The 252082-nt window shown below is 42.1% G+C and overlaps 4 protein-coding genes and 3 long non-coding RNA genes across 12 annotated transcripts; 4 read left to right on the top strand and 3 right to left on the bottom strand.

Moving 5' to 3' along the window:
* Positions 1 to 88143: 88143 nt before the first annotated feature.
* LOC118906655 lies at positions 88144 to 112213 on the bottom strand. The gene is made up of 5 exons (XR_005022565.1): positions 112148 to 112213; positions 102812 to 103035; positions 91044 to 91144; positions 90863 to 90937; positions 88144 to 88221 (listed from the first exon to the last, which is right to left on the bottom strand). It is a non-coding gene; the product is annotated as an uncharacterized LOC118906655 (long non-coding RNA).
* Positions 112214 to 112382: 169 nt separating this feature from the next.
* Positions 112383 to 134956, top strand: INO80C (INO80 complex subunit C). Of its 4 annotated transcripts, none has more exons than XM_036874184.1 (5): positions 112383 to 112688; positions 127733 to 127843; positions 128810 to 128921; positions 129672 to 129739; positions 134562 to 134956. In XM_036874184.1, the coding sequence occupies exons 1-5, from the start codon at positions 112533 to 112535 to the stop codon at positions 134691 to 134693; spliced, it is 579 nt and encodes a 192-aa protein (XP_036730079.1). In that variant the 5' UTR covers positions 112383 to 112532; the 3' UTR covers positions 134694 to 134956. The 4 variants fall into 4 exon arrangements, with proteins under 4 accessions (XP_036730079.1, XP_036730078.1, XP_036730077.1 ...); XM_036874183.1 differs by having other exon boundaries at positions 112475 to 112688; positions 134527 to 134956; XM_036874182.1 differs by having other exon boundaries at positions 112475 to 112688; positions 128774 to 128921.
* On the bottom strand, positions 130185 to 209041 carry LOC118906654. Its single transcript, XR_005022564.1, has 6 exons — positions 208983 to 209041; positions 208282 to 208480; positions 192618 to 192725; positions 145346 to 145465; positions 131586 to 131682; positions 130185 to 130570 (listed from the first exon to the last, which is right to left on the bottom strand). It is a non-coding gene; the product is annotated as an uncharacterized LOC118906654 (long non-coding RNA).
* LOC118906653 lies at positions 145381 to 153115 on the top strand. The gene is made up of 4 exons (XR_005022563.1): positions 145381 to 145514; positions 146131 to 146209; positions 150929 to 151003; positions 152534 to 153115. It is a non-coding gene; the product is annotated as an uncharacterized LOC118906653 (long non-coding RNA).
* Positions 208726 to 215236, top strand: LOC118906648 (zinc finger protein 396-like). Of its 2 annotated transcripts, none has more exons than XM_036874179.1 (4): positions 208726 to 208806; positions 210998 to 211488; positions 211759 to 211903; positions 212788 to 215236. In XM_036874179.1, the coding sequence occupies exons 2-4, from the start codon at positions 211069 to 211071 to the stop codon at positions 213240 to 213242; spliced, it is 1020 nt and encodes a 339-aa protein (XP_036730074.1). In that variant the 5' UTR covers positions 208726 to 208806; positions 210998 to 211068; the 3' UTR covers positions 213243 to 215236. The 2 variants fall into 2 exon arrangements, with proteins under 2 accessions (XP_036730074.1, XP_036730073.1); XM_036874178.1 differs by lacking the exon at positions 208726 to 208806 and adding an exon at positions 209148 to 209282 and having other exon boundaries at positions 212788 to 215220.
* A 17031-nt stretch (positions 215237 to 232267) lies between these two features.
* Positions 232268 to 239772, top strand: LOC118906647 (zinc finger protein 24). Of its 2 annotated transcripts, none has more exons than XM_036874176.1 (4): positions 232268 to 232361; positions 234253 to 234755; positions 235012 to 235159; positions 237229 to 239772. In XM_036874176.1, exons 2-4 carry the CDS (start codon positions 234336 to 234338, stop codon positions 237765 to 237767), a joined length of 1107 nt encoding a protein of 368 aa, XP_036730071.1. In that variant the 5' UTR covers positions 232268 to 232361; positions 234253 to 234335; the 3' UTR covers positions 237768 to 239772. The 2 variants fall into 2 exon arrangements, with proteins under 2 accessions (XP_036730071.1, XP_036730072.1); XM_036874177.1 differs by lacking the exon at positions 232268 to 232361 and adding an exon at positions 232795 to 233046.
* A 10396-nt stretch (positions 239773 to 250168) lies between these two features.
* On the bottom strand, positions 250169 to 250928 carry LOC118906649 (40S ribosomal protein SA-like). Its single transcript, XM_036874180.1, is given in 2 exon segments — positions 250169 to 250852; positions 250854 to 250928. Coding segments are annotated over 2 exon segments (759 nt in total).
* Positions 250929 to 252082: the final 1154 nt, after the last annotated feature.

The following is a 252082-nucleotide window of genomic DNA, read 5'->3' as shown; positions in this document are numbered from 1 at the left end:
TTAACTTTGTGCTAAGCACTTTTAGGGGCACTATGTAACATAATCTTCCCAACAAGCCAATGAGCTAGGTACTATTATGCCTATGCCCATCATCTTACAGATAAGAAAACTGATGCTTTAAAACGTTAGGTAATTTGGCCAACATCGATTTTGAGTTCTGGCCTTGACAAAGTCTGTCAAGTTCCAGTAACCACGGTAAAACCCATAAATCTGTATTCTTTATAGCCTACCTTTGGAATGTACATTCATGGAATCATACTATAAGGTATTTTTTGCTACCTTTGTAGTCCAGTTTGTAAGATTTGTCCATGTTTATGTATTAATAATTCATTATCTTTGGTGCCACAGAGCAGGGGTCGGCAAACCACTATTTTTATAAATAAAATTTTATGGCAACACAGCCACACCCATTCTATTTGTTTATGTATGGTTTATGGCTACTTTTGCTCTACAGTAGCAAAGCTGAGTAATTACAACAGAGACTGTACAGCCTGCAAAGCCTAAAACAGAAAGTTTGCTGACCCTGGCCACAGAGCATTACAGGAGTATGCTGGGTATTATTCAGCTTTTATAATTTTGTCAATGTAGTTTTAATTTGCATTTCCCTGTTGACAAATATTTAGTGGCTATTCATCTTTTTTCTATGAAAAGCTTTTCCTCTCTATTGCCCGTTTATCTTTTCACATTGACATGTGTATGTGCATGGACATATACACATATATGTGTATATATTACTGTGATTTAAAAAATCTTTGTCAGCTGTATGTGTTAGAAATATCTTCTATTTGAGTACCTGTGACTTGTCTTTACACGCTCTTTCTGTTTTAAACAAGAAACAAAAGATCTCAGTTTTAATATATGCAAATTTATTGACCTTTTCCTTCAACAGCTGTGCTTTTGGCAACTAGTTAAGAAAGCCTGAAATCATAAAATACCCTCTAATATCTTATTCTGAAGGCTTAAATTTTGCCTTTCACAAATTTTTAATCCATCTGGAATTTTTTTTTTTTAATATGGTGTGAGGTAAGAAACCATCCTCTCCCCTGCCTTCTAACAATAAATCCCAAGACCGTTTACAGAGGATTCCATCTCCTTATTTGATCTGTAACACTAGCTCTGTCATATATCAGATTTCCATGTATGCAGAGTTCTGTTTTGTTTTTTTGCCTCAATTTTTTTTACAGTATCTATTTGTGTATCCTTGCCCTAATACTACACTAACTCAATTATTAAAGCTTTACATTAAGTCTTAAAATCTGTTAGGACAAGCACTCTTCAGAAATATCTTGGCTATTCTTCGACATTTCCTTTCCAAAATAAATTTTTAAACTAACTTGTCAAGTTTCACAAAAACAAACAAAACCATACCCTACAGGGTTTTTATGGAAATAACAATGAATTTATATATCAATGACAGGTTAATTGATATATTTACAAAAAACAGTCTTTCTCCCTATGAACACAGTGTGTCCCCACATTTATTTAGGTCTTCTTTAACGTCTTTCAACACATTTTTTAAACTTTCTATATATAAAGATCTTGTTACCTCTTTTTTATATTTATTCCTATGGAGCTTTTTTTTCCCACTATTGTGAAATTTTTTAAAATTTTTATTGGAGTATAGTTGATGTGAAAATTTTTAATCACATTTTTATTGTGAGCTGCTAGTTTAGAGTAACAGAACTGATTTTACTACATCGATCTTATATTCAGCGACTTGCTAACTATTATAAATCCTAAAAATGTATCTGTGGACTGGTGAATTTTCTATGAGAATATTCATACTGACTCTAAGGGTGACCACTCTGTTCATCCCTTAAAGCCTGTAACGTTCTTGCCTTACTGACTAGCAGCTCCAGTGCAATGCTGCAGAAGTGAGGTAACAAAGAACATCCTTACATTGTTGCTGATTTTTAAAGGAATACTTCTAATGTTTCTCTATCAAGTATGATGTCAGCTGTAGGTTTTTTGTAGATGCCCTTTGTCAGGTTATGGAATTTCTCTCCTATCCTTATTTTGGAATGAGTTTGTATCCTAAAAGAATGCTGAATATTATTAAATGCTTTTTCTGTATCTTTTAGAATATGTTTTTATTTTTTTAAAGCTTTACACTGTTCATGTGGATAATTACATTAACAGATTTTCTAACACAGAACCAAGCTTGTCTTCCTGGAATAAACTCTTTGTTCAATACGTAGTATTTCCTTTATGCACTGCTGAATTCAGCCTAATTATTTTTGATAGCCTCTTGCTCCTTAGCTATATTTTTATACTCTCTGAACACAGTAAACATTTATTTTATATTCTGTATCTAACAACTAGAATATCTGCAGTTTCTGGTGCCTGACTATATGGTTTCCTAGTTCCACTGATTAACTCATCGTGGCTTATTTGAAGAGCCTTTGATTTTTTTTTTTTTTCAACTGTGAGCTCATGTTCGTAGAAACTTACTGTATCAATTATCTGAAGTATGTGTTCCTATATTCCTCCAGAGAGGATCTGCTTTGCTTCTCAGCTCTAACAACCTGAGATCACCTTTCACTAATTTCTTGGCTTGTTTTTTTGTTTGTTTGTTTGCTTTGTGCCATTCAGGTAGCATGAGCTCCAATCCCAAACCCAGTGAAGAGTGGACTTGTAGTTATCATTTCTCAGGGAAGACCGATCACCTTTCCAATGAAAGACAAGCTGAGACAGGCAATCCTCCTTACCGCACTCCTACTGTTCCCCACCCCTGCACTGTGGGACAAGTTTTTAAATTTCTTCCCAGTTTATTTACCAACACCTTTCAGGGAGTTTCAGCTTTCTACCAGTCTCTGAACCTTTCACCTTGCTTGATCCCAAGACTCTACCTAGCACCCCATGGTCACCCTGCAAAATCCTCTAGGCCTCGAGGGATCTACAGATACCAGCACCCCCAGCATAGCAGCCATATCACCATTAGCTTACCTCCCTGGATTCAAGAGTTCTTGCTTTTGACCCCCGAGGCGTTTCCTTACTTGCTTGTCAGCTCAACTATGGGTTTAAAAGGTATGAATATCTGGCCCAGTATTTGTGATGTTTAATAAGTGGGGACGTTTTGTTTTTTTTTCCACTCTATAATTTGCCACACTGCCAGAAACTGAAGCCTCTAAACGCTTTGAATAGTTTGCTAGTTGAGTATTTTTCCCCAGAAGAAATGTACCCCTACTTCTAAAAGCCAAAGAAAAAAATGATTTATTTGATTAACAAATATGTACCAAGCACTGTTCTATGCACTTGGCATGTATCACTAAACTACACAAAGATTAACACATTCAAAAACCCTATGTGGTACAGATGGCCAACAAACACATGAAAGGATGCTCACCATCACTAATCATTAGAGAAATGCAAATCAAAACTACAATGAGGTATCACCTCACACCAGTCAGAATGGCCATCATCAAAAAATCTACAAACAATAAATGCTGGAGAGGGTGTGGAGAAAAGGGAACCCTCTTGCACTGTTGGTGGCAATGTAAATTGATACAGCCACTATGGAGAACAGTACGGAGGTTCCTTAAAAAACTAAAAATAGAACTACCATACAACCCAGCAATCCCACTACTGGGCATATACCCTGAGAAAACCATAATTCAAAGAGTCATGTACCACAGTGTTCACTGCAGCTCTATTTACAATAGCTACGGCATGGAAGCAACCTAAGTGTCCATCGACAGATGAATGGATAAAGAAGATGTGACACATATATACAATGGAATATTACTCAGCCATAAAAAGAAACGAAATTGAGTTATTTGTAGAGAGGTGGATGGACCTAGAGTCTGTCATACAGAGTGAAGTCAAAAAGAGAAATACAAATACCGTATGCTAACACATATATATGGAATCTAAAAAATAAAAAAGTGGTTCTGAAGAACCTAGGGGCAGGACAGGAATAAAGACGCAGAGGTGGAGAATGGACTTGAGGACACGGGGAGGGGGAAGGGTAAGCTGGGACGAAGTGAGAGAGTGGCATGGACATATATACACTACCAAATGTAAAATAGATAGTCAGTGGGAAGCAGCTGCATAGCACAGGGAGATCAGCTCGGTGCTTTGTGACCACCTAGAGGGGTGGGGTAGGGAGGATGGGAGGGAGATGCAAGAGGGAGGAGATATGGGGATATATGTATATGTATAGCTGATACACTTTGTTATAAAGCAGAAACTAACACACCATTGTAAAGCAAGTATACTCCAATAAAGATGTTAAAAAAATAAATAAAAATATTATGAGAAATTATAACCAAAAAAAAAAAAAACCCTATGTGGGAAGAGAGGTACAGACAGCAAACAATAAACTAAGTAAAGTGAATTGTATCACAGAAGCTAGTAAGAGCAATGGAAAGAAGAAATAGGGATCCTTTAAGTAGAAGGATCAAGAGTGAGGTGAAGGGACTGGGATCTTAAACAAGGTAGCTATTACTAAACATTATTTCCCCCACATACCACCAATTAATTTTTATTAGACATACAATTATAAGAAATTATGAGTATTTTCCTCTTCTCTTGATGTGAAGGAGGATGATGAGCAGCCTATATGACTCCATCCACTTCAAAGAAACACAGGCGCACTTTAACATTAATAACTGGAGATGCTGCTCAAAATGCTGTTATGATGCTACCTATTCAAAAAATTAAAATAAATGAAATTTTAAAATAAACTTATGATACAATCAAAATAGAGACTTGGATATTTACTGAGAGAACGGTTAAATGAGAATCATCCTTCATATTTCTAAAGATAATTAGGAATTTATTGGTATCACTATTAGGCAGTTCTTTTGAATGTTAAACCTAATTTAGAAGGTAATTTGCCCAATTATATCTCATTCTATCTTTTATGGAGATGTGCCCTATTTATAACTTTTTAAAGCAGATTTTTCTCTTTTCATAAGAAGAATCATGTATGAAGTTGAGTTAGTAATTAAATCACACCTTAAAACATTTAACTCCAAAACCAAGACTGTACTTTTCAGCCCTGTAATTATTTTCATCGCTTTTCTCGGTATCCCTCAATTTTCCCTTCCACCTCTTAAAAGGCAGAAAATAAAGCTAGAGTTTGTATTCTATATAAACATTGTGTTATGATTATACACAACGGATGATCTCTCTCTCTTTTTAATGATACAGGTAATGATGACAGTAATGGATTAATGTTCCAACATGGTCATTTTACTTTGTCTATCGGATAAAACTCCCAAAGAATAGAACCTACAAAATGTAGAGACAGGATTTACTTGCAAAACCAGAAGCTTTACAGGAAACTTGTGATCCTTTTTCAAGATAAAAAAAAAACATCAGAAACAGTTCCACGTAGTAACAAAATAGGCCAACTTGAGGATGTTTCCTGAGGCAAATAACTGCATTTTAAACACAGCAACATACTGAAGCCGGCCAGCGGTGATGCTGCTTATGGCACTGTGCAGGCGCCAGCCTGACTCTGGCCAGCTGCCACTCCCCTCCACTCCCCTCCACTCTCCTCCACTCCCCTCCACTCCCCTCCCCTCCACTCCCCTCCCCTCCACTCCCCTCCCCTCCACTCCCCTCCACTCCCCTCCACTCCCCTCCACTCTCCTCCACTCTCCCGACCATGAGAATCCCTCCTGTATCTGGCAAGCAGAATTAGACCACTTTTACCTCTTCACTTCTGTCTCATTACGTATTAGGCCTTGACTGAATTTTATTTTACATACTCTCAGATGTGTAAAGAAAGCAACTTGTTTTTTAAAACCTGAGTTAGGTAATGTTTACTGACATAAACATTTCTATAAGGTTCTTGCAAATTTCAGTAAAATTTCTTAAACAAAATTGGAAAAGTAAACCTCAGAAACAAAATAAGGTCTCTGATTGCAATTAATTTTTTTTTTTTAATGAAAGCAAACCAATGATCGTGTATTTACGGGAAAATGGCCTTTATAAGATACTAGTTCATGCTAAAATATAGTAAGCTATATTAAAAGCCATTAAATAAAATACGTACTGAAATTTAACTATGGTACCGAGTGGTAAACAGCTCACCTGCCTCACTCTCTCACACAATGTTCCCACCCTGGAGGTGCCAATTTAGCAACTTAGCCAAGGAATGAGAAAGAAAGGGAATCCAGGGCTCCTGGGACCTAACGCCCAACACAGATGCACTTTAACCCAAACAGCTCTATCTTTAGCTACACACTGGAGCTTGGTAGAAGATATTATTTGAGAACATACTCTTGCTAGTAAAAAGTCAGAAAACCATCCACCTACAGCAGCAGATCTTCAAATGGTAGCCTGGGGACCACATCTGGGGGTCCTCAAGATCCTTTCAAGGAGCCTGCAAGGTCAAAACTAATCGTATACTAATATCAAGTCATTATTTGTCTTTTTACTCTCATTCCATCATGAGTATACAGCTGAGTTCCAGAGGCTACATGACATATGATATCATAAAAGACTGAATACAAAAGAAGATTTGGGAATCCAGCTATGAGACGCTAGACAATGAGATCTGCACAAATATAAAACACTGCCACACTCCTCACTAATTTTTTGCTTTGGAAAGCAGTTATTTTTTAAAATATATTTATATCAACATGTAATGGATTTATTATTATTTTAAATGAATTAGTGTCTAAAATGTCTAGGTTTTTATCTTTAATATAATAAACATTAACAGACATAACCCACAAAACAAAAAATCTTTGAGGTCTTCAATAATTTTTTGGTATAAAGTGGTCTAGAGAAGAATAATATTGAGAGCCACTGGTCTATAGAATAAAATCCAAAATTCATAGTAAAACATTCCATGCTTACATTGATTCCATAAACATTTATCAAATGCCAGCTTTATGCTGGGTTCTAGGTGCTAGGGATACAGCAATAAACAGGACAGACCGGGTTCCTGCTCTCATGGAACTGTAGCCAAGTGTTGGGACACAGACAATAAACAAAAATAAACAAAAAGTGTCAGCTAGTAAGGAGCGCTCCGTAAATAAATAAAAAGGACAGGTGCTGTGTTAGCAAGGGCCTGGGCAGTTCCTCTCTGCCAGGTGATCAGGAAAGGCTTTTCTGAGGCAGTGTTGCTGAGGAGACGGGAAGCCACAGAAGAGCCCGTGGAAGAGCGTCCCCGACAGAGCCTTGGGGACAATGCCCAGCATGAGCCGGCCACACGTCCGCTTCCACTCCACACCTCCTTCAGGGCCCTGCCCTGCTAACCACGCCCAGGCTCCAGTGTGCCATGCAGTCTCTGGCTTCCACGTCTCCACATATGTTGACTCCTCTGTCTGAAACGGCCTCTGCTTGTCCATCTGCCAGATTCATATAACACTCAGCCCAAAGTTCCGTGAAGGCAGAGGTTTTGTATTCCCGGGACCCAGGGCTGTGCCTGCTGACATGTTGCTGGGATTCAAGGAACCGCTCCTGGCCTCCTCAGACCTCTCCCTCCACACACCTCTACTGACGTCACCACGCAGGTGTATTTTTGTATGCCAAGTCCACCCATTTGACTGTGGGTCCTGGAAGGCATTTTTGAATTCACAGTGCTGAGCAGTGTCTGATTCATAGCAGAGGTGCTTAATAACTATGAGACAAATGACTAAATCACTGAATCGACTTTTATTCTAACTATAACTATTTTTATGTCTTACCTTTAACTATAGCAGGAATTATATCTTATCTTTCTATCACCCACTGAGTCGAACACTGGGCCTTATACATCACACACACTCCATAAATGTTCATCAGATTACTGAATTTCATCTGTAAAGCATGTTATAAACCTCAGAGCCATTTTGTAAACGGCAATGCTCTCAAACAGGCATATCCCCTATTCTGTTTCTCCCCTAATGGTGCAAGAGGTGGCTGGTATCCACATCACAGGTCTCAGCTCCTGGGTCAACATTTAAGAGAAGCAAAAGCTCCTTGTTAGACACCAGACTGTAGTAAAAGTCAGCCAAACACTGAAAGTTAAGTAAAGTGGATTCAGCATTGTAGCTGGCAACTGCACACAGCAATCAAAACAGTAAAACATGACCCCAAATTATTCAATGTAGAAGGGTGTTAGTTCTTATTGTTTCTGATCAACTGAGTTGATTTCTGTTATGGGAGCTGAGAGGCAGCTCTACGACATGGCAGCTGTTTGCATTACAAACTCCCTTAACTCCATGATGTCCTAATTTCCCTGTGCCATGAGCAGTTGGTTTGTTCATAAATTTTTTTAATAGTTCTCTTCCGTTGGCTATCCAATGTATTCTACCATGCTAGAAGAGCAGGTCTAATTCACATTATACTGTCTGTGAGTTTTATTAAAACACCATATAGGACTTCCCCGGTGGCACAGTGGTTAAGAATCCGCCTGCCAATGCAGGGGACACAGGTTCAATCCCTGGTCCGAGAAAACCCCACACGCTGCGGAGCAACTAAGCCCGTGCGCCACAACTAATGAGCCTGCGCTCTAGAGCCCGCGAGCCACAACTACTGAGCCTGCACACCACAACTACTGAAGCCCATGCACCTAGAGCCCTTACTCCACAACAAGAGAAGCCACCACAATGAGAAGCCAGCGCACCGCAATGAAGAGTAGCCCCCGCTCACCGCAACTAGAGAAAGTCACACAGCAACGAAGACCCAACGCAGCTAAAAATAAATAAATAAATGATTTTTTTTAAAAAAAAACACCATATAAAATTGGGTAAGCTAATGAAACAAGGTACAAAAATGCCCCCCAAAGTAGCTATCAGAAGATCAACATTTAAGTTTTAAAGTGATGTGACCATGAATCATGCTCAAGGAGCTAGCTGCTTCCATTTATTTCTAACAGCAGTCATAATTAACGTGATTCTGCAAAAACAAAACAAAAACTATTTGATTACTAGTTAATAAAAGTAATTTAATTAAAAAAAACTATAGTGACAGGGGTGTATACAGCAGACTTTCAATAACAAACACATGCTACTTAGTCTTCCATGTGTCCTTCAGCAATAGAATATCCACCACACTTACACAGGCACCGTTCTCAGTTGTAAGGGCTCATTATCTACTTTGTACATTGTCAATGCCCTCTGCTTCTCTTCAGTCCCCTTCCTGTGGGTCCCTTCAAGGCTCATTAGAACTCTCAGAGCATTTACAGGAGAATAAAGAAATCTAAATCTAAGCTAATAAAATTTGCAGCAGGACAGAAACTATGACAAAGATCTTAAAAAAGAAAAAAGAAACCCTGTTGGATGGAGAATTGGGAAACAATTTAGGATAAAATTCTGTGGGATTATTTATTTCAACTACCCATGCAATTATTTTTATGACCACTGGGAATACCTGATGGTAGTTTTAAATTACACTGACTAGATATGCCTACAGAAACCTTCAAAAGCACCATTTTTAAAGGTTGTGGTTTTGGTCTTGCTATACAGTAATAATTTATCAGCATCTAGTTGCATATAAATGCTACACATCCTCATCTATTAAAGAAGGGGCCTACACTAAATGCAGGCTAAGATTTCCTGGTAGGGCAGGCTTCACGCGCCTGTGACCTATGCAGTCAGTCACACAGGGCCCCACGCTTAGAAGGGCTCCACATTTTGGTTTACTGCTCTGCTCTCACAGTCTTGAAATTCTTAATGGTTTTTAGAAAGGGGCCCCACATTTTCATTTTGCACTGGACTCACTCACATTATATAGCTGGCCTATTCCTTGAAATTGTAACACTCTATGATTCCACGGAAGGACACATCCATGGTTCCAGACACAATGCAGATTAAAAACAAAAAAAAAACAACTGAAGCTACCTATGTTCCATAAGTTTCAGTATAATGACTTTCAGAACAATTTTCTACCTCTATCAAAAAGAATCAAATGTACACTGAAGACTATTCAAACGCTAGGGATTCATTTCACTTTTATATATAAAAAATATTTAGTATTATTTGAGATGTCATTATTACAACGTATGCCTTCAAAAAGAGAATCTAAAGGGATTAATACTAAGCAAAGAGCAAGCAGCTGATTATAATCAATATAAAAAAATGAATTCACTTTGTCTCAGCCACTGCTCTCTCCCAAATGCTTCTGACCATATCTGTCTTTCCCACATTCCCTATTAAAAAATAATTCTCTTTCAGGAAAAGATTTTTAACAGTCCCAGTAGTACCTATGATGGTAAGAATTAAAACAAAATTTAGAGTTATAATTAATCCAAATAAACTATGATGCATAGCAGTGCTTTCAACTCATAAACTTAACACAAAATCTAACAGAGCAAACAGAGAAGAGTTCAATGGTAGCAACGGGCTCTAGGTAAGATCATCAAAGAGAAGACACCATTTCAGAGGAGAGGTCTGAAAAAGAGCTAGTTCTACATCCCAGGAGATAGGTCGCAGGAGCAATGCTGTATTAATCTCATGTTATCTCCTATATTCTGATAAGCTGACAGCGATTTAACTGATCTAAATTTTTTTGTATAAAAATTCCATTTCAACCTAAGATTACTATGTATTCCCTAAAGCACCACTAATGCCAATCAACGATCAGCTTTCTATAGACAGATGCAGACAAAAAGTAAATGGGGATAAGATTTAAAGTAAAACAAAAACACCACTGGTAAGTCAGTCAACAAAGACCGTCATGTAAAAAATGTCCAAAAGAAATATTAGTTTTGATAAAACTAGGTAACTGGATTTCTGGATAAATGGGGTGTGTGGTGAGAAGAATGTTATATGACATAAAGCACTGTACATGCAGTTATACGCGTATTATATGCTGTGTATATATATTGCTCTTTCCTGTGGTAGATTCAAGGATTTGCCGTTAGAAAGCTTTTACTCTGTCCACGGATAGGAAGGAACTGGAAGTTCTTATAGGAAAGAGTATCTGAATTTGGACTGACAGTGCCCCTACCCTGGCTAGTGCTCAGTTAGGGCCAGGGTGTGGGCCTTCATTTCCTGCGTCTTGAAGAAAGAAAGAGGGGGAGATGCAGCCAGCACGCTTCCTTGCCATCGTAGCGGGTATGCTTTGTATCTTCCACGAGGATCTCCATTACTGCACTTATCACACAACAGCGCGGCTCTTTACTCACACATCTCTCTCTGCCAAACTGTGAACTCCTTGAGGGCAGAGACCTCATATTAGTTCATTTCTGTGTTTTCTCAATACCCAGGACTGTACTTGAAGTGCACAACGGACACTAATAAAAGAACATTATAGTAAATGAACAAATGAATCTTTGTTTAGTTTGGCCGAAACGATTAGTGGAGTACGTACAAACAGGCATGAAATGAAAGAAGGACATTCTGAGAGGCGACTTAGATGCCTTTCATACCAAGACACAGAGACAGCCTCAAGCAACCGAGTTTACTTTCAAGATACACAAAGCAGATTGTGAGGTGTCCACTGTTCGTGCCCTCTTCTGCAGTTACAGAACCCCCAATTTTTGCAAGGCACATGGACAGCTAGTAAAAGGATGTATTTCCCAGTCTCCCCGGCAGTGAAGATCTAATTGATATGACAGAAGTCTTGTGTACAACTTCTAGAGGTGTCCAAAAAGACCGGACGGAGCATGCCTTCTCTTCTACTCTTCCTCCATCCTGCTGCACGGAACGTGAATGTGACGGCTCAGACCACGAGGAGGAAGACTAGACCCTGGGATGGCGGAGGAGAGAGCTGGAGCCACCAAGATCCAGGAGAACCATGGAGCTGCCACACCAGCCACGAGCTGTCTATGCTCTGACTTGGACACGAAAGAGAAGTAGCTCTTCTTGCCTCAGCTACCCTTCTTCTGGGTCTCTGGAACAAGTACTCCCAACTAATCCTATCCTACAGAACATGCAAGGAACCCAGGAATCCCAAGCCAAGCTGGGCAAAAGTGACCACAGGGCTGGGGCTCACACAGGGAAGCAGAAATGCAAAGGCCCCCAGCAGCCAGAACTGATCATGGCTTTTCTACTCTCTCATGGCTTCCTAACAGGCTCAGGAGTCTCAGTCTCAGTCTTGGAAGTTAAATTCTCTACACGAGAAAGGAGCTAGCTGGCCTCACTTATCTTTTCAAGCCAGGTCTTATCACAGTAGCTGCTACTGGCCTGGCTGCCTTGCCTTGGTCTGGTGCACGTTTCTGAGGGCTATAAAATTATGACCAACCAAGAGCACCTTTGAGCAGAGACTGGGGGGGTTACACAGTTTCCTGCAGAAGGTCATATAAATATGGCCAGTGCTATGACTGACATAACTCACACAGGATAGTCAAAATCTGTTGTTTAAATCCCAGCCTCCAAAAGCAAAAGATATAAACAGAGGATCTGATATCGAATCCTGAACCCCACTTGAAACATTCCAGGGGTCTGACCCAGGATTTTACCCATGTCAGAATGCAAATCCTAAATGCTACTTTTTAAAAGATGCAGGGCAAAGATGGGAAAGGTCTTCCTCTAATGGAAAGTGAAGCAGCTCCAATTATCCTGCCCCTTCCCTGGTCTACTGCATCACCTGAGAGAAGTGAAAAGTCTGTATCTTCCAGAAAAAGTCAGGGATCCAATCTCGAAACTGGTATTTCCTCTCTTGAGGACTTTTTCTAAATAACTGGTCTGAAAGTGGCTTTTAAATAAACAAGAGCTAAGAAAACAATGAGGCTAATTTTAATACCATGACCTATACTATACTTGTTCCATGAGGGTAAACAAGATTTGAAGCCTTGGCTGTTACATATAAAGTTGAAAGGCAGAAGAGATTTTATATTTGTCATGATACTGTGATAATCATTAATGCTGTCCACCAAATATTTCTGGTTCTCCTGGCAGGCACATGGTAGATTTGCGATTTTCCATCCCCTTAAAATATGGGTTAGGCATATGACTTGCTTTGGCCCCTGATATGTGAACAAAAATGACACTAAGAAGCTTTAAGAAACAGTGCACAATTTGCCCTGCTCTCTTTCCCTCTGTGCCAGTGCTGGCAACATTTAAGACGGTAACTGCTCCCTCAGCTTGGGTCCCAGAGGGGCATGAGGCAGAGCAGAGTCCCCAGCCAACCAGTATATAAGCCACTGAGATTTGGGGGTTGCATGCTAGTACAGCATAACTCATCCTACCGTGACGTGTACAAATATAAATGCCTAAATATTCATAATTGTTTGAGCACAGTCACTAATATAAAGACTTGTTTTCACAGTGTTGTAACTGCTTTTGATGCTAAAAAAAAAAAAACAGTACTAAATAAGCATACGCAGACAACTGAAACCTTAAAGCAAGGGAGACCTAAGTTAGCTCCAAAGTTTACCAGGGAAAAAAGTCTCTGCTAGAAGAGCCAACTATATAAGCACTTAAAAGCTACTGGTTTTAAGACTGTCAAAATGTTGATAATTCCTGAGGTAAGAAGATGAATATATGGGGATTCATTACACTATTCTACTTCCATACACATTTGAAATTTTCCACAGTAAAGAGAGAGAATATGAACAATCTGAAGAATCTTAAAGAAACCAAAAAAAAAATTTTTAAATAAATAAATAAATAAGCTACTGGTGGTTTTAAGTCCTCGGGGGGGGGGGGGGGTAGTTTTTAAAACACTGTTAAAAACTTTACTACTGCTACTTACATACAAGCTGTAGAAAGAGACTGCCTTGGGGCTACTAAATTATAATAAAAATCTGAGATGGCTCACTGTTTTTCAAAAACAAAAATCTCCTAATTCCTGATTAAGTCTAACTAGATATTTGTCGTGGGTTCCAAAATAGAGGATATTTGAGATGAAAAGTACATTACAGCTTATTCAGGGCAACCTTCTTGTTATTGCTAATAGGGAAATTTAGGTCTGTGACATAGGTTCTTAATGGCAAAGTAGAAACTATAACCCAGGTCCTCTGAGTCTAATTCATGCAGTTTCTACCTTGCCAGGTTAGGGGACCAGACTATTTAACAGTATCTTGATGATTTTACTTTGAACATCCAGCAGAAAGAATCTCGTTATCTCTTTCCAGTGCAATTCTGCATTACGACATCTGCTGAGATGCCGTTAGCTGTAAGTGAACAGAAATCACACCTCAAACTGCTTAAACATAAGGAAATTTACTGGCTCACATAACTGTTAGTCCAGGGGTAGGGTGGAATTCAGAGTTGTCAGCCTAGCAACTCTTGCTCCATCCCTCTGCAATACTTTCCGCCACCTTCTAGAGCTGGTTTCCTCCTTGAGTTTAACAAGATTGCTGCAGCAGCTCGGAGCCTCACAGTCAAATCTGACAAAGTCTACACAAAGAGAGCGGCCACTTCCCCATGCCTTGGACAAGAAAAAAGGTCTTTCCCAGAAGCTTCAGCAGATTTTCCTCAGCCTAAAATTGTAACATGCCTATTTCTGAATCAATCCCTAGCAAGGTGGATGGGACTACCATGAATGCCTTAGATTACTCAGGGCCACCACTGATGGCCACACAGTGGGGAGAAGAGAAGCCATGACTGGGAGAGAACTGCACATCAATACAAGGATAGCCAGTGATTCCTAATCTACAGCCAAGAAGCCTCGGGAAGTTGAAGAACTGCCTCACTACCTTTCTGAATAAATTATATCATTTGTGTGTGTGTGAGAGAGAAAGAGATACATGGTACTACCATTTAAAAATATGCACATACACTAAAATTAATAAAATTCAATTTTATTTAAAAGCATTAACTAATTCATGATAAGTTTTTAAACAGCATAGTGCAGCACACACTACCTAGGTTTGCACCTGGCTCTCACACCTATTATCAGGTAAGTTCACACAAGTGGTTACCCACATTAAAAGATTATTGTGATGATTAAATAAGCAGCATGTAAAGGGCTGATATCAGACACAGTATAAATTGTATTGAGCAAAGCACTAAATAAGTTCTAGCTATTGTCTTATACAAGTAAGCTACTACAGTGTGAAGAATTATGAAAAAATTTTTAATTGAGGTAATATCGGTTTGTAACATAAGTTTCATGTGTACAACATTATATTTCTACTTCTATGTACCCTACAGGGTGCTCACCACCACAAATTTAGTTTCCATCTGTCGCCATACAGTTGATCCCCTTTATCCATTTCACCCTCCCCCCACCTCTTCCCCTCTGGTAACCACTACTCTGTTCTCCACATATATGTGTTTTGTCTAGTTTGTTCATTTATTTTGGTTTTCTGTTTTTTATAGATTCCACATATGAGTGAAATCATGTGGTACTTAGTCTTCCTCTGACTTATTTCACTTAGCGTAATACCCTCAAGGTCCATCTATGTTATTGCAAATAGCAAGATTTCATCTTCTTTATGACTTAGTAGTATTCCACTGTATATGTATTCAATATACCACATCTTTATCCACTCATCTGTTGATGGGCACTTAAGTTGTTTTCATATCTTGGCTATTGTAAATAATGCTGCAATGAACATAGGGGTGCATATATCTTTTCAAATTAGTGTTTTTTATTCTTGGATAAACACCCAGAAGTGGGATAGTGGATCATATGGTAGTTCTATTCTTAACTTTTTGAGGAATCCCCATACTGGATCCATAGTGTCTGCACCAATTTACATTCTTACCAACAGTGTAGGAGGGTTCCCTTTAAGAATCATGAAAATCTTTGATATTGAAAAGGAGACATTTCTTTTCAGCTGCCTAGCATCCATCCTAATTTCCTTTTGGAGAATTACCTCTCCCTGCCTTGTACAATCTTACGGAGACTGTATAACCATATGTCTACTCAGGTTCACTGCTGCAATCTATACAAAAATATAAAGGGGGAGACTTTCCCTGTCTGTCTCTGGTGGAAACCCTTTTTCCCTAGTTCAGCACACTCCAGCATATAAAAGGTTCATGTTCATAATGAAACTCTATTATACCTCAATAATATGTAAGGGCAGAGATTATTCAGAGGTGAGAGAACAGTATAAGTTATCCAGCTGGCTTGGTTCAGGTTTAAAGTCCTCGACAATTTTTTCCTGGAATTCTATTTTTACTATCCTAGTCTACATCACTAGATCCCTGTCTACTTTGATTTGTCTTATTTCCACCTTCCCGCCCAATCTGAATCTAGCTACTGTTTTTAGTTCCCATTTTGAGTCTGGAGAAAAGTTTTTCCATTTCAGGGCTCAGATAAACCCGTGCTAAGTGACTTTGTGCTTCTTTCTGCTCTGACATAATCTATCCTAACTTCTATATCTAACACCTAGTGTCCTAAGTTCTCTCCCAAAGCTCTCCTGTTTTCCCTGGTCTCCACAGCACCCTCTCTCTCCAAAATATACATTCCCTACCTTCTTCCATTTCTCAAAATGTACCCCAAATTTAACTTTTTAAAAATGCCTACTGGAAAATCGCATCTAACTGGTGGTTTCTTTCCCCTCTAGCCTAGTTATTATATCTCTTCATAATATTCTAATTTACAAAAAAAAAAAAAAAATTAAGGCAACTCTCATCTGGCCCAGAAATATCTATGACTTCCATTTGCAAATTAAAAAAAAATACTGGGGTGGAAGAATTACTTTTCACTGTATAACTTTTGGTACTGTCAGGATATTTTACCATGTAAATGTTAACTTCTATTTTTAAAAAATTCCCATTACTTAATAATGCAAAAAAATGACCTTAGTCTCCTTACTCTCCCAGTAGTATTTTTATGCAGAAACATGTGGACATGACATGGAGAGACGAAAGCATCCCTAAATTCATAATCATTTTTGTTTAGTTTTGTTTGGAAGGTGGCAAGTAAACAGGCAGCAGCTTGCTGCCATAGGCTTACAGTCTGGTTACTAAACAAGCCAATGGTCTTCCACTGCTGAAAGTTTAAGGGAAATGTGAAGACCTTTGTGGAGCCCCTGACCCCTCAGAAAGTGATATTGGCAAGGACTTCTAGGGACCCAGGTGATGGCATGACTGGGTTAGTCACTGCCACTTTTCACAAGTCTGGAGCTGCTAGTAAATGAAAACAGAACAGGTCAGGACTGGCAATCAAGCATCGCTGTGGGTGTGAGTAAAGTGAACTGCAGGTGGACCCCACTTTGTCTGCCCTAAAAAAATGGATCAGTCCCAATCTTCTTACATATTATTTTATTACATTTTTGTTATATATGAGGGTATTCTACATAGGACATTCGCCATAATATTAAGAGTATTGTAATAGTTAAGTGTGAACTGTGGATTAGTCAAAATCTGCTGCTTCATTTAGGCCCCACCCCCAAAAGATGTAACCTTATATTCCGAGACTGATCTTCAAGACACCACCCAACCCCCCAGTGGGCTGATGTCAGCACTGGATTGACTGCCTTCTTCCTCACTTCCAATCCCCTCCATCCTCCATCGGCTGCAACACTCAAGCTGACTTCTAACACTGTCGTCCTCAGAGGCCCGGATCCTGGCGCTCTGTCTTCTGTCTCAGGGCTCAACACCAACCTGCCCGTCCACACCTTACACGGATACCTCGGCCCCCACCAAACCCAGACACAGACCACACCTGGCCACGGTCTCCCCACCATCTGGCACAGACATTCCTCACCCCACCAAACCTGCCCTTCTCCATTTGCCCCTGAGCCACCTCCTCTTCCCCTACCCCACCTTCCACGTGCTCAGCTACCAACCAAGAAGTCACACAACCTTTGTTATTACACCCTCCTGACACACAAAAAATCCCTCACCCACTGGACCTTTCGGCCTTTCAGTCCTAACCCTAGGCAAGTCCCACTGTTTTGTTCTGCTTTGACTTCCAGGATATTAACATCACAGAGAAAGTTCGGACACCAGGCTGGCTGGGTCCACCGGAAACCCACTTCACAGCCCAGCCAGCCACGTGTGCACACCCTCATGGCCACGCCACGTGGCCCTGGCCCCGGCTCCACTAAGTCTCTCTTCCTCAGACACGCGCTCGCCCTCTGCTCTCTCAGAGCCCTTCCCCGTCCCCAAGGACAGTGCCCTCCACTTGCACACGTAGTCGCATCCCTTCCCACAGCCTGGGAAGCCTTGTTCCACACACGCTTTCCTCCTGTCTCTCACACTCACCAGCCCTTTCTCCTGAGATAATTGTCAGAGATGAGGATTTTGTCTCTCCTTTCCCCACAAAACCAGACTCTTAAAAAATGAACTGCCAACATTTAAACATCAGGACTTTGCACTCAAAACAAAACCAGGATCCCTGCCTTCTCTGGGAAAACAGAACCCTCTGCCCCCAGGGAGAGAGCACACGCCAAGAGCAAAGTCCTCCTTGGAGCCGATGGCTGGCCGCCCCCTCCTGCGGGGGCATTTGTCCCCTCCGACCACAACCCTCCTTCCTTGTCCCGTCAGCCCTGCGCTGGGCCCCTGCTCTCACAGGCCACTCCCACTGCTTACAGGCAACGGCCGCTCCTCCTGTCCTACAAGTCACCCGCCTCGACTGCCCCGATCAAGCCCCGCCCTCCTCCTCCTCTCAGCTCCTCAGGGAACTGGCTCCACCTGCCGTCACCACTGATCACCTCGCTGCTGGAACTGCAGGGAGCAGAGCAAGTCTCTCCACACTCCGGCCTGCCCAGCAGCACTGGACAGGAGTGCCCGTAATTCCTCACAAGGCCCCCTCCCCCAAAGTCAAGGCTTTCCTGACTCTGTTCTCTTCTAATTCTCCTCCTGACCCTCCAATGGCCAGGCACCTGGAAACACCTCTGAAGGCCATGCAGGCCCCACAGTCAGCACGCTCTCCCCTGTAACACTGCCACCAGCCAGCCCAGGTCTTGGAGTTTCTCTCAAGGAAAAAACAACAGGAAAAAGACTCAGTCTAAACCTGACCACAGTCTTGCACCTCGAAAGGTACGCATGCTGATTTATTTATTCAACATTACCGCTCACTTCTCAGCTGGAAGCACCTGTGCTTAAGAGACCAGTAAGTGAAGGTCCCTATTTTTGCCTAAGGAAGTCACAGCCCAGAAGAAACACAGATGAATAAACTAAGCGTCAACACGATACATGATGTGATAGAGGAAAAAGCACCACTGAGGGAAAGGCCAGGGAGGGCCCGAGCAGCTTGCTGAGAGAGACACTAGAGCCGTCCTCAGCCTCACACACACCCACTGCCACCACTGTACTCCAGGCCTCCTGCAAGTCTCCTCACTGGTCTCCACGCTTCTCTTCCACCCATCCTACCTCCTGCATGAATCCATTCTCCACACTGCAGCAGGGTGATCTGCCTAAAATTTGAGACCGGGCTCTCTCCTGCTCAGAGCCTTCCAACAGCACTGGGATTAAGGTCCTGCATCACCCGTCCCGTCGTCCCTGCCAATTTCCCTCCCTGCGTCTCACCTCACTTTCCATTGCACCAGTGGCCCTTCAGCCACAGTGATCTTTCAGTTCCTTAAACAGAGTGAGTCCTCTTCTGCTACACGGCCTCTGCACGTACCATTCTTTTTACCTGGAATCTTCTTGCCCCACTCTCTGTACTAAAATCTTTTTTGACCTCTGGGTCTCAGCTGAAACATCATTTCCCCGTTATTTATTTTGTTTGTTTGTTGTGAAAACTCCCATTATTCACTTAATTGTCTCTATTTTTGTCTACCCCGTTAGATTGTAGATCAACAAGCACAGGAACCATGTCTGTTCTGTTCACTGTGTATTCACATAACCTGGCCCACAGCAGACACTCAATAAATATTCGCTCAATGACGATGTAAAAGACTCTTTCCTTCTCTGCAGTCCCAAATGTAAGTATCCCCTTGGATTCATTTCTCGGCCCTCTCCACCACTCCCTATTTTCACCATCTCCATGCTGCTCATGCTTATCTGTACCTCCAGAACTGACCTCTCCTGCCAAGATCAAGTTCCACAATTACGATGGCCGCAGGACAGTTCCACCTGGAGTCCCTCTCTGGCACCTGCAACTGGACATGTCTCAAGACACACTCAGTAACTATCCTCAAACAAACTCCTGTTTTTTTCCATTTCTGTTAATGATGATATTCTCCTAGAGGTCGAGTGACTGACTTCTCTCTTTCCTTCGTCCACTGACAAGAACATCTGATTCCATCTCTAAAAATGCAGCTATATGTTCCTGTATACACGGTCAACTAGACTGGTGCATTAGCCTCACGTCCTACCTCTAGTCTAAAACCAGCCACCTACATGTATTTTAAAGTTCAATTCTGATGTCAATCAACAGTCCATCAAAATCCTTCAATGTCTCCCTACTGTCCTCCAAATAATGTCCATATTCTTCTGCTTGGTATTCAAAGATCCTATTAATCTTGTCCACACTATTCTAACCAGGCAATCTAGCTTAGTGGTTAAAACCATAAACTCTGGAGCCAGACTGCCATGTTAAATGCACAGACACAGGGAAGGTGCACATCCCAGCTTCACCACTTAACTTCCCTGGGCTACAGTTCCTCCATCCTTCATCTAAACAATGGGGATAATGATAAGAGTAGTTACCTCCAAGGACTGTTATAACGATTAAATGAACTAGTGTACGTAGAACACTTGGAATAGTGCCTGGCACTGATCAGTGCTACACATGTTGTGTCTTATTTATGTTTTGCAGCACCATCTCCAACTGTCAATAGCTTACATCCCAGTCTATCTGAACCAACTCCTTGTTTCTCTAATACTCCTCAAACTTCTCCTTCTGAGGTAAGAGCCCACGACACCAGCTGATAAACACTGGCTGATAAGCTGCCAGTATTACACCCCTTCCTCTAACTCAAGGACATCTCCAGTCGAAAGCTTCTACCACAAAGCTCCTTTCTCTCCAGGAGTGTCCTTATAGCTCATGCACTGAAATGCCCCAGAGGCTGCTCATCACAGGATTTCCAGCCCTATTCAGAGACTCCTAGTCTACAATTAACCATCCTCTTCTTCCCTCTACTTTCTCACTCCTCTCCCAAGTTTCAGATCAGAGACCGTCTTACCACCATTCTCCATGCCGAGTGGCAAAACTGTTTTAGTTCTCTTATGCCCCTATTTCTGGGTAGAAGTTGAAACTCTCATGGCTGTTCTCCCTACAACAGTCCTATTTCATCAGGTAGTGTTCTCTCTGCATGGAAACACTTAAAATAATTAAAACTAATTCTGCGGCTTGACTATGAGCAGAATATGGACTTCTCTCTGAAGCAGTCAGGCCTCACCTACCCTCTACAGCCCCTGCCACACACAGGGACTGGTAAATACTAGAAAAGTGTTTATTGGTAACTCACGAATCCCTAGAGGCGGAAAAATGAGAGTTACGACATTCCCAGAAAATTTCACTCACTCTTTAACCTTAAGAGAAACAATGAATATAAACTGCAATGTGCAATTTCCAAAGACCAATCCAATAACTTAGCATGTGGCTTTACCAACAAATGCAAATTCTACTCCTATTTATAACTGAACTGATACTTTAAAAAAAATTTTTTTTTTAACGAGAAGGAAGTCCTAACTACCAAGGACACAAAGGTCTAGCAAAAACCATGACATCTAAACTAAAGAACTACCTTCAATTCACCTCAAGGCTCCCCAAAAGGGTTTATCTAGTGTCTCTTAGTGTTTATCCCATAGCTAAGGTTGCCAACCAAAAGATTACATACCAGAAACCTATATTTACACATCTTTACAGAACCAAAAACCACCATATGTTCTCTATGTAACATTAGAAGTTATAATTACAATGACTGTAAAGGATTCTTATAAACACTTGTAGGAATTTATTCTGTAACATAACATTTTATAAGAACTCTAAAAATTAAAGGAGAAATAAGTCACATAAAATCAGAGGTGCACTCTGAACTCTGATCGCTAATGTAACAGCTACCCTAAAACATCCCTTCTCCTTAAGGACTAAAAGGGTTTCACATTGAAGACATTCCTACAAAAATACAAGGAAAATAGCAGAGGAGAAACGAAACTGAATGGCTGATCACTGACTTCTAGTTTCAAAAAGAATCAAGTAGTCATACCCTAGGCAGTGCTAGTCAAAGTGTGGTCCTTAGACAGCAAACTGCTTGCACCTACTCCATGAAGAGTAAGTACAGAGACTGAGAGTAAGCACTTAGAAACTTTGACGGCAATGTTACAGAACTTTTACATCTACTAAATCTAACAATAAAAGATCGTAAGTTATATGTTGTAGGCTTTTAATTTCATTTTTCTTATAATTCATACTTTACATATGTTAGAAAAGAATCAGCCTGTGACAAAGGGAAAATGTTAAAAACTGGTCCTTCAGGGACATTTGCTTCCGGGAAAATGGAGTAGATGTACTTTTCCTTATTTCTCCCACTAACTACAACTAAAAATTCTAGACAGTGCGTATGAAACAAACATAAGAAGACTCTTAAATGTGGAGAGAAGAAGGCAGACTGGCAAGGCCTCAGGCCCTGAGGAACAACACAGTGGTGACTACCCTGGGTTTTATTTTTGCCTCATATATCCCAAACTTGGAAGTGAAGAAGCTGGCCAACTGGAAATGCCAACAGTCACAGACAAAAAAAAAGCCCAACAAAAGCCTGCTCTCTCTAGCCAAAGGACCAAAAAAGGGACATCTTAGCAAGACAGAAAACGCTAAGGGAAAAAAATGACTCTACTCCAGACAAAAACCACAGAAAAAACTGTGGCCCACCGAGGCCAGCAAAGTTCAGGTAGGTAGCTTAGATTTCCATATACTCACCAGGCTGTAACAAGGCACCCCAACCCCATCCACACTAGACTGGTGCTAAGGAGGCCAAGTAGGGAGCCCAGGCTTTTATCCATGTCAGCTGGTAACAAGGCACCCTTCCACATCATGTCCCCTGAAGATCCTGAACCTCTAACCCCATCTGACAGTAACAAAACACTCTACTTCTTGGGTCGAGGGAGGCCAAGTGGGGAGGCTGTACTTCTAATTCCTCCTAGCAATAACAAGGTAGCACCACATGCCACCCCTACCCCTGCTGGAGTGGTGTCAAAAAAAAGCCAGCTAAAACAAAGGCTTAAATAAGATCCAGAATTTCATAGAATATGAAAATTTCCAAGTTTTAATAAAAAAAAAACAAAAAGACACTGACCATACCAAAAGCCAGGATGCCCTCAAACTAAATGAAAAAGACATTAATAGATACCAACGCCAACATGACAGAGATGTCAGAATTATCTGAGAATGATTATAATGCAGCTGTGACAGAAATGCTTCAACAAGAAATTTCAAAATAAATAAATAAAAACAAATAAATAACCTCAACAAAGAAACAGAAGATACAAATAAAAACAAAATGGAAATTTTAGAGCTGAAAAATACTGAAATGAAAAGCTAAGTTGATGAACTCAACAGCAGAATGGAAGGGACAAAGAAACTGGAAGATACAAAAACAGAAATTACTCAAACTGAACAACAGAAAGAAATAAACTAAAGAAAATTGACAGCCTTAGGAACCTGTGGGACCATAACAAAAGATCTAACATTCAAGTCATCAGAGTCTTGAAAAGAAAGAAAGTTTGCTGAAAAAGCACTTGCACTCAGGAAATAATGGTGAAAACTTCCCAAATTTGGAAAGAGACACAAACCTACAGGTTCAGGAAGCTGAGTGAATGCAAACAGGATAAACCCAAAGAAATCCAAACCAACATTTATCACAATTAAATTTCTAAAAACTAAAAATAAAGAAAAAATCCTGAGGACAGTGTTAGATAAAAGACACCTTAACTACAGAAGAAAAACTATTCAGACAGTGGATTTCTCATCAGAAACCATGGAGGCCAGAGTTAAGTGGTACAACATTTTTCAACTGCTGAAAAAGAAAAGATCAACACAATCCTATATCCAAAGAAAATATCCTTCAGGAATGAAGAGCAAATCAAGTCATCCCCAAATGAAGGAAAACAAAGAAAATCTGTCGCCAGCAGGCATACCCTTAAGAATGGCTAAAGGAAGTTCTTAAAAACAAAAAAGAAATGATAAGAGAAGGAATCTTGACACATCAAGAGAAAACACAGTAAGCAAAAATACAGATAAATAGGCTTTCCTTATCCCCTTGAGTTTACTCATTTATGTTTGTGAAAGCAAAAACTATAACACAGTGTCTAGTGTACTTGTAAATGTTTTTAAAAGAAATAAATACAATTGTATTAAAATGTGGGCGGGTAAAGGGATGTATAGAGAAGTAAGGTTTCTGTGCTTCATCTGAACAGGAAAAATGATGACACCACTAGACAATGATTAGCCAGGTATATATAATGTAATACCTAAATCAACCAGTAAAAATACTTTTAATTTAAAAAAACTATACAAAGAAATACACTCAAAAACACTAATAAATTAAAATGGAATTGTAAAAAAAAAAAAAAAAGCTCAAGTAACCCACAGGAAGCTGGGAGGAGGAGCAGTGGGGGAATACCCAGAGAAACAAAATACAGAGGGAATAAACAAAAAATTAAATGGCAGACTTAAGCTCTAACAGATCAATAATAACATTCATTGTAAATGGTCTAAATGCATCAATGAAAAAGACAAAGATTGCTAGAATCAACTAAAAAACATGATCCAACTATATGCTGTCTACAAGACACTTAATTCAAACATAACAGTTTAGGCAGGTTGAAAGGAAAAGAATGGAAAAGGATATATCATTCAAACAAAGGAAAGCAATCAAAGGAAAAAGAAAAGTAGCAGCTATGTTAATATCAGATAAAAGTAGAATTCAGAGCAAAGAGAATTACTAGAGACAGAGAAGGACATTATGTAGTGACAGAAAGTGTCAACCCACCACGAAAACACAGCAACCTTAAATGTGTATGCAGCAGAGAGCTGCAAAATATGTAAAGCTAAAAACTGATATAACCTAAAAGGAGAAACAGACAAATCCACAAATATAGTTGAGACTTCAACATCCCTTTCTCAAGAGTTGATAGAATACCTAGGCAGAAAACCAGCAAGGGTATAGAAGAACTCAACAACACTATCAAGCAACAGAATGTAATCAACATATATGAAACATTTATAAAACACTCCACTCAACAGCAGAAAACACATTCTAATCAAGTGTCCACAGAACATATACCAAGATAGACTATATTTTAAGCCATAAAACAATCCTAAACACATTTAAAAGAACTGAAACATACAGAGTGTATTCTCCAACCACAACAGAATCGAAGTAAAAACCAAAAATAGAAAGATAACAGGAAAATCTCCAAACACCTGGAAACTAGACAACACACTTCTAAATAATCCATGGGTCAAAGAAGTCTCAGAGAAATAAAAACATATATTGAACTGAGTGAAAATAAAAATAAAACAGAATTTGTGGGACACAGCTAAAACAGTGCTTAGAGGAAAATTTATACTGCTAAATGCCCCCATGAATATAAATGCAAAAAGTCCTCAACAAAATATTAGTAAATAGAATTCAGCAAAATATAAAAGGGATAATACACCATGGCCAAGTGGGGTTTATTCCAGGAATGCAAGGCTGGCTCAATTAAAAATCAATCAAAATAATCCATCATACCAATAGGCTAAAGAAAAAAATTACATGACCATATAAAGATCAATGCGCAAAAAGCACTTAATGAAATTCAACACCCATTCATGACAAAAACTTTCAGAGAGACAGGAACAGAAGGGAACGTCCTCAATTTGATGAAGAGCATCTAGAAAAACCCTACAGTTAACACTATACATAATACTGTGTAGTATAAGTACCTGACAATTAGCTTTTTTGACTGTACAATGTAAATGCCTGACATTAAGCTTTTGATGTCCCAGGCATCCAGTTCAAAGACATCCATCTTGAATAAACACATTGCCAGCTACACAGCTAGATAAAGAGCCATGCCACCCCACCCATAAAGTTACGTTTTTTTGTTTATGTTTTTTCTTTAAGAGAGCTCTAGTCATTAGATAACTGACCATTTGACAGCTTGCTTTTTCCTTCCTGTGCCCTAATTCCTGCTCTTATGTCTTACATTCACCAATAAAGAGAGAACCCACAAAACCCTAGGCCCCTCACCATCAACCCCAAAAAAAGCAGAAACCCAGGTCTGCACTCTTTACCCACAACCTCGTTGTGTGGCCTCAGGCATGCCATGTACCCTCCTCCAGGACCTGTAATAAGCCTTTTTTTTCAAACTTCCCTTATGGTTGTTGCAGAGGTGTGTCTTACAATCACTGTAAGAGCACAAGGGCCAGTCCAGACACAAAACTGGCTCCAGAAGGGGAAATGTCTGTGTGGGGGCTCACCACAGGCCCAGGTGAGTGCCAGTCATTTCTAGCCAATAGCATCACTATGGACTGGCAGAGACTAACCCAAAACATAGTGAAAGACTGAATGGTTTCTCCCCAAGATCAGAAACAAGGCAATAACGTCCTCTCCTATTATTCTTATTAGACATAGTACTAGAAGTTTTCGCCAGTGCAATCAGGCAGGAAGAGGAAGTAGACAGCATGCAGATTGAAAAGGAAGAAATAAAACTGCCCCTATGTAGACAAGACATGGTTGTCTACTTAGAAAGTCTCAAGGAATCTACAGAAAAACTCCTAGAACTAAAAAATGGGTTCCGCAAGACTGCAGGATACAAGATCAACATAAGAAAGTTAATACTTCTCTCTACTAGCAACAAACACATTGACACCAAAATTTAAAATACAATACCATTTTTTTAACAACTTTATTGGAGTATAATTGCTTTACAATGTTGTCTTAGTTTCTGCTTTACAACAAAGTGAATCAGCTATACATGTACATATATCCCCATATCCCCTCCCTCTTGTGTCCCCCTCCCACCCTCCCTAACCCACCCCTCTAGGTGGTCACAAAGCACCGAGCTGATCTCCCTGTGGTATGTGGCTGCTTCCCACTAGCTATCTATTTTACATTTGGTAGTGTATTTATGTCCATGCCACTCTCTCACTTCGTCCCAGCTTACCCTTCCCCCTCTCCGTGTCCTCAAGTCCATTCTCTACGTCTGCGTCTTTATTCCTGTCCTGCCCCTAGGTTCTTCAGAACAATTTTTTTTTTTTAGATTCCATATATATGTGTTAGATACGGTATTTGTTTTTCTCTTTCTGACTTACTTCACTCTGTATGACAGACTCTAGGTCCATCCACCTCACTACAAATAACTCAATTTCGTTTCTTTTTACGGCTGAGTAATATTCCATTGTATATATGTGCCACACCTTCCTTATCTATTCATCTGTCTATGGACACTTAGGTTGCTTCCATGTCCTGGCTATTGTAAATAGTGCTGCAGTGAACATTGTGGTTCATGACTCTTTTTGAACTACGGTTTTCTCAGGGTATATGCCCAGTAGTGGGAATGCTGGGTCATATGGGAGTTCTACTTTTAGTCTTTTAAGGAACCTCCATACTGTTCTCCATAGTGGCTGTATCAATTTACATTCCCACCAACAGTGCAAGAGGGTTCCCTTTTCTCCACACCCACTCCAGCATTTGTTTGTAGATTTTTTGATGATGGCCATTCTGACTGGTGTGAGGTGATACCTCATTGTAGTTTTGATTTGCATTTCTCTAATGATTAGTGGTGTTGAGCATCCTTTCATGTGTTTGTTGGCAATCTGCATATCTTCTTTGGAGAAATGTCTATTTAGGTCTTCTGCCCATTTTTGATTTGGGTTGTTTGTTTTTTTTGATAATGAGCTGCATGAGTTGCTTGTAAAATACAATACCATTTTCAATTGTTCAAAATACAAATACTTATATGTAAATCTAACAAAAACCCAACAAAATCTAACAAAACATAGACTTGTATGATAAAACTACACAATGCTAATGAAAGAAATCAAAGATCTAAATAAATGGAGAGACATACCATGTTCACAGACTGGAAGAGACAACAGAGTAAGACATCAATTCTCCCCAAATTGATACACAGTTCTAATGCAATTCCTATCAAAATTCCAGTAAGATTTTTTTATAAATATAAACAAGATTATTCTACAATTTATATGGATAGGCAAAAGAAAGAACAGTTAATACAATTCTGAAAAAGAATGAAGTGGAAGGAGTCATTCTACACCTACTTAAGCCTTATTATATTGCACAGTAACCAAGACTGTACAATACTGGTGGAGGGACAGACACATAGATCAATGGAACAGAGAACCCAGAAATAAACGCATACAAGTATACCCAACCGATTTTTTTTACAGATATAAAAGCAATTCAATGGAGGAAACAATGTTGCCTTTTCAACCAATGGTGCTATAATAGCCAAACCTGGAAACAACAAATGTCCTTCAACAGGTAAATGGTTAAAAGAACCATAAAAGTACATCCATACTATGAAATACTACTCAGCAATAAAAAGGAAGCAACTATTGATACACCCAATACCTCGATGAGTCGCCAGAGAATTATGCTGGGGGGGGGGCATGGGGGGCAAAAGCCAATTCCAAAAAGTACTTACTATATGACTCCATGTATAAAACATTCTTAAAAGGACAAAATTATAGAAATGGAGAACAGATTAGTGATTGTCAGGACTTAAGGAGTGGATGGAACTGGGAGGGAAGAGGGTATGGCTATAACAGAACAACACGCAGAAACCCTGTGCTGATGGAAATGTTCTGTATCTTGACTATATCAATGACACTCTCATGGGTCTGATATTGCACTACAGTTTTACATGATACCACTGGGAGCAACTGGGTAAAGGGTACATGGGATCTTTCAGAATTATTTCTTGTAACTGCATGTGGATCTACAATTATGCCACCAAAAAAAGTTTAATTTAAAAAAGCCCAGAGTTTGGGCTTTTTGAGCACTAGCTGTCCCTAACTCCTTGCTTGGTGCCCTGAAATAAATGCTGCACTTTCTTTCATCACTCACACACACACAAAAGCCCAAAACTGGACCTTCACTCACTACTCTAAGATTCATCACCCAAATGTTAACACTTCAGAATAGATCTACCTTCTTAACAACTCTTTATTAATTCTGGCTTTGTGGTGGACTGCGGACACATAGATATAAACGTAAAATATTATCCGTACCCTCAAACACCATAAACTCAAGTAGAGTGACAAACACAGGCATAAATCAACAGTGAAAGACTTCATAAAGGAGATGAGATTTGAGCAAATCCTTGAACAAGAGGTAGCACTTACACAAGTGGAAGTGGAGATGGGGATGTCTTGGGAAGAAGAAATCATATGTAAAGACTCGGAGCTAAAAATAAACACAGTGCCTATGAAGAAAGGGGCGTGTGTGTTGTGAAATAACAAAAAGATGGAGTAAGCAGTGTGGGGGTAACAATGGAAGGTCCCCAAAAGCTGGCGCGAGGAATGCAAATGAGAGAAGACTTCCTTACCAACCCAGCCACCCAAAAGCAAGCAGCTCCCCACCACCACACAAACACAGTCTCTCCAGCACCCTTTACCTTTTCTTTCTAGCACTCATCACAAGTTTAATTATTATGTACTTACCTGCATGTTTATCTAATGCTGTCCAACCCCAGTTATCTTGAGTACCTAGCGCTGGGACTGGCACACAATAAGCGCCCAGTAAATATTAACTGAGTCAATGAACAAACAGTAAGTATTCACTTCTAGTTCCCTTCTATGCAGTTGCCCCAGTCTTCTTTCCTGCATTATCCGTCTCTCCGTGCGTCATGGTCCCTCTCTGACCTACTGCCTCTTTTAGCTAATCTCTCCTTTTTCCTAGCTCCTCCACCTCAGCCCAGCTCTTAACCCATCATAAAAAACTCAGTATATTTTAAAATAGTGGTTCACATTTGCAATGTTGTAACACACTTCTGAATCTCAACCAATTAAGAACTGTATCCCAAGAATCTGTTACTGAAAACAAAGCACTACAGTTGTAAGTTGTTACAGAAGCATAATAGATGTATATATTACATAAACAGACAAATACCAGCAGAAATAGCTATTCCTGTCAGGGTCTTACTTTCCTGAATATGAGAGCCTTTTCCCAGTATTAGATGATCCTAACTGGTCTGTGGAAAGCTGCCCACTGAAGACAGCCAGGACAGTACTCCTCAAGGCTACCAAAGTTACACAAAACAAGGAAAACTGAGAAACTGCCACAGACCAAAGACTAAGGAATCATGATGACTAAATGCAATGTGGTGCAGTGTGGTACCCTGGACAGGATTCTGGAACAGAAAGAGGATATTAATGGGAAAACTGGTGAAATCCAAATAAAGTCTGGAATTTAGTTTTTAAAAAATAATATATATACACATATACATATGTATGTGGCACTAAGATATGATTAAGATTCAAATTTATAAATATTATTTTATATTATTAAAAAGAGAAAGAGATAGGGCATGCAAGGGAACTATTAAATGAAACTCAGGCCAGGGTAGCTGGGGCTTAGAGCTGAAAAACTACACATAGATCTACCTTCATTTTGATTCTGGTCCTATGCTCTTACCCGCTGCCCTGAATATTACCTTGCCTGAATTGCTTGGGATTAACTAGTTTTGACTTCTGAACAGGCTCATTAATATACTCAAGAAGCATTTATTGAGTGCCTACTGCTTACCAAGCCCTGTGCAGTCTCTGAAGATACATGGCTGGAAAAGGAAGACAAAATCTCTGCTCTCATAAAGCTGACACTCTACTACAGAAGCCAGGCATTTAACAAGTATTTGCGTAAATGATGAGTGTTCCCAAGGCATTCAAAGTTCGCTTAAGAGCCCTACCAAACAATCCATCAGGACATTTGTTAAACCCAAATAAGGCCTTCAGTATGAAAACAAATCACTTGAGATCTGAGATCTATCACCTGTGACCTGTTAAATCACTTTAACAGACACTCATTCAGTTGATGTGGCTTGGGACCTGAGATTCTGCATTTCTTCCAAACTCCCAGGCGACAGAGATGCTGCCGCTGGTTCACGAACCACACTTTGCATTAGCAAAGCACTGAAGGTACCACGGAAACATCCCTTAAACTATCATGTAAAATGCAAGCTCCATGAAGCCAAGGACATTTTGCCTCTCCTATTCACCATACTATACCCAGGACTTAAAACTATGCCTCATAGACAGATGGCACTCAACAAATATTTACTGAATAAGCCAATGGATATATGGTCTAAACAAGTGCTGTTCAATAGTAACCACCGGTCACATTTGGCTACTGAACACTTGTAATGTGGCTAGTGAATTTTCAAAACTTTAATTTTAATTAATTTAAATAGCCACACGTGGTTAGTGGCTACCACAATGGACAACCCAAGTCCAGACACAGATGTAATGTAAAGAGCACTGGATTAATAAGACCTAGGTGTGAATCCCAACTCTGCTGCTTAGCTTGCGCCCTGTAAAGTTACAGCTTCTTAGGGCCTCAACTTCATTTGTGAAATGAGGACAAAATACCCACCCATCCCACCCCACCCTCTCAGAGTTCTTGACAAGAATTATTATAGATCAATGTGTTGATATTAAGCATAACGTATGATCTCTGCCCTCCAGAAACAGTTCACAATCACAAAGACTACTCTGACCATTGCCCACACTTGCCAGAAAATGCCAAGCCCGTCTGGTTAGCTTAGCGGCTCTGTGAATGAGGCCAAGGTCACAAGTTCGGAGGAGGGGGACCTTCACTTAGCAAGGTTGACTAGGTAAGAGAGGCGATGACACTGCAAATCATCACAATTCCTGGCAAATCTTTAAATGGGCATTGCATTGATTACGGATGAGTAAATGACATTTCATTCATTCATTCTTCCAGGAAGCTGTACTACATTACCTAACGCCTGCTATTTCCCATCCACAGACGTCTGCTAATTCAGGGCCGGGTCCTCTTCGCGGGTAGTGGGCCGGAAGCCCCCAACCCGGGCCGCCCGTGTGTCCTCCCCTCCCGCGTCGCGCCGGCTGTACGGGGGTCAGCCTGGCACCGCGGCTCCAAGTACCACACCGCCGGACCGAACCCAGGAGCCATATTTAGCTGTATTTTGGTCAATAAAACAAACTTCCGTGTTCTAAAGAAAAACGGTTCTAACTCAATGTCAAACTAGGACGGAAACTCGCTTCTCGCCGCAGCGGCCAACCAGAGACGCCGCGTGTCCAGCAGCCCCCGAGTCCCCGACCCGGACCCCGCGCCCAGCGTGCCCGCGCCCCGGCCGCGCCGGCCACAAAGGGACGGGAGACGCGGACGCGGCCGGGCCTCCTCCTCCTCCTCCCCCGGCCCCGCGTCAGCCGCCGCGGCTCCGGGACGGCCCGGGCGCGGGCGGACACTCACCTCGGTCCGCGCGCGGCGGCGGCGGCGGCGGCGGCGGGCGCTCCTCGGAGCCGGCCCGGGCGGTCGCGGCGCGGTCCCGCGGGCCGCAGCGCGGGCGCTACTCTCGGGCCGCCGTCCGCCGCGCCGCCTCCTCGACCACTGCCGGCGGCTCCCCCGGCGGGCGGGCGGGCCCGACGCGGGCCCCGCCTCCGCCGCGCCTGCCCCCTCCTCCGCGCGGGGCCTCGCGGGCTCGGCGCGCTACTCCGGGCCACCCCGCATGCTGCTGCCGCCGCCGCTACCGCTCACTCGGGACCGCCTCAGCACGGCGGTCCGGGGCCGCAGGGCCGCCCACGCAAGCCGCTTGGGCGCGGTCCTCCCGCTCGCGGCGTGCTGGTGGCGGCGGCGGCCCGTGCGGCTGCGCGGGGGAGGCGGGGGCGCCGCGCGATCACCCGGATGCGGCGCCCCCGCCCCTGCGGCGAGCCCACCTCGGGGCCGCGGCGCTTTCCTCGGGGCCGTGAAGGTTCCGGCTTCTCGGCGCCTCTACCTCTGTCCCACCCGCGGCGAGGCGCGGAACCCGGGCGCCGGAGCGAGGGCCTCCGGCCGGCGCTGCCGGCTCTGTCCCGGGCGGGAGCCTGGGTCTGCGACGGGCTCGGCCGTGAGGTCCGGGCCGGGTGGTCTCCACCTGAACCTGTGCACGGACAAAGGGGCTGCCGCCGCAAGTGAAGTACAGCTCGGGCCGTTTCACGTCGAGCAGGTCGCGGGGTGGGAGGAAAGGACGGTGCCCTCACCGCGCCGAGGAGATCTTCGGATCGATCCCGGGGCCGAGGCCAGGGCTGTTCCTGACCCGCGAGCGGTCGACGAGGACTCGGAGCTGGAGGAGGGTCAGCGGCCCCTTGGTCTGGCCGAGCTGAGCGCTGCGCCCGGCGACGGGGATGCAGGAGGTCCAGGACCCAGGGTGGGCGGCGAGAGGGGAGGCCACCGACCGGCAAAGCCGGAAGAGGCAGCCAGGCCTTGGGGGACAAAAACAACCTCGGCCCCCGCAGGATAGGGGCTGTTTAGGGCAGTGTCTCCCACGTAGTTCTGAGAGGGGCCCTTCCACTGTGCCCCCTTGGGAAACACTCTTCCTTGGCACTAATTCCAGTACCTAGCCGTACCTTAACCTGAAGAGAAGACGCAGCCTGGTCCTCTGTCACTCACTAGGCATGACCAACTGTTCTTTTAATAAATTTTCTACTTGAATCATTCAGAGGTTTTTGTGTTTTGCTTGCCAGCGATGAAACTAATGTTTATAATATTTAAATGGTCCCATTTTTATATTTTAAATAAAGGTATATTCGCAGAAAGAACCAAAAGGCTGGAAGCAAATAATGTTACTGAAGATTATCTGTGGAATTTTACTATCCTATTTTGTGCTTATCTACATTTTCCAAGTATTCTAAAATAAAAGTTAAAAGTTGCTTTTTAAAAGTACTTACATAGGGCTTCCCTGGTGGTGCAGTGGTTGAGAGCCTGCCTGCCAATGCAGGGGATATGGGTTCGAGCCCTGGTCTGGGAGGATCCCACATGCCGCGGAGCGACTGGGCCCGTGAGCCACAACTACTGAGCCTGTGCGTCTGGAGCCTGTACTTCGCAACAAGGCCGCGACAATGAGAGGCCTGCGCACCGCGATGAAGAATGGCCCCCACTTGCTGCAACTGGAGAAAGCCCTCGCACAGAAACGAAGACCCAACACAGCCATAAATAAATAAATAAACCCAAAGTTTAAAAAAAAAAAAAATAAAATTAAAAAAAAATAAAAAAAAATAAAAAAAAAAAAAGTACTTACATAATATTTTGAAACAAAGTGAATCATGATTGGCCTGTTAATGTACCACAAGGGAACCTCACTTTGAAGTTTGTATCTTTTTAAAAAATAACCGTGTTAAGGAAAAAAAAAAAGATTTTTTTGTATCTTGGGGAAAAAAAGATTTGCAAATCGTGTATCTGATAAAGGACTTGTATTCAGAATATATAAAGAACTCTTATAACTTAATAAGACTAATAATTGAATTTTAAATGGACAAAAGAATGGAATAGGCATTTTACCAAAGAAAATATTTACATGGTCAACAATAGCATGAAACGATGTTCAACATCATTAGTGACTAGGGAAATGAAAATCAGAACCACAATGAGAAAGCTCTTCACACCCACTACAATGGCTGTAATAAAAACGACTGATGATAGCAAGTGTTGCTGAGGAGATTAGAGAGATTAGAACCCTCACCTACATTTCTGATGGATATGTGAAATGGTACAGCCACTTTGGAAGTTTGTTAAAAAGGTACTTAAAAAGTTATACATAAGAGTACCATATGACCCAATGATTCCACTCCTAAGTATATACCCCCCAAAACTGAAAACATGTTCATATAGCAAGTTGTATATAAATATTCATAGGAGCATTATTCATAATACCTGAAAACTAGAAACAATCCAGATGTCCAGCAACTGGTGAATGGATAAACAAAATGTGGTATATCCATACAATGAATGCTATTCAATAAAACAGAATGAAAGATACATAGAAGATATGTGGAAGATACAACATAGAGGAACCTCAAAAACATTAAACCAAGTGAGAATAGCCAGATGGGTGGTGATCATGGGTTAGGTCAGGCAGTAGGCATATGTCAGCATGGTGAGGGCAGTCCTGGGTGTGGTAAATGTGGATCATAAGCAGTCAGGAGGGTGCCTTGCTTTGGATCTGGTGATAAGAGCAGTACATTTTAGGCATTTGTAAGGGGCATGGGCAGGTAATGGTGACTAATTGTTGTATTACTGCACTGGATGTCTATATCCAAAAGCCCCAAAACTACACACGTCCTTTCTGGCCCACAAGCCATGTCCTTTGAGGAAGGGGGGGTGGGGGGGTCATTCCCAGGCTGAAGAAGAGTCCAGAGCAGCACATGGTTCCTCCTTGGCAGAGACAGCAGAAGGACATGTGGCATATTGTACATGGTCTCCTAACACTTCCTCACCAAGTGTCACTTTTATGCATGCATTTCATTGGCCAAATCAAACGACCTGCCATATCTAACTTTCAAAGAAGCAGGGAAATGCAATATTGTCCCCAGAAGGCAGAGAGCTGCAAAAATTGGGATTATAACATTAATGACTATCACAAGTATCAAAATTGGAGGATAACTTTTTTTAACTTTTTATTTTGAAATAATTATAAATTCATAGGAAGTTGTAAAAACTGTACAGAAAAGTCCTTTGTACCCTTCACCCATTTCCCCCCAATGGTTACATCTTATAACTGTAACTTATAAAAAAGCTATAAACTTGTAACTATAGTACAATATCAAAACCAGGAAATTGACATTGGTACAATATGTGTGTATAGTTCTGTGACACTTTATCACATGTACAGTTTCCCATAACTATCACCAGCATCAAGATACAGAACTATTCCATTACCACAAAGATCTCCCTCATGAACTTCCTTCATAGTCACACCTACCCCTCCCCCATCCCCATTATCTCTAACCCCTGGCAACCACTATCTGTTTTCCATCTCTATAGTTTTGTTATTCAAGGATGTTATATAATGGAATCATACAGTATATGACCTTTTGAGACTGGCTTTTTTTTTTTTTTTAACCTGGCATAATACACTTCCATGTGGTTGCGTCGTTTAGTTTGTTTTGTTTTTGCTAGTCACCTGTCAACTGGGCCGGGATGAAAGTGCTGGCTCCCCACTTGGTCTTCTCTGACATCACCCCAGCAGGGGTTAGAGGGGTCATGAGTGATGCCTTCTAACAAAAGGGTGAAGGTGGGAGTCCCTCTATTCAGCCTTTGCTGACTGGGACAGGGGTGAGGTCACTTTTTTTTTTTCCGCAGGGTTTGGCTAGAATAGGGTAGCTACTGGTCTAAGAGTTGTCTACGTTGCCCCTTTCCCAGTCCTTTAGCTAGTGAGAGCAGGCATTTCTTGGGGTTTTTAAAAAATTTGTTCCTGTGGTGGTTCTAGGTTGCCAGCTTCTCTAGCCTAAGATATATGAGGCAAGACAAACAAACAAACCAAACAAACAAAAAAACAACACAGAGAACTCATTGTCCTGTCATTCCTCAGATCCCAAGGTCCTTAGTCAGTTGTCTTCTTCTCTCTGCCTTTCAGAGTTTTCTCTTGTTTGTTTCATATACAATGGCCAGGGCTTTTAACTGTTCTTAGTGGGAAATGTACTCCATCCACACTATTCCATCTTGGGCAGGAACAAGAAGTTGAGAATAAAGTTTTAAAACATAAATTAGAGCAGATTGCAGATTATTCCTATAAAAAAGTCACTCCCAGTTTCTTGCATTCCAATAGGCTTTTATGAGTCAGAGAGGAAAGGGAAAATTTATTGCTGGTTTATTGGGAATTCCACACATACAGTCTGGAGACTTATATGGGCTATAATATCATACAGGAAAAAAATAGGTGAAATCCTGGGAACTGCTAGATCAGAGATTCAATGGAGTCCGAGGTCAGCAAGCATGGAGGAGTGGAAAAGCTGAGACAGCTGGTGAGAAGAACAAGCCTGAGGTTCTGCAGGTGGAATAGGCCTTGCACTGAGAAGGCTCAGCATATGCCATTTGGGCACATGGCCAATGAAGGTGAAGAAGGCAGTGACAGAAATGAACATAAGAAACTGAAAATAATAGACCAGACACCAGTATGAATTTTTTTTGAGGTTAAGGAAAGCAGGAATCAGAATAGCAGCTAAAACCTAAGTCAGGTACAAAAATCATCAAGGGCAATGGAAGCAAGTCTTAGTGGGCAGTAGATTTGGGTGGGCAGTCATCACTTAAAAGGAAATCAAACGGAATGAACCTGAAATGAAGAGAAATGGAAGAGATGTTGGGTTCTCAGTTCAAAAGAGGTACTGTGGAGTAAGACACCCAGAGGGTTTTTTTGTTTGTTTGTTTGTTTGGCCATACCCTGCAGCATGTGGGTTCTTAGTTCCCTGACCAGGGATGGAACCCATGCCCCCTGCACTAGAAGGCGGAGTCTTAACCACTGGACCACTGGGGAAGTCCCAACCTGAGTTTTTCTGGTTTTTTTGTTTGTTTGTTTGTTTTTTTAATTAATTAATTAATTTTTGGCTGCGTTGGGTCTTTGTTGCTGTGTGCGGGCTTTCTTTAGTTGCAGCAAGCAGGGGCTACTCTTCGTTGCGGTGGCTTCTCTTGTTGCAGAGCACGGGCTCTAGGCGCGCGGGCTTCAGTAGTTGTGGCACGTGGGCTCAGTAGTTGTGGTGCACGGGCTTAGTTGCTCCGCGGCATGTGGGATATTCCCGGACCAGGGCTCGAACCTGTGTCTCCTGCATTGGCAGGCAGATTCTCAACCACTGCGCCACCAGGGAAGCCCAACTACCTTTAACTAATTCTTTTTGGTGGTTGCCACCCCACCTCTCTGATGGAAATCTCCCTTAATTCTAAATAGTATAGTTCCAATTCTTGATTTATCAACTTTAGACAGTGTGTGTCAATTTTTGTGGCCATACAAACAATTCCCAAGTCATTGTTTACAACAGACACTTATTGCAAGCTCACAAATCATTGGCTACCACCATGCTGGACTTGGTTTGGCTTGGCTCTATGTGTCTTTTTATCTTGGGTCTTGGGCTAAAGGAGCGTCCATTATTATTTGGGATATGCTTTTCCCACCACAGGGGGCCACAGCTGAAGAGAAGTAACTGAAACACATGATACTTCTGAAAGCCTCTGTTCAGAGCTAACCAGTGTCATTTCATTGTTCAAAATAATTCATATGGCCAAGCCTAGAGTTGATGGGGATAGGCATGAAACTATCTATGCCCTATCAGGAGGTATGGCAAAAATCATATGACAGAAAGAGTGGGTGTATAATCTACTACATAGAAGGAGCAAAAAGTTGGGAACAATAACATCTACCACACACGAGTTTTTTATTGATTTCCACATATCAAAGAATAGGAATTGGACTCATTAACACCACCTCTGTCTCCCTCCTATTTTCAATATTTTGGTAGTTGTATTATAAGTACTTCTTCTACTGGCTTACTTTATAACCTTAAATTATAAAAAGAAAGTACTTTCTTGGCCACTCAACTTTAGGTAGTATCTCTCAAGTCTTCATTATAAAAAATGAGGATATGTATACCCTCACACTTTTACATCCTCTCTTCCCTTTCCATCTTGTAACTTATACATTATAAAGGTTTATAACATTTCCTTCTGTTTTGGAACTATAATTAGGTCTTCTATGCTTTGTGTATAAGTTGATTCAAAAAAGTAAAATCCAATAAAGGGTGCTTGAAATACTAAAATTGTGTACATATTATTTTCTGCAGAATCAAGAAATGTAGGTAGACTTGTGGAGAAGGAAATGTACTTAGGCTTTTCCTAAATATGTATAGATTCAAAAATAATATTTCAAAAACCAAGATAGAATGTTTTATCCTTCATTACACTCCATAAGCTATTCAGAATCATGTTACATTTAATTTGTTTTATATAGGCTGTGATTTTGCTATAGAGCTTTTTATTTTTCAGAGAGTTTCTGTTTGCCTTACTTTTTTCTTATTGACAGAAGAAACAATCACCTTCACTCTATCACTAAGTTCATATAACTTTTAAAATAATACTTATTTGTTGAGGTGAATTCATTTTCCTATCAAATACATTTGTCTGCAAGTTTCACTTTGAACCAATGCCTTTATACCTGCTGCCCAACCAAAAGCCTAGGGATTCTTTTTATTGCTATTCTGAGTTGTGGCCATTATTTTTTGGATTTTATATCTTCATCTTTTTTTATTTCAATTTTCATTTTCTTAAAGCATATACTCAAGTGATTTTTTTTTCCATAAAGGGAGGTAAATGTTGAATTCTTTCAATGTGATTTGCAGACTGGTAGATTGGCTAGATATAGAATTCTATGTTCCAAACAATTTTCTGTTAGTATTTTGAAGGCATTGTTCTATGGTAGTCCAGCCTAAAGGTAGAAAAATCTGAAAGCCAATATGATTCTCATCCTTTTCCCAATGAGTTGATTTTGCTCTCAAGAAGCTTGTAGAGTTTTCTCTTTAACTTAGTATAGTGAAATTTCATAAGGATTTGTAAGTTCACAATGAGTGCTGCTCAAAAAGCAGTCAACTATTTAACCAACCAGGATATTTTTGATATCCTGTTACATGACCAACAGTGTTGAAGACATGTGGGGTACATACAAGAGGAACACAGTTATTTCTCAGAGAGCTTCAATCTATAGGAGGACATTTGTGGTCAGGCTAAAGAATAAATCTTAAATGGCTCTTACGTAATGGATTCTTTTTTTTTTTTTTGATTTATTTATTTATTTTTGGCTGTGTTGGGTCCTCGCTGCTGTGTGTGGGCTTTCTCTAGTTGCGACCAGCGGGGGCTACTCTTCGTTGTGGTACACAGGCTTCTCATTGTGGTGGCTTCTCTTGCTGCAGAGCACGGGCTCTAGGCATGCGGGCTTCAGTAGTTGTGGCACGCAGGCCTCAGTAGTTGTAGTTCACAGGCTCTAGAGCACAGGCTCAGTAGTTGTGGTGCATGGGCTTTGTTGCTCCGTGGCATGTGGGATCTTCCCGGCCCAGGGCTCGAACCCAGGTCCCTTGCACTGACAGGAGGATTCTTAACCACTGTGCCACCAGGGAAGCCCCGTAATGAATTCTTAGTAAGCCAGATTGCATTCAATCATTTATTTTGTGTCTGATGAGACTGTGTAAGGTAAAAGCTATTTATTTTTTCACCTCTGGTAAAAAAAAATTAAATTCTGTGACTTTGTGAGGAGGAAACAAAGTCAGCCTTTCCTTTGCTCTATTGCCTCTTTTTGCTGAAAATTACTTTTTTCCAGCCTAAAGTTACCTTTGTACTAATCATTGTCCATTACTGTCGTTTAAAAATAATTTTTGAATAAATATTTCAAATTACTTATTTAGTAAATAATTATAGAAGTTGAAATTCATTCTTTTCATTCTCTCTTTTTGGCTTCTCCTGCAACTTGATCACATTTACAATGAGCTTCTTGCTGGCTTGGTTTGTCTTCTTGAGACTACTGTTATACTTTCTTTTAGGATCATAGAACTCACATCCCCTAACCTAGGTATCTATACCAGCAAAGAAAATAAAACCATGACCATTTTTGTCCTTTTCCTGTAGTATACCCCTAGATCATTTAGACCACGAAGGCCAGATTCCTGCCATCACAGTGAGTAATGACATGATCTCCTTTTAAAGTTGATGAGAATAAATGAAATATGATTGGAAAAAAAGACCCAAGATGGTTTCACCAAAAAATAAAGTGAGAATACTACCTCCAAATGTCTTTATAATGTGTCACCAATTAAAAAAAAGAAAAGACAATCAAGGAATATTTTAAAGAAATTGGTATTTAAAAGCATGGAAAAAGAGCTCACCTCTTTTATACTAAAATCTTGAGATACCTTAAATTCATGTTTCTCAATCTTTAGTGTGATTCAGAATCCTCTAGAGATGCTTGTTAAAAATAGGATCCCACTTATTTTTAGGGTCTCAGGGTGGGACCCTATTCTCTGGGTCCCACCCTGGGAGTATCTTGGAGCAGGTAGAGCAGGCTCTATCCACTCCAGGCCCCAGACGTCTTCCAGGAAATTTTTTGAGAATTTTTTGGATAGATCTTGATCTGGCAGTTTAAAACCTGAGGATCTGTATTGCAAAAGAACAGCTGAATGCTATTGCCAAACAGCTGCCACCCAGCCCACACCCTCAAAATGTGTTGTGTGCTCTGAAGGCTTTGCAATGTTTATCTCTCTTTGCATATTTGTTAGTAACTCAGACAACTAACTGTTGTTGTCTGTTAGATAAGATAGGACATTAATATTTTCCTCTGGGAGTTTTCTCAACCTCCCTTTCAGACAAATTGTTAGAAGGCAAATCTTAAAGCAGAGGAAATCGAAGTCCTAACAATGGACATGTGTGTACACATACAGTCAAACACACACATAAATCACACTCTTAGGTATACACATATGTGCCACAGACTTTATACTTTAGAGATGAAGGTTCATAATGAGACAGGAATGTCAGAACTTCCTTCTAATATGTGGCTAATCAGAAAATCTTGTAGACATGAGAAAATGAAATAATTTGAAAGACAACTGGAAAATGAGATAACATATTAGGATTTCAGGATACAGAGAAACTGTATGGTCATTAAATCCCAACCTTTCTGTGATGGTTTAGTGTCCTCCCTAACACACTTACGAGTGGTCATCACCTCAGATTTGAATTTCTCGAAGTATGGAGAATTCAATGACTCCAGAGGTCACTCATTCCACTTTTCTTATAGGTCCCTTAGAAATTTCTTCCTTACATTGACAGGAAATCTGTGTCCTTTAGTTTCCCCTTAACATCTATTTCGTCTGACATTAATACAGTTATACCACCTATTTTTGTGTTCTGGGTATTTTTTCTATCCTTTCATTTTTAACTTTCTGTGCCTTATGTTTAGGTATGTCTTTTGAAAATGGCATATAACTAGATTTTAAAAGTCTCTGCAGTAAACATTGTCTTCAAGACTGAGTTTATTCTATTTAGAATTATATTTGAATCTATTCCTACTTTTATTTTATACTTTCCTATTTTTCTGGTTTTGTTTCTGGTGTCCTTTTTTGTCTTTTAAAAAAAATTCATTCTGCTTTTCTCCTTTCACTTTATTTTTACCCATCTAGTAATTTGGAGATTGTATATAATATTTCTATTTTTTCTAGAAAGTCTAACAATGTTTAGATTCACTAACTATGTTTTGATACTTTCACTGATGTATCTCTCTTTGAGAAAACCCTAGTCAAATCCTTTACCCAATTAAAAAAATGGGTTATTTCCCTTTTTATTATTTATTATAAGAGATTTTTATATACTCTAGATACAAGTCCCGTATAAGCTATATGATTTATAAATATTTTCTTCCATTCTGTGGGTTGTCTTCTCACTTTCAGGATGGTGTCCATTGAAGCACATTTTTTAAAAAAGTTTTGATGAAGCCCAATTTATCTGCTTTTTCTGTTGTCACATGTGCTTTCCACGTCATATCTAAGAAAACATTGCCTAATCCAAGGTCACAAAGACTTGCTCCTGTTTTCTTCTAAGAATTTTATATTTTCAACTTTTACATTTAGGTCTTAAATCCATGAATTAATTTTTTATTATGGCATAAGAGTCCAACTTCATTCTTTTGCATTTGGATATCCAATTATCCCAGACTCATTTTCTGAAGAGATTATTCCTTCTCCTATTGGATTGTCTTGGTGCCTGTTATGAATTAAATATTTGTGTCTCCCCCAAATTCATATGTTGAAATCCTAACCTCCAATGTGATGATCAAGGGATGTCTTTCCAGTTATTTAGGTCTTCTTTAATTTCTTTTAGTAATGTTTTGTAGTTCTTAGTGTCCAAGTCTTCTTTTGTTAAATTTATTTCTAAGTATTTTATTCTTTTTATTGTTATTGTAAATGTACTTTTTTCTTAATTTTATTTTTGATTATTTATTGCTTATTTACAGAAATCGAGTTTTTGTATAGTGAAACTGTATCCTGAAATTTTGATGAATGTATTTATTAGTTTTAATATTTGTGTGTGTGTGTGTGTGTGTGTGTGAATGTCTCAGGATTTTCTATATGTAAGGTCATGTCATCTGTGAATAGAGAGAGTTTTACTTCTTCCTTTCCAATGTGGATGCCTTTCATTTCTTTTTCTTACTTAATTGCCCTGGCTAGAACCTCCAGTATAATGTTGAATAGCAGTGACTTGTTCCTGATCTTGGGGGAAAACATCTAGTGTTTCACCATTAAAGATGTTGTTAGCTATGTAGTTTTCATAGATGGCCTTTAATAAATTGAGGACTTTCTCTTTTATCTCTAGTTTGTTTGGTGGTTTTTCATGAAATGCTGTTAGATTTTGTCAAAAGCTTATCTACATCTATTGAGATGATTGTGTGTTTTTTGTCCTTTATTCTATTAGTACAGTGTTTTACATTGTTTTTCATATCTTAAGCCAAACTTGCAACCCTATGAAAGATCCCAGTTGATCATGGTGTACAATCCTTTTTATATGCTGCTGAATTCAGTTTGCTAGTATTTTGATGAGGATATTTGAGTCTATATTCACAAGGGATTTTGGTCTGTAGTTTTTTTGTGATATCTTTGCTTTATGTTAGTATCAAGGTAATACTGTCCTTGTAGAATGAGTTGAGATGTGTACCATCTCTTCTAATTTTTGGAAGAGTTTGTTAAGAATTGGTGTTAATTCTTCCTTAAAAGTTGGTAGAATTCACTAGCGAAATCATGTGAGACTCAGTTTTTCTTTGTGGAAATTTTTTGTTTGTTTGTTTGGTTTTCTTTTTGTTTTTGGTTTACTGATAATTCCATCTCTTTACTTCTTATAGTTTTATTCAGATTTTCTCTTTCTTTTAGAATCAGTTTTGGTAGTTTGTGTCTTTCTAGTAATTTGTTCATTTTATTTAGTTTATCTACTTTGTTTCTTTTAATTGTTTGTTTGTTTTTTAATTTTATTGTTTTACTGAATGCCTGGACTTAAGTGATGGAACATACAACATTATATTCCCTTATAAGCCTGTTTTATTTCTGAAAGGTTATAAGTGATATCCCCACTTTCATTCCTGATTTTAGCAATTTGAATCTTCTCTTTTCTCCTTGTTAGTCTAGCTCAAGTTTTGTCAATTTTTTGATATTTCATATCAATAAAACTTTTGGTTTTGTTGATTTTCTCTTTTGTTTTTCTATTTATTTATTTTCTCCTTAGTCTCTATGATTTTGTTCCTTCTGCTTGTTTTGGGTTAAGTTTGCTCTTCTTTTTCTAATTTCTTAAGGTAGAAGATTAGGCTCTTGATATGGGATTTTTTCTTTTTTCTTTTCTTTTTTTAAATATAGGCATTTGCAGGTATAAATTTCCCTCTACCCCTGCTTGTGTTTCATTTTCATTCATCTCAAAGTGTTTTCTAATTTCTCTTGTGATTTCTTCTTTGACCCTTTGGTTATTTAGGAGTATATTTTAAAATTTTAACATATTTGTAAATATCCTACATTTCTTCTGTTATTGATTTCTAATTTCCACTGTGTTTGGTTAATATATTTTGTGTAATTTCAATATTGATTTCTATTATTGGGGCTTGTTTTATGCCCTAGCATATATTCTATTCTGGAGAATGTTCCATGTGCACTTGAGAAGAATATATATTCTGCTGTTATTGGATGGAATGTTATACACACGACTATCAGGTCTTGTTGGTTTATAGCATTATTTAAAACATCTACTTTTTTATTGATCTTTTGCCTTGTTCTTGAAACTTTATTATATTTTTCATTTCTAGAACTTCTTTTTGGTCTTTTAAAATTATGCTTGGTTATTTTTAATTGCTCTTTTTCTCTAGTCATATTTCACTCTTTTTTATTTCTATGTACAAATTAAGCAAATTTATTTTATATTTAGTATCTGATAATTCCAATTAATACAAGCTTTTATAGATTGAGTCTGCTGTCTGCTAACTCTCACTCAGGTTGCCTTGTTTTCCTGCATATTCTGTAATACTTGACGGTGAGCTCCTGTTCTTTGGAACTTTGTGGAAATTCATTAAGGTCTGACTTTAAGCTATATTCTCTCATAAAAGATTTGGCTTGCTTCTTTAGGGACCTGAGATTACTTTAACTTTTTAGACTGAGGTTTTTTAGAACCTTGTAGATAGTTGAATACAAGCCAAAACTCATATGAGGCCTGCTGAGGATTACACCTTACCAGGACAGATTTTTCTTCCTCTACCCAATGCCAAAGTCAAGATAAATTTCCTTGTTGTCTTTTCCATTAGGGTGAATTTCTTTGTAATTTATCATTACATCAATGCTATGTTCCGTGGGGTTCCCAACTTTATGCAGGATATCCTTTTAGATTCTGCACTTGGGCAGGCTGCAGATTTTAGCTTCTGTTTCTCTATCCTGAAGGGCTACCTAGTGAAAGCTCAGGGTCACCAGGGTTGGGCTGATGGTCTCAAGGTGAAAGCCAACCTCAGGGCTATCTTTCCTCTCTGGATTTAAATTTCATTTCATTTTTGGCTTGTGAGGCTTTTTTCCTGCAAGCTCAGTGATGCATTTTTAAATACACATATTTTAAAATTTTATTCAGCAGTTTTAGTTGTTTCTTTGGGAGGGCTATTTAAGGTATGTAGTTCATCATACTGCCCCATATTCCCCATTAAGCCTCAGAAGCACAGCAATTTCTACAATTCAGAGAAAAGAGCATATTAAAAAGTTGCTACTGGGCTTCCCTGGTGGTGCAGTGGTTAAGAATCCCCCTGCCAATGCAGGGGACAAGGGTTGGAGCCCTGGTCCGGGAAGATCCCACATGCCGCGGAGCAACTAAGCCCGTGCACCATAACTACTGAGCCTGTGCTCTAGAGCCCGTGAGCCACAACTACTGAGCCTACATGCCACAACTACTGAATCCCACGTGCCTAGAGCCCGAGCTCCGCAACAAGAAAAGCCACTGCAATGAGAAGCCTGCGCACCGCAAGGAGGAGTAGACTCGGCTCGCCACAACTAGAGAAAGCCCGCGCACAGCAACGAAGACCCAACACAGGCAAAAATAAATAAATAAAATAAATAAATTTATTTAAAGAAAAAAATGTTGCTGCTTTTGGGAATTCCCTGGCGGTCCCAGGGTTAGGACTCTGTGCTTTCACAGGTTCAATCCCTGGTTGCAGAACTAAGATCCCACAAGCCACATGGTGAAGCCAAAAAAAAAAAAGTTGCTACTTTTGACTACCTTCTTGATGCATCTCACAATCTGAAAAGACACTGCTTTAAGAGGAAGTGTTTGGGGCATGACCATTCCCACTGCCCACACTTAGCTTCTCCACTCTTGTGTCCACCCAATCTCCTTGACATCAAGGACTCAGGTCAGAAAGACAATGTTCCCAAAGCTGAGAGCAGCAGGATGAACCTATATGTGAAGATAAGCAACAGGAATAGAGTGGCAAGCTGAAGGTCAGGAGCAGGTAGATAGTCAGACAAATGTGAGTGAAGTGTGAGCGTCAGAGTGAGGGACCAGGGCCATGGCTGTGTAGAGTTAGAACGCCACAGGTTAGCCCGCCAGTATTTGAGATTAGTTTCATGTCTCCTCCACTCCTTCTTCAAGCTGTGCCTCTATATCTTTCAAATCGTGGCATGAGAACTGCCACTTTGAACATTGCTAGCGGAGCCATACCCCCCATGGCAGACGCTGTCACCCTGTTAACAGAGTCAGCCAGGACTGCTCCAGCTTTGCCCTGTTGACTCATTTTGAGCCGTCACCTAAAATACTTAATACTAATTCATATCTCCCCCATTTCTTATCTTATTAGATGGTTTTTTTTTCAGTCTGAATGCATGAACATACATGTATAACTTCACTTTGTTAGTTTCATTCTGCCATTCTAGCCAGCAAGAGCTTTTAGTCCTGATTCTGTCTTCATTAGTATTTACTGTCTTTCTTGTCTTCTGCCAATAGGATGAGTACTTCACTATCTAGTCATCCGAATCACTGATAAAATATTTAGCTAGATCAAAGCTTCCTCTTGAAATTTCCTTCCAAGCTGATGTTGATGCATACTCAATACCCTCTGGGTATGATTGTTCGACTGGTTTTTCATCCACCTAGTTGTTCTTATACCCAAAACAAGTCTGCATGAATGCCATGTGTGTTCTTGTCAGTAGCCTTATTACAAGCACACATTTTGCTGACCTACCAGTATAACAACCATCTCAAAAGAGTGAAACTAAGACAAGCTCAACAAGACTAATTCTTGGTGCAACAATGTTCGAACCTAGCAATCTCTGCTGCCTTTTTAAGTGACTCACAACATCCTTTTATTAATCCACTCTAGAAAAATAACCCAAGATTGTCATCAAACTCACCAGTTTGGGGTTTGTTTATGCCTTCTTTTTGAAGATTGAAAACATTTATATCCATTGAAATCATTTAGCCTACCTACTTTAGCTCTTGTATACTATATTATGTAGGCATTTGTAAGGTGGTCTAAAACAAGGAGCTTAAACAAAATCGAAGTTTACTTCTCTCTTACGTAAAAGCTGGGTAGGCACCTCTGGTTGTTATGGCAGTGTCATAATAATCAGGGGCTCTGCGTCCTTCTCTCCTGTTGCTCTGGCATTCTTAACCAGCAGCTTCTATCTCACAGATTAGGATGGGCATGCCTTCTGCTGCTCTCACTTCTTCATTTGAGCCAGTGGGAAGACAGAAAGGAAGGAAGGGGAGGGCATGCTCTTTCCGTGAACACCCCAGAAAGTTCAGACATCACTTTTGCTTTTATTTCACTGGTCATAACTTAATTGCATGGCCACATCTAGCTGAAAGGGAGCCTGGGAAATAATCATCTTCATTTTGGATAGCCAAGGACCTCCCTAGGTTTACCTAAGTCTTTTCTAGAAAGTCCTGCATCTTAGGAATCTCCTCAGTCCTGGGCAAAAAGAGAGGCTGGTCACCCTATACCGAACTAAAACTTGGAGATTCTAAAGAAAGAAGGGGGAAATGATTATTGGTGGACCACTAGGTCTCTACTCTCCAATTCATTTTATGGATCTGCTATTTCTTCCTATATGCAGGCTGCCATTCCTCCTTTCAGGCTGAAGATTTTCCCCCTGAAATAGAAAACTAAAGCAAGATAAGAGTCTGCATTGTCCTTATTATCCAGCAACACTGCATCTATGGTCCACTCTCCCTTCTCTTGCCTCTGAACATTTGCATAAGTCCCTTTTGCTGATCTTGGCATTAAAACAAATCACTCAGACAATTCACAAAAGAATATATTAAAATGGGGGCTTCCCTGGTGGCACAGTGGTTGAGAGTCTGCCTGCCGATGCAGGGGACGCGGGTTCAGGCCCTGGTCCGGGAGGATCCCACATGCCGCAGAGCGGCTAGGCCCGTGAGCCACAACTACTGAGCCTGCGCGTCTGGAGCCTGTGCTCTGCAACGGGAGAGGCTGCGACAGTGAGAGGCCCACGCACCGCGATGAAGAGTGGCCCCTGCTCGCCGCAACTGGAGAAAGCCCTCGCACAGAAACGAAGACCCAACACAGCCAAAAATAAATAAATACCTAAATTTAAAGCTGTCTATCTATCTATTAAAAAAAAAAAAGAATATATTAAAGTGGCCAAGAAGGGCATGAATAGATGCTTCACATCACTAGTAATCAGGAAAATGCAATCTAAACCCCCAATGAGACCCCACTATACATCCACTAGAATAACTAAACTTTAAAAAGACTGATAATAGCAAGTAGTGGTGAGAATGGGGCACAACTGGCTCTCTCATACATCACTTTGGAAGGCAGTTTGGCCGCATCTTGAAAAGTTAAACACACACCTACAATATGACCCAGCCATTCCACTTCCAGGTATTTGCCCAAGAAAAATGAAAGCTTATATTTCTTCAAAGACTTGATCATGAATGTTTACAGCCACTTTATTTGTAATAACTACAAGCCTGTAAATAACCCAAATGTCTGTCAGCTGGTGAATGGATAAACAAATTCCGTTATAGCCATACAATAAGATACTACTCATCCATACAAAGGAACAAACCACTGACTTATGAAACGACATGGATGAATCTCAAAATCACTACATTGAGTAAAAGAAGGCAGACTTAAAAAAAAAAAAAAGAAAGGGTATATAATCCCATTTATTGTAGGATCCCATTTGTATAAAATTCTAATAAATGCAAACTAACATAGTGACAGAAACAGATCAGAGGTCACCTAGGGACAGGAGTAGAAGGAGGGATGGATTACAAAGAAACATAGGAACATTTTAGGGATGATGGAAATACATGTTCAGTACCTTGACTGGTTGGTGCTTACTTTCACACTTAAATATGTGCAGGTTATACCTGAGCAAAGTAGTTTTAAGAAAGTGAACTACTTTTGGCAAAAGTAAGGTATAGTGTTAGAAGTCAAGATAGCAGTTAGCCGTAGCCACGGGTGCGGGATGGGGTGTGTGATGATTAGAAGAAGCCATAAGGAGGTTTCTGGAGATGCTGGCTGTGTTCTGTTTTTTTGATCTGGATGCTGGTTACATGGGTGTGTTCAAATTGTGAAAATGAACGAGTGATATAATTGTGATTGCTGTGCTTTGGGGTATATATGGGGTCATTCAATAATGTTTACTTAGAAAAAAATCAAGCCCCATCTCCTGTTGGACTTTAATCTTCCTGATTCCATTTTCACATCTCTGTCTAACCGTGCAAAGTCATCTTTGGTTCTGCTCCCTTCTTTCCCTCTTCTGTGTGTGTGTTTTCAAAAAAGACTGGTCACATCTCAAATCCTTCAGAGAATTAACACAGCTTTCTTGCAGGTGTGTCCTTATTTACTCACTAGAACAATTTGGGGTTATTTATACCTGGCTGAATTCAAAAAGCAACTTGAGATCATAGACTATAAGCTCCTTGAGAGCAGGTATTGGATTCCAATATCTAGAAAAATTCCTGGCAGATTACATGTGCTTGATAAATACATTGACTTCATGAAGGTTGCTGCACATATTCATGGTATGCTACCTAACATATATTTCTTTTGAATAAAGAAAGCTCTTACATCATATTCTACTTTTGAATTTCAACATACCAGTCTTAGTTAATTAAAACTGTGAGTATACCTTATTGGCCATTCTCTGCACATCAGGGAAACTGAGGCCATTAGCATCTTGTTTCTCAACCACTTTCTTCATGAGAATCATTGGGAACCTCTTGCCCACTTATTGCCCACCATGTCATACTTGGTTTTTTTTCCCCCTCCATCCTCATCCATATTTTGTATAAAAACCTCTCAGGTACTATTTGAACTTTTCTCACAAGTGCACAGGTTATTTTATCTATTGGTTGTTTAATATTAAGATTTATTCTGCACAGTAGACTTCTGAGTCATTTTTGTTTTCATCTTTGTACATCTCTTTATTTAAAAAAAAAATTAATACACTTTACTTTAGAATCCTCCTGAGCAGGTCAGCTAGTCTCTGAGCAAGCCTGTTCTTTCCTATCTTTGTGGGATCCACTTCCCCTCTAGTTAGAAATGCCTGATTCTAGCCCTTTATGTGAAAGTCCAGAATGCCAAATGCCCTCATACCATCTGGTAGAAAACGATTCCTGCCCTCAATTTCTCTCCCAAAGTCCCACAGACAGCTTGCAAGAAGTAGCAACAATACCATGCATATTCCTTAGGCCTTCAGTCTCCTGCCTAATAATTTACAAATATTAAAAATTCTTTCTGGGGACTTCCCTGGCAGTCTAGTGGTTAAGAATCCGTGCTTCCACTGCAGGGTGCACAGGTTCGATCCCTGGTTGGGGAACTAGGATCCTGCATGCTGCATGGTGCAGCCAAAAAATAAAATAAAATAAAATAAAATAGACTAAACTAAACTAAACTAAAATAAAAATTCTTTCCGGTCTCTTTTAAGCTGGGCCACTTGTCTTTCTGTAAGTCAGCAGGGGTGGACATGTGTGAGTGGGTCTGAGATGATATTCACTCAACTCTATGCCGTCTAGGAAGCCACCTTGGTCATGCCTGGATCCATTAATCCGTATCTATCTATCTATCATCTATCCCGTGTTTGTTTCCCAGGAGGTCCTTTAGATTCTCATTCAGTTGTGTTTTTCACGTACTACCCTGGTTCTTCACTTTCTTTCTTCTCTGCTACCTTTTTGTTCTAGTAAACAATATTTTGACTCTAGTTTTTTTTTCCATTCACTTCCTCAGAACCTTACATTTCCTGGTTTCTTTTCTTTCTGGAGTATATATTATTTCTTCCAATGATCTAGGAATTTTACCTCTTCTCTCAAGTGGCGTCAGAATAATATTAAATTGCTCTTGTGTCAGGGAAAATATGAATTTAGAAATATGAGTATCCCTTTTAAGAAGGGGATCGACTTTTGATGAAGGGGAAGTGAAGACGCAATCTCATGAACCTTTGTTTATTCAGGTGCAGTACAGAAAATCGCCTCTGCTCCAGAATTTTTCCAATGCTCGTGAGTTACGCAGCTCATTTCACAGCCAGCCCGAGTGGACTAAGAGAAAAAGTCCATGCAGATGGTGTTCTGCTGTACTCTGATTTTCCCTGTCATTCACTTTTTGCTTATTGTCACTCAAGGTCCAAGGAGATAAGAACGCTCTCAGATATGTTACAGAGTCACCCTTTATCTTTAAAAATGAAACCCTAGCCCCCATGCATGCGTGCACTTCTAGGTCTGTTAACGCCATAGATAACTTCACAAAGCCATAAGCACAACCATGTAGAAGATAGGGGAGCGGCTGCCCGGGTCGAATCCTGAAGCTCTAGTGGCCATGGCCCCTGTTGTACACACTAGAGTGAGAGAATGAGTCACACACAGGCAGAAGCCGAGACATGAATGCAGAGAGAATGAGTTGCTGTTGTCTCTGAGGCCTGCTCCAGCCTGTCTCATCATGGATTATTTACTTTAGCCAAAACTTTCTTAAGTTACCTTATAACATCTGGGTTTCTGTCACTAGTAACCAAAAGAGCCTTGGTCAGCATTCGTGCCCCTCATACCAGTGGGATCCCAGTCGCTGACAACCTTTGTCAGTAACTGAACTTTTGGGAAGGTGGGGTTAGACCTGGACCCACCAGACCTGCAGACCTGAACCCAGAAGACCAAACGGAAGTGGGGAGAGGGAAGAGGGTGGTTCCACAAACAGTTCAGATGAGGAAGTAGTGGCTTGTTCTTCCACATTCTGGGCCAAGGTCAACCTGGTAAACCAAGTGTTGGGCTGCATCCTGCAGACCGGCAAGGACTGTACTTGCCCAGCTTCAAGATGGAAGAAAGAGCCCAGAGTCAGCAAAGGAGATGTCAGGAGATTAATGGAAGGGGGAAGCAAGGTTCTGGAGAGACACCCCACCGTGTGTGGCAGAAGATGGGCAGAACATGGCAGCAGTCTTCGCTCCCAGGGGGGAAGGGGAGATTGCCAGTTACAGGGGAATTGACGTCAGGTTGGCTCATCCGTTACCAGAGAGACTAGCAGGGGGGCACGCCCCTCACCACCCCTCTGATAAGAACAATCACCACCTGGGGCCTGGGGCAAGTATGCAGGAAGGTCAGTCACGTGAGGAGGGTGTAGGTGAAGCAGGCACTGGTCGGGCACGGGATGTACAGAGAGCAAGAAAACAGCCACCTTGAGTGGCCTGACCATACATCAAGTGATCAAAATCTACAAAAAGCAAAATGAGAAGTGTTCCCAAGCTGTAAGCAGACCCTCACCCCTCTTTTCAAAGCCCACTGACTGTTCCCGTTTCTGGGGGAAGTACCCCACAGAGGTGTTGTTTGCTCCAGTCATCAGAGACTCACCTTCCCCTCTTCATCTCAATAAGAGACTTTTCTGGGTTTTCAGATACTAACTCATAGTGTTGTATTAACAACACTGGGGACTCCAGGGCACGGAAGCCTTTCTGTCCCATGTTTCTTGTTTGTAGGGGACAGACTCCAGCCTCCGTGACCTTCCCTGAGTTCTAAAGGGCAGATTCAAACAGTTGCTAATCAAGGAAGGAGCAGCCAAGAAACCACCTGAGGCAAGATTAAAGGAACCAGAGAAGCTCATCAAGAAGATTCACCTGAGAGATTAGAGGTGTGCAGTCCCTGCACACACCCTCATCTTATCAGCAACTCCACCCTTGAACCATTGCTATGAGACTCCTCATCAAATCCTCCCAGGTTGGGGGCACGCAATTTTGAGAGGCACGAGCCTGCTACGTCCGCCTTTGCCTGGCAAAGCAATAAAGCTATTCTTTTCTACTTCACCTAAAACTGTCTCCGAGACTCGATTCAGCACCCGTGCACAAAGGCCAAGCTTTCAGCATCAGTAGTACTATTATAATACCCCTGTTGCATCCGTAAGAAAACTAAGGCCTAAAGGAAGCAGTAACATGCGCAGGTCATGCGGCTGCTGACTGGAGAGCTGGGATAGGAGCCCTGCAGTCTGGCTCCAGAGCTGGCCCAGCAGAGAGTTTCAACACACCACCAAAAGCCCCTTATGAGCTTGCTGTTGTCCCCTCTTGGTGGATTCCTCTTCAAGGCCCTAAGTGGCAGACCAATCTCAGGCACTGAACTCCGCTCCCCCGAAAATCCCACTAAATTATAGTAAATAAATGAGGAATATTTCACCCATGAGGAGCGAGAACATTAAAGACAACAATGGATGAGAAATTTGAATCCATTTTTTTAAAAAGATTAACAGAAAGAGGAAGGAGAGAGAATTGATTTAAGGAAGTTCAGAGAGAGGCTGCTGAGAGGAGAGACAGCTCGCCCAGAACCCCAGCAGGCACCTCTTAGGTGGCCTCAAAACCAAGGGCGAGGGGCTTCCCTGGTGGCGCAGTGGTTGGGAATCCGCCTGCCAGTGCAGGGGACACGGGTTCGAGCCCTGGTCCGGGAGGATCCCATGTGCTGCGGAGCAGCTGGGCCCGTGAGCCACAACTGCTGAGCCTGCGCGTCTGGAGCCCGTGCTCCGCAACAAGAGAGGCCGCGATAGTGAGAGGCCCGCGCACCGCGATGAGGAGCGGCCCCCACTTGCCGCAACTAAAGAAAGCCCTCGCACAGAAGCGAAGACCCAACGCAGCCAAGAATAAATAAATAAATAAATTTTAAAAAAAAAACAAAAAAAACCAAGGGCGAGGGGATGGGGGAACTGCCTCCAGGCCAGAGGGACCACCAGGTAGATTCTTCTCTTAAACATCTCCATCCTACACCACCTCCCTCAAACGGGCAAGGGGAGGTTATTCTTTTGAGAAATTGTACTGCAAGGGTCTGCTTCGTGTTCCTGCAGCTTGTGGATGAATGTTCTGCTCTTCCTATGTTGAAATTCTTTTCTTTTTTTTTTTTTCTTTTTTTTTATGTTGAGTAAATCCCCTCATTGAATGGATTCGAAGAAAATGTTCACTCACTCTGTTAAGTCCAGACATAAATACTTTCTCCCTTGCCTGGACATTTTAAATACTTTTTAAAGCCTGGCCTTTTGGTGACTATGTTTCTTGCCAGTAGGAATTTGGATATAAAGGTTTAAAGATCAGATTTGATGTTATTACCACATCAACCTTTATATGATTTTGTTCATTATTCCCACCACAGCTACTTTTTTTTTCAGCTTTGTCGACATATAATTGACATACAACACTGCATATGTTTAAGGTGTACAATACGATGACTTGATACACATATACATACGTGATATATTACAAAATGCTTACCACAGGAAGGTTAGTTTACACACCCTTCACCTCACATAATTGCCATTTTCTTGTTGTTGTTACGGTGAGAACATTAAAGCTCTACTCTCACAGCAACTCTCCAGTGTATAATTCAAGATTGTTAACTACAGTCACCAGGCTGTACCTTAGATCTCAGCAGCACAGTCATCTTATAACTGAACGTTTGGGCTTCCCTGGTGGCGCAGTGGTTGAGAATCTGCTTGCCAATGCAGGGGACACGGGTTCAAGCCCTGGTCTGGGAAGATCCCACATGCCGCGGAGCAACTAGGCCTGTGAGCCACAACTACTGAGCCTGCGCATCTGGAGCCTGTGCTCCGCAACAAGAGAGGCCGCGATAGTGAGAGGCCCGCGCACCACGATGAAGAGTGGCCCCCGCTTGCCACAACTAGAGAAAGCCCTCGCACAGAAACGAAGACCCAACACAGCCAAAAATAAATTAATTAATTAATTAATTTTTAAAAAAGTTAAAAACAAACAAAAAAAACTGAACGTCTGTACCCTTTGACCAACATCTCCCCATTTCCCCCATGGAATTCTGAATACATTTTGAACAAGGGGCTCTGCGTTTTCATTCTGCACTGGGCCCCATAAATTACGTGGTTGGTCCTGTGAACCGCTGAGGCCCAGATGTAGGGGTGCAGGGTGCAGGGGTGGCTGGAGGTCACCCGCAGGCCTCGCAACAGGTGAAATCAAGTGAACAGCAAACACTGAACTGTAAGAACTGTCACCCTCTCCGCTGCCCTGGCTCCCCAACACAAGAAACCACACATTTAACACACCTCTTCCCCTAATTTTTCTCCTAACTTTTCCCACCTTTTATTACCTTATTTGGGTTGAAGGAATTCCCAACCCTCACCATTTACGTCACCATGTTCTTTGATTCCAGTAATCCCCTGACTGCCCGTTTTCCCCGTTCCTTTCATCCATTTCTTGGTTGGGTTCATCAACACAGCTCCTCCTTCATTGATGGAGTCTCTTCTGGGGAGTCTGAATGATCCAAAGAAAGGGCTTCTAGAATCTTCCAGAAACCTTTGAGAGTAACCCCCAGAAAACCCTCATCACTCTATAATAAAGCCCATGTTCTCTTAAGTTTTAGTTAGTTCTTAAATATAAGTAACCCCTTCAAGTCAAGATCATCAGATACTTAAAGAATTCCTACAAATAAATAAGAAAATGGCAGGCAAACAAATAGAAAAATAGCCAAATATCTGAACAGGCAATTCACAAAAAAGATATCCAAATTGAAAAGGTGCTCAACACCCTTAGTTACCAGGAAAATGCAAATTAAAACCACAGTGAGAAACCACTATACACCCAGGAGAATGACCAACGTTGAAAAGCCTGACAATACCAAGTGCTGGTGAGAATGGGAATAACTGGAACTCTCATACTGTGCTGGTGGGAGGGTGAGTAGGTAAACTGCTTTACCAAATGGTGGGCAATACCTGCCAAGCTAAAACATACATTTATCATAGGATGTAGCAATTCTACTGGATGTGTACCCAAGAGAGATAGGTGCCTATGTCCAGAAGGAGACAGGCACAAGAATGTTCATAGCAGCTTTACTCATAATAACCCTAAACTGGAAAAAACACAGATGTCCATCCATAAAAAAATGAATGAGTAAATGTTGATATTTTCAAACAACGGAATTCTGTACAGCAGTTAGAAAAAAAAGAGTAAACTACTGGAATATTCAGAAACACGGATAAATCTCATAGAGCTAACATTTAGTGAAAGAAACTACATAAGAGTACTTGAGATACGGCTCCACTTATATCAAGATCAAGAATAGGCAAGGGAATTCCCTGGCGGTCCAGTAGTTAAGACTCCGAGCTTCCACTGCAGGGGGCACAGGTCGGGGAACTAAGATCCCCCAAGCCATGTGTCACAGCCAAAAAAAAAATAAAATAAAATATTTAAAAAAAAAGAATAGGCAAAATTGAATCTGAAGAACATAAATATATATTTTATATATATATACATATATATATAACTGAATCTCTTTGCTGTACACCTGAAACTAACACGACATTGTAAATCAACAAATCTTCAATTAAAAAAAAAAGAATAGGCAAAATTGGAGGTGGCAAAAAGAAGCCTTGAAGTGTTGGAAATATTTTATATAGAGATCTGGAATGATGGTTATGTGGGTCTATACATATGTCAAAGTTCATCAATCTGTACACCTATGATCTGTGTACTTGTTGAATACAAGAAATACCTCAATAAAGAAGTAAAGAGAAAAAAATGATATTTACAAGAAATTCTAATGGCATGGGGAAAAGACTTGGCATAATGCCAAACTGGGATGAAAATATGACATAGAGAATAAATGTTTAAATGAACAACTGGAAGAAAATACACTGAAAGTTTAAGCATAGGTCTCTCTGAGGTTGGGATTAAATGTTTTCTTCATGCTTTTCTGTGTCTCCAGAATTTTCTTCAGTGAACATGAAGAATTTATAATTGGGAAAAAAATTATCTTAAAGAATTGAAATGCCTTTTTTAAAATTTGCAAGCCAGAAATGAAAAGGAAAGGAAAGAAATAGCTGGCAAAACAGCATTTATCCTAAATGCTTTAATATTGCTGTAATTGCCTGATTTCGAGGTTTTAAACATAATTTTAAAATAGGTCATATATTCAATAACTTTGAATTGGTTAATTTTCTCTTATTCTTTTACATCATAGGCAAAAATCAAAGGAATAAATGGATCTATAGTTAAGTAGTTAAATGTATTTGAGACTGAAAGGATTTTATTGTACCTTTTTATTGCAGATATGTTCTTGTTTCATTTTGGCTATTAACCTGCACAGCTGAATTAAAGAGACCTTATTGGCTTTTAAACACTTCAGTGGAACTCCCAGCTGTTAATGATAGCCTGTGTCTCCCCGTCACCTTTGAGGGCACGGGCTCTGAGTACTCATTCATTTGAGGTTAAGCGGGCGATTATGATTGGAGAGAGCACCAAGTCTGGGGAATGCAGGCAATTGTCAGGCCCCATTGGACCTTGCCTGGGGTGATGTACTCAGTCTTGTCTGACTGTCTTGCTACTAAAACCATGTTCACAATAAATCGCCTACGATGGAGCTTCGCAGAACTGCGATGGCGGTAATCCAACCCTATGCTGATCTGCCTTGCATTGTTTTCCTGCTAACTATGCCCGGACAGCAACAAACTCAGGCCCCCAGACTAGACGGAAAGGACCCCCGTCATTAAAACTACAGCAAGAAGACATTGCGGAAAGGGGAGAATTCAGGCAGCAGGGTCTTGCTGCCCAGCTGCCATCTTCTAACATCACTGATTCATTCGAAAAACAGTTATTAGAGTCCCTCTATTTTCCAGGCACTGTGCCAGGTGCTGGGGTTAGTTCAGTGTTATGGGCTGAATTGTGTCACCCGCCCCCCCATTCATATATCGAAGTTCTAACTGTCAGTGCCTCAGAATGTGACTGTGTTTACAGTCAAAATTACTTTACAGAGATAATTAAGTTAAAAGAGGTCATTAGGGTGGGCCCCCACCCCATGTGACTGGTGTGCTTATAAGAAAAGGAAGATTTGGATACAGACATTAACACCAAGAGAAGACAATGTGAAGACACTGGGAAAAGATAACCATCGATGAACCCAGGAGAGGCCTGGAACAGATCTTCCCCTCATGGCCCTTAGAAGGAACCAAACCTGCTGACCCTTTGATGTGGGACTTTCAGCCTCCAGAACAGGTAGAAAATACATTTCTGTTGTTTAAACTCCCAGTTTGTGGTCCTTTGTTATGGCACCTCTAGAGAAACTAGTACAGAAGGAGGAAGATGCAAGGTCCCTATCCTCTTGGAACTCACTTAAGAAAAATACAGAAAATAAAACCCTGGGAATTCCCTGGTGGTCCAGTGGTTAGGACTTGGCACTTTCACTGCCAAAGGCCCAGGTTCAATCCTTGGTCAGGGAACTAGGATCCTGCAAGCTGTGTGGCTTGGCCAAAAAAAAAAAAGAAAGAAAACAAAACCCTTTCTATTAAGGACATCTTCATCCTACACAAAAGTAGAGAGAATAGTATAATGAACCCCAAAGTACACATGGCCCAGCTTCAACAATTATCAGCACATAGCCATTCTTCTTTCTTCTCTACTTCCCCATTCCCTCTGGATCTCCATCCGTTATTTTAAAGCAAATCCCAATTATCATATCAGTTCATCTGTAAATATTTCCAAATGTTTGTCTAAGAGAGAAAAACTCTATTTTAAAAACAGAATACCATTATCATACATTTAACATTAATTCATTAATATCATCTAATATTCAGTGTTCATATTTCTCTGATAGTTCACAAATAGTTTTTTTTTTTTCAGTTGTTATATTGAAACCAGGATCTAAACAAATTCTATCTACACAAATTGGTTGGTTGCTAGGTCTTTCTTTTTAATAAATTTATTTTTGGCTGCATTTGGGTCTTCGTTGCTGCGTGCAGGCTTTCTCTAGTTGTGGCGAGCAGGGGCTACTCTTCGTGGCAGTGCGCAGGCTTCTCCCTGCGGTGGCTTTTCTTGTTGCGGAGCACAGGCTCTAGGTGCGCGGGCTTCAGTTGTTGTGGCACACAGGCTTAGTTGTTCTGAGTCATGTGGGATCTTCCTGTACCAGGGATCGAACCCGTGTCCCCTGCATTGGCAGGCAGATTCTTAACCGCTGCACGACCAGAGAAGTGCCGGCTGCTAGGTCTTTTATGGCATTTTAAATTTCTAAATCTCTCCTCTCCTGCCCCTTTTTTTCTTGCTATTTACTTATTGTAGAAACCACATCATTTATCCTGTAGAATTTCCCAGATTCTGGATTTGGCTGATTGCATCCCTGTGGCATTGTCTAACATGTTCTTCTGTTCCTTATCTCTTATAAACTGGTAGCTGGTTCTAGAGGCTTGATTAGATGCAGGTCGATTATTTGACAAGAATACTTCAAAGGAGGTACTGTGAGTTTTCTATTATATCACATATAGTATAATGTCTGGTTATCTAGGTTTTTGGTGATATAAGTAATCAGTGGTTTAGATGGTATTATCTTGATCCATTTTTCTAAAATTTTTATGACACTGTAGAGGAAAATATGTTTCTGCACAGTTGGGGCTTTCTGAACAAATTTCACTGAAATTTGTTTCATTACCTGACATCCAACTTCGAAGTCAATTTTTGACTGAACAGATAGTGAGGCCCAGGGCCTTGGAAACATCTCTGACTTGTAATACTGAACACACTGGCTTATCTTTTCCGTCAGAGATTTATTTTCATGCCAAAGGGTTAGGGTAAGGATCTCTTCCATCTGATTTCCAAGGACACTTTCAGAAGGTGATGGGAGGAAAGTGGTGTCTTTATCCTTCACAAACAGAGGAAACCCATATTTTTCTGTATCTCACCTACAGAGTGAACTCACCAATGGTATACAGCATTTTCTCTCCTCTGGCTCTCACATGACCCTCTGTGTGTGTGTGGGTGTGGGAGTGCTGAGCATGAGGAAACAATGTTGCAATGTTACTCTGGCTGCTGATCTTGCTGTGAGTATAAAAAGAAACCTGCCTCTGAACTAAAAACCTCATATGTGGGCTTCCCTGGTGGCGCAGTGGTTAAGAATCTGCCTGCCAATGCAGGGGACACGGGTTCGAGCCCTGGTCTGGGAAGATCCCACATGCTGCAGAGCAACTAAGCCCGTGCGCCACAACTACTGAGCCCGAATGCCACAACTACTGAAGCCTGTGCACCTAGAGCCGGTGCTCTGCAGCAAGAGAAGCCACGGCAATGAGAAGCCTGCGCACGGCAGCAAAGAGTAGCCCCCGCTTGCCACAACTAGAGAAAACCTGTATGCAGCAACAAAGATGCAACACAGCCAAAAATAAATAAATAAAATAAATTAATTTAAAAAAAAAAACCTCATATGTTACTCTCTCACTTCGTCCCAGCTTACCCTTCCCCCTCCTGTGTCCTCAAAGATAGGGAGCGGGGGAAGGAGATGCAAGAGGGAGGGGATATGGGGATATATGTATGCATATAGCTGATTCACTTTGTTATACAGCATAAACTAACACAACATTGTAAAGCAATTATACTCCAATAAAGGTGTTTAACAAAATAATAAAAACAAATAAACAAAAAAACAGCCTCATGTGTACAACCAGGGCAAAATTAGTAAAGATGAATATTAAAAACCTAAGAGTTCCCCACTGGCCTTTTACCTGGTGGCTTTTAGCAGCTGTTAGTAATCATTGCCTAGGTCCATTATTTCATCAAAACTTGCAAAATGGTAATATTCTAATTGTATCATTTATTTTACATTTAATGTCTTGAATTATTTTATAAAGGAGAAATTTCTCTCCTTAACTATCTGGTTACCTTGAAATACATTTCATACAGGAAAAGCTGATTTTTCCATTTATTTACCAATTTTTATAATGAGTTAATGCCCTAGCATCCTCCAAAGGTGATCAATGGGGTTTTCAAAAAGTATTATTATAAGCATGTGGATTTTAATATTTTTATATATTACAATGTACTGCAGGCATTATTCTTTTTGAAGTGCAAATTGCCCATCTTTGGCCAGTGAAATCCTTGGAGTTGTCTCCTGAGTCCTTTCACAGGACCCAGCAGCTCTTGTTTTCTGTTATGAAAGATCTTTTGGGTTCATCTTGTACATGTCACATCCCATATCTGAAATCAGCCATTTCTCCATGGAGACCTAGTTCCCTTTAGTGAGAAATGGTCTTTAGAGACTCCAGTCTGAGTGTTAGAAATGCTCACTGCTACTGAGTTGCTTATCACTTTTACACTTTTTGGTGGACAGAACTGGGAAATATTTTTAAGAGTAAAATGATTTCATATTGATATTTCCAAATTTAAGATCACAGAAATTGTATTCAACTTCTTTGATTTTATGTTTGTCTCTTTTTGTGTGTGTGCTAAAAATCTTTGTTCTTACCAATATTAATGTATTTACCTATTTGTTTTTATCTTACTATATGTACATAATAGTTTACAAACAACACTAACAATATCATTACTAAAAGTATGATTATTGAATACTGTGCAATTTTGTGTGTGGACATGCAATTCTTTGACGTTACAATCTACCTCACCAGGCAGATACAAACTACTGTGAGGTTTTTGGTATGTTTGTTTTTAAGGCTTGGGATGGTTTTATTTTTATTTTTTTCTATTTAATTTGATTTTTATATTGGAGTATAGTTGATTTACAATGTTGTGTTAATTTCAGATGTACAGCAAAGTGATTCAGTTATACATATACATATATCCATTCTTTTTCAGGTTCTTTTCCCATATAGGTTATTACAGAATATAGATTAGAGTTCCCTGTACTATACAGTAAATCCTTGTTGATTATCTATGTTTTGAAGTTACAGTATTACCTGTTAGATTATATGGTTAAACCATCAGTCAGATATATAGTTAGACTTATTTGTTCTATTTTGGTTTTTTAATTTTTATTGACTTTTTTCATTTTGTTTTATAGTTACACAAAACATTTATATTGTTCCAAAGTCAAAGGCCATAAAACAAGATACATTCAGTCATATCTAGTTTCCATTGCTATCTCTCTATTTCCTCCCTCTCTTATAAGTAATAATTTTCAAGAGATTTTAATTTATCATTTTTTTAAAGTTTAAGCAAAAATGAATATATATATATAACCTGTGAATATTATCTTATATGGCAAAAGGAACACTGCAAATGTGATTAAGTTAAGGATTTTGAGATGGGAAGAGTATTCTGAATTATCATCTGGGTGGGCCCTAAATAGAATCACAAGTATCCTTATAACAGACAGACAGAGAAATTTGATACACACAGAAAAGAAGGTGATCTGCTGATGAAAGCAGAGATTGAAATGATGCACTTTGAAGATGGAGGAAGGGGTCACAAGCCAAGGAATACAGCAGCCACTAAAAGCTGAAAAAGGCAAGGAAATGTATTTTCCCCTCAGAGCCTCCAGAAGGAAGCAGCCCTGCCAGCACCTTGATTTTAGCCCCACAAGTCTCCTTTCAGAATTCCTGCCTCTAGACTCAGAATAAATGTATCTAGTTTTAAGCCACTAAATTTGTGGCAATTTATTACAGCAGTAATAGGAAACTCAATGTGTGTGCGTAGCAAATTACAAGCAGGTGTATATGCATACACATATATATCCTTACCATTTTTAAAGTAAAGAATAGATTAAAATCTGTTGAAATTATTAGTTATTGTCAAGGGAGAAAACAGGACATAGAGAGACAGGGATGGAAATTAGACTTGCTTGAAGGTGTCTTGTCTTATGGTTTTGACTTTGGAACATGCACACACATATACACACACAAACACTGTTTTGTTCACTTAACAATATATCCTGGTGATCACTCTAGAACATTTTATAAAGATCCTCCTCATCCCTTTTTATAGCTCCACAGTGTTTCACTGCATGGATGTACAATATTTTATTCATTCTAGCTCACTTGATAGAAAATTGGGCTGTTTTATTTATTACAAAGAGCCATAGTTAATAGCTTTATGCATATATTTCATATTTTTGTCACTATATCTGTGTGAAAGATTCTTAGAAGAGGTATTGCTCTCTCAAAGGGTAATTGTATATGTACTTTTGCTAGATATTCCAAACTCCCAACCCCTTTCATGGGGGTTATACCTTTCTTTCCATTCCAGCCAGCAATGTATGAATGTGTCAGTTCTTTCATTGCCTCGTCAACAGAGTATCTTTTCCATTATTTGGATTTTTTGACAGAAAGAAATCTGACAGGGAGAAAAGTTGTCATGTTTTTAATTGGTAATTCTGTCATGTAAGACTGAACATCTTTTCAAATATTTAAAGACGTTAAGCACTGAAAAGCATTTTTCTTTCTGTGAACTGTCTTCATATCTCAGGCCAATCTTTTCTACGAGGTTATTGGTCTTTTTTTCCCTTAATATTTTAGAGTGAACTTACCTCTGAGAGAGAAAATAAACAAATAAACATAATAGATAAATAAGATGAATTTGGCTTATGATAAATTCTAAGAAGGGAATGAATAGGCTGAGAGGTGACAGAGTGAGTGTGGAGGAGGGCCCCTTTATCTGGAGATGTCAAGGGAAGCCCACTGGAGGAGGTGACTTTTAAGAGGAGATCAAGAGAAGCAGGTATGTGAAGAGTAGATGAGTCTGGAGGTGGACTTGTGAATGGTCCAGGCAGGGAGAACATCATGTGCCAAAGTCCTGAATTAAGAAAGAATTTTAAATGTGCAAGGAATAAACAGAAAACCAGATGGGTTAGCTTTAGGATAGCTCCACCCTTGGGAAAAGTAAATGGAAGGAGGATGAAGGGAGATTCTGAGGTTCTGGGTTTTTTGTTTTTGGGGGGCGGTGCTGGTTATATGTCTGTGTTTACTTTGTGAGAGTTCATCAAGCTATACACTTATGGTATATGCTTGTTCTGTGTGTATGTTATAAATCGATTTAAAAAAAGATTACCAGAGAAGAGGCTGAGAGGGACAGAAAGAGGACCCAGTGAAGCAAAAGCCCACTGAATGAAGGGAAGAGGGGAGAATGGAGATGGAAGCAGAGGGAGGGGCTCAGTAGATGCAGGGCTTTGGAAACCAGGGGAGGAGTTTAGTTTTCTTTTCAAGGGGGTTGAAAGGTCATCGATAGGTTTCAAACAATAGAATGGCAGGTGGATAGTAACATGGAACTGAAAAATCGGGGCACCAATTCTACTTAAACCTTCTGTTTTCAAACAGCAGCCTTTAGTCCCTTGCTGTGATCATGGCCCCCGCAACCTCCCCCCCCTCGCCCGGAGATATGACACCTGAATAAAATAGTGAGATGGGATCCTTGAATGTTTCATGAAAATAAATTTCTCTACTGTTCAGGATGTGCAGCTTTACCTGTGCTGTGAGATCCCCTGACTATAGGACAAACAACATTAAATCCTGGGTTGTGAGGCACTGGTCCAGTGGCATGCTCCATATGGAAGGAGATGAGAAATGGTGTTAAAACTGCATCCCCATAATGAGAAAAGAGGGAAATTAATTTCGATAACATTTTAAAATGGGAACAAATGGGAAAATGTCGTTTTGAAAAAAAGATTTTCATCCTTCTATATTTAAATTTATATTCAGTAAAATTGACATGTGTGTGTAGAGTTCTGAGTTTTAACACATCTGTAGATTCATGTAATTACCAAAATAACCAGGATATAAACAGTTCATTACACCTGAAAACTTGCTCTGTTGCTCATTTGTAGCCAAACCATTTCCCTACCCCTCACTTCTTGCAACCACTTTTCTCTTCCTGTAGTTGACTTAATTCTAAAAAGGTCTCCATGACCTTCAGCCCCGGAGTTATACCCTATATCATCTCCCTGATCTTGGGTGTGGACATGACCTGTGACTCACTTCTGGCCAGTAGAATGGCCAAGATGACAGGATCTTGGTCACTTTCTTGGTTAGATTGTTATGTGCAAAGGTCACTCCCATGATTACACTATGTTATATAAGAGTCTCTTAGCAGACTGGAGCAAGAGACACTCTTCGGCTGGCCTTAAAGAAGCAAACTATCAAGCGTGACTGCCTGGGAGGAGGGCCATGTGGCAGGAAACCCCAGGACCTGAGGATAGCCTCCAGCCAACAGCCAGTAAGAAGCCACTGCCCTCAGTCACAGAGGTGCAAGATGAATTCTGCCAACAACCTGAATGAGCTCGGAAGTGAATGCTTCCCTAGTTGTGCCTTCACATAAGAACACAGCCTGAAGATCCATTGATTTCAGCCTTGTGAGACCCTGAGTATAAGACCCAGCTAACCTGAGCTCTGACTCCTGACCCACAGAAACTGGGGTAATAATAATTATGCATTGTTTTAAGCCACTGAGTTTGTGGACACTTGTTAGGAAGCAATAGAAAACCAATTCATTTCCCTATAAGTGTTGCCTTTTCCCAATGTTGTATAAATGAAATCATACGGTATGTAAATTTTTGAGACCAACTTTTTTCAGTCAGCATAATACCTTTGTGATCATTCTTTTTTATTGCTAAATGGCATTCTATTACATACAGACACCACAGTGTCTTTATCATTTACTTGTTGAGGATATTTGAGTTATTTCTAATTTTTGGCAATTATGAATAGAGTTGCTACACACATTAGTGTACTGGTGTTTGTGTGAACATAATTTTTTATTTATTTGGGGTAAATATGATTGCTTGATCATACAGTAAGTGTATGTTTAACTTTATAAGAAACTTCCAAACTGTTTTCCAAACTGTTTCCAACTGTTTACCATTTTGCATTCCCACTAGCAAAGAATGAGAGTTCCAGGTAATCCTTATTACCACTAGCACTTGGTATTGTCTTTCATTTTTTAAAAAGATGTCCAAATAAGTGTGCAGTGGTTTCTTATTGTGGTTTTAATTTGCATTTTCTTAATGGTTAATGATGTTAAACATCTTTATATGTGCTTATTTTCCATCCTTACATCCTCTTTGGTAAAGTGTCTGTTCAAATCTTTTGTTCATTTTTTACTGGGTTGTTCAAGTCAAGTCTTTCACCATTGTTAAAATATAGGCTATGGGTTTTTTTGTTCGTTTGTTTTTATAGATGCCTTTTATCAGTTTAAATAATTTGCCTTCTATTCTTACTTTGTTCAGGGTTTTTTTCATGAAAGGATATTGAGCTAGTTTCAAATAAATTTTCTGCATTAACTGATATAATTGTGTGTGGTTTTTCTCCATCGGTCTGTTAATATGGCAGATTATGTTAATTGATTTTCAAATTTAAACCATCCTTGCAGTCTTGGAAACAACCCCACATAGTTGTGAATTATTCTCTTTATTTATTGCTGGAATCAATTTGCTAATATTTTGTGGAAGATTGTTATATCTATATTAATGATGAATGATGGTCTCTAATTTTCTTTTTTTCATTGGTTCAAGAATGAACCAAAGTGTACATATTCAACTTTATGGCACTGCTTTCTTAAGTTTCCTCTTCACCATGATCTCTGTGACATTTCCTGGCCCCCAGGGACATCTTCTGGTCTTCTGGTTGGAAAGCTGGAGTTTGAGCTCCCCCACTCTATGGCATATTTCTGACTCTGTCTACCTCCAAAGCCAAGTAGGAGGAGGATAGATAGAGGTGAAAATCAATGCAAATTCTTCCTATGCTCTTGGAACAAGAGTCCTTTTGGTCAAAAAGACAAATTCCCTTCCCTCAGAGTTTTAGGTGCCTGTTCATTGTTCAGGTGCCACTGCTGTCACCATCACCATCATAGGGTTGCCTGGAGGGTTAGGTGTAGATGATGCAAATAACTAAAAATATGGGGGATTCCCCCCATTCTCTCTGAGCTTTTATGGGTCCCCTTGTTCCTTCTCAAAGAAGAAAGAGAGAGTTTCTCTTAGAGCTCTTTCTCGCCACCCCTAGTGCACAATTCTGGGTTTCATTGCTTTTGATTACAAATAAAGGGACATCGGAGTAAGAAAAGATACTGGAAACCCACCCATGAATCTACCTTATTTGGAGTTTTGGTTTTCTTCTGCAATTTTCCTACTATGATTTTTTTCCTCCAAAGTCCTTGATAGCTCCTCCACATATTTTTTCTGTCATTTTTAGCTGCATTCAATGGAAGTAACAGAGCAAAGTGTGCTTATGTCATTTTAACAAAACCAGAATGGAAAATGGCTTTTGATATATAGTAATTTATTCACAGAGTGATTGAATCTGCTGTGATCCTTCCATTAATTGAAACACATCCATCTGGGGAATTCTTTCTTTAAGAGATTCTAATAACCTTCAGAATTCTTATTTGTGACAATATTTTTGCCCTGGGAGATTTGTATATTCTGCTCCACCAAAGGCAAGTTTAGCCCATGTTCTTGCTCTTTAGAGGTGAGAGTGGGGCTTTCAAAATCTCCAAAAATTCCTGAAATTCAACATGAAACAAGGGCTGAACATATGAGGAGTCCTAGAGTATTCTAGATTCAGGATCTTCTCTGCATGGATCCTAAGCTATCTGGGTTGGAATTGGAAAGCCATAAGGGGGGTAAAGAAAGAGACCTAGGGGTGATCCCCAGAGGTAGGCTCTAGGCAGAAGTTCTTGGAAACAGAAGCATCCTGTGAGGGTGAAAGGGTGGGGGAAGGGATAGTTAGGGAGTTAGGGATTGACATGTACATACTGCTATATTTAAAATGGATAACCAACAAGGACCTACTGTATAGCACAGGGAATTCTTCTCAATATTATGTAACAACCTAAATGGGAAAAGAATTTGAAAAAGAATAGATACATGTATATGTGTAACTGAATCACTTGGCTGTACACCGGAAACTATCACAACATTGTTAATCAACTATACTCCAATATAAAATAAAAGTTTTTTTTTAAAAAAAGGGAAAAAAAGCATCCTGTGAGAGGACCCCAAACACCAAATCTTACCCCTTTGTCTTCTAAGGATGTATTTATGCTGTATTTGAGACTGAAACCATGAACTAGGTATATGTTTCCAAATGTGCATGAAAATCCCATGACCAAGTTCTAGAATCCAGCAAAGTCAGCATCTTCTGGGTCTGTCAGTCTTGGGACTATATGCAGTTCAACACTTAGACAAATCAAAGAGGCATCTTTCATTCCTTGAGCTGGACTGGGGATAGATTAAATTTATACAGTAGCTTCTCTCTCACACACATATACCAACTACCTTCTACCAAACTCTATCAAATCATCCTTTTTCCCACTCTCAGATGAAATTTCGGATGGATCCATAACTTTTTCCAGTCAGATTTAAGTATTAAAAAGTCTAGTCCAGGGCTTCCCTGGTGGCGCAGTGGTTGAGAATATGCCTGCCAATGCAGGGGACACGGGTTCGAGCCCTGATCTGGGAAGATCCCACATGCCACAGAGCAACTAGGCCCGTGAGCCACAATTGCTGAGCCTGCGCGTCTGGAGCCTGTGCTCCACAACAAGAGAGGCCGCGATAGTGAGAGGCCCGCGCACTGCGATGAAGAGCGGCCCCCACTTGCCACAACTAGAGAAAGCCCTTGCACAGAAACGAAGACCCAACACAGCCATAAATAAATAAATAAATAAATAAATAAATAAATAAAATTAAAAAAAAAAAAGTCTAGTCCAGGGACTTCCCTGGTGGCGCAGTCGTTAAGAATCCGTCTGCCAATGCAGGGGACATGGGTTCCATCCCTGGTCCAGGAAGATCCCACATGCCACGGAACAACTAAGTCCATGTGCCACAACTACTGAGCCCGCGCACCACAACTACTGAAGTCTGTGCACCTACAGCCCGTGCTCCGCAACAAAAGAAGCCACCTCAATGAGAAGCTCATGCACTGCCACGAAGAGTAGCTCCCGCTCACCACAGCTAGAGAAATCCCACGCGCAGTAACAAAGATCCAATGCAGCCAAAAAAAACTTTAAAAAAAAGTCTAGTCCAGTCTAATATCAAAATATGTTTATATCAATGGACAAATCATCCAGACAGAAAATCAGTAAGGAAACACTGGCCTTATATGAAACATTAAACCAGAAGGACTCAATAGATATATAAAGAATATTCCATCCCAAAGTAGCAGAATACATATTCTTTTCAAATGCACATGAAGCTTCTCCAGCATAGATCATGTGCTAGGGCACAAAACAAGTCTCAATAAATTTAAGAAGACTGAAATCATATCAAGCATCTTTTCCAACCACAAGTATGAGACTAGAAATCAGCTATAGGAAAAAAAACTGCAAAGAACACAAACAATATGCTACTACATAACTAATGGGTCACTGAAGAAATCAAAGAAGGGAAACACAATAATCCAAAATCTATGGAATGCAGCAAAAATAGTTCTAAAAGTGAAGTTTATAGTGATGCAAGCCTACCTCGGGAAAGAAGAAAAACCTCAAATATACAACCTAACCTTCCACCTCAAGAAACTAGAAAAAGTAGAATAAACAAAACCCAAAGTTAGTAGAAGGAAAGAAATTATAAAGATAAGAGAATAAATAAGTGAAATAGAGACTAAAAAATGATAGAAAAGATCAATGAAACTAAGAGCTGGTTCTTTGTAAAAATAAACAAAATTGATAAACTGTTAGCCAGATTCATTAAGGAAAAAAAGGAGGACCCAAATAAATAAAATCAGAAAGGAAAGGGAATTCTGTGGCAGTACAGTGTTTAGGGAACTCGGCACTTTCACTACCGAGGGCCTGGATTCAATCCCTGGTGGGGGAGCTAAGATCCCACAAGCCCGTGGCATGGCCAAAAAAAAAAAAAAAGAAATGGAAAAGGAGAAGTTATAACTGACGACAGAAATACAAAGGATCATAAAAGATTACTACGAACAATTATAAGCCAATAAAATAGACAACCTAGAATAAATTGATAAATTCCTAGAAATGTATAATCTCCCAAGACTGAATCAGGAAGAAACAGGAAATATGAACAGACAAATTACCAATAATGAAACTGAATCAGTAATAATAATAATAAAACCTCCCAAACAAAACACCAGGACCAGACAGCTTCATAGGTGAATTCTACCAAATATTTTAAAAAGAGTTAACTCCTATCCTTCTCAAACTATTCAAAAAACTGAAGAGGAAGGAATGCTTCTGAACTCATTCTGTGAGACCAGCATCACCATGACACCAAAACCAGACAAAATCATAGTCCAATATCCCCAATGAACATAGATGCAAAAATCCCCAATGAAATATTAGCAAACCAAATTCAACAACACATTAAAAGAATCATACATGTGATCAAGTGAGATCTGTTCCAGGAATTCAAGGATGGTTCAATATTTGCAAACCAATCAATGTGCTACACTACATCAACAATTTGAAAAATAAAAATATTATGAACATCTCAATATATGCAAAAAAGCTTTTGACAAAATTCAACATCCATTTATGATAAAAATTCTCAGCAAACTGGGTATCGAAGGAACGTGCCTCAACACATGCAGAGCCATATATGACAAACCCACAGTTAACACCATACTCAACAATAAAAAGCTGAAAACATTTTCTGTAAAATCAGGAACATGGTGGGGGGAACCTTCAAGACGGCAGAGGAGTAAGACGTGGAGATAACCTTCCTCTCCACAAATACATCAAAAATACATCTACATGTGGAACAACTCCTACAGAACACCTACTGAATGCTGGCAGAAGACCTCAGACTTCCCAAAAGGCAAGAAACTCCCCACGTACCTGGGTAGGGCAAAAGAAAACAGAAAAAACAGAGACAAAAGAATAGGGACAGGATCTGCACCACTGGGAGGGAGCTGTGAAGGAGGAAAAGTTTCCATGCACTAGGAAGACCCTTCACTGGTGGAGACAGCGGGTGGATGGGGGGGGGAAGCTTTGGAGCCACGGAGGAGAGCACAGCAACAGGGGTGCAGAGGGCAAAGGGGAGAGATTCCTGCACAGAGGATCAGTGTCGACCAGCACTCACCAGCCTGAGACACTTGTCTGCTCACCTGCTGGGGCGGATGGGGACTGGGAGCTGAGGCTCGGGCTTTGGAGGTCGGATCCCAGGGAGAGGACTGGGGTTGGCTGCATGAAGACAGCCTGAAGGGGGCTAGTGTGCCACAGATAGCCGGGAGGGAGTCCGGGAAAAAGTCTGGACCTGCCAAAGAGGCAAGAGACCATTGTTTTGGGGTGCGCAAGGAGAGAGGATTCCTTCCCAGTGTGCCCACAGAAGGCAGAGCACTTCCTAAGTAAGCTCCAGAGACGTGCGTAAGCTGCGGCTATCAGCTCAAACCCCAGAGATGGGCATGAACTATTAATGCTGCGGCTGCTGCCACCAAGAATCCTGTGTGCAAGCACAGGTCACTATCCACACCCCCACTGGGAACCTGTGCAGCACGCCACTGCCAAGGCTGTGATCCAGGGACACCTTCCCCAGGAGAATACACCGTGCACCTCAGGCTGTTGCCAAATCACGCTGGCCCCAGCCGTGGCAGACTCGCCCTGCATTCCAATTATGACTGCCGTACCCCTCCCTCCCCTCCAGCCTGAGTGAGCAGGAGAGCCCTAATCAGCCACTGCTTTAACCCCATCCTGTCTGGGCGGGGAACAGACGCCTGAGGGCGACCTACACCAGAGGAAGGGCCAAAACCAAAGCTGAACCACAGGAGCTGTGCAAACAAAGAAGAGAAAGGGAAATTCCTCCATGCAGCCTCAGGAGCAGCAGATTAAATCCCCACAGTCAACTTGATGAACACTGAATCTGTGGAACACCTGAACAGACAATGAATGTTCGCAAAATTGCAGTGGTGGATTTTGGGAGCAACTGTAGACTTGGGGATTGCTGTCTGTAACTGATTTCTTTTTTTTTTTTTTAATTTCAAAAAAAAATTTTTTTTATACAGCAGGTTCTTATTAGTCATCAATTTTATACACATCAGTGTATACAATCCCAATTGCCCAATTCATCACACCACCACCCCCAACCCCTGCGGCTTTCCCCCTTGGTGTCCATACGTTTGTTCTCTACATCTGTGTCTCAACTTCTGCCCTGCAAATTGGTACCATTTTTCTAGGTTCCACATACATGCGTTAATATACGATATTTGTTTTTCCCTTTCTGACTTACTTGACTCTGTATGACAGTCTCTAGATCCATCCGCATCTCTACAAATGACCCAATTTCGTTCTTTTTTATCGCTGAGTAATATTCCATTGTATATATATACCACATCTTCTTTATCCATTCGTCTGTCGATGGGCATTTAGGTTGCTTCCATGACCTGGCTATTGTAAATAGTGCTGCAATGAACATTCGGGTGCATGTGTCTTTTTGAATTATGGTTTTCTCTGGGTATATGCCCAGTACTGGGATTGCTGGATCATATGGTAATTCTATTTTTAGTTTTTTAAGGAACCTCCATACTGTTCTCCATAGTGGCTCTATCAATGTACATTCCCACCAACAGTGCAAGAGGGTTCCTTTTTCTCCACACCCTCTCCAGCATTTATTGTTTGTAGATTTTCTGATGATGCCCATTCTAACCAGTGTGAGGTGATACCTCATTGTAGTTTTGATTTACATTTCTCTAATACTTAGTGATGTTGAGCAGCTTTTCATGTGCTTCTTGGCCATCTGTATGTCTTCTTTGGAGAAACGTCTATTTAGATCTTCTGCCCATTTTTGAATTGGGTTGTTTGTTTTCTTAATATTGAGCTGCATGGGCTGTTTATATATTTTGGAGATTAATCCTTTGTCCGTAGATTCCATTGCAAATATTTTCTCCCATTCTGAGGGTTGTCTTTTTGTCTTGCTTATGGTTTCCTTTGCTGTGCAAAAGCTTTGAAGTTTCATTAGGTCCCATTTGTTTATTTTTGTTTTTATTTAAATTACTCTAGGAGGTGGATCAAAAAAGATCTTGCTGTGATTTATGTCAAAGAGTGTTCTTCCTATGTTTTCCTCTAAGAGGTTTATAGTGTCTGGTCTTACATTTAGGTCTCTAATCCATTTTGAGTTTATTTTTGTGTATGGTGTTAGGGAGTGTTCTAATTTCATTCTTTTACATGTAGCTGTCCAGTTTTCCCAGCAACATTTATTGAGGAGACTGTCTTTTCTCCATTGTACATCCTTGCCTCCTTTGTCATAGATTAGTTGACCATAGGTGCGTGGGTTTATCTCTGGGCTTTCTATCTTGTTCCATTGATCTATGTTTCTGTTTTTGTGCCAGTACCATATTGTCTTGATTACTGTAGCTTTGTAGTATAGTCTGAAGTCAGGGAGTCTGATTCCTCCAGCTCCGTTTTTTTCCCTCAAGACTGCTTTGGCTATTCGGGGTCTTTTGTGTCTCCACAAAAATTTTAAGATTTTTTTGTTACAGTTCCATAAAAAATGCCCTTGGTAATTTGATAGGGATTGCATTGAATCTGTAGATGGCTTTGGATAGTATAGTCAATTTCACAATATTGATTCTTCCAATCCAAGACCATGGTATATCTCTCCATCTGTTGGTATCATCTTTAATTTCTTTCATCAGTGTCTTATAGTTTTCTGCATACAGGTCTTTTGTCTCCCTAGGTAGGTTTATTCCTAGGTATTTTATTCTTGTTGTTGGAATGGTAAATGGGAGTGTTTCCTTAATTTCTCTTTCAGATTTTTCATCATTAGTGTATAGGAATGCAAGAGATTTCTGTGCATTAATTTTGTATCTTGAAACTTTACCAAATTCATTGATTAGCTCTAGTAGTTTTCTGGTGGCATCTTTAGGATTCTCTATGTATAGTATCATATCATCTGCAAACAGTGACAGTTTTACTTCTTCTTTTCCCACCTGGATTCCTTTTATTTCTTTTTCTTCTCGGATTGCCATGGCTAAGACTTCCAAAACTATGTTGAATAATAGTGGTGAGAATGGACATCCTTGTCTTGTTCCTGATCTTAGAGGAAATGCTTTCAGTTTTTCACCATTGAGAATGATGCTTGCTGTGGGTTTGTCATATATGGCCTTTATTATGTTGAGGTAGGTTCCCTCTATGCCTACTTTCTGGAGAGTTTTTTTTTTTATCATAAATGTGTGTTGAATTTTGTCAAAAGCTTTTTCTGCACCTATTGAGATTATCATATGGTTTTTATCCTTCAATTTGTTAATATGGTGTATCACATTGATTGATTTGCGCATATTGAAGAATCTTTGCATGCTTGGGATAAACCCCACTTGATCATGGTGTATGATCCTTTTAATGTGTTGTTGGATTCTGTTTGCTAGTATTTTGTTGAGGATTTTTGCATCTATATTCATCGGTGATATTGGTCTGTAATTTTCTTTTTTTGCAGTATCTTTGTCTGGTTTTGCTATCAGGGTGATGGTGGCCTCATAGAATGAGTTCCTAAGGTGTTCCTGCCTCTGCAATTTTTTGGAAGAGTTTGAGAAGGATAGGTGTCAGCTCTTCTCTAAATGTTTGATAGAATTCACCTGTGAAGTCATCTGGTCCTGGACTTTTGTTTGTTGGAAGATTTTTAATCACAGTTTCAATTTCATTACTTGCGATTGGTCTGTTCATATTTTCTGTTTCTTCCTGGTTCAGTCTTGGAAGGTTATACCTTTCTAAGAATTTGTCCATTTCTTCCAGGTGGTCCATTTTATTGGCATAGAGTTGCTTGCAGTAGTCTCTTAGGATGCTTTGTATTTCTGCGGTGTCTGTTGTAACTTCTCCTTTTTCATTTCTAATTTTATTGATTTGAGTCCTCTCCTTCTTTTTCTTGATGAGTCTGGCTAATGGTTTATCAATTTTGTTTATCTTCTCAAAGAACCAGCTTTTAGTTTTATTGATCTTTGCTATTGTTTTCTTTGTTTCTATTTCATTTATTTCTGCTCTATCTTTATGATTTTTTTCCTTCTGCTGACTTTGGGTTTTGTTTGTTCTTCTTTCTCTAGTTCTTTTAGGTGTAAGGTTAGATTGTTTATTTGAGATTTTTCTTGTTTCTTGAGGTAGGCTTGTATAGCTATAAACTTCCCTCTTAGAACTGCTTTTGCTGCATCCCATAGGTTTTGGATCATCATGTTTTCATTGTCATTTGTCTCTAGGTATTTTTTGATTTCCCCTTTGATTTCTTCAGTGATCTCTTGGATATTTAGTAACGTATTGTTTAGACTCCATGTGGTTTTTTTTTACATTTTTTCCCTATAATTTATTTCTAATCTCATAGCATTGTGGTAAGAAAAGATGCTTGATATGATTTCAATTTTCTTAAATTTACTGAGGCTTGATTTGTGACCCAAGATGTGATCTATCCTGGAGAATAGATCCGTGTGCACTTGAGAAGAAAGTGTAATCTGCTGTTTTTGGATGGAATGTCCTATAAATATCAATTAAATGTATCTGGTCTATTGTGTCATTGAAAGCTTCTGTTTCCTTATTTATTTTCTTTTTGGATGATCTGTCCATAGGTGTAAGTGAGGTGTTAAAGTCCCCAACTATTATTGTGTTACTGTCGATCTCCTCTTTTATAGCTCTTAGCCTTGCCTTATGTATTGAGGTGCTTCTATGTTGGGTGCATATATATTTATAATTGTTATATCTTCTTGGATTGATCCCTTGATCATTATGTAGTGTCCTTCCTTGTCTCTTGTAACATTCTTTATTTTAAAGTCTATTTTATCTGATATGAGTATTGCTACTCCAGCTTTCTTTTGGTTTCCATTTGCATGGAATAACTCTTTCCATCCCCTCACTTTCAGTCTGTATGTGTCTCTAGGTCTGAAGTAGGTCTCTTGTAGACAGCATATAGATGGGTCTTGTTTTTGTATCCATTCAGCAAGCCTGTGTCTTTTGGTTGGAGCATTTAATCCATTCACGTTTAAGGTAATTATCAATATGTATTTTCCTGTGACCATTTTCTTAATTGTTTTGGGTTTGTTTTTGTAGGTCCTTTTCTTCTCTTGTGCTTCCCACTTAGAGAAGTTCCTTTAGCATTTGCAGTAGAGCTGGTTTGGTGGTACTGAATTCTCTAACTTTTGCTTGTCTGTAAAGCTACTGATTTCTCCATCGAATCTGAATGAGATCCTTTCCGGGTAGAGTAATCTTGGTTGTAGGTTCTTCCCTTTCATCACTTTAAGTATATCGTGCCACTCTCTTCTGGCTTGTAGAGTTTCTGCTGAGAAATCAGCTATTAACCTTATGGGAGGTCCCTTGTATGTTATTTGTCATTTTTCCCTTGATGCTTTCAATAATTTTTCTTTTCTTTCATTTTTGCCAATTTGATTACTATGTGTCTCAGTGTGTTTCTCCTTGGATTTATCATGTATGGGACTCTTTGTGCTTCCTGGACTTGGGTGACTATTTCCTTTCCCATGTTAGGGAAGTTTCCGACTATAATCTCTTCAAATATTTTCTCAGGTCCTTTCTCTCTCTCTTCTCCTTCTGGGACCCCTATAATGCGAATGTTGTTGCGTTTAATGTTGTCCCAGAGGTCTCTTAGGCTGTCTTCATTTCTTTTCATTCTGTTTTCTTTATTCTGTTCCATGGCAGTGAATTCCACCATTCTGTCTTCCAGGTCACTTATCCGTTCTTTTGCCTCAGTTATTCTGCTATTGATTCCCTCTAGTGTAGTTTTCATTTAAGTTATTGTATTGTTCATCTCTGTTTGTTTGTTCTTTTTTTTTTTAATATGTGCATTTTAAAAAATTTATTTATTTATTTTAATTTTTGGCTGTGTTGGGTCTTCGTTTCTGTGCGAGGGCTTTCTATAGTTCTGGCAAGCAGGGGCCACTCTTCATCATGATGCACGGGGCTCTCACTATCGCGGCCTCTCTTGTTGCGGAGCACAGGCTCCAGATGCGCAGGCTCAGTAGTTGTGGCTCATGGGCCTAGTTGCTCCGCGGCATGTGGGATCTTCCCAGACCAGGGCTTGAACCCGTGTCCCCTGCATTGGCAGGCAGATTCTCAACCGCTGCACCACCAGGGAAGCCCCTGTTTGTTCTTTAATTCTTCTAGGTCTTTGTTAAACATTTCTTGAATCTTCTTGATCTTTGCCTCCATTTTTTTCCGAGGTCCTGGATCATCTTCACTATCATTATTCTGAATTCTTTTTCTGGAAGGTTACCTATACCCACTTCATTTGGTTGTTTTTCTGGGGTTTTACCTTGTTCTTTCATCTGGTACATAGCCCTCTGCCTTTTCATCTTGTCTATCTTTCTGTGAATGTGGTTTTTGTTCCACAGTCTTCAGGATTGTAGTTCTTCTTGCTTCTGCTGTCTGCCCTCTGGTGGATGAGGCTATCTAAGAGGCTTCTGCAAGTTTCCTGATGGGAGGGGCTGGTGGTGGGTAGAGCTGACTGTTGCTCTGGTGGGCAGAGCTCAGTAAAACTTTAATCCACTTGACTGCTGATGGGTGGGGATCAGTTCCCTTCCTGTTGGTTGTTTGGCCTGAGGCAACTGAACACTGGAGCTTACCTGGGCTCTTTGGTTGGGCTAATGGCAGACTCTGGGAGGGCTCATGCCAAGGAGTACTTCCCAGAACTTCTGCTGCCAGTGTCCTTGTCCCCACGGGGAGCCACAGCCACCCCCCGCCTCCGCAGGAGACCCTCCAACACTAGCAGGTAGGTCTGGTTCAGTCTCCCCTTGGGTCACTGCTCCTCCTCCTGGGTCCCGATGCACACACTACTTTGTGTGTGCCCTCCAAGAGTGGAGTCTCTGTTTCCCCCAGTCCTGTCAAAGTCCTGCAATCAAATCCCACTAGTCTTCAAAGTCTGATTCTCTAGGAATTCCTCCTCCTGTTGCCGGACCCCCAGGTTGGGAAGTCTGACGTGGGGCTCAGAACCTTCACTCCAGTGGGTGGAGTTCTCTGGTATAAGTGTTCTCCAGTCTGTGAGTCACCCAGCCAGGAGTTATGGGATTTGATTTACTGTGATTGTTCCCCTCCTATTGTCTCATTGTGGCTTCTCCTTTGTCTTTGGTTGTGAGGTATCTTTTTTGGTGAGTTCCAGTGTCTTCCTGTCAATGATTGTCCAGCAGCTAGTTGTGATTCTGGTGTTCTCACATGAGGGAGTGAGAGCACGTCCTTCTACTCTGCCATCTGGGTTTAGGGCCCCGACCAATTTGTTTCTGAGTTCTATGTTTATCTTAGTCTAGTTTTTAGTCCTTATTATCACTGGTGGATTTGTTTATTGGTTTGGTTGTTCTCTTCTTTCTTTTTATTTTATTAATTTTTTTTCTTCCTTTTCTTCAGAGCTTTGTGGCTGACAGGTTCTTGGTGCTCTGGCCAGGTGTCAGGCCTGAGCCGCCGAGGTGGGAGAGCCAAGTCCAGGACATTGGACCACCAGAGAACTCCTGGCCCCACATAATATCAATCAGCGAGAACTCTCCAAGAGATTTCCCTTGCAACACTAAGACCCAGCTCCATCCAACGGCCAGCAAGCTCCACTGCTGGACACCCCATGCCAAACAACCAGCAAGACAGGAACACAAACCCATCCGTTAGCAGAGAGGCTGCCTAAAATCATACTAAGTTCACAGACACCTCAAAACACACCGCCAGATGTGGTCCTGCCCAGCAGAAAGTCAAGATCCAGTCCCACCCACCAGAACACAGGCATCATTCCCCTCCACCAGGAAGACTACACAAGCCACTGAACCAACCTCACCCACTGGGGGCAGACACCAAAAAGCACAGGAACTACAAACCTGCAGGCTGTGAAAAGGAGACCCCAAACACAGGAAGTTAAATAAAATGAGAAGACAGAGAAATATGAAACAGATGAAGGATCAAGGTAAAAACCCACCAGACCAAATAAATGAAGAGGAAATAGGCAGTCTACCTGCAAAAGAATTCAGAATAATGATAGTAAAAATGATCCAAAATCTTGGAAATAGAATGGAAAAATACAAGAAACATTTAACAATGAACTAAAGAAGTAAGGAGCAAACAAACAGTGATGAACAACACAATAAATGAAGTTAAAAATTCTCTAGAAGGAATCAATAGAAGAATAACTGAGGCAGAAGAACAGATAAGTGACCTGGAAGATAAAATAGTGGAAATAACTGCTGCAGAGCAGAATAAAGAAAAAAGAATGAAAAGAATTGAGAACTGTCTCAGAGACCTCTGGGAAAATATTAAACACATGAACATTCGAATTATAGGGGTCCCAGAAGAAGAAGAGAAAAAGACAGGGTCTGAGAAAATATTTGAAGAGATTATAGTTGAAAACTTCCCTAATATGGGAAAGGAAAGAGCCAATCAAGTCCAGGAAGCACAGAGAATCTCATACAGGATAAATCCAAGGAGAAACACGCCAAGACACATATTAATCAAACTATCAAAAATTAAATACAAAGAAAAAATATTAAAAGCAGCAAGGGAAAAGCAACAAATAGCATACAAAGGAATCCCCATAAGGTTAACAGCTGTTCTTTCAGCAGAAACTCTGCAAGCCAGAAGGGAGTGGCAGGACATATTTAAAGTGATGAAAGGGAAAAACCTACAACCAAGATTACTCTTCCCAGTCAGGATCTCATTCAGATTTTTTTTTTGTTTTAACTTTTGGGTTTATTTATTTATTTATTTATTTATTTATCTATGGCTGTGTTGGGTCTTCATTTCTGTGCGAGGGCTTTCTCTAGTTGCGGCAAGTGGGGGTCACTCTTCATCGCGGTGCGCAGGCCTCTCATTATCACGGCCTCTCTTGTTGTGGAGCACAGGCTCCAGATGTGCAGGCTCAGTAATTGTGGCTCACGGGCCTAGTTGCTCCACAGCATGTGGGATCTTTCCACACCAGGGCTCGAACCCGTGTATCCTGCATTGGCAGGCAGATTCTCAACCACTGAGCCACGAGGGAAGCCCCTCTCATTCTGATTTGACAGAGAAATTAAAACCTTTACAGACAAGTAAAAGTTAAGAGAATTCAGCACCACCAAACCAGCTGTATACCAAATGCTAAAGGAACTTCTCTAGGCAGGAAACACAAGGAAGAGACCCACAAAAACAAACCCAAAACAATTAAGAAAATGGTAATAGGGACATACATATCGATAACTACCTTAAATGTAAATGGATTAAATGCTCCAACCAAAAGACACAGACTGGCTGAATGGATACAAAAACAAGACCTGTATATACGTTGTCTACAAGAGACCGACTTCAGACATAGGGACACATACAGACTGAAAATGAGGGGATGGAAAAAGATATTCCATGCAAATGGACCTCAAAAGAAAGCTGGAGTAGCAATTCGCATATCAGACAAAATAGACTTTAAAATAAAGACTATTACAAGAGACTAAGAGGAACACTACATAATTATCAAGGGATCAATCCAAGAAGAAGACGTAACAATTGTAAATATTTATGCACCCAACAAAGGAGCACCTCAATATATAAGGCAAGTGGTAACAGCCATAAAAGAGGAAATCAACAGTAACACAGTAATAGTAGGGGACTTTAACACCCCACTTTCCCCAATGGACAGATCATCCACAATGAAAATAAATAAGGAAACACAAGCTTTAAATGACACATTAGACAAGATGGACTTAATTGATATTAATAGGACATTCCATCCAAAAACAACAGAATACACTTTCTTCTCAAGTGCTCATGGAACATTCTCCAGGATCGATCATATCATGGGTCACAAAGCAAGCCTCAGTAAATTTAAGAAAATTGAAATTGTATCAAGTAGTTTTTCCGACCACAATGCTATGAGACTAGGTATCAATTACAGGAAACAATCTGTTAAAAATAGAAACACATTAGAGGCTAAACAATATGCTACTAAATAACCAAGAGAGCACTGAAGAAATCAACAAGGAAATCAAAAAATACCTAGAAACAAATGACAATGAAAACATGACAACCCAAAACGTATGGGATGCAGCAAAAGCAGTTCTAAGAGGGAAGTTTATAGCAATACAATCCTACATCAAGAAACAAGAAACATCTCAAATAAACAACCTAACCTTACACCTAAAACAATTAGAGACAGAGGAACAAAAAACACCCTCCAAAGTTAGCAGAAAGAAAGAAATCATAAAGATCAGATTGGAAATAAATGAAAAAGAAATGAAGGAAACAGTAACAAAGATCAATAAAACTAAAAGCTGGTTCTTTGAGAAGATAAACAAAATTGATAAACCATTAGCCAGACTCATCAAGAAAAAAAGGGAGAAGACTCAAAGTACAGAATTAGAAATGAAAAAGGAGAAGTAACAACTGACACTGCAGAAATACAAAGGATCATGAAAGGTTACTACAAGCAACTATATACCAATGAAATGGACAGCCTTAAAAAATAAAAAGAAAAAAATAAAATGGACATCCTTGAAGAAATGGACAAATTCTTAGAAAAGCACAAACTTCTGAGACTGAACCAGGAAGAAACAGAAAATATAAACAGACCAATCACAAGCACTGAAATTGAAACTGTGATTAAAAATCTTCCAACAAACAAAAGCCCAGGACCAGATGGCTTCACAGGCAAATTTTATCACACATTTAGAGAAGAGCTAACACCTATCCTTCTCAAACTCTTCCAAAATATAGCATAGGGAGGAACACTCTCAAACTCATTCTACAAGACCACCATCACCCTGATACCAAAACCAGACAAAGATGTCACACAAAAAAGAAAATTACAGGCCAATATCACTGATGAACATAGATGCAAAAATCCTCAACAGAATACTAGCAAACAGAATCCAACACATCCAGCACATTAAAAGGATCATACACCATGATCAAGTGGGGTTTATCCCAGGCATGCAAGGATTCTTCAATATGCGCAAATCAATCAATGTGATACACCATATTAACAAATTGAAGGATAAAAACCATATGATAATCTCAATAGGTGCAGAAAAAGCTTTTGACAAAATTCAACACACATTTATGATAAAAAAAAAAAACTCTCCAGAAAGTAGGCATAGAGGGAACCTACCTCAACATAATAAAGGCCATATACGACAAACCCACAGCCAACATCTTTCTCAATGGTGAAAAACTGAAACCATTTCCTCTAAGATCAGGAACAAGACAAGGTTGCCCACTCTCACCACTATTATTCAACATACTTTTGGAAGTTTTAGCCAAAGCAATCAGAGAAGAAAAGGAAATAAAAGGAATCCAAGTGGGAAAAGAAGAAGTAAAACTGTCACTGTTTGCAGATGATATGATACTATACATAGAGAATCCTAATGATGCTACCAGAAAACTACTAGAGCTAATCAATGAATTTGGTAGAGTAGCAGGATACAAAGTTAATGCACAGAAATCTCTTGCATTCCTATACACTAATGATGCAAAATCTGAAAGAGAAATTAAGGAAACACTCCCATTTACCACTGCAACAAAAAGAATAAAATACCTAGGAATAAACCTACTTAAGTAGACAAAAGACTTGTATGCAGAAAACTACAAGACACTGATGAAAGAAATTAAAGACGACGCAAACAGATGGAGAGATATACCATGTTTTCAGATTGGAAGAATCAACATTGTGAAAATGACTATAGTAACTAAAGCAATCCACAGATTCAATGCAAAACCTATCAAACTACCAATGGCATTTTTTACAGAAATAGAACAAAAAATTTCACAATGTGTCTGGAAACACAAAAGACCCCAAATAGCGAAAACAATCTTGAGAAAGAAAAATGGAGCTGGACGAATCAGGCTCCCTGACTTCAGACTACTGTACAAAGCTACAATAATCAAGACAGTATGGTACTGGCACAAAAACAGAAATATAGATCAATGGAACAGGATAGAAAGCCCAGAGATAAACCCACTCACCTATGCTCAACTAATCTATGACAAAGGAGGCAAGGATATACAATGGAGAAAAGACAGTCTCTTCAATAAGTGGTGCTGGGAAAACTGGACAGCTACATGTAAAAGAATGAAATTAGAACACTTCCTAACACCATACACAAAAATAAACTCAAAATGGATTCAAGACCTAAATATAAGGCCAGACACTATAAAACTCTTAGAGGAAAACATAGGCACAACACTCTATGACATAAATCACAGCAAGATCCTTTTTGACCCTCCTCATAGAGAAACGGAAATAAAACCAAAAATAAACAAACGGGACCTAATGAAACTTAAAAGTTTTGCACAGCAAAGGAAAACATAAAGAAGACGAAAAGACAACCCTCAGAATGGGAGAAAATATTTGCAAACGAAGCAACTGACAAAGGACTAATCTCCAAAATATACAAGCAGCTCATGCAGCTCAATATCAAAAAAACAAACAACCCAATCCAAGAATGGGCAGAAGACCTTAATAGAGATTTCTCCAAAGGAAATGTACAGATATCCAACAAACATATTAAAGGATGGTCAACATCACTAATCGTTAGAGAAATGCAAATCAAAACCATTTGATTTGAGGTATCAGCACACACCGGTCAGAGTGGCCAGCATCAAAAAATCTACAAACAATAAACGCTGGAGAGGGTGTGGAGAAAAGGGAGCCCTCTTGCACTGTTGGTGGGAATGTACATTGATAGAGCCACTATGGAGAACAGTATGGAGGTTTCTTAAAAAACTAAAAATAGAACTACCATATGACCCAGCAATCCCACTACTGGGCATATACCCTGAGAAAACCATAATTCAAAAAGAGTCATGTATCACAATGTTCACTGCAGTATTATTTACAATAGCCAGGACATGGAAGCAACCTAAGTGTCCATCAAGAGATGCATGGATAAAGAAGATGTGCAACATATATACAATGGAATATTACTCAGCCATAAAAAGAAATGAAATTGAGTTATTTGTAGTGAGGTGGATGGACCTAGAGTCTGTCATACAGAGTGAAGTAAATCAGAAAGAGAAAAACAGATACCGTATGCTAACACATATATATGGAATCTAAAAAAAAAAAAAGGTTCTGATGAACCTAGGGGCAGGACAGGAATAAAGACGCAGACATAGAGAATGGACTTGAGGACATGGGAAGGGGGAAGGGTAAGTTGTGAAGAAGTGAGAGAGTACCACTGACATATATACTCTACCAAATGTAAAATAGACAGCCAGTGGGAGGCAGCTGCATTACACAGGGAGATCAGCTTGGTGCTTTGTGACCACTTAGAGGGGTGGGATAGGGAGGATGGGAGGGAGGCATAAGAGGGAGGGATATGGGGATATATGTATACATATAGTTGAGTTACTTTGTTGTACAGCAGAAACTAACACAGCATTTTAAAGCAATTATACTCCAATAAAGATGTTTAAAAAAAAATCAGGGGCACAACAAGGATGCCAACTCTTGCCACTTTTATTCAACACAATATTGGAATTCCTAGCCACAGCAATCAGACAAGAAAAAGAAATAAAGGAATCCAGATTGGAAAGGAAGAAGTAAAGCTTTCAGTGTTTGTAGATGACATGATACTATGTATGGAAAAACTGAAAGACAGTACCAAAAAACTATAAATTCAGTAAAGTTGCAGGATACAAAATTAATATACAGAAATCTTTTGTGTCTCTATACATTAGCAATGAACACTCTCAGAAAGAGAAATTAAGAAAACAATCCCATTTACAATTATATCAAAAAGAATAAAATACCTAGGAATAAGTATAACCAAGGAGGTAAAATATCTGTACTTGGAAAACTATAAGACGTTGATGAAAGAAGTTGAAGATGACATAATGGAAAGATATACCATGTTCATGGATTAGAAGAATTAATATTGTTAAAATGACCATACTACCCAAAGCAATCTACAGATTCAATGCAATCCCTATCAAAATACCACTGCCATTTTTTTCACAGAACTAGAATAAATAATTCTAAAACTGTATAGAAACACGAAAGAGCCCAAATAGCTCAAATACCTTGAGAAAGAAGAACAAAGATGGAGGTATGATGCTCCCTGATTTCAAATTATACTACAAAGCTACAGTCATAAAAACAATATGGTACCGGCAAAAAAACAGACACATAGATCAATGCAACAGAATAGAGAGCCCAAAAATGAACCTACACTTACATGGGCAATTAATCTATGATGAAGGAGGCAAGAATAATTGATGGGGAAAAGACAATCTCTTCAATAACTGATGCTGGGAAAGCTGAACAGCTGCAGGCAAAAGAACCAAGTTGGACTACTTTCTCACTCCATATACAAAAAGAAACTCAAAATGGATTAAAGGCTAAAAGTAAGACTTGAAACCATAAAACTCTTAGAAGAAAACATAGGCAGAACACTCTTTAACATCGGTCTTAGCAATATCTTGTTGGATATGTCTCCTTAGGCAAGGGAAACAAAAACAAAAATACACCAGTGGGACTACATCAGACTAAAAGGCTTTTGCACAGGGAAGGAAACTATCAGCAAAATGAAAACGTTGCTTACTGAATGGGAGAAGATATTTGCAAATGATATATCTGATAAGGAGTTATTATCCAAAATATACTGAGAACTCACACAGCTCAACATCAAAAACAAACAATTCGATTAAAAAATGGGCAGAGGAGTCCAGACAGGAGTGGGTCAGAGGTGCAGCCTGAGCCCTCCATGGAGCAGCCCAGGAAGGCGGTGGTGGTGATGGGGTTTGGCCCTTTTGGGGATCACACTGTGAATGCCAGCTGGATTGCAGTCCAGCAGAACAGAGGGACGGGATCCCTGGGACTCTGCAGATGGGAGCGTGTCTGAGGCCCTGCTCGTTGCACCCGCTCCCTGGAGCCCCAGACAAAAAGGAAACAGCGTGTTTCTGAAGACGTGTGTGTCTGGCTTTGTGCGAGTTTCAGACAGGATTTTTCATGGGGCTGAGTGGACCCAAAGCCATGTGTCTGAATTCCTGGGCCCCAGACACTATGATCTGCATGTAAATAGGAGAAAAATCAATTAAACAATCTTTGGAAATCTCTCCGAGCTTTGGGACCCGGATGGTGGAAGATGGCAACTTATTATCCTGCTGCCGGCGGGGAAATACCCCTTATATTTCAGTTGCCCATCTCTCCAAACATCACCTCTAGAAGACTTTCAGTTTTCTTCCTCAACTTTATCAGACAAGAAGAGAGAATTCTCCACCATTCCCTAGCTAAAAAGATGCCAACCTTCCCAGATCCAACTGTTTCCCTTAAAAGAAACAACAACAAAAAACTGGAGTTGCGCATACGTACCCTGAGTACGCACAGCAGTGTTGGTCCATGAAATTTTACACATGTGCACCTCCACAGCACCTGAGTCCAGATCAAGACCTAGAACATCCTCAGCCCCTTCTCTGTTCGTCCCCATTGCAGAAGCCCCTTGTGTCCTTTCCCAGCTACTCCCACCGCGTCCCCCCACCCCCACTCCCAGGTGTAAACCTGCTGACTTTATGGCTGCCATAGGTGTGTTTTACCTGTTCTAGAACTTGGTGTCAATGGAATTGCACTTGGGTCCCGTGCCTTCTGCGCAGCAGAGCATCTGCAGGATCCACCCATGGGGTGGCTAGGAGCTGCTGCTGGTGGTGCTTTTCAGTTACTCTGGATAAAACAGATTTGCCCATGGGAAAAAAAAAAAATGGGCAGAGGACCTGAATAAACATTTTCCCAGAGAAGACATACAGATGGCCAACAGGCACATGAGAAGATGCTCGACATCACTAATTATTAGGGAAATGCAAACCAAAACTACAGTGAGATATCACCTCACATCTATTGGAATGGCCATCATCAAAAAGACCACAAATGGCAACAGATGGTGAGGATATGGAGAAAACGGGACCCTCATGTACTGTTGGTGAGAGGGTAAATTGGTGTAGCTACTATGGAAAACAGTATGATGTTTCCCCCCAAAATTAAAAATAGAACTACCATATGATCCAGCAATTCCACTTTTGGGTATTTTTTCAAAGAAAACAAAAACACTAACTCTAAAAGATTCATGCACTCATATGCTCATTGCAGCACTAGCCAAGATATGGAAGCAACTTAAGTGTTCATCGATAAATGAATGGATAAAGAAGATTAGATAGATAGATAGATAGATAGATAGATAGATAGATAGATAGATAGATAGATAGATAGATAGATAGGAGATAGATATACAATAGAATATAACACAGCTTTTCAGCCCTAAAAATGAATGAAATCTTGCCTTTTGTGGCAACATGGATGGACCTAAAGGGTCTTATGGTAAGTGAGGTAAGTCAGACAAAGAAAGAGAAAGACCATATGCCTTCACTTACATATGGAAGCCAAAAAACAAAAGAAATGAATAAATGTAACAAAACAGAAATAGGCTCATGGATACAGAGAACAAAAGGTGATTGCCAGAAGGGATGGGGGGGGGGTAGGGGGATGAAAAGAAAAGAAAACAAAACCCAAAAATGGTAACTATGTGAGGTAATGCTAATTAGCTTGATTGTGGTGATCACTTCACAGTGTGTATTTATATGAAACCATCACATTGTACCCCTTAAATGCATACAATTTTTGTCAATTATACCTCAATAAAGCTGAGAAAAGAAAAAAAAAAATGTATCCTTCACCTGGATTAAGCTCCTCTCCTGGTTAGGACCATACTTGGCTAGGAAACATGCAGTGGCCGAGGGTAGGTGTGGATGACCAGTTTTTTCTTCCTTATCTCCCCATCTTGTTGCCCTCTATTGCCCCATCCTGCCTCTAGCTTCTCCGTGGTTGGCTCAAGGAGAGAGGAACATAAGGGGAAGAGAAAAGTTCTTACTAGATCTGTACTACTGTCATCTGGTTTGGTGCCTTCTGTGTGTGACTCATGTTCAGATGCTAATTTTCCCCCTCATAGATCTCTTCTGTGGGTTTGCCAGGACACCTCTAACCACAGTTTTCTGTCCTGGACTATGCTTCTTCCAGCTGGTTACTTATGACTCCTTCCTGGCTCCTAAGTCCTCCCCACACAGACCCTCTGTTGGGTTATCTCACTCCTCTGGGAGGGCCTCTGGGCAGAGTCCTGTTCAAGACTATGCAGTTGGCTCCTTCTCAGGGAGCTCATGGCTGACCCGTGGTGAGACCCGTGTTCCTTTGCTTCGAAAAGTGCAGTTGGCTTCTCTTCTTCCTCCACCCTCAGGAGAAGCTTTAATTATAATGTCTCACCTTTAGATTTTTCTCAAACAGCAGCCCAACACCTTCGAGCAGACATGGGTCAAATTCTCTGCCCCACTCCCTGCTACCTCTGCCTGGGAAACAACTTCCAAAGAAGGGGCCCCCAGTAGTTTTACTTGATCTTCTCTTATATATCCTAGAGCTAGTGGTCTTGAGCTAGTGGTTGCTTTTGTAGGTATAGTCTCTTAGTATGCACAGCACTGCTGATGTGGCCCCTGCTGCTGTGGATGCCAGGAAATGTCTCATTTACCATCCTGTTGTGCACTCAATTTCAGAATCTTCTGCATGACATATTTTTCAAGTTGAAGGTTCAAGGCTTGGAACCAACCCCACACTCATGGGTCCTGCTGAACTAGCTCAGGTCAAGTCCCCATCTGTGTGTGCTCAACCTTCTTTTCTGGGCCCCAGTAGGGACCCGGCTTTCTCTCCCTACACTGTCCTGCTCCCAGCTCTTGGCCTGCCTAACACACATTCCAGCATATCTCCAGTAGTCCATGGAGAGGGGAGAGGACACTGAAAGCAGCCAGTGCACGGTTCCTTTGCTGGGTCAGTTTCCACCTGACGATGCTAGCATGTTGCTCCTGTAACAGCGTCTGATGAGACTTGGTGCCTTAGCGTCTCATTACTGCTTATATCCTGAACTTTGGAGTGTTGAGACCATGATTTCTGGTTTGGTTACCAGCTGTGCAGCCTGATTATTTGGTAACCTTGGTATCTGCTTCTTGGGCTCAGCTTGAATCTCGATGCTGCCTCATAGAACTTTGCTCATGACAGTAACTGGAATATGGCAGTTACTCTTTAGCGAGTGTGTGCCGAGAACTTCTTTAGGCCCTTTTACGTGCATTAGCCCATTTATTTCTCCCAATAACTTTGAAAGATATACTACTGAGATTCAGAGAGGGTAAGGAACCTGCCCAAGCACAGCTAGTTCATTAACAGAATTGAGGATAACACTTCTGCCTAATTTCAGAGGGCATATTCTTTCCTTTGCACCAGATTTCAGATTTTTTGCTCAGGGCTTGGAGAGGATGCTGAGTTCTGGGTGTTTTGTGCCTATTTTCACTGACACTTGTGGGCAGGACAGTTTCCTTGGGGCAGGTTTCTGGTTTGCTCCCACCTTCCCTGTGGGGCACCAACAGTCCCACCTGAGCCACTTCCTTACTCAGTATTCACAATTCAGCTCCTGTCAACGCCCCAGCAAAAATACAAATTCAACTTGTCCACCCCTCACTAAGTAAGCCAGGTACGCTCCATGGAGAAAATTGTACTGATGTATTCGGAATTAACTAAGTTGATGACATTATATCTTAAATTATTCAAAATACATCAACATAGTTGATATAAAAGAGATATGGCTGTTTAAAAACATTTAAAGATGTTGGAGAGCCTGGGGCTAGAGTTTTGCTCAAACACGGCAAGTGGAGAGGAGCAAGATGTAGAATGCAGATTTCTATGAAAAATGTAGGGTAGAAGTGACTTTGCTGAAAAGCCTTGGTAGCCACGGGTTGCCATGGTAACGCTGGAAAACCGGATCTGAATTAGGAGGAAGTTCCTATAGGCTGGACTTTAGAAAAAGGAGAGGAGATCTTGTGTGCGAAGGGGGATGGGAGAGGTGGAGGAAGGGAAGGGCTGGGCTGAGAGGAGAGGGAGGGAGGGAAGTGGCTCAGGACAGAGAGGAGGAAAGGAAGGGAGGGGCTGGGGACCACATCCAGGTAGGGAGCCATCTCTCCAGGGTTTTCTCTTCTTCTTTTTACAAAATGTCTATAACTGAAAGTAGAAAAGACTGGTGCTGGCCTGGCAGGTGAGGTCGTTTCCTGCCTCTCGGACCCAGTGACTCCCTCACTCAGCCAGCCGTGTCTGCAGGCCTGTCGCTCAGCGCTGGGACAGGAGCGCCCGCGAGCCTCGCAGAGCCTCCCCAAGTCACTTGCAGCCTGGAGCTGGGCTGGTGTCAGCTAAGCGCTGGCTGACAGTTCTGGAAGGCTCTCATTCAGAAGCTGCCTGGAGGGAACAGGTCAGGCTCTCTTATTTGTTTTGAGCTAAAGCTCAAAGATAAACCAAACTGGAAGTAAAGTACTGTGTAAGAAACACTTCCAATCCTCTAAGAGCAAAAACAGCAGAAGGCAAGTTACCACCTACAAATAAGTGCTGGGCTTCAGGGACACTGAAGTTCTAGAGTGGGAGGAAAGGAAAGAAGTCCAAAGACTCTCCCAACAATGCTATTAACAGGCCAGGTCTAAAGTGGTGCAAGCTTTACGAAAGATAAAAACGAAAACACTGAGGTCAAGCCCCAGCTCTGCTACGTATTAGCTGTGTGACCTTGGGTGAGTTACTTAACTTCTTAGTGCTTTGGTTTTCTCATCTGCAAAAAAAGACATCATAGTAGTTCCTATCTCACGGGGTTGCTGAGAGAAATGAAAAGAATAGAGTGTTTAAAACTGTTAGCACTTAAATAATAAGCACTCAATACCCAGTAGTCCATGATTGGGTGTGTGATTACTATAACCAATCTGAGGAGCCATGGTCAGGCCCTGCCCATCAGGCAGGGTGTCACAGAACCTTTGGAGGACACCAGGCGTCACTGCCTTTCATGCTTCCACCTTGGTCTGAGGTCTTGATGTTGAGTATGTGGCACCCAGGGCTCAGATGCACAGAGTTTCGTTACATCTGGAGTTGGATGATTATACCATTAAGGACAATTAATTTTTACTTGTTTTCTTAAGAAAAGTTCAATTTGGTTAAGAAAATATAAACTTAAAGATTTGGAAAACTGTCTATAAATTTCCACAAGTGGAAGAGGTAAAATAGTAAAACGGTCCATTTGTTCAGGAAAATGAGCCCTAGAACAGGAGCTCTCTAACTCACCTCTCTTCTTGTTGAACTTGAGCCAGGAGATGGTCAGACGTGTTCTGACGCTTCAGACTAGAGCCCCTTGAGGACCTGGTGGGATCAGGCTTGTTCATTTCCTTAGTCCCCAGCCAGGCACATGGTGGGTGTTCACTAAACACTTGATAAATGGAAGGAATGACAAAATGTGAGAGCTCACCTCCAGAGGCTGCATCTCTCTTCCCAAAGGTAACCCCTTCCTGCTACTCCATCAGCTGAATCCAGCATGTGATGGCCACGTTAGTGCACAGCTAAGTTGTCCTGTGAGAAAAGGGAATTTCATGATAGAAACTCCACAGAGTTAAGGTAGCTTAACATGAACTCTGATATCACCCAGTTGGCTCAGTCCAGGTTTTAAGCATGAAACAGCTTTCCCAGGCACCCCCAGATCTCCATCCTCTCTGAAGGCTAGGCCTGGCCTCCTTCAGACTCCAGCTTTCAACATTCTTTTTTTTTGGCTATGCCTTGCAGCTTGTGGGATCTTAGTTCCCCGATCAGGGATTGAACCTGGGCCCTCGGCAGTGAAAGTATGGAGTCCTAACCACTGGACTGCCAGGGAATTCCTCAACATTCTTTATTCGAGCTGTTATCATCAAAAACAAACATTTATTGAAGACTGACTGTCATGTGCAAGGCTGAATTCCAAGAATTCAGGTAAGGTGGGTCAAAGCGCAGCACCTGATGGAGTTTAAAATGTTGTATTTGTTAGCTTTTGCTGCATAACAAACCATCTCAAAATGTACTGGCATGTAAAAACAATCATCTATTGTTTGTTCACAATTCCTTGGGTTGGCTTGAATGGCTTCTCTGTCCAGGATGGCTTAACTGGGGCTGGATGATTTAGGATGGCCTCATTCACACATCTGACAGGCTGGTTGGTCTAGGATAGCTTGGCTTTGGTTGATCAGCTGGGAAGATCCATCTCTGCTCCTTGTGTTTTCTAATCCTTTGCTGGCTAGCCCAGGCTCCTTACATGGTGGTGAGGATTATCTAATGTTCCAATGGCCAAAACAAGTCATATTTACATTCAAACTCAGACTCAAAAGAGTGAAGGCATAGACTCTGCCTCTTGAAGGTAGAAGTGGCCAGGGCAAGTCATGCTGCAAAAGGACACACATCTAGGCAGGGGAGAAACTACTGTGGTTGTTTTGCAAACTATCTACCATAGGTCTTATTGGGACAACAAGGGTGATACATAAAAACATAAATAAGAATATAAAATAGCACAGGACACCTGCCAGGTAAACTGCACAGAGGAACACAGATCTGAGTTGGGAAGGAGAGATGGAACTGAGATTGGATGGAGGTCGGGGAATATTCCAGCTGGAGGGAGTAGCATGGATGTGGAAATGCGTTTGACATGTTCAGGGGGCAGAGAATGTATGGCTGTGGGCATAGCAGGAAGCTCACTTAGGGGAAAGGGGAAACTAAGGACACCGGAATAGTCGAGACAGGGTCTCAAATCTGGCCTGGGTCTTGATGTAAGGCATTTGGGCTTAATTCTTTAGGCAGTAGGGAGCAGTGCAGGGTTTTGGTCCAGGGCGAAATGATACTTTACTCTGGAAATAGAGTGCAGATGGAAAGGAAGTTCTCTGATTTTGTCTATGTCATCCTGCATAGATGCACATCATGCCATGTGATCAAGCACAAGAGGGACTTTTTAGTGGTGGGTGGAGTGTAGTTCTTTGTCGTCAGGTTTTGCTTTGTTGTTGTTATTGTTTTTTACTCTATGTGTACCTGGGTTACCCCACCATCAAAATGAAAACAATACTATACTTACCTTCTAGGGTTGTTTTAAGGGTCGAATTCGTGAATGTATGTAAAGTGTTCAGCACAGTGCTTGGGTTTTTGTAATAATACAGAGTAGAAAGATTTTAGAAAGGGAGTCACAATAAGCAGGAGAAAAGCTTGTGTGTATTGCGGCTACTCCCCTCAGAAGGTCCCAGAGACCCTCTGTCTGCATAGGGGAGACCCAGTCATCCATCTCTCTGGATAAGCTTTCAGCTCTCTTCTGGGTGGAGGGGCAGGCTGGGGCAAGGGAGGGGAGAACTGGGGGAGCAGAAGTGACTGAGAACATGGGGTAGGGGGACACAAATAATCTCACAGAACACCAACATCAGAAAAGGCCACTCTGAGACCACGACAAAGTGAGACAACACAGGGCCACTTGATACCTTTGTCCAAGCAGGGGCAAACCAAAGTCACCGTGCCACCACAAACTTCCAAACAACACCCCCATCAGCTAAAATGAGTGACCGCGGCGTCTTTACCAAGCATAGCTTTATCCCTGCTCTAGTTAGCCCTCCCCAGAGAGAAGGTATTTGTTGAGATAAACATAGAATTGTCTCACTTTCTGTCCTTACTTTTTTGTGCAATCCATTGCTTTCTTGGATCCTTCCCAATCACCCCCAAAGCCCAAATTCTATAATAGGTTCTTGCGAACACCCTCTTACAGAGACGCTCCACAGTTCCCCACAGTGTATGTTCTCCCTCAGTGTGATGCTGATCACCCACAGGTGTGTTCCTGGGGGCCGTTGGTTGAAGGGCACTGACATCCTGTTCAGCGTTATGGGCACTTTCAATCCTAACTGCACTTTTTTTGGATAGACGGGGTGCATTAGTTACAGTTCTCCAGAGAAACAGAACAAATAGGATATATATATATATATATGTACAAATATAAATACATATAAAACAAAGGCTTTTTTAAGATTGATACATAGGTAGGTAGGTAGGTAGATAGACAGATAGTAGAAATTTATTATAAGGAATTAGCTGTGAGATTATGGAGGCTAAGTCCCACAGTCTGCAGTCAATAGCTGGAGACCCAGGAGAGCTGGTGGTGGAAGCTCCAGCCCCAAAGCAAGCAGTTTCCATACCCAAGAAGAGCCAACGTTTCAGTTTGAGTCCAAAGGCAGGAGACCGATGTCCCAGCTCAAGGGAATCAGGCAGGCTGTGTTTTTTTCCCTTAGTCATGAGAGGGTCAGCCTCTTTGTTCTATTCAGGCCTTCGACTGATTGGACGATGCCCCCCCATACTGGGGGGAGCCCTCTGCGTCACTTAGCCTGCGGATTCCAATGTGAATCTCATCCAGATACACCCTTACAGACACACTCAGAATCATGTTTGACCAAATATCTGGGCATCCCGTGGCCCAGTCAAGTTGACACATAAAATTACCCATCACACTGGGGCTTCATGTTGGCTGAAAACCTAAAGCAAGGCCTGGGTGCAGCCAGCATGCTGAAGTGTAGACCAGTGAACGAGCAGATGCTGAAACAGGAAGAACCCGGTGTGACCCCTGCAGCCATGTCTGTTGCCTTTGTCCCCGGGCGCTGTGTTCCTATTTTTGAAAGTTTGTCATAGAGGAGGTTTTGTGCAGGCACAGTGTGAGATGGAAAGTGCGTGCTGGTTTAGAGACTGTCTGCTTAGCCAAATAGTTGTAGGGCCCTGGAGACAGAGGGCGTCTCTGAGGCCAGGACCCAGAGGTGCCTTTCTTAGGGGCCCTTGGCATGGTCCACACAATGGAGGGAGGCTAAACGAAGGCACCTGGGAAATCTGGACAGGAAATGGGACATGACCCGGGAGGGTCAAGGTTGTCCAGCAGGTGGATGCCATGTTCAGGGCCGGAGTCATGAATGTGTGGCCTGTGCAGTAACACAGTAGAGTCGCTCCGTGCTTGATTTAATGCTCTGTTCCTCTGGGTTAGAACCTGGCAATTGAGGACCTGCTACTTTCCTTTTTTGCAGTTAAAGTATCTTAGTAAATTTAAAAGTAGAAACGTCAACCCCTCCGTCCCCTAAATCGTAACACCTTGTGTGTGGCTCTCATCCTTGCTAGAGGAAGATGGGGAGGCGTGTTAAGGGTGGGGTGGAGCCAGGAAGTGGTCGGTGGACACAGACGGTGGAGGAAGCCTAGCTCCAGGAAGTTCTAGAGGAGAAACGTGTGGGTTGCTCTGACTTGCCAGGAATTCCATCACAATTTTCCACATCCCCTCCTTGTCTGCTTTATGCCCAGCACAAGGCTTCAGGGTGCAGGAAACAGCAGCATTCAAGCATTAGTGGAGAATTTTAAAGTACCTGGATTTAAGCTAGCCAGTGTACCATTTACTTGGTCAATTTTAATATAATATTTTTCCATTTGGCTTCATTACCGCATTGTGACAGTATTGTTTTCTACTAGCTTGACTGCACATGAATCATAGATTTTGTTTTAGCACAGTTTTCATGTGAAACTGAATTCTGAGAGCCAACTAACCAACGTGCAAATCTACTTTTGGAACACAACTTGTTTGTAAGCTGAGACTATGCATATTTAAAATTAGTAGAATACTGTACCGCAAAATCCCAAAGACAGTTACAAAGCAAGAATGCCCTAAATACATCCTTCGGAGAATTACAGAGGTAACCAGTCTCCATTATGGCCTCAGTAATTGGCAATGGTGACAACAGGGGATATTTTGGGTTCAGGGTGGCATTGTGCAGTTTTCAGAGTTCCTCCTTCATGTAAGGCCATGAAATTGCATTTGACTTCATGCCACTTGGTGAGGTCACTGGAACCAGCTTTTGGTGTCTATTTTGACAGTGGGGAAAACCGAGGTCCCTGAGAGAGAGATTCCCTGGCTGGTCCACAGGCCGAGCGCGTGCATGAGCTGAAGGAGCCGTCGGATCCCCGCCCCTTAAGGATTTCAGGAAGCCAAGGATGCCTCCTTGCTCAAGCAGCTCTCTTGTCCTCCCTGGTCTCTGAGTATTTTTTTGCTTTTGACCGGTGTGTCTGGGCGAAGGTTTTTTGAGAGTAATCTCTACACATTTTTTGCTTCCTATATTTTCCCTCTTTCCAGCTTCTCGTCTGAACTGGGGCTGGCCCTGTCCTCATTCCCTTTGGGAAGGATGCAGTGGGCAGGCGAGTAGAGTAACCTCTAAGTCAGACTAACTCTGTCTTCCAAAGGTCTGTGTTCTCAGGTCAGACCCAGATCGTCTAGAATAAACACAAAATGAGAAGGCTTTTCCCCAGGGTAGACAGTGTCTCCTGGGCCTGGAGGAAGTTGATCTATTTAGTAGCTGAAACTGCTAGGACATAAGCAGGAAATGGCTTTACTTTACCTTCTTTCTCTGTCTTTAAACATATTTAGTTGAATTTCCATTCCTGACTTGACATCTCAAGCTTACTTTTACTTGGAGGGTGATAGACATCTAAGGCCACTTAGTTTAAAATGCCAACCCCTCTCCCCCATCTAATCCTTAATCTCTCTGCTCAGGACCGACATCCCAGCATCACAGGGAGAAAGGAGAATGGGCTGTCTCTTCACTCTCCCTCCTCCAGCTCTCAGTCTGCTCCAGAGCAAGCAAAGGCCACTTCCCTCTCTGGTCACTGACAATTCTTCTCTTTCAGTAGACTCTTCCATTTGAATGTCTGTCCTTCTCTTTCATCTGGACACGGAGCTGAAGGCATACGGCCAGTTCACCTCTCTAGGCGGTTCTATGGCGATGCCCTTGAGGATGTGAATGTGTGGAAGGGAAGGCAGGAGAGATGCACGCACGGCACTCTGTGGAGGCCTGAAGGCAGAGGGAGCTGTGCTGAAATGCTTGGCATCCTCTGGAGATGAGGCTGTGCCCTAAATACGTCCTTAGGAGAATTACAGAGGGAACTAGTCCGTGCAGGGCTTGAATCTTTCCTCCAGAGAAAAAGCTGGCAACTGGAGGCCACAAGCCAGACTTAGTTGTAGAGAGAGATGTCGTGTTTAGCATGGTGCTGTGAACAACTTGAATGTCACTCCAGTTTGTCGTCAACCCCGTGCTCTTTAGAGCTTGGCCCAGTGGGCCTGGCTCATGTCCACTCACAGCCTGGATCCTGGAGGCCTAGAGCATGTGACCCCGCTTGGGAAACAGGACCACAGGCTGCCACGGCCCAGATGCCCACTCCCCGAGGCACCCCGGAACAGATGCTGCAAAGGAACCCAGGTCCTGAAGAGGCCATTTGGGGACAGAGGACAAGAACTGGTTCTCCCCCACCACACATACCCTGCTGCTGTGTAACATGGGACAAGGACATTCAACATGGATAGCTCATGTTCTCCACCAGCCAGGAGGATCTGGGACCAGGAGTCAGCAACTAATTTATCACTAAAAAAATCAAATGACTTTTCTTTGCAGACTTGAGTTAGTGAGAGAAAGAAAATAGAAGGTAACAATTTAGGGCTTCCCTTGTGGCGCAGTGGTTGAGAGTCTGCCTGCCAATGCAGGGGACACGGGTTTGAGCCCTGGTCTGGGAGGATCCCACATGCCGCGGAGCAACTGGGCCCGTGAGCCACAACTACTGAGCCTGCGCGACTGGAGCCTGTGCTCCGCAGCGGGAGAGGCCGCGACAGTGAGAGGCCCGCGCACCGTGATGAAGAGTGGCCCCTGCTTGCCACAACTAGAGAAAGCCCTCGCACAGAAGCGAAGACCCAACACAGCCAAAAAAATAAATAAATGAATAAATTTTTAAAACTCAGCTTTAAAAAAAAAGGTAACAATTTATCAGGTTATCTTATTCCTCATGCCACCCCTCACCCATCCTTTCAAACATCTATTTTTTGTGGTCATCTTCACCATTAATCACAGTCATTGCTTTTAATGAGTGGATTTGTTGATCCATTCAGTCTTTCATCCATTCATTAAAACCAGGCACCCACCACCTGCCTGTGATAAGGACTTAGGATAAAAACAAGCGAACCATCAAAAAATAAAAATAAAAAAGTCAGAAAGCATCCCTGCCCTGGATGAGTCCACAGCTGGCAAGAGGAAAAGGTATGATCCTCAGAAACACGCTCGCCTCGGTCACAAGCAGACACATCCTAAATCATGGCCGTCCTGCTTCTTAATCTAAAAGTTACTTATTTAATAGCACCTCAGTGTGATGTGGATGAACTGGTCCAATGGCCACTATCCCCTACCCTCAACCAGCAGCCCCATCACAGGACTGAGCTGAGGATGGATGGGACGCTGCATGTGACATGCTGGGCGCAGGGCCTGGCATGCGGGAGGTCCTCAGGACATAGAACACCTGGGGGCTTGCAGGTTGGGTTCTCAGGCTGAACCCCGGCCTTCCCTAAACTTCATCAACCGGCTGAGCAGAGGGGAATGGAGTTGCTTATACTGGTGGCATAAAACCGCAACCTGACTTCTCCCTACACGGAGAAGCAGGGAAGAGTTTAAGATTGCCATGATTCCAAATTCCAGGGGTGATTTAAAACACGTTTCGAAACAACTTTTATGGTATTTACTCATTTCCCTGTAATTTTGCAATCAAAGCCATTAATCAGTCCCAACATAGGATTTCCAGTAATAGAACACTGAGTTTTATGGTCATTACAGGACGGTTGCATTAAAGAAATGCTGTATTTGAGATGCAACTGCCTTGAGTGAAATCAAAGGGTTTCTCACCCAGGCTCCCATTTGAGTCAGTTGCTCTCCTTTGTTATGAGATGTCTAGGTGTCTGCACCCAAATGTGGTTTGACATTGTCAACGTGCCATTACCTCTGAATGAGGATTTCAAACACTTTTTGAAATCTATCAGCAGGAAATCAATGGCACACGAGTTAGGAAAACTCATGAAGGATTCAATAAAGGAAGAATTTAGAAAGGCGCGGTTGGGTGTCAGGAAACCAGAAGGGAGAGTGCAGCTCCGGGGGCTGCTACAGAAGGAGAAAGCTTCACAGAGAAGTCTTCCTTGAGAGGACCTGGGTCCTCCAGTTGAGGGCTGTGACCTTGCCCTGAGGGAGCTAGGGGAATAAATACCCTACGTCCCTCTCCCCCACCCATCTCCTGCTCTGGTTCCCAGTTGGCTAAACCCACCTGGGCAGCAGAGGGCTAGAGAGCCCTTGATCTGCCCTTGATCTGGGTCAGCCGCCCGGGCAGAAAGCAGGAGGAAGAAGAGCAGAAGAGAGACCTGGAAGATCATCTGTCAGAGGAAGGTGTGTTTTTCAATTTTAGATACACATATTTGGGATGTAACATATAAAGGGGTTAACACTTAAAGAAAAACTAAAAAATAACCTGAGTGGCTGGTAAGCTGAAGAGTTGCAAAAATGCAACATGGGACTTTTAAGGCTAAAGTGTTATTTTAACTCAAACTAAATTTCAATCTAATGGGAACAAAAATATAATCACATAAAATTCACATGAACATAATGTCAGTTAATCAACACTGTGATCTGGTACCCACTGGGCCTGGGGGTGTGTGTGAGCTAAGTGGCTCTGACACTCAGGATCCAGGGGTCCAAGGCACCTGCTGTGTGTTACTCAGTCTTAGGCTGACAGCTGGTCTCCAGGGATTAGGTAGGAAGGGAATAACTATGCAGACACGTTGTTGTGCTGCATTTCTCTGAGGCAAGAAGTGAAAATGTGGTGCCTATCCCAACACCCTCACTAGGGCTGGGCTCTGTGGCTAAGAGAGTTTCTAAGAGTCACTGTCATCTTTGACCCCTGATTGCCAAGACCTGCTGGGACCTAATGTCCAGCCAGCCCAAGTTATGACAACAATAAAAGAATTAGGGAGGCAACAAAGAAAGGCAAGAAAAGGGAAGAGTAAACAAATAGCCAGGAGCCCTGGGCCAAGGCAGAACCACAAGCAGATACAAAGAGCCACTTGAGACTATACCCAGGGAGAAACAAGGATCAGAAAAGCGCGGAACTGGAAAACAGCGAGACAAGACGGCACTTAGAGACTTCCTGGGTTTTGGTAGTAAACGTGTTTATTTTAACAATTGCTAATAGCTTGGGTTTGGGCCATCAGAATCAACGCTCACTGCCCTTGGAAATACTGACAAACTCTCCAGTGATGGAAATGACTATCAACCTCACTATTTATTTTTGAAATGAAGGCATATTTTATTAATGAATTTGATTAATGAGTTCTAAAGATTTTAAAAAATAGAATGTGATGAAGCAGATAAAAAGGTGGTTTTTAGAAATTTACACTTGAGTAATTAATTCTGCTTGGGGGTGGGAGTGGATAGTATTCCCTTGAGGATATATTTGAATTAGACCCCGGTGGATTTCCAGGCCAAGTGCACAGCGTGAGGCCTGGGGCACAGAACAGCACATGGGTGTGGGGCTCAGGGAGTGAGTGGTGAGGCCAAGTTCAGAGGAGGCAGGACAGGGCCAGGGCTGGAAAGACAGGCCTCTTAAAATATGAGCGTGAGACTTGCTCTTTCCACCTCATGGGAGAGTGCAATGAAACGTAGGCAGAAATGCTTCCGATATTGAGACACTAACTTGTCATCCATGCTTCTAGAGTTTTCATTAAGAAAAAAAACTCAGGCCCGCCATTTTGCCAATAGGAAAACGGAGTAATGTTTAGGAGATACGCAGAACTGACATAGAACATATGCAGTCATTTATGAGACAAAGTTGTATACGAAAAGATGTTCTGCCTCGTATTTGTTTCCTAGCAGAACCACTGCTGAATGAGCAGATATTGTGAAGTTAGAAATTCATATGCCATACGCTAGGATGACTAGCCCTAAATCAGTCAACCTTCCATCAGGTGTTTGAGGCAATATAAGACAAGTAACTTATAATCTAGTTAGAGAGAAACATATAGAAGAATCAACAAGAAAATAACACAAGGCAGAATTTCACAAAGAGCTTAACTGGGTAGTTCTGGCTGTCAGGGTGACAGGAATTCAGAGACAGGCCCGGGTGGCGTGTTGACAGATTCTCAGGGAAGTCAAAAGAGATGCCAGCTAAGCCTGGAAGGATGGAAAGAATCTGAACAGTGCAAAAGACGTCAGGGTCTGGAAGAGTTAGTACTAATTCTCAGAAGCCATTGGTTTCTGAAATGTTTGGGTCAAATGAGAAAGAAGCTCTTGGTGACTTCAGCTCCATAAAGTACCACTAAAGCATCATCCAGACGCCAGCTTCATTCCTCCTGGGAGCTGTCGGGGATGATAAACAAGAATGACGCCGTCTGTTGCTGGTGAGGATGCTGATGCCAACAATAGCAATTGGGGTTGCCTGATGTTGACACTTTCTGGATTTTTTTTTTTTAAATCACAACCAAAAAATATCAAAACAGCCACAGATAACTCAACAAAACATTTATGGAATAAATAATACACAAAGTCTTCTAGAAAATTGAAGAGGAGGGAATACCTCTAAACCCAATCTATGACGCCAGTGTTACCCTAATACCAAAACCAAACAAAGAAATGACAAGGAAAGAAACTACAGACGAATTATTAACACAGAGGCAAAAATTCTTAACAAAATTTTAGCAAATCAAATCCGACGATATACTAAAAGGATAACACATCCTAACCAAGTGGGATTTCACCCAGGAATTCAAGATTGGTTTAACGCTCAAAAAGTACCCAATCTAATTCCTCATATTAACAGACTAAAAAGAAAAACTATATGATGACCTCAGTAGATGCAGAACAAGCATTTAACAAAATCCTACTTCTGTTCCTGATTAAAAACTCTCAGTGAACTAGGAATGGAAGACAACTTCCTCAACTGATAAATGGCAGCTATGAAAACCCCACAGCTAACATCAAACCTAATGATCAAAGATGAACGCTTTCCCCCTGTGATCAGGAAAAAGACAAGGGCGTCTGTTCTCATCCCTTCTGTTCAACATTGCACTGGAGATTCTGGCCAGTGCAATAAGCAAGAAAGAAGGATCAAAGCTTTGAGTGGCTCAGACCTGACACTGGAAGAGGGACCGGGTCCTCCAGGAATGCCTCTGATATCCTCCAGCACACGACCAGACATCTGATAAGTTGTTGACTCAAACCAGCTTGGCCACTATGTAGCTGTGAGACCTTAAAACGTCCCCTCCCTCCCCTCCCTCTGCCTTTGGATATTATTTCATTTTATTTTTAATTCTCTTAGAGCTTCAGGTTCCTAAGTGATGGGATGGGCATAATAGCCACCCACTGCAGATTTGTTGTGAAGACTAAATGGAATAAGCATATGCGTAAAATGCAAAGGGCCATTCCAGCATCGGTTTTGCTACATTCATGCTGAGTAGCAAGGGGAACTATGTGATCTGCTAAGAATGCAGGCTGGTAGGTGTGAGGGTTTGGGATTTGAGGAGCAAAGTGTAGAGTAGGAAGGGCTGGGGCTGGAGGTGTGGGCCCAGACAGGAGCAGGCTCTGGGGCAGCCAGCTGGAGCTGTGCCTCTTTTTCTCCTGGGAGGTGGGGGTGGGGTGGGGCATGGCGGCCAGTGGGAGGAAGGGATGGGGACTCCGGAGCCCTGGATCAGACCTGTTAGCAGGTCTCCTCCTTACTGCTCGGCCCCCTTTGCTGACCTTCAGAAGCTCCCTCCACCCCTAGAGGCTCCTCCTAATTCAGAGGAAAGTGATCTGATGAAAATAACCCACAGTGGGACACCAAGGGTGGTGACTCAACACTTGACCTCTTCTGGGAGCATCTGCTTTTTAAAAGAGCCCCAGGACGAAGGCAGTGCCTAAAGTGACTCACCAGGAGCGTGGGGAGGGCGAGGGCTGGGCCCCTGCCCATGAGATATTTTAGGTCGTGTTCTTCTGCACCGAGTCCCCTCCCCTCAGACTGAGTTGACTGCCTGCCTGCCCTGTAGCAGGGGCCGGGGGAAGAGACCTCAGGAGAGGATGAGGCAACTTAGCCAGAGGAAGCACCATGAAGGGCAAAGGTGAGGATGTGGAGAGGAAGGATAGATGTGTCTGTTTCACCGTCCATAACTGGTCGGGTGAGGAGGACTCAGTGATACAAAAGCCAGCCGGGCTGCCCAGCCACAGGGGAGTGGCCAGGAGGGCCGGGGGCTAAGGAGGGCGACACAGGCGTGTTTACGGCATGTGTGCGTTTGTCAGTGCGCAGCTGCGCATCTGGGCAGGGGGGAGGAAGCAGATTTCCATCGCTCTTAGAATGAGCGCCCGATCAGGTCTTTGTGTGAAGGAGACAAACCTTTAATTGAGGAATCATGAACCACTGTGCTCCAGATCTGGGAACAAACACTTGCCCTGTGAGACAGCTGCTTCCAACAGCGGGGAGCTGCAGGGCCTTGATCCGTCCACCACTCAGCTCGGCCAGTCCTCCTGCATACCTTGCATGGTTTTGAGAAGCTGTGTCACTTCTGAACATGTGACAGTTGTGGCATGGATCTAAGGTGTGGATCCTGGGAGCTTTAACTGTAGAAAACAATGAGGAATAAAAGGGTGTTTTAATCCTCTTTGGCTGTGATCTTTTTTAAAAAACCCAGGAAGGATGACAACTGATAATTGCTTCAGCTCTAGTTATCGTCAGTAACGATAGTTCTAGCGGTCCAATATCCAAACCCCTTCCTGAGTTTGGGGGCCCCTTCCCTCTACAGAAACTGAAAATGCCAGGTCCTCCTTCTCCAAGTCTCTCTTGCAGCTCAGGCCTGAGTACAGCCGCAGGCTCCATCCACCCAAAGACCGAGCTCAGACTTTGATGCAGTGGAGCGTCTGACCGAGGTGATGGCAGCCACCTGCCTTGCCCGGGCATAGAGGAGGTTGGTGCGTGTTGCCAAGCAGTGAGGTGACTCGCCCACAGTGGCCCAAGCATTGCCTCGTCCTTGGCTCATTTTGGACTCGGACCGTTTGTTCTGGTAGCTCAGCCGTGCTGCCTGGAACAAGATAACACCACTCTGGGCCCAAGAACTCTTCTTGCAAATGTCTCTTGCTCATTTGCCACCCACCTTTCCTAAACCCTTCAGCGGTCAGCGTCCTTGCTCCAGTTTAACCTCTGCACTTGAAGCCAGGCATCGATGGCCCACGTGTATACATCTGTTGTTTAGCGTCCACCCAGAGCTGGGCCTGGGCCTGGCACAGGGAGACACCAGAAAGTACATGACGAATGAAGCACTTCTTATGAGAATCACAAAAGGAGCCAAGAGTGTTAAAGATGAAAGCGGTCTTAGAGATCAGCTCTGCTTCAGAAATGAGGACTTCATGGTCCAGAACGATTTCACGCTTCACATGAGGTTTCCCTTTAGCATGATTTCTGCCACACTCCACTGCTTCCTACTAGCGGCATTTATTTGGCAAACACAGTAATTCATTATAAAGTTCAATGAAAAGTTCCTTGATCATTTGGAGTAATTGGAACTCTTATTTGGTGCTGGTGGGAAGGTAAATTGGGACAATCTCTTGCCACAACTATTGGCAGGATTTATTAAGCCATAGCCTATGATCCAGCAATTCCATTCTTGGGATTACTGACAGAAATGTGTACATGAGTGCATCAAAAGATATGTACAATGTTCATAGCAGTGTAATCCAACAGAACCCCAAAATCCTGGAAACCACTTAAATGTCCAGCAGAGGAATGGATACATTGTAGTGTATACTCACAATGGAAAACTACACAGCAATGAAAATGAAGCATGGCTACACGACTCAAAGAAGAACCTTTGAGTAGTGGGGAGTAGAGGGGATTGGCAATGGGCATAGACCAGGCGGCTTTAGAGGCACTGATGATGTTCTATTTCTTGAAGGATTACCAGGTGTTTACTCTGTAAAAATTCATCTCACTGTACACTTATGATCTGTGTACTTTTTTATGTGAGTTATCCTTTAATAAAAATGTTTATTTTCTAAAAATAAACAAGATTGGTTAACCCATTTTAGAGATGAAGAGAAAAGAATTTATAAGATTAAAAAAAAGAAAAAAGGTCTTTGATTCACCAAACTAAATCAAAGTCCATACATTGAAGCTCATGGCCCTGGTCCCTGAATGCTCACCCAAGGCCTCACTCATGGGCATCTGTGATGATTTTAGACATACTTCTAACACCTTTGGGGATCTGTCACTTTAGTCCACAGCATATCAAAAACAGAAAATCTGCTAAGTGTATGGATGTGCTAGGAGAGAAGTCTAAAGCCAACGCTTTAATGGCAGAAATGAAAATCAGAAGGCAAGAACTCCAAGTGCATATTGGTCAGGGCCATTTAGTACGGGGAAAATGCCTTATACATCAGCTACAATTCATGAGAAGTTCCTTGTCTTAGAGAAGAGTACAAATGTTCAGATGTTCAATTCATACTGACGATTCCCAATCCTTACAAAAAGTTCAGATCCTTAGTGTAGAAGGTGGAGAACCAAATAGATCATTTCAGAAATTGCTCCACAACAGGATCAGAGAATTGCAGAGGTGAACACGGGCTAAGGCAAGAGGCCAGGAGCCATTCTGCACACAGGTCCAGGGATGGGCTCAGAGCAGCCGTGGCAGAGCTGGGGGTTGTGGGGTGAGGGCGTCCAGGAGCCCTGAGAGAAGTGAGATGGAGGCCAGGGCAGCTGGACTTGGTCAGGATCCATTCAACATTCAAGGGTGCCCCAGTAAGAGTTAAAAAGAAAAGATAACGAGACCGGTCATAGGGCATCATAAGTAGTTTGAGATTTTATAGAATGTATAGTTTTCTAAAAAATTGTGAGCGCCATCACACATTCCATTTCTTGCTCTTCTAAACAATGGCAGGTGGAAGCCTCATCAGCAAGCCAGGCTTCCTTGGACAAGGCTGGGGTGGGGGCTTCTGTGCCCTACAGGCCTCTGGGCCTCCCCAGTGGTCCACCGATGAGGAAGGTGGCCGACGCTCTTCCTTTGCCTGGAATGGGTTTCCCTCCCTCCGCCGGCCATGCGCTTTTCTGGCCCTGCCCCTGTCCCCAGGGCTGGGCACACTCTGGGACCTGGGCTGGTTGGTTCACCTGCCTTGGGACAGGAGCAGCAATGTCTTGTGAAGACGTAGAACAAAAGGCCCCTGAGAGGAGGTCTCAGCTCCTCAGAGCCTTTTGAGGATTTCTTTGCAGGCTTAGAAAATGAACATCACCGAGTCTCCATGTCATCACTGTTTTATTCCACAACCAACTGTCCCCAAAGCTTTTGGACTGACTGTCTCCACTACTATCTCAGAGTACAAGTACAGCTGACGGAAAAAAAAATGTCACGTGTGAATGAAAGCAAACAAAACTCAACAACGTAGCGGCAGAATTAGGAACAATGATACGGGGGGAAAATTGAAGCAGGCTGACAGTTCAAGAAGGGAGGTGTTGTCACAGCCTGGGGATTAGCAAATTTGAGGTTTGCAGAGAGCAAAATAGGGAGGGAACCTCAGAGATGGCGGAATTATAGTAATTACAATTGTTTTCTTTCTCTATAATATGCACAAAGAGTAAATGTTAAAACAATAATTCATTTTAAGTAATGGGTGGGGCCTCAAGAGACAAGAGAAGGACCAGTGCTCAGACGGGGTTTACAGGGGCAACAAGGATGAGGAAAACACCATCCCGGGAGCATGATCCTGGCTCTCAGAATTAAAGGGAAGAACCCCACTATTCGGGGAGAACTTTGTCAGTGTTTGGGGGCCACATTTGTAATGTTAAATTAGTGTTTATAGAATAGGCATGGCTTTAAGGAGTAATTCCAGTAAGCATAGGGGCCCTTAAAACTATTTTCTCTCATTCAGACTCTGCAAAGCAATATTAACTGTTGAGGTCAAAATTCAGAGAGGAGATTGCGTGAGCCTGGAGCCGCCAGGTGTGACTGCGCGGGAGGTGCAATGCCTGACTCATTGCCCGACTCGAGGGGTCGCCATCACGTTGTCATCGATGTAAAAGGTGCATCTGGAGTTGAGCTGTGCGCAGCCTGCCCACGGGTACGTGGCAGCCACAGCAGGCCCGTGGCGTGGCCAGTTTCTTCTGAAAGTTTCCTTATCTGTCCTTTCTCATGATACTATTGAACGTTGCCTTTCCCAAACTTTCCTATGACCCTTCCCCAAGCCTCTGGCCCCCACCCGCCACCGAGCAGAAGATGTCACCTCCCCCTTCCCGGAGAAACCCTGGCTAAAGGATGGAAGTCACGTTAACTTCCTGCCACCTCATCTGAATGTGGCTCTCCACCTGGACCCGCCTTTGCCTGTCTTTCCCCCGACCCCCTAGCTGCAGGGGCAGCAGTGGCCTGCCCCTCACTCGTGCTCCTCACCGAGGCCTTCTCAGGACACAGCCCACAGTAGCAGGCGAGTCCCTGGCCTGCACAAGAGGGCCCTCTCCTGGCCATGCCCTTCTGCTCCCAGTGGAGGGAGGGACACACGTCCACCCTGGTCCTCGCCACCCCCCTTCCTGAACGTGCTCTGGATACCGGGGACCCCAGGATGTCCTGCCCAAGTGGCCCCAGATGGCCTCTGTGGGCCTCGTCCCTGGGTTCCACGTGTACAGCCCCAGGCCCAGGCGTGGTAGAGAGGCGGCTGTTTGTGAGGGTCGGGGAGAAGATGGGCAGGTTTCCACACATGTGCACACGTGTAGCCTCATGATGCCCGGTGGAGCAAGGGCTGAAAGGGAGGGGGCCCGGCGCTGGCATGGCTGTCTGCATGCCACCACGTCCGCAGCAGAACTCCACGGAATCTGAGAATTCTAAATTGAGCTCTGGTCTTCTGAGTTGTGAAGGTATGTTTGCTGAGGTAGAAGGGTAGAAGGTATCTTATTTTACAGTTCATTAGCTTGATTTGTGCTTTAAATAGCAAGACACGTGGTAAGTAGGCCTCCATTTGTATTCTTGCCCTGGACTCTGCAAATGTTAGCGTCAGGCCTATTTTCAATTTCTCTCTTTCCCCCCTTTAAATATTTCCATGCAGCTGTCAGGTGAAAAATTAGCAAACAACTATGTGAACCAGGGCCCCTCCCCACCCCTCTCTGGCCTGAGTTCTCTCCTAGACAAGGATCGTTTAAACAATAAGGCCCTCCGCAACCATCACTAGGGTCTGCAAGGCTCGGGAAAACAGGGATGAAGAAACTGCCTCTGCCCAAGTGAGCCTACAATCTGCATGACATAACGTGTCTTGTGATCGAGGAAACAGGCCGCTGGGAGCGCCTCCTTGAGGGACATCGCACTTGGTTTAAAGGTGGGAACGGAGATCAGAGAAGGTTCCTGAGAGGTGATGTCCAAAGAACAAATCCAGACAAGATTGTGATCATCTCTGAGGGGCTCCATCAGCTTCTGGTTGCAGTGGGGCTAATTCGGCCTGCACATCCCTACGGAACAGGCACTGCACGCTCGGCTCCTCTCGCGGCGGCTGTGGGTTGGGGATTCTGAGGGTCTCGACTGCAGCTTCAATGTTACTTTGCATCACCAAGGAGTCCCATACCAACTGGAGCAGCCACTGTTCATACAGTGAGCAAGGCCCATCGTACTTCGCACAAGTTATCAAGAGAAGGGGACAGCGTGTCTTCCATCCAATAGCATGATCCCAATACCCACTACTTTTCCTGAAATTGATGAGACAATTGAGTAGATGCTTTACATCTCAGGTGAGATGGGGTAGCTTAACAAGCACATTAGAGTTGACCCTTGAACCACATGGGGGTTGGGGGCCCACCCACATAAAACTGAAAATCTGCATATAACTTTACAGTCAGTCCTCCAGATGCACAGTTCCACATCCGTTGATTCAACCAGCCGAGGATTGTATGGTACTGTAGTATGTATTTATTGAAAAAAATCCTTGTGTAAGTGGACCCATGCTGTTAATTTATCTCCAGCAATAGATATGGAAGCACGTGAGCCACACCTGAGGCAGCACGTGTGGAGTCCCTGCCTGTGCCCCCGGTGTGCAGTGATGGCGCCGCCAAGGTGGACGTGGAACACATTTCTCCCCAGCCCAAAGCTTCTCCTCCTTGAGTGGATGTGCTCCCGCGTTTCTCTCACCCTCGTCGTTGCTAATCATCTGTTGCTGCTCTGCCACTCAATCCTTGAGGACTCTGGCAACTGCCCACAGGGAGTTTCTGTCCAGCGGAAAAGACAAATCTATTGTCTCTCTTCCCCTGCTAGACTGGGGGCTTCCTGAGAGCAGGGACTATTCTGTTTTGTTTGTCCTCGTCTCTATCCTCGGGGCTGGGCATACTACAACTGCTTAATTGATAGCAGATGACTAAGAGTGATGGGAGCACGGAACAGGAGTTTTAACCAAACCAGAGGGATGGGGAAGGCTAAAATAATAGCATGTCAGCCAAGATAGGAAAAGTGGGTGGAAATAAATGAGACCCCAGGAGGGTGGTTTGGGGAGAAAAGCAGCTTCCAGGCAGAAGCAGTAGCAACATGGGTAAAGGCCCTGAGGGAGGAGGGAACACAGCTGGTTGGTGGAACTGACAAAAGTGAAAACTGGACTGGAGTGCAGAGAGCTGGGTGAGAGGCAAGGCTGGAGAGGTGGGTAGCTCTCTGAAGGCCTGTGAATCCATGTTGTGGACGTTGGACTTCATTCTAGGGAACATGGAAAGCCACTGAAGGGTTTCAAGTAGAGGACACGATCGAAACATTGCACATCTGTATTGTTGAAGAGGTCATATGGAATTGTATGTGGGAACTGGGTTGGAGGGACCAGAGGTGAACCAGAAAGATAAAAAGGCAACGTAGGAGTCCTCAAGGGAGATGACAGTGGCTGGAGTGGTGTTATAGTGTGGAGGTGACCGAAGGGGAGGAGTCAAGGATGACACCCAGGTTTCTAGTTTGAACAACTGGTGAATAATGGTGGCATTTGCTGAGATAGGAGGTGCTGAAGGGGTGTGTTTGGAGGAGCAAGGAGGAGGAGGAATTGTTTTTGCCAAGCTGAGTGTGAGATGCTGAGTGTGATAAGCATCTGAATTTACATCTAGGCAGGGAATTTTATATCTGGCTACGCATCTTTGGAGAAAGATCCAGATAAGAGATGCAAATCTGAAAGCCATCTGCATTTATATACATATATATATATTTTAAATTTTTGGCTGCCTCGGGTCTTCGTTGCTGCACACAGGCTTTCTCTAGTTGTGGCAAGGGGGGGCTACTCTTCGTTGCAGTGTGCAGGCTTCTCATTGCGGTGGCTTCTTTTGTTGCGGAGCATGGGCTCTTGGCACGTGGGCTTCAGAAGTTGCAGCAGGTGGGCTCAGTAGTTGCGGCACGTGGGCCCTAGAGTGCACGGGCTCAGTAGTTGTGGCTCGCGGGCTCTAGAGCACAGGCTCAGTAGTTGTGGTGTGTGGGCTTAGTCGCTCCACGGCATGTGGGATCTTCCCGGACCAGGGGTTGAACCTGTGTCCCCTGCATTGGCAGGTGTATTCTTAACCACTGCGCCACCAGGGAAGTCCCTGATCTGCATTTAGATGGTACCTGAGGCCCCATGAGTTGGTGAAATGTCTGGGGAAAGTATAAACTGAGGAAGGCAGAGGGCCTTTGACCAAGCAACAAGGAACTCTCGATCTGCAAGAACTGAGAAGGAAGAGCTGGTTCCAAGCCTGGCTGATCATTAGAATCACCTGGGAAACTTAAAAAATGTGTATCTGCTGGGGAGGATGTGTCTACATAACCTATATATATATATTTTAAATGTTATTCATTATTATTTCTTTTTTTTTAATATTTATTTATTTGGTTGTGCTGGGTCTTCGTTGCAGCATGCAAACTCTTAGTTGCAGCATGCATGTGGGATCTAGTTCCCTGACCAGGCATTGAACCCGGGCCCCCTGCATTGGGAGCACAGAGTCTTAACCTCTGTGCCACCAGGGAAGTCCCACATAACCTATATTTTGAAAAAACTATAGTATGATTAGAAACCATTTGGTAGAAGAAAAAAACTGTCAAAGAGAGGATCAGTGGTTAGGAAAAAAGGAAAATAAAAGAATGGTGATGTTCCAGATGCCAAGGGAAGGAGTTCAGGAAGAAAGGGATTAGGCAAAATCAGGACTGAATTTTCCGCTGGGAAGCCAGATGGTGAGACACCCACTTGTCAGATTCCTCTCTAGTAGGGGATTGGTGTTTGAACTCAGTAAAATCTACTAGGGGATTATGGAAAGGTGCCCAGCAGAACACCCTGTGTTCAATGTCCTCATACAGGCATGCACAGAGTGGGTGCAGGGGAAGGGGAGGGAAAGGAAGGTGCATCAGGTGGCAGGGAGCTTTTCATTGGAAGTAGCATCTGAACTGCAGCATTCCTAGGAGAGGAAATAATGGGAAAAAAACTATGATGAGTTAAGAGAATGATGTACACTCTAGGCAAGAGTTAGTCCCTGACTGCAGGGACTTAAGTGTTGGGAATGGAGCAAGAAAAGGGGTCAGAGCCCAGTTATTAAGGACTTTATATGCCAAGGTAAAAGAGCCCTGAAGAACGTAAGAAAGTAAGTGGCACGATTAGATTTGTGATATAGTTAGCCCATTCTGGCAGCCAATGTGAAGGATGGCCTGGAGTCAGGGAGAATTAGGAAAAGATGGAAGCTCAAACTTCCATCAAGAGGCTGTGACACAATATTGTAAATCAACTATACTCCAATATAAAATAAAAATTAAAGTAAAAAAAAAAGAAATTAAACAAAACAAAACAAACAAGAGGCTGCAAGAGGTGTCTTGCAAGGATCCAGATGAGGGGTGATGGATTCACCAGGATAGGAAGAGAAGTGAGTGGGTAGCTGACTGGAATGAGAAGAGAGTAAACCCAGGAAGCCAGGATCAACACCTAGTTTCTGGCTAGGTGAGTAGTTGGTGGGAGATGTCAGTCTTTGAGATAAGGAATAAGGAAGACTAGATTTAGGGGAAGATAGGGGTGGAGAATGGAGTACAGGAGGGAACATTTCAACACTGGTAGGTATTCCTTTCTCCAAAGGAGAAAAGATGTCAGTAACATTATTACTGGTTTCCTATTCTCTTTCTCTCACCTGTAAGTCATTCTGCAGCCTATTTCCTTCAAGTATCCAGATTCATAAATACTACTTTCCTGTATCAGAACACAGAAGCTTCAACCAATTACTGCAAGGGGTTTTCATTTTTTAATTACTTCATTTAAAAAATACTTATAATGTACCAACGACTTGCAAGGCACTCATGAACCTGGGAAAGAAAAGTAAGCAAAACATAACAGGCCTTCCCCTTTTAGAGCTTACTTTCTAGCAGAAAACAAATAAGAAATGAACCAACCAATTATAAACCATGTAATTTACGTCATGAAGATTTGAAGAAGTATAGAGTATCATGTGGCAAATAACAAGAGGGACGGGTGTTCCACTGAAGTTCATAAATAGGCTTCAGCAGATTTGTGAACTGCTTAACTCTGTATGTAAGATTTTGTCTGTGCCTGTATAATTTGGGGGGGGGCAGAAAGGGGAGCTGAGATGCTCAAAGAGGTCCGTGACCCCTTCAAGGTTAAGAACCACTCTACCCTTCAAATCCATCTGGGCACCAGGGTACACAAACTTCTGCGCGACAAGGCCGCGACTAAGGGGAATGCTGGCAGTCTGGCGGTCTGTCTAGTCCACAGACAATGACCTTACCTTTACACTTAGAGACATCAAAAGCGATCAATCTTCTGATTTAACGTGAGAAGAGACAACGTGGTGATTAGCTTTTAAAAAATCCAGTTATTTTAAAAAGATCACGGGATGTTCTAATCCTCAATCCCTGGGGACGTCCAAGCACGTGCCCGGTCCGAGCGCGTGAGCAGCAGCACGCCGCCCGCCAGACGCCCTCCCGCCCGGAAGGAAGAGACAGCTCCGAGCTCCGCCTTTTAGATTTGGCCGAGAGAAGTCAACGAAAGCTGTCGGAGTCCAGGCCGGGTTTTCAAAAGCATTAAGACGGAAGTAACGGCGGGCCGGAAGTTGCAGGGCCTGCACTGGGACCGAAGTGGGGAGGGGGGTAGGAGGAAGACTCGGGGTAGGAATGGCGGCTCAAATTCCAATTGTGGCCACCACTTCCACTCCGGGGATAGCCCGGAACAGCAAGAAGAGGCCGGCCAGTCCTTTCCACAACGGCAGCAGCGCCGGGGGCTATACCGCCAGTAAGAAGAAAAAGGTGTCCGCCTCCGGCTTTGCGCAGGTACGCTGTCGCACCCCTAGTCTGCGCGTTGCCGGGGCGGAGAGCGCGTGCGCCGGGCTGCGGGGCCGGGCACTGGGAGGCGGGGCGCCTCGCGTGGGCGGGGCCATGCAGTCGTACCTCTTGGGTAAACGCAGGTGTCTCGTGCAAATGAAACATTTTTTCCCCTTAGTTTGCATACGTGGAGTTTGGTTAAAGAACGACCCGCGTTGCATTGTCCATGAGGAGAACTGGGGAGGTGGGGAGGTTGTTATTGCCTTACTAGTAGAGACGCCCCTTCCCGTCGGGGTCGCGATTAGAGCGAGGCTCTGGACTTTTCTTTATGTGAGTTTCAGTCAACCAGAAGTTCTCCTCTCTCACCTTCGTCCATTCTGCAGACATTTACCGAGTGCCTGCGAGGTGCAGAGCGCCCTAATGAACCGTGTGGAGGAACACAAAGATGTATTGATACAGATGATTTCCCTCATCCTCAGAAAAGTGCTTTTTTGACCCTTAGTTTCCCTGTCCCAAAGTGCGTTTGGTCTTACCTCATGCGGTTGTTATGAGGATTCAATAAGATCATGGCCCTAAGCTCGGAGCACAGCGCCTGGCACAGACTTCACAGCATCTGGGCGATCGGGGCTCCGCAATTCCAGCAAAGAATTTTCAGCAGAAGAGTAGCTTGGTTGATGAGTGTTTTTCTTGGCTGCTGCATTTTATTTAAAGCAATGAGAAAGGAAAGATGTACTGTGTTATTTTGTGCTCTCCAACACATGGCGTGGCATCCTAAACCCAGAACGACATTCTAGAGATATTAACTATCTATGGCTTCCTTCGTCGATAATTGGTAGTGCATTTTTTCCTTTTAAAATGCTTTATTGATGTATGATTTGCATACAGTAAAATGCCCAAAGCTTAAGAGTACTGATCAATGACTTTACATATGTATCCACCGATATGGCCAGCATCCAGATTAAGATAGAGAGCATTTCCAAGAGCCCCAGAATATTCCCTGGTGACCCTTTCCAGTTAGTACTCTCTTCCCTCCCTGCCAGAGGTAACCAGTACTCTGACATCTCTCCCCATAGATTGACTTTGCGTTTTTGAGCAGGATATAAGTGGAATCATACGGAGCATATTCTCTTGTGTCTGTTTGGATTTCTCTGTGAAAAAATGTTTGTGAGAGTTATTCATTCATTCATGTTATTACCTGTATCAGTACATAGAGTATATTGTGTAAATATACCACAACTGATGAACATTTGAGTTATTTACAGTTTTTGCTCTTATGCATAAGCTGTTCTGAACATTCCTAAAAATCTGGGTAGATACATGCTTTCATTCTCTTGGGTAAATGGGTAGTAGTGGAATTGCTGGATCATAAGGTAGACACACATTGAATTTAGAAGTTGTTAAACAGTATTTCCCAAAGTAGTTGCACTATTGTGCATTCTGAGCAGCAGAGTATGAGAGTTCCAGTTGCTCTACAACCTCAACAATACCTGGCATCAAGTCTTTAATTTTAGCCATTCTGATGGTTGTGTCATGGTACTTCTTTGTTAATTTTTGTGTCTCAGATTACTAATGATGTCATCACTATTTAATTTGCTTTTGACCATTCCGATATCTTCTGTGAAGTGCCTGATTTTTTTCTCATTGTGTTGTTGTTTTTTGGGGGTTTTTTAAATTGTTAATGTATAGGAGTTCTTTATATATTATTGGTTGGAGTTCTTTATATATTATTGGTTGGAGTCCTTTGCCAGATATATGCATTGCAAGTACTTTCTCCCAGTATGTGCACGGTGCATGTTGATATCCAGCTGTGCTGAGACCAAGGAATGTAGTCAGTACATATTGGGAGGAATGACTATTTTGACCCTAAAGGTAGCATTGATCATCAGCTCTCCCACAGCAGGCTTCAGAGAGTGGACGAATGACTTCAGGACACTGGGAATTCCCAGTAACCCAGCTTGGTGGAAATCACAACTCTGGTGGTCTTAGAGCTCTCAGTGAGGGGAAGGGCTGCCTAGGTACTCCCTGTGGGTCTTCTCCATCTCATCAGCCTCAGCGAATCCTCAGGCTAGAAAGAGAAGGGCATTCCCTGGAACAGTGAATTCTTTTCTTTGTTCTCCTCTTCCCAGCTGGCATTTAACTAATGAGGTATATAGCCAGTTACCTGACTCCCACCCTCAGCATCTCATGAAGAAGGAAAAAACTTGGCTTCTATCTCCAGAAAGGAGTCTTAGTTGTTTTTTTTTTTCCTGCTCTAACATAGCATTCCGTCCTAGTTCCCTTGTCCACAGCAAATGCAGGCATTTGCGCAATGCTGCCCTGAGGGCTGTCTGGAATCTTCCTGAATTGACCCTTATCTGTGTCCCCTCCTCAGCCTTTCTGTCCCGTTTCAGTTGAGCTCAGTCAGCAAGAATTTATTTCTGTTATGTCTCCAGCAGTATGCTTAAGACATTTCAAGGGATTATAGCTTGTCCCTGCCATCCCAAAATCCTTCCAGGAGGAGAGAATGACCTACACATATTGTATTAGTTTTCTACTGCTGTCGTAACGAATGACCACAAATTTAGTAGCTTAAATAACACCCATTTATTAGTTCCTGGTTCTGTAGGTCAGAAGTCCTGGCACAACAAGACTGGTTTGGTTCCCTGCACAGGGTGTCACCAAGCTGAAACCAAAGAGTTGGCCGGGCTAGTTTGTTGCCTGGATGCTCTGGGGGAAAATCTTTTTTTGAGGCTCATTCCGGTTGTTGGCAGAATTCAGTTCTTCGCAGTGGTAGGGCTGCGGCCCCTGTCTCCTTGCTGTCGATTTGTCACTGTCCACACTCCTAGCCACGTGGCCTCCTCCATCTTTATTTATTTATTTATTCATTATTATTGGAGTATAATTGCTTTACAATGTTGTGTTAGTGTCTGCTGTACAACGAAGTGAATCAGCTATATGTATACATATATCCCCTCCCTCTTGGACCTCCCTCCCACCCTCCCCCCTTCCCACCCATCTAGGTCACCACAGAGCACCCGGCTGAGCTCCCTGAGCTATACAGTAGGTTCCCACTTGCTAGCTATTTTACACATGGTAGTGTATATATGTCAATCCCAATCTCCCAGTTCATCCCACCCCCCTTACCCCCACCCCCTGTCCACACTTCCATTCTCTACATCCACATCTCTATTCCTGCCCCACAAATAGGCTCCTCTGTACCCTTTTTCTAGATTCCAAATATATGCCTTAATATATGATATTTGTTTTTCTCTTTCTGACTTACTTCACTCCGTATGACAGACTCTGGGTCCATCCACGTCTCTACAGATGACCCAATTTCGTTCCTTTTTATGGCTGAGTAATATTCCATTGTATATATGTACCACATCTCCTTTATCTGTGAAGCCAGCTATGGAGAATCTCTTTTGTGTCTAATCTCTCTCACACCTCAAATGTCTCTGACTTCTCTTGTCTCTGGCTCTGAACCAGCTTTAGAGAGCTTGTGTGATTAGGGCAGGCCCACCAGGATAGTCTCTTGTTTAAGATCAGCTGACTTGAGACCTTAATTATATGTCAAATATAAGATATATATTGCAAACCCCTTAAATATATCTCAGATCCCTTCACAGTGGTACGTACATTAGTGGTGCATTTGCTTAAAAATGGGGAGAAGGTGTGTGTACACCAGAGGCCGGGAATCTTAAGGGCCATCTCTGAATTCTACCTATCACATATCTGAAACAATTAGGAAAATCTCGTCATTTCTAACCATGTCCCAAAGCCGATTATAGGTCTTCTCTGGTATTGGTGCCTTAGTGGTGGGACACAGGAAGATGAGGATTCAGCGTAGGTGATGGTCATCAGAGAAGGAGAGGTGGGGAGGGAGAAGAGGGACTAGAGGTGGCCTTTGAGGGGTGGTGGGTTTGGATGGGGAAGGCCTTCCGGAGTCGGCACTGTGTACATATATCAGATTGCTCAAGGTTTCATCAGTGAGAAATGAGTGGTTTTTTTAATATAAATGATTGTAGTTCTTGAGTTCAAAGGGACTTTAGAGATCTTTCAGTATCTAAATTTCAGTAGTTTCCGCTATTTTGTATCTTACAAAAAAGCAGTGTCTGTAAAACTTTCATGGGATTTAAAAATTTACAAAGGACATTTACATAGACATTAGAGTGCTTTTTGAAATTGGTGAAAATAACTCAGTGGATTCTTAAGGTGGGTTTTACTTTCCAGAATGTGCATGCTATTTCTAAAGTAAAATTGAGTGACTAGATGAAATTTAAAGGGCTTTCTGCTTGGAAGTCTTCAGGGGTTGAAGGGAATATTTTTGATCTAAAAGTATTCTGAGCAAAGCATTTATAGACGTCTCCTTTATGTCAGCCCTAGAAAATGGTATTAAATAGTTTAATAGGACTAAAACAATATTGTTTTATTATTCCATCAAGATGAATCTTTAGTTCAGCAGAAATTATTGATGTTTATGCTTGCTAAGTTGTACAGATTGTCACAGAATTACAATTCTGTGTTTGGATTTATATTTTCAGTGTAACTAATATAGTTATTGATTAATTACATCATAATCTGGAAAGTGCCATCTCCCATCCATTCTGGTCATGATATTTTGAAAATGATTAGTGTTAACTTGGGTTGGAGAACAGATACACTGTGCTGTGCTAAAGTGAAAGAAGTCATGATAAATAATAATAATATTTATTGGGCATTTAGTGTGTACCAAATGTTGTTCTATGCACTTTCTAAGTACTATCTCATTTAATTCTCTGTGAATTGTTATTCTACAGGTAAAAAGACAGGAGCATAGAGAGGTTAAGTAACTTTTCCATGGTCACACAGCTAACAAGTCGTAGGGTCAGTATTGGGACCGAGACAGACCGTCCAGAGTCCACATTTTTTTTTCTTGACTGCCTCTCTCAATATCACTCTTACCACTCTCTACCTTAGAAGATGTAATTGGATCTCTAATGTAACCAAATCCAAGGTGCAGAGAAAAGCTTTGGGAGGGGATTTTATTAGCTCAATACAGGGCATTATAGACTTTCCAAGTGCCTATTCAAGTTAATAAAATCTACAGAGAAACCTAATTGACCTATAGACTGAGTGTTACCTAATAGGCTGATTTGTGATGGTGAAGCAGTTAGCAAAGCATCTAAATAAGTTGAGAGGCAGCAGTTGCTTCTTTAGAAGGTTAGTGCAGAGTGCAGGTGATGGTAGAATCTTCTGTAATTGGAGGCATCCAGAGAACACTGGACTGATTTGATTTATTCATCTAAAAAATAATCATTCTACCCCACGTTTTAAAAAAATCATGATAATGTTAGTTTTCTTTTTTCTATTTTAAAGTGGACACAAAACGTCAGCCAGTCTTCTTCCTGCACAATTACTATAATTTGTGTTTCCTACGTGTTGGTATAGTTTTTCATAAACTATATGTGGTGTGTAACATTGCATGCCCTGCTTTTCACTTAGCGCTGTTTTCTCTTTGTTTGTTTGTTTTTAGCTGCACCACACAACATATGGGATGTGGGATCTTAGTTCCACGACCAGGGGTCGAACCTGCGCCCCCTGCACTGGAAGTGCAGAGTCTTAACCACTGGACCGCCAGGGAAGTCCCACTTAGCACTGTTTCTTGACCCTTTCTCTATGTTGATAGTCTTCTCAAGGAATTAAGTGCTCTTATTTAATTGACTTGATTGAATGTTAGGTTGCATCTCACTTTTTTGGTGTTGCAAGTAACCCTACAGTAACCCTGCAGTTTTAGACTAGGGTCAGGTATTTGAATCTAGACTACTATTAGATAGATGTAACTGGGCATTGGATTCATGAATGATAAGACAGAGGACATTTGTCTCCCTTCTGTGTAACCACAGACAGAAGGCCCCCTTTCAGTCTGAGTCAGGGCCCTGCAGGCTGCCAAGGAGACACGAAGTGGTGCATTTGGGCTCTGGTCGGGCGAGCTGAGGCCTTGCTGACTCTGGAGCAGTCCTTTGATGGCGGGCCGGGTTCCTCTTCCTTGGGACTTAATCAGCTCTTTTCGTGCTGCAAAGAGGGGACAGCCCTTAGGGCCGGGCGTCATTCCTTTCCTCTGATCTCAGGGCTTTCGTGTCTTGGGGCGGGACAGTTCAGCTCCTAAAGTCTCTTAGTGTTAATAATGGTTTAGTAACATGGAAACTATACATCATTTCAGATTGTACTTCATTGCAGCCCAGCCTCACAGACTTGATCTTCCCCTTGACGGTACGTCTCTCCCTCTCATCCCATCACTAACAGAGCCGGGCGTCCAGCTTGGCTGAAGCCCAGGGGAAGGGAAGAACGAGGGCGCAGTACCATGGAGGGTGGGTTTAAAGAGGAAAGGAAAGCAGAAAACCCCGCTCAGGGCCCAGAGTCGGGTGTTGTTTTGCATCTGGTCAGAGAGGGAAGCAAGCCTTCACTGTTGCAGAGGCAGCAACCGGCCCCAGGTTGACGTGGCCTAGTTGGTGTCAGGATGGCGTCCTTTCCTGTCGCATCCTCAGCGTGACTCCTCAGCGGGGGTTCGGCCTGCTGACGAGGGAGGAGATGAGGATGGGGTGACCAGACAAACAGGAGGGTTCGGTTCTGGAAGTCAGCGCTTGAGCGCATCACCTTCACCCGCTTCTTGCTGCTGGAGCGGCTAATGCAGGCTCCCGACCCTCTCTTCTCATTGCCTCCCGTCCTCTGTCCCCTGTCCGCCGGCATGTCCTCTCCCGGGGGGCGCTCCCAGACCTGCCAACCCATGTGGGCTGCAAGGCACCTGCTTTCCTCCGCCGCCTCTGGGGCCGCACCCCTGCCCAAGTCCCGCGAGGTGTTTCTGCTGCGTCCTCCTGGGTCTCCTGGGGCCTGGGAGCAAACAGCCGACCTCAGAGGATGCCCTTGTTCCCTCCCGGGATTTCACTGTGCACCCGGCGCCTTTGAGCCCCGCACTAGGAGTCAGGGAAGAAGCAGACACAGAGAGGGAGGAACGCAGGCTGTTCTGGCCCACAAGAAAAAGCCGAGGTCCCTGCTGAGGACGGTGGCCTGCATCCCGGGCGTGTTCCATGGGTGGTTCTGGAATCACCATAGGAGGCCTTGGGGCCTGGTTCTTCATTTCCCTCTAGTATCTCCTCTTTGCTTCTGAACAGTTCCGTTTGTTTATTGTCTCCCAGATGGAAACAACATTATGTAAGCAGTCATTTTCTTTATGAAAAACTCAAATGAAGTTGAAATTTACAGTGGATCTGGCCCCGGGAAACCTCTTTCACATTCCACCTGTTTTTCCTGAGTTGGCCCTGGCTGGCTTGGCTTTTCTGCTCTGACGTGATGCTCACTGCACAGTTAGTTAGTAGGGTTGTTTTTCTCTCTCTCCCTTAACTTAGGCTGCCCTGTAGGCCCAGCCTCCTGACGGTCCCCACCCACCGGCCTGCTCCTAGCTGGTGTCTTGCTGTGCCCTTGTGAATTGTCGGATTCCTGGGGAAAACAGCCCCTATCCTTCTCCTGACGCTGGCAGGTGGCCTGCTCACCTCACAGGCCTTCCAGCCAGTGGGGCTGGGCTTCCCCCTTCGGCGCTGTGCCACCGCCTCTTGACAGAGCAGGCCCCTGTCACTCTTCTACATCTGCATGCCAGCCATTGCTTCCTCCGCAGGGCCCGTGGCTCATTCGCTGCTAGGTTGGCAGCTGGCTGTGTGCGGGGGAGGGTCTCACATGGCCACTGTATTTTTTTTTTAATTTATTTTATTTATTTATTTATGGCTGTGTTGGGTTTCCGTTTCTCTGTGAGGGCTTTCTCCAGTTGTGGCGAGCGGGGTCCACTCTTCATCGCGGTGCGCCGGCCTCTCACTGTCACGGCCTCTCCCGTTGCGGAGCACAGGCTCCAGACGCACAGGCTCAGTAGTTGTGGCTCATGGGCCCAGCTGCTCCGCGGCATGTGGGATCCTCCCAGACCAGGGCTCGAACCCGTGTCCCCTGCATTGGCAGGCAGATTCTTAACCAGTGCGCCACCAGGGAAGCCCCACTGTATTTTTTTTTTTAATTTTTATTTATTTATTTATTTATGGCTGTGTTGGGTCTTCCTTTCTGTGTGAGGGCGTTTTCTAGTTGTGGCAAGTGGGGGCCACTCTTCATCGCGGTGCGCGGGCCTCTCACTGTCGCGGCCTCTCTTGTTGCGGAGCACAGGCTCCAGACGCACAGGCTCAGTAATTGTGGCTCACGGGCCTAGTTGCTCCGCGGCATGTGGGATCTTCCCAGACCAGGGCTCGAACCCGAGTCCCCTGCATTGGCAGGCGGATTCTCAACCACTGCGCCACCAGGGAAGCCCCCCACTGTATTTTTTTAATCCTCTAAATATTTTAGTGTGGATTTCCTAAAACCAAAGGCATTCTCATACATATATAACAGCAGTACAGTGGTCAAATTTAGGGAATGAACGTTGAAGCGACGCTGATACCTCATATACAGACCTTATTCTCGTCCTTTGTCTGGCCCAGGATCCAGCCTAGGCTCACACTTTGCACTAAGTTGTCATGTCTTTTTAGCCTCCTGCCATGTGGAACAGTTCTTCAGTCTTTATCTTTCGTGACCATGACACTTCTGAAGAGCACTGCTCATTGTTTCGTAGACGCTTCCTCAGTTCGGGCTTGTCTGATACTTCCTCGTGGTTAGGTTTGGGTGATACATTTTTGGCAGGAGTAGAGAAGGATGCTGTTCCCTTCTCGGCGCTTCATGTCATGGAACTTGGTGTCGATCCATCCCGCTGCGGATGATGTGTCTGTGAGCACTTAGTAAGTTAGTGTCTGCCAGTTTTCTCCACTGTGAAGTTATTATTTTTCTGTTTGTATTAAAGTATCAGTGTCTTGAGACTGTGTATATCCTGTTTCTCTTCACACTTGCCAACCCCTTTTAGTGTCTGTTGATGGTTCCTGCCTGCAACAGTTATTATAGTGGTGGTTGCCAAATGGTGATTTTCTAATTCCTTCTTTCCTTCTACAATTATTAGTTAGAATCCTGCTGTGAGCAAGAGCTTTCTCTTCTCTCCCATTTCCTTTGCATTCTTACAGTCAGTGTTTGTATTCATCCATTCTCATTTTGTTCTCTGGGTTACAATCCATTACTAGCCTTCTTCATTCAGTCTTTCATAAATGTATTTGTTTGTTTATTTGTAACAGCTTTATTGACATATAATTTGTATACCATAAAATTCACACTTTTAGAATGTACAGTTCAGTGGTTTATAGTAAATTTACTGAGTTGTGCAACCATCACTACTATCTTATTGTCCAATATTTCCATGACCGCCCAAAGCAACCCCCTACCCATTACCAGTCACTCCCCATTCCCCTGTCCTGCCAGCTCCTGACAACCACTGATCTACTTTCTATCTCTATGAATTTGACTACTTTAGGTACCTCAGATAAGTGGAATCATACAATATGTGGCTTTTTGTGTCTGGCTTCTTTCAGTTAGCATAATATATTCAAGGTTTATCCATGTTGTAGCATGTATCAGTACTTCATTCCTTCTTACAATTGAATAATACTCCATTGTATGGATAAGCCACAGTTTGTTTATGCATTCATTAGTTGATGGACATTTAGGTTGTTTATGCTTTTGAGCTATTATCAATAATGCTTCTATGACTATTTATATATGGATTTTTGCATAGACATATGTTTTCAATTCTCTTGGGTATATACCTAGGAGTTGAATTATTGGGTCATACGATAATTCTATGTTTAACATTTTGAGGACCCAGCAGACTTTTTTTTTTTTATTACATCTTTATTGGAGTATAATTGCTCTACAATGTTGTGTTAGTTTCTGCTTTATAACAAAGTGAATCAGCTATGTGTATACATATATCCCCATATCCCCTCCCTCTTGCGTCTCCCTCCCACCCTCCCTATCCCACCCCTCTAGGTGGTCACAAAGCACCGAGCTGATCTCCCTGTGCTATGCAGCTGCTTCCCACTAGCTATCTATTTTACATTTGGTAGTGTATATATGTCAGTGCTACTCTCTCACTTCGTCCCAGCTTACCCTCTACCCACCTGCCCCCCCACCCCGTGTCCTCAAGTACATTCTCTACGTCTGCGTCTTTATTCCTGTCCTGACCCTAGGTTCATCAGAACCAATTTTTTTTAGATTCTATATATATGTGTTAGCATATGGTATTTGTTTTTCTCTTTCTGATTTACTTCACTCTGTATGACAGACTCTAGGTCCATCCACGTCACTACAAATAACTCAATTTCATTTCTTTTTATGGCTGAGTAATATTCCATTGTATATATGTGCCACATCTTCTTTATCCATTCATCTCTCGATGGACACTTAGGTTGCTTCCGTGCCCTGGCTATTGTAAATAGTGCCAGCAGACTGTTTTTCAAAGTGATTGCACCCTTTTACATTCTCACAAGCAATGTATGAGGGTTCTAGTTTCTCCACATCCTCACCAACACATTGTTATGTCCTTGAGTGTAGCCATCCTAGTGGGTGTGAAGTGATATCTCATTGTGGTTTTGATTTCTATTTCCCTACTGACTCATGATGTTGAGCAAATTGTCCAGATGTGGCCAGTGGGAACCTCTTCAAACTGACTGCTACGTCCTTCAATTTACCCCCATCACTTTTCGAGTGCTGTAATGGACTTGAACTGTGTCCCTTTAAGGTTCATATGTTAAAGTCCTAACCCCCAGTATGCCTCAGAATGTTACTGTATTTAGAAATAATGCCGTTAAAGAGGTAATTAAGGTTAAATGAGGTCATAAGGGTGGAACCCTAATTCAATATGAATGGTGTCCTTATAAGAAGAGGGAAAGACAAGAAAGGGGTGGGGTGGGGAGGGCGTGTATATAGAGGAAATGCCATGTGAGGACACAGTGAGAAGATGGCCATCCACAAGCCAAAGAGATAGATCTCATAGAGAACAGACTTGTGGTTGCTGGGGTTGGGGGCGGGGGATGGGTTGGGAGTTTGGGGTTAGCAGATGCAAACTATTATATATAGAATGGATAAACAACAAGGTCCTACTGTATAGCACAGAGAACTATACTCACTATCCTGTGATAAACTGTAGTGGAAAGCATGTGAAAAAGAATGTATATATATATATGTATAACTGAGTCACTTTTCTGTACTGCAGAAATTAACACAACATTGTAAATCAACTATACTTCAATAAAATAAAATTTTAAAAAACAATTAAAAAAGAGAGAGAGAGAAAGACAGGTCTCAGGAAAACCCAACCCTGCTGACATCTTGATCTTGAACTTCTAGTCTCCAGAACTGTAAGAAAATAAGTTTCTGTTATTTAAACCACCCAGTCTGTGGTATTTTGCTAGGCAGCTCTAACAAACTGATACAAGCATTTTCTTACTTTCTGGCACCACGAGGCTCATCTTGTACTTTCCTGCCCCAACCCCAGAATCAGCCATTTCTTCAGATTACTAGTTCTTGGAGAACAATATTTAGAAACCAGGATCTATACCTGGTGTCCCTATTGTTCATTGTTCCCAGCCGTCTCCATGGAAGAGCTAGGAAATGTAGGTGTGTGTGTGTGTAAGTGGCCCCCATTTGCTTTGACCATCATAGGAATTTAAGAAACTCATGAGGCTAATGATAGTCTCTTATATTTATCCCACTTGTTTTCACCCATTCCATTGTTCCCCTTTTCTTTCTGAAGTTGCCAGTCTTCTGTTATTGTTTTTTTATGTTTTCATAACAGTAGGTGATATCTGGGCTTTCCAGTGCCATTGGATATGAGTTTCAGGAAACACTGAGCCTGGCTCACTTAATGCCTCTGTATCCATTTCTGTGTTTATCTGTCTGTATATATGTTAGAAACCATGAATTCCTATTGCTAACCTGTGATTTCCATCCAATAGCACAAGATTCATTCTAGCTGCCCCTCATTCCTTATTTGCCTCATCTTAGAAGGTGTGTAGCTTCAGAATTATTAATCTGTACCCTTGTGAGAAACAAACCTACCAATTGTTCCTGGTTCTTTTTGCCTCTAACCTTAGGTTATATGGTCAGAATACTATGTTCACATCACTAACATTATTTCTCCCTTCCTCCCCTTCAGTGTGGTTGTGTTATTCATTCAAACCTCAGTTAAGTTGGTTTGTTTTTGTTTGTATTCCATTTTCTCTATCTGTTGCCCGATCCTCGTTGGTTGGTTTTATTTATTTGTTTGTTTGTATGTGAAACTTTAACATGGTTCAAAAGGTCAAAACTTTACAAATAACTATACTTGGAGAAGTTTACTCCTCTCTTGTCCTTTCCCATCTCCCCTTCCTCCCACCCTGTTCCCTTGTGCCCTATAGGTAACCAAGCCCAGTCGTTTCTGAATTATCCTTCCTGTGTTTCTTTGGGTTTGGTCACTGCATCCCATCCAGAGACGATTCCTTACAGTGAACTCCGGAGCATACACATCTCAAATACTGACGCTGGCATGGAGTGATGCTGCGTTGTCTTATTCCTTAACTCCAATCAGTTAATCAGTCAGTGATTATTTGGGGCTTACTCTGTGCCAGGCACCGGGTTAGATGCAGGGCACAGAAGACTGGCCCAGATGGCGAAGCAGGTTGTTCTGACCCCCTGTGCCTTCTCACCCTTGGAATCTGTCCCTTCCCTCATCTGCTTACCTCTCTCCTTTGTCTCTCCTTCTTCTGGTCTGTTGTTCCCTGCCTGTTTCACAAAGCTGCTGTTATTTCAGTGACTAACCAAGACTTAAATACTAACTATCAATCATGTATCCAATTTATGATATTACTCTTACAAATAGTCAACACTAAATAACATTGACAACTGGCCAGAACTACTCAAGGTAACGCTGGTTACTGATTAAATGTGATGGGAAAAATCAAATCTTCCTCATCAGATTGGGTCTCCCAGGACACATGTATGTGCGGAAATACTATGACCATGAAGGAACAATCACAAGGGCAATAAAAAGTTGGTTATGTACAAAATGCTAAATCTAATCTTTGTTGTAAAAGTAAAACTGACATGGACTAATCCCAATGGAAATTTTAGTGGAGCATAAATAAAAATGGAAAAAATGGAAACTCTTTATGCTTACAGAAAATGACTCCATGGATTCTGGACCAGAAAATACAAAATACAGGAGGGAGGGGGAGCAAGAGGGGAGGCTGGAGAGGAGGCCAGGAGGCCAGACTTTGTGCCTAATTCCCAGGGCGGTGGGAAGCACTGATGAGTTGTAAATAGGGAAGTTACGTCAAGTTTACATTTAGAAGTGTGTCGCTGAGTGTGCTGTAGAGAACGGAGAGGGCAAGATGTGTGCTTCTGAGGCCCTGCCCTGAACCCCAGAGCTGAGGAAGGGCCAGATAAAGGCGAAGGACTGGGGAGGGAGGGGAGGATAGGAAAAGAAAGAGAGAGAGAGAACTGTGGCTACAGATGGTGGGAAAAGGATGAGAAATTGGGAGTGTCTTAGTTCTTAGAGAGCGGATATCTGAGCTAGGCCTTGGAGGGGAGAAAAGTTAGGAAAGACGATGAATAGGGGGAGGATAAGGTGAGGGGCAGTCCAGATAGAAGAGGGGTTGTGAGCAGAGGAGAGGGAGCACAGGCCCACAGGAGAGACCCTGGAGAGGAGTCTCGGAAGGCGTGTGAGAAGAAACTGTTCGGGGAACTATTGCAGCAGGGCGGGGGGTCCCTGTCCCCCCCACCCCCCAGAACTCTCACACACTGCTGCTGGGAGTGTAAAAGAGTGCAGCCATTTAGGGAAATGATCTGTCAGTTTCTCATAAAGTTTATTCACCCTATAACCCATTCCACTAGTAGGTATTTACCCAGGAGAAGTAAAGACATGTCCACATAAAGACTTGTACAGAATGTTCACAGCAGCTTTATTTATAATAGCTGAAGACTGAAAATGACCCACATTTCATCAACAAGAAAATGGACAGACAACATTGTGGTACATCCATACAGCGGAATACCGCTCTGCTGAGTGGTATACAAATTCTGTGAAACAGACTACCAGTCTATGCAGCGACATGGACAAACCTCAGAAACTTCATGCTGAGCTAAAGAAGCCAAACACAGCAAACAGTACATGCTGTCGGATTCCACTCATATAAATTTCTAGAACAGGCCAAAGTAACGTGGTGGAACTCAGAACAGTGGCTGCCTGAGTTTGGAAGGTATTGACTAGGAAGGGGCATGAGGGAACTTTCTGAGATGACGGAAATATTCTGCCTCGTTAGGGACCTGGATTACACAAGTGGAAGCATTTGGCAAAACTCATGAAACCTACACTTAAGATCTGCACATTTCACTGTATGTAAATTATATATCAATTCAAAAACAGTTTATTGTGGTCTGGGAAGATTGGAAATAGCATTACACATCAGAAGTGATTCCTTCCTTTGGCTTGTTTCTTCTTCCTGATTCTTGGCTTCAAAGGTCTTTTGTTTTAAAGTGCATTAGCCTGCTTGTCAGGGCACTCTCTGCCGCAGCCAGCTGACCGTGGCCCCCAGCCTGCTCTCCCTTTATCCTCCGTGCTCAGAATGCCCACATCCTGTTGTGCCCTTACGCGTACCAGCTCCATCCTGGGTTCTCCAGCCGATGAGACCCTTAAAGGGGCTGGACCTTTTTTGTCTTAATGTTTCAAGACACAATTTGACAAGATGGACAGGAGTAGGGGCCATGTGGTGTCACGGAGATGGTGGGGCCTTTGGAATTGGCTCCACCTGGGTTTGAATCCAGAGGTAATCCCTGTGTGGCCTTGAACCCGTATACCTGAGCCTCAGTTTTCTTCTGTGTAAACTGGGGATAATAGCACCCACCTTGTAGTAGTGAGACACCTGTGCTTGGCACTCAGGGGAGCCAGGAAGCCTGGCGGCTGGGGTCCTCGCTGCCTCTGCTGTGGCTTCTGCACAGCGGGTGCTGCTTCCAGGCTCTCCCCCGGTGCAGGCCGCCCGCTGGGGCTCTGGGCACACCGTCTCCCCTCGCGTGTCCGGTGCTGTCATCTTACGTCTTGTTGAGAGCTGAGTTAGGAAGCTCAGCTAAAGGACACTGACCTCGTACTATTCTTGTTATGTTTTAAGGGTATCAGCATGGAAGGCGTGAGTGAGAATAAAATGGTGCCCTCTGATTTTAGCACAGGACCTCTTGAAAAAGCTGCCAAACCTTTGCCATTTAAGGATCCCAACTTTGTGGTAAGCATCTAAGGTGTTTTAGAAATAAAAAACCAAACAACTATACCTCGGCCCCTGATCTCGCTGGGCCTGCAGCCCAGGCAGCACTGGTGCCCCGTCTCCATCAGCCCAAGTCACCACCTCCTCCACCGTGGGCTGTTGTAGGAGGGATAGGGGCAGGAGAAGAAGGCCCTTCCTTTTGACCTCCCAGTGTGCCAATTCCCAAGGATTTTGGTGTCCTTTGTGGAATTCATTAAAGGATACCATTTTGAGAGTGGGTCACTTCCACGATGATTGCTCACCTTCCTTCTTCGTAAGATTTAGATGAGGCTTGAAATAATTAACTAAAAGAGGAGTGCTTGAGGGGTAGGATAAATGACATGATTCAGATTATACCATTGAAGTTTATTTTTCATTAATTAGCTTTGAAAATACAGCGTTAACAGTGCCTGTAACAGATTTTTGTATTCCTTCCATTTTATTTTGTCATCGTCATAAGACAAAAAAGAAAAAAAAATTTCCAGAAGGCTTGCTGTGCCATGATTGAGGCTTCCTTGGGTTTTCCTGGAGCACCACTAATTTACAAGGTGGAGACTGGCCCTCAGAAAGGAGTCTGGAGATGTGGTCATGAGTTTAAATCTAACTTTGTAGTAAATTTATTTTAAAGTAGTGGGAAATTCATGAGTGAATTCCATAAAGTTAGACCCAATAAAGGATGTGATTTTCTATGTGCATATAAAAAAAAATTAACCTTTTGTTTCTACTCCATTACCAACTAACTCATATGTTTTGACAATCCAAAAGCCGTGTTATTTTATAAGTAAGATTAAAGTGTATGGTGTAATACTTTTTTAAAAAGCCTTAGGGTACACTGACTGCTGATTGAATGAGGGGTTTATTACAGTTATGAATATGCATAAATGTCAGATACTGAAATGATCATCTCCACTGATTTCTGTTTCTTCTAATCCATGCTTTCGCCTCGAGCACTCTGGCCATGGTGGCGCAGCAGCTGGCAAGAAGAATAGAACCTGGAAGAACCTGAAACAGATTCTGGCTTCTGAAAGGGCATTGCCATGGCAACTGAACGATCCTAACTGTGAGCTGTCTAGAACCTCCGATGTGTTTATAATGTCAGACTAGGAACTTTCTTATAACAAACCCACATTATTGTGTTTGCATTCATGTAGAAACAATTTTTAGCTTGGGAATTTTACAGTGGCATCCATATAGGGAGATTATGTGTATATTTCCTCATAGCTGTATTCTGTGTGGCATCTGTGTGTTTGCGTTGTCATGGATGTGTGGTTTTTAGTGTCACTGTTAACATTTCAGTCTGCAGCAGTAGTATGCTGCAGTATTTCCAAATCTGTGTTATATGTTCTGCTCAACTTCCATGGAAAGTACAGGTTCGAACTTCCTTCCATCTCTTGCCCCACTGCACGTCTTTCATGGGGGTGACTCAGACGGGTGACAAGCGAACTAGTCAGTTGCCTGGGTGTGGACATTCCGGTGTCCGGATGCTCAGATCCAGTTAGTGGGTTGTTTGGCATCTCATCACATCAGTCCGTGTAACCAGAGACAGTGAAAGTAGCTTGTGGGCAGATGAGCTTTCCGGTGGTTCTGCTGGAGTGGAGGGTCCCTGGGGACAGGGCAGAGCTGGATCTGGAGCCAGCACTTGGTCTATGACATCCTGCATTATTTCCCCAGAGAATTCTCTGGGTACTGAATCACAAAGTAAAAAGTTCAGGAATATTATCAAGCAGTATTTTAGGGAAAAAAAAAAAGGGAAAGGATCTGAATGTTTTAAAGCCAGTTTAGTTATTTTCTTTTTTTTTTTTTCCCCCAGACTTCAGTATTGATGCTCCTCCATCCTTTAAACCAGCTAAGAAGTATTCTGATGTTTCAGGTCTTCTTGTGAGTATGATTACATCTCTATGTCTTACAACACTGAACTGAAAAGGAGATTTCACGGTACTGTCTATTTAGAAAGTGTTGGATATTGACACTGGTCCTGCCAGAGCCCGTGTACTCTGAACAGGTAATGGGTTTGTGCGGAAGCATTCACTCAGTTATTTAAGAGCGGCTGCAACCTGGGGCATCCACGTGGGCAACCTGGAGCGAGGGTTGCTCCCGAAAGCAGGAGACCTGAGTGTTAGTTTCCCTTCCTCTGCTTGGTAACTATATGAGAGAACATGAAAGAAACAACAATTTCTCTTTTTTATTGCTGAAGTTTAAAAAAAAATTCCTGCAATTTAGAGATGATTGTATTGGGTTGGCCAAAAAGTTCGTTTGGGTTTTTCCATAAGATCTTATGGACAAACCTGAACAAATTTTTTGGCCAACCCAACACTTTAAAAAAAAAAATTTAAACTTCTTTAAAGAGGCACTATGGTAAAGATAGTGGTTTTCAAATTTATTTTTAAGCATCAGAATCCCTTTTCCAAATGAAATCTTTTACAGAATCCCCTGGAGCCCACCTGCCCACTGTGACCCCATGTGCATCTGGTCCTCTGCCCTTCCCCCCACTCCCCACCCAGGGACCCCTATGGTGCTTCTAGGGAACACAGTTTGAAAACCAGCAGTGCAGTTGGACAAGTGGGACTTGGGTAAGTCCCTGAACCTCAGCGACCCCAGAGAACCTCGTTTCCTTGTTTGCAGAATGTGGATGAAGTGTGGAACTTTCCGCTCGCCTTCTTCATCCTTTTTCATTGTTATTAAGTTTGGAAGATGGGCTTCTTCTCATAACTGTAGAAATAATGAGACACCTCACTTTTTGAAGCTCATATACATCATTTAAATGCTTTACCTTTACATGAAAATGTGTAACTCCAACTTCTGTAACACACTAAATTAATGATACACATTTTAGATTGGGAAAGATTTTTTATTATATTTTTGAAAATAATGTTAGTTTTCCTCTCTGAGTTAGTCATATGTTTTAGCTTTTCCTCCAGAGAGCACACACTCTAAAGAGTACTACAGACTTGTTAACATAGACCTTAAATATAATGATCCTAAAAAATAGGGAAAGTAGAAGCACTATAAAGTGACGTGTGTGTGTGTGTGTGTGTGTGTGTGTGTGTGTGTGTTTGTTGTGTGTTGGGTTCTTCTTTTTGTGTCCATTCATGGGCATGTATCTTTTTCAGAAGGTCCCCTGAGAGGACTTCCATTTGAGAAAAATATTGTAGTCTTATGCTATCTCTTGTCTACTGCCTGAAAGTAGTTGCCTCATATAGTTGACCCATTTTAATAGTTGTTTATGGAAGGAGGGCTCATCTGGCACAAGTTATTCTGTTATGGCCCAAAGTGGAAATTTCTCCCTGTACCATTTTGTGCTGAGCTTGTAGCAGCCGTGGTTTATGGCCAGACTTGGAGGGTGGCCCCTTAGAATGTAGCTTTATCCTCACCACTATCAGGCAGCTCATTTAATAGTGGAGTGGTTTTCACACGTTAGGAGGCATGAAAATCATTTTGAGAAGCATTGTTCCAGGCCCCTTTATGCCATTGGCAAAGGACTTGTCATGTTATACATAACTAACCTCTTGCCCCACTATATGTAAGAATTAAGACATTCTCAATAAACAAAGAACTCTACCAAATCATTGAAAGACAATCCCATAGAAGAATCAGCTAAAAGAGTATGAATAGACAATTACAAGGAGGAAATACAGATGACCAATGAGCAGATGTTCAATCTCAATGATAATTAGGAAAAAAGACTCATCAGGTAGGAAAGAAATGAAGACATTTGGTTACATACCTTGTCACCAACATAGAGAAATGGACATCCTCCTACATGGCTGTCTTGAGGTGGGAGTCACATTGGTACACATTCTCGGGAAAACGATTGGCACTACCTATCGAGACAAAAAGGTAGAGGCCTACGACCTAGCAATTTGCCTTCCAGCCAGCTCCCTAGAGAAATATTGTGTACAAGGAGCTTCATGCAGAAATGCTTATGAGAAAATGTGTTAGCAAAATATTGGAAACAACATAAAGTTCAACCAGTGGGCTAGGGCTGGGGAGTTCATACTATTCTGTGAGCTTGATGTATAGGTAACAACATGGGTAAACTTCCAAGATGTGGTGCAAAGCAGGATAAGTAGCATGGTACCACTTCAGTAAAACTCAATACACAGTCACAAAAAAATACTGGGCACTTCTCTGGCGTGTTTGTATGTGTGTGTGAGGGTATATATATAAACAAGGTCTGGAAGGGTGCCCGCCTAGCAGCACTTTCCTCAGGGGAAGACAAAGGACTTCTGGATGGTAGATGGTAGTAAAAGGAGACTTTAGTCTTATTTGCAATGTTTTCTTTTTTTTAAGAGGAGAATATGTTCACCTGTTACTTGTATAAATTAAACTTACGTAATTAAAAAATAAAGCCGGGCTCATGTTTACACTGACCCATCTGTTCCAGCCAGTGGCCATTTCCCCTGTGCTGGGGCCTGGCCGGAAGGGGTGCAGGGTCACACCTGTGTTCAGCCCTTGTTACAAGGCTGTGGAAAGTACTGCGGCTCTGGGTGAGATGGGGGAGCAGTATATACTGCCTGTCCCCCTGTAACAAGGGAGGCATTAAAGCCGTTTGCTGCCTGCCCTCTGGGCAGGGGGCCTTTGCTTCATTCAGGCTGGAGGGACGGAGCCCAGAGGAGGGCAGACCGCAGGAGTCCAGTTCTTTACTCGTTCATCTCTGAGGTGTCACCCAGCCTCCTTCCCTCTGTTCAGAATACTAGGTCAGGTCTGGTCCGTGCGAGTCTTTGTTTGACCTCTTTGTTGGTGCAACAGTTCTCTGTATTCCGCATTATTTGTTCAGCAGCCTTCTTGGCAGTGAGGCCTGAACTTGGGCGGGCCGGCTCGGCACAGTTTGGTGGTGGGAGTGAGGCAGCCACAGAGATGGAACCAGGCCAGGGCTGGTTCATCCATGGAGGCGAGATGATCAAAGCCAGACGCACATGCCTGCGCCCCTGCTCGGAACTGCAGGGCAGCTCCCCTGCCAGTTAGTACATCTAACTGCCTCGTGGCCAGGAGCCCTCAGAAGGGACCTGCTGCTGTTTTTCTAGTTAAGCCTTCCTTTATATGAGTGGCATGAAAGGAAATGTGGTACAGAAAGGCAATATCTAGATTAAGCCAAAGGATCAAAGTTTTGTTTTATATAGAGCCTTAATTAATTTTAGCTTTTTAGGAATAATCTCATTTTCCTGACACACAGACCTCAAATACCTTAGGGAGATCCCCAGTGATGGAACTGAAGACTTTTTAGAGCATGAGAAACCCATGACTAAGTTCCCTTCAGCTTGTTGCTTCTTCACCAAGCCTCCCTCCCTCCGTAGATCACGGCGCGTCTGGGTCCATGCAGAGACGACCAGCACTGGCGCAGACAGTCCACCCCTGAGTAATTGGCTGTTATCTGTCTAGACGTTAATGGCATCTTTTATAATTTTTTAAAGGAGCTCCAAATGACTCACCCTCATGTTTTCTGTTTCAAAATCTGTAGGAGGCATGTGCCTTGAGGTAGATAGTAAGTGAATATTTTCTCCATTCTGCACATGGGGAGAACAGACCAAAAGAGAATTTTGATATATCAGTGGGAAACAAGTTCTCTTTTCTGTGACTCTCCCCATCGTTCATTTGTTTGTTCATTCACTCATCCCTCATTCATGGTAGCTGAAGGCCCACTGTGCGCTCTGCATCGCACTAGGAGACAGTACAGCCAGGATCCAGTGATAAGCAAGCCACAGGGTTCTTGCCTCGGGCAGGGTCATGAAGTCTAGGTCACAGCCTAGACTTCAGGCAAAGAGTCACACAGATAATAAACGTAAGAGCAACAGAGATAAGCATTCCACCGGAGATAGGGGTGCTGAGGTGAACGTGAGGATAGGGTCCTGACTGCCTGTGGGGGCAGATAAAGCTTCCGTGATGATGCGACTTCGGGGGCTGAGTCCTGAGGGATGAGCTGGTGGTTACTGGGCAAGGAAAGGGCAAATGGGCAGGACGGGAGGGGGGCGCTTAGAGCCGGGGTGGTTGGAACCGGACAGTGGGGACCCGTGGCTGAGGAAGGGGCTCGGGAGGAGGGGCCCAGGCAGGGTCTGAGGAGCTGTGCTGCGGACTGGGGCCATTGAGAGGTTTCATGAGGAAAGACACGATCGGAGCTGCAGGTTGTAAAGAGGCCCCTGGCTGCAGGTGTCGGATGGCGGCCCTTTCCAGTGGAGGAGGGTGGGTGGCCAGTCCGGCACCGCAGGGTAGCCCAGGGAGCCATGGAAGTGACCTGGGGGCGGTGAGGGGGAGCAGGAGAGGAGCGCACTGGGAGTCGGTGGCGTGGGGACGGGGTGCCCCCCCCCACCCCGGGGTCCCCACCCCCACCCCCGCCTTGGGTGACAGATCCGGAGCATTTGTTTGAAGCAGCTGGAGTCTGAAGGCAGGGATCAGGGAGGGATGATCAGCACAAATTCAGTTTGGACCCTGTTGCTGGTAGCCCTGAGGCACCAACCAGAAGAGTCCCGGTGTCCGATGGGGTTATTCACCCTTCCTCCTGGCCATACCCTGAAGCCTTTCTCAAGTCTGGGAAGATTAATGTGTCTTTGCCAAAGTGAGCGATCTAGCATTCTTGGTGACAGAGTCAGACATGATGAAGACGTTTTTCACTTGCAGTAAAACAGAAGAATAATTTTTATCTTGATCTTACATCTCAACTCCGACAACAGCTTTCTGCCCTTCTCTGTGCCTGCTTCTCACCCAGGCCAGCTACACTGACCCCCAGAGCAAGCTGCGCTTCAGCACCATCGAAGAGTTTTCCTACATTCGGCGGCTGCCGTCCGACGTGGTCACGGGCTACCTGGCCCTGAGGAAGGCCACGAGCATCGTCCCCTGAGCCCGGAGAGACGGAGCATGAAGTGGAAAACTGTTTCAGAGGCAGACTCTGGACTCAACGTTTTGTTTTATGGAAACGAACTCATTCTGTCAATCTGGAAATGTCAGTGTTGGGCCTTGGAAAGAATGTTTGGCTTTAACTTAAGGAGGTTTTTTTGTTTTCCCTCCAAGTGTGATATTTCCTGTTGAATTAAATTATACTTCAGTTGTTGCCCCAAGTAAAGTTGTTTGACAAGAAAATATAAAATTGTGCTTCTAATTTAACCCAAGTAAGTCCTCAAACTTTTGCTTCAAAGCTATGGACTCTTATAACATGTTTAAAGACTCGACAGTCCGGACAATGAGGCTGAATTATTCCTGATCCCGGGGACCCCCTCTCTGAGCATGCTCAAATTTGTCGCTGATCAGATTGCTTGGAAGAGGTCCAGAATTGGGGCTGGAGAAGCGAGAACTGAGGAACTCACCCTGTCACACGGGGTCAGTCCTCATTCTGGGCCTTGGCCTCTGAATCAGCCTCTCTTCCCTTCCCGGCCTCCAGAACCGAGAGAGATACGTCTGTTAGTTAAGCCACTGAGTGGTCTGTGGCATTTAGAGCAGCCCCGGCCCCTTTCTGGAGGTGTGGGGTATGACCATTGTCACCCCTTCCAAGCAGGATGTCTGTCCTGGTACACAATGCTGCCTGCTCCAGAACAGGGCCTGCTTCCCATCCTCCGAGAAGAGGAAGCTCCTGGGCCAGGAGAAGGAGACGTGCTCCAAGCTTCTCTGAGCCCCATTCCCACAGGTCTCTGGGGGGCGACAGTGGAACCAGACCCTGGGGCTTCTGGGCCAGAGCTGCCTGTGCTTTGGGTGGGTTAGGCCCCCAGGTGCCTTTGCTTTCTGAGGGAAAGCCCCTCCTGCACCCCTCTGGGCATAGAGAAAGGAAAAACAAAGCCGAGAGTCAGCTGGGGGCCAGCCTGCTGGGCAGGTGGCAGCTGCCGGGAACCTGGCTTTTCCTTTCCTCCGGGTGGGCGCGGCAGCCCCTGTGTCATTCAGCCCCTTCCCAGCAGCTGGTGGGGAGAGTGGGAGGGGTGCGGTGTGGCTTCTCCCTCCCCCACGGAAAGGGACTGAGGTGAGGCCGGGAGCGCGAGGACCTTCTTTCTCTAAGCCCGTGAGCTCTGAAGCCCTGGAGCCTGCGGCGCGGGGTCCTCAAGCCTCAGTGCTAACGGAACCACCCGAGGCCCCGCTGTCACACAGACAGGGGCCCATCCCCCAAGGGTCTGATCCAGAGATCGGGGGTGGGGCCTGAGAATTTGCATTTCTAACAAATGATTCTGATGTTGCTGGCCCCAGGAACCGTACTTTGAAACCCACTGCTGACACGGAAGTTCTCTGCAAGACCAGAGGCTGCTTCCTGGGTTCCCACTCTCGCTCCTGCGTCCCCTGCCTGCACTCAGCCTAGGAAACCCCCATGGAGCGAGTGAGTCGAGGGCCCTTCTTGCCTTGCTTCCACCTTCTATGACACGAAGAACACTTGGGGCAGGTGCACTTCTCTTCCGTGAAGACCCCCCGTTTGGACCATGCCCCACGATCCTAACCGTTTCTAGAAATGGAAATTCTAATCATTTCTAACACTGCTTGCTAGCCGCTACCTCAGTCCTGATTTCAGACTCCCCTGGGCCAGGTCCAGGAGGAAAAAGGATCCCTGCCTGGCACACGGCCACCGGGGGGGTCCCACAGACCCCTGCAGGCCTCTCAGGGTTTGAGGGGGGTGGGTGTGCACCAGAGCCCCCCGTCAGAGTCACCTGGGACCTGTTAAAATGCAGATTCCTGGGCCACACCCTACACCTTCTAATCAATGCAGGGAGTGGGGCCCAGGCATCTGCATTTGACAAGTATCCCAGCGTGCCTGTGACGCACAGGAGGTTGAGACCGCCGCCTTCCGCAGGCAGAGGGGAAGCACGTGTGCTGGACACCTGGCTCCCTTCTTTCCTGTTCCCCTGCCAGGCCTTCCTTGCCAGCCCTTATTTTGGCCAGAGAGCTGAGTTCTGAAGGTCAGGTCACTTCTCTCACCCCAAGCAACAGGGATCCAGGCTGAGCCAAACTAAGCTTCGAGCTGTGAGCAGCTCCAAGAAGGAGTCCTCCCACAGGTTCTGAACAGGCAGGTAACTTGGTGCTGAAACAGCCCTCGCTGTGCATGCCTGGTCCAGCGGTTCTCAGCCCCGCTGTATGTTAGCATCACCTCTGCAGGGAGACAGAGGGGTGTAGAGGGAGGTGTCAAAATCCACAGGGATTCGGATTCAACTGGCCTGAGCTGGGAGGGGGCAGGGGGTGTGCTGCCGGGCATAGTATTTTTTAAACTCCCCAGATGCTGCTGATGTGCAGCCAGTGTTGAGACCCTTGCTGCAGCTGCAAAGAGAGTATTTCCCGTGGGGTATGGGGTATGTTTTCTAATTCACAGATCAGCTGGCTCTGTACACCCAGGCTCATGGGCAGTTTGGAAGGGGGTTCCTGTGTGTGTGTGTGTGTGCAGGGGTGTGTGTGTCTATTTAGGATTCCTTTTTACACAGCTCCCCAGCACTGGAGTCAGAAACACAAATGTCACTTAAGATTCCTCCCTGCTCCATATTCATCCCTCATGTTCAATCCGACCCAAGCCCCATTTTTCTCACACTGATATTTCTCTTCTTTCAGGTCTGTTCCTGCCTGACCTCACTTCCTGTCTGGATGTTTTCAGTGTCCTCTTAAGTGCTCTTTCCAACAGTCTGACCCCCACCCCTCTGCTTTCCCCTCTGCTGTCAGAGGGCCTTTCCACAACTTTGGATGAACTTGACTTTGCCCATCACGGCACATCCACTCACTGGTGATTTGTCTGAGATACCTTGTCATTTCTGGCGCTGACCTGTAGTATCCAAAGGATGAACTCGGTCCTTTAAAAGAGAAAACAGTTGAAAAACCAGATTGTTTTCATAAGACCAAACTGATGTCCAAGCTGCTCTGAGTGGAGTTTGACTCTTTCCCAATATCTGATACTTGTCTTTAATAGGAAGAAAGCAATCTACTATTGGGAACAGTTTAGAACTAACTACCTGTAATGTTGGACAAATGCTTTCGAGAGCTGAGGGCAGTCTGTGTGGATGAGAAGGACCCATTTTGTCCCCATCTCCCAAGTTAAAGCACGCATCCATCTGGATTTTGAATGTGTTTTGTAACTGGGCTAAAAGTATTTTCAATGAGAAATGTCTCACTTCTGAATCCATGGCCATCAGAAAGCAATACCAGATACTTGATGCTGTTTCCAGCAACCTATAACTGCGAGTTGGGAATGCTTAACTTAGCAAAAACAAAAGGTAAGGAAAGAAACTGATGGAGTACAGAGTAAAGAAACCAGAACAAAGAGGACAGATACCTTGGGAAGAGACTGAAAATGATGTCCTCTTGCAAATGCATGAAATGATTAGTGATATTTAAAATAATGTTCTATCTGGTAGGAATGTGCAAGCCTTATTTGGATCCTGATTCAAACAAAAAGAAATTAAAACATTTTTGAAACAATTGGAAATTTGATATTTGATGATTTTTAGGAACTCTTATGAATACTTTTAGTTGTGATAATGGTCTTGTCATGTTAAAAGAAAGGATTCATATCTTTTAGAAACACATACTGAAATATTTATGGATGGAATGATGTGCTATCTGGGATGTGCTTCAGGATAATACGGGAGAGAGGAAGTCGGTGTGAGTAGTGCTGAAGCAAGATTGGCCAGTAACTGTTGAAGCTGAGTGATGGGTACACAGAGGTTCATTACACTATTCTACTTTCATAGGTGTTTGAATTTCTTCATAATAAAAAGGTTTTCTTTAGAATATGATGTTTTTATTACAAAAAAATTGTGATGAATTTTTACCTAAAATTGGTGGTCTGCAGGAACATAAAGGGGCTTATGGAAGCTGAAGGTTTGAGAAATGCTGCTGAATGGTACATGGTCTTAAATAGAGGGAATACCCAATTCCCAAAGCATTTCACAAAGAATAGGTTGGAAGAAAAGAACAACACGTCAGGTGAAGTTGTCCTCAAGACGTTGGTTAATAGAGGTCTTCGTTGTGAGTTCCGTTGTCCTGGAGGGCTATAAGAGTATTTCCCATGTAGGGGTAGGCGTGGGAGTAGAGAGACTAAAGACATCAGCTTCTAGTTCCTTCTGAGGAATAAATAAAACGTACTAGAGTGGGTTTGGGATGCATTAAAATGACTGTGGTTTGAGAAAATACCTGTTGATCTACTTCCTGATAGAATCTGCAATGTTTATACATCCGTACAGAGAAGAAAATTAGATCTTCAAAGAACTAAGCACCTGGACAAACTGTTTTAGTTGAAGGAACTGCTTTCACAGAATTTGAACTACATTTATGCTTCTGTGCCTAGATTTAGGAACTGTATTGAAAGAAGTGAGGAGACACAGTCCTACAGAAATCCCTGTTGCATCTGTTGCAGAAATAGCCCTGAGGGCCCCCCACTGCCCTGCAGGGTTAAGCCTCCTAGTTTGGCACCCAGACATGGAGCCTGATAGCCTAGGTTTGAATCTCATTTCTACAACTGACTAACTCTCTGGTCTTGGGCAAACTACTAACTTACTCTCAAATTCTCAGTTTCCTTATCTGTAAAATGAGTGTCGTAATAATATCCCCCTGACATGATTGCCAGGATCAAATGAGAAAATGTCAGAAGAGCATTTAACTCAGTCCCTGGCCCACATGCAAACTGTGAACCGTGATCCCTCACCTCTCCCTGGTCTCTGTATTAAAAAGGCGGATCTTTTTCTGACTTGCCGATATGCACCTTCTGCCTGATTATTCTGTCTCTTTTCTTTGGCTTCTAGGACTCTTAGGTCCGAATTCGCAGCCCACTTGTAGTAACTGAACAGCATCGTCTGACAGACACTCCTGTGTGCTCATCTTATTGCTGCTCTATCAGTTATTTTCCTTGTCTTCTTCCTTACTTATCATGGTCATTTAGTCCATCCTTTATTCTGTGTATTTTTATAAGCTGTCTCAACTTTTTTATGGAGCAAGGGAAGGGGTAAATAACTAGCTAAGTAAATAAGTGATCCGTGGCTGAGGCCGGGGAGGAGAGGAGTCGCAGCGGGGTTGGTGAGGGGGCGATAGAAACCACTCACTGGACCTCTTCCAGACCATTCTTGCTTTCTGCCTTCCTTGGTATCCACCATGTCTGCTGCCACTGTTTGTTGTAATAATGGGCCGGGAAACCCTCAAGAACAAAAGTAGGCCAAGTTGCCTACTTGTGTTGGTGACAGGATTCGGTGGGAAAATGGGGGCATCTCTCTTCCCACTACACACACGGAGCCCCTGGATTCAACCTGGTTTTCTTCCATGACTCCGCGGCCTCTGTCCACTGGTGCTTGTGTTCCAACTGCAGACAAAGGCTTTCCCGGGAAGGGGCAGCGTTTTCCTGGCCAACAGGATGCTGAGTGCTGACAGGCGCACAGTATGCACCAAACACGTCGCTCTCCTCTGCTGGGGTCAGGAAGATGAGTCACCTCCAGCAGCCCGGGGGACTCAGAGCCTCGGATCTTCCCAGTAATGTCCTGGGCTTTTGCAATGTGGAATACTGCAAGGGCTTTTTTCAGGGATCCAGCTGAGGCCTTGGTGACCGATTTCTCCCCTAATAACAACTGGGGAGGAAACTGCTAACTAGAGATAAAGATAAGAGAGTTTCTGGTCTTTTCAATACCAGACCTTGAAAGTGAGGTGTCCCCAAAGCACACACTAGCACAATTCCCCCAAACTCCTTGCTTGCCTGCCTGGAAGGTTTTGTTAAAGAAACAATAACCTAAGTGTGCCCACTCATTACCATTCTCTCTGAAATTCGACGCCGCTATTTCTTTGCTTATGGAGTGGCGGAGGGCCAGCCTGTGGCTCAGCCTCAGAGGCAAACACGGCTACAGGGGCAGAGGAGGAAGGCAAGGCAGAACTCCAGGGAGGGAAGGCGTCAGTGGGTCTGGGGGCAAAGGCAGCCCTCGCGGTAACACTGCCTGGCCAGGGCCCTCCGCAGAGAACACTGTGGGCGCTCTCTCAGAAAGCTGATGTCCTAGGTCTACAGTGAGGTTCATCTTTTATTTTGTAAGAAGCCTTTTTATTTACCTTTTTTTTTCTTCTTTATCTTTTTTCTCTAATTTAGTGAATAGGGAAAAAAACATCCACTATACAAAAAGTCAGATATAGACACGAAAAAGCACATATGGTATATTGCTAAGTGAATTTTTAAAATCACAAAACCATAGACAAACCCCATTTTTGTAGTGGCAAAAGAAATCAGTGAGAAGGGGTGTGAAATGATTCATGCCAAGGAGTTAACAGTTGCCTCCTTTGGAGAAGGGTGGGGATTTGGGGAAGGAGTGATGAAGGAGGGGAAGTTTTTACTCTGAAATTTTGGAATTTTTGGAAAGGACACATAGTAATTTTAAAAGAGCAAAAAGCTCAATTTGGGAGCTCTGGGTTGGGAGTATTTCCCGCAGGCAGAGCTCAGGCTCGTCCTTGAGGGTGGACGCTCCTCCCCGTGTTGCCTCGGTCCGTGAGGGAAGTCCCCACCTCCCCACCCCATCCATCAGCATGAGGGACCCTCTCTGCCCCGCTCCAAGTCGGGAATGCTGGCTCCCCCTGACAGCGCAGGGATTGCACTTAGCGGAATGCAAACGGTATCTCCATTTAATGCTCACGACGCTCCTGTGAGGCGGGTAGAGCAGCATGTCCTCTTCACGCCTGCGGAACCTGAAGCCCAAGAGGAGAAAGTGCACGGCTACCTGGAGGCAGCGAGGGCAGCGAGCCAGGCCCCTCCATCCAGGCCCGGGGGTCCTTTCAGCCCCTGCTTCCTCTGGCAGGGGGCTGGCCTGGAGCTACCTGAGGAGAGCGAGACGGAGCACAGGGACCCCGCCTGGATGAACCACGAGAACGCCGAAGTGACCGTCAGGACTGGTCCGTGGCGGCGAACTCTGTGTGCAACCTGGTGGCCACCGTGCCCAGATATGTAGTCAAACAGCAGTCTAGGAGTCACTGTGAGAGTATTTTTTAGATGAGATTAACATTTAAACCAGTGAACTTCGAGTAAAGCACTTTACTCTCCATAATACGGGTGGGACTCACCCAGTCAGTTGAAGGCCTTCAGAGGAAAAGATGGAGGGCCCTGGAAGAGAAAATCCTGCCTTCAGGCTGCCTTTGGACTCAAGCTGCCGCCTCAGCTCTCCCCTGGATCTCCGGCCTGCTGGCCTGCCCTTCACACTGCCGTCTTGCCAGCCCCACTATCACGTGAGCCAATTCCCTGAAATAAATATCTCTCTCTCTCTACATGTATACACACATCCAACTGGTTCTGTGTCTCTGGAGAACCCTGACCAGTACACTTTCTCTAAAGGAGAAGACTGGGTGGACACATTTCTTCTAAACTACCTTTCACTGGCATCACCACACCCAGCAGTGAGGCTTGCGCAACGTACATGCTTCACAAGTAATTGAGTGAGAACCAACAGCTAGGCGGAAAATGCTTCATGGCTTTGCCAGATATGATATTTATTTAAACTACTGCTTTGTTCCCGTCTAAGTCATTGGATCTAATGGAAAAGAACAGAAATTGACTGGACTAAATCAAGGGTGGGAGGGTGGGAGTGATGAGTGGTGAGGTACCTTCCATTTCTGAAGAGTCTGTGACCCAGGATCATTCCAGAAACTATAGCTTCTGTCTTGTCTTTTAAATCAGAGTAAATGGGGTCTGGCGGGGCCAGAAGCAGATCTCTAAGCCAGGCACTGCTTCCTCTCGCTCCCACCCCATGCACAGGTCCCTCCGTAAGGAAGGGCCCAACCCCATTCTATCTACACATGCCCTCACCGTGGGCAAACACTTCCTGTTACCTATACACAATGCTGAGACCAGCGTGAACTCATTTAGGTGCCTAGCAGTATCTGCATTTTACAAGAGCTGGGAGAAGAACCCAGAGAAACAGCTCCTAACTGGGGGGCATCACTACTCCAATTTTAACCATGAAGGAGACTGAGGCCCAGGGATATTGGGCTGTCTGCCCAGGGCTGCACAGGAGTCATGGTCCAAGCTGGTCATGAGGCTGCCGGGAAGGAGAAAGGTGTCTGGGAGGATGTGCCCTGGCTTCTCTGGAGTCCTCATTCACCAAGCCTCACCACTTCTTGAGGAGCAGATCCTGAGGAAGGGATGGAGACTTGGCACCCTGGCTTTACCGCAGAACTGTGTCCTGGATATGGAAGAGTGCTTCTTAATTCCCATTTAAATTTCTGGCCTAATGTCTCCTTTCAAATAAGTTGCGTCCAACACAACATTTCATTTCCCACAACGTGGCAAGCTCGTTCCTTGTCTGCTACAGCTTGGAGAGTTCCCTCATCCCTCAGCACTCAGCTTAGCGGTTACCTCCTCCAGAAAGCTTCCCTGTCACACACACACCCCCGCTAGCTCTGGTGGTCCACAGGCTCCATGCTAGATGCCTTGCATGGTCACCAGGCTGAGCCCTTTAAGGGCAGGGAGCCTGACACTGAGAGCATCTGGCACATGGTAGAGCTTGGTAAACATCTGATGACTAAACCATGGAGAGAGTAGAAGTGAGTACACTCAGGAATATTTCCTCTTTTAGGGAAAAACGACTAGAAATTACTAATCATCTTGCGTGATACATAGTGGGCATTCAATGTTTATAGAATAATTCTTAAAAGTAAGAGGGTTGTGCTCAGAATAAATACCCTCTGACTTAAGTTATGCTGTGGGGATACTAGGCAGTCTCACTGTAGTTTCTGGGTAAAAATGTCAATGGCCATGAAGAGAATGTTTTCAATTTTAAGTTTTCCTTCCATACATTTTCTAAAACCACCATAATGTCTTGTTGCTTATCTAGAATCTAGTAATTAGCACAAAATTTAGCCCCAAATTATGTATTAGAGGTATTTTAAACTTGAAATTGAATATGACAGGATTCCAGAGGCCTGCCAATTATCTAGGATAAATAAGATCCACCTGGTGTCAAATTTTCCAGTTAATTCAACAAATTCAAAATCACTTGGTTTAGACATTAGGCAACATTGTGTTTGTTCCCTTTCATTGAGTCATCCATTCATGTGGGGAATGGAAGCCTTCTGCCATAGGAGGGTTAGTAAGGTGCTCTAGGGGATAAGACATCAACAAGCAAGAAGGAGGAGGTCAGAAGTCCACCAGTGGGTGGATGGGTGTGCACGGACTAAACCTAAAAGCATAGCTTAGACTTTTGATCAAATGGTGTTATAACCGTCAAGGAAACCTAAGTTAAAAAATATACAGATAATGCTGTGATTAGGAGTAGGGCCCAGTAGGGATGAGACAGGCTAGATCTTGATGAGAAGGATGCTGAAAAGGAAAGGGAATAACTTACGTATGGAAAACTTTCTTTGGCTAATAACTGCCATTCCATATAGGCAATAAAAATAAATCTGTAGCATTCTTGACGAATAAAGGGACAAGCAACAAGATGGGATGGACAGGGGCTGGCCCCTAGGCCAAGCTGGAGGAAAGGCAGCCTGGGACCCGGGGCAATGACTCAGGCAGGAGGAATGTGGCTCGGGCTGCCTGCAGCTGTGATAAGGAGGACAGGATGGGGCACAGCAGAGGACATCCTGGAGCAGCCCGGCGTCTTTCCACATAGGAGCTCATGCAGAAACCCAGGGCCTGAAAGAATTCCAGCCCCCATGCCAGGCAGAGTCCTGGAATGCGAACAAGGGGGAAAGAGTAGAGATGTAACCCTCCATCACCAAGGCCTGGTGGAGAGAGGGAGCGAAGCACAGCTGAGGTCCAGTGCGCTGTGCAGACAGCTTCGTCACAGACCCAGCTGCCTCCTGCCTTCCAGCCTTGCAGCCCTGAGCTGTGCTGAACCCTTTTCAGCCTAGCCCGGGATGTCCCCATGCTCTGCGCCTTCTAACACTTGGATTCAAACCTCAGGCATGTTTCTCCTACCAGCTGGTTTTGTGCCATATCTGTATAATGCTTGTGCCTTAATTTACTTAGGATGCTCCCTTCAGGGGGCTCACATTTTAAATATAGCCTCTGCCCGTTAAGCAAATATCCTTGTTCATAAATTACTCTCACCTGAACCCCCATACCCCTCCCCACCCCCCAAACACAGAGGATCTCTGGGCTTCCTTGTAGCACTGTCAAAACCCTTCCTGGGCATCGAAGGGCATCCACTCACCAGGCCCCCGATGGGACCAGGCACAGGGCACGCTTTCCCGATTTGGAAGCAATCTCATTACTAGGCAGTGTAAACCACCGGGATTTCCCAAGAGGAACAGGTCCCTGCTTCCTCAGGTTTCTCTGCTTTTTTCCTTCTGTAATGGAGTCTGGAGCTCAGGCCCCTCCCCCTACAACCTCTCCTACACACGCCTGGGGGCTGGGGTTCTGGCCCATCCTTCAGCGAGCTCCCTGCTTCCCCAGTGAAGTAAAACATCATCCTATTAACATCCTGGTGGTAAGTCATGTTGCTAGCATGTACCTTGATAGGATGTGATGAGAATTACACTTCACCTCTGTGGTCTTCCTTCCAAAACCCAACAGGCCCACTCTAATTATGAGAAAAACCTCAGACGAATCCCACCTGAGCAACACTCCACAAAATAACTTACCAGTACTCCTCGAAACTGTCAAGGTCATCAAAAACAAGGAAAGTCTGAGAAGTCATCATAATCAGGAGGAACTTAAGGAGACTTAACGATGAAATGTAATGTCATGTCCTAAATGGGATCCTGCAGCAGAAAATGACATCAAGCAAAAACTAAGGAAATCTGAAATAAGGTATGGAGTTTAGTTAATAACAATGTATCAATATTGGTTCATTAATTCTAGCAAATGTATATAAATGTAACATAAAAAGTTAATTACCAGAGAAACTGGGTGTGGGCTATGTGGGAACTCCCTGTACTATCTTTGCACCTTTTCTGTAAATCTAAAACTGTTCTAAAAGAAGAAGTTTGCTTTAAAAAAAAACGGCTTTTTTTGAAAAGTCATTCTACAACCCCCAATAGAGCAGCAACTGCTGAATCCCATATCACTGAAGAAAATCTTACTTGTGGATCCTAAATGCTGCCTTTCAAACCATAGGCATGATAAAGTATCATTAGTTACCAAGTGAAAACTCACCCACTTTAGCCTTCTTTACTGCTATTTTAAATATCTATTATATATTCTAGATATAATAATTAAGAATCACTATTACTATGTCCTTTAAAAATTCTGGTTTGACTTATTTCTGATTCAGAAAGTAATATGTTGTTACATGGTATGACTTGAAAAGAAGATATTGTTGCCAAAATTATTTCTCCCATAAGAAATAGTATTATTTGCAAACTTCCCATAAAAGCATTTTTGGAAATGACTCAGAATGCTGACTCCACCACATTCTACCTTGTAGGAATTGTGATAACGAAGCAGTAATTTCCGGTAATAGCGAGGTGCCATACACCCCAAGCAAGAAGATTCCGTATCTTATTGTGCGTATGTGAAGTCTGGTCCATTCTTTCTTGGAGTAATTTGTGAAGTTATAAATGCTTGCTACTCTGATTTCATCCCTCATATATTTCTTGTGCTGTTGTTGTTTTATGGGGAATGGGAGGATTTGAGAAGGGGAGAGATGTTATCCAGGGGAAATTTGGGGAGAAGCTTTTCTTGTTCTCTGAAGAAATATCTCAAACAGAATACTAGTGCCTTGGCTTGCCTATGTGTGGCACAGAACACATCATGACACCATCATGGAATCAAGTTATGGCAGACTCGGTTGAATGGAAAATCAACGGGCTGGCAAATGCCTTTGAAAAACTGAAATATGCACCATGAACCCTGTCATGCAGTCCTGCCCCACCGCTAAAATCCGAACACCTCCCTGTTTTGTTTTACCTGCCATCTATTCAGCTCTCTAGTCTTTTGGGCTTCCTCACACCTCAGTCCTGGCACCCATTTTCCACCCTTTGCCAGCTTCTCCCTGGTTTCATACCCTTCCACTCTGTGTGGGTTGGGACAGAAAACTTGGCCCAAAAGGGTTAGGGCAGGGGCTGCTGGCACAACTTCCACTGAGTCCCCTACATGCCCAGTCCTCTGTCAAGTGCTCCTCCCAGTCTGTTTCATTTAGTTAGCAAGAGCTTTGGCATTTCAAAACGAATCAACGATCAGAAGGCTCACAATACAATCAGCCAATCAAAAAGCTGCAGAGCAACTGAGTGACTTCAACATCTTAAAGCTCGTTTCTGAGCACTGCCCACACCCAGAGCCTGCTGAGTTGGTCTCTTTAGGCAGTTTGCTCACTTCCCTTCCACTGGTAACTGGTGATCAAAGGATCCCCAGTTTAAGCAAAATCTGACTGGTCTGCTCATACTTGGAGGTCCTAGCGCTGCTTACTTTCATGAAACAAAACCTTCAGTTGCCCAGAGCCTTCGGCGGTTCCACGTTGGCTACTCACAGGGCACAAGCTCATGTTGAGACAGGCAAATTGTCTGGTTGGTTCCATCACCATTCTGTAAATTCTGCCAAATGTTGTTTGCACACAGATTCACCCCCATGCTGACGAAGCAGAGTTAGTGACTGAGACTATTTCTACCATGTCTCAGGGCCAGGCCTGACAAGGAGGTGAGAAGTCTGGATTTGGAGGCCGAGGATCTGGGTTTGCACTCCACACCTCTGCTTACTAGATAGGTAAAGGATAGGTTAACAGGAATGCTCAGAAATCTTAATGTGCTCATCTGAAAATGAAGGGAGTAATCCCTGTGTGTTGTGGAGCTTATGTGAAATTTCATGTAAATGTGCTTTGCGAGGTGCTACAGATACGAAGTGCTGTAGTATTCACGGTATAAAGTTTACAGAGATGCTTCTGAGCAGGCGAGGTAATATGCAGGCAGTTTCAGGACTGTCAATTTCATTACGATGTTAAAAATGTGACTCTTAAGGCCTTCCGTGCCACTTGGCTACCAATTGAATAGTAAAAAGAAAGTTGAGAAAACCATGGCCGATTGGTATTTGCAGAAATGTTAGTAGAGGTGTAGGCTTTGTTGTTAGACAAAAAAGCTCTTGAATTGGTCAGGGCCAAATGCAACCTTCACAACCTGTCAATCTATCAATCTAAGCGAGAGAAAAGATGGGTAGGACTTGATAAGGACTTTGCAAAGCTCCAGGCCTTTGAAGCAGGTGAGTGTGAGGCCAGCAGCAGTGCTGAGGCCCTCTGCCACTAATCAGGCTGTGATCATCATCAGTGCTGTTCAGTCTTTTCATTCTCTGAATGGTATCTTTTGATGAACTGAATTTTAATTTTGCTGCCCTTCTATTGATCACTGTATTTCTTGTACAGTTAGTGGGGATTTTTTTTGTGTTCTAAGAAATCTTTGCCTACCTCAAGGTCATGAAGATATTCTCCCCTGCTCTCTGCTAAAAGCATTTTGGTTCCTATTTAATTTTGTTATTCATCTTGAATTAATTATTTTGAGTATGAGGTCAGAGTTTAGATAAACGTATTATGACATGCATCCATCATTATGGTATCATACAGAGTATCTTCATGCCCTAAAAATCCTCTGTGCTCTGCATATTCATCTCTCCCCTCCCCCCAACCCCTGGCAACTACCGGTCTTTTTACTGTCTCCATAGTTTTGCCTTTTCTAGAACGTCATACAGTTGGACTCATACACATGAGGTAGCCTTTCCAGACTCGCTTCTTTCACTTACTAATATGCAATTAATTTTCCTCCATGTCTTTTTATGGCTTACTAGCTCATATGACCTTAGCCCTGAATAATATTCCATTGCCTGAATGTGCCACAATTTATCTTCTTACCTACTGAAGGTCATCTTGGTTGCTTCCAAGTCTAGGCAATTACGGACAGAGCTGCTATTGTCATCCATACGCAGGTTTTTGCGTAGACGTAAGTTTTCAACTCCTTTGGGTAAATACCAAGGAGCGTGATTTCTGGATCGTATGGTAAGAGTAAGCTTAGTTTTGTAAGAAATTGTCAAACTGTCTTTGAGAGTGGCTGTACCATTCTGCCTTCTCCCCCATGAATGAGAGTTCCTATTGTTCCTCATCCTTGTCAGCTTTTGGTGTTGTCAGTGCTCCGGATTTTGGCCATTCTAATAGGTGTATAGTGACAGTATTCACTTTTTGGTGTATAACCCTATGTTGCATAGAATTTTTTTGACATATAATTTACATAGAGTAAAAACCTTTTTAATGTGTACAATTCAGTTGTTGTGCAACCATCACCACTATCTAATTTCAGAGCATTTTCATCATCCCCCAGAAGAAACCTGTGTCCATTAACAGTCTCCATTTCCACCTCTCCCAAGCCCCTGGCAACCACTGTCCTGTTTTCTGTCCCTACAGATTTACCTATTCTGGATATTGTATATAAATGGAATCATGTAATATGTGATCTTTTGCATCTGGCTTCTTTCACTTAGCATGTTTTTGAGGTTCATCCATGTTGTAGCATGTATCAGTACTTCAATCCTTTTTATGGCTGATATATTCCATCGTGTGGATAAACCACATTTTATTTATCCATTCATCAGTTGGTGGACATTTGGGTTGTTTCACCTTATGGCTAGTGTGAATAGTGCTGCTATGCACACTCATGTACAAGTTTTTGTTAGAAGAGTCTTCAGTTCTTTGGGGTATATATCTAGGAGTAGACTTGCTGAATCATTTGGTAATTCTATGTTTAACTTTTTCAGGTACCATCAAAATGCTTTCCACAGTGGCTGTACCATTTATATTCCTACCAGCAATGTATGAGGGTTCCAATATTTCCATATTCTCCCCAACACTTGTTTATTTTCTGGTCTTTTTTTTTTTTTTTTTTTAGCCATTCTAGTGGGTGTGAAGTGATACCTCATTGTGGTTTTGGTTTGCGTTGCTCTAATGACTAATGATGTTGAGCATCTTTTCGTTGGCCATTTGTATGTATTTGTTGGAAAATGTCTGTTCAAGTCCTCTGCCCATTTTTTAAATTAGGTTCTTGTCTTTTTGTTGTTGAGTTATAAAGTTCTTTAGATATTCTGGTTGCTAGACCCTTAGATATATGAATTGCAAATATTTTCTCCCATTCTGTAGGTGGTCTTTTTACTCTCTTGATAGTGTTCTTTGGTGCACAGAACTTATAAAATTTTGATGAAGTCCAATTTATCTATTTTTTGTTGTTGTTGTTGCCTGTGCTTTTGGTGTCATATCCAAGAAATCACTGCCAAATCCAATGTCATGAAACATTTCCTATATGTTTTCTTCTAAGAGTTTTATAGTTTTGGCTCTTATGTTTAGGTCTTTAATCCATTTTGAGTTAATTTTTGTATATGGTGTAAGGTAAAGGCCCAGTTTCATTCCTTTGCATATGGATATACAGTTTTTCTATCACTAATTGTTAAAAAGCCTGTCCTTTCCACATTAAAGTGTCTTGACCCTTGTTGAAAATCAACTGACCATATATGTAAGGGTTTATTTCTGGGCTCTCTACTCCATTTCATTGGTGTATATATCTGTTCTCATGCCAGTCCAACAATTTTGATTACCATAGGTTTTTAGTAAGTTTTGAAATCAGGAAGTGTGAGTCCAGCAACTTTGTTCTTTTCACGGTTATTTTAGTGATTTGGAATTCCTTAAGATTCCATCTGAATATAAGGCTGCATTTCTATTTCTGTAAAAAAAAAGCCATCGGGATTTTGATAGGAATTGCATTGAACCTATATGTTGCTTTTGGGAAGTATTGTCATCTTAACAATATTAAGTCTTCCAATACATGAAAATGAGACATCTTTCCACTTATTTAGGTCTTTAATTTCTTTCAACAATGTTTTGTAGTTTTCAGCCTGCAAGTCTTTTGCCTCCTTGGTTAAATTTATTCCTAAGTATGTTATTCTATTTTATGCTACTTATGCTACTGTAATGGAATTGCTTTCTTCATTTTATTTTCAGATCATTCATTACTACCATCATATGCATGATTCCAACACACCATAAACATAATTCCAACATCTCTCAATCTGACCCATTTTGTCAAATGGTATTTTTTAAATTTAATTTTTAAATTTTTGCTGCTAGTGTATAGAAATACAATTTATATTTGTATATTGACCTTGTATTCCGAGACCTTGCTGAATTCACTTATTAGTTCTAGACCGTTTTAATTCTTTCTTTCCAATTTATATGCCTATTTTTTTTTGCCCAATTGTCCCAGTGAATAGTGAGCTCCAGTGCAATGTTGAAGAGAAGTGATGAGAGTGGACAGCGTTGCCTTGCTCTCCATATTAAGGTGAAAATTCCAATATTTCATCATTATATATGATGTTAGGTATAGGTTTTTTTTTTTTAATTACCTCTGTCAGGTTGAGAAAGTTTCCTTTTATTCCTAGCATGCTGAGAGTTTTTATTATGAATAGGTGCTGAATTTTGTAGACTGTTTTTCCTGTATCTACTGAGATGGTCATATGATTTTTCCATTTTATTTTGATAATATGATGAATTATATTGATTAATATTTTTAAATAAAACAACCTTACATTACTGAGGAAAAAAATCCTAGTTTTTGGTCATAAAAAAAAAATGTTAGGTTCAGTTTGCTAGCATTTTGTTAAGGATGTTTGTGTCTATGTTCAAAAGGGATATTGGTCTGTGGTTTTCTTTTCTTGTAATGTCTTTGTCTGGTTTTGGTCTTAGGGTTGGGGCTGGCCAAAAGTTTTAAAAATTGGGAAATGATTTTCTCCTCTATTCTCTGAAACAGTTTGTGTATAGTTGGTATAATTTCTTCCTTGCAGGTTGGATAGAATTTACCAGTGAAACTATCTTTGCAAAAGGTTTTTAATTGCACAGTCAATTTTTAAAATCAACATGAGGATCTTCAGATTCTCTGTTTCTTCCTGTGTCAGTTTTAGTAAGTGTGTTTTTCAAGGAATTTGTCCTTTTTATCTAACTTAGTATTTTTTAGCATAAAATTGTTCAAAAACCCTTTATTTACCTTTATTAATCCTTTATCTCTGCAGAATTGCTAACAATAACCCCCTTTTAATCCTGATGTTTGAAATGTGTGTTTTCTCTCTTGTTAACTTACTTAATCTGATGTTATTTTCTATCAGCCTCAAGGAACTTGTTTAGCATTTCTTGTAGTGTGAATTTGCTAGAGATGACTCTCAGCTTTTGTTTATCAAAAAATGTCTTTATTTTGCCTTAATTTTTATAATATATTTTGGTAGTTTATAGACTCTAAGTTGCAGACATTTTTTTTCTTTCAGCATTTAAAGATCTTGTTCTATTGTCAGGCCTTATTGTTTCCGATGAGAGGTCAGCTTAATTTTGTATGTATATAATACGTCTTTTTTCTTCTGGCTCCTTTTTAGATTTTTTTTTTAACTTTGTTGTCAGCATTTTGATTACAAAGTGACTGGGTGTGATTTTCTTTATGTTCACTCTGCTTATGACTTGCTCAGCTTCCTGGGTCTGGGGGTTTATATTTGTTTTCTTTTGTTCAACCATGTAAATCTTGGCTGCCTCCTGCCCACACTGTCTTCCTCTAGAGCAGGCCTGCTCTTCTATCTACCTATACCAGACTAGGTGTTTGCCTCAGCTGGGGCCTTTGGCTCAACCATGAGGGGCTCATTCTGACCTGAAATTCAGTTAATCAGGGCTTCCTTGCATCTACAACCTATTCACCAAATAGAAAAGTATGATTACTCGTTCATGTAGATTTATTTTGTTGTTACCATGGTAGTGAAGGCCTTTTGCATTCTCCTTCATCCTAATCCTGAAGAAGAATTCAGGGTGTTTATTCTTATTCCCTTCATTCTAGATACATGAGAGATTGTACTTCCTGCTTCATAAAAGTTAGGTGTGGCCATGTGACTGAAAAGTGACCAATTGACCAATGAAAGGTGAAGTGTGACTGTTTCTGGGCAGAATATTTAAGCCTGCGTGTGATTGGACACCATCACTTCCCTCTGTGTGGTAAGCTGAATAATGGCCCCCCAAAGACGTCCTCTTAATCCCTGGAACCTGTGAATATGTTACCTCACAGGACAGACAGGATCTCGCAAATGTGATTAAGGATCTTGAGATAAGGAGATTATCCCGGCTTCTCCAGGTGCGCCCAGTGTAATCACAAGGATCCTCACAAGAGGGAGGCAGGAGAGGCAGAGTGGAAGAAGATGTGACGATGGAGCAGAGGTAACAGAGAGAGAATTGAAAATGCTCCACTGCTGGCTGTGAAGATGGAGGAAGGCGCACAGGCAGCCTCCAGAAGCTGGAAAGGGAGGGAAACAGATTCTCCCCGAGAGCCTCCGGAAGGAAAACAGTCCTGCCGACACCTTGATTTTAGCCCAGTGAGACCCATTTCAGACTGTGACCTTCATAACTGGAAGACAATAAATTTGCATTGTTTTCAGGCACTTAAGTTTGTGGTAACTGGTTACAGCAGCAATAGGAAACGAATACACTCTGTCCCAACAACGGCAATGCTCCAAGCTGGGGAGCCTGTCAGCCTGCATTCCTGAGTGAGTGACAGAGCAAAGCAGAGCCCCCAGCTGACCATGGCATACCTGGAGTACAAGCAAGAAGTAAAACTTTGTCCTTTTAAGCCACAGAGGTTTTGCAGGTATCTGCTTTTACAGCAAAGCTACGTGTCAGTACAAATCCCACACAAAGAATGTAACTCTATACAACTTTGCTGTGGGACTTGAACATTTTTTTCAGTGGGGCCTGAGAGTTCAGGCCCCTAGAAGTGATGAAATATTTGGGCTATTCTGACAGGAACATCAGGAATTAGTTAGTTAGTTAGTTAGTTAGTTAGTTAGTTAGTTAGTTAGTTCAGCAAGTCTGTTGAGGGCCTGGTATGTCATAGCTCCTCAGTGCCATAGAGGACACACACAGAGATTCAGGATGTTCTGCTCTTTCACGAAAGGAGAGTAATTGGAAGGAGAATCTCTGTAGGCAGGAAGCCCAGAAGACAATACAAGGTGTGAATTCAAGTGTACTTCAGAGAGTTTTGGTAACAGTGAAGAAAAGTTACTACAGGGAAGAAAATTTGTTGAGAGCAAACAGCCTCTTTAAATCAGTAATGAGTTTTGCTAGAAAGCGCTGTTCAGAGGGACAGAGAACTGAGGTCTTTACTCTACTTTTGTGAGAACAAGTCAAATGACAAGAACAAAAACAAAAAAACAAGCTGAAGGCATAGGCTTCTGCAAGCAGGTATGTGTCAGGGTCTCTCCTGGGACCAGGACACATATAATCCTATAACCCCTTTGCCTGTCTGTAAAAGAGGACAACAAATGTTCCCAAAGAGCAATTCAAAAATGTTAGGATTCTACACTATATAATGTAATTATGACTGCATTTTGCAGAAAGGATAAAATGTGTCTACTACATCAGTTTCTAAGGCAGTAAGGAGTGCATTACACTTTTAGAGATTTCTCTTAGGATTGAGGAGTACCAGCCCATGAAAAGATCTAATGAATCATCTAATCTAATGCCCTGTGAGGGCTGGATGGTCTTGACCCTGACTCTGGGTCCAGGAAGAACCCAGGGGTGGGAGTGTGTTTTCTAGGTTCTGAAGCGCAAGATTCTAGGACTGAGTCTGGAGACCTTTCCTAGGGTGGGGTTGAAGGCAGCCAAGCAGGGTGTAACTAGGGGAAGAGTGTGAACCATGACCCTCAACAGGAGCGAAGGGTAAAGCAGACACAAAGGAAGAGCACCACAGCGACAGAGGCAGGAGGAGCCACTGAGAAGCAGAGTGCTCAGGACTTAAATTAGGGCGCTGGAATCCACTCCAGAGACTAAGTGGGATGCCCAGTGTGATAAAGCCTATCTTCATGAAGTGCTGGCCTCATGGCCTGGCGTAGACCTGGGGCTCGGAGAACCGGGAGGTGACGGGACTTCCTGAAGATGACATGGAGGAGGACCCTGACCCTCGTGGGCATCCAACCTCTCTCCACTCTGCCTATGGGTCCGTGAAAACTTTATTCATGAACTCTCACTTATCTTATCTACCTCAGGGCCTTTGCACTGGCTCTTCTTTCTGGTTGGAAGGCTCTTACCCCACATATCTACTTGGCCTACCCTGCTCTTCTGTCTTTTCTCAATGTCACTTCCCCCGTGAGGCCTTCTCTGACCACAGTTCTAACCTGCTCCACCCATCCTGTTACTGCCCATCCCTCTTTTTCTTTCTTTTTTTCTTCTGTGACACCTATCTGACCTCTGGTACACAGTGCAGTTTACTGATTTACTCTGTTAGTGGCTCATGGTCTATTTCCTCCTGCTTAAGTGCAAGCTCCACAGGACAGGACTCTGTCTGGTTTGCTTACTGATGCATCTCTAGTGCTGTACTGGTCCAGCACAGCCCAGAAGTTCTATAGAAACCTGTTACATGGGTGAAATGGACATTTCCAAATATTATCGCGTTGACAACAGCATATTCCATGACCAATTCAGGTAACTGAGGGCCTAGCTATACCTCATATAACATAAATTAGGGCTGCCAGCACTATATGGGAGAATCTTGACACCTATTTGTGGCCTCCAGCTAAGTAATTTTTATCTTCTTTTAAAATATTGTGACCTGGGACTTCCCTGGTGGCACAGTGGTTAAGAACCCACCTGCCAACGCAGGGGTCACGGGTTCGATCCCTGGTCTGCAAAGATCCCACAAGCTGCAGAGCAACTAAGCCTGTTCGCCACAACTACAGAGCCTGCACTCTAGAGCCCGCCAGTCATAACTACTGAGCCCACGTGCCACAACTACTGAAGCCCACCCGCCTAGAGCCTGTGCTCCGCAACAAGAGAAGCCACCGCAATGAGAAGCCCACATATCGCAACAAAGAGTAGCCCCTGCTCGCCGCAACTAGAGAAAGCCCAGGCGCAGCAACGAAGACCCAATGCAGCCAAAAATAAAATATAAAACAATATATATATATTGTGACCTTTTCCAAGAGCATGAGTCCTCTTGCCCCTGTCCTGCCAAGGGTGGAAGCAGAGGTCCACTCCCATGGCTGGGAGAGCTGGCTGCAGAGAAGCCGGGCTGCCATCCCCACCCCACGTGAGTGAGGGTCACAAGTCTCTGTTTCAGCTTCTTCTTGGGTTATCCCTTCCCAGGAGGACAGGAGAGAGAGGAGATCAGTGTTACAGCACCAAGCAAACCCTCCTTCTGCCCCACCCTAACATGCACACTCCTATGTGTGTGTACTTCCACGGAGGGCCTTGGTCTCTGGTGACACGCTGCTCAGACACTGCTGCAGTGCATGTCACCCCCACATGGCTCCCCCAGTCTATTAGGGGCCTTGTTCTAGACCAGGACTACAGGCTTTGGGGATAGTAGGACCCAATATGCTGGATCATAGATTCAGCTTGGGCCATGTTTCCAGCCCCTCAGAATCATAGCCAATTGTTAGAAAGACTCATGGCCATGACCCTCATCTCCAGTGGGTGCGTGCACACACACACACAAACACGTGTGTGCACACTTCACACTCTTTTTTGAGGCAGGCGGCTCTCCCTCTGGTCCATGACAGCTGCGAGGTTCACCAAGCTGCCTTGCACTTTCAGGCCACATTCTGGTTTGCTCTTCATTCAACAGCAGCAAGGGCAGAAGGCCTCTAATTTTTGTCACAAGACACATGGTGGCTCTCTCAGAGTCTAGGTTTAGAGACTGATACCAGGGAGGCATAGTACCAGAGAGGGAGATGGCACCTGGGGCGGCCAACCCAGGGGCCGGCTTCCCATGGCACCACGAAAAGGTGAGGAGGTCAGTCTCCTCCTGCCTCTGCCTCCTGAGATCTCCCCTCTCCACTTCTCAGGGCTCCACCCACGTGAGCACGTGCAAACACCACACCGCCCTGTGGGTGCACAGCATTCACCATGTATCCTCACTGCACAGGTGAGGGAAGTGGGGAGGGGATGCCTGGCTTCTCACATGCAGGCCAGCGGGCTGTCTGTGATGTACTATGGCCTACCCCGCCTCCTGTACAGCTCTCGAGACTGAGGGCCAGCACATAGCTCCTGCGTTTGCACTTTAGCTTAATTTGGAAGGAACTCATATATCGTAATGTTCTCCATTGTCAGCTGAGCTTCTGCCAGGACAGGGGCACTCAGGGCACGCTGATCCCTTTAGGGTCCCAGCCCCCACCCAGAGCAGTAGACATCCTTCATGAGCAAACCTGAACCAAACTGATGCTGGGGAATCCTGGACTTCTTCCAGTTAGGGAAGTGGGACACCCGTTCCTAGGGAGCTGCTATGGACTGAATTGTGTCCCCCCAAATTCATATGTTGAAGCCCTAACCCCCCATGTGACTGTATTTAGATATGGGGCCTATCAGAAGGTAATTAAGGTTACATGAGGTCAGAAGGGTGGGGCCCCGATCCCATAGGATTAATGTCCCATTACAAAGACACACTAGAGAGTGCTCTCTGTGTGCATGCACCAAGGAAGGGCCATGGGAGGACACAGCAAGAAAGAGGTTGTCTGCAAGCCAAGAAGAGAGGCCCCCACAGAAACTGGCCCTGTTGGACTTTGACCTTGGACATCTGGCCTCCAGAATTGTGAGAAAATAAATTTCTTTTCTTTAAGCCATCCAGACTATGGGCTTCTGTTATGGCAGCCTGAGCAGACTAATACAGGAGCCACCATGAGATTGGCCAGTATGGCCTGGTCCAGGGATCCAGGCTCTGGGGCCTCTGATTCTGAGGACAATGGTCCCTACTGTGGTTCCTTGACCTAGAGCTGCAGGCCTGGGCAGGCACCTGCCTGTTCTCCCATCCATGGCTTGCAGTGCTCACTGAGCATTTATAGTTTAGCCTTTGAAGGCTCCCTAGAAATGGGTTTTGCTTTTCTCCCACAAGTTGCTAATCTTCCCTAGAGATCATGTTGAAGCCTGCAATAAAGCCTCCTTCCTCAGAACCCTCTCTTCACCCCAGGACACTGTTAGGAGACCACAGTGATTGTCTCCTGTGGTTCCCATGGTCCCTCTGGGGCCCTGAGGAAGCCCAGGGCGGCCAGATGGAACTTTCATGGAGTGGGCTTGGGCAGAGGCAGACTGGTCTGCTTGGAGGGGAACACTGAGGACTGCCCCCTGGCCCAAGCCATGCCCTGGGCCTCGACATCTCCTTCCAGTTGCCCAGGGCAACTGGGAAGTTGCAGTTCCCAGGTGAGGATGGCAGTTTACCTGCAGCTGTATTTCTACTATAGACACTGATGCTTCAGGGCTGAGGCCTAGTTGAGTTAGTTGGTTAACTGAGTTGGTTGAGCCTAGGGTTGGGGGGAGGAAAGGGAAGAAGAGGAAGGATAAAGTGGAGGAGAACAAAGGGTTAGGAAGAAAAGTGGGGAGTAGAAGTCACCGGATCAAAGCACAGAGACGTCAGATTCCACAGAGCCAGGCTGAGAGGGGACACAGGCAGCACTGATACACAGTGACACCTGAGTCACCTCTCCAGGTGACACTTCGGATGACGAGACATATGAGTTCCCAACACTCAGAGCCACGGCGCTCCCCACAGCCGCACAGGCCAAATCGCACAGGAGGGTATTTATGGAGAAAAAGTCTTTGAGAGCCTTGACTCATTTTGGATTGTTTGTGAAGGTTTTTTTCAGCCCTGTGTGTTTTTGAGAAAGCAGCACAATAGTCAGGCTGACATCATCTGGTGTTAATGAGAACACTATAAACATTTCCACTTTGAGTCAGGCCAAAGCATTATTTTACAATATTATTTAATCATTTCTTCGGCATTCACCTAATCAGTACAAATGTCAAGCAAATGTTCAAAATGAAAGAAACCAATGTATTAAGAAATAAATGAATTTATGGTAATGATAATAATAACAACAACCCCCCAGTCAGGCTAAGTACACAAGGTTCTGGATTTCTTCCAGGGGCTTCCACAGGGCAGAGGAATGTTTTTGCTGTTCACTTACACAGCTGAGCTGGCCAGCTGCCATCACAGGCAGCTTTGTTTATTTGGTTTTCACTTTTCAGCATGAAGTACAGTCCTGTCTTGCTTCTCCTCCCTCTGGGGCTCTCTGAATGTTTCTAACTAGAATCCTTTCTGCTCATTTGCAAAAAAGACTCCCTCCCCTGGAACTGGTGATGCCGAGAAGCACTGCTGGGGGCGTGAGGGTCTGTGTGGACCGCAGCTCTGCTCGGTCAGGTCATAAATCAGCAGAGTTTCTGAGTTCAAACTTTCCTGCTCAGTAAGTTTTATTTCGGGATAGCACTAATTTGTTTTCTGAGCTCAGTGTGATTTGCTTGTAAACCTAGCGGACTGCTTTAGCTGGGGAATTTGTTCACAGTCTGCCACGCCATCACAGCCACATTAGGAGGTTCGTGGGCACATTGGCATTTCTGCGCACTCAAGATGTCAGCAAGCTTTCCCCTGTGCAGGGCGCTGGTCAGAGGGCTGACTTCAGGCCTGTGCCTACACAGGGGCTCCTTATTCCTGCCCTGGCCCAGCACGACACTGGGGGGGATGGGGAAGACAGATCAAATGCAATACACCTAATAAACGAATAAGCCCATTATATACTACATTAGAAAGTGAACTGCTGAGGAAAAGATAAAAGTAAAGCAGGGATAAAAGGTGTTGGATGTTTTTGGGTGTGGGGAGGGACTTTATAGATCAGGATAGAAAGGCCAGAGTGTCTTTAAAAATTAAACATGCAACTAGTATGCAACCCAGCAATTGTACTCTCAGGCATTTCTCTTAGAGAAGTGAAAACTTGTGTCCACACAAAAACCTATACATGAATTTCCATGGCAGCTCTTCTTGTAATAGTCCCAAACTGGAAAAAAACCAGCGGTCCTTCATCGGGTGAATGATCAAATGAACTGGCACCTTCTCGCCGTGGAACTACTACTCAGCAACGAAAAGGAACAACCCATTGATATCCCCAACGGCCTGGAGGAGTCTCCAGAGGATTATTCCGAGTGAAAAAGTCAATCCCGAAAGGTTACGTACTATATGATTCCATTTAAAGAACATTCTTGAAATGACAAAGTTATAGAAATGGAGCACAGATGAGTGGTTGCCGGGGATCTGGAGGGGATGGGACCGGAGGGGAGTGTGTGTGGCTATGAAAGGGACAGTAGGAGGGTCCTTGTGGGGATGGAAATGTTCTGTATCTTGACTGTGTCGATGTCGGCGTCCTGGTTGTGCTATTGTGTTGTAGGTTTGTAAGATGTCACCATTGCAGGTAAACAGTGTAAAGGACAAGGGAGATCTTTCTCTATTATTTTTTGTACCTATGTGTGAATCTACAGTTGTCTCACAATAAAAAGTTTAATTTAAAAAATAGGGTGGTCCAGGTGGGCCCACTGAGAAGTTGACATTTGAACTAAGACTTGACTGGAGAGATGCATTTATCTGGGTGGACACTGTCGCCGGCAGAGGCCCTACTGTAGAAGAGCACGTGGCATGCTCAAGGGGGGCTGCACCAAGGGACAGGGTGAGCGTGGAGGAGGGCACAGGAGGTGAGTCCGAGGGGGAGCTGGGGCCTGCTGGGCACGGTGAGGTCCCGGGCTTTCGCTCTTGGCGGTCAGGGGAGGTACAGATGGTTCTGAGCAGCAGAGTGATACGGGCCGACTTCCCTTGTAACAGACCTCTCTGGCTGCTGAGTGGAGCCAGACCCTAGGGGCCCAGGCAGGAGCAAGGAGATGGTGAGGGGCTGCTGCAGGCACCCCGGATGACCCTTGGTGTCTCCCCAACCCTGGCAGGCCCTGTCTGTGACTCTCCTGGGCATGTGTGCACGCAGATCTTTGGTAATGTGCGCAGGACCTTCTTAGTCCCCCAAACCCCCAGTCTACACTGGGGACCCACAGAGAGCACATCACACAGCTGAGGATGAGGGTCATGAAGGTAAAGATGAGGGGCTGCCTAAGGACAGGAACCTCAAGCTGCAACTTACTCCTTGGGCCTCGGGGCCCGCGGGAGGCAGGTCTGGAGCCTAGTGGTTTAGAACAGTCAAAACAAAAACGCCCTTGGTGGTGTCCAGGTGTCTGCATGTATGTCACTATTCCTTCCAAGTAGGAATGCATTCCACAGGAGGTTTTGAGCACCTGATATGTGCTGGGGACCGGTGCCCAGTGCCAGGGGTGCAGTGGGGGATAAAGCTGGCATAGCTCTTATACTCACCATGGCAAAAAAACAAGTGAGCAGACGAATAAGTAAAATAGTGACAAATCATAATGAAGGTTATGAAGCAAGCAAAGAATGTGGGAGGATGTGTATGGGGAGGGGGACAATAGTGCCCCCTTAGGTAAGAAGGTGACACTTAGGTCGAGACATACAGTAGGATTAGGAGCCCGGTTAGAGTCCCCAGCAGAGGGAGCCGCCTGTGTGAAGGCCCTGAACCAGGGAGGTGGGACAGGGTCCAGAGATGCAGTCATGCCCCAGCATCACAACATTCGGCCCAGTCCCTGCTTGGCCTCCCCCGAGGACAGCACTCTATATCCCAGATACCAGCCTCACACTCCTGCCATTCTCTTACACAGGCTGTCAACTAGGCCTGGCTTCAATAGTGCCCAAGAAACAGCTGTGATTTCACAGTGAGCATGAAAGATACTCTCCTCTGTAACATACCAGATACTGGTAAGTGTGAGAAATTGTGGGAATAATAAAAAGACAGTCTTTTTAAAAATCCAAGTCTATAAAATGAGCCTGCTTCCCAAAGCCATTGACCGACACATGGCATGACCATGTGGCCCAGAAGAGGACCTGGCAGCTGGGCTGGTGTCCCAGGCTGGGAACAGAGGTGGGAACTGTGAAGACAGAGAGAAGCAAATTTGACAAAGTACACATACCATGTTTATCAGTTTCCTAGGGCTGCTGTAACGAAGTACCCAAACTGAGTGGCTTAAAACAACAGAACGTTCTTCTCTCACAGTTCTGGAGGCTAGAAGTCTGGAATCAAGTTGTCAGCATGGGCCTGTTCTCTCTGAAGTCTCTAGGGGTGGATCCTCCCTTGCTTCTCCCAGATTCTCATAGCCCCAAGTGTTCCTTGGCTCATGGTAGCTTCACTCTGCCTCCATCTTCACATGGCTGTCTTCCCTCTGTGTGTCTGTGTGTCCTGTGCCTTCACATGGTGTTCTCCCTGTGTGTCTGTCTTCACATCATCTTCGAGTCATATTGGACTAGGGCCCACCTTAATGACCTCATCCTAACTAATTGCTTCCACAATGACCCTACTTCCAAATAAGGTCACATTCTGAGGTACTTGGAGTTAGGACTTCAACATAACTTTTGGGGGCACACATTTAACCCACAATGCAATGCTATGCCAGGAAAGGAAGAGAGCTTAGAAAGGACTGGGCAGCCATGGAACTGAGTCGCAGATCTTGCACCATAGATGCCGTTCTGAGCTCACGTCCACACCCTGGATCTGCTGAGTCTGAATCACTCTCACTAATACCCTTAAAAATACGCTTTACTCTGAGTGCTTCTGTTGCATGATTTCAAGTAAAAAGAATTTTTATGCTCCTAAGGCTAGGGCATTTTTGTTAGTGGTGCAGTCATGGTCGTGCAGGCCTGAATGACTGGTCTTCTCCCTGTCCCTCACCCCATGGCCATTACACTGGCCAGCTGGGCAGTCAGTGGGGTAGATAAGGCCAGGCCAGGTCATGGAAGACCCAGGACATGGACTAGCTTGGGAAAGCAGTAGGGAGCCATCCAGCCCTGAGCAGAGGTCCCCTCGCCCTCCTCATGGATGACTCTTTGCCCTGCTTCCAGGGTCCTGGAACGTCTCAGTCCCCCCTGGGGACCATGTGGCCTCTGAGACCAGGGCTGGATGTCCTCCACACCCTGCAGCCCCTCTTCCCATGTCCCCATCCAGAGCAGGGGCAAGAGGAATGGGCTGAAAATGAGGAGAGCTGGAAAGAACCCAGGGAAGGTGGTCTGGCTGAGCACCTGAAATGGCCACAATCCTGGTCTACAGGCAGACTTCTACATTCTCCTGATGCCATAGACATTATAGCTGAATCCATTTAAAAGAGGGTGGCAAGTATGTAAATCGTGACCGCCCCGCCCCCACAAGACACCAGGAAAATATTTATATTATGCCTCAACCAAGACAGGAATACACTTGGAATTCTTCAATTTAGACTCCAGTTCATTCATACGCTTGTTGCTAAATTAAAAGTTCGAAATAATTTCCTGCTGTAAAAATATGAGACTCTTGCTATTCAGATAGAATTTTTAATCCAAGACTTGAAAACTTAGGAATTATTTCAAAATGCCTTTTGAAAAGTTTTTCTATTTCTGATCATAAAATGTCAAAGTCTACATCTGATCTTAGCCAAAAGACTGAGAAATGATTCCGTTTTTCTAAATTTAGCTTTACTTATTAGTACTCATTTATTGCTAAAATGATAATATAACATGCTTAAAAATAATAAAATGCATTTCTGTAAAAATACATTGTATGTGGCTGGACTTGCAGCTATAAAGCAGTAGAGATCAACAAATCCTCCCCACTAAAATCAACCATAAAACTGGACATAGTTGCAAAAAAACAATCATTTCAGGGCTCTGGAAATTGACCACAGGCAAACAACAAATTGAGAAACATGTAATCATGAAAAACTGTGGGGATACAGGTAAAAACAGTGGGGATATGTGGCGTTCTTGCCTGGGACTGACTCCATCCTCCATCCCAGCCCAGTCAGCCTGTTCATCCAGGATAGGACTGGCCTTCACTTGATCTGGAGTGAAGAGTGGAAACCCACAGCCAGCAGCAAATGGGAAAAGTCTGCAGATCTCCTAGCCAGAAGTTGCAATCCTGGTTGGGATGAGCAGTATAAGACTGGCCAGAAATTGAATAGGGGGATCTTGGAAATGAGATAGCCACTGAGATCTTGGTAAGCATTTGACATAACCCTGGCTGCCTGGGAGCCTGTGCGCATGCACAGTGGAGACCCAAGAGGGCCTGGTGTTAAAGTAACAGCTAGGGCAGAGTTGAAAACTGCCAAATTTGAATACATCCCCCAATTCAAACACAGATCCACCAGCAGAGGGTGGTGTTTAAGCACAACTTCTGACCAATCACTGAGTGACTTAAGCTATGCAAACACAGAGATGACCCCAAAGAAGCCAGGCCCCCACAGAAAAAATACAAATAAGAATTGAAAAAAAAAAAAAAAAAACTGAGCTGAATCATCAGCAGATGCATACTTTGGGGTGACTGATTCTGCAGATCAAGTCCAGGCAAGTTACAAACAAACAAAAATCAGTAACAGCTAAGAATTTCAGAATATAAAAGGAAAACAGAATCTAGATTTGTTATATTATCTACAATATCCAATATTCAACAAAAATTTACATGTCATGCAAAATAACAAGAAAGTGTGACATACTTGGGGTGGGGGGGAATGTCAATGGAAACTGTCTTTGAGTGGCGCAGATGTTGGATTTAACAGACAAAGACTTCAAAGCTATTTGAAGTATTTCAAAAAACTAAAGGAAGCCATGTTTTAGAAATTTCAGGAAAATATTATTAAAATGACTCAACAAGTAGGAATATCAATAAAAAATAGAATTTTTTTAAAAAAGGGCCAAAATGGAAATTCTAGAGTTGAAAAATACAATAACAAAATGAAAACTTTATTATATGGGACAGCAGTAGATTTCAAACATCAGAAGAAACCAGTGAATTTGAAGACGCATCAACAGAATGTTATCCAATCTGAAAAACAAAGAGAAAAAAGACTGAAGAAAAGCGAACAATCTCAGAGACCTGTGGGACAACATCAAGCATACCAACTGCAAAATGGGAGTCCTGGAATAAGAGGAGAAAGAAAAAGAGCAGAAAAAAAAAATTGAAGAAATAAAGGCTGAAAACCTCTCAAATTTGATGAAAGCGTTAATTCATAGATCCCAAAATACCAATGAACCCCAAGTAGGAAAAACACAAAGAGATCTTCACTTAGTCATATCAAACTCTTCAAAGCAAAAAACAAAGAGGAAATCTTGAAAATAGCAAAAGAAAAACTAATCATATGTAAGGGAACAATAATACAAATAATGGCTAAATCTCATTGGAAACAATGCAGGCCAGAAAGCAGTGGAATGACATATTCAAAGTGCTGAAAGAAAAAACTGTTAGCCAAGAATTCCATATCCAGCAAAACTACCCTTCAAAAGTGAAAGTGAAATAAAGATATTCTTAGATAGGCAAAGACTGAGATAAAGTGCTGCTAACAGACATACCTTACAAAAAATACTAAAAGTCCTTTGGGAGGAAAGAAACTTACTTCAATTGGTAACTTGTATCCACAAGAAGAAATGGAGACTAGAAATGGTAAAAATGTGGTTAATTATAAAAGACTTAATGAATATATATTTTTCTCCTATTATTTCTTTAAATGGTGTAAGATTATATAAAGCAAATGTATTTTGGAATTTATAACATATATAGTTGTAGTAATATACATGACACTAACAGCACAAAAGTGACATAGGAATAAAATGAAACTATATTGAAACAAAGTTGCTATATTTTACTAGATTAAAATATGAGATATGTTGTAATATGTTAAAATGCACATTGTGTTTCCTAGAGCAAACACTAAGACAATAACTCAAAAGTATACTTTAAAAAATCAACCAAGGAATTAAAATACTATACAAAATTATTTGTTTAACACAAAAGAAGGGAGTAAGAAGGAATAAAGACATGAGGCATATAGAAAACAAATAGCAAAATAACACATATAAATCCAACCATATTAATAATTACATTAAAAATAAATAGTCCAGTCAAAAGTCAGAGATAGTTAGACTGAATAAAAAAATGAAATCCAACCATATGTTGTCTACAACAGAGTTCCCCAACCCCTGGGCCATGGACCGGTACGGGTCCGTGGCAGCTTAGGAACCGGGCCGCACAGCAGGAGGTGAGGGGCGGGCGAGTGAGTGAAGCTTCATCTGTATTTGCAGTTGCTCCCCATCGCTCGCATTACTGCCTGAGCTCCGCCTCCTGTCAGATCAGCGGCATTAGATTCTCATAGGAGCGCGAACCCTACTGTGAACTGCGCATGTGAGGGATCTAGGTTGCATGCTCCTTATGAGAATCTAATGCCTGATGATCTGAGGTGGATCTGAGGCAGTGATGCTAGTGCTGGGGAGTGGCTGCAAATACAGATTATCATTAGCAGAGAGGTTTGACTGCACAGAGACCATAATAAATCAACTGCTTGCAGACTCATATCAAAACCCTATCAGTGAGTGGTAAGTGAAAACAAGCTCAGGGCTCCCACTGATTCTGCATTATGGTGAGTTGTATAATTATTTCATTATATATTACAATGTAATAATAATAGAAATAAAGTGCACAATAAAGGTAATGTGCTTGAATCATCCCGAAACCATCTCCCCAGCCCCAGTCCGTCGAAAAATTGTCTTCCACAAAACGGTCCCTGGTGCTAAAAAGGTTGGGGACTGCTGGTCTACAAGACACACGCTTTCAATTCAAAGACACAAATAGCTTGAAAGCAAAAGGATATCTGTTCTCGCCTATTCAGCATAATACTGAAGGTTCTAGCCAGTACAACGAAACAAGAAAGATCAACCAAATGTATTATATGCAAATTGGAAAAGAAAAACTGTTATTATCCACAGACAGCACAACCCGGCATGTAGAAAATCTCAGGGTAAAAGATCAATATACAATATATCAATTTTTCCTACAAACTCACAATGAAAAGTCCAAAAACACAGTTAAGAAAATCCCATTCACAATAGCATCCAAAAGAATAAAATACTTAGGAGTAAATTTAACTCAAGAAGTGCAAGACTTGTAAACTAAAAAGAGAATTTAAAGAGAATACAGGACAATTTAAAGAGATAAATAGAGATATATTCCATCTTCATGGATTGAAAGGAACAGTATTATTAAGATGGCAGTTCTCCCCAAACTGGCCAACAGAATCATTATCTAAATCTCAGCAGAATTTCTTATAGCAACTGACAAGCCAATCCTAAAATGTATATGAGAATGCAAAGGACATAGAATGGTCAAAACAATTTTTTAAAAGGAGAACAAACTTGAAGGACTCACACTACCTGATTTCAAAACTTAATACAAAGCCACAGTAATCAAGAAAATGTGGTATTGGCATAAAGATAGACATATAGATAATTGGAATAGAGCACAGGGTTCAGAAATTAACCCTTATATTTATAGTCAGTTGACTTTCAACAAAGGTGCCACAGCAGTTCTGTTGAGAAACAATGGTCTTCAACAAATGTTGTTGAGACAACTGGATATCCATATGGAGGAACATGAACTTAGATTCTTACTTCATGACACATACAAAAATTAACTCCCCAAATTAATTACAGGCTTAAAGTAAAAGCAAAAACTGTAAGACTTCTACAAGAAAACGTTCTATGAAATCTTTGTGACCTTGGGTTAGGTAAAGAGTTCTTAGATGCTATTGTACAAAAAGCACAGTATGATACAAAAAGAAATAATTAATAAATTGGACTTCATCAAAATTTAAAACTTTTGCTCTTCAAAAGGTACAATTCAGAAAAAAAGACAAACCACAGTCTATGAGAAAGTATTTTCAATCTATGTCTAATAAAAGATTTTTATCTAGAATATATAAGGAACTCTTACAATTCAGTAAGTCAAAAAACTCAATTAAGAAATGAGCAATAGGGCTTCCCTGGTAGCGCAGTGGTTAAGAATCCACCTGCAAATGCGGGGACACGGGTTTGAGCCTTGCTCCGGGAAGATCCCACATGCCGCGGAGCTGCTAAGCCCGCGTGCTGCACCTGCTGAGCCTGCGCTCTAGAGCCCGCGAGCCACAACTACTGAAGCCCCTGCACCTGGAGCCTGTGCTCCGCAGCAAGAGAAGCCACCGCAGTGAGAGGCCCGAGCACTGCAACGAAGAACGGACCCGCTTGCCACAACTAGAGAAAGCCCACGTGCAGCAACGAAGACCCAACGCAGCCAAAAATTTAAAAATTTAAAAAAAAAAAAGAGCAATATAAAGCAGAAACTAACACACCATTGTAAAACAATTATACTCCAATAAAGATGTTAAAAATAAATACATAAAAATTAAAAATGGGCAAAAGGTTTTAATAGATATTTCACCAGAGAAGATATTCACATAATTACTAAGTACACGAAAACATGTCTACCCAAAGACTTGTACATGGATGTCTATAACAGCTGGGCACCAGGACAGCTGACTCTGCCCCTGTTCTTGCTTCTAGAGCTTCCAGTTAGGAGAAGAGTGTTGGGACACCCTGCTGTGCCTGAATGGATCCGAGCTACACAGACCAAATCTGTCATGAGTCGCTGTAGTAACAATGATAAGAACAACACTGTTACGTAATCTATATATTCCTGGCAACCATGGCATTCTGTCCCAGTACAGGCTCTGCCATTTTCAAGGCACTCTGATGACCACCATGTTTTCTGAGCCTCACTCACCCATGGGTAAAATTCTCCCCAAGACTGGCCTCCCCGTCACCTAGTAAGCTCCTCCCCTCCCCTCCGTAACCAAGCCACTTTCTCACAGCCTGACAACATCCCAGGTGGCAACAGCCTAAGCTACCTAGTCTGTCATTCCTGAGAGGGTGCATCTTGGTTGGTTAAGACTAAGAGCTCCTACTCTCCTGATCTCCGTCTTTGAAACAAAACGCTATGTCTTATCACCCTGATGTGTCTCATAGAGAGCAGAAAGGAGAGAGAAATGAAGCATTTACTATGACTGAAGCTCCATTGCTTGGACTTTTAAAAATCAGTGCAAAACCACAGTAGCCAAAGAGGAGGGAGAAATGTGGTTTACTGAGCTTTGCTGAAAAGAAGGAATTTCTCTCATGGGACAACTTGCTTGGAAATAGGAGCTGAAGCTTAGACATGTGATTCTCATTACCAGCTACATCCTTTCAGACAGGAGGCAGATATAATTGGATCCATTTCTATTTTAATTATAATTCTTTGGCTTTAAAGAAATTGCCAGTGGAAATCTGCAAGGCACCACAAACGCCGCCATTTCAAATTCCCTGGATTCTAATGTGGCCTGGATCGCCTTCTTCAGGGCTGAGGCCGCCCGCCACAATTGGTGTTTGTTGTTGTTACAGACCTAAAGTTCTTCCCAAACAAAAGATGAACTGATCCCTTCTCTCTCTTCTTCCCTCTCTCCCTCCCTTGTTATATTTTTTCTTTTGAAGCAAAGAGAGAGATCTTTCAGATTTTGCCAACCCTTCCCCTTAGGCAAAATAGGAGACAGAAGGGAGCCTTTTATGATGAATGACAGCAGAGGCGGCGCACAGGGCTTCCTTTTGTTCCTCTCCTGGCTGCAAGGGGCTCTCCCTCCTCCCTAGAGTCCCAGATTCAGGAGTAGCCACAAGTACTCAAGTACTGAGCAGTGCTTGAAACTGGAGGACAGGCCCCTTCTAAAGTCGAACAGCACAACCAACACTGTGGAACTCCTGGAGTGAAAGCTCAGTTGAGCTGCTTCCCACTCACTTTCTTTCCATCAGCCTCTGTCTCAAAGACGTCCTTGGCAGAGTTGGAAGGGAAGCCTGGCAAGATCAGTCCTGAGGGTAATAAGTGCTGAGGGCAGTGCTGAGGTGCCCACGCAGCCTCCAAGAGGGACCCTCCTCCCACATGCCTGAGAGAGGAGCCTGCGAGTGTCTGGGGGTCCCTGTGTCTGTCCTCTGACACCGGCCCCAAGGAGGGTTGGTGGCTCGTTGAACATGGCCTGCGTGTGACAAAGGCGGGACTAGCCTTTCTTTTGAAGCTGAACAAATAAATATAAGGAGCACGATCCACAACCGTGGTGGTTTTACACTAAAATTCAGATAAGACAGTTATAAGTCTGCTCCAACGTTTTGCTTGCTCTAACTTGCCCCGCACTCAAATGTCTTACCCAGCAAGCCTTTAAAAGTCACTTTAGTGTGGAAGTAGAACAGTATTTGTTTGTTTTCTTGGCTCGTTGTTTCCTTTATGCCCATGCACAAGTAAAAGTGTGTGGTGTGTACAGACACACACACCAATACAAAGAACGAAGTGCTGTTAGTTTAATAAAACTAGAGAGTTGCACCATATTAATAATACAATTTTAGAAAACAGAAAATATGAGTGAGAAACACCAAAGCGATAGTATTTGAAAATGGTTTCCAAATTAACCTCACAATCAAGAGGTTTTACAAATGAACAATAAGCAGCAAGCAGCAGTGTAGATCACTGTGTGAGTGTGCACGTGTCAGCAATTTCTGACAATCAGCTATTCCTGCAAGGAAGGTTTGCAGGTAAACCGTGGTTTACAAAAATGCAGTTCATGCCTAGAAACAATGCCCGAGAGACGGGTGTGGGCCAAACAACAAGTTTTTGGTCTTGTTTTGTTTTTTAGTTTTTCCCTCTTCCATGCAACCTGTAATAAATCTGAACAAACTAAGCCTGACATTTCTTAATGTTTTGAAAGAAGAGATAAAAGGAAGTCATAAATCACCTCATTCAACAATATTTTTTCTTGGGTTTTGTGTCCTTGTTCAGACCAGTGTGATTCACACCCAAGTCAATGTGGCCTGTTTGTAAGCTGACTCCCAGAGGGGGATGCTGGGGTCCCTCCTCTCATCCTGACGCTGTTTTCTCTCCGGGGCCCTGGGCCTTCCTGACAAATGCACATCGGCGGCAAGTGGCAGCCACCTCACCAACGGGCCAAAGGCTCATCATCACCATTGGTTTACATTCCTATCATTTTTAAAAGTTCTACAGTGACTTTTCCTATCACAACTAAATCCCTGTGTAGAGAGAGAAAGGAAGGACCTTACAACCACCCTTCTTCTGCAAACACACACAGCCAGGGCTGGCAAATCATGCAAAGGAGTTTCTCAGTTTTCCTTGCATCTTTTGTATCTCTTTTCCTCATGATTAGGGATACCGGAAGCCTTTTTCCCTGAAGCTTCTTGTGTAGAACTTGAATTTTTTCTCTCATGGTTTTCCAGATACTGTTATTATTTGCTTCTCCTGGCTGCTGTCCCCAACCATACACCTGATTGAGGAGGGAGCTTGTGGCAGGCCAAATAATGGTCCCCTAAAGACGTCCACATCCCAATCCCTGGAACCTGTGACTATGTTAGGTTAGATGGCAAAGCAGAATTAGGTTTGCAGATGAAACTAAGGTTAACAGTCAGCTGACCTTAAAATAGGGAGATTACCCTGGATTATCCTGGTGGGCCCCATGTAATCTATAGGTCCTTAAAAGTAGAAGAGAGAAGCAGAAGAGACAGATAGAGAGGAAGATGTAACCACCAAATAAAAAATGGTCAGAGCCATGCAACATTTCTGACTTTGAAGATGGAGGAAAGGGGGCCATGAGCCAAGGAAAGTGGGCAGCCTCTAGGAACTGGATAAGTCAGAGAAACAGATTCTCCCCCAGAGCTCCAGAAAGGAATGAAGGCTTACAAACACCTTTACTGTAGCCCACAGACACTGATTTTTGGACTTTTGACCTCCAAAACTTCAAGACAAGGTAATGAATTTGTATTAAGACATTAAAGTTGTAGTATTTGTTACAGCAGCAACAGGAAGCTAATACAGACTTGAACACTTTACTCCTAGCCTTTCCCCTCTAATTCCATCTTATAGCTTCATGCCTAATGGTCCACCTCAAATGCTTATTAATTTTTCTAGGTGTAATAATGCCAAAGGAATAGTTTCTTTTAAAATTCCTTTAATATCCTCCTCTGGTGGTGAAATTACATGGTGGCTGGGATTTGCTTTAAAATACTCCCATGCAAAAACCAAGCTGTGAAGAAAGAGATGAAACTAGATTATTGTTGATGATGAAGCTGGATGATGGGTACATTGATGCTCATTATGTTAGTCTCTCTATTTTTTGTACGTGTTTGAATATTTCCATAATACAAAGCTGAAAATAAGTAGATGGAACAAAATTTAAAATGGCCACCTTCATAGGTAGATATTTTATTCTAAGTAAGCTGGAGGGTTGTTCAATTGTTTTCACTTACAGTTTAATTCATGGGACTCTTTTATTATTAGCTTCACCTGTGCTAGAGAGGCTGGCCATGGCTCTGGGCTCTTGATTTTGACCTTCTTCCTGAGCAAAAAGAGAAGACGATATTAAACCTAAGGCACACAACAGATGCAGTGTTACTGCCTGGCACCACATTTTTTTTCACATTTTAATATCTATAAAGTAAGGGTGCATTTTATAATCAATGGCATATGTCCCTGAGATCAGTATCTGGGAACATAGTAATACCCAAGGTTGTGTACATCAAGGTCACCTTCCCACAGGATTTACAGTCATCTGAATTTGTTGACTGTTTTTTGACATTTGTGTAAGGCTCTGTGGTAGCCTTGTATTGCTGCTGTAACAAATTATCACAAACTTCATGGTGTAAAACAACACAAACACATTATCTTATGGTTCTGGAAGTCAGAAGTCTGATATATGCATCATCTTCCTAGGCTAAAAATCAAGGAGTCAGCAGGTTGCATTCTGTTTTGGAAGTGCTAGGGAAGAATCCACTTCCTGCTCATTTGGGTTGTTGGCAGAATTCTGCAGTTGTAGACCTGAGGCCCCTGTTTGCTTGCTGGCCATAAGCTGAGGGTTGTTGTCAACTCCTATAGGCCACCACTTTCCTCCACCTGGGGGCCCCTTCTTCTATCTTCATCATCAGCAATGGTAGGTTGAGTTCTTCTCACACATTGAATCTCTCCTTTTTCTTCCCTCTCATCTCTCTGATCCAGTTGAAAGGACCTCTGTTTTTAAAGACTCATGTGATTAGGGTGGGCCCACCCAGATAATCCAGAATAACATCACTGTCTCAAGACCTATATTTAATCACACCTGCAAAGTTCCTTTTGCCGCGTAATGTAACATATTCACAGACTCCAGGGATTAGAGCATGAACATCTTTGGTTGAGGGGAGGCATTATCCTCCTACCACAGCCTTCCTTACACAACACCTTGCCTATTAGGACAATCAACCCCAATACCTTAACCAGCAGAGAGCTTCCCCACAGTTGGGGAAAACTGAACTAAAACCATATGTATGCTCCATCTTTTGAATAAACTTTGGCCAGCAGGATACACAAGTAGGTGTACTGGGTATGGCAGAGGGTGGTGAATTTCCTGGGCGACCTCATGAAGAATGGAAACCTGTAGGTCCTATTTATTGTACCTATCTGAGCTTGGTAAGAATAAGAAGGAGCAAAATTCATCAAGTTTACTTCAAAGAGGGAAACCTTGACTGAACCATATCTTTTCATCTGAAGAATGTGTTTGTGTATACACCCACATCCACACCCACACACACACACACACGTACACTGTCCAGCATGGTGTTCTTCCATCACTTCTTTCCCAAAGACTCCTGCCAGCATCACTGTGTTCCATAGACAGTACAAGCATATTACCTCACTCCTGAGACCCATTCCTCCTGTCCCAAGCCAAACATCCCTTGAGTGGAAGCCTTGGAGAGGGACACAGTGGCAGGCATTTCATTCCAACTAAACAGATCCCAGATGTACCTGGAACCCAGAGTGGGCATGGCCCCATGCCCACCCCCCATTGGCCTTGCCACTGGGAATTTATACTTGATAATAAGGTCTCTGAGAGCAAACTGATAGAGGACTTTGAGTTTTCCATGAGTCTGTGGTTGGCTGTTTCCCTTAGTTGCAGAATCAATTATGCAGGGTGGTCAGTGGCTGGCCTCACAGATCTTATGGTGGGAATTTCAGCCCCAGCTGCAGATAGGGTTTAATTACATGCAGTCATCACCCTTCTCTTGAGAGGTATCTGGCCTCCTGGTTTCATTAAGGATATTTGGAAAAGAAAAAAAGATGCACTCCATGTGAGACAGAGAATCCAAGGACAGCCCAGAACCAGACAGACATCAAACTTGTCAACAGCAACTACTGATATGAGGGGATCATGGAATGCTGATTTTGAAAGTGTTACAGAAAAAGAGCTTTGAACTAGAATTTTATATCCAGCTATATTACTATTTATTTATTTTAAAAAAACCAAACAGACAGACTCACTTTACAGAAGCTTTTTTTTTCAGCCATGCTGCACGGTTTGTCGGCTATTAGCTCTCTGACCAGGGATTGAACCCAGGCCACGGCAGTGAAAGGGCAGAGTCCTAATCACTTGACCACCAAGGAATTCCCTATATTACTATTTAAATGTGAGGATGAAATAAAGATATCCTCAGGCACACAAAGTCTACAGAGTTTTACTAGACAGAAAAAAAACAAAAACAAAAACAAAAAACCTTCTTGAGAGCAATCTTGGAGGAAAAGTTCTAGTAAAAAATAAATAAATAAAGAGAGGAAATTTGGAATAAGGGATATAAGGGTGAGTGCATAATTTGGTGAAGTTAACTGTGGTGTAAATATAAAATTTACTACTGTGTAAATAGGCAAGAGTTTCCACTTTTGTTTTAAATGAATATCCTCTTAAATATGAATGAGAAACCAGAAATCACCTGACAGTTTAATTGACAATCACCTGACACAAAATCTGGAAATCAAATAAACAGATAAAAAAATAAAACTTGGAAACAAAGACAATGAAGAGAGCAGAAAAATATGTTTCAGAAGGAAGGAACAGAGAAAACTGAGGGAAGAGAGCTATCAAAGAAATAATTTAAGAATGTACAAGATATTTATGGAGACTATTTAAAATCTCAAACTAAGAAAATAAAGGAAGGAATATTTGCTTCCACTCAAGATGGAGTAACAGGGACTAGATTCTATACTCCTGTCTCAAACCAACCAACCAACCAACCAAGACACAATGTATGAAACAACCAAGTTTAAAGACTCCAATGGGACATCAGGTAACAAGAAACATTAACCTGCAAGACAAGAAACAAACGAGGTGAGTCCTGTGGCTGTCCAGCTTCCTGCCTTGAGAGAGTTTCCAGGCTGCAGTGCAGGGAGAGGGAACCCAGGCAGCCAATAGCAGTCTCCCTGAGTTGGGGAGCTGAGAGTCACAGGGAAATCAAGGTGGCTAAAGTGCTTAGGACAGAGAGGGAATCCCAGAGATCTGCAGAGGGTCACCCTTGGGTATTCAGCAGAGAAATGACCAGCACAGGACTCAGAAAACTACCTAAAGCTAGGGGAACAAACCTATCTGAAAGGATTGGAGAACAGCACCTGGCACTGGCACCGAGCTGGGAACAGTGCCTATTCCCACCAGCCGGACTGGAAAAACTCATAATTCACAGGACATTGAGTGGAATACTCAGGAAGGCCTTGCCTCAGTAAGGGGAAATAGTTAGCCCTGAACTAAGCAATACTCTGGACCCACAAGATCGTAAAAGTAAGAATTGAAAAAAACAGACTTCTTCTAAGAAATGTAACTGCATCCCAGACAAACATGAAGAACATTCACAGATGGATAAAGAAGATGTGGCACATATATACAATGGAATATTACTCAGCCATAAAAAGAAACGAAATTGAGTTATTTGTAGTGAGGTGGATGGACCTAGAGTCTGTCATACAGAGTGAAGTAAGTCAGAAAGAGAAAAACAAATACTGTATGCTAACACATATATATGGAATCTAAAAAAAAAAAAATGGTTATGAAGAACCTAGGGTCAGGGCAGGAATAAAGACGCAGACATTGAGAATGGACTTGAGGACACGGGGAGGGGGAAGGGTAAGCTGGGACGAAGTGAGAGAGTGGCATGGACTTATGTATACTACCAAATGTAAAATAGGTAGTGGGAAGCAGCCACAAAGCACAGGGAGATCAGCTCAGTGCTTTGTGACCACCTAGCGGGGTGGGATAGGGAGGGTGGGAGGCAGATGCAAGACGGAGGAGATATGGGGATATATGTATATGTATAGCTGATTCACTTTGTTATAAAGTATAAACTAACACACCATTGTAAAGCAATTATACTCCAATAAAGATGTTAAAAAAAAATTTCACAGAACAACAAAAATAATATATCCAGCACCCAATAAGGTAAAATCCACAATATCTCAGAAACAAAGGTCACCAGGTAATGAAAAGAAGCAGGAAACTATAATTCACAATAAGGACAATAATCTATCAATTGAAACCAATCCAGAACAGACAGTTGTTAGAATAAGCAGACAAAGATATTAAGACAATTAAAATTGTTTGTATATATTCAAAAACTTAAATAGAAGTATGAGATATATTGATATTTTTTAAAAGACCTAAATCAAACTTCTAGAATAAAAATTACGATGTAGGAAATGAAAAATTCACTGGATGGTATTAACGGCAGGTTAGATTTGACAGAAGAAAAGAATAAAAAAAAGACCCTCAGTGAACAGTGGGGCAATTTCAAGCAACCTAACATATATATTAATGGAGTCTTCACAGCAGAGAAGAGAATGGAAGGTCAAAAAGGCATTTAACTAAATCATGGCTGAAATTTTTTCTAATGTTTTGCAAACTATAAATCCAAAGATCCAAGGAACTCAATGAATCCCAAGCTTTAAAAAAAAAAAAAAAGAAGAAGAAGAAGAAAACTACACCAAGTCACAAAATATTAGGAAAAAATAGAAAACAGTGACGAGAAAATCTTAAAGGTAGCTGGGGCAGGAGGTGGGGGGGATGTTAATGTACATAGAGACAGAGATAAGAACCACAGAATTCTCATTGGAAACAACATAAGCAAGAAGACATGGAGCAATATCTTTAAAGTACTGAAAGGAGAAACTGTTGACCTTAAATTCTACACCCAATGAAAAAGTATCTTTCAAAAAATGAAGGCAAAATATTAATATTTTTAGACATACAAAAGCTGAAAGAATTCATCATCATCAGACGTGCACTGTAAAAAAAATGTTAAAGGACATCCTTCAGGCAGAAGAAAAAATGATGTCAGAGGTAAATCTGGATCTACACAAAGGAATTAAGACACCAGAAATGGTAACTACATGGGTAATTATATAAGATTTTTTCTTATTATTTAAATTTCTTTAAAAAACAATTGACAGCTTAACAAAAGTAATAACACTGTATTGTGGGGTTTATAACAGATGTATAAAATGAATGACATAAATGCTAGGAAGAGAGAAACATAAGTAAAGTATTGTATGTGAAGTGATATAATATCACTTGAAGATAGATTGTAATAAGTTAAAGATATACAGTATAAACCCTAAAGCAACTACTCAGATATTAGAGAAGAAACGATTCATGAATTTGAAGATATACAAGTAGAAACTATCCAATATATATATATATATATAAAACACAGAGAAAAAAGACAAAATAAATGACGAGAGCATCGGTGAACTGTGGGATAACTTCAAGTGGTCAAATATACACACAACTGGAGTCTCTGAAGAAGAGGGGATAGAGAGGATTGGCAGGGAAAAAAATCTGTAAAAATAATGGCCAAAAACTTTCTAAAAGTGATGAAAATTATAGGCCTACAGAACTAAGAAACTCAATAAAACCCAAGCACACAAAAAAATAAGTTACACCAAGGCACATCATAATTAAATTTCTCAAAATCCATGATAAAGAGAAAATCTTAAAAATAGCTAGCAGTGGGAAGAAGACACATTACATCGAGACAAAGAACGACAGCAGATTTCCCATTGGAAAAAAATCAAGATAGAAGACAATGTAGCAACGCTTTAAAGTATTGGGGGGAATCCATCAACCTAAAATTCTTTACTCAACAAAAACACCTTTCAGAAAAGAAGGCAAAATAAAGCCTTTTTCAGACAAACAAAAGCTGAAAGAATCTATCACCACTGATCTGTACTAAAGAAATATTTAAAGAAGTCCTTCAGGCAGAAGGACAAAGATACCAGATGGAAACTGAATTTATTCAAAGGAATGAAGAACATCAGAAACAGTGACTGTATGGGTAAATATAAAAAACATTTTCATCCTTTAAATCACATTATAAGATAATTGACTGCTTAAGCAAAAATAATAACCATATATTGTGAAGTTTAGAAGTAAAATATATGACAACAATAACACAAAGGCTGGAGGAAAGATATGGCAGTATATTGTTGTAAGGTTCCTATAATATGTATGAATTAGTATAATATCACCTGATACATTAAAATGTATACTATAAACCCTAAAGCAAGCACTAAAATAACATGACAAAGAGTTATACTTAGTAAGGCAACAAACGAGATAAGATGGAATCATAAAAAAAAAAATCCTCATTCAATCCCAAAGAAGGCAGAATAAAAGGAAAAAGGAACAAAGAACGAATGGGACAAATAGAAAACAAATATCAAGATGAGAGACTTAAACATAACCATACCAATAATCACATAAAATGGAAATGCTCAGATTGTCAGTTTGCATAAAAAAGCAAGGCCCAACCATATGCTGCTTATAAGAAATGGAATTATATTAGAAATCAATTAGAGAAAGATCTCGGGAAAACCCCAAATATTTAGAAACTAAATAACACACTCCTAAATGACCCATGAATCAAAAAGAAGTCAAACAGAAAATTAGAAAGTATTTTGAAGAGAATGAAAATGAAAGCATAACACATAATTTGTAGGATGCTGCAATAGGAGTAATTAAAAGCACTCTGTTTCTCTGAGTTTGATTTTTTTTTAGATTCCACATATAAGTGATACCATCCAGTATTTGTCTTACTCTGTCTGATTTATTTCACTTAGCACAGTGCATTCAAGGTTTATCCAAATTGCCAAAATGGGGCTTCCTTGGTGGCGCAGTGGTTGAGAGGCTGCCTGCCAATGAGGGGGACACAGGTTCGGGCCCTGGTCCGCGAGGATCCCACATGCCGAGGAGCGGCTGGGCCCATGCGCCACAGCTACTGAGCCTGCGGGCCACAACTGCTGGGGCCCGCGTGCCTGGAGCCTGTGCTCCGCAACGGGAGAGGCCACCGCAGTGAGAAGTCCGTGCACCGCGGCGGAGACTAGCCCCCGCTCGCCGCAACTAGAGAGGGCCCACGCCCAGCAACGAACACCCAACACAGCCAAAAATAAATAAATAAAATAAATAAATTTACAAATTGCCAAAATGGCAGGGTTTTCTTCTTTCTTATAGCTGAAAAATATTCCATTGTAACTTTTTTTGGTCACTGCTTAATATAAGACTTCATTTTTCCATCTCCGTGTTTAATATGGGAATAAAAATAAAATCAGATGAAAAAATATCAGTCCATCCATTGATGGACACTTAGGATGCTTCTGTATCTTGGCTATTGTGAATAATGCTGCAATGAACATGGAAGAGCAGATATCTCTACAAGATCTTTATTTCAATTCCTTTGGATATATACCCAAAAGTGGAATTGCTGGATCATATGTGGCGACTCCATACTGTTTTCCATAGTGGCTGCACCAATTTTCATTTTTACTAACAGTGCACCAGGGTTCCCTTTTCTTCACACCTTCTTCTACACTTGTTACCTCTTGTCACCTCTTGTCTTTTTGACAATAGCCATTCTAGGCATGAGGTGATATCTCATTGTGGTTTTTTTAAAAATATTTATTTATTTATTTATTTGGCCACCCCGGGGATTAGTTGCGGCATGTGGGATCTAGTTCCCTGGCCAGGGATCGAACCTGGGCCCCCTGCATTGGGAGCTCGGAGTCTTAGCCACTGGACCACCAAGGAAGTCCCTCATTGTGGTTTTGATTTACATTTTCCTGATATTTATCATGCCGAGCACCTTGAGGAATCTTAAAGGAAATAGATAAAAACAAAAAATTCCAAGAGATGCAAATGAAAGAGAATGGACTAGAAAATTAAGAGTTTAGTCCAGTAGGTCAAATTATAGGATCCTAAAAGCAAGTGCCATTGATGTAATTAAAATATACATAAAAGAACACCATAGTTTTTAAAGATTAATGAATTATGCAAGTACGTACACCAAACATATCAGAGTTGGACCCTGGGTTGGGGGGCAAATGGGAGTGGCACTCAGAGGTGAGGAATACACAGTTAAAGCAAAACAGAGCTAACATGGACTGATTAAGACAGTATGGGTTTATAAGGAGTATCTCTGACCTTCTGAAGACAGAAAGGGAAAGTTAGGACTAAAAGGAATGTGGTGCTTAAAAAATGAGAAAATAATTCAAAAGGTCAGCCATGTGGAAACAACTTTGAAAAGGAACTTGTTTATTTTCTCTTCCCTCCCTGCTTTACTGTCTCACTCTGGCTCCAGAGGAACAAATCAAAGGGGAAATAAGATTCATTGCAATTGGATTATTTTAAAATGGTAATTTAATGTTTCCTCTCACGGGAGTAAAAGTATAGTGCAGGCTGAAGCTGGCACTTATCTAAATTTCATTTCACTCATAGTAAAGTAGCGAGAGACAGCATGATTTATACCTATACCAGGAAATTGTGAGAAAGACTTTTAGCAGCAGTATTCTACCAAGAAACAAGGCAAGGATGCCATAAAAACACCTTCAGTATTTCCCATCACCTGTAGGATGAGATCATTCACCATCCTGCTCCTACTGACTATTTCCAGGCTCAACTTCTATCCCAACCCTAGTAATTGTTGCCCAACTTCACCCGAACAGACTGACTCCTTGTTCCACCAACAGACCTTAAGATTTCCTGATCACCTGCCTAGGAAACATCCCTTGTCAATGCCTCTTTAGTGGCCTGCTCAATCCTTACCCATCTTCTGTAATCCTGTCATCTTTCGCTTGTCCTAAGTTAATGTCCCATTTATGAACTGCTAGAGCATTTGTTTTCTACACCATCCTTTGGCAGATATTTTTTTTTAGCATTTTGAAGATATCATTCCATTGTCTTCCAGATTCCACTGTTTCTGTTTAGAAGTCAGCTATAAATACATAGTTTAATATCTTTCATTAATTTTTGAAAATTCTCAACTATTAAGTTTTCAAATACTACTCTGTCCCCCTCGTCCTCTCCCCTCCTTATGAGACTCCTTTCTGTAACTTCTTTGTCTCTTACCTTCACTTCTCAATACTGTATTCTGGATATTGTCTTCCAAGCCATTAAAAATTCATTACTTCTCTCTTCAGCTCTCTATTCCACTGTTAAACCCATTCACTGACTTACTAATTTGATTGTTGTACCTACAGTTCTAGAATTTCTTTTTTTTTTTGAAGATGCTCAGTAAATGTTTATCGAATGAGTTGAATGAAGGTAACTAGTTAAACTCCACAATGCCTCAGATTAAAAGCGTGTAGAAAAACACCCACAAATGAACATTTACAATGTCTTTTACACATACTTCTTTCACTAATATACTTGATGTTTTGTAACCTTTATATTTGTTTTCATTTATTTTCTAACAGCTTTGGCACTTTTATGGAATAAAATGCATTTCCCAAAACTTTATAAAAGTATACATACAAGGGTATGACCTCCAATGGTTTAACTTGTGATTTTTTTCCTGGGAACCAGTCAGGTCCAAGATCAGAGACCCTGCACATAGAGATGAACCTGGAATACTGGACAACAAAACACTCTCTCTTTTTTTTTTTTTTACAGTTTATATTTCTCTGTCAAAATACTCAGTTTCATCTTTCATCTCTTAATGAACACAGCAAGCATAATTATTTTCAGTCTGAGTTTTATAACTTCATTCTCTAGATCTTCTGCGGGTCTCTGGTTTCTGCTGGTTGTTTTGTTCTCTTGTATGCCTGGTTAGTTGGTTTTTTGTTTTTGTTTTTGTTTTGTTTTGTTTTTTCAGGTGAAATTCACATAACAGGGACTTCCCTGGTGGTGCAGTGGTTAAGAATCCGCCTGCCGGCTTCCCTGGTGGCGCAGTGGTTGAGAATCTGCCTGCCAATGCAGGGGACACGGGTTCGAGCCCTGGTCTGGGAAGATCCCACATGCCACGGAGCAACTAGGCCCGTGAGCCACAATTACTGAGCCTGCGCGTCTGGAGCCTGTGCTCCGCAACAAGAGAGGCCGCGATAATGAGAGGCCTGCGCACCGCGATGAAGAGTGGCCCCCACTTGCCACAACTAGAGAAAGCCCTCACACAGAAACGAAGACCCAACACAGCCATAAATAAATAAATAAATAAAAATTAAACTTAAAAAAAAAAAAAAAAAGAATCCGCCTGCCAATGCAGAGAACATGGGTTCGAGCCCTGGTCGGGAAAGATCCCACATGCCGCAGAGCAACTAAGCCCACGTGCCACAACTACTGAGCCTGCGCTCTAGAGCCCATGAGCCACAACTATGGAAGCCCATGTGCAGCAACGAAGACCCAATGCAGCCATAAATAAATAAATAAATAAATAAATTACAAAAAAAAAATTCACATAACATCAAAATAACCACTTTAATGTGTGCAATTCAGTGGCATTTAGTGCATTCACAATGTTGTGCAATCACTTCCTCTACTTAGTTACAAAATGTTTTCATCACCCCAACAGAAAACCCTGGACCTATTAAGCAGTTGTTTCTCATTTCCCCTCCCCCCAACCCTGGCAACTACCAATTTGCTTTCTGTCTCTATTTATGTCCTTATATTAAATGGATTTCTTATAGGCACCGTGCAGTTGGGTCTTGCTATGCTTGGGTCCCTTTCCCGGTACTGTCACCTGAAAATTCTCAAAGCAATAAGCTGGGGCAATCATTTGTTTCCTTTATCTCAGGGATCACTGTCCTCTGTTGCCTAATGTCTAGGCTCTTGAAAACCATTGTTTCATACATTTCATCCATTTTTTTTCTTTTTTCTTTTTCTTTTTTTTTGGTTGTTTCAGGTAGGAGGGTAAACACAGTCTCTGCTACCCCACCTTGGCCAGGAGCAGAATTCTGCTACCTTTTAAAAACATAATTTACGTGCTTTGGTTTAGCAGTTAAATTCATTCTACTCAATTTTAATTTTAATTAATTAATTCAATTTTAATTTTGTTCTTTGGAGGCATGATGTCATTTAATCACATTTTAACCAATCCTGACATTCACCATCCTGAAGTCCTTCCCTGGTAGCTTGTATTGTTATAAAATATGCCCATTTCTTCCAAGTTAACCTCCCTTGCCTGCAACCTGCAAATGCCAGTCTCCACACCCTTTTTTCCCTGGGAGCTGGAACAAACAGCATGGGTTTATGCACTGCTGAAGGTGTCCCTAGTCATCAGATACACTCTGACTTTAGCTGGTCTCTCTCCTAAAATTGGGATCATCACCCCCACCAACGCTTGGATGTCCATAGACCCCGTGGGCTCTAGGCAAGCCTCTTAGAGCTCTGGGGAGGTTTGATACTTGTTTTTAAATCCAACATAGTTAACTTTCAGGTGTTGGTAGATTTTTTAAAATAATTTCCATTTACACGCAGATTTTTCTGAGTTTTCTTTCTCCTCTTTCCTCATCCTTGAACTTTTTCCCCCAGCAGCCTGTAGTGCTTCTAAATAATCCAGATGCTGTCCAATCCCACCCACACTGTCCCCAGGTGGAACTTCATGTCAGAGCCACGGTGCTGTAATATACATGTGATCAGTTGCCATCACGGTCTTGTCAGAGGCAGACCTCCATGAGCGTCCCTACTTACAGGCTGACTAGATAATCACATCGGCTTTAACATGCTCCCACCAAGGAGCATTTAAACAAAAAGCAGGCTTTTTGTCATGCTCAAACCTCGCCCATCATAAAAACACCTTCCCTGCTGTTATTGCCCCATCTCTCCCCGCCCTTTCTTAGCCAAAGTTCTTGAAAGAACTGTCTGAATTTGCTCCTTCCATTTCCTCACGCCTGACCCAGTTGTCATCCACCATCTACACCACACCCCTGCCCTCCCCTGCCTTCCTGAGCGTCTCTCACCAGCTCCTGCAACCACCCTTCAGGTCTCGTCCTGCTTGCACCCGCACACCACACCCTCCTCTTCCCCTGCTGTCTGCCACCCCTCCACTCTTTCTGCCCCTCCCTTCATTCCCTCCCTGTTTTGTTGATGGGCCTGGGGGCTTATTCCCCAACGCTTCTCTCCTTCCTGGAGAATCCATGGGGTCCTGCAGCTTTGATGACCCCACTCCTGGTGGAGGGTTAGGGATGAAGAATAAAGACTTTGTAGACCAGGGGAGTGTGCCAGGCCTCTTCCCCAGCAATTTGCCAGCTACTGATCTAGGCCCCGGTCAGCTCAGGGTGTGTGTGTGTGTGTGTGCGTGTGTGTGTGTGTGTGTGTGTGTAAGGACCAGAGCTTAATAATTGGATATCACACTGCAGCATTCCAGTCATTCCAAACATCCAAGTCCATTTCTAATCCATTTCTCTTCCCTTGAAGTTGAGCTCATGCCCTGAAGACTTTACCACTCATGATTCTCCTTGTGGCCAACTTCCACTCACCTCACTCTGCAGCAACTGCAGCACCTGACTGACTGACCTGGTCCTCTTACTGTTGCAGGAAGGGGGGCTGCTTCCAGGGCCTGAGAGTGGGCTCTTGTCTAAGACTTGGAAATGAATTGTCCGAGGAGACACACGTGCTAACAAAGCAAGAGACTTTACTGGGAAGGGGCACCCGGGTGGAGAGCAGGAGGGTAAGGGAACCCAGGACGACTGCTCTGCCACGTGGCTCGCAGTCTCTGGTCTTCTGGTAATGGGGTTAGTTTCCGGCTGTCTCTGGCCAATCATTCTGACTCAGAGTCCTTCCTGGTGGCACGAGCATCACTCAGCCAAGATGGATTCCAGCGAGGAAGATTCTGGGAGGTTGGTAGGACATATGGACTGGCGTCTCCTTTTGACCTTTCCGGAATTCTCCTGGTTGGTGGTGGCTTGTTAGTTCCATGTTCCTTACCAGGACCTCCTGTTGTAAAATAACTCATGAAGATGGTTACTGTGGTGCCTGGCCAGGGTGGGCGGTTTCAGTCAGTGTTTCCCCTAACATTACCTGTCCCCTGTCAATTCCCTACAATGGATGAACCACCACACTCTGGTTTCTCAGTCCTTCACCATCTCTACAGTCATCCTCTCCTTACACCTCAGCACCCACAGCCTAAGCCCAGATCTTATTTTCACAAGTAGATGCCCCACTTCAGAAGCTTGCTGGGGAGCCTGCTGTCCTGGCACCTCCAGCTACTGTGGCCCCCGCTCTCTACAGATCCCAGCTCTAACACCTGGACCCATGGGGCACGGTCTGCAGTGCCAGTGTCTCCCTTTCTTCCTCATCCGGCCCAGACTACCTGTGGTCCAGCATGTCACCACCTGCCGTCTAATGCCCTTCTTGCAGCCTTTCTCTACACGGGGGTGAAACCCCAGTGCTTGTTAACCTTAATCATCCAGCCATCGGACCCAAGAAGCAGGTATCAAAGGGACAGAGATGTCACAAATCTCAAATGAGCAGCAGCCCCACCAACCAGGGTCTCTGCACTCCTCGGTCACAGTCACATCCACTCCCTCTGAATAGTCTATTTCACACCCTCCCTTCTCCTCTACCCCCCATCCTATCCAGCTCAGCAGAGATCCCCTGCTTCTGGGAGATGTGAAAAGCCCTCTGCTCGTCTTGGGGCTCGGCATCCTGCACTAGAATAAAGCCGACAGCCACTGTCGCTCCTTATGGCCACTCCATTGAACTCCTAACTCTGGCGTGGATTGCCAGCCTGGTCTCTATAAGAAGCAAACGGGCTTCATGGAGATGGGCTCAGACAGCATCATTCATTTCCCCTGAGGTGGGGCTAGTTCTCCCCTGCCCCGAGGAGAAGCGCTCCAGCAGCTCTGAAGATTTTTCTGGTAACTTATGAGTAACCAAAGATCCTCTAGTCACTGCAAGGCTACTAATTAAAGTATGGTGTCAATAATAATAATAATAATAATAATAAACAACTAAATTTCATGTTTGGGCTGGGTTTCCCATCACACCTGCAGGGGAAAAGGTCCTGATACTTTTCTGTTTTCTCGTCAACCTCGTTTATGACTTTTGCCCCACCCTTTGCTGTGGTTTCTGACCCCACCCAGGGTGGAGGTGAAGGTGGGGCAGGGAGTCCTCGTACAACTTGGAATTTCGTGTTGCTCTGGCATCAGCTCTCTCCATGAAGCAAGCACTTTCCTCCCTGAAGTACTTCTGTGGGTTTTTTGAACACCTAGTCTCTGGGGATCTCTTTCCAGGTCTGTCACTTAAGACTCCTTCCTCAGCCTTTAGGTGTCTGATGGAGCCTCTGTACTCTGCTCTGGGGTTCTGCTCGTCAGGCAGCCTCCTCGGTTGGGATACAAGTTGACCCCAGGCCAGCTTTCTCATTTGAGTGGCCTGGGCCTGGTCCTTGGGAAACACTCCCGCCTCCCCTCTGTCACTTGGGAAAGCAGCACCTGTCATTCAGCCTGAACTGGGCTGACGCAAGCCCCGCGTCTCAATCCTGCCACGCCTGATTGCACGTGCAATGTGTGGAGGGCTTACTCATGGCTGCTGTTGTTCTAAAGCAGGAAGACAGCAAAATGCCAGGAAACAGAAATGTCTTAAGGGGAATGGACAATCCGACCAGTTGGACACATCAGTGAAGGTTCAGCCTCCCCTCAGGCCCGGAAACACTGTCCCATTGCAGGCTGTGTGAGATTTTGTTCCAGAATAGAAATGAAAACATTTATATACGCCAGGTGGTTTGTCATGGCAACCAATACAGTGTCCTTTGACCCATATTCATATCTAGAAACCAGATTATGAGCAGAGATGGTGATGACTCCTCTGGTTTGTCCTGTGGATGCCACTTGCCTGGAGCTGACTCCCCGGATGGCGAAGCCACTGCAACCAGAACTGAAACCACTCGCTCTTTCGAACAGCGAGGAATTTAGCGCAAAGAGCTGTTGACTGAGGTGTCCCAGGGCTGGGGCGGCATGGGGGTTACCGGAGGAGACAGACAGAGGAGGGAAGCTATGAGGAAACTATGAGGAGACAGAGGAGGGAAGCAAAACCCGTGCAGCATGTATGGCGAGTCATATTGACAAACTCAGAGGAAAGAGCTTGAAGGAGCCTCTTGGAGATCATTCAGTCTGCCCTTGGCAATCCCACCTGAGTGTCACAGATGAAGAAATAATAATAATAGCTACATTTTTTAGCACTTCCTTTTAGTGTAAAGGATTTCCTAGATGCTTAGGAAACACTACCTCATTTATTGTTACCTCATTTACTTCTCAGGACAATCCTATGAGGTAATTGCTCTCATTGGCTTCATTTTACAGGTGAGGAAACTGAGACTCCCAGAGTACCTTCATTTGCCCAAGTACCCTGGCCGGGAAGGTCAGCACCAGGAGGCGGGACTGTGCATCGTGACCCCTGTGATCTCCATCACACCATCACACCACACGACAGACAAGCTCACTTGGAACCAGGTTTAAGATCTGAAAGGGCGGTGCAGAACTTTCTCATGTTTCAAGTTCAGAGTCCACAAGCAGCGCTACTGCTTTGGAAATATCAGATTGAAATGTCGAGGATACAGCGTGAACACCTGGCCACAAAAGGAAAAGCAGAGGTGTGAAAAGAGCATCAGCCATATTCACCGGAGCCCCAGGGGTCCTGAGGGTCAGTCCCTTTCCAGCCCTCCAGAAAGGGAGCTGACTGGGCGACAGATGTGAGACCAGGGGGAAGAAGGACAGCAATCCTGGTGTTGGGGAGGAAGGTCCAGGAGAGGAGAAGAGGCCTAGAGACCAGGGAGCAAACCCTCAGATAAGTGGAGAAAGCCTGAAAGAATAAGAGGAAATGGCCCTGGATAAGGAAAGGCCTCTGTGAGGAAAGGGTGAAGCGCACCTGAAGAAGGTCATGGGGGTGGGGCAGGGCGGGCAGGGGTGGTGTCTGTGTGAAAGTCATGGGCCCTTAAGGGAACAGAGCAGACTGCAAGGGACAGAGAAGGGAGAACAGACCTCAGAAACTGCCCAGTGTTTGCAGGCAGAGTGTTGGTTAAGAAACCTTCGCCTCTTTCATCATGGCCCCGAGTCTGCTGGTGAAGAATTTCCTGCATTCCCACAGCAGCCCTGGGCCCTCAGTGCTCCCACAGTTGATCTCTCCATGTTCAGTCTATTCCATCGCTCTGCCTCATCCAGTGCATCACCCCCAATCATGCCAACCTCTCGGAAGGAACACCCCAACTCATTATCTGTGGGACTCCTTGGGCCCTTAGCACGCCCTCCAAATGTATTATTTTTGTTCCCTCTGGGACCCCACTAGATTGTGAGTGCTTAAATCATGACTTCTTCATCTGGGTATCCCTTCAACAGCTCCTGGACCTCAAAGACAGTTGTTTAGATGTTAACAATAGTAGTTTGTTAACTCTACCAAAATGGAAGTAAGTGGTAGTCCGTGGTCACAGCCGAAGGCCCTGGCTGAAACAATGGACTTGACAATCTTATTCACCTTGCGCCCTCTCGTGGAGAAGAAGGCAAAGAACACTGTACTACTACCTTGGAAGATGCGGATTTAATTCTTTCCCTACCACCACCTCCTCCTCCTCCTCTAATTATACTGGTAATACAATATTAATAAATTAAAATATATTTAACTACAAATATATCTTTCAATATTTAATTTTAATTTAATATTAGTCTGTATTTATATATAATTATTCTAAATATAGTTATAATAGGATATTAATAAATCATCTTTACCATATTATGATTTATGATTTTGTAAGTATTATTCACAGATGAACCAGAAAGTATTATATAATTATATTTTCCTCCTGGTAATATCCTTGTATGTTCTTGCTCCTTGAAGATCATTACATTGCTTCAATTTTTTATTTGCTTAGTCTTCTACGTATTGTCAAAATTAATGTCCAAACTCTCTGATGAAGCTGTAAGGTCCTCTCAATATTGTTAAACAAATCTGGAACCTTCAAAAATACTATTAAAAATTACTGGAACTGAGTAAGATGTTGGGGGGAAATAGGTGAAGGAGATTAAGAGGCACAAACCTCCAGTTATAAAATAAATAAGCTATGGGATATAATGTACAGCGTAAGAAATATGGTCAATAATATTGTAATAGCTTTGTATGGAGACAGATGGTTACTAGATATATTGTGGTAACCATTTCATAATGTATGCGAAAGTCAAATCACTATGTAGTAAACCTAAAACTAACATAATATGATACATTAACCATATTTCAATAAAAAGTTAAAAATACATTAAAAATTTAAATTTTTTATTGAAGTATACTTGATTTATAATATCGTGTTAGTTTCAGGTGTACAGCATAGTGATTCAGTATTTTTGCAGATTATATTCCATTATAGGTTATCACAAGATAATGGGTATAATGGGTATAACCTATGCTATACAGTATATCCTTTAAATTAAATTTTTTAAAAATAAAAATGACTGGAGCTATCTTCAGTGCTACCACTTAAAATGAGACTAGTTATTTACCCCCTCATTTGGTGCACAGCTAAAATCCTGAGATCCCACACTTGCTTGCCTTTTCAATCTTTTGATGAATAGAAGTTCTGAATTTTAATAAGACAAATCTGTCATTTTTTCCTTTTTTGGTTAGTGCTTTTAATGTCCTATTTTTAAAATCTCTCTCATCCCAATACCTTGAAGATGTTTTCCTACGTTATATTCCAAAATCTTTATTTTTTGCTTTGCACATTTAGGCCTAAAATTGACTTGGAAATTATTTTTGTGTATGGTGTGAGGTAGGGATAAAATTTTACTTTACTTTTTCTACATAGATAATTAATTGATCCAACATCATTTATTGAAAAGACCACCTTTCACCCACTATTCTGCAGTGCTACTTGTGTCACTCATCAACTAACCATGTATGTGTGAATCTATTCCTGGTACCTTTAATCTCTTCCATTGGTATGTTTATTTATTCTTACATTAATAACACATTTTTTAGCTACTGCAGAGTTTTAATATATCTTTATAGCCAACAGCAAGTCCCACCACCTCATTCTTCTCCTTTAAGAGTGTCTTGGCTCTTCTTCATACAACTCAACTTCAAAAAACCAAACAACCCAATTAAAAAATGGGCACAAGACCTGAACAGACATTTTTCCAAAGAGGACATTCAGATGGCCAACAGGCACATAAAAAGATGCTCAACATTGCTAACCATCAAGGAAATGCAAATCAAAACCACAATGAGATATCACCTCATACCTATCAGAATGACTATCATCAAAAAGAACACAAATAACATATGTTGAGCAGGATGTGGAGAAAACGGAACCCTCGTACACACTGTTGGTGGGAATGTAAATTGGTGCAGCCACTGTGGAAAATAGTATGGAGGTTTCTCAAAAAACTAAAAATAGAACTACCATGTGACCCAGCAATTCCACTCCTGGGTATATATCTGAAAAAAAAAAAAAAAACTCACTAATTCGAAAAGATGCATGCATCCCGATGTTCATAGCAGCATTATTTACAACTGCCAAGATACAGAAGCAACCTAAGTGTCCATCAACAATTGAATGGATAAAGAAGATGTGGTATATACATATACAATGGAATACTATTCAGCCATAAACAAGAATGAAATTTTGACATTTGCAACAACATGGATGGACATGGAGGATATTATGCTAAGTTAAATAAGTCAGACAGAGAAAGACAAATACTGTATGATATTTATATGTGGAATCTAAAAAATACAACAAACTAGTGGATATAACAAGAAAGAAACAGACTCACAGATATAGAGAACAAACTAGTGGTTACCAGATGGGAGAGGGAAGGGGAGAGGGGCAATATAGGGGTTAGGGATTAAGAAGTACAAACTATTAAGTATCAAACAGGCTGCAAGGATATATTGTACAACATGGGGAAAATAGCCAATATTTTATAAAAACTATAAAAGGAATATAACCTTTAAAAATTATGAATCACTATATTGTACACCTGTAACTTATATAGTATTGTACATCAACTATACTTCAATTGAAAAAAAGAAGAGTGTCTTGGCTCTTCTTAAGTCTTTGCATTTCCATATAAATGTTTGTATCAGTTTTTTAATTTACAGAAAAAGTGTTGAAATTTTTATTGGGATTGCATGAAATCTACAGATAATTTTAGAAAGAACTGTCATTTTTACAATGTCACGTCTTCTTTTTTTTTTTTTTCACACACACACACTGTATTTTATTTTTACAAGAGATAAATAGAGTGACACCAAGCATTGTACATGGATGAATGTCACGTCTTCTAATCCATGAACACAGATGTCACTCCATTTATTTCAGTCTTTAATTTCTCTCAATAATTTTTCCATTGGTTCCTAAACAATCTCATCTATAAATTTTATTTTATGGACTCTGTTAGATTTTTTAAATTGCTGTAAAAGATACACAACAAAATTTACCATCTTAACCATTTTTAAGTGTACTGTTCAGTAGTGTTAAGTATACTCATGTTACTATGCAACCCATCTCCAGAACTCTTTCCATATTGTAAAACTGAAACTTTGTATCAAACAACTACTCCCCATACCCCTTCTCCCAGCCCCTGGAAACCACCATTCTACTTTCTGTCTCTATGAATTTGACTACTCTATTGATTACACTCATATAAGTGGAATCATACAGTAGCTGTCTTTTTGCGACTGGCTTATTTCACTTAGCATTATATCCTCAAGATTCATCCATGTTGGGCTTCCCTGGTGGCGCAGTGGTTGGGGGTCCGCCTGCCAGTGCAGGGGACACAGGTTCAAGCCCTGGTCCAGGAGGATCCCATATGCCGTGGAGCAGCTGGGCCCGTGCGCCACAACTACTGAGCCTGTGCTCTGGAGCCGCGAGCCACAACTACTGAAGCCCGCGTGCCACAGCTACTGAAGCCTGTGCGCCTAGAGCCTGTGCTCCGCAACGGGAGAGGCCACTGCAATGAGAAGCCTGTGCACCTCAACAAAGAGTAGCCCCCGCTCGCCACAACTGGAGAGAGTCCGCGCACAGCGGCGAAGACCCAACGCAGCCAAAAATAAATAAATTAAATAAATAAATTAAAAAAAAAAACATTCATCCATGTTGTAGCATGTGTCAGAATTCCCTTCCTTTTTAAGGCTGACTAACATTCCATTGTATGTTTATGCCACATTTTGCTTATCTATTCATCTGTTGATGGACACTTGTTGGCTTCCATCTTCTGTGAATAAGGCTGCTATAAACATGGATGTACAAATATCTTTTTAAGACTCTGTTTTCAATTCTTTGGGGTATATACCCAGAAGTGAAATTGCTGTATTATATAGTAATTTTATTTTTTAATTTTTTTGGAACTATAGTATGTCATTTTAATTCTTATATAATTATTTTTAAGTAGTGGGGGAAAGTCATATTATGATACAATGTACTAACCCAGAATAAAATATTTTACATAAATCCCTGCTCTATATCAAGCAAAACTTGATGAATTTTAAAAAATTTCCAAGTAATTTTGAGTAAGTTTGACATATTAATGTCAAAGGCGATCTCTAGTCAGATTAGGTTGGGAAACACTGTATTAGCTGAAACAGTAAATTTGGAGCAAGAAGCAGACAATCAGTGCGGCAAGCAAGGGCAGTTAATTAAGAGATATTCATTGTGTGTGTATTCATGTGTGTATTTTTGGTGGATGACGCAAAAAAGGAATGAGACGTTGTCCTAAAAGAGCTTAGGATCAAATGGACTGGGGCTGGTGGAGGAGCAGTGTAATGCACCAAATAATGAGAGGAAAATTATATTCAGAGTACAACTAGATGCTAAATGTGCGATATAGTCAAGTTCTTCAGGGTCATGAGAAGAAAAAAATCACTACAGAATAGGGAAATTGGAAGAAACTTCATGGTGATACAAGCTGTGTCTCAAATTGGAGAGGACAAGAAGAGACACTTAAAGGTTCAAAGAATAGCTGGAGCAGTATCACAGCAATACAAGTGAGGAGAGAGAGCCCTCTGGCTCTTCAGCTTCCATGTGCGGCCTTCTACACAGCTTTGAACTTCTGTACATCAATAAAACACCTCTAATTTTTCCCGTAACAAAATACAACTTTCTGTATTAAAAGTAAAGTTCTCACCTCTTCTTCAAAATGTAGAGGCACACAGTTCCAACAGGCACCATATCCATCAATGGTTATATTAATCACTCCTCAAATTCAGGTGGAGTCCCACTGAATATTCTGTTCCTAAAGAATAAATTGTAAAGTTAATTTTCAACTACATGTATGTAACATAAAAATAGAAAGGAGATAGAAGAAGAAAATGTTTAGTATATTCAGTAAACTCACATATATGTAGGGAGAATATATATGAAGCTACTACTGCCATTATTTCTGTGTTTTGTTATGAGGCTGTCAATGGTACCCCTCTCTTCCTTCTTCCACTGCCCAGTCCACATCACATTTTCCCCATCCTCAGCCAGAAATTCAGCTGGTTGGAGTTCATTACCTACCAGAGTGACCCAAACCTTCACTCCCAAGAGGGTTTGAGTCTTCAGTCCTGCCTTTCCTGGTTTCTGTAGTTTTCCAGTAACTTTCGCTATTAGGCATGGAAGTACTAAGAAGCACTCCCACATAACTCCCTGGGTTTCAGACATAGTCCTCCTTGCCTGCATTGTGTAGTAGCAGCCCAAGTTCAAGTACCTCATTTAGAGTAACCCCCACCCCTTTTTTTCTGGCCAGTGGGTGAATAGTATAAGAGGTCCAAAATGTCCAGGAGGCATTCTCACTTTCCAATTCAATTGAACCATTGTGTCTGCTGGTGGAAACATTCCTCCCCTGGGGACTATGACTTCCAAACCAGCGATGCTCTAAGTTTCTGGGGAAGGAAGAACATTTCTTCTTAGTGAGTTTAAGAGTGAAAGGAGCCACTCCCACTTCCTCCCCTTGATGCCCAGATCCATGTGTTCTGGCTACAGGAGAGAGAACATCAAATAACAGTCACTGAGTCAAAGCCTATACTCTACCCTGTTAAGACAGAATCCCATTGTTCTGGGGGGTTGTCTCCCAACTGGCACCACAACTGAATCGTCCATTCCAACTTTCAATTAGGCCAACGGCTCCAGGTGATGGGGTATGTGGTAAGACCAGTTGATTCCATAGGCATAAGCCGATAGCTCTATTTCCTTTGCTGTGAAATGAGCTCTTTGATGAGAAGCAGTGCTGCGCAGAATACCAAGATGATGGATAAAGCATTCCATAAGTACACAGATGGTGGGGCTGAAGTGTTATGTTCAGGGGAGGCAAATCCATGTTCAGAGTCATGAATATTCCAGTGAGGATGAACCTCTGCCTCCTCTATGAAGAAAGAGGTCCAATGTAATCAATCTGCCCCAGGTGGCTGGTTGGTCCCCATGGGGAGTGGTGCCATTTGAGAGGTTTATCTTTGGCCTCTGCTGTTGACAGGTTAGACACTCAGCAGTAATGCTTGTCAGGTCAGTCTTGGCTAGGTAAAGTCCGTGTTTTTAGCCCACGCATAGCCTCCATCCCTGCCACTGTGGCCACTTTGTTTATGGCCCGTGGAGCAAGCACTGGGGTGACTGGGGTAAGGGACTGACTTACATATACCGAGTCTGTCATTTTGTTTACTTGATTAGGAGCCTCCTCTGCAGTGCAGTCATGGCTCACTGGATAGAAAGGAGTCACTGTTGTGCCATGGTAGTGGATCTTGCTGGAAGTCTTCCCTCTAGAGGCAAGGGAGTATCTCACTAGAGGCAGTGTGCTACGAAACTGCCTGAGAGGGTGCAGGAGAAGACTGCTGCAGGGAGAGCTGCTGCTGGATCCTGGAGAGCCACAAGCTGAGCCAGCACACCAGAACGGGGAAGGGAAACCCCTTCCTCCCGCAACGTTTCTCCAGCGCCCCCTACTGACAAATCGTAACATCATGTTTGTGGGTAAAGGGAAAATATTTAGGAGGCCAATTTCAGGTTTACAGAGCAGGCAAAGAACAGTGAATTGCAATAAACTGCTAAAAGGCAAAGGCACACTGAACTGGGTTGAATAGTGTCCTCCCAAAATTCATGTCCACCTGAAAGCTCAGAATGTGACGTTATTTAGAAATGGATATTTTTTGCAGATGTAATTAGTTAAGATGAGGTCATACTGGATTAGGGTGGGCCCTAAATCCAATGAATCCTTTAAAAGGAGATGAGACAAGAAGCCACACTTAGACACAGAAGGAAGAAGGCCATATGATGACAGAGGCAGAGATCGGAGTGATGCAGGATTGCCAGCAAGCATCAGAAATTAGGAAGAGGCAAAGGCCCTTCAGAGGCAGTATGGCCCCGCCAACACCTTGATTTCAGACTTCTAGCCTCCAGAACCACGAGATAAATTCTTGTTGTCTGAAGGCACCGTTTGTGGTAATTTGTTATGGCAGCTCTAAGAAACTAATACAGCACCAAATGTTTAGTTGCAGTTTGTAGAGAACCAACTCATAAATGAACATCTGGAGCCCCATGCTTCAGGAGAGAGGCAAGAAGCAAGACTCCACATAGACGGTGTGCTAAACACCCAAGGTTACAGCAGACTGTGAAACTCTACCTTTTGTCTCCCTCCCATTGGATTTTACTGTCTTCCCAGACATGGATGTTCAGTACTGTATGAAATGTATTATCTTCATCTCTTCACATTAAACTGTCATGAAGCCATTATGCTTTTATTGCAATATATGTACCTGCAGCAGCTCTCTGACCCACTGCACTCTCCTCCTCGTGGATTATCTGTCTTCTCTGGTAACTATGCCTTTAAATCCATCTGAACACTCTTTGCTAAATTTCAGATTTAACATTTTGACTTCATCCTTCATCACCTCAGACCTTACCCTGGACTCCCACTACCAGTATACATCAAATTTCATGTCGTTTCCAGTCCACTCCCATCATCCCATTGCTAGTGGGAAACTGACCCTTTTATCAGTTTGATCCTCTTCTTTTTTATTCCTGCATTTATGGAGCATGAATTAAGTAGAGATCAATGTGCCAGCCACCATAAAGGGAATAAAGGACACAGAGAGCCCAAGGATGGATGGGACACAGACACTGCCTGACATGTACATGAGTGAAATAGACATATCTGGAAGATTCCAGATTTCTACTGGGGGGAATGAGTGGATGGTGGTGCTAGTTCAAGAGATAAGGAGGAAAAAGAGGTGAGTGTGGGAGAAGTGAGGAGTAGCTCATGTTTAGTTTAAGGTGTCTGTAAAACAAACAAGTGGTAATGTTTTTTTCTGTTTTTTTGTTTTTTAAAATTTTTTTAAACTCTTTATTTTATATTGGCGTATAGCCAATTAACAATGTTGTGATAGTTTCAGGTGCACAGCAATGGGACTCAGCCATACATATACATGTATCCATTCTCCCCCAAACTCCCTCCCATCCAGGCTGCCACATAACATTGAACAGAGTTCCCTGTGCTCTACAGCAGGTCCTTGTTGGTTGTCCATTTAAAATATAGCAGTGTGTACATGTCGATCCCAAACTCCCTAACTATCCCTGGCCCTCCTCCTTCCCCCCCGGTAACCATAAGTTCGTTCTCTAAGTCTGTGAGTCTGTTTCTGTTTTGTAAATAAGTTCATTGGTATCATTTCTTTTTAGATTCCACGTATAAGGGATATCACACGGTTTTTCTCTCTCTCTGTCTGACTTAACAAGTGGTCATGTCTGATCAGCACTCAGCTCTGTGGGGAGGAGGCTCAAGGAAAAGATCAGGCTCAAGATGTAAATTGGAGCTGATTAGTTTAGAGATGGTTGGTGAAGGCTTACAGGTGGAAATAGATGAGCTGGCCCACAGAGAGCCTACAACATGAAAAGTGCAGGAACCAAAGGCAGAACAATGGGGAACACTCAATATGTGGGATTGCAGAGCAAGAGGAACCACTGTAAAGAGTGTTCAGAAGAAGGAAGAGAAACTGAAGACAGAGGAGTAGTGAAAATGAAGGACAAAGAGTTCAAAGTGGAAGAAGTACCGTAGTTAATAATGTGAAATTCTGATAAGATGAGAACTAAAACAAGTGAATTAGATTTGGCAACAGGGAAGACTAGTAAGGGGGTGAGGGTGGAAGCCTCAATACAGAAGGCTTAAAGGGGATGGGAAGTGCAATGATAGTTTATTCTCTATAACTGATGTCATAATACATATAATTGAAAAGTCAAATTGGTCTACAAGACCTAGAATGGACAAGGGCAGTCCCTTCCCCAACCCCTGCTCCCCAGGACTGCATCTACCTTCAACTCTTATAGCTGTTTCTATGGGGATTTACTTACACTTTAAAAATAACTTGTTAATACAGCTATTTCTTCTTGATATTTCACTTTAACTATCATTGACTAAGCTCATATTATGGGAGATAAGGACTTAGCTCTCTTATAAATCCACAGGCACCTTCATCACACAGGATTCTCCTCCCCACAACCTCAATCCTCCCAATATACTTCTAACCTATTTTGGTTAGATAAGAATTCAGTGTTTACATTATTATGACTATATAAATATTATCCATAGCTAAGCCTTCTGATATACTATAATTAAATTTCTTATATACCATTTTGTTTACCTGGATCTAATGATAAATGATAACACTGTTTTCCCCCTTTATTTAGTCTTCTATCCATCTACCACTAATTTTTCCACTGACTTTCAGCCAGAGTATAAATCTTCTCTCAACACTGGAACATAACAAAACAAACACACCCAGTACTCCACTGCACCATTGTTTTCCCCCTTGAAGTCATGTTCCTTGAGCTCTCCATCCCTCTGCTGCTTAACTCCGACTGCCACCTGGGACCTCCTTTCATCACCCTCTTGGGAATTTCCTTAATTATCTCCTGTGTTGAATCCTCTATTCATATCTTCTTACTTGGTTTACTCTCTTTTTGGTAGACACCCAATAGTCTCCTGAAAAAGGCTGCATGGAAGGTAAATTTTTTTTAATACTTAGCATGCCTGAAAATGTCCTTTTTCTCGCTTTGCATAATGATCCAGCAGGGTTTTATTTTTTATTTTATTTTTTTATTTTTTAATTAATTTATTTATTTTTCTGGCCATGCCACACGACTTGCGGGATCTTAGTTCCCCGACTAGGGACTGAACCTGGCCACAGCAGTGAAAGCGCTAAGTCCTGACCACTGGACCACCAGGGAACTTCCCAGCAGGATTTTAATTGGAAATAATTTTTCTCAAGATTTTGATGGCACTGTTTATTACCTTCTAGACTGAGAAGTCTAATACCATCTTGTTTTTCAATTTTTAGTTTGTGGCCTGTTAGATTCTGGAAGCTTTTAGGATCTTAAATGTCTCCCAAATTTTGAGAAATTCCATAATGATATAGGTCTTCATCCCATGTGTTGAGTACACAAAGGGCTGGCCCTTTTGATCTGTGAATTCTTGTCTTTCAGTCCTGGGACATTTTCTTGAAAAACCTTTACTCAAAGCTCAACCTTTATTCAGCCTCAGAGCATACACACTGGGGACAAGTCCTATCCCTCTAATTGATCATCAAAGAATCCACACTGGGGAGATGTGCATCATTTTCAGGTTGTTTGATCATCTTCAGATTTTTTTTTTTTTTGGCTGCGCCTTGAGGCTTGAGGGATCTTAGTTTCCCCAACCAGCGATCCAACCCAGGCCCTCAGCAGTGAAAGCGCTGAGTCCTAACCACTGGACTGCCAGGGAATCCCCTCTTCAGATGTTTTGGTAAAATGATTTATGTTAAGTATATTGGCAGCCTTTACCTCAAAAACAGTTGCTGAGTGGGCAATTTAAAACATCTCCACCCATATCTGTGAATAATTAAACTGGATTTCAACTGGTACAAATTCACTATTAAATACCAAAGAAGCCATTTTAAAGATGGGGGAAGAAGCCTCATTTACCAATTGTTCAGTACTGCTACTAGTGCTGTGACTTCTCCAATATTCAGAACATGTTTCTGGCAGCTTGAATTTGGCTCTCCACTAAGTTATTCTATTTATAGAAAATAGATTCTAGATTCCATCAGAGCCTTGCTATTCAAACATTACCATCACCTGGGAATGTATTAGAAATGCAGAAATTCGGGTCCCACCTCAAACTTACTGAATCAGAATCTGCATTTCAGCAAGATCCCCAAGTGATCTGTATGTATTGATACATTCAAGTTTGAGAAGCGATAATCTTGGACATCTTTGAGAATCAGAAGATGAAGATCAGAAGTCTCAAACTCCACTAACCTGTAGGGGCTAGACTAGTGATAGAAAAGGCAGGGGGCAGGTGGGGACATTGACAACTGGGGAAAGCATGATCTGTCTAAAGCAGGTAGCAGATACTTTGTCCAGGAAATGTTTGCTCTGAGGGAATGCGGGATCAGTATTCCTAGATTTTTCAGTTTTTCAAAAGAAGTAGTGTGATTTTTTTTTAAATGTATTGAATCAAAATGTCCATGTTAGGAACCGATTCAATTTTAAAACAGTGAGCCAATAAAACACATCAACAGGCTGGTCTTTGTCAGTGTTGGTAACTTGTGTCTTCTGTTAGACCCTGTCCCCAGACAAGTGAACATATGCATCTAGAAACATATTTCAGGGGTGAGAGATGATGTCCATTAAAGCTTTCTGCGATTGTGGAAATGTTCTGTACTTGTGCTGTCCAATATGGTAGCCCATGAGCCACATGAGGCTACAAGCATTTGAAACTGGCAAATGTGACCAAGGAATTGGAGTTCTAATTTTATTTAATTTTAATTAGTTTAAATTTAAACTTAACTAGCCACATGTATTTAGTGGTTACCACATCAGGCACACAGATAGAGAGCCCATAGACCATGGGTTAGAACTCTCCTCTTAACTGCTTGTTTTTCCAAAGCTTTCCTTTTGAGGCAGTTCCTTATCTACCTAATATAGAGATTCTCAACCTTGTCTGTTGTGGTAGACCCCCAAAAAATGGTCCCCAAAGATATCAGATCCTAATTCCTGGAACCTGTAAATGTTACCTCATTTGGAAAAGGTGTCTTTGCAGGGGTGATTAAATTAAGAATCTTGAGATAGGGAAATTATCCTTGATTTTTTGGGTAGGTAGACCCTAAATGCAATCACCTCTAACCTTACAAGAGAGAGGAAGAGGGAGACTTGAAGATACTGGCCTTGAAAATTGAAGTGATGCAGCCACATGCCAAGGAATGCTGGCAGCCACCAGAAGCTGCAAGAGGAAAGAAATGGATTTTCCCCTAGAGCTTCCAGAGGCAGTGCTGCCCTGCTGACACCTTGATTTCAGCCCGGTGAAATTGATTTTGGATGTCTGGCCTCCAGAACTGTGAGGGAATAAATTTCTGTTGTTTTAAGGCACCAATTCTGTGGTACTTTGTTACAGAAGCCCCAGGAAACTGATACAGCTGTCCACTGGAATCACCTGTGGAACTTTACCTACGTACATTATCTTATTTAATCTTCAGCCAATGAGATGACTACTATGATCCCTATTTTATAAATGAGGAAATGAGGAGTAGAGAATTGCAGGAACTTGCCCACAGCTAGCTTGTGGCAGAGTCAGGGAATGCACCAGGTCCCTCTGCTGACTTCTGGACCCACTGGGTGTAGTAGAATGAGGGAGAGGGAAAAGTCCAAGATGAATTCTAAGATTTTTGCCTGGAACATGGAGTTAACAGTAGTTTTCACTATCAAAGCAAGGAATTGGGGGAGCAGGGCCAGTTGAGGGTATAAGGGGAAGAACATGAACTCAGTTTGGGATGCCTCCTTAGTTGTTTTCCTAACTTGGTACTTCATTCGTATCTTCCACAAAGGGACACATCCAAACTCTCATAGCCATTCAATGTGCATCCACACTTGGACTTGCTACACACACTCTATCCACCACTCTCTGGAAACCATAGTTCCATTGCAGGCAAATTGCTTTTTATTTCTAAAGCTAAATTTCTTGACTTTCTAACCTATTATCCTTATAGAAATACGGCAGCTTGTCTCTAACACATCTGCTTCACACACCCTGGGCAAGGAAAAAAATGGTTATATGCACAGATGGAAACAGAGCCACACCACTAAAAGCCTTTAACTAGGTGGAAAGCAAATATGCTGGGATGAAGGAATGTCGTGATGAAGGTGAATACAAAGTTGAGGAGTGAATGTCTCTATAATGTCATTATGGCAATCAGAGAAGAAAAAGAAATACAAATTGGAAAAGAAGAAGTAAAACTGTCACTGTTTGCAGATGACATGATACTATACATAGAGAATCCTAAAGATACTACCAGAAAACTACTAGAGCTAATCAATGAATTTGGTAAAGTTGCACGATACAAAATTAATGCACAGAAATCTCTTGCATTCCTATACACTAATGATGAAAAATCTGAAAGAGAAATTAAGGAAACACTCCCATTTACCATTGCAACAACAAGAATAAATACCTAGGAATAAACCTACCTAGGGAGACAAAAGACCTGTATGCAGAAAACTATAAGACACTGATGAAAGAAATTAAAGATGATACCAACAGATGGAGAGATATACCATGTTCTTGGATTGGAAGAATCAATATTGTGAAAATGACTATACTACCCAAAGCAATCTACAGATTCAATGCAATCCCTATCAAATTACCAATGGCATTTTTTCTATAACTAGAACAAAAAATCTTAAAATTTGTATGGAGACACGAAAGATCCCGAATAGCCAAAGCAGTCTTGAGGGAAAAAAATGGAGCTGGAGGAATCAGACTCCCTGACTTCAGACTATACTACAAAGCTACAGTAATCAAGACAATATGGTACTGGCACAAAAACAGAAACATAGATCAATGGAACAAGATAGAAAGCCCAGAGATAAACCCACGCACCTATGGTCAACTAATCTATGGCAAAGGAGGCAAGGATATACAATGGAGAAAAGACAGTCTCTTCAATAAGTGGTGCTGGGAAAACTGGACAGCTACATGTAAAACAATGAAATTAGAATACTCCCTAACACCATACACAAAAATAAACTCAAAATGGATTAGAGACCTAAATATAAGACTGGACACTATAAAACTCTTAGAGGAAAACATAGGAAGAACACTTTTTGACATAAATCACAGCAAGATCTTTTTTGATCCACCTCCTAGAGTAATGAAAATAAAAACAAAAATAAACAAGTGGGACCTAATGAAACTTCAAAGCTTTTGCACAGCAAAGGAAACCATAAACAAGATGAAAAGACAACCCTCAGAATGGGAGAAAATATTTGCAAATGAATCAACGGACAAAGGATTAATCTCCAAAATATATAAACAGCTCATTCAGCTCAATATCAAAGAAACAAACACCCCAATCCAAAAATGGGCAGAAGACCTAAATAGACATTTCTCCAAAGAAGACATACAGACGGCCACGAAGCACATGAAAAGATGCTCAACATCACTAATTATTAGAGAAATGCAAATCAAAACTACAATGAGGTATCACCTCACTCCTGTTAGAATGGGCATCATCAGAAAATCTACAAACAACAAATGCTGGAGAAGGTGTGGAGAAAAGGGAAACCTCTTGCACTGTTGGTGGGAATGTAAATTGATACAGCCACTACGGAGAACAATATGGAGGTTCCTTAAAAAACTAAAAATAGAATTACCATATGACCCAGCAATCCCACTCCTGGGCATATACCCAGAGAAAACCGTAATTCAAAAAGACACATGCACCCGAATGTTCATTGCAGCACTATTTACAATAGCCAGGTCATGGAAGCAACCTAAATGCCCATCAACAGACGAATGGATAAAGAAGTTGTGGTACATATATACAATGGAATATTACTCAGCCATAAAAAGGAACGAAATTGAGTCATTTGTTGAGACGTGGATGGATCTAGAGACTGTCATACAGAGTGAAGTAAGTCAGAAAGAGAAAAACAAATATCGTATATTAATGCATGTGTGTGGAACCTAGAAAAATGGTACAGATGAGCCAGTTTGCAGGGCAGAAGTTGAGACACAGATGTAGAGAATGGACATATGGACACCAAGGGGGGAAAACTGCGGTGAGGTGGGGATGGTGGTGTGCTGAATTGGGCGATTGGGATTGACATGTATACACTGATGTGTATAAAATTGATGCCTAATAAGAACCTGCAGTATAAAAAAACAAACAAAACAACAAATACTAAACTTTCATTGGGTTATTTGTATGGAAATATGTTAATATAAATGTTTCAGACATTACATGAAATTTCTAAAAATCCTATATTTGTATTTGTATGGAAATATGTATGGAAATATGTTAATATAAATATTTCAGACATTACATGAAATTTCTAAAAATCTTATATCTGTATTTGTATGGAAATATGTATGGAAATATGTTAATATAAATGTTTCAGACATTACATGAAATTTCTAAAAATCTTATATGTTCTGGTATAATGTTATAAGTAATAATCCTAGTTATTACTTTAAAATGTATATCTCAGAAATAACTAATTTTCTTGTCAACTGCATCATTATGAACTTCCATCAAATCTTTAACCATGGTCATTTTTAAGTCTTTTGTCATTTACAGACAGTTCTGGGTGTACTCTGATGATTTTGCAAATATGTTCCTATAAAAGGGTTTCATCTTCAAGAAATTCATGGAAAAGACTCTGACAAGTACAGGTTTCTGGTAACTGACTGTACTGCTGAACTGAATGAATAAGCATTTTCAGAACTCTAATGAAAAACTGATGAACTCATAAAAGTGCTAACAAAACATCAAGATGAAAAAAAAATTAATTACATGGGACTGAGCGAACTGATGAGGATGAGTATAATTTTTGTGACTTTCTGTCTGAATTTAAAAAAAAAAAAAATCCCACAAGGACTCAGAGGCAAAGAATATACAAATCAATTTTCACTGCAAAGTAAAGGAGCTGTTACAGTGGAGGATTACTGGACTGAATGTCAATATTATGACATAGTATGAGTGTGTTTCATGTTTGGTAATTGCAATCATTGTTGCTTTTGTTGTGGTCATCCATGTACAATGCTTGGTGTCAGTCTATTTATCTCTTTTTTTTTTTTTTTTTTTTAAACATCTTTATTGAAGTATAATTGCCTTACAATAGTGTGTTAGCTTCTGCTTTATAACAAAGTGAATCAGTTATACATATACAATATGTTCCCATTTCTCTTCCCTTTTGCATCTCCCTCCCTCCCACCCTCCCCATCCCACCCCTCTAGGTGTATTTATCTCTTGTAAAAATAAAATACAGTGTGTGTGTGTGAAAAAAAAAAAAAAAAAAAAAAGTAAAACTGTCACTGTTTGCAGATGACATGATACTATACATAGAGAATCCTAAAGATACTACCAGAAAACTACTAGAGCTAATCAATGAATTTGGTAAAGTTGCACGATACAAAATTAATGCACAGAAACCTCTTGCATTCCTATACACTAATGATGAAAAATCTGAAAGAGAAATTAAGGAAACACTCCCATTTACCATTGCAACAACAAGAATAAAATACCTAGGAATAAACCTACCTAGGGAGACAAAAGACCTGTATGCAGAAAACTATAAGACACTGATGAAAGAAATTAAAGATGATACCAACAGATGGAGAGATATACCATGTTCTTGGATTGGAAGAATCAATATTGTGAAAATGACTATACTACCCAAAGCAATCTACAGATTCAATGCAATCCCTATCAAATTACCAATGGCATTTTTTCTATAACTAGAACAAAAAATCTTAAAATTTGTATGGAGACACGAAAGATCCCGAATAGCCAAAGCAGTCTTGAGGGAAAAAAATGGAGCTGGAGGAATCAGACTCCCTGACTTCAGACTATACTACAAAGCTACAGTAATCAAGACAATATGGTACTGGCACAAAAACAGAAACATAGATCAATGGAACAAGATAGAAAGCCCAGAGATAAACCCACACACCTATGGTCAACTAATCTATGGCAAAGGAGGCAAGGATATACAATGGAGAAAAGACAGTCTCTTCAATAAGTGGTGCTGGGAAAACTGGACAGCTACATGTAAAAGAATGAAATTAGAACACTCCCTAACACCATACACAAAAATAAACTCAAAATGGATTAGAGATCTAAATGTAAGACTGGACACTATAAAACTCTTAGAGGAAAACATAGGAAGAACACTTTTTGACATAAATCACAGCAAGATCTTTTTTGATCCACCTCCTAGAGTAATGGAAGTAAAAACAAAAATAAACAAATGGGACCTAATGAAACTTCAAAGCTTTTGCACAGCAAAGGAAACCATAAACAAGACGAAAAGACACCCCTCAGAATGGGAGAAAATATTTGCAAATGAATCAACGGACAAAGGATTAATCTCCAAAATATATAAACAGCTCATGCAGCTCCATATTAAAAAAACAAACAACCCAATCCAAAAATGGGCAGAAGACCTAAATAGACATTTCTCCAAAGAAGGTATACAGATGGCCAAGAAGCACATGAAAAGCTGCTCAACATCACTAATTATTAGAGAAACGCAAATCAAAACTACAATGAGGTATCACCTCACACCAGTTAGAATAGGCATCATCAGAAAATCTACAAACAAGAAGTGCTGGAGAGGGTGTGGAGAAAAGGGAACCCTCTTGCACTGTTGGTGGGAATGTAAATTGATACAGCCACTATGGAGAACAGTACGGAGGTTCCTTAAAAAACTAAAAATTGAATTACCATATGATCCAGCAATCCCACTATTGGGCATATACCCAGAGAAAACCATAATTCAAAAAGACACATGCACCCCAATGTTCATTGCAGCACTATTTACAATAGCCAGGTCATGGAAGCAACCTAAATGCCCACTGACAGACGAATGGATAAAGAAGTTGTGATACATATATACAATGGAATATTACTCAGCCATAAAAAGGAATGAAATTGGGTCATTTGTAGAGACGTGGATGCATCTAGAGACTGTCATACAGAGTGAAGTAAGTCAGAAAGAGAAAAACAAATATTGTATATTAACACATATATGTAGAACCTAGAAAAATGGTACAGATGAACCCGTTTGCAGAGCAGAAATTGAGACACAGATGTAGAGAACAAACGTATGGACACCAACGGGGGAAAGCGGTGGAGGGTGGTGGTGTGATGAACTGGGCAATTGGGATTGACATGTATACACTGATGTGTATAAAATTGATGACTAATAAGGACCTGCTGTATAAAAAAATAAATAAAATAAAATTCAAAAATTAAAAATAAATAAATAAATAAAGTGATTGTCCTCTTCCTTCACTGTGTTTATAAGTAGCTTATAAAATTTACAGGGAGGGAATTCCCTGGCAGTCCAGTGGTTAGGACTCCAAGCTTTCACTGAACCACGCCAAGGGCGTGGGTTCAATCCCTGGTTAGGGAACTAAGATCCCGCAAGCTGCGCCACGCAGGGGGAAGAAAAAAAAGAAGAAATTTACAAGGAGTTTAATATACAGGAGAAGCATTCAGATATAGAGCACATTTGATATTTACTTTCACATAATCTCACAAAGTGTCCAATTTTGTGTTGTGTGATTGTATGGTATTGATTAAAGCATCTCATTCAGCCTCAGATTCAGGCTACCGAAAACTCCCCTCAAAAGTCCACATAAGCCACTGTCAAACCTACTCATACTGTTTTTTTTTAAACTTTAATGACGCACTATCCACCCAATGGTCAGCCTACCATCCAACAAACACCAGCCTCCCAAATATTTCCTGAATCTGCCTCCATCCTCTCCCCCCTGTGCACTAGTTCAGACCTCCATCAGCTGCAGCCTGGAACCTTGCAGTAGCTTCAGAGCTGGTCACCCTACCTTCAGTTTGGTCTCCACTCAAACCCATCTTTCACATTGCCATCAGAATTCTATCTGAACTGCAGATATGCTTGAGCCACTCGCTCAAGACCCTGCTTAAAATTTTAGTTCACAGCCTTTTACTTGGCCTGCCAAATCTTTCAAAACTAGACCCCTGCTTACTTCTTCACCCTCATCCGCAGCCACTCATGTTTTGACATCCTTCAATCCAACAAATCTAAACTTTCTGCTCTGGTCCCTCAGTCTGAAATGTATCAACACTCAGCTCTCCCCAACACCTCCCTTTCTTTGTGCTTTTGTAGCATCCTGTAGGTAGCTCCATCAGAACATCTGCCACTTTGTTTGGAATAGTCAGTTTATATACTCTTCTCCTTAATTAGTCTATCAGTTCCTAAAGAGCAAGAATCTGTATCTCAGGACTTCCCTGGTGGTCCAGTGGTTAAGAATCCACCTTCCAGTGCAGGGGACGCGGGTTCGATCCCTGGTCAGGCAACTAAGATCCTACATGCCGCGGGGCAACTAACCTGGAGCACCACAACTACTGAGCCCGCATGCTCCGGAGCCTGCAAGCCACAACTAGAGAGAAGCCTGCATGCCGCAACGAAGATCCCGCATGCTTGCAACTAAGACCTGACGCAGCCGAATAAATAAATAAATTTTTTTTAAAAAAAGAATCTGTCTCTCACATCTGAATTCCCAGTGTTTACCATGCAGCTGGTATACAGCTAGATGCTTGCTCTACTAGTTTGTTCCTGTTAATTTCTTTCCACCCAAACATTAAAAAAATAAAAACAAACAAAAACCTGCCCTTTATCAAGCTTACTGTGAACTATTTATTACAAGCAATCGTTTACATTTGCTCCCTTTTTTTTTCTTTTCTTTTTTTTTGGCTGTGTTGGGTCTTCGTTGCTGCACGCGCACTTTCTCTAGTTGCGGCGAGCAGGCGCTACTCTTCATTGTGGTGCGTGGGCTTCTCACTGTGGTGGTTTCTCTTGTTGCAGAGCTCTAGGAGTGCGGGCTTCAGTAGTTGTGGCACACAGGCTCAGTAGTTGTGGCTCGTGGGCTTAGTTGCTCCGCAGCACATGGGATCTTCCTGGACCAGGGCTCGAACCCATGTCCCCTGCATTGGCAGGCGGATTCTTAACCACTGCGCCACCAGGGAAGCCTCCCTTTTTTAAAAGAAACCTTAGGTTCTTGGGTCCAGCTATTTGGTAGAATCCTAGCTGATGAACTCACCTCTGACTTCCTGCCAAATCAAATGGCTTTTCACAGTTCCTTATTCTCCTTGCAGCTTTTGACTGCTGTCCATTTTCTCCTTAAACCACCTTCTATGACTTCACACCACTGCCAAGATTGCCCTTGAGGATCTGTTTCAGATTCCTCATTGCCTTGAGTCATTTAACCTACCCATCATCACCATAAATACATTCCCTTGTACACTTTTGGGTTGTCTTGCTATTTGTGTTAGCAATTAACTCAGCAAAAAATTTTATCCCATGAAATACCGCTGTAGAAGCAAGAATTTCTTAAAAAAATAAATTCTTCAAATTTAATATCATTGTAGGTTAATTAAGATGCAAGTTTCTCCACTAATCCCCTAGGTCTGGCATAGACTGAGTAAACCAGCCTTTTCTCTCATCACTTCAGACTCCATTACTAATATACCTTTCTTTTTTGTTTGTTTGCTCATACCAAAAGGGTTTTTTTCTTCTTATTGTCGTTTATTAATTTTCAAGCATTGCTGTCCTCTCCCTGATTCCCTACTTCCCTCTACAAGTATATTTCCAAGAGTCCCTAGGGAAAGTGGGTGGAGGAGGGAGCCAATATGTGGGGCTATGGCCTTGTAGCTCATTTAGCCTCAAATTTATTTTTAAATTTACTCAAGATTATCTGAGGACATATATATGTATATATTGGTGCCAAAATATGTGCGTGCGCGGGTTCACACCTTTTCAAGGGCCATTAGGTTCTCTTGTGAAAACATGGGGTGAGGATGGGAGGGTCAAACCCATTTCTTACGACGATACTCGGAGCGTAGCCAGCCTCAGGAGAGCAGACGGTATTACAGAAAGTTGTGCTTAGCGGTAGAAAGCCCGGGAGTCTCCTCCGTGACCTTGGCCAAGTCACAGAAACTTTGGGTTTATTCCCTGTAAAATGGGGATAAACGTACTGGGTTATCGAAAGAGTAAACGAAATAATGTAAGTAAAAGTACTCTGAGAAAAATACTGCTGGTTTCTTTGAACGGGGATCCCGAGCAGCTGGATTCCCATCCGTCGGTATTTCGCTCTTCCCCGCAGTCCAAGAGCTACCTCTCTGGAAGCCTGAGGCGCGGGCCTCGGCTCGTCTCCATGGCAACCGCTCAGGCATCCTGAGCCCCGCCCCCTCCCCGCCGCGAGGACCGGAAGCAGCGGCCCGTTGGGCGCTTCCCCGGCTTCTCCCCCAAAACACGGGGTCGTCCTTCCTAGGCCGGAGGTGAGAGTTGAGGTCTCTTCGCTCTGCTAGGCCTCCGGGAGAAGCGACCGTCACCCGGGGGGATGGGGAAGGGATGGCCGCGGGCCTGGGGCCACCTCACGGTAGCCCCACCACCACTCCCAACACGCGCCCGCGCACCCCCTCTTCATACCCCTCCCCGCCCCCACCCCGGCTACCTCTTCCTCACGCCCCCGGCGCTTCTCCGCGGCCTCCACCTCGTCCCCGCACCTCCTGGCCTCTCACAGCGCGTGCGTGCACCCCCTTTCCTTGTCCGGGTACCCCGTGGCGCCTGACCCCCGCCCCCAAAGCCGACCTCCTCCCATCACCCTCCGCGCGCTTACCTGACCTCCCGCGCACCCTCCCCCCGCGCCCATTCTCCTCGTGTGGTCTCGCGGAGTCGGGTTTCCGTCCGGGAGCGGCGCCGTGTGGTGGAGGAAGGTGTCCCGGGACCGTCGGGAGCAGGCTCAGCAGAGGAGGTATTTCCAAGGGAGAGTCGGTCCCCTCGGGAAAGACTCCCGGATCTGGGACTCTGGGCGAAACCCTCCCCTCCAGGGACCGGGTTCGTTACGGACCCTCGCGCGGTGTTGGGGGTTTGGTCTCTTGGGTGGAACTGAGAGCAATTGTGGACCCGGCACAGACTCCGCTCCTGGTGCGGGAGACGCAAACTGCGTCCCGGTGGCCACTCCTGCGACTTCCAGAGGATGCTTTAGCTTAGGGGCCCTCTGTGTAACTCCCCTAGACGGCTGCAGACACGTGGCCTCAAACCCCACCTGTCGCTCCGGTCTCGATCCCAGATTCGGTTCCGGCTCAGGATCATATGGGTCTGCTGCTCCTTCTTTGCGCTGGGACCCCGGCCACCGGCTCTGGACCGCGCGGCACCGTAGAAAGTGTGGATGGCCTGAACTCAGACCCCAGCTCTGCTCCTTTGCCTTTGGTCTCGTTACCTGAGCTTGCCCTGGCGGGTTCCTCAACATGGGGATGAAAAGAACCTTACAGGGATTTTGTGGGGATTTAAATGAGTTTATATTTATTAAGATCCCTAGACGAGTGCTTAGCACATAGTAAATTCTCTGCGTTTCAATTGTGGAGCACTGTATAAAGTTGTGTCATTTATTTGGTAACCTTGTCTTTCCCGGGCTAGAATATAAGCTTTATGCAGCCGCAGGCTTTGTTCGGGTCACCGCCATATCTTCAGTGCCAGAAGAGTTCTCGGTGAAGTGGGGAAAAAAATGGTAAAGAGGAAAAATAGGGGCACATATAACAGTTTAAATTAGTTATCAGTTACTAGTGATACATATACTAAAATGCTATTAAGGAAAGTGTCTTCCCACCCCCATCCTGCTAACAAGCTAGTGATACTTGGAGAAATTGTTGCCCCCATACATCACTATGTTGCTGGTGACACTGTGATTTGATACAGCGTTTTCTATAATCTGTTTGATAATACATAGCAAGATATTTGTCCCTTTTCCTTTGACCCCAGTAAGTCAAGTCCTTGGGACATCTTGGAAGGAAATAATTTGAAAGGAGAAAAATAGTATATTTTCTGAAAATGTGCTTCCCAGCATTGTTTATAATAGTAAAAATTAGAAACAGCCTAAATATTCTACAATAAAGAGATAATTAAGTAAATAATATGAATGTCACAGATGAGCAGTAGACATGTACATGAAAAAAATGGAAATACATTAAGATGGAGGAATATGCTTTTTTCTTTTGAATGGTCCCTTTAATGCCAAAGTAATATTGTTTTAAAAATTAGTAAGCATTGAAAAAAAAATCTATGCAAAAGTACTTCTCTCGTGAGACTATTCCTTAGAGCTCCTTGCGGCAGTCTAGAAAAAATTAACTGGCTCTTCGAGGCTGACCCAGAGTCATAACTTTCCTCAGCCTTCCCTTATTTCTGTTCTCCAGGAGCTCCTCTGCAACCCTGGCTGATCTCTTATTGTGATATTTAGTCAGCCTCATGTGCATGATTTTCAGAATAAATTGCGAATTACTCATGTATATAAATTAATGCCTCTGAGCTCTTTGATTCTCTTAAAGAAGGAAGTGTTCTTTGAAAGCATGGTTTATGTTAAGATTAAGGGCAGCACTTTCTGTACAGTCTTATGTGTCTAATCTTAGTTGTATCGTTCTAAGAAGCATTTGTCTTTGTCTTGTTTCCACTTGTCTCTTTAATCATATTTAGGAGTGTCCATAAGGAGAGTTTCACCTTCTTGAAGATTAAAGCCTAGCAGTTCTGAGCTATTCCCAGTCCAAATGTCTGCAAAATTGAGAGAGACATCAAAACTCCTTACACAAACTTCAGGGGACCCTGACTGCATTCTGGTAATGAAGGTGGAAGAGGGAGGGCAGGCCTGTAATATGGTCTCCAGCCGCCACTGGAGCAGCTACTACAGCTCAGAGACCTACCGCCAGCGGTTCAGGCAGTTTGACTACCAGGAGTCACCTGGGCCCCGGGAGGCTCTGAGCCGGCTCCGCGAGCTTTGCTGTCAGTGGCTGAGGCCAGAGGTGCACAGCAAGGAGCAGATCCTGGAGCTGCTGGTGCTGGAGCAGTTCCTGGCCATGTTGCCTGAGGAGCTGCAGGCTTGGTTTCAAGAGAACCGACCAGAGAGTGGAGAGGAAGCCGTGGTGATGCTGGAGGAGCTGGAGAAAGAGCATGACAGGGCGGCTGAACAGGTGAGACGGGGCTGTGGGGATGAGGGACAAGGCTGAGTCAGGAGCTCTGGCACATCACTGGGGTGAGAGCTCCCAAATTGTACTCCCACTCAGCACAACTAAATGTAGAGTGTGGTGAGTGGACTCCCGGCTGTGCCAGAAAACAGAACGCGCCTCTGCCTTTTTCCTCCCTTTTCCTGTGTCCCAGGATAGTTTCTTCTCTGTTACTTTATCTTCAAGTCCCAACCTGATTCCCTTCTTCAGCCTCAGTTAGTACCAAACTGTTTCTAGGTCTTTCTTGGACGAAATGAGGACATGCTTGCAAAGAAGCTACCAACTTGTGAAATCACTCAGGAGACACCACGTAGCCAGCTTAAGCCCACAAAAAAGCAACTGCAGTGGGCATCGAAGGAGCTTCACACCTTAAGACAAAATGGTGAGGGGCAGGGTTCAGTTCATGGTGGGGGGGTGGGAAGGTGGCCTCTCAGCCCACCCATCACACACATCTAGGCTGCTTTCTGTAAGAGGTCTCCAGTCTCCCCTCCTACCTCCTGTTCCTGTGGGAACTTCCACCATTATATATCCTGCCAATGCACATTCTCAGTATTTTGTCCTTATTTCCTTCTCAAAGATTCTTATAATATTGTTCAGATTTTTGAATCCTTGACATCATCTCCATCTGGATTTTCAAACCTTTTTTTAAGCAGCATGACCCTCTTCTCAATGAAATTTTATGCGGAGTTGCAATATATTAAACAGATGAAAACACAGCTACTCTGACTAAAGCAGGAACAAGCAGTCTCAGCCCACCTCTTCTGCCGTCAGGCAGTCCGTGAGGCCCTTTTGAGGGACCCCAAGGTCACAGTCTAAAGACTGATTCATTTATTTTTATAACTTTTGTTTATTGATACTGTTGTACTAAATCTTGCTTATTGCTACCCACTACCACATTTAATTCCTCTCCTTCAGTTCCTCCTCTGCTTCTCCAATAATTCCTCATCTTTTAGGCCCTTTCTTTTCTTCCAGACTTTCCTCAGTTTCTAATGTATCTTTTTACCTCTACTCACCATTCTACCTTTTGCACAGAGCTTTTCGTCTTTATAGTTGCCCGCCTCATCAATATATAAACCTTCTCTTTCACCTTTTGATCTTCTCAGTGTTTTCTGCCTTACCCTCTCCATCCTCCACATTGTGATGCTATATTTCAAACATGCCAGCTAAAAAATAGTCTATATATATTTCATTTGGATCATTCTATTTCGTTTTCCTTCCTTCTGAACAGAGAACTGGTTACATTTGCTTTTCCATGTATTATTTCAGATAGAGACACCGGAACTATAAATGTGAAATCAGCTTCAAGGCGAAAGACTTCTTCAGGCAAAGAACTGCATTACAAAGTTTCTAACACTCTTCAGATGAATGCTTCCCAGAGTTTCACATTTAGAGGAACCTGTGAACAAGATAGAAAGTTTGAAAGAAGACAGGGAAACCGTCCTCGAAAAAAACAACACAAGTGTGATGAATGTGGGAAAGTCTTTAGTCAGAGCTCAGCCCTTAATCTACATCAGAGGATCCACAGTGGAGAGAAACCTTATACATGTGACGTGTGTGCAAAGTCTTTCAGCCGAAGTGCAATCCTGATTCAACATCGAAGAATCCACACTGGGGAGAAACCCTTCAAATGTCATGAATGTGGGAAAGCCTTTAGTCAGAGCTCGAATCTTTTCAGACATAGGAAAAAACATGCTGGAGAAAAAGTCCCATCAGTGCTGTGAGGGAGTCAAAGCATTTACTGAGAACTTTTTCAACAGGGGAGCAGACACAAGGCACCAATACTCCTTTAGTATAAATCGGTAGTTTCAGTGGGCACCAATTTCCTTTCAAAGGTTGTAAAAGCCACAGGAGAGAATGTAGAATATTTTCTGTCAGCATTGTTTGCTTTTCTGCTTTTCAGTACAGTGTCAGTTCAGATGATTGAGATTCTAAAGCTTAAATCGGATTTCCATCCCTAGTGCAACTCTTGAAAAGATACTCTCAGACATGTTCTACTGTTTCCATTATTAACACAAATAATGAACTAGTATGTTCCTTTTTAGACAAGTACATTTTCCCTGTTGAGAAGGAATGTGTGAGTTAGTATATAAGTGGGTATTCTCCATTTCATTACTTGCACATTGGAGTTACTAGACCAAAGATTAAATCAGTTTTTAAAAAAAATTTCCTGGGAATTCTCTGGCAGTCCAGTGGTTAGGACTCCACGCTTTCACTGCTTCAGGCCTGGGTTCAATCCCTGATCAGGGAACTAATATCCTCCAAGTCATGTGGCATGGCCAAAAATAATAATAATAAAACAAATTTACTGTTTTATTTTCTGTTACCAGATTCAAAATATGAGAATAGGATTGAGGAGACCCAAAAGAATATGTACCTCAAGACCTAAGCGGAAATGTCCAGGGTCATTGTTAGGAAGCAGATGAGTAAAGGGACTTTACTCATCTCTTACGAAAACCGGAGAACCTACATACTGTTTTGTTTCAATTTTTAAAATTGAGGTATAGTTGATGTATAATATCATCTATATATACTGTTGATGATACTAAGTAATTTCCTGTGTAGGAAAAAAGAATTATCTCCTTTACAATTTATATTGGAAATATCTCAGTGAAAGCATTAAGATTTGCTCTACATGTCTTCAGGAAGTGGCCTAAATATGATGAGTGTTCTAATAATGAACAGTTATCTGTGGGTGCTTATATAAAGTTGATGATCACCTTAACATAAAGAAAAGAGGAAGATGAAGAAAAGACTGTCCAAACAAGACTGATGTTACCTGGTAAGTGCAGCACATAATGGAGAAGCATACTTACCTGGAAATGGAAACCATTAACAGCTGATGACTATCCTTCAGAGTTCTTCATGGCCTCTGTTCTGGCATAAATCAGCTGTGAACATGTTTCAGGCATCACAGGACAACCTTTTCAGGGTCTTATGCATTCTTAGTAAATGAGTTTCTAGAAAATTTATCATGATGTTAAGACCTTGGATTTTGATACTCTTGTACAAATGAGAGAATCACTAAAGTTCAATTTAAAGAGTCCATTGAGTTTAACCCACATTTAATTCAATCAGATTCTCTTGTTTAAAAAGTAAATGACTGGTATTTTTTTTAAGTATTCTGACAATATATAACATAATGTCCCCCTTTCCAGGGATTCTTAATAAAATTCTGTATGTATTACAAGAATACATGGATTGTCGTGTCTCCCATGGTGCCACCGTTACCCAATATGGAGGCAACCATGAGAAATGAAAGTCCTTAGAAGGAGAAGGGAAGATAGGCCTCATGGTGAACTTCTTTGTTCCTCATGAAGTGTAAACATTTCATTATCAGAAAATCCAGTCATATCTAGTGCTTGGAGTAACTCCTGAGACAAATGTGGGATTACATGCTCTGCTTAGTTAGAATATTGATAAATATTAGATTAGTAAGGGGAGAGGAGAATACAAATTTTAATTTTAGAATTTTCTGATAGTGATTATACTCTGTAGCTCTAGTAAATATGAATAAGTATTGAGTTTTGTACATTTTCATTTATTAAAAATGTAGGAGTCTTTTTATTTGGGTCTCATTCTTTTTGTAATTAAAGAGAGGAACAAGCCATCTATTAAAGCAGCAAATGCCTCAAAAGATACATGTATTGTGAATTACTGCTTAATCATGGAAAGAGTTTTTTGGATACTATGTGAATAAAATGACAGAATCTAAATCAAATATTCTGAGGCAAGCATCTTTCTTCACTTGCTTCTGCCATAAACTTTGCAAGATTACATTGTCTTCAGTGTGAATAATCTGAACTTCTCCACCAGACAGTGATGTGAATCATATCATCTTAGAATAACGAATCTTTAAAGGGTGTCACTGAGTACTCTAAGTTATCTTGAACTTGCATGGGTCTCCTAATAAGTAGAAGGTGCTGGTTTATCTAACTGGAGAATTAATATGACTTGGTGTAACCTTGATAAAATTAGCATACTAGCACCCCATCAAATTGATTAATTTCCACAGTAAATAGTCCAAAATGAAATTGGTGTTTTTTAAATGAATTTCACTCCATCTGAGCCTTTATTATTATCTATAATCTTTTTCTCTCCCATTCTCTTCAGAGACCAGGTCAGATGTTTGTCACTGTCCTTGAAACTTCCTGTATCAGGAATGCTTCTGGATACAAAATCCACCTTTGGTGGCTTAAACAAATTAGACTTTGCAACCAGAAATCTGGAGGCGAGTTGCTGCTGTCTGTCAATCAGCAGCTGAACAATGACTTGTCTGGCTGCTGTCTCTGCACTTCTTTGGGCCTTTCCTTTATACTTATTTTCTCAGATATGCAAGAGAGCTGTCCCAGCTCTGGGAATGGCATCTGGGGTCAAGTCAGAGAGGAAGAGGGACTCCAGCCATGGCCATGTCCTCTACTAGGAATAGGGAAAGCTTTCCAAGAAACCCCAGCAAAATTCTGCTTATGTTTCCTTGTTGGAAGTGTGTCTAGTAAAGCAAGTGTTTTCAACTCCTAGAGGGAAAGCAGCAGGGCATATGGGGATTGGGAACCACACTGAGTCAGCCAACAGTGTTTGCCATACTCCTTCTTGGCCACTTTCCTTTCATGAGCAGATGGCTATGATTTTGCCTCCTTCATTATCAAAAAAAAAAAAGATGAGAACTCTACCAAGTTTGTCAACTTATCTACATCTCACCCATCATTTCCTCTCCCCTTCCTTTCAGAATGAAAGAGGGGTCTCTCTTCTCTGGTCCCTCAGCATTCCTTCCCACCTCTGAAGGATGTTGGCTGCTATCAGTTATTCTCTCTCTTTTTTATTCATCCTTTTGCCTTCCTTCAGGATCCATCTTTTCAACATTCAAATATGCTGATGTGACTTTTCTAGCATATTCTTAAAAATTCAAGATGGTGGCTAATCCCTGAGTCGGGGGGAGCAAAATGGCCCTGAGTTTTGCCTCCTTCATATGCATCCATCTCTTTCAACCACAGTGATCTTTCTAAAGCATAAATTTGATTATGTACCCTCCTTGCTTAAAACACAAGCCACCCATTGCCTTTTTTTTCCCCCTTTGGCCAAGCCACGTGGCCTGCGGGATCTTAGTTCCCCGACCAGGGATTGAACCTGGGCCCTCAGCAGTGAAAGCATGGAGTCCTAACCACTGGACTGCCAGGGATTTCCCCCCATTGCTTTTAATATAAAGCCAGAACTCCTAAACAAGGTTTTTGAGGCTCTTCATGATGTGACCACAGCTTACCATTTCAGCTTTCTCTTTTGTCACTGCCTCCGTAATACTCTATGCCAAAGACATTCTGAATTAGAAGTCCTTCTCCTGCCTCTGGGCCTTTGTATGTGTTCCTTTTAAATGCTTTTCCAGCTTCTGCACTTTATCTAACTCCTGTGTATTCTTCAGGTTTTAGCTTAAATGCCACTTCTTCCAGGAAGCCTACTGTTAACATCCTAAGAGTAGGTTGGGACCACCTCCACACCTTTCTATTGATTCCATAGCAATCTGTTCTCACCCTGGCATTACATTTATCACATGAAATACAATATTTTTAAAATATCAAACTACAATTGGCCATAAAAAAGAACAAAATAATGCCATTTGCAGCAATATGGATGGACCTGGAGATTGTCATACTGAGTGAAGTAAGTCAGACAGAGAAAGGCAAATATATGATGCTGTTTATATGTGGAATCTAAAAAAAAAAAATGGTACAGTTGAACTTATTTACATAAGAGAAATAGAGTCACAGATGTAGAACTTACAGTTACCGGGGGGAAGTGTCAGGGGAGGGATAAATTGGGAGATTGGGACTGACATATACACACTATATAAAATAGATAACTAATAAGGACTTACTGTATAGCACAGGAGGGATAAATTGGGAGATTGGGACTGACATATACACACTACTATATACAAAATAGATAACTAATAAGGACTTATTGTATAGCACAGGGAACTCTACTCAGGACTCTGTAATGACCTATACGGAAAAAGAATCTAAAAAAGAGTAGATATATGTATATGTATAACTGATTCACTTTGCTGTACAGCTGAAACTAACAGCATTGTAAATCAACTATACTCCAATAATTTTTAAAAGATAAAATAAAATATCAAACTGCAAATATGGCCCAAGGAAGAGGAGGAATGATACTTTGAGAAGAAAGAAGTCACGAAATAATAAAAGAAAATAAATAAATAAAAGCCTTCCTGATCCTGGGAATGGTGAGACAAAGAGAAGGTCAGACACAGGTGACGTTTCACCTCTGCAGAAATGCTGGAGGGGGTTGGGAGAGAACTTGAAACGGGAGAAAGCTGGGCTTACTTGTCATTGAGTGCATTGGGAAAACAATTGCTGAACAGTCTTCCCGTGCTCCAACACTGGACTATTGTAAAAATGGCAATACAGAGTTAGTAAAGAGTCTACCAGCTACCGTGTGACTTAGAAGATATGTAGCCGTTCCCCCTGCCCGATGGGGACCTTGGAAAGTAGCCGATTGAACCACCTGGAGAGTTGGGACACTGGACAAAGTAACTTTGTGGAACTTGTAGCCAGAACTGTGAGTCTCAGCTACACCTTAGAGGGGTGGCTAGAACCAAGGTGGAGGCAAATCATGAAGGAAGGGATACTGGCCTCCTGCCTCACCAGAAGAACAGATCACTTGCTGCTGCAGGTTTGGTGAGCAAGCACCACAGCAGACTAGCTGCCCAGAATAGAAACCAGAGAGGATCAGGAGGATAGCAAGGCCATCTGAGACCCAATCCACAGCACCACCTCACCACAGGGAATGTAAACTCTCTTCCCAGACATCCAGAAGGGCAGAGGGAGAAATAGCCATGATAAGGAGTTGAACTTAAAATGGACCGAATAATTTAATTCAACTCTTTCATCACCACCACTCCCCACTCAATGGGGTGGGAATTCAAGAAGCAAAAACATCAGTTATAAAAAATAAGCTCCACTTTTCAATGTGATAGCTTTTTATCCACTAAATGGATACTATATCTACTCCTGTATTGACCTCACTATGCTGTTTCTTCAGGGCATGAGCTGCCTCATTCACGTGTTTCTCAAGCATCAGGCACAGTACATGCCCATAATAGGCACTCAAATATTTGTGAAATGAAAATATTTGCAAATCTTATATGTGATAAAGGGTTAATATCCAGAATATGTAAAGAACGCCTACAATTCAACAGGAAAAACAAAAACAAAACTCAAACAACCCATTTCAAAAATGGGCAAAAGATATGAATAGACATTTCTCCAAAGAAGATATATAAATGGCCAGTAAGTACAGGAAAAGATGTTCAACATCACTAATTATTTGGGAAATGCAAATCAAAACCTCAGTGAGATACCACCTCACACCCATCATGATGGCTGATTAAAAATACAAAAAATAACAAGTGTTGGCAAGGATGTGGAGGAACTGGAACCCTTGTGCACTGCTGATGGGAATGTAAAATGGTACAGCCACTGTGGAAAACAGTTTGGTGGTTCCTCAAAAAGCTAAACATAGAATTACCACATGGTATGGCAATTCCACTCCTGGTATATACCCCAAAGAATTGAAAGCATGGACTCAAACCAGTACTTGTACACTCATGTTCATAGCAGCATTATTTACAACAGCCAAGAAGTGGAAGCAACCCAAGTGTTCATCAATAAATCAATGGATAAGCAAAAATATGGTATACACATACAACTGGAATATCATTTAACCTTAAAAAGCAATGAAATTCTGATACGGGTATCCCCGCTTTTCAAAAGTTCACTTTACACCACTTTGCTTTTACAAAAGACCTACATTAGTACAGGTTTTTCCCCACTATCTGAAAGTAGAGTGTTCCTATGAAACTTTTCATAAGCCAAAATGGTGTAAAGCAAAGAAGCAATTACCGTAGACACAGTTCTAAGCTATGGCGGTTTCATGCTGAGGTGCTGAGCTCCTCCAGGAAGGAGCTTGGCGGTGCCACCCTAGCTGCTTGGGCTGCTTGCTGCCTCTATAACAACTTGCCGCCAAAACAAATGCTGAATGCTATCATTGCTTTTTGCCTTTTTCTTTAAAAGTGAAAATCCTCCTCAGATTTATTTCAGTTAGTGAAAACAGGTACAGGTATCCTCTGCTTTTTGAAAGTTTGCTTTCCATCACTTCACTTTTATGAAAGACCTACATTAGTACCTATTTAACCCTCCGTAATAGAGACAGAATGCTCCCCAAACGGCAAGACTGGCACAGCCAAGCTCCTTCCCTGGAACTACACCAAGCGTCTCAGCATCAAGCTGCCATAGCTTTGAACGGTGTCTGTGAGCATATGTGCTTTATCTTGATTTATTTCACGTATCCGTTAGCAAGATGTGTCGTAAAGTAATCGATTCTTTGCTTTACACCATTTCGGCTTCCGAAAGGTTTCATAGAAACTCCCTGCTATGGGATAGCAGAGGAAACTTGTACATGCTACAACATGAATGAACCTTGAAAACAGGCTAAGTGAAATAAGCCAGACAAAAAAGGATGAATATTGTATGATTCTACTTACACGAGGTATCTAGAATAGGCAGATTCATAGAGACAAAGTAGGATAGTGGTTACCAGGGCCGGGGGGAGAGAGGAATGAGGAGTTGTTTAATGGGTACAGAGTTTCTGTTTGGGGTGATAAAAAAGTTCTGGAAATGGATAATTGTGATGGCTGTGCAACATTATAAATGTACTTAATGCCACTGAATTTTACACTTAAAAATGGTTAAAATGGTAAACTTTATGTATATTTTACCACAAAAGCATTGGAAGAAACAAAAAGGAAATCACTTTTCTATAATCCTGTCCTAATAACATTTATATTCTAGTAAAAAAAAAAAAGGAATAATGATAAGAAGAAACCCTATGGAATGCTGAAAAGCAGAGGATCTGGAAGATAAAATCCAGACGAGTGTTTGGTGAAGGGACTAACAAATAATTTTCTCTTTGCCACTAACACTTAGGACAGGCAATGATGAGACTATCCCAGCAGCCCTAAAAGAAGATTTGAATGGAATATATGGCCCTCAAATCGGGATGGCTAGTAAATAATATTAAAATTAGTTATAATTTCCATCTTGGATTCAATGTATTTCCTTATATAAAGCTATATGCTAAGTTAATTACTTTATTGATTCCTGAAATTTTAAGCTAATGGATGTATCTTATCATCTGGCTCTCTTAATCATACTTGAGTTTGAATTTAGCTCAGATTAACTGGTTTGTCTTCAAATGAAGGATTATTTTTAATTAAAGACTACAATGACATTGAGTGGCAGCTAAACTAAGGAACTCTACTGTCAAAGCTAATGATTCAGCCGGGTAGACATCTGCAGTCTTTTCCTATGCAGCTTTGCTGGCTGCAGTCTATTGAAGAAGGAGTTGTCAGGATTCTAGGTAGAATATCTCCAGCTGGACATGTCAGTGAGGCTGCATCAGAACTGAGTTAGTCCATTAAATTTTACTTTTGATTCATTGGCTATTAGCAGTCTTGTCACCTAGGTGGTTTTACAGTTTGATTTTTTTAATATTCATTCAACCCCAAATGATTAGTCTAAGCCAATTATGATAATCCTATTCCACTTGCAAGTAATTTTTATTTAGCAACAGGCATATCACTCAGTTTGGACCAATGAGACATTAGGGGAAGACTGCTGCATGGCTTCTGGAAAAGTTTGCTTTCTTCTAAAAAAGAGACATGGGGACTTCCCTGGCAGTCCAGTGGTTAAGGCTCTGCACTTCCACTGTAGGGGGCGAGGGTTTAATCCCTGGTCGGAGAACTAAGATCCCACATGCTGCGCAGCGTGGTCAAAAAAAAGAGAGACATGAAGAGAGATGATGCTTTTCTATCTCCAGATGTTGTTGTGACTGGTTATGACAGCAGGCAGTGCTGCAACAGCTGGAAGATGAAGCGGACCCATGTGGAGGAAGGAGCCAAGAGTACTACAGATAAGCAGGACTGAAGCCCTGAGGTAACAAGTTTTTTTTTTCCCCTGAGGTACCATTCCTTTAAATACTTATATTAGAAGAGACAAAAGACTTAAAATCAGTGATCTGATTATCTACCTTAAGAAGCCAGGGAATGGGACTTCCCTGGTGGCACAGTGGTTAGGAGTCCGCCTGCCAATGCAGGGGACACAGGTTCGATCCCTGGTCCAGGAAGATCCCACATACTGAGAGGCAACTAGGCCCGTGCGCCACAGCTGCTGAGCCTGTGCTCTAGAGCCCGCGAACCACAACTACTGAGGCCCTCACGCCTGGAGCCCGTGCTCCACAACAAGAGAGGCAGCTGCAATGAGAAGCCCGCGCACCACAATGAAGAGTGGCCCCCACTCACCGCAACTAGAGAGAGCCTGCGCACAGCACCAAAGACCCAACGCAGCCAAAAATAAATTAATTAAAGAAAAAGAAAAAAGAAGAAGTCAGGGAAAAAACAAAAGAGCAATTTAAAACTAAAGTAAGCCAAAGGGGGAAAATGATCAAAATAAAAACAGAGGCTCTGGTTCTAGGCAAGATGGAGTCAGTACACTCCAACCTGTCTCTCTCTAAAGAGAGGTTCCCATAGAATCCTGGACAGAAAGCATGGAACAGCTCCCTGAGGACTCCTCAATGTAAATAACAGCAAGCAGACTGGGGAAGAAGACTAGAATTTCAAGTTCCACTGAATTTACCCTTTTTCCCTTTTGGTATCACCTGGCCTGGACTCAAAGGGAGCCTGAAACCCTGAAGTGCACACAGAGAAGAACTCCAAGAGAAGTGTTCTGTGTCTGGCCCCAGGGATGGGAAAGGGGCTTCTAAGGGTCCAGAGAATAGGGGAAATCCCGCATCCTTTTTTTTTTTTCATTCAACTTCTCTCCCTATGGCAGTGGCAGTGGCAGCAGCAGCAGCACAGCAATGGCAGGGGTCACAGGGAAGGCACCTTAAACTAAGAGAGAGGGGAACACTTCGCTCTGATCAGAGGAGATTTGGTCCCAAGAGCATGGTGCCAATCCCCATTACTTTTATTCTCTCGGTGTCCTATCACTCCTTTGACCAGGATGCAGATGTAGTTGAGAGAAGTAAATATCAGAGCAGGGAAAATAAAACCCCAGCTTTCTAGCTGGAAGATTAGTAAGGGAGGCCTCAAGGAGTGAGAAAGTGTTGCATTTGTTGCAGAGACTAGAGAGATCAAGAGTGATCCCCACAGGTAGTGTATGAACTCCTCTGCTCACCTCTAAACTATGCATGCATGGATCTGACCCTAAACATCAGAGCACAGGCATTGAGAACTGAGCTACAGGGCAGACTACCGCCCAGAATCCAGACTGGCCACTGAGTGGCATACATATAGGACTAGAAATGTTTGGAAACTGAACTGACTTTGGAAAGCCCAAACAATGCAGATCAGACCTTGTAACCTGACCCTAACAAGGGCAGCTCCTTGCTAAAACAAACAAACAAGTCAACCTTCAACTTAGGGTTTAAACGATACCCAGAATCTGATAACATAATATTCAAAATGTGCAGTTACAATGCAAAATTACTAAGCACAGGAAGAACCAGACTATCTCAACTTGCAAAGAGAAAGAAAATCAAATTATATCAAGGCCTAGATGACATAGATTTTAGAGTTATCAGAAAAAGACTTTAATCAGGTATTATAACCCTGCTTAGGAAGTAAGGGTGAATGAATGGAAAGACAGGAAACATCAGCAAAGAAATAGAAGGTATAAAGAAGACCCAAACAGAAATTTTAGTGCTGAAAAATACAACCAAAATAAAATAGTCACTTGATGAGCTTAATGGAAGAATGTAGATGACAGAGGAAATAGCTATAGATCAGTAGAAATCATCCAATTTAAACAACCCAGAGAATAAAAGATTGAAAAACAGAAAAAAAACAGACAGTACAAAAAAAGAAAACTACAATCCAAAATCCTTAAGGAACACAGGCACAAAATTCCTCAACAAAATATTATCAAACTGAATCCAGCAATGTGTAAAAAGAATAAAACACCTGGACCAAGTGGGGTTTATCCCAGGACTATAAGGTTGACTCAGTATTCAAAATCAAAGAAACACAACAGATTAGTAGTTTCAAAGAGAAAACACCAGATGGTCATATCAATTAATGCAGAAACAGTGTTTGACAAAATTCACCACTCACTGATAAGAAAAAATAGGAACTTCCTCAAACTAATAAAGGGCATCTATTAAAAAGCTAGAGTTCACTACAAACCTATTAGAATGTCCAAAACCTGGAACACCAACAACACCAAATGCTGATGAGGCTATGGAGCAACAGGAACTCTCACTCACTGGTGGTGGGAATGCAAAATTGTACAGATACATTGGAAGAGAGTTCGGTAGTTTCTTACAGAACTAAACATACTCTCTGGCAAATGATGTGACCGATAAGGGGTAAATATCCAAAATACATAAACAACTCATACAACTCAACATCAAAAAAACAAACAACCCATTTTAAAAATGGGCAGAAGACCTGAACAGACATTTTTCCAAAGAGGACATTCAGATGGCCAACAGGCACATGAAAAAATGCTCAATATCGTTAATCATCAGGGAAATGCAAATTAAAACCACAATGAGATATCACCTCATACCTGTCAGAATGGTTATCATCAAAAAGAACACAAATAACAAATGTTGGCCAGGAGGTGGATAAAAGGGAACCCTTGTACACTATTGATGGGAGTGTAAATTTGTGCAGCCACTGTGGAAAACAGTATGGAGATTTCTCAAAACACTAAAAATAGAACTACCATATGACCCAGCAATTCCAGTCGTGGGTATGTATCCAAAAAAACAAAAACATTAATTCGAAAAGATAATTGCAGTATATCCAGACAATGGAATACCATTCAGTGCTAAAAAAGAGATGAGCTATCAAGACATGAAAAGGCATGGAGAAATGTTAAATGCATATTACTAAGTGAAAGAAGCCAACCTGAAAAGACTATATACAGTATGGTTCCAACTGTATGACATTCTGGAAAAGGCAAAACTATGGAGACAGTAAAAAGTTGCCAGGGGTGGGGGAGAGTAGAGAGATGAATAGCCGGAGCACAGAGGATTTCAGGGCAATGAAAATACTCTTTATGATATTATAATGATGGCTATATGTCATTATACATTTGTCCAAACCCATAGAATGTACAACACCAAGCATGAACCCTAAAGTAGACTATGGACTTTGGGAGATTATGATGTGTCAATGTAGGTTCATCCTTGGTTTAAAAAAAAAGAAAAAAAAAAAAAAATATATATATATATATATACCGTTCTGGTGAGTGATGTTGATAATGAGAGAGGCTATGCATGTGTAGGGGCAGGGGATATCTTCCTCTCAATTTTGTTGTAAACCTAAAACCACTCCAAAAAAAGTCTTACATAAAGCAAAAAAAACCAAAACAAACAAACAGAAACCTCTAGAGTTAAGATCATACTTAATTGTGAAAGACTGAATACTTTTTCCCCTGAGAGATATCTACTCTTTCCTCTCCTACTCAATATTGAATTGGAAGTCCTAGCCAGTACAATAAGGCAAAGAAAAAGAAATCAAAATAATACAGATTGGAAATTAAATAAATTTTCCCTATTCACAGATAACATGATTATCTCCATAGAAAATTTCACTGACTCTATAAAAAATCTTCAAATTACTAATGATGGAGTTATGATGGCTAATTTTATGTGTCAACTTGATTCAGCTAAGGGATGCCCAGATACCTGGTAAAACCTTATTTCTGGGTGTTCCTGTGAAGGTATTTCCAGAAGAGATTAGCATTTGAATCAGTAGATTAAGTAAAGAAGTTCACCCTTGTATTGGGAGTTTGGGATTAGCAGAGGCAAACTGTTAAATATAGAATGGATAAACAACAAGGTCCTCCTGTATAGCACAAGGAAATATTCAATATCCTGTGATAAACCATAATGGAAAAGAATATGAAAAAGAATGTACCTATGTAATTGAATCACTTTGCTGTACAACAGAAATTAACACATTGTAAGTCAACTACACTTCAATTAAAAAAAAAAAAAAGTTCACCTTCACCAATATGGGTGGGCATCCTCCAATCTCTTGAGGACCTGAAAAGGCAGAGGATGGGCATATTTGCTCTCTCTGCTTGAACTGAGGCATCCATTTTTTCCTGCCTCTCAGACATCAGCCAGAACGAATTACATCTCCAACTTTCCTGATTCCCCAGCTTACAGATAGAAGATTGTGGGACTTCTTAGCCTTCATAACTGTAAGCCAACTTCTAGAACATATCTTACTTAGATAGATAGATACAGATATATGGATATATATCCTATTGGTTCTGTTTCTCTGGAGAACCTTGACTAATACAGGAATTTATCAAGGTTGTAGGATACAAGTCAATAAACAAAAATCAATTATATTTATAAATACAGCTGTGAACAACTGGATACTTTAAAATATCATTTTAAATAGCTCCAAAAATCAGTTAATGCTTAGAAATAAATTGAATAAAACATGGGCAGGATCTACACACTGAAATATACAAAATGCTGATGAATAAAATCAAAGAAAATTTAAATGGAGAGATATAATGTGTATCCATGGATTGGTAGACTCAATATGATTAACATGCCAGTTGTCCATAAAATTGATCAATAGATTTAATGCAATTCTGACAGAATTCAGTAGGATATTTTGTGTAGATATAGGCAAGCTAATTCTAAAAGTTTTATGGAATGCTAAATGAACTATATATACCTAAAATAATTTTGAAAAGAAAAACAAAGTTGGAGGACTCACGCTAACAGATTTTAAACAATTATTATAAAGCTATAGTAATCAAAGATGTGGTATTGAGATAGACACAGAGATCAAAGTAACATATTAGAGAGTTCAGAAAAAGATCCACACAAATATGGCTAACTGATTTTTTTTATAAAGATGGAGGGCTTCCCTGGTGGTGCAGTGATTAAGAATCCACTGCCAATGCAGGGGACACGGGTTCAAGCCCTGGTCCGGGAAGATTCCACATGCCATGGAGCAACTGAGCCCGTGCGCCACAACTACTGAGCCTGCCTTCTAGAGCCCTCGAGCCACAACTACTGAGCCCGCATGCCACAACTACTGAAGCCTGCACGCCTAGAGCCCGTGCTCCACAACAAGAGAAGCCACCACAATGAGAAGGCTGTGCACCACTATGAAGAGTAGCCCCTGCTTGCCGCAACTAGTGAAAGCCCGCGCACAGCAACGAAAACCCAATGCAACCAAAAATAAATTAAAAAAAAAAAAAAAAACAGATGGAAATGCAATGCAATAAAAACAAAACAAACTTTTTATCAAATAGAACAATTGGACATCTATATGGAAACACACATATACACAAACTCTCAACCTATAATTCATACCTTATATAAAAATTAATGTAATATAAATCATACATCTAATATTAAATGTAAAAATATAAAACTTTTAGAAGAAAACATGAGAGAATCTTCAGGTCCTGGTGTTAGGAATTCTTAGCTATGACACCAAAAGGACTAGCCATAAAATTTAAAAATGGATAAACTGGAGTTCATCGAAATTAAACATTTTTCTCTGTGAAACACACTATTAAAATAATATAGAGATAGATATAATCTTTAATAGTGCTTTTCCAGATTCATACTCTATGTACCAAATATTGATTTTGGCTCAATATTTCTTTTTTTCACTTTTTTTTTTTTTAAATTAATTAATTAATTAATTTATGGCTGTGTTGGGTCTTCTTTTCTGTGCGAGGGCCCTCTCTAGTTGTGGCAAGCGGGGGCCACTCTTCATCGCCGTGTGCGGGCCTCTCACTATCGCGGCCTCTCTTGTTGTGGAGCACAGGCTCCAGACGCGCAGGCTCAGCAATTGTGGCTCACGGGCCCAGTTGCTCCGCGGCATGTGGGATCCTCCCAGACCAGGGCTCGAACCCGTGTCCCCTGCACTGGCAGGCAGACTCTCAACCACTGCACCACCAGGGAAGCCCCTTTTTTTCACTTTTTAAATTCAATTTATTCAAACTAAAAAAAAGCAAAAATCATATATATTAGTCAGCTCCAGCTGCTATAACAAAATACTATAAACTGGGTGACTTAAATAACAGGAATTTAGTTCTTACAGTTCTGGAGGTTGGGAAATCCAAGGTCAAGGTGCCAGCTGATTTGGTTCCCAGGTGAGGGCTCTCTTCCTGTCTTGCAGATGGCCATCTTCTTGCCTTGTCTTCACAAGGTGGAGAGAGAGAGGAAGCAAGCTCTCTACGTCTCTTTTTATAAGGGAACTAATCCCATCATGGAGGCCCCACTCTCATGACCATATCTAACCTAATTACCTCCCAAAGGGCCCATCTTCAAATACCATCACACTGCGGGTTAGGGTTTCAACGTGTGAGTTTGGGAGGCGGGCACAAATATTCAGTCCATAATACTATGTGATCCAGCAATTCCACTTCTAGATATTTACTCTAGAGAGATAAAAACTTATGGTCACACAAAAGCATGTCCATTAATATTTATAGTAGCTCTATTCAAAATCGCCCAAATCTGGAATCAACCCAAAAGTCCTTCAGTGGATGAATGGATAAACAAACTGATACCTACAGTAGAATACTATTCAGCAATAAAATGAAATGCACTATTGAGACATGCAACAACATAGATGAATCTCAAAGGTAGTATGTTTAATGGAAGTTATGTAAAAGGTTCAATACTTTATGATTCCATTTGTATTACATTGTGTAAAAGTCAATGATGGATTATAAATCAGTGGTTGCCATGGGTTAGGGAGTAGGAAAGTTGTGAGTACATCTTGAGGGAGTTTTGTGGAATGATAGAACTATCCTGTATCATGATTTTGGTGGTAGTTTTACAATCTGTACATGTTTTAAAACTCCTAGAGCTATCTGCTAAAACAGAACTAATTTTACCGTATATTAATTTCTTTTAAAAGGAGCAGAACTCCATGAAATAGAAAACAAAAGTAATAGAGCAAATAAATGAACCCAAAAGTTGTTACTTTGAAAGATTAATAAAATTGATAAACTTCAAGAAAAACTGATAAAGAAAAAGAAACAAGAGTGCCAATTTCAGGAACGAAAAATGGGACATTGCTACTGGTCCTGTAGACAGGATATTAAGGAAATATTACGAACAACTTTATGCTAATACATCTGACAACTTACATGAGTTAGATAAATTTCTTGAAATACACAAACTACTGCCCCTTACATCTCATTGACCAGAACAGAATCATTTGGCCATTCCTAGCCGTTAGGGAGGCAAAGTGAATACATGGCAAAGAGAAACAGAGAAGTCATGGATGGCTTAGCTCAATCACAACTTATTACCTATGGGCTGGGCACAGTGTTGGCCCCCAAAATCAAAAAAATGAGGGGTGTATTAGAAGTAAGGGGGAGTGCTTTACGTAGGAAGCCAACAATGCCTGACACAGTTACCTTTTTAGTCACTTGCAATGAAAAGATTCCTGGTGCAGTGCATTTATTAGCTAAAATGGAATATTTAACCAGGGTATTTTAAGTGCCCAGAGGGAGATACTTTTGAGCTGAGGAGAAGGTATGAGAGCTCCAAAATAATTGTTAGAGAAAATCCTAGAAAAGATAATTTTTGGATGAAATATGATAACACCAAATCTGAAGGTCTGTGTTTTTGTTCAGTGTGAAAACTTTTCTTACTTCACTTCCTTCATCTTGGGGTGCCTCCGTTCCCCTTCAGCATACTAATTCATTTAGGTGCCCCTGCTGGTATTCTTTTTTTTTTTTTCCTGCTGGTATTCTTAAGCTCTTTTACTGTAGCACTTCTACATTGTCTTGTAAATACTTGTTTTCTATGTCTATCTCCTGAACAAGATGGTAATGTTAAAAGAGGGAATCATGACTTCATTTTAATCATTTCTAGGTCTCTGGAACTCAGCCAGGTAGCATCTGTCTGTTTTTGTTTGTTTGTTTGCTTTTAATTTTTACCATTAATTAATGGATGAGATGCTTTCAAGGCAAGGTTAAAAGATTTGGCTGGTAAAGAAACAACAAGCCGTTTTTAGATTTAGACAGATTATTACTTACAGAGACAAAGCAAGAGTAGCCAAAGGTGTCAGCTCCCCATGAGCTTTTGTCTCACACACCAAAAGGATGACACCAAAACAAAAGGAGTTGGGTGACTGCAACCTGAGATGTGGAACCCCTTGTTGCTGAGGGGCTAATGCCACACTGCATATCTAAACCTTTATATAATCTGCAGCTGTACTCTAGGCTGGTGAGGCAGAAAGCCTCATCACAACCTGGGAAGCCTGGAGAAACTTCCCTGACAGCCTCCTGGAAGGACAGGGAGCTGAGTGGCAAATGGCCTATAGCAGCTCCTCATGAGCCTCTCATGTTCCAGGAGGATCGCAAGGTGTTCTGCCAAGACTCAGATCAGCTGCAGCACAAGCCTCGTTTCTGTGGCCTCTGTAGATATGTGCAAGGTCGTCAGGCACTGGCACGGAGCTATTCCCTACACTCAGGTTGCCCAGAGGATCATGATGCTCTATCTTTTTTGTTTTAAGTAAATTTATTTATTTTTGGCTGCACTGGGTCTTCATTGCTGCGCATGGTCTTTTCTCTAGCTGTGGAGAGTGGTGGCTTCTCTTGTGGAGCACGGGCTCTAGGCGCGCGGGCTTCAGTAGTTGTGGCTCTAGGGCTCTAGAGCACAGGCTCAGTAGTCGTGGTGCACGGGCTCAGTTGCTCTGTGGCATGTGGGATTTTCCCAGACCAGGGCTTGAACCCGTGTCCCCTGCATTGGCAGGCGGATTCTTAACAACTGCGCCATCAGGGAAGTCCATGATGCTCTATCTTGACTAGATCTTTAAGATAGCAACAGGGGCCACCATTCAGGAAAGAGTTCACATAGTGGGGCTCAGAAGGATGGTGTTTCAAAACCGGGATTGGTAGTCCCTGCCCTCAAACGAGTAAATTAGAGAGGAAAACTTCATCGTGGTTTCCATTTATTCTCTCAGAATTAGGAATGATAGAACGAATCCCAGGCAAAGGATTTTGTAAAATTTTGCAACATTTTTAATCTCCCCAAGTATTTCTGTTTGATGTGTATCTTTTTAGTTTTCCAACATTAATTAGGTGTAAAAAAAAGAACTCTTAAAGCAAAACAAAAACCAAAAATGCCTTGAGCTAGCTTTTAGAGTCACAGAAGAGAGAAAGGTTGGGAAGAGCAGCCAAGTAGGTTGGTGGCAGTAGGCAAGCAGGAGAGAAAAAAATCTGGATTTCAGAAACCTCCTAAATGAAGAAAGAGAGAAGAGGCATCAGAAGTCGCAGGGGTTCTGGGGAGGCAAAGCTCTAGTCAGAGAGTAGAGCAGTGCTATACCATCAGCTTCTAACTCACTTGCTCTCTCATTCACGAATCCAGCAGAGACTTGAGGGCTCTTTGCAAAGGGCACTTTCCTGAAAGAGGCAGAAAGCTGAAGCCTGAGGATCTTGGAATGCTTCTGGAAGGCTGGACCTACACTTCTAACACAGACCTTAAATAACAGGGCTCTTTTGTGTGGTTTCTGAGGCCTGACATGTGACCTAGCAAAGGCAGCAATCTGACCAGCCCACGCTTCATTCATTTATTCAATAAATATTTATTGAGTTCTCTATGTACCAGGCAGTCAGCATCCTGGGACTACTAGGTGGGGATACTGTGGTCAACAAGACGGGCAAGGTCCCTGCCCTTAGGGGACTTACGGAGAAAAACAAAACAAAACAAAAAACAGAGAAATGAATAAGTGGGCTCACTTCTACCCGGTACTTGAGAGTGGGGAGGCTTCTGGGAGGAAAGGTGGTCAGGGAGGCTGAGGATCCTGGGCCACAATGAGCCTAAGAGCTGGGGAGTGGGGTGGGGTGGAGATGGGATTGGGGGCAAGGAACAGATTACAGGGGGCCTTACAGACAAATGTCAGGAGGTTTTATGTCATAATTAAGGCAGTAGGGATCCACTGAAGGCCTTTAAATAGGGGATGAAATGATCTGATTTATGTTTTTAAACGATCACTTTGGCAGCTGTTTTGTAGTATAAAATGTCAAGCCTGAAGTCAGAAGGTGACCACGCATTCCGCAAATTCAATGTGCTATCATTGCCAAAGCTCTTGGTTAAGAGTCTCATTTTGTTTCCCTGACACATAAATTGGTCATACTAAAGCTCTGTAGCATAGCAAGTGGGAAGCAAAGGTTAGAGTCATGCCTTGGTTTTAAATCTTGCTTCCCACTTACTAGTTATGAGCTCTCGGCAAGCTATTTACTTGTGCCGCGATTATCTCAGCTGTGAAATGGGGATAATAAAAGTTCTTACCATCTTAGAGTTGTTGTGAAAATTAAATTACAATACATGTAAAGCATGGTGACAGTGCCTGGTACGATTTAGTTAGCATTCATAAACATTAGCTTTTGTTACTTCTGTCAGAGGATTACTGTGAGGATCACATGAGATAATGCATGTGAAAAGGCTTATGAAACCGTAAGACTATCTTAGTGGCAGAATTCTTTCTTTTCCTTGTCTTTTAAGCGGAACACAGAAGGCTGGGCTATCCGGAGGAAAGAGGCGCCAGGCCAAGCGTAGCCTCAAAGCAGTCATTGTCGTCGGACAGCCCTTCCCCCCGCCCGGAGCGCATCTCCATGGTAACGCGGTGCTTCGCCTCCCCCCGCCTCCTGGGGCCCGCAGACCGGAAGCAGTCCGCGCCGGGGGCTGCTGGGAAACCGCTTGTGAGTGGCGTTTGTGCGTCCGCCGTGCACAGCGAAGCGGCTGCGGTTCCCGAGCCCGAGGTTTGCGCGAGAGTGGGGGGAAGGGCGTGAGGGGGACTCTGGGCTACGGGCTGCGGACGGCTTTGGCAAGAGTCAGCGGAGAAGCCTGGCGGGGACCTTTCTCGGCTTCCCGGGAGGCGCGGGGGGACAGGCCGCGATCTCCGTGCCCGGCAGTTGGGGGACGGCGAGGGGTAGACGGAAAGCCAGATTGGGCTTTCAGCACCTTCGGAGACTCCTCCACCCCTTGTGCCTTCCGCGACCCTTGCCTTCCCCTCCCCCATCGGCCGGTTTTGTTCTATTTCGAGGCCCTGGCATCTCGCGGAGAGTTCTGGGATTCTTTTCGGGCGGAGGTGGGAGTGGGCGGACCTCGCGCGGGGCCTGCCGGGACTTGTAGTTCAGCCGGCCGCGGGCGGAAGTACCGTGGCTTCGACGCTGCTGTGGCAGGGTGGCTGTTGGTCTAACGAAAGCCGCCGCCGCGAGTGCGGGGAAGAAGGGCTGGAATCGCTGGGGTGGGGGCGGGGTTCGCAGCGGCACTCTGCAGGAGTGAGTGGGGAGGTCACTTGGAACGGGGCTCCCCGCCCACGCACCGTCGGGACCGCGAGCCTGCTCTCCCTGCACCTCCTCACGTCCCACGGGCAGGGTGCTGTATGAGAACGTAAAAGGAAGAGAAATTTATTTTTTGTAGACTGTTTGAGCCGTCGATAAGGTAGGGTCTTGGAATAGGAACAAACGAATCTGTAGGCCAAACCTACGTGTTTGTAAGGCCGCCACACTCCAGAGTATTTAATTACACCTGTATGTATATTACCTAATAAGATCTTTTGCGATTCCTAGTCTCATGGGGTTACGGGAAGTTTTTTGGAAATTACTGGCTTTCACATTCCGGGTCCTGAATAGGTACTCAATAGTAGCTGCATGGCTCATTCCTAATGGGTATTGTAAACAATGGCATGGGCATGACTGTGCAAATACTAAGGAAAGGATCAGAAATAGCACAAGGTTTCCCTGAAGGTAGAAGCCAGGGAGCCTGTGAGTCACCCAGTGTAAGGACAAGAGTCTGCACCACTGCACGAAGTTACGGTGTTATGAGAGTGCCTTTTCTTCGAAGAATTTTACTGTGATTAATGCCTGTCATTACAAATGTAAAGGTACTTACGGTGCGGTGGGTGACTGATTAATACTTAAGTTTTATAACACATAGTGGTTAATTTTGATCGACATTATGTATCTGTTACTGAGCAAGTGAATGTTTTTGTCACGTATATTATAACTCCAGGGAGTTCTTAAACATTTTGAAAATATTTCTTAGCCCTTAAAACACATTTGTCAAAAGAAATTTTTTAAGCAGATAATGAAAAAGCAGTCCCTGCTTTTGAGGTGACCTAAGTGTGTCAGGGAACACCAGTTATGAATTGCAAATAATGTGTTCAAGGGTCAGATGCATTTAAATAACACTGAAGTGGTCTGGTGCTTACTTGGATTCTTTTGATTGTTGAAATAGGTTTTGTAGGTCATAGATAGGCAAACTTTTTCTCTAAAGGGCCAGAGTAAATGCTAGGTTTTTCATGCCCTATAGTGTCTATTGCAACTACTCAATTCTGCTATTGTAGCGTGAACAAATAAATAAAATTTATGGAGACAATTTCATATCATTTTCACATGTCATGGAGTGTTCTTTTGATTTCTTTCAACCATGTCAAAATGTGAAAACTCTTCTTAGTACAAGCATTGTACAAAAATGGGCACCAGGCTAGATTTGGCCATGAGCTGTAGTTTGCCAACTTCTGGTTTAGGTTATTGATTGGAATTTTTAACCTAGTAAAAGAATACATTTTTATTTCCTTTAATCAGTATGTGTCCAAATTCTTAGAATATTTGGTCATTTATATATTTTTCATTTCTTGTGCCTCAGGAGTGCCTGTGAAGAAAACGGGGTATTTCCCTGAGGCCTATATCCTACCTTGATTGTCTTTTCTTGAAGTATTATAAATCAGGATGTCTGCACAGTCAGTGGAAGAGGATTCAATACTTATCATCCCAACTCCAGATGAAGAGGAAAAAATTCTGAGAGTGAAGTTGGAGGAGGATCCTGATGGTGAAGAGGGGTCAAGTATCCCCTGGAACCATCTCCCTGACCCGGAGGTTTTCCGGCAGCGATTCAGGCAGTTTGGATACCAGGATTCACCTGGGCCCCGTGAAGCTGTGAGCCAGCTTCGGGAACTTTGCCGTCTATGGCTTAGGCCAGAGACACACACAAAAGAACAAATCTTGGAGCTGGTAGTACTGGAGCAGTTTGTTGCCATCCTACCCAAGGAGCTACAGACTTGGGTTCGAGAGCATCATCCAGAGAATGGAGAGGAGGCAGTGACGGTGCTGGAGGATTTAGAGAGTGAACTGGATGACCCTGGACAGCCGGTAAGCCTGATGTGTCACGTTCCTGGGTCAGGAGCATTGGCATGGCAGTAGGCGCAGCTGCTGAATTAATTCCACTCAACTAAGTTAAAATTATGTTTCTGTGTCGCTCCCCCGCCCCCCCCCCCCCGGCCATTATCTATGCTTCTTTGCCATCTAGGCCTCTGCAGCATATGTTCTGTATGGTTTCTTTTGTGTGCGTTTAGTTTTGATTCTCATCACGTTCGTTCTCAACTGAACCAAACCCTATCATTTCCAGGTTTCTCTTCGACGACGAAAACGGGAAGTGTTAGTAGAGGAGATGGTATCTCAAGAAGAAGCTCAGGGATTACCAAGTTCTGAGCTCGATGCCGTGGAAAACCAGCTCAAGTGGGCATCCTGGGAGCTCCATTCCCTAAGGCACTGTGGTGAGGACCCCATGTGGGCAGGAGGGTGAAAGAGGGTGTGGGCCTTTTGTCTGGAACTCTTTGCTTGTTTTTACTCTGAGGGAGGGGGTGGTAATCACCTTAACTTGATTGCTTAGACATAGACACACTGTAGGATTTCGATTCTTTTCTAATAACAGTTGGTTTGCTAACCTCAGGTCTTTTATTCCTCGACATTAACATCATCAGCATTTTCTTCTCTTTTACTTCTTTCTTTGAAGGCCTATCCATTTCAGGCTGGCATTTGCCTTACTCTGAGCCAGCACCCACCTGTAGACCAGGTCCCTCTGTTTCGCATGCAGTATTGCTTATTTGCCATCTGTTTCACATCCTTTTAGTCTCCTGCCTACTCTTCCTGGTACAATAAGCTTACCTGATACCTCTTCAAATCTAGTTTTTTTGTTTATAGTTTATTACTGAAGCGTTTTCTGAATTTTTAGCATTTTTTGTGTGTTTTTTTTCTTCAAACATCCTACCTAAAGTCATTTTTGTTTCCTAAGAAGCTTCTTTTGTAGAAATGGTATTTAGAGAAAATTCTTTTTTTCACCTTTTCTAAGTATTTATGCAAAAATATGGCCACTAGCTATGATAAATATAAGTACAGAAAAATTAAGTAGAAAGCTCATAATTCACTAAGGCTATTCTTTCCCAGTATCTTGGCAGTTAAAGCCACATACTTACTTATTTTGATACAACCCCGTATATTCCTAAAACCGCTACCTTTCTTTTTCATATTTATATGAATTAAAATGAAATTTTGTTCGAGACTGCTTTGGGAATCGTTCCTTGAGGTAGTTAGAGGTAATGCTAGTGTAATGAGCTCTGAGCAGGCTTCCCCTCTGAATTATGGGGCATTCTTTTAAAGTTTGAGAATCACTGTCTTTGGTTGTTGGAGGTGGCATCTTCCTGGGAACTTCTCCCCTGCCTGAACTTTAGGATAATTCTCGCCTCTTTTTAAGTAGCCTCATTTTAGCAGTCCGGTCTCTACCACACTTGGGAGCTCAATTCTTTGTGTGCCATTTGTCACCTTCACACTCACTTCTCTGTTCTTCAAGTCTCCAGACCTCACTGATCCCCTCTAACTCTTCAGCGTCTCTTTGTCAGCCTTCTTTTCTGACTGTCCCTTTCTTAATCATTTGATACAGACTTGCTCACTGTTTACAACTTTTTTGAGCAGTGCTGTTCACCCTTTAGTAACTGTGTTTATTCTTTAAGGCTTGAAGTTTCAGGAAGGTCTTAAAGGAGACTCGCTCATAATCACTGCCTGCCTACAGGTGGGTGATGGTACCTCATGTTGGTAATTTGGGCCGTTCTTTCACTGAACACATCTAACTGAGGCCTGGAAGTAACAACTCATCTAAATACCATGACAAATACCAAATACATGAGGCTGCTTTTAAAGGAAAACTTTCAGTTATTAAAGGTGCATTGAATTTGTAAGTGTCATGTCCCAAGTTAACACAGGATACTCTCAGCTTACCTTCAGCTTCTTGTCAGGACTCCTATATTCTCCTTTTAGTCTGATCTTGGTTGTGACCTGCCTTGTCCTGCTCATTTTAGAAATAGTCACTTTCTGACAGATTGGTGGTTATTTACACATTGTATTTTGATATAATTTCTCCCTTTTTCAAAGCAAAAGAATATTAAAATGATTTCTAATGGCCAATTTTATTTTATTTTTCTCCAGACCTAGCTGTATCACTTTGACTGTCTCTAACAAACTTAGACTCTCTAAAAAAATCTGCCATTTTTCTGCCCTTTGGTTTTTGACTACTATTGTATAACCCACTCCCTTATGTTACCACTTTTATTAGGATACAACCTTTTAATTTCTCATGTTCCCATGCTCTCACTTCATTAACCTCATAATCAGTCGTTTCATTTTTTTTCTTTTTTGAGAGTAGGCAACCTTATCACCAGTTTTCATAGTGCTGTTTATAGACGTATGCAAGCTATTTACTTTTAGTTCATTTTTTAAAAAAATTTTTCTTCATGTTTCTTTCCTCTCAGAATAGGAAATGAGTGATATTTACATTTTCTGTTTATTTCAGATGATGATGCTAGGACTGAAAATGGAGCGCTAGCTCCAAAGCAGGAGATTCCTTCAGCAGTAGAATCTCATGAAGTTCCTGGCACTCTCAATATAGGTGTTCCTCAAATTTTTAAATATGGAGAAACCTGTTTCCCCAAGGGCAGGTTTGAAAGAAAGAGAAATCCCTCCCGAAAGAAACAACATATATGCGATGAATGTGGAAAACACTTCAGTCAGGGCTCAGCCCTTATTCTTCATCAAAGAATCCACAGTGGGGAGAAACCCTATGGATGTGTTGAGTGTGGGAAAGCATTCAGCAGGAGTTCCATCCTTGTGCAACACCAGAGAGTCCATACTGGAGAAAAACCTTACAAATGTCTCGAATGTGGAAAAGCCTTTAGCCAGAATTCTGGGCTTATTAATCATCAGAGAATCCATACTGGGGAGAAACCTTATGAATGCGTTCAGTGTGGGAAATCCTATAGTCAAAGCTCAAATCTTTTTAGACATCAGCGAAGACACAATGCAGAGAAACTTCTCAATGTTGTGAAAGTTTAAGAAATGAAAAAAAAAAAATCAGCACTCAGGTCTTTTTCTTCTGAAATGAAGACAAAATTAAAAACATGAAATGATACATAATAGTTTTCCTATAGACTTAGAAAATCCACTGGGAAATGTAGAAAATCTTCACCCACTATTATTATCTTATCTTGAAAGAAATGGTGTCATACCTGCCTAGAAACTGAAATTTTAAACTTAATTCAGGTGTTAATGCCTAAATCTTCCATGTGATGTTTATATTCTTATTATTTTTCCAAATGATGAACTACCTGATTCTTTGTCCCTCTGTTAAAACTTTCCTTCTTAGACAGATAAGTTATTTGTGTTGATCATTGAAATGTTCTTTACAAGGATACATTCCTTTCTACATTGAAAAGCAATGTAGGAATTGTAAAATCTGAAAACTGAAACCATTTTTCAAAATTTACCAGTTTTCTTTTACCTAATTTGAATATGCATTCAGAAAATAGAAGATAAAGGATGACCAAAAACCTCAAAGTGAAATGAGCCTTAAAACTCAGATAAGAAGTGATGGTGATGAAACATCAAAAAGTGAATGGGACACCTAGATTGGGGAAGATTGACAAATACTTTGATCCAAGAATTGAAGTATATCAAGATTTTATCTAGGTGTAGTTAGTTTCCTGCCTGCAGGAAAACTCAAAAATAGCTCATCTTACCTGTAATTGGGAAGCATCCCACTAATGAAAATAATGTCCTCTCATGTATCATTAGAAAGTGGACAGTCTAAACAATAAACAGTTGTAAAACTATGAAGGTAGAAATTATAACACTAGGGAAAGATTTGTAGTGAATGGCAGTGTTGAAGGGCAAATGTAAACACGAGTGATGGTCTGTCTTGGCTTTTAGAAAACAAAAGACTTGAAGATCTAAGTCGTTATTATTTTTCCTTCATTTTTGTTAAGGACAGAAAAATCCCTGACAGGTGGGCAACAAGTATCAGGTTTGCGATTTTATTCTTTTGATACAAAAGAATTGAACACCAGGCTAACAAAGCAGCCACGCATTTATTAAATTTTCTACCGACAAGGCACTGTGCTAGGTACTGTAACCCTGCCATAATTAGGTAGGTATTTCTTCCACTGTAAATCATTGGGGGTTGGTACAAAGCTGTTGCATGTGAGTTAGCCTCTTCCCCCACCTCTGAGATTCCTAGAGCCATAGTTGTCTTACCAGGGTGTTGTATTTGGGTAAAGGAAGACTCAGCTCAAAGAGCTAGCCAGCTCTTCAGCAGTCTTCAGAGGTGAGTCTGAGATAACTATCACAGTTTGGAGGTTTGTGGGTCTTTTATAAAAAAAAAAAAAAGCTAATCAATCTCTAATAGCATTGAGGTTATACTTACATGTTAAGTTGAATGGGTTCTATTTAAAAAAAAAAAGAACTAGGTTATAACAACTAGTTTATTAACTGTCAGAGTTGGTGGAACTATTTTTTTTTTTTCATTTTAAGTCTTAACACATTTTTTTAATGTATAAAAATAATACACATTGTAGTAGTAGGATCATATACTCCTTGTCTGAGAATCCCAAGTACTGTGGTTCTGTTTAGTGGAAAACTCTGAAAGTTAAAATATAGATATGAGAAAAGGCTTTTTTATAGTGGGCATAATTGTGTGGAAAATGACCCATGTGAATAAAAATATTTCATAGTTCCAGAGGTTTTGGTTACATCTGGTACTTGGATCAAATTAAAAAATGGAAGGTGAGATTTGCATGAGCCTGTTAAAAAGCATACTAATGCGAGGCCAGCTGGTGGAGAAGTGCGGCAGAATGGAGCTTGTTTATAGATTTTCTGATAACAATTATAAGAAATGTGCTTTATAGATTAAGATTTATTGAAGTATAAATATGTAGTAATGATATAATGTATTTTAAGTTATACAAGAATATGTAGGGACTTTTGTTTGGGTCTTCTCTTTGTGGCTGAGAGGAAACAAGTCAATGTCCAATAAAGCTATAAATTCCTCCACTCTAAGATAAAACGGTCTTGGGTTGATTGATTTATTTATTTATAACTGGCTTCTTTCCAAGTAGGTTTTGAGGTGGCATATTTGGAATACTGCTGGGATGACAGAATTCTTTTATCAGAGTAGGTAAGAAGGGAATAACCTCTTGGTGGCTAGAATTTCATGTTTTTTTTAGATCTTATTTTTCCTATATACAAAGAAGCTTCCCTGTGGTACATTTTTCATAAATGCCAAAGATGTTTGGTATAATGTGAGAGCTTAGAGAAAGTATTTGAGTTTGCAAATATGAGGTTGTCTTGCCATCTCCGATACCTGTACGTTGTTTAGAAAGGATTCTGAAACTAAGGCAAGGCTCTGGGGGGAAAATGGGTTGGACCCAAAAAAACTGTGTGACAATACACATGAAAAGGAAGTGATGGCCTGTGTACTCGCCATCTCTGGTTAGTCTAAGTTACCGCTAGACAAATTGATTTTAAATAACTATTTGGTGATTTATGATTTCATCCAGACATTCATTTATGTTAACACAGATAATCATATTGGTGATTCTAGGGGGGTGCCCAGCCTCTGATGAAGTGGTGATCTGGCAGTTGCCAAGCAGTGGCATCTGTTGGGTTATTAAATGAGCAGTCATTGTTAACGGCATGCAGACTGCTGATGCCTGTCCAGTAGCCACTGAGCGTTTATTTGCTCATTACTGCTAAATTATCTTTTGGTTTTCTTGGAGGTTGAACTCCCCACATTCACACCCAGTTGGCACTTGATCATTTAGCAATATGTCTAATACATTTGTGTAAGTTCAAGGGAGAGTTCTGTGTACTGAAGTAATCTGCATGCCAGACATTGGATTAGACACTTTACCTATCTCACTTAGATTTGTAGACTAGGAAAGCAAGATTTAGAGATTGTGAGACTTGCATGTGGGCAATTAGAGCTAAAACTCAAATCTAGTTCTGTGAATTCCAGGGATGTATATTTTTTCACAGTGCAATGAATGATGGCTATTAAACCTTGATTGATAAACTTTATGCTTTTATCTTATGGTTAACAAATGTAAAAGCTATTAAAACATGCTCGTTTGAGTTTTCTACAGTACAGAAATGTAAAATGAAAAAGGACATTCCTTTTCATGGTCTTAACACAGAAGTAATAATTATTTGGTTTGCTGTTCTTCCAGGCTTAGACATATACATAATTAAGCAAAAACGTGTTAATAGCTGACACGTCACTGTATACAGGCACTGTTGGAAGTGCTTTACCATGGATTAACTCTTAATCCTCACAGCGATCATATGAGTGTGGTAGGTACATATCCCTTTTACATGAACTGCACTGAAACTTGCCTCCTCTCCCTCCCACTTTGATGTAGACATTGTTTTTTTATGGCTACATACTAATCCATTGCATCAATACACTGTAACTTATTTAGCCAACCCCTATTGGTAGGTAATTTGGTTATTTCTGATTCTTTATTATAGGTAAGGGTAGAGTTAACATCCGTATATATTTTGCTGCCTGTGTGGGTATTTCTGTGGGATAAATAGCTAGAAGTGGAATTATTGCGTCAGAAAACATGCACATTTAACATTTTGAGAAATACCATCAAAAAGATTGTACCACTTTACAACTTCATCAGTAGTCAGAGTGCCTGTTTGCCTACACTCCCACCAACCCTGAATCCTTCAATATTTTTGCCACTCTGATAGGCAAAAATTTATCTTTCTTTTCTTTGTTAATAAGAAGGAACATCTTTTCATATGTTTATTGGCCATTTTCATTTCCTATTGTGAATTGCGTTTCCCCATTTTTTTAAAATTATGGAAGTATAAATGACTACCATCTCAGTGTACTTAACTTTTACACAAGACTGAAGAGAGATGCTTTTCTGCAGCGTTTCCTATCACATTCCACTGCCCACAGTTTAGTATACATTCTTCTGGTCTCCTTTCCGTAATTTTCATGTGAATATACATACACATATAAATGCTGTTTTTACATAAATAGGATCATATATATGTATTCTGCAGCTTGCTTTTTTTTTTTTTTTTTTGTCTCAAACAGATCCTGAGGTCTTTAAATTTCTTTAATGGTTGAATAGTATTCAATACTATGAAAATACATTATTTAACTATTCCCTTATTTTTTTCTTTTGCTATTACATTGCTGAAGTAAAGATCTCTTTCATATCTCTTTGTGCATGTGTGTGAATATGTCTTTAGAATGGAGTATAAGGTAGATTGTTGGGACCAAGGGTGTTCTCTGGTAGACCCACCTTAGCCTTCCCAAAGGCCCTCATAACTTTCTATTTTCACCAACTGTATAGAAAGTGCTCATTTCCCCATATAGCCTTACCTACACTTGATAATTTTTATCTGATGGGCAAAAAAAAAAGGATCATTTTGCATTTCCCTGGTTAATGGTGAGGTTGAGGTTATTTACATATATTTATTGGCCATTTATAGTTTTATCATGGATTGTTTGTATCCTTTACCTGCTTTTCTGTTGGGTTATGTGTGGATATATGTTGTTTTTGTTCAGCATCTCTTTCCCCATCTTGTGATAACAGAATCCTTATTTATTGTGGGGAACCCATTCCCTGTGGCTTAGGTGAGTACATAACCAGGCCTGGCCCTCCTGAGTCCCACAGCTCCTTAGCCACAGTGATTAAAGAATGGGCATGTAACTCAAGCCAGGCTAAAGAAAGCCCTCAACAGAACTTCTGCTGGAACTCTTGGAAAGAACGCTCGACAGAGATCTCACGAACTAAGGACTGTGTAAGCCTGAAAATTTGTACCATGTGGAAAGAGTCTGAGGGGAAACTCAGAGGCTAGCAGAAAGGAATGAGAACTAAGTTCTGATGTCAATTTTCTGGAGGCCCTAGATCCAGCTGTGCCTAAAGCCTGCCCTACCTCTGGACTTTAACGTTTTGTGAGCCAATAAAGTCCCTTTCTTGTTTAAGATAATTAAATTGGATTTCTGTCCTGATTAATATAGGTTATTTGTATTTTCTTATCAATTTTTAGAAAACCTTTGTAATTTTAAATTCTAGACTTAATGCACTACATAGGTTAATAAAATTAGCATGGCGTTCCATGATTTGGCCTCTGTCAACCTCTGCCATTTGTTACTCTACTCTCTACACCACACACATATACTTTAAATTCCAACAATAACTGAACATTGGTGTTGGCAGTGTCTATAGATGAAAAACTTCACACAATCAGGTCTTTGGCATTTCTCTTCCGTCCTTCCTACAGATTCATTAACTTGGGACTCAGACGGGATTACACTGCTGAGTCTATGCTGTACCCGCCTCCAACCATTGCTCTTGGGGTGTTTCCCTGAAGCATCCCCTGTATGTGACCCTTGGACTTCCTCCCCATGGCCTCCACTCCCCTGCCTCCCCCCAACAAGGTTCTCTGGAGTCCTCTTAAAATTTTCAGACCTGTGGATTTGAAGTTGCTCAGGTCCAAGAGTGTTTGGGGGTTTACATCTATTGATTTTGGAAACTACTACGGCAGTGGAAAAAAAGGAAAGCGTATTGTTCAGTGTGATGAATGGTAAGGAGAAAATATATTGGGAAAGAAAGGATCACAAAACATCAAGGAGGAAAAGTATTGCAATTTAGATAGGTTGTCCAGGGAAGATTTCACTGATAGTGAAATTTGAGAAAAGATATGAATGCGTATAAGGAAGTCCACGAGACTCTGGAGGAAAGATGTTCTAGGCATGGGAACAGCAAGTGCGAAGAACTTGATGTAGGAGCAATGCCTGATTTGTTCAAGAGACAGCAAGGAGGCCGGTGTGGCTGGAGCAGAATGAAAAGGGGGAAAGTAGTGGATGAAGCCAGAGAAATGAGTTAAGGGTGGAGGGTAGGGCCAGATCATGGAAGACCTGGTTAGCCATTGGTGAGGACTATGACTTTTACTTTGAATGAGATGGGAAACTATTAGAGGTTTTGGGCAAAGGAGTGTAATGAGTAGGTGCTGAGAATAGAACAAAGCAGTGTCCAGCTATCTCATTTCTTTAAATTCTTTAAAAATATATATAATTCTATAATATACTATTAATATATAAACTAATACAGGAAAAGTTTAGAAATAGAAATCACCCCAAAAGTCACCCATGAGTCCACATAGTAACAGCCCATTAACATTTTTATGTTCTCTCTATGCCTATATTATTCTCTATATACCTATCCCCATCTATACCTATTATACCATGTTTAAAACAGAAAGAAAAATCTAGAAAACAGTAAACAAAATGTCCATATCTTGGTTTGTTAATCTTAATACCTCTTTCCTCTTAACTTTGGATCAACTGTGCTTCTGCCTGAGGCTAGCATCTTCATTGGATCTAAGCCACCCTCTCACACCTACTCAAAGGCATACCCCAATAATCCTCACCTCTTGCATTATCAAATTTTTCTCTCCTGAATTTTTTAATTAGCATGCAAATATACTTTTTAAAAGTCACTCACATAGCCTTCAGACCAAGATGACTAACCTGCCTGAACAAGTACAATACCAGACAAAATATATCAAACAGAAGCAAAGGATGGGAGAGACGTGATCCCTGAAATGGGAAACATGAAGCAAACTTGGGTTCCCTCAGTATACTGCCTGGAGAGGGTTTCTAGGCTACAGCACAAGGAGGGAGAACTCAAGCAGAGCTTGACCGTCTCCCTAAGTTGAGATGATGGAGCAAGGGGCCCTGAGAGGCCGAGTGACTAGATTGGCAGGGCAGAGTACCAAAGAGGAGAGACCTAAATGCTGGAGATCTGCAGAGGGTCCCTCACAAGTATTCAGTTGAGTGCTGATGAACATCTGTGTAAAGAAACTACCTGAGGTGGGGGAAAGAATCATCCAGAAGGATTAGGGGAAAAAAATCACTGGAACTCACAAAGTGCCAGTAGTAGTACCATCGGCGAGGGCAGAAAACCTCCTAAGTCACAGGACGTCAGAGCAATGGCTCTCAAACGATGGCAGTTTTATGCCCTGCCCCACCCCCACCAGGAGACAATTGGTAGTATCTGGAGACATTTTTGGTTTTCATAACCAGAGGAGATGGGCTCTACTGGCATCTACCGGGTAGAGGCCAGAGATGCTGCTAAACATCCTACAATGAATTATCCAGCCTTAAATATCAATAGTGTGGAGGTTGAGAAACTCTGGGTTCGAATAGTAGAGTCTTGCCTGCATAGGAGAAAAAAATGAACCCTAGACTAAACACTGCCTGAAAGATACTTAATAACAAGACCTAAGAGGATAAAACTGCCCAAGTAATTTAAACACATCCCAGAACAAAGCTCAAGAATATATATATTAAAAATATTCAGTACCCAACAACATACAATACAAAATGACTGGCATCCAATCAAAAATTGGATAACTCATAAGTCATGCAAAGAAGCAGGAAAATACAACCCATAATAAGAAAAACCACTCAATCAAATTGACCCAGAAATGACAAAGAATTAGACAAGCTTATTAAAACAATTGTTAAACTATTCCATATGATCAAGAAGCTAGTGGAAGTATTGAACATGCTCAGTAGCAACATGAAAGCTATAAAAAAGCAACCAAATTAAGCTTTTAGAGATAAAAACTACAATGTCTGAGATTTTTAAAAAACGCACAGATGGGATTAACTGTGGATTAAACATAATAGAAGAAAAGAATAAAAAAATCATGGTAGATAAGACATAACAAAAGAAACCATCCAAAATGAAAAACGGGCAAATAAAACACTAAGAAAAATTGAACAGAGCTGTAGTACAACTTCAAGCAGCCTAATATGTGTAAGAGTAATCAGAGTTCCTGAAGGTGAGGGGAGGGAGGAGGAATAGAGAAATATTTGAAAAAAATAATCTCTGGGACGCAGCTCTTACTGGTAAATTTTTAGTAATGAAATACTTATATTAGAAAAAAAAAGTCTCAATTACTTCAGCTTCCACCTTAAGAAACCAGAAAAAGAATAAATTAAACCCAAAGTAAAGAGAAGAAAAGAAATAAAGATTAGATTGGAAATCAAAATAGAAAACAGAAAAAAGAGAGAAAAATCAATTTCTATACTCTATTTAAACCAAAAGCTAACTTTTAAAAAAGATTAATAAAATTGATAAACTTCTAGCCAGACTGATCAGGAAAAAAAAAAAAAAGTTGAAAATACAAATTATAACAGGAATGAGAGGTGTGACATTACTGTATATTACACAAATTCTTCTCCACATAAAGAGTGCTAATCAATGGGAATTCCCTGGCGGTCCAGTGGTTAGGACTCGGCGCTTTCACTGCCGTGGCCCAGGTTCAGTCCCTGGTTAGGGAACTGAGATCTCGCACACAAGCTGCATGGTGTGGCCAAACAAAACAAAACAAAACAAGAGTGCTAATCAAGTTTGCTAACCCCCATATTGCTGATTTCAATATTCATTTATTGCTTGAGCCGTCAGCAGTATTTTGCATAATTGATGTATTTTCATTTGGCTTCAAGAAACAACATGCTTGGTTTTTCTCTACCTCGTGGGACATTTCTTTTCAGTCTCGATGCTGGTATTTCCTCACCTCTCTGGACTTCAGTATGTTGGCGTGCCTGAGGGCTCAGTGTTCAAATCTCTTCTTTTTTCTACCTATGTTCACTTCCTAGGTAATCTCATCTGGTCTTAGATCTTAATTACCTAGGACTCCAAAATCTATATTTCAGCCTAGATCTCTTCTCTGAACTACAGGATCATATATCCCTTTGCCTACCAGACATCTCCACTTTGATACCTGCTTTATTCTGGGTTCCTAAGAAAACAGCATAAAATTAAACCTTATTGTTAATACTTTATTGGGGTGATGCAATCCCGGAACAGGATGACTGAAGGTAAATGGGCGGTGAAGCAGGGAAAAAGAGAGAACAAATACAGGTGGGTGTTACTGAGTGTCTACAGCGTAGGCACAGCTGTTTGCTTAGTCTCACTATCTTCAGAGGACAAATGGCATGAACTATGTCATCTCACCTCACCATGGGGTAGGAGGAGGGAGAAGAATTTTCTGCAGGCTCCCCTCGCTCGCCCTCTGGTCAGTTTTCACCACAGAACATCAATTCCACACTTCCAGGTGCACCATTCAGCCTCTCCAGCAGTCAGGTTCCAAGACAACGCAATAGCACAGGAGGAGTGGCAGGCCAGAGATCCAGGGGGAGTGAGTTGCTCCCTCTACCTGCAGCCTGGTGGGCCTGCAACCTCAAAGGTTGGTGCAGGCAGTCTTCTTAGAGGGTCATCAGTATCACAGAGCAGAAAGTCTGGCCCTGCAAATAGGAGGAGGCTTATAAACTGGGCTTCGTACAGTGACTAATTAGGCATCTTAAACCCAACATGCCCCAACCAAATTTTTAATTTCTCCTCACACGTGTTCTTCTTGTAGTCTTCTTCATCTTAGAAAGTGGCAATTTTGTCCTCCCAGTTGGTCAGGACATAGCCTCCCTGATTTCCTGCTTGCTCTGCTTCACTCAGTTCTCCCCATGGCATCCAGATCATGTAAGTCAGACTGTGTCACTTCTCTGCTCAAAATCCTCTTCCTTCTCGCTCTGTTTGAATGTCAAAGGGGCACTGTGTCTGCAACTTACTCTTAAACAATTCAGGGAAAAATTAACATATCTATATATATAGATATAGATATATCTGGGTATATAGCATAAGTAGATAGAGAATTATAAAGCAAATGTGATAAAATAATACTTGGGGAATCTGGGTGAAGCATATATAGGAATTCTTTGTTCTATTCTTGCAATTTTTCTATAAGTTTGAAATTATCTCAAAATTCAAAGTTAAAGAAAACTTAATGGCCCCGAAAGGGAGAGAGTGAATTACTAAAGGAAAATCAGGTAAGGTGCTGTTATTGAGAAAGCTTGGGGCAGGGAGAGGGAGAAGGGAATATTGAGAAAGCAATTATAAATATCCCCTACAGCCATATTTAAAATGATGATGAAGAGCTATGTTTATGGATGTGTAAAACGATAGGGCTTCCCTGGTGGCGCATGGTTAAGAATCTGCCTGCCAATGCAGGGGACACGGGTTCGAGCCCTGGCCCGGGAAGATCCCACATGCCATGGAGCAACTAAGCCTGTGCGCCACAGCTACTGAAGCCCACGTGCCTAGAACCCATGCTGTGCAACGAGAGAAGCCACCGCAATGAGATGCCCGCACACCGCAACAAAGAGTAGCCCCCACTCACCGCAACTAGAGAAAGCCCACACACAGCAACAAAGACCCAACACGGCCAAAAATAAAACAAATAAATAAATAAATTTATTTTAAAAAATGTTCATGATACAACAATGGGAAAATTTTCATTTGCCATTATCAATATCATTTTTTGGAAAAAAGTACACAAATACATATGTAGAATGGCACTCATCAAAATACTAAGTTTGCTAAGTAGGCTTCTGGAGATAAATGACTTTTATCTTTATTCTTTTACATAGTATCTTTCTTTTTTTTAACAGCAAGCTAGCAGCACATTTATAATCAGCAAAAAGAAAAAAAATCAATAAAAGTTAAAAAAAATTCTCATTTAGATCAGGGGTCAGCAAACATTTTCTGTAAAGGGACAGATAGTAAATATTTTCAGCTTTGAGGGCCATACAGTTTCTGCTGCAACTATGCAACTCTGCCTTTATAGCAGAAAGCAGCCTTAGATAACTCACAAACAAATGGGTGAGGCTGTGTTCCATTAAAACAGTGGCTGGCTGGCCTTCCTGCAGTAGTTTGTAGACCCCCGATTTAGAAGAATACTTTTTCCCTAAAGCATGGCTTACAGGAAAGGAATATTCTCATTCTTCTGGAGTTTTCTATAGGGCCCCCTTGACCAACTGACAGTCTGGGAATTCCACTGGCCCCATGTAATTAGCTATATCATTGAGTAAGCAGACTAAATAAAATTTAATGAAAGCATTTAAACAGAACCACATTTATAAACAAATAACAAACACCTTGTCTGGAGAAGTGTAGTGTAAGTGATAAATATGCATTGTATGATATTGTAGATAGTTAGGTTCAGTCTGCCTGCCACTGGATCCCAACTGTTGGAAAGAGATTCCTTTTAATGTGCCCTGGAGGCTCAGATGCAGCTCCCTGACAGCTGGAGTGATCAAAGGCCTGAAAGGCATCCTAGGGAGATGCGGAGAAATGCGTGTGCCAAAATCCTTGGGAAAGCCATGCCTCCTGGTCTAGTTCCAGGAAGGAAATCTTCTTCTGTAAGGAACATAATCCACAGCTTGCATAAAACTAGTTGGGTAGTGTATTGTCTTTTTCTTTTACCTTGAAGAGATTGTGTAAGATTGCTTTATTTCTTCCTTTAATGTCTGGAAGTATTCCCTGCTGAGATATCTGGCTTGGACTATTCTTGATGGGAAAAATTTAAGTTACAGATAATTTCCTTTTTTTTTTCCTTTTGGCCACCCTGGCAATGAAAGTGCTGCATCCTAACCACTGGACCACCAGGGAATTCCCAATAATTTCCTTAATAGACACAAAGCTATTTAGATTTTATATTTCTTTTCTTTTCTTTCATTTTTTTTAAAGCCATTGAGCTGGACATTTTATTTATTTATTTAAATTTAATTAATTAATTAATTAAGTTTTTGGCTGTGTTGGGTTTTTGTTGCTGCGCACTGGCTTTCTCTAGTTGCGGTGAGCGGGGGCTGCTCTTCGTTGCGGTGCGCGGGCTTCTCATTGAGGTGGCTTCTCTTGTTGTGGACCACGGGCTGTAGGAGCGTGGGCTTCAGTAGTTGTGGCTCTCGTGCTCAGTAGTTGTGACTCGAGGGCTCTAGAGGGCAGGCTCAGTAGTTGTGGCACATGGGCTTAGTTGCTCCGTGGCATGTGGGATCTTCCCTGACCAGGGATCGAACCCGTGTCCCCTGCATTGGCAGGTGGATTCTTAACCACTGTGCCACTGGGGAAGTTCCAGATTTTATATTTCTTATTGTGTTAATTTTGGGTAAATCTTATAATTTTTTAGGTAAAATTATGAATCATATCCTTTATATTACACCTGTAGTTGCTGTAGATCTGTGCTGATGGCCACTTTTGCATTCCTTACACTGACAAATGGGACTTCTGTTTCTTGATCAGTTTTGCTGGGGGATTGTCAATTTTATTCTTTCCCAAAAATGAGCTTTTGGCTTTTCTTTTTTAAAATGTACTTTCTATTTCATTAATTCATGCTCTACTATTTCCTTCCTTCTATTTTCTTTTTTTAAAGAAACTGTTGATTTTTCATCAACTTCATTTCCATTTTCTCTTTAAGGTCTATGGGAGAACAGCTTAAAGCCAATCGGTGGTCGTCCCTCCCCATTCAGTGTCCTGAGCAGTGGGAGCTGCAGACCAGTCTTCAGGAGGGAACTGCTGAATAGGCACACAGGGCACCTACACTCCTGCAGACCAGTCTGGGATCTCAGGTTGAGTAGCAGTAAACTCAGGAGCTAGAGCTGTCCATTCGCACCGAAATTCCTCCTTGGTCACAGCCTTTTCAGCAGTGGCCTGCTCTTCCTTTTCAGTCTCTTCCAGGTGTGTGTGGAAGTAGAGATCAGGCATGATCTCCTGTGGGTGTCCACGGGCGATGGTGCCACGCATGCACAGAACTTCCAGGGTCAGCACCCACCACCTCGGACCCCCTGAGTGAGTTCCCTTGTTGCTGTAGGGAATGGCAATGCCCAAAGAGCACAGAGTTGAGTCTGTGTTACACAGAGCAATGGTGGGCAGGTTAACATAAGACACCTGTGTGAGAGGCTGGTGGGCAGCCCTGAGGTCAGTAACCACCAGAAGTCTCTGCTCCTGGAAGGCTGCCTGGATCTGGTGAGTAAAGCTTCCAGGAGTGACACAGTCAGCAGTAGGAGTGGCTCCAGCGGCAGCAGCAAACTTCAGCACAGCTTGCTGGCCGGTACTTCTGGAGGTTACGACACTGACATCAGTTGAGTTTTCAGTGGCATCAACAGCACAAGCTGCCAGAAGAAACTTCTCCCAGATTCTGTTCAGATTTACGAGGTAGATGCCATCACTTTTCCTTTTGTAGAGGCACTGTTCCATTTGGAAGTCAAGGCTGGTGTCACCTTAAGTGGGTTCCTTCTGTAAGGAATTTGAGGACCTCCTCTTCCTTCATTTGCAGGACATCAAGGGCTCTGGACATTGTGAATATTTCTCTTTAAGTTATGATGAGAAACCAGAACAACCCTTATGGACCTCATCCTACTTTCTTTAGATTTACTTGTTATTCTTTTTCTAACTTCTTGTGATGGATACTCAAATCATTGAATTTTAGCCTTTTTTCCCCCTAATAATGTCACTATTATCCAGATAAAAATATATTCTAATTTCTATTGTGCTTTCTTCCTTTACCCATGGGTAATTTAAATTGTTTTTCTTAATTTCCAAACATTTGGGAATTTTTAAAAATGTGTGTGTTATTGATTTCTAGCTAATTTCATTGTTATGTGAAAACATATGCTAAGTCTGTGCTGTCCAATATGTAGTCACTAACCAGATGTGGCTATATAAATTAATTAGAATGAATAAAATGTAGTTCATCAGTCACACATTTTAAGTGTTCAGTAGCCCCGTGTGGCTAGTGAATACTGTGTTGACTATGGTGTCTATTGTATTGAACAATGCAGATAGGACACAGAAAATTCTATTGCACAGCCCTACTCTAAATGATTTGAATCTGATGAAATTTGTTGAGGCTTGCTGCATATGCTTGCTGAATATACAAACCTGCATATGCTCAGTTTTGGAAAATGTTCTCTGTGCACCTAAAAAGAATCAAGGTTTCTGTCATTGTTGGTTGTACTGTTATCTAATATGTCCATTAGGTCATTTTGTTAATCATATTGTCCACATATACTATATTCTTAGATATTTTTTCTGCTTGTCCTCTTTTACTAAGAGAGTTGTGTAAAAGTCTCCTACTAGGATTGTAGATTTATCTCTTTCTCATTTTAGTTTTGTCAATTTTAGTTTTATATACTTTGAAGCAAAATTATTAGGTGTATACACTTTTAGAATATTTCTATTTTCTTGGTAAATTGACTCATCAATAGAAATGCCCCATTTTATCTCTAGTAAGACTTTTGCTTTAAAGTCTACTTCTCGTTTGCTATTGGTACAGCTATTAGCACCTTTCTTTTGGTTAGTGTTTGAATGCAGTATCTTTTTTCCATACTTGTATTTTAAATTTCCTGGATTCTGGTAGTTGTATCTCAAGTAAGTACTACATGATTAATTTTAAAAATTCTAGTCAAGAATCTTTGTCTTGTGTCCACTTGCATGTAGTATAATTACTGG

Source organism: Balaenoptera musculus, chromosome 14 (genome assembly GCF_009873245.2).
Source record: "Balaenoptera musculus isolate JJ_BM4_2016_0621 chromosome 14, mBalMus1.pri.v3, whole genome shotgun sequence".
NCBI lineage: Eukaryota > Metazoa > Chordata > Mammalia > Artiodactyla > Balaenopteridae > Balaenoptera > Balaenoptera musculus.
The sequence above is the reverse complement of the archived record's forward strand: the minus strand, read 5'-3'. Positions and strand labels throughout refer to the sequence as shown.

Coding starts and splice junctions, on each gene's coding strand:
- INO80C (XM_036874181.1), top strand. CDS start 112,533: ATGGCGGCTCAAATTCCAATTGTGGCCACCACTTCCACTCCGGGGATA. Junction 127,844..128,773: donor TTAAGGATCCCAACTTTGTG/GTAAGCATCTAA, acceptor TCATCTCCACTG/ATTTCTGTTTCTTCTAATCC. Junction 129,740..134,526: donor CTGATGTTTCAGGTCTTCTT/GTGAGTATGATT, acceptor CTCCGACAACAG/CTTTCTGCCCTTCTCTGTGC.
- LOC118906648 (XM_036874179.1), top strand. CDS start 211,069: ATGTCTGCAAAATTGAGAGAGACATCAAAACTCCTTACACAAACTTCA. Junction 211,489..211,758: donor ATGACAGGGCGGCTGAACAG/GTGAGACGGGGC, acceptor AACTGTTTCTAG/GTCTTTCTTGGACGAAATGA. Junction 211,904..212,787: donor TCACACCTTAAGACAAAATG/GTGAGGGGCAGG, acceptor GTATTATTTCAG/ATAGAGACACCGGAACTATA.
- LOC118906647 (XM_036874176.1), top strand. CDS start 234,336: ATGTCTGCACAGTCAGTGGAAGAGGATTCAATACTTATCATCCCAACT. Junction 234,756..235,011: donor TGGATGACCCTGGACAGCCG/GTAAGCCTGATG, acceptor TATCATTTCCAG/GTTTCTCTTCGACGACGAAA. Junction 235,160..237,228: donor CCATTCCCTAAGGCACTGTG/GTGAGGACCCCA, acceptor TGTTTATTTCAG/ATGATGATGCTAGGACTGAA.